Genomic DNA, 288,358 nt, shown 5'->3' on the forward strand with positions numbered 1-288,358 from the left:
TTGTCTTGCACGTGGCCGGCACTGCCACCAGCCCTGACACTCTGCCATGACCTCACAGCTCTGTTCCCCACAACGAACTAGAGCGTCCCTTTTTAAATCTGAGTGCGGGTTCAATGGAGAAAATGTGGCCAATTTTCCATCCCCAAAGGGCCAGTCCCCAAAGGCAGAACCCTTGTAGAAGGCTGTGTCAAAGGGGTTGGGGTGCCGCGGCCTGATTACTTTGTGTCATGTGTCCACTCCTGGTCCGAACAACTCAGGTAAGGAGAGGAGGGTGGCGACCACGTTGTATGTACTGTCACCCTTTCCGAAAGCTAAGTGACGGGAAGAAGGCTATGAAGCACGTGAGCCATCAAGGTGTGAAGAAAAATTACAGTTCTGTGCACGAGTGGTCAAGGAATGGCATAGACAGGGCATCACAGGGACATGACAGAAAGAAACACTGACTCAGCCTGCAAGAACTGAAGAAGGCTTCACAGAGAATGGAATAGTTAGGCAGGATCTTGAAGGGAGAATAAGTAGTGATTTAACTTGTTGAGGGGGCTTGGTGGTGAAGAACATTCGAGAAGAAACAGCATGCTCGAAGGCACAGGGGTGAATCAGGGGCTGGTGGGGTCATGGGTTAACAAGAGTCGTCACGGCTAGAGGATAGCGTCCCAAAGGACACAAAACAACACGAAGAAAGCAGTCCGGGAGAAGGACTTGGCTGGAAGACTCAATTTTTTGCCAGCCACAAAGTTGATCATGAAAAATGCCCTTCAGCCGATGAAACGGTAGACGCAGAATCAAGAAATCAATTCCTCCCCATCTTTCCCCTTTTGTGGGTCATTTCTGGGTTATCCAGATGTTAGGCTTTGTCAAGAGAGAAGCTGGGATGAACCACAGAGAATGAGGAAGAGGAATCTGAGGACCTGGTACTAGTCGAGATGCCACCACTGACTAGTTCTGTGGACTTGAGCCAGGCCACCTCCTCTCAGCTTCCTGAACTACAAATAAGGTTTTAATAGATGGCCTCTGAAGCCCATTACTTCTACCTTTAACACTGAGATTCTAGAATATATATACAAGAGCAGGGTGTGTGTGTGTGTGTGTAATCAAACTGCCCGTCAACCTCATCAGACGGAACACAGCAGATGTCCATTTGCAATCCATTGGCTCCACGGCCTGTCTATTAGTGTGAAAAAGACACGGCCAGCCGTGGTGCACATGTCATTTTCAGCATTTTTTTCCTGGCATAGCTGCAGCGTTCCCATCCCCTCGACTCACTTATTACTTAGAGCAATGTTAGCTGCTATAATAAAGAAACCCCAGTATGTCAGGGCTGAGCAAAACGAAAAGTGCATTTCTCACTCACGTAATAATCCAGTGAGAATGGTCCCAGTCAGCAGGTGGCTTTCTTCCACACGAGGCAGCAGGCTTGTCCGTGTTTTAAAACAAATATTTTGTGTAAAATTCTGGATTTGGGCTTCTCTGGCCACACTGCGTGGGCTTTCCCTCGTGGCAACACTCCAATGGAGCTGATCAGTGGTCACCCCATGTAAACAGGCTTTATGTTCTCGATTCACCAGAGTCCCTACCCAGCCTGCCACTTTCATTCACAGGACCTCCTGGTCCCTGGAGCCATTTATGCATGTGACACCTGCTATGGGGTCAAGGTCTGGGTTTTGCATTTTGGCCTTCCACGTGTTGGTGCTAACCTCCAGTATTCTGTGAGGTTTGAATCCCAGTTATCCCACTTTTACCTTTCGTGGGATTTTTAAACAAGTACTTTAACCTCCCTTAGCCTCAGTTTCTCCAATCCAGACATACAGCTGTTGCAAAGGTTAAATGAACGATTTTTCAAGGCAGTTACCATAGTGCCCTATACCTAGCATGTACCCTGGAAATATTCCTTTCATCTCACATTAATGCTTTGTGGTAAAATCCCTTACAGCTGGTGCTATCAGGGTCTGACATGTTCCAGGGGACTGTCAGTGTTCGGGGTGGGGTGGTGGTGATGGATGGCCTCAGGCCACTTCATCCAACATACCGTCCCTCTATATGTTGGTCCAGGCAGGCTCCACGGAAGTGGAGAGAAGCTCTCCATGGTCTTGCTTCTGTAGCAGGAGCAGGTCTCTAGCTCCTCAGACTGCATGGGGCACAGAGGTTAAGATTTAGAGGGATGGCCAAGGGGCACCAAGACCCCCAGGTCAAGCAAGCCCCTTGGAGATTGGAGAAGTGGGGCAGATACGTCTGGCATCAAAGAAAGAGTGACAGAGAAAGGGACAACAGCCCATATAGAGTCTTTCATGCTAATAGTAAAGTGGGTCACGGTGGACAGAAATACCTGAGGGCTTGCAGAAGGAGGTGAAGCCTTGGGAGAAGCCACGTAGTCTGGCCAAGGTTATCCTGCAAGTGAGTGGCAGAGCAGGACTTAACTACATAGGTCCACCAGGTTTCAAAGTCACTGCTTATTAACTGAATATGCACCTGTTGGGTGTGTAAGACAAGCATTGTTTACTTTCATAGTGTTGAAGAAGAAAGTTAGGAGCATAAATAGGATGACTTGTCTTGGTTTCTCCAGGACTTTCCTGGGTTTAGCACTGAAATTCACATATTTTAGGAAACCCCTCAGTCCTGGGAAATAGGGATGGTTGGTCACCAAAAAAATATTACAACTGTCTTACAGAGTAAGACTTAGTACAGAATTGCTACTACTAGTAAATGGTAGTCGCTGCACACACACCTTCTACTATGTCATGCTGTCATCTTTTCCCAAACATTCCATGTCCCATTACTCTCAGCTAGCACTTCAGCTGGATGAAGTGGTGTGAATACCTGGTGTGAATACTCAAAACTTCATCCCACAGAATTTGAATTCTTCGTGCATTGCTCCAGTTTTTCATTGATCAGTACCCTCAGGAAATGGAGTATGAAAAGGCACCCCCAGTGAATCCCGAGGTTCCAAACATAGTCCTTCTTACTCTCATTGTGTAGCAGCCCAGTTCCCCCCTAAGTAACTGGGATAATCACCCCACCCAGCTCAGTGATCTCTCCTGCCTGTTAGCTTCTTGGCATAAATAATCCGAAATGGCTAGAGAGTATGTTCAGCTTCTAAATCATCAGAACCATAACTGTGTTCCCTGGTGGAGGCATTTCTCCGTGAGGCATTACGACCTCCAGACCTACTGAGCCCAAGGCTGTAGGGGCAAAAAGTAAAATTCTTCAAGAGGATTATTGGGCATAATGATGAGAGGGGTCACCCCACCTCTGCTCCTTGATCCTCAGATCTATGCGTCCTGTCTAGAAGAAGTCAGCACTGTAGACTGGCCCCCAATTTAAAGCATACACTGCATTCGGTGGGATAGCATCCCAACCTCACAAGGTATTATCTCCTAGCTGGTGCTATAATTGAGCCTGCAAGAGATCATTCCAATATTATGTCAAGACAGCCACCTTTGAGTGATAAGAAATGTGCTAAGACCAGTGCCTCTGATGAAAGGCTGTCTTAAAAAGATATCATGGCAATAGATAAGGCACTCTGAGTCCGTGAAAGATGTTAGCAGAAACACTATGGCCAAATCCCTTGTTTTCTATGTCTGTGAGTCTATTTCTGTTTTGTAAATAAGTTCATTTGTATCATTTTTTAAGATTCCACATATAAGTGATAGCATATGATATTTGTCTTTGTCTGACTTACTGCACTTAGTAGGATAATCTCTAGGTCCATCCACGTTGCTGCAAATGGCATTATTTCATTCTTTTTTATGGCTGAGTAATATTCCATTGTGTATACATACCGCATCATCTCTACCCATTCATCTGTCGATGGACATTTAGGTTGTTTCCATGTCTTGGCTATTGTAAATAGTGCTGCTATGAACATAGGGGTTCGTGTGTCTTTTCAAATTATAGTTTTGTCCAGACATATGCCCAGGAGTGGGATCGCTGGATCATACGATAACTCTATCTTCAGTTTTTTAAGGAACCCCCATACTGTTCTCCATAGTGGCTGCACCAATTTAATTCCCACTAACAGGGTAGGAGGGTTCCCTTTTCTCCACACCCTCTCCAGCATTTATTATTCATAGACTTTTTTTTTTTTTTTTTTTTTTTTTGGTACGTGGGTCTCTTCACTGTTGTGGCCTCTCCCATTGCGGAGCACAGGCTCTGGACGCGCAGGCTCAGCGGCCATGGCTCACAGGCCCAGCCGCTCCGCGGCATGTGGGATCTTCCTGGACCGGGGCACGAACCCGTGTCCCCTGCATTAGCAGGCGGGCTCTCAACCACTGCGCCACCAGGGAAGCCCTATTCATAGACTTTTTGACGATGGCCATTCTGATCAATGTGAGGTAATACCTCATTGTAATTTTAAAATATCAAACAAGCAAAATCTTTTCACCAACTCAAGGATTATCATTGACCACTCCCCAGTGACAAATTAAGAAAAGATGCTAAAATAGTGACTGCACTTTTCATTGTATTCCTCCTGAAAGCTCAGGGGCATAGCTAGGGTACGATCAGGGTGGTTTAGGAGAATTCAGGAGGAAGTACCAAGAGTCAGACTGGGTGAGCCAAGTTTAGAAGGACAAGACATAATTAGCTATACAAGGAAGACAGGTGAGGACACACATCCCAGGCAGTTTGGCAACGCTGTATGGAGAAGTGATGGAGAGAAGACGGTGGCTTATTTGTGGAGACCTGGGTTCAAGTTCTGCTGTCATATCACCAGCAGAGTGACCCTGGCTATGTCATCTAAGGTGCTGAAGTCTCATGTTTTTCAGTCCATTACATAATTAAGTACTTTTACCTCCTCTAGAGTTTGGGGGATTAAAATATATAACTGATATAATTTATGCATCTCACTGCCTAGTAGATTTCTCATTATTTATGTTAGTATTGATATCGTTGCCCCAGGAGAAGGCCTGAGAAGTGAAGGCACTGAACAGCATGGGGCACGGAGTGGTTTAATGTACACGATTGAAGAGTGGACTGAATGTGAAAGCATCAGGGCTTAACTGGACGTACACCAGTGTGTCGTACCAGCATCACAACAATGAGATGTGCACAATTTTCAGGAGAGTGTGTATGCGAGGAGTGGTTGAAGATCACAACCAGATCAAGAAATTTAGCTTTGTGGGCTAAACTAAGGCAACTATATTCATCTCCAAATCTATTGTATTAGTCTGCTCAGGCTGCCATAACAAAATAACACAGACTGGGTGGCTTAAACAACAGAAATTTATTTTCTCACAGTTCTGGGAGTTAGAAGTCCATGATCAAGGTGCTGACAGGGTTGGTTTCTGGGGAGGTGTCTCTTCCTGACTTGCAGACGGTCACCTTCTCACTGTGTCTTCAAATGACCTTTTCTCTGGGCACAGAGAGAGATCTCCGGTATCTCTTCCTCTTCTTATGAGGACACCAGTCCTATTGGATCAGGGCCTCACCCTTATGACCTCTTCTAACCTTGATTACCTCCTTAAAGGGCCCATCTCCAAATATAGTCACATTGGAAGTTAGGGCTTCAACGTATGAATTTGTGGACGAGACACAATTCAGTATCCCCCCACTGAGGGACTTTGAGCAGGAGGGTAACATGATCTGATTTGCCTTTTCATTAGCTCAGTCTGAGCTGTCTGTGTCGTGGAGGATGTTTGAGGTGGGGAGTGGATGGAAGGGAGACCAGAGACCATTTACAACTATCGACCACTGAAGGAAGCAGATGGAATGGTGGCAGTGGTGGGGGGGGGGTTGGAGAGGAGGTCCCAGGGGAGAGAGAATTAAGAGGGGGAGTTCACAGGACACGGCAACGGACTGGATGGACAAGGAAGGGAGGACATTGTAGGGAGGAAGCAAGCAGGGCTCTGGGGTCCCAGGCTTGGGGGAGTGGCTGGCTGGTGTGCCTGGCACTGAGGAGAGGTGGGTGGAGATGGCGTGCCCAGTTTTAGTTATATTGAGTTTTCGGGACTTGTGGGACACCCAAGTGGAAATGTCCAGGAGCCTGGATTCAGCAGAGACCTGAGCTGAGTCTGGAACAATCCCTCTAGCAGATTTCCAGAGCAGTTGCCATTCTCCTGAGAGTCTATTCTGAAATTACTTAAAATAGCCACACGCTGCCCTGCAGCCCTCCTTAGTCACCAGTGTGAAAACCTCAAACACCAGCAACCCAGCAGAGACACCTCAGCCAACTTCTAGTTTGTTTTTCCAGTTTGAGGTGTCTCATTCTTCCCAACCCGTCTTCCTCCACCCCTCCCCCAGGGCTTTCATTCCTCTCACACGTCCCGTCCCCGACCATAGTTTTTTCCCCCCCAAACTCAGCCTATCTTGGCTCTTTTTTTTTTTTTTACATCTTTATTGGAGTATAATTGCTTTACAATGGTGTGTTAGTTTCTGCTTTATAACAAAGTGAATCAGTTATACACATACATATGTTCCCATATCTCTTCCCTCTTGCGTCTCCCTCCCTCCCACCCTCCCTATCCCACCCCTCTAGGTGGTCACAAAGCACCGAGCTGATCTCCCTGTGCTATGCGGCTGCTTCCCACTAGATATCTAGCTTACATTTGGTAGTGTATATATGTCCATGCCTCCCTCTCGCTTTGTCACAGCTTACCCTTCCCCCTCCCCATATCCTCAAGTCCATTCTCTAGTAGGTCTGTGTCTTTATTCCTGTCTTACCCTTAGGTTCTTCATGACATTTTTTTTCTTAAATTCCATATATATGTGTTAGCATATGGTATTTGTCTTTCTCTTTCTGACTTACTTCACTCTGTATGACAGACTCTAGGTCTATCCACCTCATTACAAATAGCTCAATTTCATTTCTTTTTATGGCTGAGTAATATTCCATTGTATATATGTGCCACATCTTCTTTATCCATTCATCCGATGATGGACACTTAGGTTGTTTCCATCTCTGGGCTATTGTAAATAGAGCTGCAATGAACATTTTGGTACATGACTCTTTTTGAATTATGGTTTTCTCAGGGTATATGCCCAGTAGTGGGATTGCTGGGTCCTATGGTCGTTCTATTTGTAGTTTTTTAAGGAACCTCCATACTGTTCTCCATAGTGGCTGTACCAATTCACATTCCCACCAGCAGTGCAAGAGTGTTCCCTTTTCTCCACACCTTCTCCAGCATTTATTGTTTCTAGATTTTTTGATGATGGCCATTCTGACTGGTGTGAGATGATATCTCATTGTAGTTTCGATTTGCATTTCTCTAATGATTAATGATGTTGAGCATTCTTTCATGTGTTTGTTGGCAGTCTGTATATCTTCTTTGGAGAAATGTCTATTTAGGTCTTCTGCCCATTTTTGCATTGGGTTTTTGTTTTTTTGTTATTGAGCTGCATGAGCTGCTTATAAATTTTGGAGATTAATCCTTTGTCAGTTGCTTCATTTGCAAATATTTTCTCCCATTCTGAGGGTTGTCTTTTGGTCTTGTTTATGGTTTCCTTTGCTGTGCAAAAGCTTTGAAGTTTCATTAGGTCCCATTTGTTTATTTTTGTTTTTATTTCCATTTCTCTAGGAGGTGGGTCAAAAAGGATCTTGCTGTGATTTATGTCACGGAGTGTTCTGCCTATGTTTTCCTCTAAGAGTTTGATAGTGTCTGGCCTTACATTTAGGTCTCTAATCCATTTTGAGCTTATTTTTGTGAGTGGTGTTAGGGAGTGCTCTAATCTCATGCTCTTACATGTATTGTCCAGTGTCCCCAGCACCACTTACTGAAGAGGCTGTCCTTTCTCCGCATCTTGGCTGTTTATGAGCCTTGACCCTTCCCCACGGCTCTCTCAGCCGCTCCTGATTTCCTTCTTGCCTCTCTTCCCCCTCCCCCTGCACATCACTTTACCTCTTGGTCTGTCTGCATTTTCTTTCCTCTCTAAAGCATACACATCTTCTCATATTTTTTCTTCCTTTGCTGCCAATCACAGCCCCATAATGTGGATCCCCTCCAAGGAGGCTTTCTAACTCCTGTCCCACTCCCTAAAGGTGCATTTGTTTCATCTCCCCATTCTACACCGGCCCCGCTTCACGCTCTGGACCCTCAGCGTGTCTTCCCATTTGGTGTGTTTCCTCATCCCCTGAAACGCACAAACCTCCTGCAGTGCAGGACCTGTTTAGCTGTGCACAGAAGAGCAAAGAGCCCAGACAGAAAGGATCTGTCTGTGAAAAGTGAAGGGAGTTACCTGAAGCCAAAGGTAGCCCAATGGCTGAACCAGGATGAAAAGCTGACCTTCTGACTCTAAGTCCAGGACCCTGGGAAATTTACAACACCAGGTGCACTAGGGTCTACACAGACCCTGACATCTCACCTCATCTGGGCTCCTGCTGCCTCCCAGGGGTCCTCCCCACCATCCCCCGCTGACTCCCCACTACCCTCCCCAAGGAGAATGCTGCAAAGCTTTCCCAAACCTCCTGCCTCAAGTCAGTAGACCTCCACTGGTCACTGAGCTCTGCTGGGTCCTGGTCTCCACCAGGCCATTCCACACCCGGTCAAGGATTTTAAAGGGACCTAGGTTCAATGGGGTCAAATTAAATACTCTGGAGTCAGCTCTGCCCCACATGGCTCGACCTGGGTCTCAAGGGTGACCCCTCAGAAATCAGAGTTCGCGTCTTTAATGGGGAGGAGGGATGCTTAGAGAAGAGAGTTGCTAAACACTGGGCGGTGGAAAGGATGGGGGACTGAAAAACCTGGGGTTTCTGTTTGCAGCTACATAGCACATGTCTAAAAGCACTCCCCTTAAAAAGCTCCAACTCCTTCCTCTGGGCCAGTATCACAGGGGGTTAAAGAATAACAGAAATGGGCCGCTCATGGGAATTTAGGAGATGTATTTATACAGCACAGAGGTCTGTGGGAGGAGTGGAGGTGAGTGGGTCACCTGGAGTCTTACCTGGTCCTGGGGTCGACGCCCCGAGGGCAAAGTTGTCTAAGACGGCAGGCCCATTAGGGCTCTGAGATGGTGGGAGCCGGAAGGTCCCTGGGCCTGGAGTTGGAGCTACTGGGAGATTCTCTCTGGGATCATCTTCCCTTGAATCGATCACTAAACCCACCATAATAGGACTTTGAGGGGGGAACATTTTCTACTTTCCCGGAATTGGTGATAAGGACCCAAAATGAAGAAAAAAGAGATGCAAAGTACCCCATATCATAAAGATCAACAGCTAGGGCCTGACACCCTCCCCAAAGAGGCCATGATACTTGAAATAGTTTTGTAACTAACCACCCTTCCCCATCCCATTCTATAAAAGAAGGTTGGGGGGAGAGAGCAGAAGGAGATAGACAAGAAACTCTGGGTGGCTTCCTCCCCTCCTTGAAGCTGGAAAATCAGGGAGGCTCTGAGAGAATTGTCCGTGGGGATTTAAGCTGGCTGCTGGCCTGACATCTCCTTTCCCAACTGGGCATCTGTGACGCAGCAGATTTGCTGATCAGTCCCCTCTACCTAGTGAAGCAGGGAGGGGAGAAGAGGGAGAGATGCAGAGCCGAGAGAGGAGCCATTGAGGGTCGACCTGCACCCCATCAACTGGTACAGGAAGGATGTGTAAGTATCCCACGGGTGAATGGACACCCCAGCAGGGAGCCAGGTGCAAGCCATAATTCAGGTACAAAACCCAAGGCAGGGTCCTCGGAGCAAAGTGGACACGGGGTATATTGCTGTAGGGAAGTGTGGAAAAGGTCAAGCCAGAGCTGGACTTCCCACATAAAGGCCCTGTGCAGTGGGGGGCCCTACCCAGACCCGGCGTGGGCTCCATACGAGGACCAGTATTTGAGCATCGCTACAGAGAGGGCAAGTAGCGCTAACCTGAGAAGCTGCTACAATGAATGGAGAGGACCACAACTGTTGTCTGTTAGGAGGCCTCCACGGTGTTCCTTTCCCTCTTCCCTACCCCATCATCTCAGGAGAGCTGCATCAGGATAAAGTGGAGGACGCATTGTCTCAGAGCCTGACCGAAGCCCCACTGCTCTCTCCTCCAAGCCAGTTAAGGACTGTGCCAGGGCAAGGAGGGGAGGAGTATCTAAATCAAGCTGGAGATTGAAGCTTTGTCATTGGCTGGAACTGAGCTTGTAAATACCTGAAGTAACCAGGAAGTTATGGGAACTGCCCAAGTTGTCCTAAGGGATCCCCTACACGGAGGAAGGAGGCTATGCAGAGGAGCACAGTGAAAGCTGTGACTGCAGAGGGAAAGTTTCCCATCTGTACCCCAGGGTACTGCTATTCCCCAACTGCTTTCACCCAGCGTCACTTGACGCCCCACCAAGTTCTCAAGCACTAGGGGCATGGCTAGTTACTCCAGGGCCTCAGTTACCTGAGACTTAGCTCCCAGGTGGGGTGGGGGGAGCTCACAGGAGGGAAGGTGCATTCACCCTCTGCTTTACCAACGACGGGGAGAACGGTAATTACCGTAAATGGGATAAATCTGTCAGAAATAATAGACGTAAAATGCACCATGTAGACTGTGAAAAGCAAGTCTTTTTATTCTTGGACAACGTAAAAATTGCAGATTTTTTCAATATGGAAAACACAAAGATAATCTACATTGTGATAGTCACCAGAACTGTTCACCAAATATTTCTAATTCTCCTTCTGGCCACTCACCAACTGCCTTTGAGCTAGATGGGACCATGCGACTTGCTGTAGTCATTGAGATGTGAACAAAGTGACGTCACTTCCAGATGGAAGCTTTAAGAACAAGGGTACAATTTAGCATGTTCCCCCGCCCCCTCCCGCTTTTTTTTTTTTTTTTTTTTTTTTTTGCCTCCGAGAGCATGGAGAATGGAGCCGCCCTCAACCTGGGTCCCTGATGAAGAGCAGCGCCCCCTGCTGACGTATGATGGATATGTTCCAGGAGGGAGAAGAATAGCTTTGTGATTTAAGGGTGCGGGGGATGTATGTTACTGCATCTCATCCTGGTCTCTCCTGATTCTTATGGGTAATTCACCAATGTGCCCATCATCCAGTGAAAACACCACATCCAAGTATTCAGTGCCCCTCCGCCACCAAGCGTGTGGATGAGCAAGGTTGCCCTGGTTGGGTGTGTCACACACAGGATGGTGCACCATTAGCTGTAGTACAAAGCTTTGCTACGAAGACCCCAGGCAAGAGGACCTTCACAGAGCAGCTGAGGGAAGAAGGGAAGCAATGCAGACAGTGGGAGGGATGAGGCTACACCGATGAGGTGTTGGCTGGGGTGACATAGAAGAGTATAAGGGATGAGCCAGACCTGTGTCACACACCTAGCACAGGCATTCATTGGCAGGCATATAACCAAGGTCATGACCCTTCCCTGTATTAATTCAGGAAAGTCACAGAAAGGAGAGTCGTGATCCAGGCCATAGGAATGAGGGCTTGAGTTGGTGGTACTGCATGAAAAAGGTCAAGTTTTACCTGTCACCCCTTGTACAAGTAAAAAAAAAAAAAGTCAAATGCCACAGACCAGAAGATCAGGTTGCCGGGAAGCTCCTCAGCCTCCTTCGTGGGCACACTTGTGGCCCTGTGGGTCATTCAGGAACTTGGGAGTAAATGGCCGGATGAGCAGGCTGGCTCTCTCTCTGGGTTTTTTCTACAAGGGCTCTGGTGCTGCCAGCTTCCCATCCCACCCAGATCCCCTGGGGAACCAGGGGTGAGTACCAGCCTGGAAGCCCCTCCTCTCATGGCATCTGAGGGGCCCTGGCAAGATGCCTGGCCCCAGCAGCAGTCACCTCTCTCTTTTTTTTTTTTTTTTTCTTTCTTTCTGGTCGTGCTGTGCGGCATTTGGGATCTTAGTTCCCTGACCAGGGGTCAAACCTGCGCCTCCTGCATTGGAACTGCAGAGTCTTAACCACTGGACCGCCAGGGAAGTCCCAAGTCATCTCTTGACAACGTCCCCAGTCTTCCCCTCCCCACAGAGGCCAAGCATGGCTCAGGAGACTTTTGGTGAAGGAAGAAACAGGATGGACCTACCGTTCACTTCTCCTTGACCGCTACTGGGAATCCCCCTCCTGTCTCTGGAGAAAGCAGAGGAAGGCTGAGCGGGGCTGCAGGCTGGCTCTGCCCCCTTCCCACATCAGCCTGGATCTCTCTGCTGGAGGCTAGGTTAACCCCAAGTCTCCCAATGAGGTCCTGCATGGGCAAATACCTCCCTTATTTCTCTTCCCCAAATCCCTGAAGCCCATGAGAGACCTCTACGAATTAGTGGTTTTTAATAAGACTCTAAACTATGCAGAGAAAAAAGTGTACTCACAGCTGAATGCAGCCACCCGGGGTTAAGGAGGGAGAAGGCTGTTGTTCTAGCCCCTCCAGGAAGGCATCTGGGCAGTGGGCAGAGCTCCAGGCCTGGAGACGAAGATCTTAGGGTGACACCCAGCTCTGCCTTTCCCAGCTGGGTGTAACCCAGCAACTCACCGAGCTCCCAAGTCTGCGTCCACACCCGTGAAATGGGATTGATGACGCCAGTAGCACTGGGCTGGGGTGAGTATTAAGTATTTCAGGGCCCGTGGACAGAGCAGCTCAGTGTCAGCACTAGAGAAGGGGGACCTATATGACCCCATTCAAAGGCTGACATCCTTTCCCGGGAAAAAGCTGAAGGAGGCTAGGGGAGAATTTCTCAGGGGTGTTATCTTCTGTTCACCTGCAAAGGACAAGGGAACAGAGGTGACAAGAAGAGACTGGTGAGGAAGCCACATCCGGGGACAGCTGCGTGTGGGCAGGGGTGGGATACAAAGGGAAAAGACGCCCCATAACACCAGACACAATCTAGAGCCTCGTCTCTGCTGCGATGTCCACGCTGAAGGCCTCCAGCAATGCCAGGCAGGCCAGCAGCCTCGACCTGAATATGTGACCTGAACATGTGCCCCACAGAAGTGGGGCACGGACGGTGTGACCCTCATTGGGGGCCTGCTCCCTGTCTACGGCTGCTTTCCAGCCCGGGGTCTTGTGATAAGGATGATGGCCACAACGCCCACTCCCACCAGCCTGAAGCCACAGAATGGGCTACCCCCAGCCCTGCCCCAAAAGCACCACCACCAACAACCCCTACCTTCCTTGTGAGGGCAAGAGGGAGAATTACAAAGAGGGCACCAACACTGCAGGTGAGGGCCCAGGGCATCGACGTCCTGACCGCAAAATGTGGCGCCACCTATCGGCCACTTCTGGGTTCCTTTCCCATCTAGCACCTCAGACTTCCCAAGGTCAGAGTGGAGGGCACCCGGGCCACAGAAAACAACTAGCCTTTTAAGGAAATGAAACCTTTCCATCAGAGGAAGCCACCCAAAGAAAGAGGCAACAGCCACCAAGATTGACTCATTTTTATTTTTTATAAAACAAGCTACAAATAGTCTCCCTCCCTCCTCACAAAGGAAAACCACAGAACACAGCCTCCACATATGTGTGAGAGAGAAGATGCCCAGGGGAGAGTCTGATTTTCTACAAGGAGGTGCTTCCTCCTGGCCAGAGTAGGGGACTGGGGTCTCCTGGAAAGTCCATCCGGTTCCAGCACGCTGAGCTTTCTGGTCCAAACTAATGGGCTAGGGCTCCCCTTCCACCTTACCGTGCTGGGATGGGGCCTCCAATCGCCCTAACACAACCTCTGGGACTTTCACCCAGACAGCAAGAACCTTCTCCAGTCAGAGGATGGGATACCGGGATGGGGTACGAGATGCAGGAGATGTGGCCAGATTTCCAAAAGCAATCCATAGGGGCACAAGTCCTGGGCTACTACCCAGCCTCCCTCACTGCTGCCACGCCTGCTCATGGAAGGGGTGCTAAGTGCCACGTGTTGCTCTTTGATGACTGTCAGATAGGCATGGTCACCCGGGCAGAAGAAGCTGGCATCTGACCCGAAGGCTGCCCAGCACATTGGATTCCACACAGTAAAATGTCTGTGGAAAGCTAGGCCTGGATTTCCCCATAGCTGGGTTATTATCTCTGCACTTCTAGGCGAGGGCAGAAGTGGGAGGCCCGAGATGAGCTCTGCTCTGGAATTGGCCTCAAGCCTGGAAGCCTTTAAGAGCATTTAAGGGAACAGGAAGAACCTCAGTACTGAGTTTTGGGAAAAAAAGGCTGAGTTTCCAACAAGGTGACCAACACAACTCTTCCCTCAGGCTTATGATGACCAGAGGATGGCAAGGGGAGATAGAGGAGAGTGAAAGTAAAAGCCTAGTCTGACCTTGGCCCTGGGAGCCGTCTCGGGAAGCCTCATTCGTGGGTTTGCAGGAGGTGAGAAGCCTCCTGTGGGGACTGCACTCACCAGGGCAGGCCTTCTGTCCTCTTCCCTCCGCTGCTCAGGTACTAAACAGCTACTAAATAAAAGGCCCCTCTGTGTATCTTTTCCTTCTTTGGCTCCCTTCTCATGCTTTACGTGGAGGAGATGCTAAACATGGGTGGAAATGTTTCAACTGACCCTAACGCAAATCCCTGGAGGACAATTTGCTCAGTGGGCCACCAGGACACTGTGTACCCACGGGGTCAGGGCCACCTGGGGATCCGGATGGCAGGAACACATGGGCACGGGAGCCCTCCCTTCAGGGGCCCCTCACATTGTCCCACACCCAGCCTCCCTTGAGAGGGTCAACCGCCAAGTGACTTGCCAGCTCTGGCAGACACAGCAGGAGGCGGTGCCCTCCTCCCACTAGGAAAGAACTAATGGAGTCTGCGCTCTAACCACAGGGGTCGTTCTCCAAACAGAATCCAAGCGGGCTGGGGATGGAGTTCTGGGTTCCAGAAAGCTGGCCCGTGGGTCCAGAGGCCTCACAGCCCAGAGCAGGAACAGGGAGGGGAATAAACAGACAGCAGTGCCAATGGCTGTACAAAAGAACTATACAATTTACATATATATTTATATACAGTATATAAATCTCTTTCTTCTCAGTCCCAACAAGACCCTCACCCCCTCAGAACCCTAAACGTTGTCAGTAGCAGATCCCAAACCTTAACAATAAAAGAGAACGAACAGTCTTTCTTCCCTTTCCTTTTCCCACCGTGGTATTAGATATTGGTGTTTAAAAATGAAACCAAAAAGAAAACACACAAGGAAGAGTTATTAAAAGTGCAAACACGGTGGGCACCACTCATGTTACATGGGATGTGGCTGGGCTGTGGGCAGCGTCCAAGGTCAGGTGTCTGGTGATCCATCCTGCCTCCCTGGTCTCTCCACCTGCCCTTTGGTTTTCTGCTCCTTAGACGAGGCGTCCTACTGAGAAGGGAGGTATAAGTGAGACGTTAGGGTTGGGTTTACGAGCAATCCAGCTACACATGTCCATTTCCTCACCGGAGCAGGCTTTTCTACCTGCTGTTAAATACGGGGCTGCGTGGGACACAGGTAACCTGGACTTGCAGACAAGCCCATGTTTCACCAGCCCATCTTTGCCACCACGAGGCATCACAGTGGCAACAAAATGAGGCTGCCATTCCAGAGAACTAGGTTTTGCCCAGTAAACACAGTTGGGGGGCGTGCACTCTGTACAAACCATCCTACTCCCAGATGCCAGCCTTTCAACCTGGGGCTGGGGCGGAAGTGGTAGGTGCTCGTTTATAGGTGGGAATGGTAGGATCCTTGTAGCACTCACTAATCTTTCTCTTGTGTCCTCAGCAAACAAATCGAACATGGGAGTCCAAGTAACTTGGCCAATCCCAACACTCCACTGCACTACCGAAGCTGCATCAGGGGGCCCATAGAAAGGACCCCAGAAAGAAGGCAACTTACTGAATGGGTTTTTGCCTGATCATTTTCCCTGGGGGAAGATGCCAAAACAGGAACTTAGGATGCTTGAGTGGCCTAGACCCAGAGAACTGGTAGGGCTTCTTCTATACCTGGGCCCCTGGCCCCTCTAGCGCCCAGAATGAAGAGGGCACTTGGGGAAGAGCCAGAGATTGTGTGGCCAGGCTTCCTGTTCTACCCGGGTATACCCCTTGTTAGCCAACACCTTTAAACACAGTCCTTCTTCCCTAAGGCCAGGGCCCCCTCATTAGCTGAGAGGGGCTTTAGTGCTGATGGACATTTGCATAACCTTCTTGGGTCCTGGCTCTCCCAGTCGCAGAAGGTCAGGTGGAAGGAATCTTAGCCATCATCTGGTCCAGCCCCTTCACTTAACAAATCCAGAAACTGATGCTCAGAGCAGCTGAGGAGCTTAACGGAGGTCCAAGGCTTGTTCTGCGAACACCCACTGCCCCATAGGGTGCTGATCGGTTTGGGAGGCTCTGCAGGGCCCAGGTCTCCTAAGGGAGGAGCGGGGAGCTGCAAGGCAGGCACACCAAGAGCTGGGCCAGCTCCACGTGGGCCCTGGAGGCTGTGTGATTTTGTGCACGGCCCTTAACCCCTCTGGGGCAGACTGTGGAGCAGGAATTAGGACCACAGCTGCGCTGCTTCTGCTGTGCCTCTCACAGGGAGAATCAACTGAAGCCACGGAGAAAGGGCTTGGAGGAGTGTAACGTGCTGCGGGGATACACGCCCACCCTCAGCGCTTGGAGGAGTGTAACGTGCTGCGGGGATACACGCCCACCCTCAGCGCTTGGAGGAGTGTAATGTGCTGTGGGGATACACGCCCACCCTCAGCGCTTGGAGGAGTGTAACGTGCTGTGGGGATACACGCCCACCCTCAGCTCAACCGCCCCCAACTGACACTAACATTCCTTAAGCCCTGAGAAAAAAGACAGAACACAGGGTGGGGTGGGGTGAGGGGTAGATACTGGTATATCCAATGTCACGGATGAGAAAACAAACTTGGAAAGATAGAGGGACAAGCCGAAGGCAGGCGGGTGGGAGGTGAGCCAGGTTGCCAGGCCCTGAATCCCACCTTTCATCTGCTCCAGCCAGCAGCTGCTTCTCTCAGGGGTGACAGGATCTACACGTACAGAGGACCTCAGATAGTCCCGCCCACCAGGCTGAGACTCAGGAGAGAAAACACACAGCCAGCGGTAACCAGCTCTCACCCTGAAGGCTTACCGCACTAATCCCTTCACCAAAATATCGCTTCCTCCTCAGAGCAACTGTATATGGTTCTAATAAAACAATCAAATTATCCCCATTTTATGAGGATGAAACTGAGGCTTGGAGATGGCATAGCTTTTACGTGGTGAAGCAAACTCAGACCTGTCTGCTTCCAGAATCATGCTCTTAACTACCAAGGAAGGCAGGGGAGAGAAAAGGTCCGAGCCCGGAGCAGGTCCATCCTTGGGCAATTCATCGGGAGAGCTGGCAACTTTTTTCAATGGAAGAACTCGGCTCCAGCCTGCCTGCTTCACAGGGTGGTGACAGTAATCCTGATGATGGTGCTTTATATGCTGGGAAGGGCCAGTTAAGAAAGACCAGCCCTGAGAACACTGTGCAGAGAATTTAGCTCCCCAGTGAGCAATCCGGTTGGTAAAAATGCCTGTGTTCATGGGGCATTTCCCGAAAATTCAGTCCCTCACACCCAAAGCTACATTCACCCCCAAACTCTGTGTCTTCCCCACACCCGACTTCTGCCCCCAACTTGGTGTGCAAGCCCCTTTCAGCCCACCAGAGGGCGCTGCACAACACCAGATGACCAACATCTGCTCCATTCCCTACATACCATCTACCCAAGTGGCTTTTCTGCTGCTCCGCACAGGAGAGGGACCCTGCGAAGCTGCCGGCAGCCTGGGGATGCGTTACTCTACTACTCCTAATTTCTTTTGTGCATTCACCACTAACCACGTACTGAGCTAAGTTCTTCACAGGCACCAGCTTGTTAAACCACACCGAATCTGTGAGGCAGACGCTATCATCTCCATTTTGCAGATGAGGAAATTGAGGCTCAGAGAGTTTGGGTAGCTTGCTAAAGATTACAGAGCTAGTAAGTGTCAGGCCTGGATGCTTCCTTTGGGTTCTGTGCACCTGGTGCCCACAAAGCTTCAGAGGACAGCCGGGAGGCCTCCTTGAGCTCGGTGGACCCGAGGTCACCACACTCAGCCTCCCCTTGGCCGCTGTGTGCTGCACGGACCTGAACTACCAGCACAGGAAGGGGGCTGAGGGCAGAGGGGCTACAGAGCTCTGTGATTCCAACCCCACTGAGCCCAGAAGTGCTCCTGGGTGGGCCTGGGGTCTATACTAACACTGGGTAGTCTCTTTCCAATACTGACCCTCAGGCTGTGCTCTGAGAAATGGGCACAGATTCCAAATGCCAAAGCGTAATGTCACCATACAGGACAATCCCTCTCCTATCCCTTCATCATTTGACAAGGATCTACTGCACTGTTACTGGGCGCCGTGTACTCTGCCTGAGGTTAGAAATTGAGAAGGCACACCCACAGCTACAGGGGAGCTGCAGGGGAGAATCAGGAACGTGAACTGCAAATGCAGTGTGATAAGGCTTCTGACAGCGGCAATAATCTTACGGAGGAGAATAGTAATATTGAACTTCCACAGAGTTCCTTCAATGTCTCAGGCACTATGACAACTGCTTTGACTCACTGTCCCAGTGAATCAGCACAACAGCCCTATGAGGTGGATATTATGATTATTTCCATCTTCCCGATGAAAACACTGAAACCTGGGATGGCTGAGTAGTTTGTACTTGGGTGAAAGAACGAGTCTGTGGCCAAGGCAGGGTCCTGGGGACTCAGAGTCGTGGGAACACAGAGAGGCATCCTCATCAGACAGGGGTCACTCACCCAGGGCCACACGCCCCAGAACAAAGGCCAGAACCCAGTGATGGAGCGGGCAGGTCCCGAGACTGGGTACCTCAGGGTAACTCAGCCACTTTCCCAGCTACCTTTTGGGTTTACACTGTCAAACAAGGGTTAGAACGAGGAAAAGCCCTCATGTTTCCTCCAAGGCAATCTCAGCATTTCCCAAGCTTCCATTTCAAATAAGTCAGCACCACCCGAATTGGTATCTTCAGCCCAGACCTTTCACTGGCACTACAGACCCTCTAATTCTTTGGGTGCATCCAACTTGACACGTCCAAGCCATCCTCGTCACCTTCCCTGGCCCCCTGCACCCGCTCGGCTCTTCCTCCCACGTTGCCCAGCTCAGTGAATGGACCCACTGTCCAGTTGCCCAAACCAACCTTCATCCCTCTATGCGCTGCAGGTCTACCTAGTCACCTCTACCCATTACTCTGCATCCCCTGCGGGGTTTTTCATAACTCAGGCCTCCATCACCTCCTGTCTGGACAGCCACAGCCTCCTACTGGGGGCTCTGCCTTGCTTATCCCCAATCCATTTCCCACACTGCACCAGAATAATTTTTAAGCAAAACTGACGCTCTTGTTTCTCTGACTGAATCCCTTCAACAGCTTCCCCACTGCCCTTGTAGAGCTGAAACTCTCTCACCTTGCCTCCTACCCCTTCCCCTCCCCTTCCATCTTCAAACATGCAGCTCAGTCACACTGACCTCCTTCAGCTCCTCTAGAACTCTCCTCCCTCACCTCTGCAGCTTCACTCTTCATTTGCCTCGGCTCAGAACACCCTTCCCTCCCCTGATCTTTCTGCTTGGCCACCTCTTACTCATTGCTCAGGGATTGCTGTAGAGCAGGGGCAGAAAACTTATCTGTAAAGGACTAGCTGGTAAGTATTTTAGCGTTGGTGGTCATGTACAATATACAATAGTCTCGGTTGTATATGCTTCATTTTTGAAAATTACATCCCTTTAAAAATAGAAAAACCACTCAGCTCACAGGCTGTACAGAAACAGGCCGTGGACTAGATTGGGCCCATGGGCCACAGTTGGCTGACCCCTGGTCTAGGCATCACCTCCTTCCCAAAGTTTTCCAAGCCCTTCTGCCCCTGAGCTGATGGGGGTGCCCTACATAGGTTCCTACAATACTCTGCACTTGCTTCACTGTGACAGAGGTCATTAGGTGTCCACCAGAATTCACGCTCTCCTCCTCTTCTTGGGTTCCCAGCCTTCCTTACTGTGGGGTGTGGTCTAGTGACTGAGTTCAAGCCAGTGAAATAGGAGAGGTGATGTGTGTCACTTCCAGGACTGGCCCGTCAACCCCCCACCACAGGCACTGCTCCAGGCTTTATGCCATCTGGCTGGCTGGGAAGGGAGAAACCCCCAGGGTGACCCTGGATGCCACATAATAAAGATGGCAGAGTCATTCTCAGCCTGAATCTCAGTGACTGCACACGAAGCAATCCCCACTCCTATTCCTTCCCCTGCATACACCATACACACACACACACCCCTAGGACCTGGAATCGTGGTGAACTACTATATGGGCAAGATGAACTAATACTCACTGTGCTGAGCTGAGCCATTACATGTGTGGTTCTACTTGTCACCGCAGCCTGGCCTATCCTAATACACCCTCATAGCACTTACCACAAGGTATGTAAGTACTTCAGTATCTGTCTCCTCCATAGACTGTGGAAGGATAGGGACCTTATCCATCCATTCCTCCACTATATCAGGCGTCTAGCGTGAAGCATAACACACTCCCAGTAAGTAGCTGAATAAACATGCACCTGGGACCTCATCTACTGGGGGAGCCCTCGGCCCCCGGGCCTGGGCGGGGCAAGTCCTAGTGGGCCAGGAGCATAGGCGAGCACTCACCTTCTTTGCTGACACCCAGGCAGCCCTTCAGCTCGGCAAGTGAGATGACCTTGTCCTTGTTCAGGTCACAGTAGTCAGTGAAACGCCGGGCGCATTTCTTGGGCTTGGCTTTCTTCTTCACGTAGCGCTTGAAGGGCTTCATTTCCCTCTTGTTAATGTCGTCGCTGCTGTTGCTGTCCAGCTGGCTGAAGTACCAGTGCACCACTCGCTCCTCCAGGGTGTGGCTGGGGTCTGGCTCTGAGAACCTGGGCCACGGGCAGACACCCCCATCCCCAAGCACACCGCTCAGGGTCCTGCGGGAGCCACCAGCCCAGCCTCAGTTCCCTCCCACGTGCTCAGACGCCAGGGCTGCCGGCAGCCGGGCAGAAACGGCTTATCCGAGCCCAAGCCCTCCCAGCCCCCATGAGCCTGCAGCCGACTCAAGCCATCCTTTCCAACTTTGAGCCGCAAGACTGGACACTTCGTTCTTCGGGGCCCCCAGGTAGGTGAGCCCGCCACCCCCTCCGCCACAGCCAGCAACGTTCTCATACAAGACGGATGCTCCAGACATATCGGCTGGATATAATTCACCTGAGAAACCACAGGGATCCAAACTGTCCTTCTCCCAGCCTGGTGTTGCTGCCACACAAGCTGCCCGTTACACATGAACTTGGCATCCAAAGGAACGTGACTATGGGAAAGGGTGCTCAGAGCCTGCACCACCCACCCAGTGCCAGTCCAGGTCCTGGGAGGGCTTCCAAAGCAGGAGGCAGAGCCCCTGGCTTCAAACTGCTGTCTTCGCGAAACAGAGCCAAAAAGGTGAAACCGAGCAGCAACGGGTCAGTGTGAAGTTCCCGTGGGCCGTCCCTATCAGGTATCAAGTGCGGTAAGAATGGAGGAAAGAAGGCAATTGAGATGGACGCAAACAGAGGTTCTACAGCTGGCAAGTCCAGACCTACTAAGCGTGAGTCTGACCACATAGAGGTTTTAAGACAGGAGGCCCAGGGTGGACCCAGGAAGCCACATGTTAACTACAACCCCCAGGGGATTCTGCTAAGAAGCACTGGGCTACAGTAACCAAGAAAGCTTCCCGGTGTCGAGATGCACAGCGGTGACCGCATCTAACACAGCCCACGTATGCGTGGCGACCGTAACGTGACAAGAGCAATGCCTACACATGTAACGTACACAAGGCCCACCCATCAATTTCATTTACTCATGCCTCATCTCTTCCCAAAAAGGGGTGCTAGCTGAAACTTTTGAAGCCAATGATGCGTCTCTTCTAGAGGGGGTGACTGGGGTCTCTGGCCAGGAGAACAGAGTCACACGAGTCCCATGGTTCCTGCTGCCGGGGCTTGGCATGGAGTGAATGTGGTCAAGGCCCTTTTGTTTAAAGCCCTGGGTAACTTTCCCTTGGTTGGGGGACTAAGGCTGAGGTTGGGAGGTCCACACGTTCAAATACTTAGTCTGCAGGGCACTGGGACAGTCTACGTGACGACCATGGGTGAGAAGCATGGGCAGAGGGGCTCGCTGTCACACAGGGATCCTACACCAGGGATTCAGTGCCTGCCAGCACACTCTGAAGCTGTACCCGGCAAGAAAAATATTCAAGGCACTTCCCAGTGCCTTGGGGTTCTTCTCTAGGGTTTGCTGAGTTTTCCGGGAGGGAGGGGACCATCCCTGACACCATCGCTGTGAATGAGCCAGCAAACTCCCTCCGCTACCCCAACCCCCAAGTGGCCTCACCATTTAGGGAAGAAGATGTTTCATTACCAAAAAAACGCCAAGCATCCCTGTTGAATGCCCACTTCTAATTAAGTGGATTGCAGTCTTGGGCAGGTCCCCCTGGGCACCCTGGACCAATTCCAAGACAGCACAATTAGTGGATCTGCCAGCAGGACCTCATCTTGACAGGTCTGGCGCAGGGAGCACCTGGGGAAGGTGTGAGGGACCGTCTGCTTCTGGCCCTTGGGGAATCTGCTAGGTCTGTCATAGAAACCAGGCTTGGAAGGGCTTTCAAACAGGCATGGCTCAGACTGTTGTCTCTGCCAGTACATGGTTCTTTGGTGGTTTTAAGCTTCCTCTACTTTCACTGCAACATTCACTCTCGAGCCTGCAGGGTATACCAGGCGGGCCCCAGAAAATTCTCTATCAGGATGCTCGTGGAGCAGCAGGGAGGGTGGCCAGCTCCCTCGCAGGGCACCCTGCCTGCCCTCGCCTTCTCCTACACGCGAGGGAGGACCCAGCTGCGGGAGGAGAGCCGGGAGGGACCCAGGGGAGACACTCCAGCTATTCCCACCCAGGCTTTCTAAGGTGGCCAGGGGAGGGCCTTCCCCCTCGGCCCCTCCCGTGAGGGGGCCACGAGAACGCCCCCGCGAAGGCAGCTCTTCCTTTAACCTTTAGGCTCAGCATAGCGTAATGTCTACCTAGAGGCTGGAATAATAAAGCCTCACTTGCTGAGACGGGAAGGGATGAGGTCATCCCGCCTAGACGCCCAGCCAGGAGAGGCCTGCTGCCTCCAACTCGTGTTCCTGGGCTCCCGCCCGCCTGCCCAGTTCTCAGCGACTCTGTTGCTGGAGCTCCCCGCACCTTCCTTTGGGCTAGGCTGCAGCAAGAAGCAGCTCTTCTCCCGCGCTACAGCCTCTAAGTGTTTCCTCTTATGCCAGAGAGTGACTGTCATTTGGGGGCTGCTCCGTTTTTCCTCCCTTCCCTGCCTCCTTGTCTGGAGAACCGTGTTCCTGCCGTCCTCACTCCCAGCAGGAGCTCCCCAGCCCAGAGTGCCCATGCTTTCTGCCTGCTACCCCCCGTATGTCCCCCATACCCCGCAGCCGAGGACACGTCCCAGGAGACGTCCCCCAAGGGCACTGCAAGCAGTGCCTCTGCCTCCCTGTAGCACTTCCCCAACCGGCAGCCTGCCCTGTGGGCCTGCCTCTCCCCGCCCCCGTCCCCAGCTGGCGTAAGGCACTCTGCTTCTGAAATCCTTTGACTTCCAGAATCCCATGCTACCCCCTCCCCAAACATCAGAGCCAGGCTCCACATGTGTAGCTAGGCAGCGCTAGGGTCCTATTTGGAAGCCAAGGCTTTGTCTAGGCCAAGCGCCAAGTACATTTAAGGCAAGAATTTCTTAGCGAGGGTGCGGGGCAGTGGGGTGGGATCATGGACCCTCAGAAAACGTAAACAAAGCCATAGCCCCTCTCTCTAAAATGCACATGCGCCCAGAACTCTGCAGATTTTAGGGGTTTAATGGACTCCCTAAACCTCATCCAAGGTCACGGACTCAAGTTAAGAACCCTCATCTAGAGGGAAGGAGACTCCAGCCATGATCCCAGAAGAATAAGTCTGAACCTTCTGGAAGAAGATCGGGTGAGACAAAACACAGTAACTGGGAGGGGCTTGGGGGTGGTTTTCATGCTTCCAGCAAAGCATACGAGAAAAAAGAAAACTACTGAAGGCATCTGGCCCAAAACGCTGAAAATGAGGTTTTGGCTTCACAGCGGCCTCAAGTCCCCAAACTACCATGCTTCACGCAAGAACTAGTTACGCCTGACATCTATCAGGAGTCCTGATTTAGCCAAACCAGTGGTGGGCACGTGTGAAAGAAGACACGAGAAGCCTCTGTTAACTAAGGAGAAGCTAAGGTTTTCCCAGGGGCGTGCTGGATGGGGTGGGGCAAGAGAGCCTCCCTGAGTCTCCAGGAACCTCTCAAGCAGTCTGTGCTGGTGGAGTCCTTTCCATCACAGCTGGACTCCTCACAATTCACCCCTGACCTCAAAGCCACAGCCCACCGAGCCCTCCAGCTCTGACAGCTTTCTAGCAGGATCCTTTAAAAACACTGGCAACTTGCACTCCCAGTTCTAGGGTTACACGGGCATCAGACTCCCGGCCTCTCTCTCACATAGGCTCACAGAACTGGGATCAGAACCGCTGGAATTCAGAGCTGCTCATCAGGCCAGGGCTGGGGACCCTACGTTAGAGAGTGTGACGGTTCTTTAAGATCACTTAACGGCGATGCCCAGGTCCTTGCTACGGGCCTGCCTACAGACACAATTCCACTCCCATTAAAAGGGCTTATTGGGTGAGTAGAGGATCCAGGTTTCCTCGGATATGGTGTGGAGAGACACAGTGCAAGGCTGGCGTCAGCCCCGCCTCTGGGCTGTTTTGGTGGCCGTCCTGTTGCCTCCCGTCTCCAGGGATGAGGAAAACCACTAGAGCCAGGTCCCTCCCTGGACTGGCCGGGCCCCGCCGAGTCTTCTCCCAAATTAAGAGGCGGCAGGTGCCACCCTTCCCCCGCAGCCCTCTCGGGGTCGCTTCTGCAGCCTCAGCCCACCGGGCCGCGGCTGCAACGCACAGCTGGAGAGTCAGCCCCTTTTACCACAAGGACACTGGCGCTGGCCAAGATCTTGGGCCCAATTCCGCTGTCCCAAGCAGTTTTAAACAAGGTGAGGTGGGCTGGCCTGGAGGCACGGGCCAAGCCAAGCAGGCCAACGGAGCGCCATCTGGAGCGGGGTCCGGGCCCTGCCAGCTGTGCGGGTGGGTGGAGCTGGGAAACGCCAAGTCAGCCGCATTCCAGCCTCCTCCTTGTGAGAACATCAACAAGTCACCGCACTGGGCAGGAAGGAGGAAGCCTCAAGACCCACGGTCTCTCCTTGCAGGACCACGGGAGGGGCAGTGAGGCTCACGCGGCCCAGCCCAGCTCCTCTCAACGTTGACTTTTTCTAGGGTGGAGTGGAGAAAGGAGAGGGTTCCCCTGCGCTAGAAGGCTCTGCCAGCTAGGATCTCAGAACTCCCCCTTTGGGACTGATAAATGCTGATGGGGAGGCTGACGTAGCCAGTGGGGTGAGGGGCCGGGGGCGGAACTCTGCCTTCTGGAGCGGGAAGGACCAAGAGCATAATTCAGGGCTTCCCTGGTGGCGCAGTGGTTGAGAGTCCGCCTGCCGATGCAGGGGACGCGGGTTCGTGCCCCGGTCCGGGAGGATCCCACATGCCGCGGAGCGGCTGGGCCCCTGAGCCATGGCCGCTGGGCCTGCGCATCCGGAGCCTGTGCTCCGCAACGGGAGAGGCCAAAGCAGTGAGAGGCCCACGTACCGCAAAAAAAAAAAAAAAAAAAAAAAAAAAAGAGCATAATTCAATGATCTAGCAACCTTCACTGAGAACAGCTCTCATCTAATGATACCTGCAGGCCACCCCCTCCCAGGCACTAGCCACAGATGTTTCCATGGATACCCCATTCTACTTTGCCTATTTTTAGATTTGGGCAGCACTGCTTTCCCCCTAAATCAGGCTAGAAGACCAGAAAAGGAAGTAGATATCTCCCTCTTCCACTCCCTACATCCAGCAAGTCTTCAAATCCTATTGATTTCATTACTAAAGCTTCAGTAAATCATCCCATCTGCACAGCTTTAGTCCACATTCTCACCACCGCTCCCTCTGGTGTGGGCTGTAACCTTCCTGCCCATTTAGCTCCCCTCCCCCCGTCTGGCTTCCGTAGGAAGGCCCATCTAGTCACATGCCTCCCTGTGGCCCTCTCTGGCGCAAATCACAAGACCCAGCATGATCTGGGCTCTGCCCAGCTCTACAGCCTCGTCTCCCACCTGTCCACAGCCTGCCTCCCAAGCTTAAACCTTACTCCTCACAATTCCTTCCACAGACCCTACCTCGTTCGTACCTCGCTACCCCTAGGGTCCCTCTGCTGGGATACCCTTATTCCTGGTCCATCTAGGTCGTGGCATTTTCTCACTCGTAAGTGAAGATGTGGCTTAAATGTCACCTCCTGTGGAAAGCCTTCTCTCACATGCCCTCCCTCCCCTGAGTCCCGGCAGGACTTCATCTGCCTCTGTTGTCACATTGGCTTTACAGCGCACTCATGTGATTACATAGCTCTTCTCCCAGGAGCTCCTCCAGCCCGGAACCATGCCCTCATCGCTGTATGTCCCCAGAACCCAGCACAGAGCTTATGCCAGGGGTAAGATGTAAGAGTTTGTGCAAAGCTAAAATCTCCAAGCCTGACAGGTGGTGGTTTGGGGGGAAGACACCCTCTTTTCTGCTCAGCCCAAACATCCTCCCGGTCCCTTCTTCCCACTGTCCCCAAATGGGACTGTTTCCCGCTGGCCCCAGCTGGTGTCCAGCTTTCACTGCCACACCCTGAGAGGACGCAGGAGGGATCAGCTGTGGCTTCTTTGACCTTGCGCTTGCAACCTCAATTCTACCTGAATTCACAGCCAAGGCCCAAACCCAGGGACCCTGGATTCCATAATTCTCTTCGCCAGCCCTGCTCCAGATGTGCTGCCCTGTGCCTTGGCTCTCCCACTGTAGAAGGCTGCCTGACCAGGGGCTGTCCACAGGGTGCCCAAGTCCCTTGGTCCCAGCCAGTGCGCCGTAAGGCCCTGGTGACAAAGAAGCATTACAGTGAACTTCAGGGCTAGATCTGGCCTCATAATTAGTCTTGAAGTCGTTGCTGGAGCCTCTGACGTGTGCCAAGAAAAAGAGGCCTTATTGAGACATCCCTCTCTGTATCTAACAGGGATCCATCCATCTATCCACCCATCCTTCTGGCTATTTATTCATTTAACAAATATTTACTGAGCACCTACTGTGTGCCAGGCACTATCCTGAGTTCTAGGAATACAGCAGGGAAGAAGGCAGAAAACGCTCCTTCCCTCGTTGAGTTCAATTTTCATTGGGTAGCGGAGACAGATACAAATAAACAAACCAGCAAAACATCAGATAGGGATAAGCACTAGGCTGAGAATTAAAAAGCGCTGTTGTGGGCTTCCCTGGTGGCGCAGTGGTTGAGAGTCCGCCTGCCGACGCAAGGGACACGGGTTTGTGCCCTGGTCCTGGAAGATCCCACATGCCGTGGAGCGGCTGGGCCCGTGAGCCATGGCCGCTGAGCCTGCGCATCCAGAGCCTGTGCTCCGCAACGGGAGAGGCCGCAGCAGTGAGAGGCCTGCGTACCGCAAAAAAAAAAAAAAAAAAAAAAAAAGTGGTGTTGTGAAGAGGGTGACAGGGCTGCTCCTTTAGTTTGGATGGTCATTGAGAAGATGATATTTACATGGAGCAGTGGGGCCAGTCACGGGAGGATGGGAGACTCACATTCCAGGCCCAAGGAGCACCTGGCATGGAGGCCCTGGGGCAGGCAAGAGCTTGGCCTGTTTGAGGACCTGAGAAGGACCAGTGGCTGGGACATAATGACAGGAGGGAGCAGCATATGAGAGGAGGGTGAGCGCCAGCAAGACCATCCTGCACGGCCAGTTCGTGGTCAGAGTTCGGGCTCTTTGCTTTTTCAAAATATATTAGGGAGACCTGAGAGGGATTTAAACTCAGTAAAACCGGTAACCCTGGCCAGCCACCTCCCTGCATAACTGATTCTTTCTCCTTCTCTCTGCAGGCCCACTCCCACTTCCTTGATTTCTAAACTATTTCTTGATACATCTTGTCTGTCTTTTGATTACAAGTCTACCCGCCAGGTAACACAATTACCAAATGCAGTTCAAACCTTTCATTCTCATCAAAACCAAACATGGTCAGGCTCACATGAGCTTGAAATGAAAAACATGTTTAGGAAAGAACTTTTTTAAAAATTTCTCCCAACATTATATTATACCTAAAAGAGGTTTTTGGAAACCACAGCAACAAAAACTCCCTTCCCTAATGACACACTGGGATTAAAAGCATTTACGAACTTCTTAGTTTTTATTTTCTGTAAAAATGCCTTCAGCCTGCTATCTGAGGGTCAAGTGTCCATCCGAACTTGCCCTGGCAGCGGGCCCACCTGTGATTTTGGCCTCCCGGCCCAGGACCTAGCTGGGTTTGGTCCTTTCCCTGGCACTGAAGGCTGCCTGGATCCGAGGCCAGGCCGGGCTCAAGGGCTGCGCTCCCGCAGAAGCAAATGGGATGGAGGGTGAAGTCCTGTCTCCTTAGAACCCAAGTAGAAGCACCAGGCAGGCTCCCTGAGCAGTGCGTCAGATCCAGCAGCCCTGGGGATTTGTGGGTGGAAAGCACCCAGACCTGGAATTGTTAAGGCCATGCCCCTTTCTCGTTTCTTTTTTCCCTCTCTTCTAAAAACCATAAATAGCTCATACCCATTTCTGCATGAAACAACAGGTATGTTTTCACATTCCAAGCATAAATAACAAAAAGGCATATAATACTGAATATGCCTTTTCATAATTTCCTCTCCCTCTTCCTGGAGGTTCGGACACAGCCCTCTCGATTTTAGACTTCCAGTTGCTGAGCACCATGGGCTGCCTCTGGGCAGTTCTCATCTGCCGACCTGTCAGACCCTGTCTCCATCTTTTCAGACTTATCGCTGTGCTCCTCCCAGGGGAGGCCTGGACCCTTCCACAGGGTGAGCAAAACAGAGCAGGGCCAGAAACCAGCCTCAGAGCTCACAGGACCATGGGGGTTGCTGAGAGCAAGCTCCCTGGACAAGCAGTTTCCTAGAGTGGCAACCCACAAGGCGGCCACTGCACTCACTGTGATGTGACATAAAAGTGGGTTTTCAAGATTGCTGCCCTTGTCTGCCTTGGGACACAGAACCACTGACAGCTGTGTTGGGAGTCCTGGTGCCCACCCCAGATACACGCCCTGCTGTTGTGCTGATGCAGTCATGCTGGGGCCCTTCCACCAGCCTGGGGGCCTGGGCCTGTCTCATGGTGGCACTCCTTGCCCTCTGGGGAGATGCGGAGGGACTAGCGCTCCCTCCTTGGTGAGCCACGTAAGCTGAGAGTCAGGCTGCCCATCCCTGCCAAGCACATGGTACTTCCCGTTGCTAAGGAGCCAGAACTCTCCCTACGCCAGCCGTGCCTCCCGCTCTGGCTTCATAATGGGAAGCACATCTCACAGGCCCTTTGGGACCTGCATCCTCTGTGTCATCTACCACCACTGTCATCTCCTCCACCCCCTCCTCCATCCACCCCAGCTCAGCCATACTGAACTTCGGACGTGCACTTTCCTGGGGTCACAATGTTCTTTCCTTTTTCCTGGAATGGTTTCCCTTCTTTTACTAGCTGAGTCCTACCTATCCTTCAAAACTCAGTATCACCTCCTCCAGGAAGCCTTCTCCGACTCCTCCAGACTAAATTAGCAAACGCTTCTCTGTTCTTTCACCTCGGTTCTAGCACTTACCACACAGTTTGTATCTTTCTACAGCCTAGTATCCCCATTAGGCTGCATTCTTTGAAGGCAGAGACATGCCTCGCATCCTTGGATTCCCAATCCTTAGCCCAGTGCTTGGCGTGCCATGCACGTTCAATAGTTCTGAGCAGAGGACAGATGAATGCATGCGTGCTCCGATCAACTGACCCAATGGGTCCAAATTAGTGAGCGCCGGCGATGCTGGTCGCTGGGGAGCATGTACCTTTCGGCCTCGGGTCAGGACTGCCTCGGTCAGCATATCAGCTCCTGAACTAAGCTGGACTTGGCTCTGGCAGTGTCCAATCCCACTGCCCAGAGTCCCTTGGGATTCTCAGGAAGCCTAACTGGCATGCGGCTCCTGCCTTCTCAGAAAAGAAGAAAACCACCAAATGCTCTGGACTCCCTCCCTGCCATCCCTGTTCCCATCGTATGCCCATCCCCCTTCCTGCCATTCTGGACTCACTCCAATGCATCCATTTCTGAGACTGAAGCGCTGGAAGTCTCCAGACACTCCCGGACTTGCCTATAATCAGGTGACTACAAGCTAGAGAAAAGCAACTCCCAAAGACTAGAAAGGGGAGAGGGGCGGCGAGATTTTGGGTGGAAGGTGAGACAAAGTCACAGCTACGCGGTTTCAGGAAGAGGATCAACTTCCAGCTCTTGTTCTACCCACCCCTCCCCACTCTCCCAGGGACCCGCAGCATCTGAAAAGTCAGCGGCCCGGTGGTCCCACTGGGCCTGAGTCCCGCTCGCATTCTCACCTCCCACCTCCAGTGGGTGCTGCTGAGTTAATGGCCTGCACCATATCAGTGGTGAGAGCATCCAGCAGGCTGGTGATAAATTCCATTTTCTTCCCTTCTGGACAGCCTGAAAGACAAAGTGAGACTTGAAGGCAGATGCCAGGTAAATGATCAAGTAAACAGCTTCCCCAACTACCACTGTTTCCTCAACCTCTCCAAGTCCTTCCTGTCCAGCTAAATCCACTTTGGGAATTGTCCACAGCTCAGATGATTCTCGTAAACCTCCATAGTTCCTCTACCCACAGCCCGCAAGGGACCAATCGACCAAACAGATAATAATGCTCTCCATGTTCTTCCATTCCTCAAATCTTTTGCTGAGTATCAACTCAGGCACTATGCTAAATGTTAGGGATATTATACACACGGTTCTTCCCCTCGTAAAGTTCATAGTCTACTGGGGAACTCAAGCTAGTTCTGGTACAGGAGGATGGAGCGACTCTAGCAGCAAGGACCAGGTGCTGAAGGGGCACAAGGAATGCAGAGAACTCCAAGGTCAAAGTTGCCTCAAGTAGATCTACCTGTTTACCTATCCAAGAACCTCCTCCTTTTCTCACATCTCTCCTCAACCAGCTTAGATTATAATTATCAACCCTCCCTTATAAGTACTCTCAAACCCTTTGTCTCTCTATTCCGCACTGTGTGATTCCAGCAAAACCCCAAGCGTGGATGAACCTTCTCACCGATATGCCTTCTCCAAGTCTACACCCCCATAGCTGAATAGTGCTAGCGTAAACACCACCACGCAACTGGAGAGACGGTTTTCCTGCAAATTCATGACTACCGGCCCCAAATGGGCCCTCAACACTGCCTACGATCCTCCTCTCCGCAGCAAGTATTTCATTCTCTGCTCTCTGCAAATCCCCTAGGTCTCCGGTTAAATGCTACCTTCTCAGAGAAACCATAGATTCTTCCTGTCCTTCTCCCAGCACCTCACTCTTTCCCTTCAGAGTACCTGTCACCACCTTTTATCTCTGTTTGGATTCATTTATTTGTATACTGTCTCCCTCACTAGACAAGCTTCACTTCGGTTTTGATCATTAGACGAACCCAGCGCCTGGCACATAGGGGAATCTCAAGGGACATTTGTTGAAGAGATGGCTAGAAGGAGGGACCCTGGTCTCTACGACTCCATTCTCATGACAGAGTGACCTACAAACCTCACTTGGGAACCCCTAGACTTTCAGGAGCCTCTGTTTTCAGTCCTCCTTCGGAGTCCTGATTGGGAATAGTAGGCCCAGCTCCCACCAGCACTGACCTGCATCTGTGCTGATTAAGACTACAGTGTTCTGAGCCATCAATATTTAGTACTCTTATTGTAACTCACTGGTAGAGAACACTATAAGAGAAACCCAACCCAGCAGCCATTTAGAGGTGAGCCCTGCCTGTGAGCCTTGTGTCATACCCCAGTGACAGTTCTGGGCCACCAGGAATCATTGCCCCTCAGGACAGCCTTTCCCTGTGAGCTATCTTCTCTTTGCAGCCCTGGGGAAAAGGGTCCACAGCCCCCAGATCATTTTCCCAGTCACCCTTAGAGAAAGAACTGTAGAGCTTTTAAGGGTAGGATTTTAACCCAGTGACTACATTTTAAAGGTAAAAGCAAGGAGGAGAAACAGTGTGCTCAAGAGCACAGGACTAATTAGGAACACATCCCAGACTGGGTGCAGATCCCATGGCTCCTGTGACGCCCCTGCCCAGTGTCCCCGCTCCACCTTACAGATGGGGAAGCAGACCCAGAGGAGGGCACTGCTTCTGCATGATGAGGGGCTGGAGGAACAGGAAGAGGTGAAGGCACCAGCAAGGGGTAGTGTCGTCTCCCACCTGGCAGCTCCCTGTCCTTGAAGGGGTCGTCCACCTCCGCACTCTTGGCCCTGGCGTCGCTCTCACAACTGGGCATCACGTAGCTGAGAAGAGAGAGATGCAGGGGGTGAGGAGGGGCTGGAAACTGAGCTGATTTCAGCTCCTACTCCCAGCAATGATCTGTGTGGTCTCGAAGCCTAGATCTCCCAGAGCTGGCAGCAGAATATCTCCTGGACTGTCCAGCAGCTACAAGGCAATCCCAGCGTCAGTGTTCCCACAGAGACATGTTCAGGCATGTCATCTTAGTCAGTCTAGTAGAGCGCTGTTACCTTATGTCTGCACACAGGATCTTTTTGATCCATAGAACCTAGTGACTCAGGCAGGGCAATCACCTTCTCACTGGTGAACTGAGGTTCAGAGAGGTTACCTACTTTCCCAAGGTTGCCCAGCTAGGAAAGGCCAGACCTGTGACCAGAATCCAGGATACTGGGATCTCATCTGCCCACAAGCAGAGATGCTGCTCCCCTAGTGCCTCGACGCCCACCAGGCCAGGACAATAAAGCCAGGAGATGTGAGGTGACAGCGTAACAGGAAGCTGGCTCTCCTACCCAAGGCTTCACCTGAGGGGTGAGGGGCAGGACGGGCTCTGGGGGACTTACCGTGTGGAGGTCCCAGGCAGCGGACGCCCCGTGTCCACCAGCACACACCAGCAGTAGCCAGTGGATTGGTGGCACTGCACTGGCTTATAGAGCCCCCCGGGGGCACACTCGGGGATGACAATGCCCTCGCGGGGATTCTGCCGGGCCTCTTCCAGGGCGCTCTGTCTCTCCTGGTCACAAGAGTGAACTTTCTCTGCAAGAGAAGACACAGCCTGTGGTGATTCCCACTCCTGTGCCTTCCCTGCCAGGACCTGGCCTGGCCCTAGGGAACTGATGGCTGGCTGGTGAATCACCAAGGGGAGCTGTGTCTCCCACACCAGCCCTTAGTGAGGGGCTGGAGGCCCAGAACCTCCCTGCGGCCCCCTAGAGGCGGGGGCAGGAGCCTGGCTGCCCGTGCGAGCTGACAGCTGATGCAGGAACGCCCGTGTGTGTGGACACTCTCCCAAGCCCAGACGCAGCAGGACAGGGCCAGGCCACTGTCCTCAGGGCAGGGAGATGCTCTGGTGCTCGGCACCCAAGGGGAGCAGAAACAAGGCCCAAACCCACTCCCTTCCAGGCCTCCAGCAGGGCTGAACGGAGCTGAGCTGATTACACAACACTGCTTCCATCCAGTGCGAGAGAGAAACAGGCCCGCAGGAAGGTGTCTGTACTCAGCGGCCTCACGAACTATGTCAACGTCTCTGAACAGCCAAACCTGGTTTCTCCAGAGTCAGGCCCAGGCTGAGGCAGTGCACGGTGTCCTGTGCCAGGCCTGGGGGCCTCAGACCCACACGACCCCTGACCAGTCAACCTGCCTGACTTCCCTTTCTTGTTTTTTTGTTGATTCTGTGGGGATTTTTTTTTCTTTTTTCTTTTTAGCTATTAAAAATAAATAGCATTAAAATAAATAAATAAATAAATAAATAGCATTAGGTTCCTTTTCTTGTTATAAAGAAAAATTTGAAAAAACCCTAATTCCACCAAAGTTAAACACTACTTGCCCTGGACCTCTTCTTTTCCATGTACACATACATAAATACATATGCACACATCTACTGTTTTTTGTTTTTTTGGGGTTTTTTTTGGCGGTACGCGGGCCTCTCATTGTTGCGGCCTCTCCCGTTGCGGAGCACAGGCTCTGGACGTGCGGGCTCTGCGGCCGTGGCTCACGGGCCCAGCCGCTCCGCGGCATGTGGGATCTTCCCGGACTGGGACACGAACCCGCATCCCCTGCATCGGCAGGCGGACTCTCAACCACTGTGCCACCAGGGAAGCCCACTGGGGTTTTTTTAACAATAAAAGGGACCACATCATATACCTGTACTATCACTTTTTTGATCTACTTATTTATCTCTTTATTTATTTACTTTATTATCACTTTATTTCTTTCATGAACAATATTCCGCAACTTTCCCCTTGAAGAAGATGACAGGAATCGTCTTGGGTATCCCATGATATTTTCACAGTGTTTTACAAAAATACCATTCCGAGAGCCAGGAATTTGGTATCAGCAATGTAGAGATTCATCCTCCTCACTGAACAACAGCACAAATGATGAAAATACAGAAGCTCAACTCTGAAGGAGCCAAACCCTTTGAAATAATGACTCTGGTAATGATACACATATGAACCGGACAGATGTTGAAGCAGACTGTAGGTGCACACAGAGACGCAAGGCAGCTCCATGCTGTCTTAGCGGGAAGTCAGATGATGGGAGATGATTTTTGTCTCACTCTGAGGAAAAATGCTGAAAAAATTCTCATTGCAGGGTGAGGGACTATTCCCTTAAGCGCATAAAAATATCTGAGAGTCAGGGGACAGGTATGAATAGTACATTTGCTATTAAAACATAATACTGATCTGGAAAATGAAAAAAGAAAAGAACTATTGTTTTCATAACGCAAACACAGTGAAACTAAACAGAATCTCCTTAGCTAGAGGAACAGCAGTTTAAAACAGTTGACAGGCACTAGACTCGAGATTCTGAGGCCAGTTATAACTACCACCAGAACTGCCCCTAAGAGGCAGCTTAGGAAAGAGACATAAACTGATTGGAAGAGGGGGGTCCATGGGGAGACCTGGCCTGAAGACCCAGAATTTTGAGTTCGGCCCCTGGCTGGAATGGAGCCTGGCACCTTCCAGGGGATTACGCAAGAGTTTTTCAATAGCTCTCCCAACCCCAAGTTGGTAACTTTCTTTTCCTACCTCATAGTTCATGCCACAGAAAAAGTGACAGAGGAGAAAAACCAAAGGAAAACAGCTTTTTACCGGCACCGCGTTTGTGTAACAAAGTCTGACAGAGGCTTTAAATTAAGATCTTCCAGGCCAACATTCTAAAGCCATAAATCAGATAGAAAGCGAGATGCGAACAGAGGTGGAGAAAGCTTCCCCAGGGACAGAGCAAATGATGGACCTGACTTCACAGCAATGGGGATCCTGAAACTGCGGGCATGTGGAGACCAGCCAGCCGAGGAGAGGTGGGAACCTGTGGTTTGGGGACTGTCGACAGATTTCTGGAAGTCCTTGAAGGCTGTTCTGAAAGGTCTGTAGCCCACTTCCATAGAGGTTGCACGGAGTTCCACGGAGGATACTACAAACCATACAAACGGTGACGCTCGATAATTTGGAAAAACTGGGGGTTAGCGTGGAATTCGAGAGAAGGTGAAATGCAGGGTTTCTTCTCTTTATCTGCTTGCTTATTACTTTATGATGATCCCTGCAAGTTCAAGCGCTCCTCTAAGAAAGAGACAGGAAAGGTTTATAATCATAGCACCAACTGTTTGTGAAGAAAACACAGAGAGTTTGTCTTCCGACAGAGACAAAAATCTCCCCTAAGAGCCTCTTTATACTACTAATAGTCAAAGCAAATATTCATGGAGGAGCAGGAGCCAGGCAGGCGACAGACTAGGGGCTTTACTTGCCGAATCTCTTTGTCCGTGTGAAGTAGGCACCGTTATTATGCCCATTTTGTAGACAAGGAAGCTGAGTTGTGGAGGGATTCATGAATTTTCCCAAGTTCACTCACCCCGGAGAGAGGAGGGCTGGGGCCCCAGTCAAGGGCTTCTGACGGTCAAACCTGTCTTGCTGAACTCTAGACAGAGGTTACTGTCTCTAATTATTTGCTTTCGGGGAAAAATACATTTATTTTTATGGCGTGAAGATCTGCCAGGCCAGTCGCTTTGTAGACTGCCCCAGATCTGCTGCATTTGAAAGCAAATGTGTAAAAACATGTACTTATCCATTTGAAACAGCACTGCTTCTTCTGAACCAATGATTTTCTCAGCCTAAGCACACTCCAAACCTTGTACCCTCGTATTTTTCCCTCTTTGCCTTGGAACTGGAACACCTAAGGCCAGGTTTGTAACTCACCCACCATTTACAGACAGTAACATGAATAATAATGGCTAACAGCTACCTGAGCATTTATGGTGTGCCCAGCTCTGTACTGGGCACTTCCACTAACTCACTTCAAACCCATCACAAGCCTCTAAGAAAAGTGTTATTATTATCCTCACCGAGCAGACTGGCTGTGTGATTTCCTCAAGGTCAACAACTAGGAAGTGGCAGAGCCTGGATTCCAGCCCAGGCAGTCTGCTCCCAGGCCATGGTCTTTACCTCTCTTTAATATCAGCTCTCACTGCCATGTGCTAACCTGATTTTTAATCTAACCTATGTTTTTCTTTTACTTGGTGTGGTAGATCGTTACAAAATGGTACCAGTGAATTGCACCTCCCTGTATTCAGGGTAAACCCCTCCCTGCTGACTCTGATTTGCTTTGACCAATGGAAAGGACGGGGGTGATAGTGTGTGGTTTCCAGACCTCGGCCTGAAGAGGCCTTATAGCTTCCACTTTCCCTTTCTTGGAATCCACCCTGAGACCACCACATAAGAAAGTCAGTCCAGCCTCCAGGAGGATGAAAGGCCACATGGAAGAAAACCAGAGCGGCTCAGCCCACTGCCAGCACCAACTTCCGGGCGTGTGCGTGAAGTCATCTTGGACACCCCAGCCCAGCTGACCCTCCAGCTGGACAAGTCCAGGAGTCAGTGCAGGTAGAATCAGTCAAGGAACCACCCAGCCAATCCACAGACACATTAGAAAGAATAAATTATTCTTGTTGTGAGCCACTATATTTCTGGGTGGTCTGTTACGCAGCAATAGATAACCGAGACACTTAGACTTGCTCAACTCTTTATCAATTTACCCCGTAAGTATTTCTGCAGCCCTCTCAGACCCTTCAGCCAACCAATCAATCAATCGACCAATTATTCCTTCAGTGTTTCTCCAGACCTCATGCGAATACTAATCGGTACATACCAGGGGGCATAAGCTTATTCTGTATCTGAGGACCCAGAAGCCAGCCCCATCCTTAGGGCCACTGTCACCCTCTGCCCTTCTCAGTCACCTCCCAAATGAATCTTAAAATTCACAACTATCAGATTTTCCAGATAACCAAGAAGGCACCTTCCAGAATGCAAGCCAGGGGATCTATTTCAAGGGCCTCTTCATGACCACTGGTTCAGAGAGGAAGCTCCTCAGAAGTGGATACTCACTGTTCTAAAACATTCAGCCTCTGCTCAGGGAAGTTCAGGGGAAGATGACAAGATTAGAAGGTCTGGCCTGATAACTATGAGAATGGCCCGGGACCATCTGTAAATACTTGGAAGACATACACAGCGGGGGGACAGGGAAATATCAGGGCTGCCCAGGGCGACACGGGAATACCTAGCCACACATTCTTACACACCCATGCACACCCAGCCCCTCTAATCCTGTTCCCAGAACCAGTGAGAGCCGGTTCACTCCCCACCTGGCAGTGGATGGTTTAAATCTCACTCACCAATCTCTGACTGCCCGAGAGAAGAAACACAACAGAAAAGTAGCCTGTGGAAGGAATGAGAACGTGGTCCAGCCCTTGCCACCGGAAAGCACACAGCCCTCTATCCCAACAATCACACGGCAGCCGAGCAAAGCAGGGCTAAGTCCGGGTGGGAGTGGGCAGGGAGGGAGACCGGGGAGAGGGAGACCGGGCTGAGCCAGACAACACAAACCCTGTGTGCAGGCCCAGGGCCCGGGTTCTCAGGTGTCCAGCCAAGATAGGAGGAGCGTGGAGGACAGCCCCGTCTGCTACAGCCAGCCCCTGCCTCTGTGCCCTCAGTGACCTGTGGTAATTAGGAGCAAAGGAGAGCGTGGACAACCTCAACCCTCAGCTAATCCCCAATTTTGGTTTTAGCCCACAGTTTATCCTTTGTTTCTGGAACTTTTTCTACTTTATCATCTGTTTCTTTTTTCTTCTTCACTTAAGAAAAAAAAATGTCCAACAAACATAAACATTAAAAGATTTGAGTTTCAGGTCCTTGGACTGGTCTTTCTTTCTGGCTGCGGCCTTCCAGAGGAGGAGCTGCTGCAGGAAGGAGCAGACAAAAAAGCTGGGATGCTGGGTAACCCAACACCTGAGTGAGCAGGTCCTGGTGAGCCAGTCATATCTTGAACTCTTGGGAGAAAGAGCAACGGAACCTTATGGTGATGGAGGCCAGGGGAGACGGGAGGAGAGAAAAGGCAGTAGTCAGAGAGGATCACTAGCAGTGAGAGTTCTCCAGAGAAACTGAACCAACAGAAAAAAATAGATAGATGATAGATAGATAGACAGATGATAGATAGATAGATAGATGGTAGATAGATTTAAAAAATATATATATGGGTATGGATGTATATGGAGAGAGAGAGAGGGCTTCCCTGGTGGCGCAGTGGTTGAGAGTCCGCCTGCCGATGCAGGGGACACGGGTTCGTGCCCCTGTCCGGGAAGATCCAGCCGCGGAGTGGCTGGGCCCGTGAGCCGTGGCTGCTGAGCCTGCGCGTCCGGAGCCTGTGCTCCGCAACGGGAGAGGCCACAACAGTGAGAGGCCCGCGTAGAGCAAAAAAAAAAAAAAAAAGAGAGAGAGCGAGAGATTTATTTTAAGGAATTGGCTCCAGGCTGGCAAGCTGGAAATTCAGGTAAGAGTGATGGGGCAGTCTCAAGTCCAAAATCAACAGGTCAAGCCAGCAGGCTAGAAACTCAGGCAGGATTTCTATGTTACAGTCTGGAGGCAGAATTCCTTCTTCAAGAAATCTCAGGTTTTGCTCTTAAGGCCTTCAGCTGATTGGATGTGGCCCACCCACATCACAGAGGGTCATCTGCTTTACTTCAAGGCAATTGATTATAAATGTTAATCACATCTAAAATAATACCTTTGCAGCAACGTCTACACTAGTGTTTGACCAAACTGGCTACTGTGGCCCAGCCAAGTTGGCCCCTAAAATTAACCATCACTAGGTCCCTATGAAAAATGAGACCAAGAAAAAAGCCCAATCTTACAGAAAACCATACACAGAGAAGCTGAGAAGAGTCATAGGTCATAGAGACATGAATTGGGAAGATGCCTTGATGAATGATGCCATCTTCCCAGAGAAAGAACCAGAGGCTCTTCTCTGAGTGGCGGCTCAGTTGCTAATTAAGGGCAGCTTCTCGGGCTGCCCTGACTAAGCATTGCCTATACTACAGACAAGGGAAGTGGGATGCTGACAGGGCTGAGGGCAATGTCCTGAGAGAGGATGGTACTCCTGGCGTCTCAGATCTAACGTGGGATCCTGAATAACAGAGGAGATAAGGCCAACAGAGAGGATGCAGAGGGGGTCAGGGGCCTTCCTGGCCCCAGGCTCTCACACAGGCTGGTACTGGGTGTACACTGGTACCATGGCAGGCTCTGGAGAGGTCAGAAAAGTTTTGTCAGACGTAGCAAGAAGAAAGAACTAACCACAAGATCTTAACTTACCCTCATTCCGGGCCTCCTCCATCCCCAAAGCTTTCCCTGGGGGGTCCCACCTAGAGCAAAGCCTCTCTCTGCTGAGTCTGTTCCCCTCCTGGACCCCTCACCCTTAGCACCAGGACTTAACAAGACTGCAAGCTATCGCGTACTTCCTGATCCTTCCCCACACCCATCCCTGACCTGCGGCGCCTCACTCATAGGAGAACCACAGGGTCTTGGGTATAAAGGATCCACAGAGTATTTAGCCCAAGAACCCCTCTATTGCTGAATCTCTGCTGTTCCATCTCCAGCCACAGGATTCTGTTCTAGCCTCTGACACTTCAGGGTGGGACCACCCACCTTTGAGTCAAGGCCAAGTCATGGGGGATGAGACCACAGAGGCCAGAAAAAGAAAATGTGTCCCTTTGACTCATCCTGGGAAATGCCACATTCAATCCTCAGACCATCCGGCACTAGATTTTCTTAAGGGAAAAATCAATACACAGTTACCCGCCTGAAAAACAAGAGGAGCTTATCTGTGTTTCGTTGCAAAAGGAATCATCCCACTGGGCCAAGAATATTAAGGGAAACACTAGCGTTGTGTCGGCTACAGTTACCCTGAAGCCCCTTCAAATACCTCACACCCACTTAGCCTCTTATCAAAAATGAATGAAATGCTGAAGGATAACCCAAAATAACAAGGCTTCTGTTAAAAACAACTTTTCCTGAATCACAACATGAAATTCCAGAGGCGTAAGAAATCACATGGCTCCTGCCTCGGGAGCCTCTGGGTCGGCGTGAGCGGCGTGCGCTGTCCGGACAGTTGCAGAGAATCTGGCCGAAGAGGAGACTGCAGGAGCAAAAGGAGGGACCAGGGGGACCCAGCCTGAAGGCACTGACTCCCCTCTTTTTGAGGGCTTGGCCCAGGGACTGGACACGTGGTCTCCAAGGAGGAGATGCTGCAGAGTGCATGATCTTGGGGAGTGATTCACAGGACATCACTGAACAGCCCTTTCTGTTCATTTGGCCACACGGGGTTCAGCACCCATCCCCTGGAACACTGCTTTTCTGCCCTCCCGTCATGTCTGGCACCAAGCGGCCACTTGGCCATCACCAATCCCCAAGTCTCAGAGTCCTCCAGGGACTCTGAGAAAACCCTGAAGAGGAGGGGACCTCAAAGAACCATTCCTCAGGGCTCCCTTTGGAACAGACAATGGTCAAGAAAACAGAGGTCCTGTCAGGGCAGGGAAGAGGCAGACTCCCTGATAAACAGAACAAAGTCAGTCCTTGAAATTGTGCTCAGGTGTGCATCAAGTAGGGGCGGAGGGAGTGAGAACAGAAACAGAATATGCACAAATTTACAATGTCACCTCTTCCACTGGAATGGGTTTCTCCATTTAATTTAATCTGAAGGCCCTTTTCCCCATAGAGTAGGCAGGCAAATGATGTGAAAAAGATAACATCATCACCCAATCTTAACCTACAAAGGGACCTTGGACCACATGTCTGGAGAAGGGCACCCCTTCTGATGAACTCACTGGCCAAGTGAAGAGATGCTGTTCAGCTCTGGTCATGGGAGAAATGAGGATGGTGTGAAAGCTCAGTCAGATGGCTGTTCCCAAACACCAGGGGGAACTCCAGCGGTCAGAGGGAAGAGCTTCTAGGAACAGGAGTCAGGGTGATATGGGGATACCTGGGCTTCCTCGCCAAGGCTGAGAACAAGAGTAAGCGCCTAGCACTCCTGCCCCTGCACACTCCAGCCCAGGCCTGGCACGTGGGAGTTTCTGTCACTGCTCACGGAAGTCAACAACGATCAGAACAGAGGCAGAAGAGCTCGGTGATCAAGAGCGCGGGCTTGGGGCCAGATGGATCAGCCTCCACCACTTGTTAGCTCTGTTTACTTTAGCTCTCAAGTCCCTGTAAAGGTAGGGTAACCACAGCACAGGCCTCACAGGGCCATTGTGAGGATGAAACACAATAGTATATGTAAAGCATTGAACCCAGGGCCACAGTTAGTTGATAAGTGGTAGGTTATTAGCTGGTCTAGGGTAGCAGTGTCCTCAGTCAATGTACAGCAAACCCGGCCTTCCTGACCCATCCCCGTGAATGACCAGTCTCTCAGGTGGACTGCAGGGATGACCTGCTCTAGGTACAGGCAATGAGGGGCACACTGTCTTTAGTTTACCTAAAAAAATAATAACATAACTAAGAACCAGTCTACTTTCAAAGATCACTATGTCAGCAACTCAAAACAATGTCTGTGAGAGAATATCCCTCCCCTCTGGGGTGGACCGCGCCTCCGCCCCTGTCTTTGACACACCACTGCCTGATGGTCAGCTCCTTCCTTAGATGCTCCTTCTGTTTCTTTCCTTGGCCCCCTTAGCACCAAGTAGAGGCCTTGGCACACGAGAGCTATTGATGGGCCTGTGGCCCTGGGCAAGGTCCTTGCTAGTCCAGCCTCCTTTTCCTCATTTAAAATGAAGTGGTGGCACATATGGTCACCTCACCTTTGACAAAGGACGCAAGAATATACGATGGAGAAAAGACAGCCTCTTCAATAAGTAGTGCTGGGAAAACTGGACAGCTACATGTAAAAGAATGAAATTAGAACAATTCCTAACACCATACACAAAAATAAACTCAAAATGGATTAAAGACCTAAATGTAAGGTCAGATACCATAAAACTCTTAGAGGAAAACATAGGAAGAACACTCTATGACATAAATCACAGCAAGATCCTTTTTGACCCACCTTGTAGAGAAATGGAAATAAAAACAAAAATAAACAAATGGGACCTAATGAAACTTAAAAGCTTCTGCACAGCAAAGGAAAGCATAAACTAGACGAAAAGACAACCCTCAGAATGGGAGAAAATATTTGCAAATGAATCAACAGACAAAGGATTAATCTCCAAAATATACAAGCAGCTCATGCAGCTCAATATTAAAAAAACAGACAACACAATCCAAAAATGGGCAGAAGATCTAAATAGACATTTCTCCAAAGAAGATATACAGATTGCCAACAAACACACGAAAGGATGCTCAACATCACTAATCATTAGAGAAATGCAAATCAAAACTACAATGAGCTATCACCTCACACCGGTCAGAATGGCCAGCATCAAAAAATCTACAAACAATAAATGCTGGAGAGGGTGTGGAGAAAAGGGAACCCTCTTGCACTGTTGGTGGCAATGTAAATTGATACAGCCACTATGGAGAACAGTATGGAGGTTCCTTAAAAAAACTAAAAATAGAACTACCATATGACCCAGCAATCCCACTACTGGGCATATACCCTGAGAAAACCATAATTCAAAAAGAGTCATGTACCACAATGTTCATTGCAGCACTATTTACAATAGCCAGGACATGGAAGCAACCTAAGTGTCCATCGACAGATGAATGGATAAAGAAGATGGGGCACATATATACAATGGAATATTACTCAGCCATAAAAGGAAACGAAATTGAGTTATTTGTAGTGAGGTGGATGGACCTAGAGTCAGTCATAGAGAGTGAAGTAAGTCAGAAAGAGAAAAACAAATACCGTATGCTAACACATATATATGGAATCTAAAAAAAAAGAAAAAATGGTTCTGACGAACCTAGGGGCAGGACAGGAATAAAGACGCAGACGTAGAGAATGGACTTGAGGACACGGGGAGGGGGAAGGGTAAGCTGGGACGAAGCGAGAGAGTGGCGTGGACATATAAAATAGATAGCTAGTGGGAAGCAGCCGCATAGCACAGGGAGATCAGCTCGGTGCTTTGTGGCCAATTAGAGGGGTGGGATAGGGAGGGTAGGAGGGAGACGCAAGAGGGAGGGGATATGGGGATATATGTATACGTATAGCTGATTCACTTTGTTATGCAGCAGAAACTAACACACCATTGTAAAGCAATTACACTCCAATAAAGATGTAAAAAATAAAATGTAAAAATAAGATGTAAAAAATAAAAAATAAAATGAAGCGGTGGTACTAGAGGCTACGGTTCCCATAGCCCAGAGCTTCCCCACGGCTCAGAGGGGGATCCAGCTCAGCCTCCCCCACCCCAGGGGAGCCCAAGCACCAGCAAGTGGCTGAGTGAGGCGCAAGGCTGCTGGGGGCCTTCAGATTCGCCCCCATGCCTGGCACCCCTCTCCACGGTCATACTGTGTCCAGCCGTCTGTGGCTCAGAGGCTCCCCCCAGAACAAAACTAACAACGCCTGCCCCACGTCCCCGAAGCACCCACTCACAGGAACGTTTGCAGGGGGCTCTGTAAATAGGGCACAGTGTTGGGATGAAGTGTAGTGGGTGAGGGGGTGTAAGGGACAATTACAAACCAACCAGCCTGTCTAAATAATTTCTCCCTGGGGCACCTAAAATGGCCATGCACTGTTCACTGTTGTCTGAAGCAGTGACCTCGTCCTTCCCACACAGACAGAAACGGAGAAGTGGAGGAAAACAAGATATTTCTTCTAGGATGGATTGTCCCAATATAGTATATAGGCATTTTTTTTCAAACTTTTCCCCCAAAGCATCACTGACTCACATCCACTCAAATTTTAGAAAAGGCTCCACCTCTACTGACTCATGCCATTAAGTGAGCTCATATGACCCTTCCACCAAAAAGAATACGAAACGCTTCAGAGTGGTTTCGCAGGGACAAGTACTGAGAAGTGGCAAGCTGGCGTCTTTCTAGTTTTTCTCAGTAACTTTGTTGACCTTGACCTGATAAGCTCTGTCCTTTAAGGACAAGAGCTAGCAAATAAAAATTCAGGCGAGAAGGAAGGAGGGGTCACGGGCCAAGGCGGGGAGATGGAAGAGATATATTTTAATGTGTCAAATAAAGTATCATAACTTCACACTTCATCCCCCAAACAATAATGTTGCACATGTGAGTGTGTTAGTAAGATATATACCCTGTTTACTTCCAAAGCCATTTTACAAATAAACACAGAATGAGGACCCTCGGACCAAAGCAGCGACAGTAGTTGCCTTCTAGCAAAGTGGCAGAAGCCGATTACAATACCTCGGCAGGGCCTTCAGTTAGGTCTTTTTAGCAGCAGAGGCCAAAGGAGAACATTGGGATGTGGTGGGTTTGCCCTTAATGCCACAAAGCATACATACTCAATAAAATCTTTGCTGGTGGAGCAAGTTCCAGACCCCCCCAGCCACCACTGCACCTCTGTGTTCCAAGCAGACAACATGGGGTGCAGGAGCAAGGCCACAGGGAAAACTAATTTTAAAACCAGGTTAAGATGGACTGTGGAGCCAGGCTCTCTGAGGCCTCCAGACGTGTTTCAGCTCCTCCTGGCAAAGGGAGAACTTGAGAAAGGCCTTTGTTGCCAGGGAGAAAGCCATAGGGATGGCCACCCATGCCTGTCCCCGACTCTATTCTACTGGCCCTGGTGGACCAAGACACCTGCATAAGATAGATGGGCAGACGTCCAGAAGGCCAGTGATAGACATAAACACCAAGGATCTGTTTTTATACAGGTATTTTAAATGCACACAAGCCCAGCCCCATCCGCGGCGGCTAACGTTCGTGGATGACTCGTTCTTCCTTCCAGCCACATTGTGTGTGAGGTTCCAGGTGGCTGTGAGGTATTTGCTTACAACGGCTACCGCTGGTTTCCCTGAGAACTGTTTATTTTTCCAGGCCTAAGGTTATTACATCACCCCGCGGTTTCTGGGCAGGCCAAGAGCACTGGTTTGGGGGGTGGGGGATCCAGCCAGGAGGTGCTGTTGCCTCTGTGACCCCAAATCCCAGTCCTAGCAGCAGCCAATCCAGCAGGAGCTTCCAGGTGAGGGAGGAGCATACAAAATGTGACCAATGGGCCCAGAAAGCAGGCCTAGAAGAGCACCGATCCGAGCCTGGCAGGTCAGGACAGGAGCCTGTAAACAGCTTCCTTGTGATGTAGATGGTGAGAGAGGCAAACACTCTCACTTACCAGGGGGACAGGGGTCACTGTCATGGCAGAACTTATAAGAAATGCATTTCCACCTTGTGTCCCCGCTGATGGCTTGTTTGCAGGGAGCAGAGTTACCACCAGCCGCTGCATTCACAGATCTACAGAAGGAGGGTCTGCTGGGCAAGGAGGTAAGGAAGGAAAGCCGTGGTCCTTTTGGATTTAACCCACAGGGCCAGGTTCTAGGGCTTCTTGGAGTCCCAGATCAGATCGTGAAGGAAGTGAACTAGAAAAGATAGAGAGAAAGGAAAGAAAGAAATGGGGGGGAAGAAGGGAAGTCCAGTGACCTCAGGGTGGCCACAGGAGGGAACCAGGCGGAGACAGAGGCAAGGGGCCTTCGTACATGCCTTGAGGGCATGGTTTGCGATAAGAAAAGAGTGAAGGCTCACGCGACCACATTTCCTGGGAGATGGCCTTTTCCCAGAGGAGAAAGCACAGAGTTTTGTCATACAGAAAGAGAGAAAAAACAAGACTTCTATCAATCACAGCTGTGGGAAGGTGCCGGCATGTAGTAAAATCCAAAGCAGTAAGATACGGATGAAGGATGAGATGAAGCCTAATTATTGTCATTTCCTTAATCTCTTTACTCTCTTCTCTAAGATGTATTATAGATGATTACAATGTTTTGAAATTCTAGTTATATTGAGAAATGCCTTCGTCACTAGCCCCTGATACCAAAAACTCAGCAAGAGTTCCTGTTTTCTTATAAAAGCAGAACAGAGTCTCTGGCCAGCTTGCATAGGAGAAGATGCTGTCTCTCAAATTCTAGGATGTTCGCCGCCAGGTGTGCTGTCTGCCAGGTTGCAAGAAGAAGTCCGGGTACAATGGAGGCGAGAATCAAACAGAAGTCCAACAGGCAAACCTGCTGCCGCTGACCCTGCCACATACTCAGAAGGAGACACTGACCATGATGAACACATGACAAAGCCTTAAAAACGAGGGCCAAAACCTCCAGGAGGAGGGAAGGAGACAGGATAAGTCTGCAGGCATGTGTGTCATGTTATTGCAACACTTCAGCTGCCCAGTGGAACCTTTCCAACATCAACAGTCCCCAGGCCAGAAGACAAACCTGGCGTCACAGGGTCTGAGTGTGAAAGAAGGATGTTTGGGGTGTAAAAGAAACTGGGATGCCTTTTTGCCTCTGAGAGAGAGAAAGCTGAGAAGAAGAGCTCTCACTCAGTTGGCTCTCAGAGTCCCACTCCAACCTCCCCAGAGGCAAGGGCAGAAGCTCTCCTGGACCCAGAATCTTTCATTAAACTCTAATGGGAAAGTGTCCCAGGGGCCTGACTCAGAGGCTCTAGTCCATAACAGAACCAGCCGCCCGGACCCAAGTTAACATACAAGTCTACTGACTTCTCATCAGACCAAGTGAGATCATGTGAAAAGTGGCTAGCACAATACATCAGGATATTCCATTGAGTTTGTTTTCAATAATTCATGTACACCTACTATGTGCCAGGCATTTTAGATACATTAAATTCTCAGAAAAATTCTGCAAGGCATTAATGATTTTAACTAATAAGTAAGGAAATCAAAGCTCGGGGTAGTTAATTAACTTTCTCAAGGTAACCCAGCCTCTCAGTGGGGAGCAAGCATCAGAAGCCAGGTCTATAGGTTTGCCTGATACCAAAGCCCAGGCTTCTACCATTACGTGGTTGATCTCATCTACGTACAAAAGATTCCCTACCCCCCACCTATGAAGGCCAAGCCTCAGGATGCTTCCTGGGCAACCCACTTGTGAGAGCACACACAGGACAGGATGTTAAAGCTCACGTGAGAGCAGAAAGTGCAACGTGAGCTGCCTAAAGAGTTTTGCGCTGATGCAGGCTTCCCCAGGCATGTCAGGAAACATCTCAGGAGGCACAGTCCCTACTTCTAGGAAAGGGGCCCCAAAACCTGAGAAAGACACACCCCCCTACACACGCTCCCATCCAAATGCTTCTACTTCAACCTTATATAACGGGGTCAGCAAACTTCTTTTCTGTAAAGGATCAGATCATATCTTAGGCTTTACAGGCCAGACGGTCTCTGTCACAACTCTTCAACTCAATGGTCGCAGCACGGAAACAGCCATAGACAGTATGTAAAGAAATGGACATGGCTGTGTTCCAAGACAACTTTGTTTGCAAAATCAGGCAAGCGGCCATTTGCCAACCTCTGTTACATGCCTATGTGACACAGTGTCCCTCACACCTAATTACATCAAAAAGGTTGACAGGCACTCAGTCAGTTTTGCCACCTGATCATGATGGAGAGTGTCCCTAGTTTATTAGAAAATGCCTATGGTATCAACCTCTGATAATGATTGCTGGTCTCAGTTACTCCCAGGGAACCTTTAGCTCTCCTCCAACTATCCTGTCCTATACGCTAAACTTACAGACATAACTGGGGCAAACCAGGAAAAAATAAAGGTGGCTGGGTGCCTCTCACAAAAGGAAGGGGATTGTACCTGCCTGGAAACCATTTTTCAATATGATCCCATACTCATGCAATTGGAAACTACACAGGGGAAGAATGAGTGGGAAAGGGAAGGACTTGAGCGGAAGAAACATCACCAAACTTGACACTGCCTCTTTACTATACACAGAGAATGCAGCCCAAGAAGATAGGCGCTCTATTCCCAAAGATAAATCATTTTCTCCAGCCCCACCACTTACTAGCTGTGACCCAGGACAGGTTACTTCCTCTCTCTCATCCTTTGACTCCTCATCTGTAACATGGGGATAATAACAATACTTATAGGGTTATGGTGACACTCAAATGAGATAACACATAACTGATACGGACTAGCTATGATGACACTGATGATTCTGACTTTACTGATGATGATCTTTTCTCCTCATCCTTCTCCAAAGCAAACACGTTGAGCTAGATTCGCTAATAGATATAACAGACAGGCAGTAAAGCCCTTGCCTTCACAGAGTATAACTTGGGTAGAGAAATTAACCACTGGTAGGCGGAAAAAAATCATGGAAGCAGTTGCTAAATGTCAAACGAATGCTTCAGGCAAAAGGTGCTGTGTAATTTCAGAGAGAGCTCTCCTTCTTCTCTACCCCTTGGTCACCGTATGAGAATTGAGCCTCCTACTGGGGCTCTGCAGACCTGCTGGGGGCTCAGGGAATGCGGGGACCTTTTGCAGATACCACTTCCAGATACCACAGGCACCAAAACCACTTCTCTTTGACTTATCATATTTGCCTAACAGTGAAGGGGGAGTGGAGGAAGGATCTAAGAAGCTTCCTAATAGATGTTTTTGCTTAAGGTGACAATCACAAATGCTTTTTCGATTGAAGAATTCTCACTAGAAGAAGTATCGTTAATAGTCCCATTTTCCCTACCAATGATGATGATAATAATAAATACAATTGTACCTACAATTTATCATGCACATACTACTTATCACTTAGCCAGACATTGGTTAAGTACCATACAGACTAACTCAGTTAATCTTTACTCACCGTCCTTTAAGGGAGAGATTATGATCCTGGCTGAGAACTGAGGCTCTGTGGGCGTGGCCGGGGCAGGGGTGGGGCAGGCATGTAACTTGACTGGGTCACTTACTAAGTGTTGGAGCCAGAACGAGAACCCCTGTTTGCTGATTCCAAAGCCTGTGTTTTAACCATGGCACTGTTCTGTCAAAGACTCTGGCCCACGGGACGTCACATGGGCTCCTTCCCACCCCAGCATCCCACACCTCCTCCAGCTTCTATCAAACAGGGAACCAGACACATGCCGAGGTACTCAGCAGAAAAAAATCACCCAGGGCTATGTGACTTCACCTCATGGTCTAAACCATTCCGTGCACTCCAGTCCCCATGACCTTTAGGACAAGGCTGGCATACTATATAGATAAACCAAAAGGGGGGCAAGGACAGCACACTCGTTCATTAATGGTCATGCAAAACCCTGCCTGCCAGGTGAAAGGGATGTATCTTTAGTTTACAGTCCTTGCTGTCTATCAGGAAACGATGATATGGCTAAATTCAACAACCAGGCGTAAATATGCCAAGTAGCGTTTCTCACAACGAAGTCTGAGGCTGAAAGAAGGATGATCCCCACCCCGGACAGAGATACAGATTGGATCTGTTAATACATTTTCCTGTCGATGGACATCTGGTCTTTTTTGATGGTAAATGAACTTTATCAACTTTGGTCTTCCTTGATGGTAAATGAACTCTAATCTGACCACTCTTCAGAAATTACCACCTTTCTACAAGGGTTCACCCAGTACCAAAACCTGAACACTCACAAGACCCTCAAAAGATCAAACCAGGAAAGGTAAGATTGGAGGCAGCTATTTAGAGCCTTAAAAACACATAGATCCAAGGCTCTTAAGGTTTGAAGTCCAACTTCTCTATGCCCAGCCATTCTTCTTTCAAATTCTTCTGCATGGCATATAGAAAGTCAATTAAAATATTAAAACATACCATCAAACTTTTTTTTAGCTAAAAGGATCAGCTACTCATGAAAGACGATCCCTAAACTATTAATTGAAGACAAAGTTGGAAGGGAATAATCCCATCTCATCTCCGCATTTTACAGCTGTGGAAAAAACTGAAGGCCAAACTTGTTAAATGACTTGCCCAAGCCCACACAGTGATAGTCATGAAGCAACCATACAGCACCCGTGGACAGATCAAGTACATATCAATACATAATCCAAGGCAGATTATTTACCTGAATTTCTTACATTGGTATTGTTCAGTTTGGAGTCCTTGATTACCAAGTGCTTAATCCAGAGAGTGGGAGCTGTGATTTCTGAAAAAAGAAGGAGAGAGAAAATAATGTCTGGGCAAAGAGAGTATGTAACTTGGAGTGTAACCCCCAGACTTTTTAACAGCTTTTCTAAAAGCCTGAGGCATCAAGGCTGGAGCCATCTCCCTCATCCCATATCCACTTTGTCCCAACACCCTCTTGCTTCCTTTCTATGGAAGATCATCTCCCCATCAGCTCATAGGAGCCAACCAGGGCCTCCTGTGCTGGGAAGCCGAGTGGTCAGAGTCCAGAGGCACTGAGCCACTCCATCCAGGAATAAAAATATTATCCCAGGAGGTGAGGAACACGCGCCAAGCCAAGCCTTTCTCAGCTGCTTCCCTGGAAGAAGATTTAAAGGGGGTAAATCAACAAACGAATGCCAAAGAAACCACAGAGACCATTTTAGAGGAAACAGCTGAGCCGCAGCAGGTTTTAACTTGCTGAGATTCTGCTTCACATGGGGAAGAAAGTAATGGGTCTAATGTGTGCTTCAATCCCCTTTATAATAGTTTCTCATCGAGCAGAGGCTGAATTCCTCCATCCAGAGAGTTCCAGCGTGCCTCCAGGCTCTCCAGGGGTGGGGTCACCCAGTGGACAGGTGCCATGGAAGTCTGAGGATGACCCTGAACACACTGTAGAGTGACGAGATCTTCCATGAGTGTGTTGGGAAGGTCTTCCAAGCTGACATGGTCTCCATTCCACTCCCCCCTCCCCAGTCAATCCTCCAGGGTCCCAGACTTACCAATGATCTAGGACATTTGTGGATCACAGAAACATTTTAACTTCTAGGCATGAACACACACATATGTTCCACTCCATGACCAGTTGCAAAGGATATTTCACATTTCTATCTAAAGCTGAGCCTGGGCTAGAGACATCCTTAGCCGCAGAACCAACCAGTGGCATCATTTCTTTTTATTCCTCTGTCTCACTGTCCAGTCTTAGGATCCAAGCCTGGATATACTCGGCTGAAAGCTGCTGAAAGGTTGCCATATATTGCACTGAGCTCCACATCTCATTGTCAGACTTTCTAGAAACCGCACTCTGCCGAGTTTCCTGCCCCTCCTCATGGGAGCCTGGAGTACTTAGCAAAGTACACGGAAGAATGTAGGTCCTGAGCAGCTCAAACTCAAATCAAAGCCAGTCTTCTGCACCCAAGCTCCTCCTGTCCATTCCTCATACCTCCAGAGATATCCAACCTCTATTTTGCCACCAACCACCACTATTTCTCTTGACCTAGAATTTCTCCTCTCCCAAATGTCTCGACTCAACTCTCAAGGTCCCTACGACTCAGCCAGACCAGCTCCATACATCAGTCTCTTTCCTGCTACTTTCCTCACTATATCCCATCTCCACCATATTCTCTCCTTTGCCCACGCCAGTGCCCCTGCCTGGAACACCCTGATTCCTCTCCCACATTTCCAAAATCCAGCTCACGTTCCCTCTCTACACAGAATCTTTTCCCATACCACTGTGATCTCTTTCTTCCATACGTGTCTATTACAGAAAACAAACAAACAACTGAGACCATAGAGTTCCATACAGAAAGTTCTCCTCTAGTTGCCGATCTCTTGAGAGCAAGGGCTTCCATCTCATCTACTTCTCCTTTGTCCCCCAGAGGCCCCCCACAATGCTGGGCACAGAGCACTACAGGAACTTGTTAAGTGCTGATTCATTTAGAAAAGGGATGCTGCCGGCCTGTCTTTCTCAGCCCTGGCTCCTTGGTCTTGGCAGCCCGCGGGGTCCATCCAGGCTGTGTTATTATTGGACGTTAGAGCCAGGCAGGAAGCCTGGCAAGAAGAGAGGGCCTTTCCAGAAGTGGAGGGTGTACTAGTTCCTGGGAGGGTTTGCATTTTTTTAAAGGTTAAAACAACCTGGCTTAAACTGGGAAAAATTCAAATTAAAAAAGAAAAAAACAATAATAGTAAAGCTTAAACAAACAACCGAAGGAAAGACCTCCCCAAATCTGAAAACGGGTGGGAGAATTCGAATCTGAAGTAATACAAGAGCTTACCGTCTCCATCGAACACCGGCTGGGTCTCCATCGTGGGTGTCGGCTTAGACCCGTCATCTGAATTGAGGGTTAAAAAGAATCGAAAAGAGACTACCATTATTGAGGTAAATACTATCTACTCTCCAGCACTATTGAATGGTTGGGGTTTGCACATGGCCCGGCCAAGTCCCAGTGAACAGACCAAAGACAAGGAAAAGAAAGAAGAAAAGAACAAGAAGGAAAAGAGAATCACAGACAGACACCAACAGTAAGACAATCCAGGTGTGTGCTTGCCATTCCAGGGAAGGGACCCAAATTGTCATGGCTCTGGAGGGCCCCTTCTCATAACTCTGTACCAGCGTGACTCCGTCAGCCCTTGCTCTTTCCTCAGGAGAGCTGGGAGGGCTATCTTCACCAGCAGCCCTGAGTTTTGGCCAGAAGTGTTAGGAGATGTTGGCACACTTGTGGCATCAAATTCTGATGTCCCCAGCTCCTTCCTGCCCTCTTGCGAAAGGTACTAGCCGGTACCTTTTTAGTGGCCTTCACTGAAGAGCTTAAGGAAAACAAGACAACATGGTGCCATTTCCTCCCGAAGTCCCAGCTATTTCTCCATCCTCATCTAAAAGCAAAGTGAAGGTAAGAAGGACATTTCTCTCTCCAGCATGCTGAACTACAAAGAATGGGGAATGCTTAGAACACTATGAACTCTTGAAACAGCATGCACCTCAATTCCCAAAGAGAGGTGGGGGCAAACAAAATGGGAGAAAACATGAGTAATTGCACCCTGGGTTTGCTTTGAAATTTCTAACACAGATGATAGGAGCAGGGAGTTCTCAGTAACAAAGTTCTAATACTTATGGTCCTAGTAGTGTTGGCAGCTCTCTCTGTAGACCAAAAACCTCTACGGATCAGAGTAAGTTCAGACTTTATTTACCTTTCAGGACTCTGAATTATGTTCATCAAGATTCCAAAAGCTTAATTTTGAACAGTGTTTCTCAACTTTTTTTTTTATTGCCCATCTAAAGAGTATTTTTAGACTTTTTCTCCTAATTAATTTCCTAGTGAAATGTTAATAACAAAGATACATTGCATACCTGTTTGTGTACTGTATGTATATCTGTGCTTTATATGGAAAAAGAGCAAGTGCTCTTTTGTGCCCTAAGAACCAATTTCCACCTCCTTGGTGAAAGCTGGGAGCAGGCATCTTTACCTGTGTTGAGAACACATACTTCCGAGATTTTTCTGTTTTCTCCCTTGGGAGGGGGAGGGAAGAAGAGCACCGTGGTCTCGGACACCGTGGTTACACAATCCCTTCTTCCCAAGACCCCCAGAGATCTTTTAGGACTGAACGCTCTATTCTCCAAGCATTAACTATGGAGAATGCAAGTTCTCATATAGCCTGCAACGCCAGTCAGATCATCGATAATGACAGCCTTCACCATTTGGAGCTCCCAGAACTCTCGGCAGAGTTCCCTGCATCTTATCATGGGAGAGAGAAAGAACAGAGTCCTGATCCCTTTCTTACGCCAACACCCCACCTCTGGGATCTTAAGATTCAATAGCTATGGAGACCCTAACCCTCGCTTGAGGCTGAGGCCAGCAACCTGGCAGTTGTGTGACACCTGACCCTGCTATAATTCTCATGTGCCAACGTAAGACCCAACTCCCGCAGCGGCCAGGGTGATCCTGACCTATCTGACAATCACCCGCAGACGTGAGACGTGGCAGGAGGAGAGGAGTAATGAGGCTGAATATCTTATTTGCCTCAAACTGGGATCCAGAAGAGCCACCTTTTGATGCCAAACTGTGTACGTTTGATCTGGAAGTCATTGAGGGAGAAGAAACACAGAGCAGAGCCACACAGTGTCATTTTTAAAAATGGCATCACTTCCCTGACTCTATTAACACCTCTTTCCATTGAATTCAGTGAACCACTGAATGAAGTTTTTTGGCAGCTGCAATGCACATTTGGTTGCTGCTGCCGGATGCAGAGTTCACAGTCTAAATAGACCTGCACAGTGTGCTCAGCCCCTCCACACAGGGCGGCTTCATGTCAGGAGTCTTAAAGGGAACAAAGGGAAAGTGAGAAATCAAACATTCTCAGAGGGACGGCGATGACAAGCCAAGTGAAAAATGGCTTATGAGATATTTTATTATTCAATTGAGATCCTCCCGTACTCCAAGAGCTGTATCTCCCTCTGGAGCAGGACGACAGAAAATACTCTGTTTACTTCTCCCATCGTCCACATGAGAGTCTGGGACTGCCCATCTGGTCCAGCAATCAGTAAAGAAATCTGCTGCTCAAGGAGAGGAAGGAGGGTTTCCAGTCTCCCCGGGGAAGTCGAGGACCTCCACAATTGCCCAGATGCAGGCCCAGAAGCCCACATAGCATGAAGCCACGTGCAGGGAGTGAATCTTCCTGCAGGGTAGGGTCACCGAGGGTGAAGACATACAGCTGCGCTGCCACCGTGGAGGCCCTAGCTGGAAATCTTTATGAAGTGAGAAGAGACAAAGTGCCCTGCTGCCAGGAGAGCCACCTGTGAAATCCAGCATGCCCCAAGGATGAGCAGCCAAGCCAAAGCCAATAGGACCCTCTGACCATCATCTCCGGGCACCTGGGCACCTGGCATCCAACCCAGCAAACAAGCGCACCCTTCTACCAAACACAGGTCCAAGGCCTGGGTCCAAGGTCCACATCAGGCCTGCTTCCTGGCAAGCCCTGGGGCGACACCAGTACCTACACTGGGCCCGGGGGAGAGAGAAAAGCTTCCGCATGTGCCCCTGGCCTCCCGGTCTCCAGTGGGGTCACAGTGCAGATACCGGCTTTGCAACCAACTAAGTTGGGTAACCTGAACCTCTCACTTTTCTTCTCTGGGCAGTGATATCCTCTTCTAAAAGTGAAGGATGGCTGCACTCCTAGCCTCAGGACACTGGGTAGCTGTAAAAGACTCTAAAGGCCTCTTAAAGAAGGTATTAAATCATCGAGTGTTAAATCATCTTATCCAACTGCTTGCTTTTAAAACTGGATTTGTAGAATTAAAATTCTATAAAGTTTTAAAAATAAAAAGTAAAGTAAACCTTACAGCTCAATAAGAAGACAAACAGCCTGATTTTAAAATGGGTAAAATATTTTAATAGACATTTCAAAGACGCACGGACAGCTAATAAATACATGAAAAGATGCTCAATGTCATTAGTTGTTAGGAAACCACAAATTAAAACCACAGTGAGATACCACCACATACCTACTAGAATGGCTAAAATTTTTTAAATAGACACTATCAAGAGACAAGGATGTGGAGAAACTCAAACCCTCATTCCTTGCTGATGGGAATGTAAAACTGGTAGCCATGATGGAAAAGAGTCTGGCAAATTCTTTAAAAAGTTAAACACAAACTTACCATTCAATCCAGAAATTCCACTCCTGGGAATCTATCTAAGAAAAATAAAGACCTACCCACCCAAAGACATGTATACAAACACTGATAGCAGCATGATTCGTAATACCCTTGAACTGGAAACAATCCAAATGTTCGTCTACTGGTGAAGAGATAACCAAATTGTGATCTACCCATACAATGGAATATTACTTAGCAATTAAAAGGAATGAATTACTGATACGCGTAAGAATATAGCTGAACTTCAAAAACATTTTACTAAATGAAAGAAGCCATGTGCAAATACTACATATTGTTTGATTCCATTCATATGAAATGCCTAGTAAAGATAAATCTATAGAGACAGAAAGCAGATAACATGGTTGCCTGGAGGAGGGAGTGGGGTATAACTATAATGGGTACAAGGTTTCTTTGGGGGTGATGGAAATGTTCTCTGGTAATGACCACACGTCTCTATAATGGTACCAAATTCATTAACTTGTACATTTACAATGGGTAAATTTTATGGTATGTGATTATACCTTAATAAAGTTTTTAAAACAAAGCGGGGATGGAGTACCAAAGTCATCACAGGTAAATCGTCAGGTGGCAGTAGCTAGATTATCTGAGCAATCTTTAATTTGGGGGGAGACTCTCCTGTATATCTTAAAGAAAACTATATCTGAATCTCAATTTACATGAGTGCATATGATGATTTCATGTGTGTGTATGTTTAATCTTGGTGATTCTTTTAGACCTCAAATAGTAAGACTTTCTTTCTCTTTGATGCCATAATACTCTTTCAGACCGAGAAGAACATAGAATACTGAAAAAACCCGATTCAAAGATGACCATTTCTTTTACAGGGAGAAAAAAGTAAATTAGGAAACATTAAAAAAAAAAAGGCAAATCTGAGAGAATTTCTCAAGGATGATGTCAAGATCAACAATAATAAGTGTTACCACATTTTGCAACACTCAGAGTTTCTGGCAGGTGGCTTTCTTCATCTATTCTCACCACTGGCCAGGGCAGAGGAAGTCACCAGGCAGATAAAAAGAGATTGAGTTTCAGCGCAAGAAAGTGATTTGCTCAAGGCTCCAGAGGCAGTGAGCAAGCGGCGCTGGAAACCACCCAGGCCCAGAGCGGGGCGTCTGGCCGCACGAGATCCCCCAGCCCCCAACCACGCCTCTCCTTGCAGGTGCAGCCCCAGAAAGCCGCAGCCCCCGCATGGGCTCTTCGAGCCTATCCAGACAGTGGGTTTGTGTGACAGCACAATTCTTTGCCCTGCGAGAAGGCCTGGCCCACGCACAGACAGCTGGAAGTCACTTCGACCCCTGATGACACCGTTCAAAGCCTCCTCTGTTTGGCTTTTTGATTCCTGATTGACATTCGCTGGCGAGTGGAGATAAATGCGGGGCTGAGGACAATGTTGACCGGCTCTGACTATTCTCAGGGAAAGACTTTTCAGAATAACAAACAAAACAAAACAAAACCCCCAAAACATTGGTGTGCTTATGGGACTGAATAGAGCCCAAGAGGTCCAAGGAAGCAGGGCCGGGCCTTTCAAGGGGCTGGCAAGTCCATTGAGGAGTTAATTGTTTGGGTGTACAATGCGTTTATTCTGACCACATACAAAGAGCTTTCTCTTCCAGGTCCTTCAAAAGCAAATGTGTCAAAGGGGCCAGAGGAGGAATCTGTATTAATGGCATCTCTTGGGGTCTCTGAGACTGAGGAACATTGGAGAATGACAGAAAAAGAAACCACCACCCCCGTCCTGAGACTCGGAAGGTCTCTCAATGATCCCAAGTCCCCTTTAATTCTTGGGCTCTGCCCAAACCATGTCCATCACCGGCCACCCTCCCTCTGGTATTCATTTAGGCTGCCATTGGCCGTCTTTTACCAAGACATGGAGATACACTTCAGCCTGGTAGAAGTGCTGGAAGGTTCTTGCTTTTGAAGGGACTACATTTATGCCAGAGCCACATCCCCCTCAGCATGCGACTCAGGGACCCAGTGTGAAAGTCAAGATGACTTATGCTGGGCCTCACAGGGAGACAGTGGTGCCTGTTTGCAAAAATGTCCCTTAAGAACCTGGCCTGAATCATACCAGGAGGAGGATGGAATGTTAGTTAACCTCAACCTTTCCTGAGATGCATGTCCCATGACCAGCGAGGCTCAGAAGTATACTGTGAGCTGTCTTGATTCTGACCTTGGAGAACACAAGTTATCTGGGTACTTCGGCTCCTTTCCAGAGCAAGAGATGAATCTTTTACATTCCATCTACCCACTTGCACACTCCTTCCCCAAAAAAGCTTAAAGCTGTCTTTTTGCAAGCAGTTGCCCGCACCGTCAAGCTCCACATTTTCTTGTGTAAGAACGGAAACAAGAGGCTGGTGAAAAAGGTAGACCAGAGATGGAAGAAGGGGGCGTGGTGACAAAGCGGAGGAGAAGTAGGGGAGAGGTGGCACTGGCAGCAGCAGAGTTGGTTCAGGGCTGGGTTCACCCAGAGACGGGGCTAATTTTTTAAAAACTCTTTATTTTGAAATGATTATACAAATGATTTTGCAACAGGTAGTTGCAAACAAAGAGGCCCCATGTACCCTTCACCCAGTGTCCCCCAGTGATAGCATCCTTACAGTTAACATAATTATACGGATAACATCATAATAGTATAATATCAGAATCAGGAAACTGATATTGGTATAATCCAGGGACCTTATGCACATTCCACCAGTTTTTGCATGTCCTTATTTGTCCGTGGGTGGGTGGGTGGGTGGTGTGTCGTTCTATGCAATTCTATCCATGTGCAGATTCATGCAACCACCACCACCATCAAAATACAGAACTAGCCCATCACTACAAAGATCTCCCAAGTGCTACCCTTTTATAATCACACTTCCTCTCCTCCACCCCGTCTTTCACCCCTGGCAACCACTAATCCTTTCTCCATCTCTATAATTTTGTCATTTCTGCAATGTTATATAAATGGAATCATGCAGTATACAACCTTTGGAGGTTGGACATTTTCCACTTTGCATAATGCCCTTGAAATCCACCCAGTTGTTCTGCATGTGTCAATGGTGTGTTCCTTTTCATTACCGAGTAGTATTCCATGGTATGGACGCACCTCAGTTTGTTTCACCCATTGAAGGACATTTGGGTTGTTTCCACCCTTGGCCATTACAGATAAAGCTGCTGTGACTATCTGTGTACAGGTTTTTGTGTGGACATAAGTTTTCATTTCTCTGGAATAAATGCTCAGGAGTGCAATTGCTAGAGTATATGGTAAGCATATGTTTTGTTGTTTAGTTTTTTAAGAAACTTCCAAAGTATTTTTCAGAGTGACTGTATCATATTACATTATTACCAACAATGTATGAAAGATCCAGTTCGTCTGCAGCCTCATTAACATTTGGTATTGTCATTATTTTTATTTTAGCTCTTCTAATAGGTGTGTCGTGATATCTTATCATGGTCTTAATTTGCACTTAAAAATTTTTTTTGTTGAAGTATAGTGATTTACAATATCATGTAAGTTTCAGGTGTACAGCACAATTCAGTTTTTTATATATGTATATATGTGTGTGTATATATATATATATATATATATTCTTTCTCAGATTCTTTTCCCTTATAGATTATTACATCATATTGGGTATAGTTCCCTGTGCTATATAGTAGGCCCTTGTTGGTTAATTTGCACTTTCTTATAGCTAATGATGTTGAACACCTTTTTGTGTATTTATTTGCCCTCTGCATATGTGCTTTGGTGAGATGCCTATTCATTTATTTTGCCCATGTTTAAATTAAATTGTTTTTCAACTGTTAAGTTTTTTAGCCTTCTCTGTATCTTCTACACATGTCCTATGTCAGATAGGTGGTTTGTAAGTATTTTCTCCCAGTCTGTAGTTTTTCAATTCTCTTAACAAGATCTTTTCAAGAGCAAGTTTTTAATTTTGATTAAGTCCAATTTATCAATTTTTAAAATTTTTGGATCACGTGTTTGATGTTCTCAGACACCCAAGCTCAAGGTTCACCTAGCTGTAAGTTCTGAAGATTTTCTCCTACGTTTTCTTCTAAAAGTTTTAATAGCTTTAGATTTTACATTTAAGTCCAAGATCCACTTTGAGTTGGTTTGTGTATAAGGTGTGGGATTTAGGGAAGGTCTCGTGGAGTTGTTTTTGTTTTTGTCTGTGGAAGCCCAATTGCTACAGCACCATTTGTTGAAAGGACTATCCTTCCTCCGCTGAATTTCTTTTGCACCTTTGTCAAAAATCTGTTTGCCATGCTTGTGTAGGCCTACTTCTGGGTTCTCTTTTCTGTTCCGTTGATCTCTAGGTCAATAGGACAGTGAAAATACTCTGTATGATACTATAATGGTGGATATCACTACACATGTGTCCGTTCCCACAGAGTGTACAACACCCAGAGTGAATCCTAATATAAACTGTGAACTTGGGTTATAATGATGTGTCAATTTAGGCTGATCAGTTGTAACAAATGTACTCACTCTGGGGGGGGATGTTGATGGTGAGGGAGGCTACACGTGTGTGGCAGCAGGGGGTATATGGAAAATTTCTGTACCTTCTTCTTAAATTTAAAACTAAGTCATTAAAAAACAAAAAGAAATAAAATAAACATTGAAAAAGATGTGGAGTCACCACATTTGTTCAGATGATCAAACGGAAGCATGGACTGAAAATTCATAAAGTGTCATGAAGGGAATAAAACACTAAAGATCTCTTGGTTTAAAAAAAATCACATAGAGTGATTCCTCCCACTTTCTTTTTCTTTTTGAAAATTGTTTTAGCTCCTCTAGTTCCATTGCCTTTCCACATCAATTTTAGAATAAACAGCCCTTGAAACTCATGGCTTTCTTTCGACGGGTGCAACAGGACTGAAGAGTGACAATTCCTCGGCCTTGACCACTGGAGCTACGTGGCGCTTAGAGCTGGAGAAGTAGTTCCGATGTGGCCGTGAGACCTGTCCACCCACAGGCTGCAATCGCTGGCTCCCTCCAGCTGGCTGGGCCACAGCTGGAAGTGAACTCATTCATCCAAGGAACAGTGAGCAAATGGACATACTCTCAGTGGCCTGCCAAGCTCTGGGCTGTCTCACCTGGACTTTGGGGGCACCACAAAGGTACCAGGCATAGGAATCAAGGACTCGCCGGTGGGCCATGCTCATCCCAGGCAGCCTCGTCCAAGGGTCTTTCCTTAGAGGCTCTGGCCGTGGGAGCTGCCGACCAGGGCGTTCGCAGGCGCCACCTGCCTTCCCTCCCCTGCTTCCAAGCATCCCAGCCTCTAGAGGTCTGTGCCCCTCTGGGAGGCTTCACCTCCACCCGAAGATACCCTCTACAAGAAGAGGCTAAGAACCATTAGAACGTGAGCTCCACGGGGCGAGGGCTCTTATCGTTTCACTTGTCACTGGATCCTCAGTAACTACCAAAGCTGGCACTTAGTAAGGTCTCAATGAAAATGTGTTGAATGAAAGAATAAAAGAGCCAAGTACGAAAACACTGATGGTTACTAACAACGCCAGGGACTCATTAGAATCCATGGCTAGAAGGCTTTTCCAGATCACTAAACCCCATCTCCTCTCTAGTCCTTGGAAATCAGGATACGGCAAGGATCCACACTCTTCGTTTAGCATCCTCCATGCATAAACTTTCTTTTGGAGACCACAGAATAGGGGCTGAGATGGAGGGCGGGGGATGCGTAGACGGAGCCCTGCTGGGGCAGTAATTAAGCGTGGGTAGAGGGAGATACGGTACATGCATGAACACTCAAGCACCCTCGCACACACTCCTTCTACAACCCATCTCTTCAAAGCTGATATAGTGATAAGCCAGGCTTGGTCCAGGGCAGCTCAGACGCCAGAAAGCAGCAGTAACGTGCATGCAGAGAGGAAAAGAGCCACCTCTCATGGGCCTGGAGCTGCTTAGGCACAGTTTGTAGTAGGCACGTATCAGAGTGAATGCTTCTCCACAGGGAATTCCCATGTGAGCCGAGGCCAACCCACAGAGGTCATTAGCTGCCCAGCTCCATTCAAATCCAGCCCAGAAGCAGCCGCATAGCACAGGGAGATCAGCTCGGTGCTTTGTGACCACCCAGAGGGGTGGGATAGGGAGGGTGGGAGGGAGGAAAACGCAAGAGGGAAGAGATACGGGGATCTATGTATATGTATAGCTGATTCACTTTGTTATACAGCAGAAACCAACACAGCATTGTAAAGCAATTATATCCAATAAAGATGTCAAATATATATATATATAATATATATATTTATATATATATAATTATATATTATATATATATTATATAAATATATATATTATATATATATAATATATATATTATATATATAATATATATATATATATAAAGAAAGAAAATAAATCCAGCCCAGGCTGGTAGGTAATCGGACTTGAGCTATCTGATGGCAAGGCTGACAGATCAGTTATGGATCCAGCCTCCCCCTCCGTGCTGGGGGAAGAGAAAAAAGAGGTAGCTGGGAAGAGGTTAAATTCACGTGAACAGGGGTGCCGCTCCACGTGTAGAATGCTCTGAGATAGCCACCCTTGCACACCTCAGCCAGGCTTGAGGCAATGAAGTAAACCTCCTGCAGGTGTGCTTAACCACCATGAGGGTGGAGGCTAGAGGCTGCTTGGTCCCCTTCATCTGGGAGACCCACCATCCACCATCCCTGCCCTAAGCACCTCCCTCAGCCCTGAGTGAGAGTGCCACTAGCTCCGTCCCTTGAGTGACAAAGGTCTCCAAGTTGGCACCAACCTGTAGACCAGACGTCAGGAGAGATTCTAAAAACTGAGACCCAGAGAGGGACCTTGGAGAAATAACTGTGACTCACTCTTGACTTGGAACACAGACTACGGAGTAGCCAGTGGGGGACTAAAAGAAGTTTCAGCAAATTAAAGGTAGGCTGGATTTTGGAAGTTTCGCTTCTCTCCAAGATTGGTTTGACAAACACAGAAGCCCATGCAGAAAGTGTAAGCAGTTTGCTATTGTTTTTATTCTTCTCTCATTTTCCTTACACTGCTCACTCCCAGACCTCTAAGAAGCAGGAAAAGAGAAAATTGCAGAAAACTCCCAATAACCCTACATTTTCATCTGCCACCTGTGGAAGCATCACCCTGGGATCTATAAGGTCCTGGGCGCTCGGGAGAAAAAGTTCCCAGAGAGCTGCCCGAAATCATTGCCCAAGCGCTCTCCCGCTATTCTCCCATTTAATCATTCTTCACCCGCCCCACCGACACCCCACTGGAGGCTGAGAACTTCCCTTCCACACCTCATAAGTAATGAAGCTCGGGACCAGCCCCTGACTTTGTGTTTGGTTATCCTGGAAACCCCCCAACTCACCCACGTTTGTTAGCATCAAGACCCCTAAAAGAGGCACCTCAGGGAAATCCACAAGCCTTGGGGGGCCAGGAAAAGCTTCTCAGGGTAAAACCACCATCTCTAAACATATTTTGCTTCCCATCCACTTTCCTGCTTCAATGGAAACCCCAAATTCCTTTCTGTCTCTCAACTTCTGCAGCTTTCGACTGTTTTAGCAGCAGATCGTCAGAGCTCAAGGGGCTGCTGGGGGTCCTTTCCTCTCTTCTGATATTCCTCTGTAGCATCAATAAAACACATGTGGGTGCACGTGTGCCCTCCACCCCCCAAAACACACACATACTCCTTCCATCTCTCTCCAAGGGCGAGGATCGACGGAGAAGGGAGGAGCAGCAGGATGGGAGTGCCCCAGATCAATGGATATTTGAAACTCAAACACATGGCCCGGGACCTACCCTGCATGTGTTAATTACCACACATGTGCCCATAAAGGAGTCTGTGAAACACAAGGGGCCCAAAGAACAGAGCGAGGCAAGGACATTCCAAGGGATTAAGTAAATAGTCTGAAGTTCTGACCCTCCTCCCCTCCCGGAGCACATGCATCTGGGTAAGATAACCGGACCTCCCTCCCTCCGTCCCCCACTTCTCCCCTCAGGCCCACACCTGTGGACCCAGGATCAGGAGCGACCCAGACCTCCTTGCGAGCCAGACGGCTGTGACCTGCTACCGCCTGGCCTCTCTCCCTCTCCCCTGCCTCCCGCTATCTCCCTGGGCCTCTTCCCCCAGCCTCCTCCCGCTCTGCCTTTCTCCTTTTTCTCCTCCTCTCCTTTGGAGGACTGATTCCTGGCTGGCAACCAGACCCTCCATCGCACAATACGCCTTTTCATTCCTCCCCGGTGGAGAGAACTGATCCCTCCAAGCCCCATCCGTGGAGCATGTTCAAAAAGGCAAGAGGGTGGGGAAAGAGGGAGCTGGGTCCGTTCCTCCCCCGCCCACCAACCCCCCAACACACACACCCAGACCCCCGGCCTCGCCCCCTTTCTGGCCATCCTCCGGGCCTAGCATCCTTCTGGGCAGGTCTTGGGCTGCAAGCTCCGGCTCCAGGGAGATGCCTTCTAGGAGACCCCACATGTGGGCATGAGCTCAGACAACGGCCCTTTGTGTCCTCCCACCTGCTGCCCTCCGGAGCACATTCCATTCTTAAGCGGCAGCTGAAAAAGGGACCTCGGCGGGGCCGACACAAGATATTATAAATGCCCTCTCGCACCCTGTTCCCATTCAAACCCCAGCTTCCTGGACAGGTGTGGCTTCAGGTGGCCCTTCCTACAGGTGGCCCGAACCTGCTTTTCACTGCACTGCCCATGGCAGACAAACAGAAGAGATTCAACACCTCTGTGGACCCTCTGAAGTAGAAGGAAAGAGAGGCCACTGGGCGGAAGTCAAGTGTCCAGGGGCGAGTCAGCCCTAGCATCTCCCCCACCCCTCTGCCAGCCCTTTGCACCAAAAAGGAAGCCTCCACACAACCATCTAGGAGGGAGGAACCCACCGGGGTAAGGGAGCAAAGAGCTAGAAACTGCTGGAAACTTATCCCCCTGACACGAGGCTTCAGACTCTACCCCCCTGTTCCCTACATCATCCTTGGAGGTATTGGATTCCCCCGCCTTCTTCCAACTGGATCAGCAAGAGCCCGCCGTGACCACAGGTCTGGTTCTTACTGTTATCCGCAGGGTACAAAGCCACAACCAACTGGAAAGGACAAGCGGGGAAGTACTTCTCTGTGCAGTTGAAGAACCAAAACCCTCTGGTTGGCCCTTCTTGCTGCAGGTGCCTCATTCAGCATCGTGCACTCAGTTCCCTTTGGTGGGGAAAGTCTGGGTGGTCCGTTTTGCACGATTGCTCTTTTTTTTCCCTACCACCAGGACCTCATGCCCAGGAATAAAGGCTATGCTCCTGAAGACTTCAGTTGCAACAAGCAAAACTGAAGGCAGCTCCCTTTTCCAACCCCAATACATTACAGGCAGACACGCCACTCACAGTGTTGATGATTTCAGATCTTTGCAGAAAGAAACGTTCATCCCCTCTCCTCCTTTCCCTCCTAGGAGGGAACTACCAACACTTGAGGCTGTCTCCCCCTGTGCTTGGAAGGACCTGGAAAGGTGCTTGCTCCCTTCTTTCACCCACTTACTCGTTCCTGCTCACTGGAAGGGGAGCAGCCCGTAGGGTCGCTTGGTCCGTGGTTTCTAGTGGGTGGTGGTATCACCAAGCTCCACTTCCATGTCTTCTTGGAGGGACAGCATGCAGCGACAGCATGTTCTCCAGACTCTCGGCTCCTGCGTTCAGGCAGTGGGACTCTGCCTCCTGTTCTGGTCCCCAAGGAATATGCACTTGGGGCAAGGTCCAAGGCTTGGCCTTGGTCTCCCTGTGACCGCGGTGGAGGATAAGCCTGTACATCCCACACTGATCCTTGCGTGCCCAACTCTCCACATGGGTTCTTACGAGCCTGAAGTGCCCAAGGCCCAGGTTCAGGTGGGAGGGCTCAAACTCAGTCGACACCTCCGGTCTGAGTTTCACCCGAGGACACAAAATGGGGCTTCTGAAGTGCTTGCATGGACACTAAAACTGATACCTGTTTTCCATGCAACTACCAGTGTGTATGCTGTCCTGGAAGTAAGAAGCGGTGAAGCCTAGTGTCAGCACACTGGAAAGTATGGTCAGCACATCCCAAGGACCTATTCCTCATGTCGGCTGGTCCACTGAACAGCGCTCAGACAAATGCCCTAGTCAGGCCAGCTGCACAATTTGCAGGGCCCAGCGCCAAGTGAGAATGCAAAGCCTTTTGCTCAAAAAGCAGGGGAAAAGGTGCCACAAAAGACACTAAAATATCAAGCCTTAGCCTCTCTTCCACAGTCTCTCTCCTGACTTGTCATGATGTTTCTTAATTTGCTATTTAGCGTTGTTCTAGGTAATGAAAAATGAAAATTCTAAGCGTACTATGGAAGCCCTGTAGCCTGCATCACAAGAGCCCTCTGCCAATGAGGCTGCAGCAGGTAGGCATAGTACACGTGTCTCTTCTGCTCACACACACACTTCTTTGTCCCACTGGACTATACTTACAAAACCCAAGTTCAAAGGGAAATAATTAAGAATTTCAAGATAACAGCTGCATAAGTCACCTGCCCATGAAGCATCTAGTCTTAGTGAAAAGAATCTGGATGTGCTGGGACAATTATCAAGGAAAATCAAGGAGGAGAAAATGTTCAGATGGGTTTCCAAAATAAAAGAGTCAGGGCAGACTTGGGCATCCCTGCCTTCGTTGTGCTTTTCTGTTTAATGCTGGCTACACTGGTAGCTTATTGACTGAACTTCCCAGGAACCAAGAGTCTCAGGGTCCCTGCCAGCTCTGTGCACTGCACTTGCTCACCTCTCTCAGAAATTCTGGGAGCTTGGTCCCCACCGCCGTACGAGCCTTACTTACCTCTGGGCTTCTGGGAGGAAACACAGAATAAGAATGGGAATTTTCTGCAGGGCACTTTTAGCTTTCACCCCAGGCTCCTTCCATCTTGTCTAAGAATGCCTGCTTGGACTGGCTTTAGAAGCAAACATTCAGATAAAGCGTGAAACTCCACTCACCTTTCCTTCCTGAGTTACCCTGGCTCACGGGCTTATCGGTGACTGAACCTTGGGTGAGAGGGGAAACAAAAACACAGACATTCAGAATGCGTCGCGATTGGTTTCTTTCAAAGAGTTGGTAAAGCCTGATGTTATGAGCATGTGGTTATGTATATATATATATATTGTGTACACATCTAGGAACATTATATACAAAGTGAGTACATACACACATGCGACTGGCGTTTGTTTAACATCAATGTCACCGATATCACAGCACTGTTGAGATGAACAATTATTTCCAGGCTCCCTGGCAATAGTCTTGACCAGATTTTTACAAAATTCCACAACCACATAACTCCTTTGTTGAACATTCCACGGACTGCCCCTCACCTCCACTTCCCACCAACTCCATGTTCTGAGCCCTATCCAGCCAGGGGGGCCAACTGCAAAGAAAACCCCTCTCGCTGCAAATGCAATGACTGACATCCCTTGCTGGTTAGGGCAGGAAATCGGCGATTTTCCATCTGCATTAAGTAGAAAATTGTTGGCCCAATTGTAATGAATGGGCCAAAATAGTCTGAGGCATGGAAGCAATTTTCTAGATGCAGCGTGTTCCTCAAGGAGGGGGCAGTCTGGGGGGTTGGCCAAACGCTTTGCCCTGCACGTGCTCGGATGCCCTGTGCCGCCATCCGACGGTCCTGACCCTGTTGCACCTGCCCTTCCCATGACACCCAACCCCGCACATGCAGGGCACAGCCAGCCGAGGCACACCAGGGCATCTGTGGAAGTCCCCGCGACAAAAGAGGAGAAGCACATCGCAATCCGCATCCAACCCCTTCTCCGTATACTAGCTTTGTGCGAATTCAATTATATTTCCCTGCATGACTTGTTTCTAGCACATTTGTTTGCTTTAAATGAAACTCTCCAGGTCATTTGCAAGGAGGCCTCTGTTCCTCCCCCTCCCCACACCAAGCTCAATTAAGGTTTCCAGTTTCCATGTAAACCACAAATAAAGTAAACTTTCCTTTTTGGCCTGCACATTTTGGTTTCCTAATGTAGATACTTACTGCCCTTTCCACTCACTTTTCCCCTTATATAGCAGGGCTGGTTGAAAAATGAATAAATTTGGGGAAAAAAGGAAAACGTTAGGACAGCAGGACTGCCTTTGGAATTTCCCAGAGGTTTTAGAATAATGTTTTATACTTTGCTTGCACTTAAAAATTAAAAATAAGTAAATAAATAAAATCTCATATACACAGATTACAGAGAAATAGGAAGCAGCTGGTGGATGGGATAGGCTTTTTTTTGTTAACGTGGGCTGAGCTGCATAGTGAATTAAGGGAGTGTCTTGAAGTCCCTTCCCATCTGAATGGAAGTGGGAAGTGGGAAGCTTGCCTAAATCCGTAATGCACAATCCCACAAAACTAAGAACAAAATTTCTCTATGCCTATAAAGTTGGAAATAAAAAGGACTTAATTTTTCCTATGGACTCACCCAGAGGGTTGTTATAAAGCCGTGGTTCCCTAACTTGTCTCAGCATGAGAACCACCTGAGAAGCTTCCTAAACACGTGGACTCCAAGTCTCCATGACCACTGGATCCGAACACGGAAGGAGAAGCCTCCACACCTGGGTTCTTTTTGAATTCCCTAGGCACTGCTGATGACAGCCAGATTTGAGGGCCGCGGTTATGAATGTTTTCCATCACCATACGTTACATTGTTCAGGGGTTGCAAACATATGGCAACGTGGACCACCACTCTCCTCTCCTGCACCCGTGAAAGACATCCCTAATTGGTTGTCACAGCCTTTGATGTTGAACTCCAACACAGTCTTGAAATTTATCTCAATAAAGTGTGCACCCAGGGCCACTACCAACCAAGAGCATACAAGGTACAAACTTATATGCCATGCTCTCTAGAGGTTATGGCCAATGCTTGAGAAAAGAGCATTGAACCAGAAACTTAAACTCAAAATAAATACATACACACAGACATACACTGACCCTATCACCCAGCTGACAACAGAGCAAGCATGTTTGGGTAGACTCCTCCCTGACCTGGAAGAGGGCTCATAACCACCACCAATCTTTCAAAAGTGCACCCACAAGATTCAGGAGACCATCCAAGGGGTCCCTCTCCCACCCTTTTCTTTCTTCCCACCCTTCCCTACGGTACCTGAACATACAGGAGTTTTATTCTGCACAGAAGAGCCACTGATGGGCTTCCCATCTGGGGTGACACACCAGCAGTACCCCGTGTAAGTATGGCACTGCACCTGTTTGGGGAAGTGGGAAGGGGAAAAGAACCGTAAGTCTTGGGTCACAGTATCCACAATCACCTCCCACCTCCTTCAAAGCATCCCCAGCATAACGGAGAACTCCTTCTACCTCTCACCCAGCATCCCTCCCCCGAGTGTCCCTAGAAGGCTGGCCAGACAACGTTGATTACATTTTCTGTGTGACCCCCAGGAGCAACCATAGCAATTTACTGTTTCCTTACGACATTTAATGCTTAATCTCTTATACCGTACTCGGATACGTCCGCTGTGTATTCCATCCATTTGTAAAAAATTGATTGGTGAACTAATTTGGCAAGTACAAGTTGGAATGTCACCACTGTAGGTTGATATGACCCTTCTTTAAGAAGCAGAGGCAAGGGAAAAGCTTTCTTCTTTTTCCAGCTTTTCCCAGCATCCGTTCCTATAGTCAGCCTGCCTATTGATCACATGGCTTTCTTGAGAAAAGGGCACATGTGATGGGGTTAAGGTGAAAACAAGGCCACTTGTGCCTGCAGATTCTAGTTCTAGATGCCCTGCTGCACCACTGTGTGATCTTCCTCAAGTCTCCGTGATCAGGTCCACGCTGTCTGGGAACAGTAAATAAGAATGAAGCTTGTGGCTTCATTCGGAGTAACTCTCCTTTCTCTCTCAATAGCTGTCATTCTGTCCATGGACTCCACCCCGCCCCACCATCCTTTTCCCACCCACTTTCTACACAAATCAGGGCATCATCCCCTGCGTAAAACCCCTCGATGACTGGTCATTGTACTCAGGATGGAGATGATGCCGATTTGCACTAGCTTGAGGGCCCCCATGATCTGCCCCCTGCCTATCCCCACAGCCTCATTCTACTCCCAGGTCTCCACACCCACCATTCCAGCCACAAGCTGGAATGAGCCTCTGAGGCTCACAAACACATCCTAGTGTCTCATGATTCTGAACTTTTGTTTGCTCCAACTGGTCAATCTGCCCAGAATACCATTCCCCAACCCATCCCAGCACACTCCCAAACCCTCTGTCTTCCCACCCCATTCATGATGCACCTTCTCCTTAAGGTGCCCCCAGCCTCCCCACCTCCTCTCCCTCCTTCCTCCGGCCCTCCACACACCCTGGTTCCCCAAATTCAGAGCCCTTATTACAATGAGCTTAACTGCTGATCTGTCTAGTCTATCTCCCCCATTAGACTGTGACCTCCCTAAGGCAAGGGACTGAATACCGGCTATTTCTATATTCCAAGCATCTAGCGCAATGCCTGACGTTTATTGTAGGCATTTGATGAGTTGAATAAATGCATGAATTACCATATTTCCTAAATTCTTGGTCTCCATCCATTCTAAAAATATAAGAACAATTTAAACAGCCCTGCCACATTGAATGTAGACCTCAATTACAAGATGTGTGCCAATTGTGCAGGCATTAAATTGTGCGGAAAAGGTGCCTCTTGGGATCAAGGACACATTAGAATTGAGGATAGACAATAACAGCATACAAACCAAGTGGTGAGGGATACAAGGGGTACAGGGGTAAAGGAGAGATTTGACAGCCTGGGTAAAATGCAGACGTTATCAGCAAGACAGAAACGCTACAGAAAAGGCTTCTGCTCTCGTGTGGGTACCAAACATCGCAGCTTTCCCCAAAACTAGTTGCTTCATTGAGACCTACCCATAGAAATCAGGATAAGAACAAGATGTAGGGCATCTTGTTCCTACCAGTAAAAACTGAGTGTTTTTATTTACCTCTCCTGTCCATGCAGGGAAACTGTAGTCAATGCCTTTACCCCAGGACCATGTTTCACTCCTGCTTCCTCTCGTGGAGACAATCCCTAACCCCGTGGCCATGGTTCCTACCCCAGATTCTCACCCAAGGTCAATGTCCTAAGGCAGGTTAGTGCTACCTTCTGAGGAAGCCTAAGGGTGGAGTGGAAAGAAACCCAGACAGACCTGGGTTTGAATCCTGATCCAGCCAGTTACGAGCTGGCATGTTACTTGGCTCTCTGAGCCCCATCTATAAAATGGGGATAACAGCGCCAAGCCTGAAGGGCTCTGACAATGAAAACAGTGTGAGTCCAGTGCCTGGCACGGGCCGGTGGCCGGATGCAGGATGGCTGCGGCAATGATTGCTCTCGGCTGTGTCAGAAACACCCGGCAAGCCGGCCTCCTAGCGGGCCAGAGCTCCCCTGGGAACCCCCAGAGGTTCAGGTGGGAAGTACTGCTGGAAACTTGGAGTTCGCCCCTTCAGATTCTGTCCAGCCCACAGGGGATGGCTCTGAGGGAGGACTCCTTGCCAGTGGCAGCATTTTAATGGGGCCTGGCTTGCTGCTTCTTCCTCCTTGGCCAATAATCACCTCTGGGGAAGCCTGTCTCTGGGGCCAGGTGGCCACGCCGACTCACCCCCGGGCCCCTTGGCTCCCACGGCCAAGGCCAGCCTCCCTTTCCGTGAGGATGGTACCCCACCCAAGTCCAGCTCCGAGGCTGCACGGAGCGCCCCTCCTCCTGGGCCTGCAGAGTCCCAGCCGAGGCTGCTGGGGACAGAAGCACATGCCTGCAGAAGAGACTGAGACCAAAGCTTTGTTTTGGCGGATTTAATCTGACCTCGCAGCTCAGAAGGTCCCAAGGGCCACATGCTCACTGAGAGCGCCCACTGCATCCGTATGGGCTCGGGGCCACTGCCTCCCAGCCCCCAGCCAGGCCCACAGGCCCAAACACGGGCCCTTTCTCCCCAGGGCCCTCGGCATTTTCCTCAGGCCAGGCTGCAAGGAACAGACTCCAGATGACAAAATCCTCAGGCTGAAAGCTGCTTCCAAGTCCTTCAGCATTTTATAACCGGAATTGAATGAGGAATTGTTGCCATGTTCCTCTGAGGCTTGGAATCCACCGTTATGGGCACACCTGCCCCAGGTGTGCTGCAGGAGAAGGAACAACAGTGAACAAAAGAAGACCCAGAGGAGGTAGGCAGGGTCTCTGCCTGCAGGAAGTGCTGGGAGTGCCCAGCAAGGTCACTTCCCTTTGCTGAAGGAGCGCTGAGTGAATGGACCCATGGTCCTCAATTGAGAGGTTGTTTGTAAGTTGTCTTGGGGAGTTTCCAAGATGTCTTCTTGAAGAAAAGGAAGTTACAAGGAGACGGAAAGCAATGGTCACGGAGTCAGACTGCAGCCCACCTTCCTTAACTGACCAGCTCTGCCACTTCATTTTAACTGAACCACTGAACTTTCCAGCCCTCTGCAGCTTTGGAAAGGTTCGCAGTCAAACCGAGCTTCAGCCTGTCCATGACTATTTAAAAAGGGGGAGATAATAATACCTCCCTCACTCAGTTGCTGGGAGGATTAAACTACATAATGTAAATAAAGCACTCAGTTCACATGGTAAGTGCCCAGTTAAACTTAGCTATTTATTTTTATTATAATTATGTTATTTTTTAGCCAACTCCCTGTACACTCAAAAAAAGCACAGATTCTCTGGTAGAAACTAAAGAACATTCTATTCTGACCAGCCCCAAGGGAAGGGGTGATCTGAAATCAGCAAAAAGTGTGAACAAGTTTGAGTAAAGGAAGGGGAAGCTTGTTTTCATATAGAAATAGTTCTGTTACTGTCAGATGAGAGAAGTCAGGTTTCTTGCAGAAAAGCAATCAGGATGTAAATTCTATGGAATCGATGGTTTATATATACGTGATCAAGAGGTAAATCCTACCTAGTTTCACCTTCTCCCTTGCAAATGTATTTATTCTTTTAAATTAGTAAGTAATCCCCTTTGCTCTATCTCTGTCCTGCAGCCCACACACCAGCCTCAAATTAATCAACTCTCAGACTTAATCTATGGGCCAAGAGGAGCTGACAAGGCAACTGACTATTTCTAGTGTCTAGCATCTAGTGCAGTGTTCAAATCTCAGGGGTGTTCTAGCCACAAAGGTACAGATACAAACCATGGCATTTGTGCCTACCCCACTCTGGAATATTCTGGGAAGGCTAAAAGGTAAATTGATGGGTCTTCCTTAAGAGACAAAAAGTGTTTTTACATCAACCTAAGTGAGGTTACTCTCTGGTTGTACTGTAACTACGCTGTGCATATATATCTGGTACTCCTAAAGGTGCTTTAAAAACAGTGTGTTCTTAGGTAGGTAAATTTCATCTCTGACTCATATACTTAAATATTTTGGGCAAGAAGCCCTTTGCAAAAACAGCCCAGCGGTGTACTTCAGGTCAACCTTTCTGTCCAAATTAAGGCAAATCTGAAATTATTTTAAGCCTGTTACATTAGGTCAACTTGTAGACACCTGGAAGAACGTGGGAGGCTAGCACTCCCAGTGAGTGCAGTTGAGTGACTGATGAGCAGAGGAGAACAGAGCAAACATCAGCTCACAGGGCAAAGCCAATGGGGCTTTGGAGGAAAAAGGGAGACAATGGACCATGTACAGAGACAAGGATCACTCAGGTGCCACGCCCCAAATGGAAAACAACACCTTCTACATTTACAATGACTTTCCAATCACCACCATGACAGACACATTATCTCTTTTGGGTCTCAAGGTCACCCAGTGTGCAAATCTTTCCTAGGAGAGGTACAGGGAGCAGAGGTTACTTGTTCAAATGTTACAGCTAGTTCATAACAGCACAGGAATTCAGATACCGATCTCCAAGCTCTCATAACATTTCCGAATTGACAGAGCTGGAAAAAGCCTTAGGGATCACCAGTCTCATCCAAACGCTTTACAAATGAGGAAACTGAGACCCAGAGACAAGAGAGGTAGCATCATGGCCAGAACCTAGTCCTGGCAGACAGAAGTACCCCCCAGACCTGGAAGGGAGATGAAGAAAGGCCTGGGTCCCAGTGCTGGTGTCTGAGGGAACTGTCTTTGTGCCCTGTAATTCTCTGGCAGATGGAACTCTCTTGGGGGAGAGGAAGAGGAGGTAAGATAAATATTCAAATCAAGAGTCTTTTGCTCCAGTTTGAGTGAGAGGCCATATCTGGAGTAGTTCGGACAATAGCATGGGGGCCTCTGCTGTGCCCCCCGGCCAGCCTGCTTTCTTCTGGCTGTTCTTGGGGGGCATCTCAGACAGGGGTCGGATCTTGCATCCTAAAGTAGCTTCTTTGTTGTTGGACTTTTGCTGGTTTTCCTACCAGCTTCCCTAGGAGAATGGTCTTCCTTGCGTGTGCCCACTTCCTTCCCTTCTCCTGGAATGTGAAGCTGCTCTTCCTCCACCTTTACGTCTGTCACTTTGATACAGCGATGAATACAGTTGGTGTCCTATTGGGTGTGACTAGGAATTATTGGAGATGAAAGGGTTCTCTACCGAAATAATTTTGGAATATTGGGTCAAATAAAATTAAAAGATTTCTTGACTGCAGAACTTCTCAGAGCCTTAAATCAGTTCATGATTCAGCTCTGAGAGGAAGATATCATTTGCAGCAATCCATAACTCAATTAACTGTGGGACCCTCCCTTAACTTTGTGTGGGTGAAACCGAATCCCCCTAACACTGAGTTTATTATTTTTAACCTCTCTATCTAAAGCGTTATTCCCTTTCTTGTCCCACCCTTGTTCCCCTCAGGATTGAGGAGTATCAAAGAAAAGGGGGAAACCAAGCAGGACCCTGCGGGGCCCTTCCAGGTACCAAAGCCCCATTTCTTATTTGTAGAAAACTACACTAAACTAAAGGCTTTAGTCTCCTAGGCCTTCCCTGAGTTCCAAAGAGCAGACTCAAGCAGTTACTAATTAGGGAAGTGAGAGAGTACAGAAATAAGGGAAAAGCAGTCAGGCAAGAAAAGTAATGATAGCTTAAACAATACTTCAGTGATAGTAAAACAGAGTCCTAGTTCCTCCTCAAGGGATATACATAACAATCTGACACAAGTCTTTGAGTTGTTCTGCAGAGGATGGTGACTACAAGCTGAGTAGAAGCATGTGGACCCCAGACTGGTTGGAACCAGAAAGTTGCTGATTAAGATCCTGAAACATCACCCTGTTACCTCACCACCAACCAATGAGAAGAAAGTCCATGAGCTGCAAGCCTCACCCCAAATGTTGCCTTTAAAAACCCTTCCTTGAAAGCTGTCAGGGAGTTCAGGTCTTTTGAGCGTGAGCTGCCCATTCTCTTTGCTTGGCACCCTGCAATAAATGCTCTACTTTCCTTCACCATAACCTGGTATCAGTGGATTGGCTTTGCTGCACATGGGTGAGGGCAAATGGACCCAAGTTTGGTTTGGTAACACAGGGAGCATTCCATGGTAGTACTAGTGTTTTCTGAAACATGATTTTTTTCAAAAAAAAAAGAAAGAAAAAGAAAACAAAAAGCAGTATAATGAAGTGCAGGGCCTTGCTATATTTCTCTGCTTTTCCCAGTCATACTTTCTCACTATCCAGGTATCAGGCTTTCATTTAGTTTACTCTTTTTTGAAACAATTTTCCTCTGGCAAATCCCCACCTCCTTTTCTGTAATGCTTTCTCATGCCCTATCTATTAAGAAATCCATCCTGAATTGCCTTAGACCTTCATTGACAACTGGGATCCCCTCCAAGGCACCTCTACCCTGCGGCTACATCACCCCATTCCCACCCCTTTTCTTTGCACTTCTTTTGTAAAATAGAAAAATGTGAACCATATGCAAAGGGACAGGCTTGATTCAGCATTCTTCTAGCAACTACCAAACTTGTAATGAAATGACTACTATCATGTACCGGAACATCTCCTAGTGGGAAAAAGTTAAACTAAAAGCAGAAGGCATGTGGCTATTTCTCTAACTCTCCTTGGCAGTGGGAGTATGAGACCTTTTTTTTTTTTTCTTTATAATCTTCCAGTTGCTCCAAATCAGTTAGTAGGTTTTTTGGATTAAGCTAATGCACAGTGATAGTTAAGCATCTTGCGGTAGATGCACCCAATAACTTTGTTTCAGGGCAGTATTTTTAGCAGGCACATTTTCCTTTTGTCTGCATACTCTATAGGACCTCTAAGAAATTGTTTTTCCATGGGTGCCATGTACCCTGGCTGGATGACTGAGTCCCTGGGCCATCTGAGGTTGCCACTCATCCCCCTAGAACCTCTCTCTCCATCAGAAGCTGCAGGAGAACATTGTTTATTGCATTCACAGTAAGATTTACCTGGAGGGCTTATGAAAACAGATTCCTGGGCCCCACCCACAGAATTTCTGGATTCATTAGTTCTGGGGTCATCTGGGTGACATGCATTTCTAAGAAGTCCCCAAGGGATGCTGCTGCTGGTTCGGGGACCACACTCCAAGAACCAGTGTTTTAAAAGACACTTCGTCACTCTATCCTTTCTGGCATTTATCATGAACTACTCAAGAAACAAATACTTTTCTAGGTGGGAATTTGGGAGCAAGGGGCCTTGGGACAATACTTCTCTCCAAAGTTTTTCTGTTCCCGTTGTTCTGATGACATGTGGTCTTTTAATTCATGGGTCTAGTGATTCGTGGCATTAAATCTTCTGGGTGATTTCACACATGGAAGAAAGTTTGATTGCAGTGAGACGAGTAGGGGAGACAGGAGGGATGGTGTAATCCTTTTGGTCTGGCTAGCATGAGCTGTTTCTCCCTCTGTTTAGAAGAGGTTATCCCACAAACTTCCCCCTCATCTTTAGTCAGGTCTGGCTGAGAAGCAACAGGATGCAGAAGAAAAAAAACATGGCTTTGGAGTCAAAATTAGCTGGGTTTAAATACCATCTCTGTGTAACTTTGGCAAAGTCACTTAACCTCTCTGAGCCTATTTATGAAATAAGGCTAATGGTGCCTACCTTGAAGGTTACTGAGAAGACAAAATGAGACAAGATATACAAAGCATCTAAAATAGTGTCATGTGTAGAGTATGTACTCAGCACAAGCAGATTTCATCCCTTTCCCCTTCCGTTTTACAGAGAGGATGTAGGTTGTAACTTAAAAGCACTGCTATTCTTGCTGGCTGTAGACACTGTCTCCTGCTCTATGCCAAGTCTAGGGAGGACTGTCTGCTGGGGAATGAGGGATTTTCCTTTTAGAGTATTTGCCTCGTCCTCCAGATTTTAATGGAGAAGATGCAAGGAAGGAAGATAATCCCTCAATTTCAAATCTTCCTAAATGTGGGAGTCCTTGTTGACTATGTTTTTTATGAGTCGATGGTGTAATGTGGTTGCCAACGTGATATTAGTCAAGCAGTAGTGTGTTTAGAACAAGAGATAATCCCATTCTTCCCCAAGCTATTTATGACCACATCTGAAATACTGTGTCCAGTTTGGGGAAGGACACTCTATAAGGGGCACCTTAGCAAACTGAACTAAGAGGAAAGAGGCCAGGAGGAAAGAGAGACATAAAACCCTGTGATATGGGAATGAGCGATAGAACTAAAGATCTTTGCCAGGGTGAAAAGAAATATTTGTTGGCTATAAGACAGGATTTCACAAGGACATAATGGTGCCTGTCTTCAGATCTTTCTGTGGAAGTGTGATTTCTATGGAATCTGTAAGTTCCTTAGCTAGAATGGGGGTCAGCTGTTGGAAATTACAACTTTCAAGTCAATGTACGGAAGGAATTTCCAACTAAATTGTCCCAAAATGCATTATGTTGTCATTGGTGGTAATAAGTTTCCTGTCTTTGGTGGCAATCAAGCAGAAGATAGATGACTGCTTGGTGAGAGATTGTCCCTGGATGTGGTGGGTCAGGGAGAGGAAGGAGATGAACCAGATACATCTGAGGTCCCCTGTGACCCAAAAGTTCTGTGATTTTACGACTGTGCCCTAAGTTGAACTTTCGCTGGTTAAGAGTAAGGTGGAAATTTATGAACTGGTACCTAATTGTCAGTGTTAGGACCATTTTTCCAAATACATGCTGAAAAACATTTTTTGTATTTTCCAAAAAGTGCGAACAGAGACACAAAAAACTTTACTTTCTTGACTTCTGCCCTCCGATTTGGTGCCTAAAATGGCCCAGGTTTTGTAAACAGCAAATATGACACCTCTTGTTCATTCACTTCTATTTCCATTTCAGGGGGAAGATATCAAATACGTTTTTACTTTTTAAAAATATCCAATGGGGGTACCCTCAAGATGGCGGAGGAGTAAGATGTGAAGATCACCTTCCTCCTCACAAATACATCAGAAATACATCTACACGTGGAACAACTCCTACAGAACACCTACTGAACGCTGGCAGAAGACCTCAGACTTCCCAAAAGGCAAGAAACTCCCCCACGTACCTGTGTAGGGCAAAAGAAAAAAGAATAAACAGAGACAGAAGAATAGGGACGGGACCTGCACCTCTGGGAGGGAGCTGTGAAGGAGGAAAGGTTTCCACACACTAGGAAGCCCCTTCGCCGGTGGAGACTGCAGGTGGCAAAGGCGGGGAGCCTCGGAGCCGCGGAGGAGAGCACAGCAACAGGGGTGCGGAGGGCAAAGCGGAGAGATTCACGCACAGAGGATCGGTGCCGACCAGCACTCACCAGCCCGAGAAGCTTGTCTGCTCACCCGCCGGGACAGGTCGGGGCTGGGAGCTGAGGCTCGGGCTTCGGTCGGATCCCAGGGAGAGGACTGAGGTTGGCAACGTGAACACAGCCTGCAGGGGGCTAGTGCACCACAGCTAGCTGGGAGGGAGTCCAGGAAAAAGTCTGGAACTGCCTAAGAGGCAAGAGACCCTTGTTTTGCGGTGCGCGAGGAGAGGGGATTCAGAGCACCACCTAAAAAGCTCCAGAGACGAGAGCAAGCTGTGGCCATCAGCAAAGACCCCAGAGACAGGCATGAAATGCTGAGGCTGCTGCTGCAGCCACCAAGAAACGGCAGCTTCCTTTTTCTTCAGTACAGTTTTTGGCGCTTGTTATTATTGGTGGACTGGTTTTTTGGTTTAATTGTTTTCTTCTTTCTTTTTTTTTGTATTACTTTTTAATTTTTAATAATAATTTTTTATTTGAATAACTTTATTTTATTTATGTATTTATTTTTTCTTTCTTTTTCTTTTTCTCCCTTTTCTTCTGAGCCGTGTGGCTGACAGGGCCTTGGTGCTCCGGCTGGGTGTCAGGCCTGAGCCTCTGAGATGGGAGAGCCGAGATCAGGACATTGGTCCACCAGAGACCTCCCAGCTCCATGTAATATCAAATGGCAAAAGCTTTCCCAGAGATCTCCATCTCAACACTAAGACCCAGCTTGACTCAACAACCAGCAGGCTATAGTGCTGGACACCTTATGCCAAACAACTAGCAAGACAGGAACACAACCCCAACCATTAGCAGAGAGGCTGCCTAAAATCATAGTAAGTTCACAGACACCCCAAAACACACCACTGGACTCGGTCCTGCCCACCAGAAAGACAAGATCCAGCCTCATCCACCAGAACACAGGCAGCAGTCCCCTCCACCAGGAAGCCTACACAACCCACTGAAACAACCTTAGCCACTGGGGACAGACACCAAAAACAACGGGAACCACGAACGTGCAGCCTGTGAAAAGGAGACCCCAAACACAGTAAGTTAAACAAAACACAAAGACAGAAACACACAGCAGATGAAGGAGCAAGGTAAAACCCATCAGACCAAACAAATGAGGGGGAAATAGGCAGTCTACCTGAAAAAGAATTCAGAGTAATGATAGTCAAGATGATCCAAAATCTTGGAAATAGAATGGAGAAAAAACAAGAAACGTTTAATAAGGACCTAGAAGAACTAAAGAGGAAACAAAAAATGATGAACAACACAATAAATGAAATTAAAAATTCTCTAGAAGGAATTAATGGAAGAATAACTGAGGCAGAAGAACAGATAAGTGACCTGGAAGATAAAATAGTGGAAGTAACTACCACAGAGCAGAATAAAGAAAAAAGAATGAAAAGAGGAATGTGTGCAGAGCCCACGGTGGCACGGTATCTGCGAGCCGAGCTGGACTCGCTTCTCCTGCAGCTGCTCAGGGACCTGGAGGAACTGGAGGCAAAGCGGGCGGCACTGAATGCCCGGGTGGAGGGCTGGCTCTCACTCTCCAAAGCTCGCTGCACCATGGGTGCCAAGTCGGTAAGGCCTCTGCAGTATGCCTCCCACATGGAGCCCCAGGTCCACGTCTGCACCAGCGAGGCCCAGGACGGACTCCAGAGGTTCTGAATGTGAGAGCCGGCACCCAGACTCCAGAGGACGTGGGACCCCACAAGGCAGTTCTGCACAGGGGCAAGGGCCTCACGAGGACCCCAGAGCCAGACTGCTCCCCAGCTCCCCAGGACCCTCTGAACTGGTTTAGAATCCTGGCTCCTCACAGTCTACAGCAAGCTCAAGCCAGCTTCTGGGAGGGTCTGCAGCTGGCTGCAGACATGGCCAGCCTTCAGATCCACATCGACTGGGGTCGATGCCAGCTCCAGGGGCTGCAGGAGAAACTCAAGCAGTGGATCCCGGGGCTCCCTGACCTGCCACCACAGAAGCAAGGCAGTGAGCACAGCTGTTCTTTGATGTGGCTGCATTATCTCAGGCCTTCTTCCTTCACAGATTGCCCCCCACCCCAGCTGTTCCTCCCTCCTTAATACTTCTCTGGTCTGCATGTTTCCAACTTTGTTAGGTGGGGAAGTTTGAAGAGGCAAAGTGAGTAATGTTGAAAGTCACTACTATGAAACCACTTCTAGAGTTGTGTTGTCTCAGGACGTATTCATGTCAGGAAGGCACAAACCTGTTAGGTTAGTTCATATCACTGAACAACTGTAACAACCTGATGCATAAATCAGCTGCGGTTTTTCATTAAAGGATGAAATATTGCACAGCTAGTGGCAGGGAAAGACAAGAGGTAGGTGCTTCAGTTTCACTATATCCTTACAAGTGATTTTGATGGAGGAAAAAACCATACACAGCTAACAGATCAGGACAGAATGATAACTCATCGATAAAACACACACACACACACCTGAGTAGATGGGCAGCACTTGGCAGGTTTTAAGCCAGAAAGTAAAAAGGATCGGACCTAGATTTTCAAGGGAAATCTTTCAAGAGACCATTCAGGTTTATAAAACCTGCCATTATCTTTCCAAGAGTGAGTCTTCTAATTTGTTGAAGGGCCAGGAACTCTGTGGCAATTCATTTTCCTACTGGCTTCTTGATAATTTTAGCAGTTTCTAGGAGCTAATTGTTACATTTGGTGGATGTTAGTTTTCTGTTCATAATACGAGATGTAAATTGTTTTTCCCAGTTTGTCTTTTAACTTTGCTTATGGTGGTTTAAAAATAGAAACCAAACTTTTTATTATAAAATAAAATAAACACATTATATTAAATGGCAAAAAACAACAACAAAAAAGAATGAAAAGAATTGAGGACAGTCTCAGAGACCTCTAGGACAGCATTAAACACACCAACATTCGAATTATAGGGGTACCAGAAGAAGAAGAGAAAGAGAAAGGGACTGAGAAAATATTTGAAGAGATTATAGTTGAAAACTTGCCTAATATGGGAAAGGAAATGGTCAATCAAGTCTAGGAAGCGCAGAGAGTCCCATACAGGATAAATCCAAGGAGAAACAAACCAAGACACATATTAATCAAACTATCAAAAATTAAATACAAAGAAAAAATATTAAAAGCAGCAAGGGAAAAACAACAAATAACACACAAGGGAATCCCCATAAGGTTAACAGCTGATCTTTCAGCAGAAACTCTACAAGCCAAAAGGCAGTGACAGGACATATTTAAAGTGATGAAAGGGAAAAACCTACAACCAAGATTACACTACCCAGTAAGAACCTCATTCAGATTCGACAGAGAAATTAAAACCTTTACAGACAAGAGAAAGCTAAGAAAATTCAGCATCACCAAACCAGCTTTACAACAAATGCTAAAGGAACTTCTCTAGGCAGGAAACACAAGAGAAGGAAAAGACCTACAATAACAATCCCAAAACAATTAGCAAAATGGTAATAGGAACATACATATCGATAACTACCTTGAATGTAAGTGGATTAAATGCTCCAACCAAAAGACATAGACTGGCTGAATGGATACAAAAACAAGACCCGTATGTATGCTGTCTACAAGAGACCCACCTCACACCTCAGGACACATACAAACTGAAAGTGAGGGGATGGAAAAAGATATTCCATGCAAATGGAAATCAAAATAATGCTGGAGTAGCCATTCTTGTATCAGACAAAATGGACTTTAAAACAAAGACTATTACAAGAGATAAAGAAGAACACTACATAATGATCAAGGGATCAATCCAAGAAGAAGATATAACAATTGTAAATATTAATGCACCCAACATAGGAGCACCTCAATACATAAGGCAAATACTAACAGCCATAAAAGGGGAAATCGACAGTAACACAATCATAGTAGGGGACTTTAACACCACACTTTCACCAATGGACAGATCATCCAAAATGAAAATAAATAAGGAAACACAAGCTTTAAATGATACATTAAACAAGATAGACTTAATTGATATTTATAGGACATTCCATCCAAAAACAACAGAATACACTTTCTTCTCAAGTGCTCATTCTTGGAACATTCTCCAGGAACATTCTCAAGTGCTCATTCATGGAACATTCTCCAGGATAGATCATATCCTGGGTCACAAATCAAGCCTTGGTAAATTTAAGAAAATTGAAATCGTATCAAGTATCTCTTCTGACCACAATGCTATGAGACTAGATATTGCTATGAGACTAGATATCAATTACAGGAAAAAATCTGTAAAAAAATACAAACACATGGAGACTAAACAATACACTACTAAATAACCAAGAGATCACTGAAGAAATCAAAGAGGAAATCAAAAAATACCTACAAACAAATGAGAATGAAAACACGATGATCCAAAACTTATGGGATGCAAAAAGAGCAGTTCTAAGGGGAAGTTTATAGCAATACAATCATACCTTAAGAAACAAGAAACATCTCAAATAAACAACCTACCCTTACACCTAAAGCAATTAGAGAAAGAAGAACAAAGAAACCCCTAAGTTAGCAGAAGGAAAGAAATCATAAAGATCAGATCAGAAATAAATGAAAAACAAGTGAAGGAAATGATAGCAAAGATCACTAAAACTAAAAGCTGGCTCTTTGAAAAGATACAAAAAATTGATAAACCATTAGCCAGACTCATCAAGAGAAAAAGGGAGAAGACTCAAATCAATAGAATTAGAAATGAAAAAGGAGAAGTAACAACTGACACTGCAGAAATACAAAGGATCATGAGAGATTACTACAAGCAACAATATGCCAATAAAATGGACAACCAGGAAGGAATGGACAAATCCTTAGAAATGCACAACCTTCCAAGATTGAACCAGGAAGAAATAGAAAATATGAACACACCAATCACAAGCACTGAAATTGAAACTGTGATTAAAAATCCTCCAACAAACAGAAGTCCAGGACCAGATGGCTTCACAGGTGAATTCTATCAAACATCTAGAGAAGAGCTAACACCTATCCTTCTCAAACTCTTCCAAAATAGAGCAGAGGGAGGAACACCCCCAAACTCATTCGATGAGGCCACCATCACCCTGATGCCAAAAGCAGACAAAGATGTCACAAAGAAAGAAAACTACAGGCCAATATCACTGGTGAACATAGATGCAAAAATCCTCAACAAAATACTAGCAAACAGAATCCAACAGTACATTAAAAGGATCATACACCATGATCAAGTGGGGTTTATCCCAGGAATGCAGGGATTCTGCAATATATGCAAATCAATCAATGTGATACGCCATATTAACAAATTGAAGGATAAAAACCATATGATCATCTCAATAGATGCAGAGAAAGCTTTCAACAAAATTCAACACCCATTTATGATAAAAACCTTCCAGAAAGTAGGCATAGAGGGAACTTACCTCAACATTGTAAAGGCCATATATGACAAACCCACAGGCAACATCATACTCAATGCTGAAAAACTGAAGCCATTTCCACTAAGATCAGGAACAAGACAAGGTTGCCCACTCTCACTACTATTATTCAACATAGTGTTGGAGGTTTTAGCCACAGCAATCAGAGAAGAAAAAGAAATAAAACGAATCCAAATCAGAAAAGAAAAAGTAAAGCTGTCACTGTTTGCAGATGACATGATACTATACACAGAGAATCCTAAAGATGTTACCAGACAACTACTACAGCTAATGAATGAATTTGGTAAAGTAGCAGGATACAAAATTAATGCACAGAAATTTCTTGCATTCCTATACACTAATTATGAAAAATCTGAAAGTGAAATTAAGGAAACACTCCCATTTACCACTGCAACAAAAAGAATAAAATACCTAGGAATAAACCTACCTAAGAAGACAAAAGACCTGTATGCAGAAAATTATAAGACACTGATGAAAGAAATTAAAGATGATACAAACAGATGGAGAGATATACCATGTTCTTGGGTTGAAAGAATGAACATTGTGAAAATGACTATACTACCCAAAGCAATCTACAGATTCAATGCAATCCCTATCAAACTACCAATGGCATATTTCACAGAACTAGAATAAAAAATTTCACAATTTGTATGGAAACACAAAAGACCCCAAATAGCCAAAGCAATACTGAGAAAGAAAAACAGAGCTAGAGGAATCATGCTCCCTGACTTCAGATTATACTACAAAGCTAAAGTAATCAAGACAGTATGGTACTTGGCACAAAAACAGAAATATATATCAATGGAAGAGGACAGAACGCCCAGATATAAACCCAAACACATATAGTCACCTTATCTTTGATAAAGGAGGCAAGAATATACAATGGAGAAAAGACAGCCTCTTCAATAAGTGGTGCTGGGAAAGTTGGACAGCTACATGTAAAAGAATGAAATTAGAACACTCCCTAACACCATACACAAAAATAAACTCAAAATGGATTAAAGACCTAAATGTAAGGCCAGACACCATAAAACTCTTAGAGGAAAACATAGGCAGAATACTCTATGATATAAATCACAGCAAGATCCTTTTTGACCAACCTTGTAGAGAAATGGAAATAAAAACAAAAATAAACAAATGGGACCTAATGAAACTTCAAAGCTTTTGCACAGCAAAGGAAACCATAAACAAGACGAAAAGACAGCCTTCAGAATGGGAGAAAATATTTGCAAATGAAGCAACTGACAACGGATAAATCTCCAAAATTTACAAGCAGCTCATGCAGCTCAATATCACAAAAACAAACAACCCAATCCAAAAATGGGCAGAAGACCTAAATAGACATTTCTCCAAAGAAGATATACAGATTGCCAACAAACACATGAAAGAATGCTCAACATCATTAATCATTAGAGAAACGCAAACAAACCTACAGTGAGATATCATTTCACACAAGTCAGAATGGTCAACATCAAAAAATCTACAAATAATAAATGCTGGAGAGGGTGTGGAGAAAAGGGAACCCTCTTCCACTGTTGGTGAGATTGTAAATTGATACAGCCACTATGGAGAACAGTATGGAGCTTCCTTAAAAAACTACAAATAGAACTACCATACGACACAGGAATCCCACTACTGGGCATACACCCTGAGAAAACCATAATTCAAAAAGAGTCATGTACCACAATGCTCATTGCAGCTCTATTTACAATAGCCAGGACATGGAAGCAACCTAAGTGTCCATCGACAGATGAATGGATAAAGAACACGTGGCACATATATACAATGGAATATTACCCAGCCATAAAAAGAAACAAAATAGAGTTATTTGTAGTGAGGTGGAAGGATCTAGAGTCTGTCATACAGAGTGAAGTAAGTCAGAAAGAGAAAAACAAATACCGTACGCTAACACGTATATATGGAATCTTAAAAAAAAAAAAAAAAGGTCATGAAGAACCTAGGAGCAAGATGGGAATAATGACACAGAGCTACTAGAGAATGGACTTGAGGACGCGGGGAATGGGAAGAGTAAGGTGGGAAAAAGTCAGAGAGTGGTATAGATATATATATACTACCAAATATAAAATAGATAGCTAGTGGGAAGCAACCGCATAGCACAGGGAGATCAGCTCTGTGCTTTGTGACCACCTAGAGGTGTGGGATGGGTAGGATTGGAGTGAGGGAGATGCAAGAGGGAAGAGATATGGGGATACATGTATATGTAAAACTGATTCACTTTGCTATAAAGCAGAAACTAACACACCATTATAAAGCAATTATACTCCAATAAAGATGTTAAAAAAAAAAAAGAGGGCTTCCCTGGTGGCGCAGTGGTTGAGAGTCCGCCTACCGATGCAGGGGACACGGGTTCGTGCCCTGGACCGGGAAGATCCCACATGCCACGGAGCGGCTGGGCCCGTGAGCCATGGCCGCTGAGCCTGCGCATCTGGAGCCTGTGCTCCGCAACGGGAGAGGCCACAGCAGTGAGAGGCCCGCGTACCGCAAAAAAAAAAAAAAAAAAAAGGAAAAGAAAAGAAAGTATTAATGGGAACATACATATCAATAACTACCTTAAATGTAAATGGATTAGATGCTCCAGCCAAAAGACATAGACTGGCTGAAGGGATACAAAAACAAGGCCCATATATATGCTCTCTACAAGAGATCCACTTCAGACCTAGGGACACATACAAACTGAAAGTGAGGGGATGGAAAAAGATATTCCATGCAAATGGAAATCAAAATAATGCTGGAGTAGCAATTCTCATATCAGACAAAATGGACTTTAAAACAAAGATTATTACAAGAGACAGAGAAGGACACTACATAATTATCAAGGGATCAATCCAAGAAGAAGATATAACAATTGTAAATAATTATGCCCCCAACAAAGGAGCACTGCAATACATAAGGCAAATGCTAACAGCCATAAAAGGGGAAATCGACAGTAATACAATCATAGTAGGGGACTTTAACACCCCACTTTCACCAATGGGCAGATCCTCCAAAATGAAAATAAATAAGGAAACACAAGCTTTAGGTGATACATTGAACAAGATGGACTTAACTGATATTTATAGGACATTCCATCCCAAAACAACAGGATACACTTTCTTTTTAAGTGCTCATGGAACATTCTTCAGGATATACCATATCCTGGGTCACAAATCAAGCCTTGATAAATTTAAGAAAATTGAAATCGTATCAAGTATCTTTTCCAACTACAACTCTATGAGACTAGATATCAATTACAGGAATAAAACTTTAAAAAATACAAACACGTGGAGGCTAAATAATACATTACTAAATAACCAAGAGCTCACTGAAGAAATCAAAGAGGAAATCAAAAAATACCTAGAAACAAATGACAATGAAAAGACGATGACCCAAAACCTATGGGATGCAACACAAGTAGTTCTACGAGGTAAGTTTATAGCAATACAATCCTTCCTTATGAAACAAGAAACATCTCAAATAAACAACCTAACCTTACACCTAAAGCAATTAGAGAAAGAAGAACAAAAAAACCCCAAAGGTAGCAGAAGGAAAGAAACCATAAAGATCAGATCAGAAATAAATGGAGGGCTTCCCTGGTAGCGCAGTGGTTGAGAGTCCACCTGCCGATGTGGGGGAAGTGGTTTCGTGCCCCGGTCTGGGGGGATTCCACGTGCCGCGGAGCGGCTGGGCCAGTGGGCTATGGCTGCTGAGCCTGCGCTTCCGGAGCCTGTGCTCGACAATGGGAGGGGCCATGGCAGTGAGAGGCCCGCGTACCACACACACACACACACAAAAAAAAAAACCAGAAATAAATGGAAAAGAAATGCAGGAAATGATAGCAAAGATCAATAAAACTAAAAGTTGGTTCTTTGAGAAGATAAACAAAATTGATAGACCATTAGCCAGACTCATCAAGAAAAAAAGGGAGAAGACTCAAATCAATAGAATTAGAAATGAAAAAGGAGAAGTAACAACTGACACTGCAGAAATACAAAGGATCATAAGAGATTATACTATAAGCAACTATATGCCAATAAAATGGACAACCTGGAGGAGATGGACAAATTCTTAAAAAAGCACAACCTTCTGAGACTGAACCAGGAAGAAATAGAAAATATAAACAGACCAATCACAAGCACTGAAATTGAAACTATGATTAAAAATCTTCCAACAAACAAAAGCCCAGGACCAGATGGCTTCACAAGCGACTTCTATCAAACATTTAGAGAAGAGCTAACACCTATCCTTGTCAAACTCTTCCAAAATACAGCAGAGGGGTTAACACTCCCAAATTCATTCTATGAGGCCACCATCACCCTGATACCAAAAGCAGACAAAGATGTCAGAAAAAAAGAGAACTACAGGCCATTATCACTGATGAACATCAATGCAAAATCCTCAAGAAAATACTAGCAAACAGAATCCAACAGCACATTAAAAGGATCATACACCATGATCAAGTGGGGTTTATCCCAGGAATGCAGGGATTCTGCAATATATGCAAATCAATCAGTGTGATACACCATATTAACAAATTGAACGATAAAAACCATATGATCATCTCAATAGATGCAAAAATGTTTTTGACAAAATTCAACACCCATTTATGATAAAATCCCTCCAGAAGTGGGCATAAAGGGAACTTACTTCAACATAATAAAGGCCATATATGACAAACCCACAGCCAACATCATTCTCAATGGTGAAAAACTGAAACCATTTCCACTAAGATCAGGAACAAGACAAGGTTACCCACTCTCACCACTATTATTCAACACAGTTTTGGAAGTTTTATCCACAGCATTTACAGATGAAAAAGAAATAAAATGAATCCAAACCAGAAGAAGAGGTAAACTGTCACTGTTTGCAGATGACATGATACTATACATAAACATGCCACCAGAAAACTACTAGAGCTAATGAATGAATTTGGTAAAGTAGTAGCAGGATACAAAATTAATGCACAGAAATCTCTTGCATTCCTATACACTAATGAAAAATCTGAAAGAGAAATTAAGGAAACACTCCCATTTACCATTGCAACAAAAAGAATAAATTACCTAGGAATAAACCTACCTAAGGAGACAAAAACCTGTATGCAGAAAATTATAAGACACTGATGAAAGAAATTAAAGATGATACAAACAGATGGAGAGATATACCATGTTCTTGGGTTGAAAGAATGAACATTGTGAAAACGACTATACTACCCAAAGCAAACTACAGATTCAATGCAATCCCTGTCAAACTACCAATGGCATTTTTCACAGAACTGGAACAAAAAATTTCACAATTTGTATGGAAACACAAAAGACCCTGAATAGCCAAAGCAATCTTGAGAAAGAAAAACGGAGCTGGAGGAATCATGCTCCCTGACTTCAGATTATATTACAAAGCTACAGTAATCAAGACAGTATGGTACTGGCACAAAAACAGAAATATATATAAATGGAAGAGGATAGAAAGCCCAGATATAAACCCACACACATATGGTCACCTTACCTTTGATAAAGGGGGCAAGAATATACAATGGAGAAAAGACAGCCTCTTCGATAAGTGGTGCTGGGAAAGCTGGACAGCTACATGTAAAAGAATGAAGTTAGAACACTCCCTAACACCATACACAAAAATAAACTCAAAATGGATTAATGACCTAAATGTAAGGCCAGACACCATAAAACTCTTAGAGGAAAACATAGAAAGAACACTCTATGATATAAATCACAGCAAGATCCTTTTTGACCCACCTCCTAGAGAAATGGAAATAAAAATAAACAAATGGGACCTAATGACACTTAAAAGCTTTTGCACAGCAAAGGAAACCATAAGCAAGACGAAAGGACAACCCTCAGAATGGGAGAAAATATTTGCAAACGAAGCAACTGACAAAGGATAAGGCTCCAAAATTTATAAGCAGCTCATGCAGCTGAATATCAAAAAAAAAAACAACCCAATCCAAAAATGGGTAGAAGACCTAAATAGACATTTCTCCAAAGAAGATATACAGATTGCCAACAAACACATGAAAGAATGCTCAACATCATTAATCATTAGAGAAATGCAAACAAACCTACAATGAGATATCATTTCACACCAGTCAGAATGGCCATCATCAAAAAAATCTACAAATAATAAATGCTGGAGAGGGTGTGGAGAAAACGGAACACTCTTGCACTGCTGGTGGGCATGTAAATTGATACAGCCACTATGGAGAACAGTATGGAGCTTCCTTAGAAAACTAAAAATAGAACTACCATACGACCCAGCATTCCCACTACTGGGCATATACACTGAGAAAACCGTAATTCAAAAAGAGTCATGTACCAAAATGTTCATTGCAGCTCTATTTACAATAGCCCGGAGATGGAAACAACCTAAGTGTCCATCGACAGATGAATGGATAAAGAAGATGTGGCACATATATACAATGGAATGTTACTCGACCATAAAAAGAAATGAAATTGAGTTATTTGTAGTGAGGTGGATAGACCTAGAGTCTGTCATACAGAGTGAAGTAAGTCAGAAGGAGAAACACAAATACCATATGCTAATACATATATATGGAATCTAAGAAAAAAAATGTCATGAAGAACCTAGGGGTAAGACAGGAATAAAGACACAGACCTACTAGACGATGGACTTGAGGATACGGGGAGGGGGAAGGGTAAGCTGTGACAAAGTGAGAGAGTGGCATGGACATATATACACTACCAAACGTAAAATAGATAGCTAGTGGGAAGCAGCCGCATAGCACAGGGAGATCAGCTCGGTGCTTTGTGTCCACCTAGAGGGGTGGGATAGGGAGGGTGGGAGGGAGACGCAAGAGGGAGGAGACATGGGGATACGTGTATATGTGTAGCTGATTCACTTTGTTATACAGCAGAAACTAACACGCCATTGTAAAGCAATTATACTCCAACAAAGATGTTTAAAAATATATCCAATTAAAAAGTCCCTCTTGTGTAGGAGCTTTGTTCACATCAGAACTGTGACAATCTGGCCAGTGGTGGGACAAAAGTGGCCTACAGGAGTGGGGGCTCTTTCTTGTTTCCCATATCTGACTTCACTTTTAGTTAAAATTTTCTGCCTTCATACCTCCCTTCCATGTTCCTTTTACTTTTCCCTACTTTGACAGGGAAAAAAAAAAATTCTGATCCTGTTCATTTTTGAGAAGAGTTTAGTTGACTGACCTGCAGGGTCACCTCCTAGCGTGTCATATGCATCCATAGCGGAGTGGCACTAGCCCTGAATGTGTGTGTATTCATGGCTCTGCCTGAAAAGGTTCCTGAATAAGTGCTTGCTGTGGGCCTACTATGTGCCTATCCACCGGATTGAACATTAGTCTCATAACATAAACTCTAAAAAGTGTGGAGGTTATTCCCAGAGGTCATCAGTTTAACCCCCTTGCCCCACAGCAGCCCTGCTGGATGCCCATTCAGTCCTGCCTGCCCTCTTCCTGGGATGGAAAGTTAAGTTCTGTTTGAGTAAAATAGTCCATCTATGGTTTCCTCCTCTTGAAAATAGTTTCGTAGTTTGAGTCAGAATCTGAGTCATCAAATATTTTACTCAGTGAGCCTGGGTTGGCTCTGTGGGACTGTTCAAGAAAAAGCTATTGTCATCCACAAAGTTTGAAACAACTCTCATGCAGCCCTGTGGTCACCTCTTTCCCATTCACCCTTTGGTTCTTCTTATCTTGAAACCAACCTCTGTCTCCTTTGAATATTCCTCATGTGACATAATTTCCTAACCTTCTCACCTTAGTTATCCTCCTGGATATGCTCCAGTTTGGCAATATCATTATGAAAGTTGGCAATCTCCTTTATGGCAGTCTCCTTTAAGAGGCAGTACAGAGTAGTGGTTAGGACCAAGAACCCTGGTGCCAGGCTGCTTGGGTTTGAATCCTGACTCTGCCACTTGCAAGCTGCATGACCCCGGGCAAGCTACTCAACTTCTCTGTGGCTCAGATTCCTTAGCTATAAAATAAGAATATAATAGTGTCTACTCATAGGTCATAGTGAGGATGGAATAAGTTAATGTGTGTCAGCCACTTATAAAACACCTTTGCACATAGTAAGTGCTATACAGGTGGTGGTGTTATTATCTGAAAAAGAAAAGAACAGCAGAGAGGGTGACTGAAACATCCTTCACTGAGTCTCCCCTTTTCCATAAGCAGCAGGAAGGCCAGAGAAGCAGGCCTCCATCCTTCCCTCCCTCCCTCCCAAGTACAACCCTCTGCAGAAGAGCAGCTGCAGATACCACCCAGAGCTTGCTCCTTTCATTTCCACAATAGACTGTAGGGACAGACTCACCAGAGGCTACGCAGAGGTCCGATGCTCAGCTGGGAGCACCCAGACCCTGCAACTTGCTCCAAAGCAAATGATGCCAGCCAATCTGAGAGAAGATGCTCAGTGGCCATAGGCCATTGGAGCAGTGGTTGGGGTAGGCAAGTCACCACAGAACACAATGGATACAGTGTTGGAGCTCCATCCACCCTCATCTTGCCCTCCTCTGCACCTGTGGGTGACCCAGGGGGTGCCAGTTCTCTCACTGAAAAGTTGACAGTGGTGGCTCTCACCACGTGTGAGAGATCAGATGGGTCACTTACTAGACAAGTCCTTCCTGCACGTGGAGGCATCAGGCCCTGTCCCTGCCCTCATTTACAAAATTAAACATTTACTTTCATATGACCCCCAGTGGGTACAAGGATTTGTTCTTGGGTGATGAAAATATTCTGTCATTAGACAGTGGTGATGGTTACACAACTCTGTAAATACACTAAAAACCACTGAATCATACATTTAAAGGGATAAATTTTATGGCACGTGAATTCTATCTTAATAGAGTTGCTATTTTAAATAACAAAACCAGGTGGCCAGCCCACAGGCCACCGTTTGCCGACCTCTGGAAGAGCCCAACTAGCGCTCCCATTTTACGGTTGAGCAAAATGAGACCAAAGAGGAAGAAAACTAACACTTGCTGAACAGCAAGTATGTGCTGTGTTATGGGCATTTTCATGTAAATTATCATACGCAACATCTGGTTGTTTGGAACAAAAGCAATTCAATGAAAAACACATGTAAAACAAGTAGTAAGATGCCCTGGGCACAGTAGATGTTCAAATTGTCCCTTAACAGAAAAGGACAAAGAAAAGCAACAGCTGACCCAACAGTGGGTCTCTTGGCCATTATGCCATCTGTATAAAGGATGGACTTAAATATTTAACAGTGTGACTCCTTTGAAAAAAAGAAAAAAAAAAGTTGGCACAGTCCACTAAGACATACAGAACTGGCTGTGTTTGGAGACATCCAAAGGAACTGGTTATGGCTGGAGAAGCTCAGAACATTCCAGCTACGGATGCAGCCAGGCTCTTAGTACTTTACCTAGAGAGCCCTCTGCACTGTCTGAAGAGACATCCACACTATTGCTCTAGGTAAGATAGTTCCACATGACAAAAAGACGTAGCCCTTGGACTCATCAAAGATGGGACAAATCCTTTCCCCTAAGACGATGCTCAGCGCTCCAGCCTACCAACGTTTCATCAGCTGAGGTTAGCAAAGGTTCACTATTGATGAAAAACATCCCTACCTTCAGTACTTGCTGAGAACCTGGAAAAGGGAGACCCAGATGGTAAACCCAGGTGTTTCCAAGGCAAGCTAGTCACACAACTCAGCCCGCAGGGGTGATTTCAGGACGTGCAATTCTGTACTATGGGGGTGGGGAGAGGAGGTGCTAAAAAGGAACCTCAAGACCTGCTTCACAGCTCAGGCACCAGTACTTAGGAAACAAGCTGCAGTTCCCCAGGTTTTAGAAAATGCAACAATAAAGAGCTATAAAAATGCTGACGAGGGAGACCCACTGTCTTTGCCAGAAAACCACAGAACTTTCTCTTTGCACTTCCAACTTCTGAACAAAGCATCATCAAGAAGAAAATACAGCTCCCCAGATCCCTATGGCAAAAAAAAAAAAAAAAAAAAAAGACCTCGGGAAATGAAAAAGCATATATACATGTGTGTTGGTGTGGGGAAGAGTGATTAGAATGAGGAAAACTGTGTTTCCATACAAATTGTGAAATTTTTTGTTCTAGTTCTGTGAAAAATGCCAGTGGTAGTTTGACAGGGATTGCATTGAATCTGTAGATTGCTTTGGGTAGTAGAGTCATTTTCACAATGTTCATTCTTCCAACCCAAGAACATGGCATATCTCTCCATCTATTTGTATCATCTTTAATTTCTTTCATCAGTGTCTTATAATTTTCTGCATACAGGTCTTTTGTCTCCTTAGGTAGGTTTATTCCTAGATATTTTATTCTTTTTGTTGCAGTGGTAAATGGGAGTGTTTTCTTGATTTCACTTTCAGATTTTTCATCATTAGTGTATAGAAATGCCAGAGATTTCTGTGCATTAATTTTGTATCCTGCTACTTTACCAAATTCATTGATTAGCTCTAGTAGTTTTCTAGTAGCATCTTTAGGATTCTCTATGTATAGTATCATGTCATCTGCAAACAGTGACAGCTTTACTTCTTCTTTTCCGATTTGGATTCCTTTTATTTCCTTTTCTTCTCTGATTGCTGTGGCTAAAAATTCCAAAACTATGTTGAATAAGATTGGTGAGAGTGGGCAACCTTGTCTTGTTCCTGATCTTAGTGGAAATGGTTTCAGTTTTTCACCATTGAGAACGATGTTGGCTGTGGATCTGTCATATATGGCCTTTATTATGTTGAGGAAAGTTCCCTCTATGCCTACTTTCTGCAGGGTTTTTATCATAAATGGGTGTTGAATTTTGTCAAGAGCTTTCTCTGCATCTATTGAGATGATCAGACCCCGAATAGCCAAAGCAATCTTGAGAATGAAAAACAGAGCTGGAGGAATCATGCTCCCTGACTTTAGACTATACTACAAAGCTACAGTAATCAAGACAGTATGGTACTGGCACAAAAACAGAAATATAGATCAATGGAACAGGATAGAAAGCCCAGAGATAAACCCACGCACATATGGTCACCTTATCTTTGACAAAGGAGGCAGGAATGTACAGTGGAGAAAGGACAGCCTCTTCAATAAGTGGTGCTGGGAACACTGGACAGTTACATGTAAAAGTATGAGATTAGATCACTCCCTAACACCATATACAAAAATAAGCTCAAAATGGATTAATGACCTAAATGTAAGGCCAGAAACTATCAAACTCTTAGAGGAAAACATAGGCAGAACACTCTATGACATAAATCACAGCAAGATCCTTTTTGACCCACCTCCTAGAGAAATGGAAATAAAAACAAAAATAAACAAATGGGACCTAATGAAACTTCAAAGCTTTTGCACAGCAAAGGAAACCATAAACAAGACCAAAAGACAACCCTCAGAATGGGAGAAAATATTTGCAAATGAAGCAACTGACAAAGGATTAATCTCCAAAATTTATAAGCAGCTCATGCAGCTCAATATCAAAAAAAACAAACAACCCAATCCAAAAATGGGCAGAAGACCTAAATAGACATTTCTCCAAAGAAGATATACAGACTGCCAACAAACACATGAAAGAATGCTCAATATCATTAATCATTAGAGAAATGCAAATCAAAACTACTATGAGATATCATTTCACACCAGTCAGAATGGCCATCATCAAGAAATCTAGAAACAATAAATGCTGGAGAGGGTGTGGAGAAAAGGGAACACTCTTGCACTGCTGGTGGGAATGTGAATTGGTACAGCCACTATGGAGAACAGTATGGAGGTTCCTTAAAATGCTACAAATAGAACTACCACATGACCCAGCAATCCCACTACTGGGCATATACCCTGAGAAAACCATAATTCAAAAAGAGTCATGTACCAAAATGTTCATTGCAGCTCTATTTACAATAGCCCGGAGATGGAAACAACCTAAGTGTCCATCATCGGATGAATGGATAAAGAAGATGTGGCACATATATACAATGGAATATTACTCAGCCATAAAAAGAAATGAAATTGAGCTATTTGTAATGAGGTGGATAGACCCAGAGTCTGTCATACAGAGTGAAGTAAGTCAGAAAGAGAAAGACAAATACCGTATGTTAACACATATATATGGAAAGAAAAAAAAATGTCATGAAGAACCTAGGGGTAAGACAGGAAAAAAGACACAGACCTACTAGAGAATGGACTTGAGGATATGGGGAGAAGGAAGGGTAAGCTGTGACAAAGCGAGAGAGAGGCATGGACATATATACACTACCAAACGTAAGGTAGATAGCTAGTGGGAAGCAGCCGCATAGCACAGGGAGATCAGCTCGGTGCTTTGTGACCGCCTGGAGGAGTGGGATAGGGAGGGTGGGAGGGAGGGAGACGCAAGAGGGAAGAGATATGGAAACATGTATATGTATAAATGATTCACTTTGTTATAAAGCAGAAACTAACACACCACTGTAAAGCAATTATACTCCAATAAAGATGTTTAAAAAAAAAAAAAGAATGAGGAAAAATGGGGAAAGCGTGGGTGCCAAACAGAGCTATATCAAGAAAGGCTGTTCCTGGAACATGGGGCTCAAAGTGGGAAACATAGTACATTTTTTCATGTAGCAGTAACATTATGAATGGTGTTTTATATTGTACAATATTATTAGAACTACAATCCATCTACACAAAAAAATTAAAATGGATTGGGAATGTATTTGGTAACAACCGCTAATGACCACATTATTGCTCAACACTAGAAGGCAATTTGGGAGTATGTATCAAATGCCTTAAAAAGTGCATGTCCTTTTGACCCCGTATTCAACTTCCATAAATTTAATCCCCAAATTTCCAGAATTCATGGTACATTCATACAATGGAATATAATGCAGCCATTTAAAAAAAATGAGGTAGAGTTATGTGTAATTAACCTGGAAATAAGTTCACAATATAATTAGTATAAGAAAGCATTAGATAACGATATATGACATTTTATCATTTTTGTCCTAAATAATGATAAGTACACAAAGAAAAAAAAAAACTAGTGGGTTATAGACTTAATTGTTACTACTTCAAGAGATGAAATCACTGACTTTACCTTTCTACCTACGTACATCTGTATTGTTGGAATTTTTTTTACAAAGTGTACATAGCTTTTCTATTTAGAAAAAAATGAAAATATTTCTCTTTTGATTATTTGATTAAGTCTCTAATATACATATATACACACACTATGTAAAATAAGCACCTACAACACGTCACTCTACTAGCTGCAAAGTATGGCTATGCCGTAATTTGTTTAAGTGCTTCTCTACTGTGGATACTTAAATTGCTTCCAAATTTTTGCAACTATAAGCAGATCTTAGATGGAAATCCTTGTGGCTAAATATCTGCACGTATCTTTAATTATTTCTTTAGAATATATTCCTAGAAGTGAAATTTCAGGCTCAAGATGTGGGCACAATTAAGGACTTTTGACCCATATTGCAAAATTATCTCATAAGATGTCAGTGCCAATTTACCTTTTCAAGTACAGTGTGGAGGTAGCCTTTTCCCTTCACCCAGGCCTGAATATTACTATCTCTTTTCCAAGTGTGAACAATTTGGTAAGCATAATGACACATCGTTATTTTTATTTGTATTTCTTTAATTACTAAGGAAAATATCATTCATAGCCACTTATTGTCCATTTGTTATTATTGTGTGACCTGCTTATTGATATCTCTTGCCCACTTTTCTACTAGGATCTTTTTCTTCCTGGTTTGTAAGAGTTTTTTGTCTAATATTAGCCTTTTGTCATTAAGGCTAAAATACGTCATTTGCCTTTTTGCTTTGTTTAAGGCAATTTTTATGTTCAGAAATTTTTAAGTTGTATATATTTTCTCAACAATAAAATCACTCAGAATTCCAAATTACTGAACTGTAAGTGGGCATTTGAAATATACCCCGTTGTACATACAGGGTCTTGTACACTAACTAGCTACTTCAGTATGTTCTCATATCTTTCCTGCATGTAAGCTCCTTGAAGGCACAGACCGTGACATTTCTTGACTCCACCATAGCCAACCAGCTCACAACCCAGAACGTAGCAGAGCTCCAAAATGTCTGAGATGAAAAAATATTGTGTCTGGGACCTGCTTTGAAGCAATCCAGTGTGGGGTGGGAGATGAAAATAGGGTAAAGATGAAACAGAATCAGCCACATGTTAATCATTGTTGAATCTGGGTGACAGGTAGGTACATGGAGTTCATTATACTATTATTTCTACTTTTTTGTATGTTTGAAATTTTCCATAAGCAAAAGGAGTTTTTTTTTTTTTATGTCTGCTTGATTGATTGGTCAACAGCATCAGAGAGGGGACTTCTGGAATAACAATGGTAATGAAAATGAATTACATATGCATCAAGGACACTTCTGTAGCATAAAAAAGTCAAGAGCACAGGCCTTGAAATTAGGCACAAATCCTTAGTGACCTTGAACATGTTATTCAACCCCTCTGAAACTCAGTTTTCCAGTATAAATAAGGGTATCAATGACTACCTCAAAAGGTCCTAGTAAAGATTAATGGGTGTAAAACTCAGTGCCTGGTATCAAAGAGCACTCAAAAAAGAGTTGCCATCATTATTATTCAGTGCTGCATAAGCTTGACAAGCTCTAGCCAACATCCTGGTGGTGGTGATCCCATACCCTTCACTGCTGAAATCGCTACTACGGCTCTGACTTCAGTTCAGCATATTGGGCAGCAGAAAACAGCTTGGCAGAGGACTCGGTAGACCAGATGTCAGGAGTTACATTCCTGATACCCAGGGGGGAAAACAGATAGGACCACATCAAAGGACAAAACCAGTAGCTTCCAACCTTACTCAACAGGTCAGCAAAAAGCCTTAACTCCACATTCCAGTGACACAACCAAGAACAGGAGTGATGAAGCCCTTACAACAGCAGGTCATTCCCAACTTGGACCGAACCCTGGCATCACCTGGGAGCTTGAAATAATAACCATGTCTGGGTGCCTCTCCCAGAATTTGATTTAATGGTCTGAGATGTGGACTAGATATCAAGGTTTTTAAAAACCTAATGTTGTAATGTTTACCACTCTGCTGTGTGAGTTGGGCTGGGGGGTATCGAGGGAAGAGGTCAAGGGGAAACAAATTAGAGAACAGAGACCACTGCATCCCACATGAACCCCATTAAAGGCAACCCAGTCATGTGGTCCCAAGCTGTTGTCCCATGCCAGACAAACCCAGTCCCATTAGGGTCCTCTCACTCCCTCCGTAAACTTCAAGAGCAGGTTACTGAGTAATAATTCACAGGGCTAAAATATGTTATTAACACCAGGATGTATGCATGTCAATATTCTAAACAATATTAAAACAATGTATCTGCTCTCTGGGTTTTGGTCTTAAAAAAGAAACAAAAACAAAGAAGTCCAGCTAAGAGCCAGTGGAGGCTGGAGGAGGGAGAAAAGCATTTTTTTTCTCCTAGCCTTTTGGCAGCCTGTCAGTACAACTGAAGCACACTCAAAGAGGCAGACTCATTTTGTGAAGTTATTGCAGTGTCTTTGATCAAGGGAAAAGGCACATCCATTTCAATCCCTGTAACGGGGACTGACCAGCTGTCTGGCTTCCTGGCTGCCCACCGGGGTGATCCAGCCTCGAGCCTGCAGACACATGGCAGTGCTTAGTGTGTCAAACAAATGAGGGGGCTCTTGACTGTCTATCCACCCTTTGCTGCACTTCAGGGGCCCCCTCACTTAGCAATTCTGCCTGGACTAATCTGGAAGTTCCCCTCCCCGGCAAACACCACCTGGTCCAGCCTGGCCTCACCGAAACAAAAGCTGGCCAGCGGCTGTCTGTCACGAGGCAGCAAACGCTTCAGAACCAAGGGGGCAGGGGTCAACCGTTCTCATAAGTAACACACTCAGAATTACAGAGGTCTAGAGAAAGGGGGAAGAAAGGATTCCGCCTCCTCCTTATTACCCCCGTCTCAGCCCCAAACTCAGCTGTGAGGGGTTTGATTTTCTCCCGCATACATGAATTCTCAGCACAAAGATCACCTGCACTCTTTTCACTAGAAAAAATGATAAAGAATTGATAGGGGGGAAGGTTCGACAAAAGACTTTCTTTTCCTTAGGTGACATCATCTATAACATCTTGGGAAGATTTGAGCAGTAGAACCAGAGTAGAGATGGGGATAATGATGATGATAATGACAGATATTCATATAGCATTTATGTGTTCCAAAGATTTTACATGTGTTAACTCATTTAATCCTCATCACAACCCTATGAGGTAAGCTACAGTAATACTCAATAATAGTAATAATAATAGTAACATGTAACACATATAATATAATAATAATTATTACCACATAGGACGATAATGGAGATCACAGTCTCCATTTTTCACATAAGGGTACTGTGACCCAGGGAAGTTCAGCGACGCGCCTGAGGTGGTGCGTGCATTCATGCCCAGGCCACCTAGCTCCAGGAGCAGCGTGCTAACTACCGCACTAGACTGCCTTCCTCCAGTCTCCACCTCAGAGCCTCCTTTGTTTTTTTTTTTAATAGGCATTTTTATTTCTATAGAAAAGAAACAAACCAGTATAATATTCAAGTTAAAGGAGAGAACTTGATTAAACCTCTCAGAATGGAATTTTAGTACATATTTGTTTTTTATATAGATATGAATTTTAATATTTTTATACATTTCATCTAAAATTTTGCACCATACGTTTATTTTATTTATTATGATAGCTACACATTAAAGAGTCACATTTCTGGGAGAATTTTGAGACGGGGTGGAGTCACGATAAAACATGGGACGCTTCACGAATTTGCGTGTCACCCCGGCCATGCTCGTCTTCTCTGTATCGTTCCGATTTTAGTACACGTGCTGCCGAAGCGAGCACTCAGAGCCTCCTTTAAAGCTGCCAGTTCAGAGAACAGCAAGAGTATTGAGGGCTTTGGAGCTGGAGGGATCTGAGTTGGACTCCCAGCTCCCTGGCCACTCTGCGACCCGCTGTGATTGCATCTTCTGTAAATGAGGACGCTAACACCTACCTGGCAGGCTTGTGGTGAGACTTAAGTGAGAAAATGAATAAAAGCACCTCTCACAGGGCGGGCAGCCAAGGTCAGCTTAACCCTGTGGTTCTCGATCCTGGCTGAACACTTTTTTTTTTTTCTTTTTTAAAACTCTACTTTATTGGTTGTCTTTTAATTTTATTTATGGATTATTATTTTTAAACATCTTTATTGGAGCATAATTGCTTTACAATGGTGTGTTAGTTTCTGCTTTATAACAAAGTGAATCAGTTATACATATACATATGTTTTCATATCTCTTCCCTCTTGCGTCTCCCTCCCTCCCACCCTCCCTATCCCACCCCTCCAGGTGGTCGCAAAGCACCAGGCTGATCTCCCTGTGCTATGCGGCTGCTTCCCACTAGCTATCTACCTTACGTTTGGTAGTGTATATATGTCCATGCCACTCTCTCGCTTTGTCACAGCTTACACCTTCCCCCTCCCCATATCCTCAAGTCCATTCTCCAGTAGGTCTGTGTCTTTATTCCCATCCTGCCCCTAGGTTCTTCATGACTGTTTTTTTAGATTCCATACATATGTGTTAGCATGCGGTATTTGTTTTTCTCTTTCTGACTTACTTCACTCTGTATGACAGACTCTAGGTCCATCCACCTCACTACAAATAACTCAGTTTCGTTTCTTTTTATGGCTAACTGGCTGAACACTTGAATCAGCGGGGAAACTTTAAAAAATACGGAGTCCCGACCTCACCACCCCTCCCATTTCCACTTCCACCTGCCCTCCGTCTGAAATCAGCAATCCCCTGGGCCCAGCCCTGAAATGAAACCTGAAACCCAGTGGACCAGAGGCCAGCCTACGGCCTTTGCCCCAAGACTCAGGATTACTGGGAAGCTGTGTAAGTCCTGAGGCCTCTGCTTCCAGCCCTCAGGTAGTAGTCCCCGGACGCTACTCCACTCCACAGAGGGAGTCTGGGCACCAGGCCCGTCCCAAGCAAGTGCTGACCCACCCTTGTCCAGTGGTCCTCCCCACTTTCTTAGAGCCACCTCCACCCCTAGACTGTGTCCCCACCTGCAGCCTGAAAGCTTTACCACCCCGTTGTCCCATGCTGCCCGTGTTTCAGTCTGTGCCAACTTCAACATAGCCAGCATTACTTTTACACAAGCTCTAGCCAGCAGATCATACAGGATCAGAGGTAGGACTGCCTGAAAGGAAATTTTAGAATCTGAGTGTATGCACACACGAGTGTACATGCACGCACATGCAGACACCACACACACACACACACAGACACCACATACCACACATCACACGCATATACCACACACACATACACAGGCACTCACATACACAGACAACCCCGCCCACACACGGAAACCACACAACACAGACACACATGCACAGATACCACACACATACACCGCACACAGACACACACACACAGACAACCCTCACACACACGCAGAAACCACACAACACATGCACACAATATCACACACCACACAACATACACCATACGCACACACAGATACACACACACACACACACACACACAGATACCACACACCCACACATGCACTCACACTCCACAACCCCCAGACACTTTACACTCAAAGGGAGCAGAGCTTTGTTAGAGGTTTGGGGGCGGGAAGGAGGGGCATATAAAACGGGTAGTAATAAACAGTGAAGGGAATACGGGGGTTGCCCATGGAAACTGGCGAGGATAAGAAAAAATAATCAGCCTACATTTGACAGAAGAGAAAAATGAAGACAGCCAGCAGGGAGGATGGGGACCAAGCAATGCCAGTTTCCTGGCTCGTACCTGCATGAGCCTTTCAGGATCCACTGCCAGCTGGCAAGGGGTGGCATGGGGCCCAGGAGGGGGAGGCCGGCCCCAGAAAGCAACATGGAGGGTGTCAGAGAGTCCTCAGCTGTTTCCAGAAAGCGAGGCTCTCAGGGCCCTCCTGCTCCCAGGCCCTTCCCCCCAGCCTCAGCCCAGGACCCAGGCCTGAGAGACGTGGCCAAGGCCTACCTGGGTAAAGGAGCCATCCTCGCTGCACTCCGGGACAAACACCGCCTCCTGGGGCTTCTTGGCTTGCTCGAGGGCCTGAGCCCGCTCCAGGCGACACTTGCTCTGGCCAGCGTCTAAAAGAGGGAGGAGTGCATTTGAGATTCACTTGGATCCCACACAGGAGCCATGGACAAAGCAGCTGCTGGTTCTAGAAATGCTGGGGGGAAAGCACTCTGCCGTGCAGGGGGCCCACACACAGCCAGCTGGCTGTTCCAAGGGCACAAGGGCAGGGGCTGGTGAGTGCCACGTGGCCTCACCTTCCTCTTAGTGGTACTCAGAAAAGTTGGGTGGGGGGTGGTCATACTTATACGAAGGTCTGTTTATTCTTTTTCTCCCAAGTATCCCCAGGCCCTCCTAGGGAAAAAAATGTTCTGCTTCTATTATTTTTCACTGGGTTTATTCAAAAACACGCAAGCCCAAGGAGTCTCAAAGATGTTTTGTAGTTCAAGAACTGCAAGCACTTTCTTTGGGAAATCAGAATTCGAGAGCAGCTGGCTTAGCCTCCCACAATTCCTATAATAGCTCTGATCAGTCCAGGGGTCACTAACTCAAATACCTACAGGGCATAGGAAAGTGATATAAATTAGAGAAGGGGCTGGGCGTGTGAAGAACGGCATTCAGCTTGGCAACATCATAGGGAGTGCTGAGGACTGTGGCAAACTGGAAAACGGGAGGACGTAGCTTCTACTCAGCTCCAGCCACATGTTTGCCTTGAAGGAGGGAATTCAGACGTAACATCACCAGAGCTTCCAATTTTTTATGGGAAGTACAAATATCCAGACTTTTAGGTTGAATTTCCCAACTTTTAAATGCTGTCTCAAATGTTTTAAATATTTTTAAACATGCGAGCAGACCAAACAAAATACATCTGTTGGCCAACAATGTGGAATCCCTATTTAGGAGCCAGCCACAATGTCTTGCCATTTTAAGCACCTCTACAAAAAAAATAATAATAATAAAAAATAAAAGCGCTAGCCAAATAGCACATCTCTCTAAGCCCTGGTGGCGGTGTTTAAAAGCCAGAAAAGTACTCATCTTTCACTGGGCCAGTCCTCCTTCCCACATTGCCCGGTGGAAAGGACATGGGGAGAGGTTGGCAAGTGAAATGAATATAGACTCATTCTGAGCTCTCCCTATGGGGACGTGCACACTCACCTTTGCATCTACCTCGATGTACCACACCCAGGGTTGGGTCTCGGCACTTGGCTCGCTGGTACTCACACATGGACTCGTAGGACCTGCCGTCAGAGGCACAGATAGGTTTGGGTTGAGTCCTGGAGCAGTGGAGGTTGCACTGAGGGTCACGGTCGCTTATGAGAAACTAGGTTGGAAAAAAAGCGAAAGGGTACAGAGGTTACTTTTGCAAGAAAAGTAAGGATGAGTCCATGACTTACAATACTAGTTTGCCCTTGGGAAGCAAGTCCAGAATAAACCGAAAGTTATTAAGCCCTAGAAGTGGTAGGAAACTAAGCAGCCACAAACTCTAACCAAGGAAGGCATCCTGTGCTCAGTAATTCACATATAGGATCTCATTAATCCTCACAGCCCTATGGAATAGGAACTACCTATTTTGTAGATAAGGAAACTGAAGGCTAGAGAGAGGTAACTTGCCGGGTTTTACACAGCTCTGAGTGGTGAATTTGAACCTAGATTGGTCAGAGGTCAAATCCAAGCTTTCACCATCGGGACAGTTGGTCTCCTGGTCCATGCTGACGGTCTCTGCACTTGGCTCTATTTGGGTACCTCCCCAAACCAGGAACTCGCTAGCAATCTCTACTTTCCATCTTTGGAAAGTTTTATTGATTAGAAAGTAGTACTGAGCCCCCAAATCTATCACCTTTCCATTCTGCCCACTGCTCTCTGGCAGAATACAAGTTAAGCAATTTTCTCTGAGAAAGGAATTTCCTGATTTAATATATCATCATCATCAGATTGTGAAATGCGGAGTTAAACAGTTTTCTTTACTGCAGGACTTCCCAGACACCTTTGGTACATTCATACGCATTATGAATCTCCAAGAGGTAGAGCAGATTAAAGATACACAGCTGCAAAGTATTTGCTACTCTTCCTGTTGAGCTGTGGCGTCTAATTCCCCTCCTTTGAATCTGGGCCAGCCTCAGTAACTTGCTTGACCAATAAAATGCTGTGGCAGTGATGTTCTGGGACTTTTGAGCAAGGTTACATGAAGCCTTGCAGTTTCTTCCCGGGCCTCTTGCAACACTCACTCTGGGGGAAACCAGCCACCATGTAAGAAGCCCAACAACACTGAGACTGCCATGCTAGGAGGAAGCCCAAGCTAACATGAGGCGAAACCAAGTGGAGAGAGAAATGCCCAACCAACACGGGCACAGAGACATGTGAGTGAGGAAGCCTTCAGATGAGCCTAACCTCAGCAATCATCTGACTGCAACTAACAGAGATGAAAAGGAGTAACTGCTTGAGAGACCCTGAGCAAGACCCGCCCAGCTGAGCCCAGTCAACTCGCCAGAACCGTGAGAGTTAATAAGTTGTTGTTTTAAGCCATTAAGTTAAAAAAATTTTTTTCTATTGAAGTACAGTTGATTTATAATGGTTCAGGCGTACAGCAAGGCATTAAGTTTCGAGTGGTTTGTTACACAGCAATAGATAACCAGATCAAGAGCATATGTGATTATGTATCTCCCAAACTTATTTGACCATGAACCCCTTTCCCAGTGAAGCCCTGTTAACAACTGCAGAATACAGCTGGAAAACAATAACTGGACAATACAATCCACAACTCACCCCTGCACAGGATCAACTTCCCTCAGGCTGCCCCTGCTTAAAACCCTTGAGTGGTGCCCCTCTGTCCCTGGGGACCTTCACATGGTCTCCTGGCCTGGCAGATCTGACACTGGGGCCCCTTCTCTGGCCTCAGCTCTTCCTGTTCTGTCCCCACCTTGCTCCCTGCTGGTCGGGCACACTGGCCTACTTTCCAGTTCCCAAATGGGCTACATTTGCTCCTACCCCTGGGCCTTTAGACACACTGTTCCTTCTCCCTTTCCTCCCACCGCTGCTCAGATTTGGGTTCATCTGGGAGGTTCTCCCTGACTCTCACAGGTGAGGACAGGTCCCCCTCTAATAACCTCTCACCCACCCCACACTTTTCCTTCAGGGCTCATAACATAGTTTGATGATGAATTGATTTTGTGATTTGATTAGCAATGGAATCCCCCACTCTGAGCTCCAAGAAGACAAGGATTCTGTCTCTTCTGTCCATGAATACATCTCCAGCATCCAGCACAATGCTGCAGTACTTGATTATTTGTGGGATGAACGCATCCCTGAAGCAGCCTTTCCCACACAGCATTTACCTCCAAACCAGCTGGTGTGACGTGACAGGCCTGGTCTCCCAGGCTCCTGCCATCCCCGGGGATCACTGGGCCACTCCCCTACCCCACCCCCCATCTCCCTTTCTAAGCTCTTCCCCTCCCTCTCACATTACATGGTGGGCAGAGGTGGGCCACAGCTTCTTGCCCTAGCTCCACTTCAGAACATAAGTTATCTTCGAGGCTGAGAGGTGAGTCTCTTCTCTCTCCATCCCCAACCCAGGCCCCTCTGCCACTACAGCCCTCTAAGCCTCCGACCCACTGGGCACCAGGGAAAACTTGGGACCCAAAGGTCCAGCTGAATGATGCAGGCTTGGAAGCCCTGGCTGTGGGCACCTGGATGCGCACAGGACCCAGGTGGCTGCAACCAGCAAAGCTGGACTAGAAGTCTCTCTTCTTCCCTCAGACTCATTCCTCATCTGTCTGCAGCCTAGAAATGCAGCCAGACCTGGCTCTGTAGTTCTGCCTGGTGAGCAACAGGCGCCGGCCAGAGGCTGGGATCAGTGTTCTCACACTCTGGCTTGCAGTCCAACCAGTAGCCTCAAAGTTGTCCAAGAACTGATCAAGACACTGCTGTCACGCTACTCTCTCCTGGTCCGTGGAAGTCAGGGCTACTTACATGAAGTCAGACCCTGCTTTTAAGACCTATTTGTTAGTTATTTTGCCATGTCAATCCCCAGGAGCCAGGGAACAGCATGCCCTTTGTTCTCACGATCACACAAGGAGAGAAATATCCGTATCTTCTAACACCTGGGAAAATCAAGGAACTCATCCTTGGTCACAGAGGGATCTGGTTGCCAGACCTTAAGTCTGAAGAGTGATAATAATAAGTGCTGATAATCATACGTCACTTACGATACGTTAACTAATTTAACCTTCCCAATAGCCCTAGGAGGCAGGGTACGCTAAGTGTGCGTCAGTGCTGAACTTGACACCCAGGGCCTGGCTCCAGAGCCATGCTCCTAACCACTACACTGAACTGCCTTGAATTATTACAGAGTAACACTGCAAACGGAAACTCTGACCCAATTGCAAAATTGGATTCAGTTTGGGATAGCAGATACGAACTACTATATAAAAAGTAAAAAAACAAGGTCCTACTGTATAGCACAGGGAACTATATTCAATATCTTGTAATAAACTCTAATGGAAAAACAACAAACAAACGAACAACTGGATTCCCAAGTCAAAAACTGTTTACCAAGAGCCTACTCCATGTGAGACACCAACTGCTGAAGATCCAGATAAGACAGCCCTGCCCTCCAGGCACTTTAAACCTACTGTGAGAAGCTCCTCATACAGCTTTGTTCACCTTCAAAAAAGAGGAATTGTGGAAGACACGGTTTCTTTTCAAACTCAAAGAGGTTGCCCTGTTGTCTCTTCACAGATCATGGGAGAGGGGAGCTGCAGGCATCCCTGTGGTGTTGAAGAACAGGCCATAAATTTGGTTTGGAAATGGTTTGCCCTGGGCCAACAGAGATGCCATGGCAGCTCTGCCGAGACCAGCTTCATAACTAGGGGAACACTGCGTGGAGACAGACAGGTTAAAGGCAGCTTCAGAGGAAGCCCCACCTGTCTCCACACATGGAGATCCTTCTAGCTTCAGAAGAGCTCCCAAAAGGGTCCATCTAGAAATGACTGGCCCCCAAGGCCAAGGGAAAAAGTTCTGAAACAGTCCAGGACCGTTGCTAAAGACCATCTCCAATCATCTGTGGTGACTGATTTTTATCTATTTTAGGAACCAAAAAAGACAATGAGTTCTATAAAATGGAGGGTTTTTTTTTTTTTGAGGTATAGTTGATTTACCATTTTGAATAAGCTTCTGGTGTACCATCAGTGTTACACAATTTTTAAAGATTATACTCCATTTATAGTTATCACAAAATATTGTCTATATTCCCTGTGCTGTACAATATAGCCTTATTTATAAGGCTATATTGTGCAGCTTATTTATTTTATACATAGCTGTCTTTACCTCTTAATCCTTTACCCCTATCTTACTCCTCTCCCCTTCCCTCTCCCCACTGGTAACCACTAGTTTGTTCTCTATATCTGTGAGTCTGTTTCTTTTTTGTTATATTCACTAGTCTGTTGTATTTTTTAGATTCCACATATAAGTGATGTCATACAGTATTTGTCTTTCTCTGCCTGACTTATTTCACTAAGTGTAATGCCCTCCAAGTCCATCCATGCTGTTGCAAGTGGCAACACCTCATTCTTTTTTATGGCTGAGTAGTATTCCATTATATATATATATATATATATATATACACATATATATATATATATATATATACACCACATCTTCTTTGTCCATTAATGACTATGCCCTAATAGGTTCACCCAAACCTCCAGGGACCCTAGGGCATTACTTGGGTCCACAAACACTGCTTGTTCAGCCATCCACTGATCCACTTTTATACTTAACAAGCAAGCACTACGATGCCCCCTGCATGCAAGGCATGGGAAGCAGAACACAGCCAGCATAGTCCTGCCCTCAGTGAGCTTGCACTCTAGGGTGGAGAGAACAAGCAACCTGACACTGATCGTGCAGCAAGGGAACAGGATACCACAGGACCAAGAGAAGATTTCATTCTTGGGACTCAGCAATGCTACAAAGCCACAGAGTCCAAAAGAACTTTCTGCAGTGCTGGACATGTTCTATATCTGTGCCATCCAGTGTGGAAGCCACAAGCCACGTGTGGCTATGAAGCACTAAATCGTAGCTAATGCAACTGAAGGACTAAATCTTTGGTTGCATTTAGTTAACTTAACTTTGCATAGCCATATGTGGCTAGTGGCTGCCAGACTGAAGAGCGCAGCTATTGTGGGGAGGGGCACGGGGGTGGGGAGAGAATGGCTCACCCTCACTGGAGTTTCTCCTAGTTGAGCCAAGCTACGACAGACTGGACCAAGAAGCAGATCCTGCGATAATATCTGCATTTGGAAACTGGACATGAAATCATGAATTCGTTATTATGGGTTTCAACAGCAGAACATCCCAGGAGTTCAACACAGTCCACCTGCAGTCACAAAGACAGAGTTTTCTTCTCTTCTGGAGACAAGAGGGACAGGCTGCAAGTACCCAGGACCTCCCATGACTGGGTCATTTCTCTCGGCCTACAGACAAAGCTTGAAGGGTCTGAGTCACCCTGCTGGAACCGAACTCCCGGGCCACAGAAGTCTGTTGTGGGCTCAAGAGCAATCAGAGTTGGTGGAAATTTTTGGTGCTGGGCAGAGGCAAGCTGTCTCCCCCGACGAGGCAGACGCTAAACCATTTCCCTCTGGGGAGGAAATAGTATTTTCATAAAAATCCTCACATCCATTCCCTTCCTTCTTCCTCACCAAAAGACAACAAAAACAAAATAATTATGTTAAGTATGATTGTGTAATACAGAAACCAAACAAAAGGGGCCGGGACAATTGTGCATTTGCAAACGGTTCCTATTCCCTCCCTCTCTCCTTGGGGAGTGAGCGATTCCAAAGCAAACACACAGCATTTTGTGTTCTGCTCGCATTTGTAAAGTAGGACAAGCACTTGAAATACATAAAAACAATCCATCCTTCCTACTGGAAAAGTAAGCTGCCGATGGGGGCTGTGTTCACCAGAGAAGAGATGGGGGTAAATGAAATCAATGTTAGACCTACAGTCCCTTCTGTCTGAAATGCGCACACGTTGATCCTTGCCCTCAGGTTCCAGAAGAGTAGAATGTAAACCCTGCCACAGCTTTTGCTCAGGGAGACCACTCCAGTACCACAAGCTGTGTTAGGTTTGACAGACTGCCAAGTTTCCATGACAACAGAGGGAACAACAGAGGCAGCCTAAGGTTCCATCTGGGAGGAGATGTTCAATCCTTTATAATAGGGAGTTTTCACAGCCTTAACTTCCACCTGTACCATGCTGATTTCACCAGCATCTAAAATTCTAAAAAGGCATCTTGCTGGAAACATGCCTATATCTATATTTTTCCCAGGTATAGAAGAGGGGGCAGGAACTGTACTCTACAACCAGGGCAATGGTTTGGAAGTGTGAGGTCCACAAGTTGGAGGAGCAAGTGGCATTCCCTTTATGATATCAGACTAAAAATCACAGGCCAAACTCAAATAATTTGAGGGTTTTTTTTTAATAAATTCATTCGTAACACAGCTTCGGCTACTCGCTTTTAACTTTTTTGTTTCACTCATCAGTTGCTGGAAAACAAACCACCCCCATACTTAGTGGCTTCAAACTATTCATCGTTTCTCCCAATTCTATGGGTTGGCTGGGCTCAGCTGGGAGGTTCTTCTGATCCACATGGTTTCAGCTGAGATAACAACCAGGCTGCATTCATCTGGGAGCATGGCTGGGGCCTGGAGCATACACTGTGACTTCAGGCACTGGTGCCTAGTTGGAGTGCCTGAAGTGGCAGGGAGCCCGGCTGGGCCTCTCTCTCCAGCAGGTTTTCTTCTTTTATCCACGATGACTTCTTTCAATCCTAAATCTCATGTACAGATGTTTGACTTTTTGCCACCAAACTTTCTCCCAAGTTCCAATTCCACACCGCCACTGAAGTCATCATCCTAAGAAGCAAATGCTTTCATGTTTTAAACACTACTATTAACTTCCTTGGAGCTCCTGCTGCCTTGTGTTCATATGTCTATCAAAACCCTTGATATACTTCATTACCATTTATGTAGGTACATGTCTAGAAAAGACTGTGTCTTATTCTTCTTTATGTACACAGGGCCTAACCCAGTGCCTGATCCAATGCAGTTGTTCAATACATGTTTGAAGAATGAATGGGTGAATATCAAACCTTACCTAAAAGATATCCTTTTTCTATCACTTACTATAAAAAGAGATATTCTTTGTCCAACCACCACCAAAAGCTTAACACTCTCAAATGCATAGAATAATGGAAGCTGTTGGGTCCCTTTTTTTTTTCTTTTAAGAAAAATCTATCAGATAAAGAAAGCCATACATTAACCATTGGATTTTCCCCTTGAATTTAAGGAAAGGAAAAAAACATCCCTGAGTCACTGAAGAGAATGTAGCTGAGCGGCTGAGACAGTAACCATATACCCACAGTATCATCATAAGATATCATCAGTAATTGTCCCTAGAATTCATTCCCAGTGAAACTGGCCTTAGCCTGAGAATTTTCCTCACAAAGCCTTGGAAGGCTTTCCACCACCCTGCAGATAAGTCATGTCACCCATAAGTCTGGCAGTCATCTGAGATGCCCAAGGTTGCTAAGCCTGGAGTGAGTTATGTTAAGGCAGGAAACTCGGACAATTTAACAGCCAATGTGATTAGCACTCTGGTTTTTCTGAGCTACCATATGCACGTACTTGAGTAAGAACAACAGCCAGATTCATTTATTAATCATATTTTTGACACCCTGAATTTATTTTTTTCCATAGAATCAATGTTATAAATAATGGTGAGTGTCCCAACCCAATCTGCTAATGTCTACTTGGAAGGAAGAGAAGGAGGAGCCCTACCCCGTGTGCCTGCTGAGTAGGTAACGGGCACGGTCAAGGCCCCCAGGGCCAGCCCCCCGAACTGGGTGGAAATCCTTGGCCCCCTCGTGCTGTTCCTTCCTGCCTCGGGATTTGGCACGTGTGGGCCCTTTTCCCTGGACTGTGCTTCCACCTCATAAACTCCTATTCACCCTTCAATCTCAGTGCAGATGCTGCTTCCTCAGGGCATTTGACTTCTCTGCTAAGTCAGGACCCTGTGATAAGCCTCCACACACCCTGCGATAAGCCTCCACACACCCTGCACTTTCCACTGTGGCCTGGGTCACGATTGTAATTAAATAACCAACTATTTAATTATATGTTCCTTGCCCCTCCTCCCCACTAAGCTGAAAGCTCCCTGCAGGCAGGAACCACAATCTGCTGGGTGTCACCCTGCTGGATCCCCAGTGCCCAGCAGGGGCCTCGCCCAATAGATGCAATAAATATCTATTGAGTGAATGAATGAAGAGTAAACTGAGGCTTGGCCAGGTTGAGCTAGTAAGTGGTAGACCACGCCTCTCAGTCTGACTCAGTGGCCCAGATTCTTTCTGCTACACCTCACTGCCTCCTTCAAGGCAGGACGGCGAGCGCTGAGCCCCAGAGGGTGGAGCTGGGGGCTGTCTGTTGTTAGCTCTGGCATCAGTGGCTGGGGTCTTGGCGGCGGCCCCTCTGGTGGACAGCAGAGGAGGAGGACTCGGCAAGCAAAGGGAGCTTTCCACAAGGAGGGATTTTTTTTTCCCCGTTATGTTTGTAAGTCCAAGTCCAGCTCAAGTTTTTAGACCTCAGGCACTAAATAGCATTTCTGGGAGGTACGTCTGCTCTTGAAAGGGGGAATAGCAGTGCCTGGAACAAAAAGTCGAGAACCAGGGGCTTCCCTGGTGGTGCAGTGGTTGAGAGTCCGCCTGCTGATGCAGGGGACACGGCTTCGTGCCCCGGTCCGGGAAGATCCCACATGCCACGGAGCAGCTGTGCCCGTGAGCCATGGCCACTGAGCCTGCGCGTCCGGAGCCTGTGCTCCGGACGGGAGAGGCCAAAGCAGTGAGAGGCCCGCGTACCGCAAAAAAAAAAAAAAAAAAAAAGTCGAGAACCACGTTCCAGACGTCTAGCTGCATGCAGCTCGGCCGCTCACTCTCCAATCAGGCACTGTCCGCCTCCCGTCACCGGATTCACCATCCTCACAACCAGACTTTGGCCTTTTTCTCCAAGGACCGCGTCTTTGGGAACAAGGAGCCGTTTCACATGAGAACATCACTCACCCACCCTCTATCTAATCCATCATCTGCCCTGAAAATCCACATCCCCATTTCTGCCAGCTCGCTCTCACCCTTCCGTGACCCCAGAGCCATGGCATTTACACAGGTGCAAAGGAGGGCCTCGATCAGGGCCGGCCTCAGAGTGGGGCTCCCGGAGATGGAGGAGGGGAGATAAGGGAGGTCAAAGGGAAGGGGAGGTCTGCAGTATCAGCGGCGTCTGCTCTTCTTCTCCACACCTCCACGAGCGAGGCCTGACAACAGCACGCCCGATTAAAGGGCTTTTCACGCTGCTGAGGGAAAGCAGACGCCCCCCTCCAGCTGTTTGGCAGCTGCAACCACGTCTGTTGCTTTAGCCAGGAGAGGCCTGACCCCTGTCACCCCAGCCCCACCCCCTCCCCAAGGGAGGAATTTCGTGGTCACCCCAGCCTGTCCACCCAGTTTCCCTCCTCCACTGCGCCCCCCACAGTACAGGAATGATGGAGCAGGACCCAGGGGACAAGGCTGTCTTACATCAGGTGCCCTTGTGGGGGAGGGTCAGTGGGTTTGACATAGCAGCTGGGACCCTGGATGGAAAGAGGCACTAACAAGGCTGCAAAGGTAAAGCTTCTAACTCACACAGACCCTGTCCACACCCCCATACCATGCCCCATGCCAGCCTATTAGAAAGGCGGGCACAGATCAAGTGTGGGTTAGGGCCCAGGTCATCAGATTTCCGAAATATGAAGCATTCTTCCAAGTGAAAGGAGCCAGACTCAAAAAGCTACATACTGTCTGGGTCCATTTACGTGACAATCTGGAAAAGGCAAAACTATACGGATAGAAATCAGGTCTGTGATTGCCGGGGACTGGAGGTAGGGGGAGAAGTATGAGAGAATGGGAGAGGTGGAAGTAGCCTCTATCTTGATTATGATGGTGGTGATGGAACTGCAAAAATTTGTTAAAAACCATCAAAGTGTACACCTTTAAAAGGTGAAGTGGGGCTTCCCTGGTGGCACAGTGGTTGAGAGTCTGCCTGCCGATGCAGGGGACATGGGTTCGTGCCCCGGTCCGGGAAGATCCCACATGCCGCGGAGTGGCTGGGCCCGTGAGCCATGGCTGCTGAGCCTGCGCCTCCGGAGCCTGTGCTCCGCAACGGGAGAGGCCACAACAGTGAGAGGCCCGCGTACCGCAAAAAAAAAAAAAAAAAAAAAAAAAGGTGAAGTGTACTACGTATAAATCCTATCTCAATAAACAAAAAAGAGAAAAGCACAAAACTAAAGAAAAACATCAGACCTCCCATAGGTACACAAAGAGGTTTCTGGAGATTTCTCCTCCCACCCCCTTCAATGACCAGGCATCAGGCTAGGTGCATTGGGGGTTATGAAAATAAACAAGAACAAAGGCCCTGCCCCCAAAAGTGGATCCGGTTGCCAAGACGGACATGTGTACAGCTAACTCCATCAGGACATCATTTTCAAAACCAGCAACCAGGAATCAAAGCCTAAGTCACAAACAGACAAAAGGATAGACTATTTGAAAATGGGATGCCAGGAAGTCCAAGATGTAAGATGGCTAACTCTTTAAGAGAGAGAGGAGAGGAAGGAAAAAGAGGCATCCATTCAGCAAAGAATAACTGAGCACCTATGCTGAGTGTTGGGGACAGAGCAGCTGGCCCCATGTTCTGAGGGGTCAGAGCGAGAGGTTAATGCAGACTGCAAGGATGCAGGAGGATTTCTCAGAAAAGGGGCCGTGACTGGGTGGTAAAGGATTTCGACAAGCAGGAAGGGTTGTTAAGGGCATTCTAAGCAACAGCAACAGGTACACAAAAGTAAAGAAGCAAATTCGAAAGATAGTTTTGAAATGACCATTTATGGAAGACATAAGGCTTTAGGGCCAGGTTTGGGGTGAGATCATGGAGGGTCTTAAAACTCCCATTTGCCTTTTGTTTCCTTAAAGAATTGGAAGCCAGTGAAAAAAGTAAAAGACAAGATCAGACGTGAGCTTTAGAAACCTCTGGCAGGGATGTGAAAGACAACAGAGAGACTGATTAGGGGGTTACTATAGCTGAACATAAAGGCAGGAGGAATTTCGAGAAGAGGGGGCCTACATGAGCCAAGGAAGTGGCTGCGTGAGACAACTGGGTGAGATAAAAGCACCAAGAACCAAATAGCTGTCTGTGGGGAGTGGGATTGCGGCCCGGTGGAGATGCTCTGTGTTCTCCATCACAGCCCGGAGGGACTTCCGCGAGGCTAGGAAGGGAAAGGCCGGGGGGTCGGGGCAGGGGGATGCCACAAGCACGCGTGTCGGCAAGGAAGAAGGAGACACCGCGAACAGGTAGAGATGAAAACATTTCTTTGAACGAGCGGAATCCCTTAGCTTAAAAACCGTTTAGGTTTTAGCCCTCCTCGATCACCGACAGGGCGACAAGCCTTCTGATCAGAGGCACAAAGCATTTATTTTTGTTTCCCGCTTGCAAGACCCCAGTCACTAAATTCTAGCCAATGGAACTCAGGAAGCGAGGGCATAGAGAAAGTCACTGGCCCATCCCCCCACCCCGCATCCCTCAAACTCTGCCACCAGTGTAAATAAAAACACCTTGCTCTCCAAATCAAATAAACAGAGTGCTCTCCAGGACCCAGATTTTTTTTTTCAGTTCTCTCAGCCCATTAGTCCCGGAAAAAAATAAAGGTTACGTTGATGATATTAACAAGGAAGAACAAAGTGGTCTTGTACTCAGGGTGCATCCAAGAGATGGTGGATTACAAGAGAACTCAGACTTGGGATGCAAAGCAAAGAGGACAGAGAAGGTGTTCCTAAGTACCTGTTTTGCTCTAAGTGCCAATTCATCTCAATGACACACACGTCTGGCAGTCAGCGTTTGCTAAATTAGCACTATCTCTCTCCCTGGCAAGAGCAATTTATTCCACCAAGGCTAGTGGTTCCTTACAAGGTTATCCTTGGACACTCCCACAGGCTCTGCCCAGGGACATGCTTCAAGTTTCCAGCGGGTATTACTAAGAACGGAACTATCTCACACGTCACTGAGCATCCTGGCTAGCGGTGATGGGGCCCAGACACGACTCCTGCACATCCTGGCCCTGCCCCACCATCCTCAGTCCCACCCTCACTAGTAGCATTTTATGCCTTGTGATGTGTGACATTTGGTTTATAACCAGGGGAATGAGTAAGGAGACTGGTCAGGATTGGGGGTAATGACTATGGTGAGAGATGACTGGGCCTGGTCCTGATCCAGCTGGGTGCTGGGCAGTGACTGAGACCCTCTGGCTGGAAGGACAAGGTCCACAAACAGAACTGTTTTCACAGGAGGCTTGGTGAGATTCTGGGAAAAGTAGGAGACACGGAATCTGAAAAGGGTGTGTTCAAGAGGTTCCAGGTCTCGTTGAGAGATTCTAGGCATACACAGAGCTATTTCAGGGCCTAGGTGACAAAGAGACACGGAAATGAGGCAGGACCTTTCCCCATCTCTGCCTGAAACCCAGCCCTGCTCTGGCAACTGAACCAACAGCTTTGGCAGCTGCCGGAGATACACACACTCGGGCGTTCTCATTATGGGCACTGCCAGCAATGAGGTTCCTCTGGGCAAAGGGTAAAATTATGACTAGTTTGTGGAAATATGTAAAGCACCCCAAAGAAGGGACTGAGAGGAATTGCCGTTTGAGTAGATGAGGGTCTTGTAGTCATTGCAATTTGGGAGGAAAGGTCAATGTGTCACCATTTTGTCCTCAACAGACAGAAGAGACCTGGAAATACCAGTTCTAAGAAAGACGCTAGAAGGAGTGCAGGCCCACTTAGCAGGCTGCCGAAGTCAAAACAAGCAGCCTGAACTTAAGGAGAATTTGCAAAGGCCAGCTGAGCATCCAGAAATCCAGTTTCCAAAATGGCAACACTGGATATGGTTGTCAGGCTCCCAGGCTGGTCAACAAAATGCCTCAGTACCTCATTATGTGGCTAAAATAAAGCGACTAACACACAGCCCAGAACAGAGGGGTGGGAGTCGGGTAGTCCCCCAAATGAAAGGGCTGGGCAGCTGAACCTGTTCGTGAGCTAAGACCTGAGTGTGTCCACTGTACAGACACACGCACATGTGTGTGCACACACTCGCACACTTACTAAGAGCCCTTAGCAAGTAATCTTTTGCGGGGCGCAATTACCACCTCTGGTTCGAGAGTGCAGAGTGAAGAACATTAGGGGAGAAAGCTGCTAGCTAAGTTACGTGCAAAAACAATGACTCTGGAAGTCTTTGTTTTCCTCTCCTTGTGGATTTGCTCTGTGCTGTCAGCTGTAAGTCCTTCAACACCACCAAATGTTCCCCATAGGAGGGGAATGGACACTGTTTACTGAACCCCACAGCACCCAGAGAGGTCACGATCAGACACTCCTGCACCCAGAGAGGTCACGATCAGACACTCCTGGTCCCCTCCCCCTGACAATGGGTGAGTTGTGCAGGTGAGATCCCCAACCAGCATGTTTCCTGTCCACACCCCTCACACCGAGAGCCCGCAGCATCCTGTGTGGTGGAGAGGCCCCAAAGCCCCCTTTGGAACTGAACCCCTTAACCTGAAAAACAGACCCTCATCTTGGCCGCGTTCCCTTCCTCATCTTGCTAGAGGGCCACCTTTAGCCCTCACCATCCGCCACTTGGGATTCTTGATGCTGCTGCTGTCAGTTTTCTGCCCTTAGAAGATATTTGTCCACTTGCCTATTCTGCAGTGAGTCCTCCAGCCTTTTCCACTTACTGCTCCCCTTATCACCACAGAAGGGCCCCAAAGAGCCTCACCACAGCCCACCCAAGATAAAAGGCTTCCACACAAAGTATAAACATAACGGGAAGGAGAGGCAGGAGTATTACACCCTCCCAGCCCCTGGGAATTATTCCATGGCTCCACGATAACTAAATGGAGAAACTGGTATACTTTCAATGTCACGGGATTATCGCGGAGGAAAATGTCATTTTAATGCCCATTTCGCTTGGGCCAGATACGATGGCATATACACACAGGCGCATCTTCGTCTCTACTTACACAGTGGAGCAATTTATATTGACAAGGGAGATAACAGAGGAAGAAACGTTTTATCCACAGCACTTGAGGAAATCCACTCCCTTACAGCACTAAGCCCTGGGGATGAGAGCTGAGCAAGTACAGACTAAAACAAACAGAAGAGGAAATCCCAGTCTTGCTATGTCATCGAATTATGTCGGGGCTGTGTGTGCTTAAACTGTGTGTTTCCTTTTATTGCTCTTTCCACTGTCATCTTGAGATCCTGCTGCAGTATGCTGGCCTCCAGATCACCAAACACCAAACGCACAAGCATAGACACACACAACCAATGCCTTTAAAGTCACTTACAGACAAAAGAGAAGAAAGAGGTGGGCCCATGTGGGACTGCCATGTGCCACGTTAAACCTGATGCTGTCACATTGTCTCGGGCTGAAAATCCCCACTGCGTAGCTCAGACAAGGATTAATTACTGCTGTCCAGAGCCCGGCCTCACATCTTACTTCACACAAGTCTGAGGCTGTTCTGGGCAGGAGAGAAATCCTGCCCAAACTGGGCCAAGGAAAAGTCAATAAAACCATGTCAAATTCTACAGGCAGGGATGGTCTTGAGTGGAAACCCAGAACAAGCCCATTCCTGAGAGAGAGAGACCGAAAGAATGGTTCTTCCGTTTTCCAACCCTTTTAGGTCTTGGGCACAGAGAAAGTCTTTCTTTTAAGGATAAAAACTTGTATTTGACTTGTGAGGACCTTTTTCTTTTAGTCCAGACATTTATAACCCTTAAGTTCAGATCTCCCTCAAATGTTGGATGAGGTGACCTGATTGAGAGGACATCTACCTTTGCACTTAGCAGATCCCATCAGGTAAGCAATCCTGTGGAAACGAGGCAGCAAGGGGCAGGCTAGATTTACTCAGCAGAGCCTGCAGGGCCCACAGAGCAAGCCCGCCCACTCCCAGGGAATGGGACTCCTCCTTTGTGCTGTGAGGTACAGTGCCCACAAAGACTGTGCACTAAAGACTGTTAATCCAGGCCCCAAGGGCGGTCTCAAGGCCAAGGAAATGCTCACAATATAAAGTGAAATAAAACCAAAGTAGAATATCAAACATATATATATGTGTGCAGATAGATAATACTAGAGAGATAGATAAACGTGCATGTATATATATACACACATACATATATGCATATACATAATACATACATGTACACAAGTGTACTTAGGTATATCTTCCTTCCACTCCAGAGAGAGAGAGAGAGAAAGAGAGAGGACAAAAGATAGAAGGAAATACACCAAAATGTTAACAGTGGCTATCTCCGAATGCTGGGAATATAGATGTGTTTGATTGGTATTTTCCTTTTCACTTTTCTTTATTTTCCAAGGTTTCTACAATATGCTTGCTTCAAGGGAGTTTGAAAGGGAAGCACACACAAAACTCCACTGACCCAGGCCTGCCTCTTAAGCAAAGTTGCCTTCAAAACTCTAGCCCAAGCTCTGCTGTCACCTCAGGATCATCAAAGTCTGAGAGCCAGAGGTCCACCCAGGCCAGGCACTGGGAGAAACTTGCCCTAGCTGGGAGTGGGAGGGCAGGGTGCCTTCCTCTGGGCTTCTTTATCTCCTGGCGTCTGATCAGATTTCCTGTTCTGCGCCACACACACAGCTCTCGTAAAGAAGACACAGAACAACTCAGCATCCTTTCCACGGGGTGTCATGCTGGGCCGGATGATCCCAGAGCAGCATCCCTCCAGGCAACAGCCTTGTCACCACGTCATCTCCTGCTTCAGCTCAGGTGGCCCAGCCAGTCTCCAGCCTTCCCGACTGAAGGAACTCTGAATCTCACCCATCGGCATGAACTCTAATCTTCCAGTCCAAAGCGATGCAGTGACAGGGTTTGCCAGCAGCCTTCAGCAGCCTTCCAAAGGCACACACGTAGCTGGCATCAACCATCACACTGCAGGGTGATGAGGGGTGGTGAGTATGCTATCATCTGTGGGGATGGGGGAGGAGTGAAAATCCATGGCTAAAAATGAGGCCTTGGGGGTACAAGCAGCTGTGGCTTCAGGTATGGGAGGGAAAGGGAGGGCCATCTGCTCTCCCATCATTCCTGCAAGATGCCTTTTAGAACAAAAATGTCCTTGCATTTCCTTCCTTGCAAAATGAATCAAAACTTGCAAAGTAGTTCTGTATCCTGGCTCCACAAATTGCCGCATTCATTCATGGGATAAATATTTACTAACCTTTCTATGGACCCGGCTTGGTGCTGGGCACTGGGCGCAGTGAGGGCCACAGTGACATGGTCCCTGCCCTCGAGGGCTGTGCTGAGTCTCTACAACCCTCCTGCTCACAGTTCACATGCAGATAATGTTCTTCTAGATCCTAGGTACCCCCAAGCCCTACAGAGTCGAGACCCAGGCACAGGTTTCAGAGTCGGAATAAGCCAAAGTAGGACATGCCACCCATACGTAACAGACTCCTCGGGAAAGGTTCTTCTTGGTCTGAACCCTAACACGGCTGATCCCACACACAGAAGACAGTGCCATTCCTGAGCTTATCCAGAGAAACAGATCGGGCCTAAAGAGAGCCCAGAAAACTGGCTATTAGAGGGACTCATGAGGCCCCCAGACCAAGTCCTGACGTTGCTCAGGGTCAGACAGTGTCAAGATCCAGGGGAGACTGCCTCCCAGCCTGGCCTCCAAAAAGACAGGGCTAAGGTAACGTACGGGAGCACTTGAGGAAACTGTTCTTCGTAGGGAAAGCAGAAAAAGACAATTTCCCAACTGCCCCTTTTTACCTGAATAGAGTGTGTCCTCCCAAGTCTTAACGCATTTAAAAAACATTTCTGAAGAAGATGCTTAAGGTAGAAGCATCTTTACTTTAAATAGATTCTCCATGCCAGATGTAAATCTGTTGGGGTCTCAGTTTCCACCAGAAAACTGCCTAAAAACCCTATATTTTAGTGTGGAAGTTCCAAGAAAGAAGACTATATTTATCTAACCTAGGCTATAAAACACCTAATTGCACAGCTAAAATTTCAAAGCACTCTAAGGGAAAGTTGGAGGGGATGGGGCCATAACAGAAATAAATTGCAGGGAAAAAGAGAGAGGGGGTTCTCGTTTGTTGTATTGACTTCTATGTGCGAGGCACAGTGCAAGGCATCTTGCGTAAATTATTTTCAGTGACCCTGACAACCCAAGAGATAATACTTCGCATCCTACTTGGCAGGTGAGGAAACTGAGGCTCGGAGAAGTTAAGCAACTGCTCAAGGTTACACAGTCAGAATCCAAGCCCACAGCTATGACTCCATAATATCACAGCCAGCAAGGACCAGAGAACCGTTTGAGGACCCACAAGAGTTACCTGATCTAACCTTGGTCTACATAAATGCTCAGCAGTCCGAAAAATGCAATCTGACGTGGCTATGTCCTCACACATAACTGAGTAAAGAAGACGTAGACTTCTAATACCCTGTCACCACAGTCTCACTGCGTCCCACCCACCCCCTTATAAAAGGATGGGACAGGAGGGCAGTGAGGAAGAGTAGGACTAAACAAAGACTCTGGATCCTTCACAGGCCGCAACAGCTGGCCCCCAGAGGCACTTTTCCCAGTACCCCACACTTCCCACCCCTGTGGTCTAGCTCAGTCCCATCTTCCCAGCTCCTCCAGCTGGATTGGGGGCTGCTCTGTCTCTCTCGGGGAGCTGCTCTCTGACACAGTCAGGTGAAAATAACGGGGGTAAAGTTCAGAGTCAATGCCATTCTATTTCTGATGTGGGGAAAGGGGGTTGTCCTTCTTTATGAGTCGGGGGGAAGATGGATGACAAACTAACTCAATACCCCAACTGTCAGGCAGCTGTGACATTTGTAATAGCAACCAGATCTGAGCCTTTCACAGGACACAGCAAAGAAGGTTCTATTTGGAAAGTGCTCTGTACCCGGCAGAAAATGCAGGTGTTAAAGGCAGAGACTTTGAGTCCCGGGATCCAGTCCCTGGACTGTGGACTTCGGTCAAGATACTGTATGAGTCTCAGTTTCCTCATCTGTTAAGACTGGAAATGTAGCAGTTCTATCAAAAGTAGAACTGAGAATAAAAGAGTAGGTTGGTAGGCTTCCCTGGTGGTGCAGTGGTTGAGAGTCCGCCTGCCGATGCAGGGGACACGGGTTCGTGACCCGGTCCGGGAAGATCCCACATGCCGCGGAGCGGCTGGGCCCGTGAGCCACGGCCACTGAGCCTGCGCATTCGGAGCCTGTGCTCTGCAACGGGAGAGGCCACAACAGTGCGAGGCCTGTGTACCGCAAAAAAAAAAAAAGTAGGTTGGTATCTTAAAAGTTCTTGATAAATCTTAGCTACTACTATATTATTACTTCTATTATCAACTAAATCAGGGTTGTTCAAACTGCATTCTGAGTTTCACACGTTCTCACTAAAGACCCTTGGGGACTGTTCAGCAAACAAAGGTAAACTTTGGATATTTTGTGAAATTGCCCATTTTCTTTGTATTTTCCATTTGTGTGAGTGCATTTCTTTCTAATTTTATAGTACAGTGATTTTCAACTCACAGCAGTATCATCCAGAACCACGGCAAAAAGAAGTGGAAAATATTTAAGTTCCAAAAAGTTTCAAGTTAAAGAACAGTGCCACAATTACTAACTATAATCAAAATGTCTTTATGGAGAGGGCAACAATGAATAGTTTTCAATGGGAGAATAATATTACTACAAACCCACAATTGCCACCTGACTCCCACAATAAGTAAATACTACTCCTCCAAACACTATTTAGACCTCACTCTTTCCAGTAAGGGTCACTGGCTTGAAGAGTACGATAAAAACGTAAACATTCATGTTGCAACAAAACTGTATCCTTTTTTGCTTGCGCAGAGGGTACAGCTTTGTGGCAACATGAATGTCAGAGAAGCATATCACTTCTAAAGTCTCGCTTTGTACATCATAATGTGTGTCCCCCTATACACACTAAAATATGGTTTGACTTAATGTAAGAGTGCCATGTATCCAAGAAGTCTCAGAACTGCTGCCCTAGGCTGGTCTGGTCTTATGTGGCTCATCTCACAATTGCTCAGAACTCCTTGTGGGGTGAACAGAAGGTGACAGTAGGAGAACCAATATCCCCGTCTCCCCAAATCTTTCAGCCCCGCCTGACAGAGCACCTTTGCCCCCTCCCTCCATCCTCCCCATCCCAGCTCCTGCGGTCACCAGGAGACAACCGACACGGCCCTGCCAGCCAGCATCTCTCATCTTCAGGCCCAGGGGTTCCCAAAGCAGAAGGATCAGTTCCCAGACCCACAGAACGGCCTTTGAATGAACAGAGCAGCAGAGGCCCACTGGACGCACCTAATCTGGCCGTTGCGAGCAGGGAAAAAGGGCTGCACCCACGTGAACAATGCTACGTCTACAACCCAAATGGGTACCGAAAGGCTCCTCTGGCTCCACTACCCCTTTCCTCCTGACTCCTTTGTTTCTCCCGTCTCCCACTCCCTTCCCTCAGTGCCCCCCAGCCCACCCGTGGGGCGACAGGGGAGCACGGGGTTGGGGACAGGGGGAGCAGGCAGTAGTCTGAAAGTGTGCTCCGAAAGCAGCCCGAACAGCAGAGGAAGGTCACCCCTGGGGCACAGCCTATTCTAGATTGGCAAGCATGCATTCTACTGCAAAATACTTCACACCTACTCCTCAAATAGGCCCTTTGAGAGGCTTTGACTGTCGAGGAGCTAAACCCGTGGTTCCACACATCTCTGGCAAACCAAAGCCCTCCCACTTCCCTGGTGGCCAACTTGAGTTTGGGGAAATGCGGGGATAGTAGTGAAGAGTGGTGTTTCCATTCCTTTGAGCATGCCAGCCCCTTCCAACGGCTGCACATCTGGCTGCTGGCTGATGAACAGCTCACGTTTCAGGGGACAGGATGGCAAAGCCACTGTTTGGTTGGGGACGCCCAGAACATGCAAATGGCTCTGAGGCTTTGGCCCTGGCCAGGTTTTGCCCCCCACCGGCCTCCTCTCCCCTTCTCTCCCCACCCCTTGAATCCAATTCACTTACGGCCACACCAAGGCTGGGTAACAAGAGGGAAAAGCCAAGAAAGCCCTGAGCCGATGACAAGAAGCGGGCCGTGAAGAGGCAGAGAGCCTCTGTAAACAGGAGGCTTACGACCGGACATGGCCGTGTTCTTCTTCATCCCCTTTTGCTGCTGCCACTACTGCCCCCACATACCCTGACGGCCTTTCGCAGGAGAATTTTCTCTTATTTTTCGTAAACGTTATAAGACCTAGTACTGTTACAGCCTTCCCCAGTCATCGTTTCGAAACATCTGAAACATCTAACTGCCGTCTAGAAAGCCTTCCTTAAGTCTAATCTAAATCCCTCACAGGACTTCCCTTGGTGGTGCAGTGGTTAAGACGCTGTGCTCCTGACGTGGGGGGCCTGGGTTCGATCCCCGGTCAGGGAAGTAGATTCCGCATGCTTGCTGCAACTAAGAAGCCCGCGGTCGCACCTAAGACCTGGCGCAACCAAATAGATAAATAAATTTTAAAAAACAAATATTAAAAATAAATAAATAAATCCCTCACACTGCAGTTTAAGCTTTTTAAACTGCAATATTTCTTATTGATTAATCCAACAATTGTTTCTCGAGCACGCCCTTAGAGGCCGGACCCAGGGCCACCCCAGGCTACAAGAGAACCTGATCTGGCTCCTTCCTTCCAGAAGCCAATGCTCTGGTTGAGGAGAAAAGATGGACAAACAGGAAGGCACCAGACCCTGCCTGCCTCATCCCCTAACTGCCAAGACCCGTGATGGCAAGCGGGCTACAGGGTGAGGAGAGGTACAAGCTGGGCAGCTGAGGGGACTGCACACAGAGCAGAGGACGTGGGCACCTCCTTGGAGGGCAGATGTGATCTGTGCTCACGGCTGAGAGAAGGAAGGCAGAGCACCTTGAGCAAAATGACCAGGCATGTGCAGGGGACAGAGGAGACACCAAGCGGCTGCAGCAGAATGTCTGTGTGAGGACGGGGCGGGCTCCCTCGGTCCTACGGGCCGGAAGGAACCCTGGGAGGCTTGGGCAGGAAAGTCACTTCGTAAAAATGGTATTTTCAGGTAGCCATTCTGGCCATTGTGGGTAGAAGAGACTTAAGGGGAAAGAGAATAAATGCAAAATGGACCGTTAAGAGGCACTGGCAGAAAACCAGACCCGAGGTGCTGACAGGGATCTGGGCTACCCAGTGGCAAGGGGGATGGAAAGAAAGAATCAGTTAGGGAGACGGTGTAGAGCAAGATTCTGGAAATGGCTATCACCATCTGCTGCTTCCAGCCCACTTCAGTAAATGCAATGCAACTGGGTCACCTCCTGCCTTCTCCGCTCCAGGCCAAGAGCTGCTTCAGGCGCTGGAGGATGTGTAAGCTTGTCAGGAGCAAGCTTCACAAGTGCCCTCTCTCCAGCCAGGCTCCTCTTGGAACGGTCCCTCCACGGCCGCCCGGGCAAAAAGGAAAAAAGCATACATTGGAAAAGAAGATTCTCTCGAAATAAAAAAATCAAACCATTATTATAAAGGAATTTACCAAGAACTGCTATATTTCCCCCATCCCATTTGCTGGAAGTCAACAAGAGCATCTAGCACTTTGTGTTCATATCAAAAAAGTCAGAGCAGGGCTTCCCTGGTGGCGCAGTGGTTGAGAGTCCGCCTGCCGATGGGGACACGGGTTCATGCCCCGGTCCGGGAAGATCCCGCATGCTGCAGAGTGGCTGGGCCCGTCAGCCATGGTCGCTTAGCCTGCGCGTCCGGAGCCTGTGCTCCGCAACGGGAGAGGCCACAACAGTGAGAGGCCCGCATATCGCAAAAAAAACCAAAAAACAAAAACAAAAAAAAAGTCAGATCAGAGCATCCTAACGCAAAGCAAAGAAAAAAAAGAAAAGAAACCAAAAAAAAAACCCTAACCCCCTCCCCCAAACCGCAGAACGGTAACTCCAGAGTTACCTTTCCAAAGCCCAACCCCGGAGGCCAGCAACTCCGGCCCTTGACTCATTCTCTAGTGTCCTGGGGAACCCTCGTCAGACCTCAGCCCCTCCAAACGCTAGCCTGGGGACCCAGCTGCTGGCTCCCACCCTGAAGTCTTTGGAAGTGGCTGGGTGGTGTTCTCTGCACCCTGTCGGCCACCAAAGGGAAAAAGACACCTTCCCCAAAGCCACAGTTTGGTTCAGGCAATTTAATGTCCCACAAAAGACGACTGGGTATCCCCTGACCCTCGCCCCAAGGACACATCCGTCTGCTCTCAGAAATGTCCTCGGTACAAGGCCAATGCGACACGCGCTTCTTGAGTGAGGCGGCCCAGCAGCTGCCTCTCGGGACCCACTGGAGACTTGCAGAGGTGGGAAGCCTTCTGCCAGGGGTGTCGGTCGCCAGGGGCCAAGGGGAGGTGGGAGGGAGAAGATAGAACAGAGCCAGGAACGATCCAGAAGCAAGGGCAGCAGAAGCATGTGTGGATGTCGCAGCCCAGTCTCTAAGGTGGACTTGGGGGTCGGGCTCCTCTCTCAGGGCCTGCGACATCCCCTGGCCACCCACCCCACGCCCACCGACCTCCTTAGAGGAGGATCACTGTGGGTGCGGAGCTGAGTGGGCCCTTGTCAAGTTCTGCACCAGACCCTGGTCGAACCTCCAAAAGACAGACTGTGTCCAGCTCGGTCCAGATACCTCAAAGAGGTTTCCTTGTAAAAAGACTTTTCTCCTCCTTCACCCGCCCAACACCCCTGGGCCTGTCACCTTCCGTGTCCACACTGAGAAACAAGCCCCACAGAGTCTAGCCAAATTCCCAATTAGTACTACTAAGAAGCCCCACCTGTGTTTAATCCAGACCCAAGAAGCTCTTGATTGGCTTGTAGTTTCCCCTGGAGATCACTTCTCTCAGCCCTCCCTCTCTGGGAGCTCAGGTTCCTAAAGCCTCCAAGATTCAGTGCCCTGTGTCCCAGACTTAACTCTCACATGGCTTCCAGAACATCTCTCTAAAACACTCACCCCAATATCCCAGATGGCACTCCGTTTCTCAGGCATTTCTGTGGCCAGTGCAGCACAATATTTAAGAGCATGGCCTTTAGAATCAGGCAGAGCAGAATTTCAAAACCCAGCTCCACCACTCACTTGCTGTGTGACCTTGGCACAGTCACTTAACCTCTCTGAGCCTCAGCTGCTTCATCTGTAAAATAAGAATAACACCCTTCCATGGATTTGTCACAAGGACCTGTGAAATGATGCGTATAAAGCACTCAGCACATGCCTGGCACACTGTAGACACTTGATAAACAGTAGCTATGTCTGTTAGGACCACCCCACTGCCCTCAGACCAAAACAGGACCGGGGAGGCATAGGGAGTAGGGAATGGAAAAGAAAGACTGCAGCACATGGGTGGCTCAAGCTGGCTCCTTCCTCTTCCTCTGCTAAGGGTCAGCATAGAGCCTCCAGGAACCTCAGAGGTGGCGGATGCTGGCCCCAAAAAGGCCTCTTCCTGTGATCATTGAGAACCTGTCTCTCCTGAAGAGGCTCCTGTCCCTGAAAGAGGTCTTCCTGAGAGATCCAGACCCTCCAGAGAGTTGTTGCTCCAGTGTAGAGGGACTTCCAGAGGATGGTTCCCTGTCCAGAAACGCTTCTGTCCTCGTCAAGTATCCCAGCACTCACACCATCTACCACTTGTGGGTTCAAGAGCTATGTTTCCTGACTCGCTCTTGGAGAGTTTATGATAAAGGTGGAAAACAAGAAGAAATGCAAGCATAGGATGCATCTATATGCGTGGTTTAACTATTTGGGCTCTGAACATATGTAATGTAAATCACTCTACCCAGATGCACACATGAATTGGGCAAGATGAATTAATCTAGATTTTCCTCCCAAGGTGTTACGTGAGGCAGGTTCTTATTTCACTTGCACTCTGAAATAAAGGTCCCAGGAAGCAGAAAAAGGGCCCACCAAGGGGCACCACAAAGTAGGGCACATAGAAAACCCAAGACCCAGCCAGACTACGTGCACCAAAGATCAGAAGGATCCAGAGCTGGAGCCGCCCTGGAGTTTGTCAATCCAGCTACAAAGCTGTCTGGCCTGGGCTGGACCCTCACCCCTGGCTGGCTCTGGCTCTGGCCTCAAACACACTGAGCCTGCAGAAACAAACAGGGGATTACCCTGACCCAGGCTATGAGGAGACTGCAGTCTTGCTTTCTGAAAAAGTTGCAGCTTGCCAAGAAAAATCATCTCTGATACAGACAAGGAACATCTCGAAAAGAATCAGCGCTGCACACGGGCACGATAAAGCCTGCTTCCCGGAGAGGAGGCCTATTCGAGGTCAACCTGACCTCCTGCTTCCCAGCCTGGGTGCCAGCCACAGACATTCCTCCAGGCCTGGCCCTGGGTAAGTCTCTTCTCCCATCTGGGTCTCGGGTCTGAAGCCTCCTGCATTTACTCAAGGCATCTCTCCTCTTTGGCAGGAATCCCACTGCACCAAGCCCGGCAGCCCTCCTTGACTTCACTGTCCAGTTCCCGGTCACCTTCTCTTCCCCACACTCACCCCTGCCTCTGTTTAATCCCCTTCTCGTTTCATCAAGGGCTCTCTCTTAACCTCATGTTACAGGACAGAAAGGAACTCTGCTCCACTCCCCCTGGCCGAGGTGGCTTGCAGGTCCTGCTGGCTGAGCAATCCTGCCAACTGCTTGGTTCAGCTGCGAGCAGGGAAGAAGGACCAGGCCCTTCCAGCCTCCGTCCAGAAAACCAGAGCAATGGCTGTAGAAGCAGCCTGGCCCCGAGCAATCCTGTACCTCCCCTGAGGTTCCCTGGCACGGGGAAGAGGTTTCCTCTTACCACCTTACTGAGTCCAGCTCCTTATCCTGCCGGCCCCCTCTCACTCTCAAGTGATAGCAGAGCCCTTCCTGCCTGGCGTTTATCAGGCCCAGCACACACACGGCACATGCTCAGCTGTCAATGACCTCCAAGACCAAACCCAAGGCCTGGACCCTGCGAGGCCTCCTTGGATATGTAATACCAAAGCAACCGGAAGTTGGCCAGCACTTGCCAAAGCACGTCCTGCACGTACTACCTCAACTGGCTGTGTGAAATACAGGCGTGGGTTCAATCCCTAGCTCTGGTCTGTGGCCTTGGACGTGGTGTTTAAGGTATCTGTGCCGTAGTCCACATCTGTAAAATGCACGTGATAATAGAACCACCACATCAGGATACTTCTTAAGCAAAATAAAATGTGCGTGAAGACATGTAAAATCCCGCCTGGCGTCAGACAGCTCTCAGTAAATGTTCACCATTGTTCTTGTCACCACCATAACCACCTTCAGGCTCTCACAGCAACCTGGCAGAGATTAATGGAGGTTCAGAGAGGTCAAGCAACTTCCTCAAGGTCACCACGGAAAGAAGGGCTAGAACAGAGCTTTCAGTGAGGTCTTCTTCCTCCAACATATTTCCCACCATTCAACATCCAGGAATGCTTGACGCCTATGCGCCATTCTGCTCAAGGAGCTACAATCGTTAGCAAGGCAAACGTGGTCCCCGACTACGCCCCCTGGAGGAGCAGAACGTGTGAAGAGAGCACGCTGGTTTGGGGGCAGTTGGACAGGCTTGGTCAGAGGTGCGGCTGGGGGACAGAGCGGGGCTCAGCTGCCTCAAAAGAAAAAGCCATCTGTCCTCGGCAGAGCCTCTAGGATTGGAGGTCACGAGAGAGAGATACAGCAAGAGAAGGACTCCACATCTCTCCTGCATCCGCTGCCCGGCCACTGGAGCCCTATTTTTTCCACTTCCCCTTCCCCATGCTCTCAGAGGAAAAAGGACCTTTCCTGCCCCAGGGCCTGACCCGCAGCTTGAAGCAGGGAGGCTTGGCTCAGTCCTCCCTGACCCCCTGGCACAAAATCCAATACTGAAATCCAACCTAGTCTGCAGGGGCTTGACTGGTCCTAGGACCGAGGCCTCTCCTTCTGGAACTTCTCCTCAGAACACAATTCAGAGGCCTGGCCGGCTTAGCTTCATTGCTACCCTAAGGCTCTCCCAGCAGAAAAGTCCCGTTTCTTGCTCTTCAAACAAAGCTGGCATTTGGAGAACGTAGTTCACGTGTGTTTGTTCTCTGGACGTGCGACTTCCAGACTTTGTCAGGGTTTTGGTAATACCAAGTCGGGAGATGGAAAAACAATTCAAAAAGGCTGTGATGTTAACCACCTCCTAGGCCTCAGTGCCAGAGGGTCCCTAAGACAAGCCCCTTTGAGCCATCCCTGGGGAGGTGTGTCTTCACTTGGGAGGAGCCAGGACACCCTTTCTGTGTGTGCTCAGATTCTTTCCAGATCCATCCGTCTTTCCTGGTGGTCTGAGGTATAAGCAGGAAACTGGGTTGCGTTCCCTTCTCTGCTTATTTTGATAAGAAGAAAGCTGGAAAAAGAACAACTTCTAACCTACAATGAACTTTCTGGATAGAGCTGCCTGACCTTAAATGGGCCCCTGGAGATAGATTCCCAGAGAGCTCGCAGCCCTCATGTCTCTTGGTTCACTCCTCCCAGTGTTCAGTCATTCAGTCAACACATACTTGAACCTAGTGTGTGCCCAGCACTGTTGTTAGTGCTGAGGATACGGTGGTGGGCAAAACACACACCAGGCCCCTGCTCTCGTGGGCTTCACATCTTAGGGGGCTGAGACAGACAGACACGTACACTAAGCAATGGACATACTGTTTCAGCCAGGAATTTGTTCTCTGCAGAAAATAAAACAGTTGATGGTACAGCAAGTGACTGGGTCACGTGGTCAAGGCAAGACTGGAGGGTGGATGACATTTGAGCACAGACTTACATGTCAAGAATGTGCTGCCCACACAAAATCCGGGGAAGACCAGGGCTCCTCCCCTCAAGAGCCTCCCAGTCTAGTAGAGGAGAAAAGATGCACAAACACAAGAGACACATCCCATCCTACCTACCTTACCATATCCTAGCTGATGCAGGAGGTGGGAGATGGTGGGGGAGGGGAGAGGGGGGCAACAATCAGATTATGTAGGACTCAACACAGCCCAGGTTGAGGAGTTTGAATTTCATCCCAAGTGCCGTAGAAAGGCATTGAAAGGTTTTACACAAGGAGATGATGTGATTTGATAAACTTTTTTAAAAAAGATTCACCCCTAATAAGAAAACAAAGCAATCCAGTTAAAAAGTAGACCAGGGCTTCCCTGGTGGCACAGTGGTTGGGAGTCCGCCTGCCGATGCAGGGGACACGGGTTCGTGCCCCGGTCCGGGAAGATCCCACATGCCGCAGAGCGGCTAGGCCCGTGAGCCATGGCCGCTGAGCCTGCGCGTCCGGAGCCTGTGCTCCACAACGGGAGAGGCCACAGCAGTGAGAGGCCCACGTACCGCAAAAAAAAAAAAAAAAAAAAAAAAAAGTAGACCAAAGACCTTAACAGACATCTCACCAAAGAAGATATACAGATGGCAAATAAGTATATGAAAAGATGCTCCACATCATCAGGAAAATGCAAATTAAAACGACAATGAGATACCACTACGTGCCATTAGAATGGCCAAAACTTGGAACACTGACATCAAATGCTGGTGAGGATGTGGAGCAACAGGAACTCTTGCCGGCTGCTGGTGAGAATGCAAAATGGTACAGTCACTTTGGAAGACACTCTGGTGATTTCTAACAAAACTAAGTATATTCTTACTATACAATACAGCAATCATGCTCCTTGGTATTTACCCACAGGAGATGAAAACTTATGTCCACACAAAAACCTGCACATGGATGTTTGTAGCAGCTGTATTCATCCTTGCCCAAACTTGGAAACAGTAGGTGAATGGATAAATAAACTGTGGTACATCCAGAGAATGGAATATTATTCACCATTAAAGAGAAATGAGGTATCATGAAAAGACATGGAAGAAACATAAATGCATGTTACTAAGTAAAAGAAGCCGATCTGAAAAGGCCACACACTGTATGATTCCAACTATAGGACATTCTGGAAAAGGCAAAACGATGGAGACAGAAAAAGGATCAGTGGTTGCCAGGAGTTGCAGGACAGGAATGAATGGGCAGAGGACAGAGGATTTTGGGGGCAGTGAAAATACTTCGTATCAAAATATGATAATGGACAAATGCCATTAAACATTTGTCCAAACCCAAAGTACAACACCAAGAGTGAACCTTGATATAAACAACAGACCTTGGGTAGTAATGATGCGTCAATGTCCATTCATCAATTGTAATAAATGTCTCACTCTGGTGGGGGAAACTGATAATAGGGGAGGCTGTGCGTAGGTCAGGGCAGGGAGTATATGGGAAATCTCTGTATCTTCCTTCTAATTTTGCTGAAAACCTAAAACTGCTCTAAAAAATAGTCTTTAAAAAAATTTTAAAAAGATTCACCCCAGCTGCTATGTGAAGAAGGATAAGAAGCAAGGGGATCAATAGCGAGGTTATTGGGCTTCCCTGGTGGCGCAGTGGTTGAGAGTCCACCTGCCGATGCAGGGGACGCAGGTTCGTGCCCTGGTCCGGGAAGATCCCACATGCCGCGGAGCGGCTGGGCCCGTGAGCCATGGCCGCTGAGCCTGTGCGTCCGGAGCCTGTGCTCTGCAACGGGAGAGGCCACAACAGTGAGAGGCCCGCGTACCGCAAAAAAAAAAAAAAAATAGTGAGGTTATTGAGGGTATCCAGGCCCAAGAGATGGGGATATCAGTTCAGAGCAGGATGGTGTAAGTGGAGAGAGCAAGAAGTCATTGCAGATGGGATGCAGTGCAACAGGATTTGCTGATGAACCAGATGTGGGTGGTTAAGAAAAAACCCATCCAGTAGTTCAGGCCAAAGCCAGATATCTCCTGGCACCATATCAGTTTTTCCCAGCTTTATTGAAGTATTATTGACAAAAATTGTATATATTTAAGGTATACTACATGATGTTTTGGAAAAGATATATATTGTGGAATGATTACTACAATCAAGGTAATTAACACATCCATCACCTCACGTAGTTACCTTTTTTGTGTGGTGAGAACACTTAAGATCTACTCTCCCAACAGCTTTCAAGTATGCAGTACATTATTATTAACTATAGTCACCATACTGTACAGTAGATCCCTAGAATTTATTCCTCCTGTAACTGGAAGTTTGTACCCTTTGATCAACAACTCCCCACCTTCCCCACCCTCCCCCAACCCCACCACCATTCTTCTCTCTGTTCCTATGAGTTTGACTTTCTCAGATTCCACGTGTAAGGGAGTGGCACCACGTCCTTGCTTAGCCTCTTCCCCGCCCTATCCTGCTTCCCTCACTCCCTTTCCTCAGAGAGCATGTTCTCAATAAATCCTGCACCAGAATCCCTGTCTCAGGCTCTGTCTGAAACCAGGGAACACAACTAAGACAAGGCCTAAACAAAGACGTCCCATAGGAGTCTGGGGGTGAGGGCTAGAGATGGAAACTTGGGAGTCATCAGGGCACAGATGTAAAGCCATGGGCTTTGATGAGATCAACGGGGGAAAGAATATAGCTGGAGACAGAGGGTCCAGGACCAAGGCCTGGGGCAACCCCACACCGAGAAGGGGCAGGGTGGGAGGAGGCAGCCACGGAGACTGACAAGGAAAACCCAGCGAGATCACAGGAGGGCCAGCAAGTCTCTCACTCCTTCTAGTACACACTAAATCCCCATACGCTTCCACCACACCCACCATCTGCACCCAGGTTTCAGAACCAAGGAGAGGAAACTACATTTCCGTGGAAATAGAATTGCTGTGTTCACTCAAACATTTATTGAATCCCACAGTGAGCCAGGCAGTGAGCCAGTGTGGCGGGTGTAAAGACTACAGACCCTGGGCTTCCCTGGTGGCGCAGTGGTGGAGAGTCTGCCTGCTGATGCATGGGACGCGGTGAGAGGTCTGCATACCGCAAAAAAAAAAAAAAAAAAAAAGACTACAGACCCTGCCCCGGGAGCTCACCTAGGGGAGGAGAGAGTCAGCAGGTAAGCGAGGTTCAGTGTGACAACTGAGGGGATGCAGAAAGTCATGGGTCAAGTTCTGTTGGCTTTCAGTTATCTCATATGCTCATTCCACTCCCCTCCTCTTCTCAGAGGTACCCTCTCCTCCACACACCAAAAACAGAGTGAGCCCTCTATGCCCATGAGCTGAAACAATGTCGAGCAGTGCTTCTCGACCTTTAAGGTATGTGCATCACCTGGGAGCTAATAAACATGCAGATTCTCACTGAGTGGGTCTGGAGGGGACCCAGAATGCTGCATTTCTAATAAGCCTCTAGGGGATGACAGTGATGCTGGCTGGGGACCACACTTTGAGCATCAAGGGTGCAGAGAACACATTACACCCAACAGCAAGGGTCCAAGGCAACAGCAGGAGGTCAACCTGAGCCATGATTTCCCCCAGAAAAGCCTGTTCCTGCAGCAGGCAGGGCTCAGCTAACCGCGGGCCCTACTCCAGCATTTCCAGCAACAGCACGTACAGTGCCTGAGCACACAGTGATGTGCAGAACCTTGACAGCCTGAAGCATGATAGGAAGAGTAAAAGAAGCAGGTAGCCACATCCACCTCTGCCTATCAAGTTCGCTGACTTTATGCTAGGCCCGTGCGAAGGACATGAAGTGCCTTTTTCAGTCTATTTGTACAACTTGTCGTATTTGCACTTATATCTTACGAACGAGAAAGCTGCAGAGGTTAAATTACTCATCCAGGACAGCACAGCCAGTACAAAGGGAGTCCCACCCGGAAGCCTGCACTCTGCGTCCTGACATCTGATGAGCTAATGGAGTCGCTCTGCGCTGGGCACTGCCTGATTCTGCAACAGAGCACTGGGTCCTGGGAGGGAGGGGGTCGGGCAGATAGGAGCAGTATGCCTGGTGGGGCATCCCATGACCATGACCAGCCCAATTCACCAGGCGCACTTCAGGGATCCTGGGGTAGAGAGGAGGCCTTCTTCCCTCGGCCCCCGTTTTTCCCCATTCTGATGCCTAGCCTGATGTTTCTGGTTTTCACCACAAAGTACTGGAGGCTTCAAGACTAACGGAGCGTTTTATAAAAGGAAAGAAACACATGAGAAGCATTGGTTCACTTTCCAGCTAGACGACGCAGTGAGACCACCCAAGTTAGGGCCCCAGCCCAGCCCCTGGGAATGCTCTTTCGCTGGAAACAGAAAACTAATAAGATTCTCCTGGGATTTATGTCAGCCGTCTCCCTTCCCAGAATACAAAGCCCTGCAAAGACATGGGATTTCATTCACCCACCTCGCAGACAAGTCCAGAGAGGGGGAGGGTTTTGGCACTGTCACCAGGATGGGAGCCCCAGAGGACAGCGGGTGGAGCGTGTTCACCTCTGAGGCCCCGGGACCCAGAGCCCAGAGACCCGGGACATGACGCATCAGGGGTGTGCAATAAATGTTTGTTGAATGAATTGATGTCTCCTTCTGCTCTACTGGGAAACTTGGCCCAGAACAGAGAAGAACGCATCGCTCTAAATTTTGCGGTGAGTAAGTGGAAATGGAAAACAGGGCTGGCTGTGAGCTGTGACCTGGGAAAGTCCAGGCACACTGCGTGAGATGCGAGGGGCTGTTCAGGCCACTCCTTCTGCCCCCAAGCCTGCAAGATCTCACCCACGATGGAGTGACCAAGGCAGAAGTCTGTGGCGCTGCGGGCCGCAGAGTCAAGCTCACTCCCCTCCCTGCCCCTGGCCTCTCCAAGCTGTGACTCAGGCTGGAAGCAGAGCTCAGGAGGCATCTGGCCAGCCCTGCGGCAGGAAGCTGGTGTGAAAGGGGTAGCTCAGGGCCCATTCCCGGCAACGAAGTGTGGGCTCTCAGCCCCTAGGAATTGTCTCAAAGGACCCAGGGTGTGTCGAACACCCTAAGGAACCCAGTGTTAAAAAGCACAGAGCAGGGCTCCCCATCTGCACGGTGACTGTGAACTGGTTTAAAGGGTGGGTGGAATTGCAACAGGCCACCTCCAGCCTCCAAACCTTTCCCCATGCCTGCCCTTGGCCTAGAGCGCTCCCCTCCCCTCCCCTCACTGAGCAAGTCCACCTCCCCCTCCAGACCTCACCTGGAGCAGCGCATCCTCAGGGAAGCCCTCCTGCCCCTCTGACGCTCCAGATAGGGTCAAAGCTCTGGGGCCAAGCAGCTCTCCTCTGTAGCTCTCACCACGCGCAAGTTGTATTTTGTTTCTGTGATTATTCTATTGCATCCCTGACTTAGACACCAACTCCACGACCGAGGGCCACGTCTGTTTCACCATCATCGTTGCATCCCCACCTGGGGCTGAGCCTGGCACAGAGCAGAAGCGAATGTGCTGGACGAACGTTAGAATAAGGTTGGAAGGACAGAGTAATGGCGTTTGGGGTGGAGCAAATAGTTTGATACGGCAGGAAGAGGCCGTGATGCATGAGCATCTGAGTTATGACTCTAAGTCCCAGTTGTGGCAACAGTTGTCAATCAATAATAACACGGGGGCTGCAGGCTCCCAGGGAAGGACCCCCCTTCTCATCGGCACCTGCCTAATTTGCATATTGGTAAAACCTACAGCCAGGTGGGTGGCAAGGACAGAGCCGGCCTGGGCACTAATCTCATCAGCACATTAGGGTTCATTCATTCACAAAGAGTCAATCACAGCAAAGCCCTGGAGACACCAGTCATGAAAGGAGTTTCCCACAACAGAATATCAGGGCTCTGGGCCTCGCTCTGATGAGATCCTTCAGAATGAATCCATTCTACAGCCACAGCGTCGGCAGCCACCACGGAGAGAGGAAGCCCACCCACACCGCCCAGGAGACGGTGGGTGTGGCAGGCGCCCACGCTGGTCTTAAGGTATGATGTTTGCTTCTTACCTCCACTCCAGGAGTGTGTGTGTGTGTGTCTGTGTGTCTGTGTGTGTCTGTGTGTTGTCTTAATAGGACAGTTGAGTCCAGATGGTTGTGTTAATTCTATATTGGCTAATCCTCCAAATTTATGTTGAATAATTATATAATAAAAACATACTTTTTGACAAATCTACTTCTGGCAGGTTTCCACTGATTTCCTCAAAGCCAGGAGACGGCATGAAGTAGAACTCCCTGTGGGTCTTAGGTCCATCCGAGCCCAACTTCAGTCTGACAGTGGTGGGTTAAGAGCATGAAATCTGAAGTTGCCATAAGAGCTTGAAGGCCAGTTTCACATTCACAAGCCAAGTGCTCTTGGGTTTAGGTCAAGTTTAGGACCCCAGTTTCCTCTGTATGTCCATCATAGGTCTGCGAGGATACTGCATGTGCCCAGCACCTCCTAGGTCTCCGTAAGTATTAGCAGTAATAACTGCTGTGGTTGAAATAATAATCATTATCATTTTTGAAAGTACATAACACAAAGCTTTCAGGGTATGTGTGGGGAACAGTGACTCCCCCCGTGGGCTGGAACACAAGCTGGACAAGGGACGTGAAATGCTGGGAGGCAGAGTCCAACATGGGAGGAAGGGGCTGGGAGGGCCACACCAGGGGGCTGGGTGTCACTCTTCAGCCCGTAGGAACACATGGGTTTCTGAGCGTCCACTCTGCCCCAGGATGGGAGAGAGTTGCTTAGTCCAGTTCTTCCCATGGGCCTGACCTGGCTGTACCAGGCAGCAACAGGGTTTCCCAATGGGAAGCCGGCTCCATGAGAAAAAAGATTCTACCCCCTTCTATAAAAATAGCCCTAAGTCGGCACTGCTCCACCCCAAGGGTGTGGCCCCCAGAGGCAGCAGCAAAGAAAACATACAGCTTAAACCCTAGAGAAGCAGGAATCAAAGGCACCACAATCACCACCCCCTTGATATCCACGTTAATGGAAAGAGGACGCGTCCTCATCCCTGTATCATTTGCCTGGGTGTGTTTGGTGCCCTGAGAATTACGCAAAACACCACAAAATGCTACATGTCGGAAGGGACAGAGAAACTTTGTTCTCAATATCCCACGGTCTTTGCCAGCTGGGCAGCTATGAAAAGTGTTAACTCTCAGAATAATAATAGTAATAATAAGAAAAACAAACATTTTGTATTGCGAGGCATCGTTCTAGGTATTTAATGTGTTAATTCATTTAACTCTCAAAACAGTTCTGTGGGACACGTATTTTTTTACAGAACTTAAAGTTGAAGAAACTGAGGCACAGAGAAGTTCTGTTCGCTGGCCAAGGTCATCAGCTGGTAAGTGATGGAGCCAGGAATGGAATCCAACCAGTCTGACGCTAGGGTTCATGGTCAAAACCACATCCTACAGGCATGAAGGAAGGTGAGGTAAGGTTTTGTCCTTTAAAGAGGACACTTCATGTTGTCTCTCCTTCTGACTTCCGTTGTGTTCATTCAACATCTAACGTTCATTAACTGAGCGTCTACTGTGTGCTTAGACTTTGGAATCGTCCCTAAAAGCCCTTTGGAAAAGACATCCAAGTTCACTGGCCTACTGCACTTTGCTCAGAGGATTTTGTTCATGTAGAAACCAGAAAAACAGTGTTTGCCGTTTTAAAAAAGAGGGTTAAGAAAGAGAGTAAGTCAGAAGAGTACAGCTGTGTTAAGCATTCTTTAAACGGGCTGATGTGTTGCAGTCCAAATGTTAACACACAGAAGACTGCAAGCGTGCTGTCTCATGCTGTACACGAGGCTTTTGCACAACGTTCAGTCACAGAACTTCTCCCAGGTTATTGCTGTGCAATATTTAGATGCTTCCTAAATGTGTCATTCATTGATTAAGAAACTATGGGTCTGTGTTTTGTTTTCATTCAGGCTGCACATGTCTGTTCACATGAAATTCTAGAAACAAGTAAAGGTCACTCCATCAGCACATGTGCACTAGGTCAAATGCACAGGCACATATACTCAGCAAGTATTCTCCTCAAAGCATTTGGGTCAATTGCTTGAGAACCCATGAATGTGTAACTTAACACGTCATAATAACAGCCCGCTGTTGACAGTTTGAGACTCTATTATAAACCTGGATACTTCTTCCCTGGCTGACGTATGGGGGGACGGGGGGAGAATGAACAGCTGTTAAATGCTACTAGTAATTTGAAATAAAAAGTATCTTACTATCCTTCCTTCATACTTCTGGGTCAGTTTAACTCAAAAGCATTCTGCTACTGCAATGTAAATCCAAATTTTCTCAACACTTTACAAAAAGACAACAAAAACAAGATAAAAATCAGATAACTTCGAACCAATCAAATATCACTGATATCTGTCCTGCAGATTGAAGTTCCTTCCAAAATTTTTGGAAGAAGAATTATCTTGCTTTTTAAAAGTTTGAAGGTCACTGCCCTATGATAATGCAGTTTAAGTCTGAGAAGTGAAACCATTCGTTCCACATGCTGCCAGCATGTTCTAGATCTCAGGCACTGTTCTAGGCACTGGGTCCCTGCCCTCATTGGGCTTTCATTCTAGTGGAAGGACATAGCTAATAAACAAGTAAATCTCTAATCTAACAGGTATGGAGGTTGCTAGGGAGAAAAACAAAGCCAGACACAGGATGTCAGTTCTTAGCCACAGGTTGGTCAGGGAAGAATCTCTGAGAAGGTGATACATGAGCAGAGGCCCGAAGAAACTGAATGAGCGAGCCCTGTGGTTTTCTGGAAGGAGACCATTTCACACCAAGGGCATGGCAAGTGCAAAGGCCCTGAGGAGAGAGTGTACCTGGAGTATTCAGGGAGCAGCGAGGAGGCCGTAGCAGCTGGAGCAAAGGGGCAGCACCAGGAGGTCAGATCAGAGAGGCAGCAGAGAGCAAATCCCACGGGGCTTTGGAAGCCACTGTAAGATGGGAAGATGGGAAGCAGAGCAGTGACTGAGCCGATTCTGGTCACAGAAGGCTCACTCTGCTGCTGTGTTGACAGTGAAGAGGGGCAAAGGCTGAAGAAAGGAGACCACATGGCAGCTATCACAGTCATCCTGTTAAGAGTAATAGGCGTGCACCAGGGTAAAGTGGCAGAGGAGGTAAGAAGTGGGTGGACTCTGGACACACTTTAGAGTCAATAAAATCTGCTGACGGATATTATTTGGGGGGTGAGAGAAAGAGAAAGATCAAGGATGACTCCAATGGTTTTGTCACAAGTGTGAAGATGGCTTTGTCACTGATTGAGTTTGGAAGAGGACAGGGTAAATGGGTTTGTTTGGTGGGGTGGTGGGAAAAATCTGGAATTTGGTTTTGGTCACTATTAGTTTCAGATACCTGTTAGACATCCACGTGGAGATTCGTTGAGTAGGACGTGGGTGTATGGCTATATCCAGACTAGAGACATAGGTTTGAGATCGCTCTGCATACGGATGCTGTTTAAACTCTCCAATTAGATGAGATCGGCAAAGGAACGAGTATAGACACAGAGGCGTTCCAAGGACCGAGCCCTGAGGAGCTCCAGTACTCGGAGGCGGAACCAGGAGATGAGGAAGAGCTGGAAATGAGACGGATGGGGAACATCCGGGAAGGTAAGATGAGAACTGAGTGTATCATGAAGGAGGCAGAGAACAGGTGTGTCAAGCGCTGCTGAAAGCCCAGTAAGATGGGGACTGAACTGACCGTGGAATTAGCCGGCCTGGAGGTCAATGTGACACTGACAAGTCTCAAAGAAGAGGTGAAGAGGGAAGCTTGATAGGTGTGAGTTCAAAATGAAGACAGAGGCAAGGACTTGGGGAAAGTGTGAATAGACAACCCTTCCAGAGAGTTTTGCTGTCAAGGGCAGCAGAGAAACAGGGTAGTAGCAAGAAGGACACATGGGAGAAATTATAGCAGGGTGGACATGGAGGAAATGGTCCGGTAGAGAGGGGGAGAAATAGTGATAGAGAACACAGGGAGGCAAACACTAAAATGATGTCCTCATAAGTGCAGGGAGCTGAGATCTAGTGCAAGAGCGGAGGGCCTGCCTGGGAGAGACACAAGGGCAGTTCATCCGCCGTGATGGGAGGACAGATGGAGCCTCTGGGGATGGGCATGGCCTCTAGGTCTGGAGATGTAGGAATGGCAGACTGCAGAGGTTCTTTTCTCTTGCCTATATTTTCTCAGTGAAAGAAGAAGCAAGGCCATGACCTGAGGATGAGGAGGGAGCTGGATGTGCTGGAGGTTGAGGGGAGAATGTGTGTCCTTGAGGAGAAGGTGTGGACTAGTCTTCTAGTACAAAGGGAGATTGAATGGGCTAGAGACACAGAACAGGACTGCCAGGTAGCCCTTGGGATAAATAGGAACAAATTTCAGTGAGAACAGTCAGAAGGGTCTCATCAGTGAGCATTCCAGTTGGAAACAGGGTAAGACTTACAGATGGACCAAGACATTCTAGTCACTGGGCCCCTCAAGAGGGAGCCTTGTCTTATGACAGCAGCTACTTCACCAGACCCAGGCAGCCCTGTTTTGTTTTTTCTTCCTTCTTCCTTCTGGTGCCTCCCACTTCTGACTGGCTGTTTAGGAGCATTTCACATCTGTCAACGCATAGAAGAGGCAAGGAACAGCAAGGCTGACTACCCTGAAGGCGTCGTAGTTTTTGCAGAGGTCAGCAAACTCCTCCGGGGGACACATCTGGTCCAGCTCCCTGCTTATGTGAATGCAAAGCTGTATTGACTTTATAACACAGCCACACCCACTCTTTGACTTACTGTCTGTAGCTGCTCTCACACTACAATTAGCAGAGTTGAGTAGCAGAGACCCTGTGGCCCGCAAGCCTGAAATAGTTACTATCTGGTCCTTTACCCAAAAGTTTGCCTACCTCTGATTTAGAGCAATGGTTTGCAAACTTTACCATGCATCGGAACCTCTTCTGGGACCTGTTAAAAACAGATTACTGGGGGATTTCCCTGGTGGCGCAGTGGTTAAGAATTCACCTGCCAGGGCAGGGGACACAGGTTCGAGCCCTGGTCCGGAAGATCCCACATGCCGCAGAGCAACTAAGCCCGTGAGCCACAACTACTGAAGCTGTGTGCCTAGAGCCCGTGCTCCGCAACAAGAGAAGCCACTGCAATGAGAAGCCCACGCACCGCAATGAAGAGTAGCCCCTGCTCGCCACGACTAGAGAAAGCCTGTGTGCAGCAACGAAGACCCAGCGCAGCCAAAAATAAATAAAAAATTAAATCTTTAAAAAACAAAAACAGATTACTGGGCCCAGCACTGAGAGTATCTGATTCAAGAGGTCTGGGGTGGGGCCCAAGTTTACATTTCTCACAAGGTCCCAGGTGATACTGATGCTGCTGGTTCAGGGACCACACTTTGGGAACCACTGGTTTAGAAAAAACCCTGAATATGTCCACATTGGTCTACTGTGCTCATCTCATGAAGATCTTATTCATGACTCTGTAGTAAACTTGAGCTTTTCTGTTCTAACTTTAGGTTCAAATGTAAAAACAGTTATTCGAGAAAAAGATACACAACTCTTTTTTTTTTAATTCTCTTAACAGGGAAGGGATAAGCCAAGGAGAAAAAGCTGAAAGAGCCTTTTCCCATTCCTACTCTTCTGCCTAGAAGGTAAGGCTATAGCCAGAACTCTAGATACCATCTTGCGACCTTGCGAAAGGAAGCCACAGTGTAAGGATGATGGTACAGAAAGACAGAAGAACCTGGGTCCCTAATGATGCAGAACCATGTAGAACCACCAGACATCTGGAGTTCCTTTATGTGAGTGAATAAATCCAGATATAAAGAAGCCTTGACAATAGTTGAGTCTCTGTTAATTGCAGCCAGACACCACTCCTAAACACTAGAGGCTCAGGGTATATCAAAATATAAAGATATACTGAAACAAGGTTACCAAAACTGGATTACATTTTAAATATATACACTTGACAAATGAATGGGCTTTTTCCACACATAAAATGCAATTTACTATAATTGTGCTATTTACCTCTTTCAATCCTGAAAATTGTAACCTCATTTGGAAGCAATATCCAAAACATTTAAATAGAAATGCAAGTTAAAACCACAATGAGATGCCACATACCTACTAGAATGCTGAAAACAAATATAAATAAATAAAAAATCATGACAATACCAAGTGCTGACGGGGACACAGAGCAACTAGAACCCTCATACACTGATGATGGGAATACGAAATGGTGCAGCCACTCTGGAAAAATGTTTGACACCTTCTCGTAAAGTAAGATATACACTTACCCTATGACCCAGCAATCCCACTCTTAGAAGTGAAAACTCATATGCATACAAAAACCTGTACGTGGATGTTTCTAGCAGCTTTGTTCAAAATGGCCCAAAACTGGAAACAACCCAAATATCCTTCAAGTAGTGAGTGGATAAACAAACCGTGATATATACTCAGCAATAAAAAGGAACAAACTATTGATACATGCAATAACATGGATGAATCTCAAATGCGCTATAATAATACACGAAAGAAGCCAGGCTCAAAAGACCACATCATTCCAATTATAGGATATTCTGGAAAAGGCAAAACTACAGGGACAGAAAACAGATCAGCGGTTGTCAAAGGTTAAAGGAGGATGGGTCGATTAAAAGGAGCAACATGAGAGAATTCTGGGGGCTGGTAGCACTACTCTGTATCTGTATTGTGGTGGTTACACAACTCTGTGCATTTGCCAAAAAGTCATAGAACTGTACACCAAAAAGCGTTCCATTTACTCTATGTAAATTTTAAAATAAATTTTTAAAAAATTTAAATGAATGCCCTTCAGGAAAATAGGTCTGGGCATGGCTTTCCTGGGATGTTCTCCTTAGCTCCAGCCTCAACGTCCGCCCCAATCTATTCTATCCCCAGTCCCCACCCCAGACACCGTCTGGACATCCCGTCCCCCGCATCTAATACAGTGGTAGGCAGAGAGGATTCTCTGCCAAATCCTGGACACATTTTAACACCAGCCACTAACTGGCACCCCTGAAACCCAGAACAATAGCCATATTGTATGCGGCCCCATACAAGCCACTGCATAAACATTAGCAACAAGTTCCATGGTGACTCCCTGCTACTGGCCTTTGCAGCTGCCCAACTGCCAGGACTTGAGGATCTGCCCAGGGTAACGTGGAGTCTGGATACAGTTCAATATGTCAGTTAAATCTATAGCTCATAACGGTCTCAATCCTTGGAAACCCCCTGGTAATAATATAGACAACAAACCCACTCCCACTGGAGTCCCCCAGCTTCAGGCTTCCTAACAGTTTTCCTTGATGACCTCCCAGAGGACACTGTACCCTAAAACTTTGAATGTCCAGGGTTAATCCGTGAGAGTCAAGCCATGGAAAATCCATCAGCTAAGGAGGAATTCCGACCAGGGGCACACTTGACTAGACACCTCCTCTGTATAAACACAGTGTGTCTCTCTTAACCTTATGCAGCTACTAAGCCTGGTTTACTAAAAATTGAGTATCCGAGACTTATTGCAATAGGGGTACTTTTGTCAACCAAAAAAAAAACCCTTTGAACATAAATCATTTATGGCGCCCTCCACATTAGCTGGCATGAAATAAACAGAGCCTGTCTTGTGGGCAAAAGGTGCTGGAGTAGCTCGCCAGCTTCAGGCCCCCTGCCTGGCCATCGTAAACTCCACCCTACATGCTTGAAATACAGTCAAAACCTTCACAGAAAGATTTCTTCCCAACTGTTTCTTTCCACCCACCTATGCTTGGTAACCTGAAGCCCGCTCTGATGTGCTATGAAGGCAGAGTCGTGTGTTGGAAAACACAAGGACTTGGTAATAGACAGACTTGGATTCAAGTCCAGTCTCTTCCTAGGGCCGGAGCACTTTTCTCAAACCTTAGCTTGTGCACTTATCAGTGGGGATAACTCGTCCCCTCTGCAAGACTATTGACAGAAATAAATGAGAGTCTATGTAAAACATCTAACATAGACTTGACTCATAAAACGTGCTCATCACACTTAAGAATCCTTTCCCCCAGGTAATTGCCTCTATCTGGAATTAACCCACGTCAACCTGAAAACACCGCTAACACAGAAAGCAGAGGCAAATGATCAGAGGCCAGGAGGAAACCAACTGCTCCAGGTCAGGGAACCCAGTTCAAAGGAGTAACTGATATGTGAGGGAAGAAAAAGAAACTTGGTCTCCAGTTGTGTCCCCTTTTTTTTAAATTGAAGTATAGTTGACTTACAATGTTGTGTTAATTACTACTGTACAGCAAAGTGACTCAGTTATACCTATATATACATTCTTTTCCATATTCTTTTCCATTATGGTTTATCACAGGATATTGAATATAGTTCCCTGTGCTATACAGTAGGACCTTGTTGTTTATCCATTCTATATATACCAGTTTGCATCTGCTAAGCCCAGACTCCCAATCCATCCCTCTCCCACCCCCATCCCCTTTGGTAACCACAAGTCTATTCTCTACATCCGTGATTATGTGTCTGTTTCATAGATAGGTTCATTTTAGATTCCACATATAAGTGATATAATATGGTATTTGCCTTTCTCTTTCTGACTTACTTAACTTAGTATGATAATCTCTATTTGCATCCATGTTGCTGCAAATGGCATTATTTCGTTCTTTTTTATGGTTGAGTAGTATTCCATTGTATATATGTACCACATCTTCTTTATCCATTCATCTGTCGATGGACGCTTAGGTTGTCTCCATGTCCTGGCTATTGTAACTCATGCTGCTATGAACATAGGGGTGCATGTATCTCTCTGAGTTATAGTTTTGTCTGGATATACGCCCAGGAATGGGATTTCTAGATCGTATGGTAATTCTATTTTTAGTTTTCTGAGACGCCTCCATACTGTTTTCCACAGTGGTTGCACCAACTTACATTCCCACCAACAGTGTTGGAGGGTTCCCTTTTCTCCACACCCTCTCCAGCATTTGTTTTTAATGATGTCCATCCTTACCAGCGTGAGGTGGTACCTCATTGTAGTTTTGATTTGCATTTCTCTAATAATTAGTGATGTGTAACCTTGACTAATAATCACGTGGGTCCCTTCCTAGGGAGTGTTAGACCAATAAACCTCTGGTCTCTCGATCCCCCCATCCTCATTCACACCCAGGTGGAATTCTTTTTGGCCCAAGAATCAATGAAAAACAAATTAAATGGCCAAGGTCCATGAGAACACAGATTTTTAAATGTATTTTAACTGCTCCTACCTCCTAGGGTACTCTTGGAAAACGCCCTGACATGTTCTGGAAACCTTTTACACAGCATAACTTAAAACCCAAAATTGTTTTCCAATGGAAAATAGCTCTTCACAAAAATAAGAGAATGAACATTCATGAAAGATACAGTCACAATTTTGAAAAACTTACACAAACCCTCACCGGAAATCATGTTACCCCAATGCTACACTCTGAAATGAAAGCTGTCTGTCTCCCCAGGCACACTTTCCACCACCTAGACACAGCAAGGGGAATTTCCTAAGTTGGAATTCAATGTATCAGTCTATAAAATCAATGTGAAGTCCAACAGAGACATGCATTTGCTTAGAGAAGTTTCCAACAAATAGAGAAGGGCATGACCCAATCCCTGCTATCAGATGGAGTTTATTACCTGTTCAGATCATAAGGTAATGTTTCACACACTAGTTAAATTACGCAGCATACAGAGTAAACACGCACTGTGATTCAGACTTACAAGAAACTCACACACTTAGGATGAAATGCTGGTTGGTACCGTCACCAATAGGTGGTTATTCAGCACCCGATACAATGTTGAGCCTGGAAATATAGAAACTGAAGACAGGTCTCTTGTCTTCTGAGTTCTTTTGATGTAGTTGGGAATGGGGTTCCTGCCCTCAAGAAGCCCACAGTCTAGTGAGGCAAAAAGACAAATTACAGCAAACAGACCAATCCGTCACCATCGAGGGCTTCAGCAGAGGTGAGTGTATAAAGTGCTGGGGGACAGAGAGGTAGAAGAGAGGGGCACTTCAAAGAAACAGTCTGCAGAGTTGAATTCTCCCAAATAAAATTCTCCCACAAAATCCACACACACACACACACACACACACACACACACACACACACACACCCCAATACCTCAGATGAACAGGAGAAAAGGGGGAAGGAAAGAGAAAGAAGACCGAAAAACCACTCCCCTGCACCATTTCAAGCCCAGCCCGCCCCAAGTCCTAACTGTACCTGAGGAGGTTACTGCAATAGACCAAAATGGTCCCCTCTTCCAGCCCCCAACTCTAACAGGAAGAATGTCGGAGGGCACTGGAAGGCCAGCGTGCCACCCGCAGAACCCAAGGCACCGTCAGAGTTAGAGAAGCAGCCAAGATACACATATTTTTCAAAGAACCGGGAGAAAGGCCAGATGAGACAGAGGGCAGAAAGGATGCTGAGGCCCAGGCCCTCCCAGTCTGGCTAGCAAACTCTCAGGGGTCTAGCTGTGTTCTTTCCTTCTCTGCATTTAAACACAGCCTGTCCTGTGGCCAGTCTGTCCTGGTTCCCACCATCCTCTGAGCAGCAGCCAGCAAGAAGGTGTAACACGGCTTCATGCGAGGGGACAAAACGTCAGGAAAGGCGACAGCCAGCCCTTACCTTCCTGCCTGTAGATAACTGTGCAATCCTATCGGTCAACATTCACGTTGGCAACGAACAGACATGCAGCTTCAGTGGCGGCTCCATTTCTATTAACTGTTTTTATACACAAGAACTGCAACTTCCTTTTAAACAAGGAAAACGAAAATCTCCATGACCCCCCCACTCAGAGGAAACTATCAACATTTTAATGTGTATTCTTTTTCTGTGCATATCTATCATTTACAAAATGGGACTCTACAATACTATATACAATGGATGGACCTCCATTTTTTCCCACACTAAATCCATTGTGAACTTATCCATGTCAAAAACAAAGCACAATTTTTATAGATTGTGCCACAGGTCTATGCCACAACTTACCTACTTTCTATTTAGGTTCGTTCTTAACTCTTCTCTTCTGTTTCTGTCTTATCCACCCTCATTTTTACTGACTGTCACTGAATTAGTGGCACATTGTCCTTACCGGCAGATTCTGTGTCTGGTGAGGACCCAACTCCTGCCTCCTAGATGGCATCTTCTCACTATGTTCCCACATAGCAGAAGGGGCAAGAGAGTTCACTGGGGTCTCTTTTATCAGGGCACTAATCCCATTCATGAGGGCTCCACCCTCATGACCTAATCACTTCCCAAAGGCCACCCCGCCTCCTAAATACCATCACATTGAGGGGTTAGGATTTCAACATATGAATGTGGGGTGGGGGACACAAACATTCAATCCATAACACTCTAAAACTCAGTAACTTAAAGCAACAATTTTGCCATGCTCACAGATTCTGTGGGTCAGGAATCCAGAAACGGCACAGTGGGGATAGTTTTTCTCTGTTCCACGAAGGACTCAAAGAGTTTTTGAGTGGTCTCCCCTCAGGTGCATGTGCTGGAGAAATCTGTCCTTTTGGAGACTGTGGCACTTATCATTCAGATAAGTTTCCTAACACGAGCAAGAAATGCATTCCACCAACAAGTGAGTTCACGCACACACCCAACAAGTGAAGATCTAGACGGAGACAGCTGATTTCACTGCCTCGACGGCAGAGGTGGGAAGAAGTTCCACAAAAGTTCATTTCTTGTAAAGCTTAGTTTATGACATAACTACATCAGTCAGAACTGTTGCAAATCAGTCTCTGTTGAAAATGACAGCAACTAACATCAAACTGACTTAAGCCAAAAAAGTATATGAGCTATTTATTGATGTATAACAAACCACTCCAAGATTTAGTGGCTTGAAATAATTTATGATTCTGTGGGCTGACTGGGATCTTCCTCTGCTAGTTTCACTCATGCAGTTGTATTCAGCTGGCATGCCCATTAGGCTGGAAGGTCCAAGCTGGCCTTCCTGACATGGTGGGCAATTGGTACCAGCAGTTGGCTGGAACACTCCTGTTCTCCTGCACATGGCCGCTCATGTAAGAAAGACTGACTTTCTTACATGGTGGCCTCAGGGCAAAAGTCCAAGAGGGTGAAGGCAGAAGCTGCAAGGCCCCTTGAGGCCCAGTCTCCAGAGCTCACACAGGGTTGCTCTCAACACATTCTATGAGTCAAGGCAAGACACAGGCCAGCCCAGATTCAAGAGGTGAGGTCATAGGATCCACCTCTTAATGGAAGGAGCCACAGAAAAACTGTGGCCATGCTTTAGCCACCACAGAAAGTTACTGGCACATGTAAATAGGAGAAACAGGGGAGCTTTAAGCCTAGCTGTATCCAGATGCTCACAACATATTATCAGAAATCTGTCTCTTTCATCTCTCAGGTTTGTTTTGCTCTGTGCTGGCTTTATTCTCCGGCAAGCTGTTCATTCGTCAGGACCAAGTGACCACCAACCACTCTAGGCCTACATCCTCACAGTGTCCCAGCCCAACCAAGAGTTTCTCTTCCCCAACAGTTGCAACAAAAAGTCCCAGAATTGAATTCATGGGCCCAGCTTGGGTCTCGTGACCATCCCTGACCCGAGAGAGAGCACACACTCATTGACCAAGCCCAGGTCACACCCGCACCCAGCAACTGGGAGGGGGGATCAGTGCACTTCGATGATGGGGACGGAGAGTAAGGGAGAGGTTTCTCCCAGAAGAAGGTAGAGATTCTATTACCAGGAAAGAGCGAGTAGATATTAAGCAGACCAAAACCTCAGATGTTTACTACAATAGGCTTCTCAGTAGGTCACAGGGCAGAGTCCCCACAGAATGCAGTGAATGGCTCTCTCCCAATGCATCATGCAACTAGGCCAGCTGAAAAGTGCCCGTTTCCCAGTGGGGTAGTATGTGAACCACTGAATGACTTGTTGCACATCTGAAAAACAAAGACGTCAGACAAAGCCTTTGGCGCCATGCACTTGCACAATTCTTCCGTCTGGCAAAAGATGTCCTTTCTTGGGCATTTGTCACATTGCTCCCAAAGATGCCCCTCCCTAGTAGGAAGCAGAATGCTTTGTCTTTTAACTCAGTGGTTTTTCTGGATCAGATGCAAACACGATCTCCCCTTTGCCTCCCACGGTCCCATCAAGGGCCAACTCATGAATGAATAAATGAATGAGAGAATGAATCAAACTACCCCTCCCTAACTACAGCTGTGCTCAGATCGAAAGCCCTCGGGTACAGGGAGCAAAGATGGTCATGGAGAAATCCAACCAGTCTGTCTCTTTGGAAGCTCTTGGACTCTGCTGTACTAATCTACCCTGGAGCTTTCATCTTTTCATCTTCATGGACTTCTCCTGAGTACGGGACAAGGAACTGGAAAAAGCAATCTTCGTTTTAAATTTTATCACGTGGTAAGGCAGTTGCACGTGGCCCTTAAGACTTGTCTTCCACGGAATGGGACACTAACCTTTTAGAACTGCTGCCCAGATAAGATTCTCAATTTCATGCCAGTACAGGAATGGCTCCAACCCCCAAACAAGATGCTCCTCTACCCTCAAACATGAACATAACACTTGGAAGTGTAGGGGCCAGAGACTTCAAGAAGCTCCCTTCCTTCCAGGGAGCTTGTCTTGATATATGTAAGTAACTACTGGCAAAAGCAAATGGAATTTACATTTGTTTATGTTCTTCTAAGTCACAGGTTGCCTAGGCCATGGATTCCAGTCCATTTATTCCTTTCTAAAATTTTAGCCTAAAGAAGCCTCAAACTAGAGTATGCATGAGAATCACCTGTGGTACTTTTTAGAAATGCAGATTCCTGGACCCTGCAGCATCTCAGGTGAGCTACAGACTATACTTTAGGAAATATACTCTTTAAGAACTGCACATCTACAGGATGTAACAAGATTCTTATCTGCTGGGTCTCAGCTCCTCAGAGCTGCCAAAATTAAACGCTCCATGAGTTGGACCAAGCTATTGGGGTTATATGGTCATGAGCCCAACCAGCCTTGGTTAGGACAGGTATGGGCAAGCAATCTACACTGTGATGCGCAACCGACTTGCTTTAGCTCTGGGGAATACCTGGTTATCAGGTTTTTCACACGTAATACAAGGGGAGAGCCTTTGGGTGTTGGGGACAGGCAAGAATATGTCCCAGGGTCTCACCACAAACATCAGAGAAAAATCCCTTCATGCTTCCGGCAGGAGGAGAAGCAGCCTTTTTGAAAGAGCCAGAGCATTCTGTTCATGCTGTGAACGAGGCCGGCCCTCCAGAGAAACTATTTTACCAGGGCCTAACTCATTGGGGTTTTATCAGAGCCTAACCAACCTGGGGGAAGAGAAATACCCAATTCCAGCCCCTTCTAGCCATCCTACCCACCTAAGGAGAGGAACACACTGAGAAGCACTTGTGAAGTTCACAGTCCAGAGGCCCAGGCTCACTAAAAGACTGAGCCCTAATCACAGGACTGTAGAACACTTCCCTGGCCCCTGCACCTCACCACCATACCACTAAAGGTCTATTTATTTACAGTCATTTCTACCCAGTACATCAGGTCTGACTTTCAATTAAAAATTACAAGGCTTACTGAAACGGAAAAAGCATAATTTAAAGAGACAGAGCAACCACTGGAACCAGACTCAGATATGGCAGAGATGTTCGAATTATCAGATCAGGAACTTTTTAAAAACTATGATTAGTATGCTAAGAGCTCTAATGGAAGACGCAGACAATATGCAAGAACAGATGGTAATGTAAGGAGAGAAATGGAACTTCTAAGAAAGAATCCCGAAGAAATGCTAGAGATAAACACTGTAACAGAAATTAAGAACACCTTTGATGGGATTATTAATGGACTGGACACAACTGAGGAAAGAATCTCTGAGCTTGAGGATATAGCAATAGAAACTTCAAACAGAAAACTGAAAAGCAAAGAAAAAAAAGAAAAAAGAACATAATATCCAAGAATTATTGGACAACTACAAAAGGCATAACATGTATGTAATGGGAATATCAGAAGGAGAAAAAAGACAGAACAGAAGAAATATTTGAAGAAACAAAAATTGAGAATTTTCCCCAAATAAACATCAGACACCCAACCACAGGTCTAGGAAGCTCAGAGAACACCAAGCAAGATAAATTCCAAAAACCTACACCTAAGCATTTCATATTCAAAGTGCAGAAAATCAAAGATAAAGAAAAAAATCTTTTAAAAAGCCAGAAGAAATAAACACCTCACCTATAAAAAAGCAAAGATAACAATTACATTGGGGTTCTCCTCAGAAACCATCCAAGTGAGAAGACAGTGAAATGAAATATTTAAAGTGTTGAGAGGAAACAAAAAATCAACCTAGAATTCTGTATCCTACAAAATTATCCTTCAAAAATGAAGAAGTAGACTTTCTCAGACAAAAACTGAGGGAATTTGTTGCCTTATAAGAAATGATAAAAGAAGGTCTTCAGAGAGAAAGAAGAGAGAGAGAGAAAGAAGATTACTTAAGTCAGAAACTTGGATCTACATAAAGAAAGGAGTAGCATTAAAGAAGTAATAAAAAATTTTATTTTTCTTATTCTTATTTGATCTAACAGATAACAATTTGTTCAAAATAATAATAGCAACAATGTATTCAATGATGATAGTTTATGTATAAGTGAAATGAATGACAGCAATGATACAAGGGACAGGAGGGAGGAATTAGGAATACTTTGTTATTATATAAGGTACTTGCACCACCCATGAAGCAGTATGGTGTTATTTGAAAGTGGACTTGAATTAGTTGTAAACGTATATTGCAAATTCTAGTGCACCTACAAAAAAAGTTAAAAAAAAAAAAAAAATATATATATATATATACAGACAGAGAGAGAGAGTTGATATTCTAAGAAAGGAGAGAAAATGAAATCATGTAAAATGCTCAATTAAAAACACAAGAGCAGAAAAAAAAGTGGAAGACAAAAATAGGAACAAAGAACATGAACAACAAATAGAAAACAGTAGCAAATATGGGAGATATTAATTCAAAGACATCAATAATCACTTTAAATGTCAATGGTCTAAATACAGCAATTAAAAGTATTTACATGGAAAAAAGTGCATGTGGTTGGCACAAGCCGCCTTATCTGGAAAGAGCCCTCCAGGAAGTCATGCTAACAGCAAGGATTTTGTTTCTGAAATGCTGTAAAAGCAGCCTGGAGATCAGATGCAGGCCCACCCACAGGCTCTGATGGGACTGGCTTTCCAACTCCAGGTAAGGGAAAGCTAGGCATCCAGTGAGCGGAGGAGGAGGCCTAGAAAAACCAGGCGCTGCTCCTCTAGCTCCATGGAATTTGCCTGGGGACCAGATCTGGGCACGTACTGGGCAGTCACTGGGCAGCCTGACCCTTATGACCCTGAGCTCAGAAATAATGAGGAGGGCCTTCTGGTCGCCTCTTACCAGCAACCTACCATGCCAGGGAAGAAAGAAAATGAAAGAAGACTTCAGGAAGGAGACAGTGTACAGTTGTCTGGAGAAGACATTGGAGAAAGACCTCGCCAAAGAGCATCTTTCCTCCACACGCTTCCATGAGGCGGTCCTCCTGACCTCATGGAAAAGGCATAAGAGGAGGGAGATATTTGATTTATTGCACAAAAAAAAACTAGCTTTGTTTTAAACAAAAGGAAACAGAACCACAAATTAGACATCTTCCACATATTGATGAGCTTTTAGCTTTAATTCCAAGGGGGAAAACTATAGGGAAAAAACGTTTGGTTCTCATAGGAGTCATCTTTCTTGTTACCTCTGTTCTTTTTATGAATAGTTAACATTTACTGAGCCTCCTGCCATTACTTCATTTAAGCTCCACAATGACCCAATGAGGTACATAATATCTTCAAATTACAGATAAGGAAGCTGAAGCTTAGAGGTTAGTTAATTTGCCCAAGGACACAACAGCTAGAAAGCAGCAGAGCCAGCAGAAAGTAGCTTAATCTTAGGTCTCTCTGGTCCCCAAACCACTACTCTGCACCGACTCTGGATGGGCAAGAAAGCCTCAAATGGTAGCAGCTCAGACTTCTCCCGTCACCCAACAGTGAGACGGAAGGTGCATTTCATTCTCCAGGTAAATGCAGCTTTAATGAAAGAAAAGATACAAACTGCGAATCAGCAACAGATGTGGGCCCAGTCTTTTTCTAAGCCTCTCTCTTGATGGGAGAAGAAAGTACAATAACACACCACCAGGAGAGGGCACGTGATTCTCAAAGCAAAGGAAAAGATGAGAAGGATGGAAATGGTGCATCTTGTCCTCTGTGCAGCTCCTGACCTCAGGCTGCCTGGGCCAGTGCAGATGTGAATCTGCCCCAAGAGGCAGGGAAAAACCATCCACAGAAGGAGAGCCCTGGACATTTTCAGACGCTCTTCAACAAACATAAAGGGTTTCCACTTCAACCCTCAAATTGAGTATTGATTTGAAAAGGTCTCCCAGGAAAATATTGTGCCAACCAAAAAACACATTCCCTGTGCTCTAGACCACTTGCCATTTAATTTGGGCACGTCTGCACTGATTGCATTGCTATTGACAAGCATGGAGAGTCTTACGCCAAGATCTACCTTCACTTCAAACTGTATCTATCGCGGGATACTTGTTCTATTTGCTCAGCTGCACATTTCTTAACTGAAACCTTCAGAATTTGCAGAAACCGGAATCCATGTCTTTTAGGGACTGAGAAACCAGAACCCTATGAAATGGAAGGTATAATAACATGGATGGTGAAGATTCTGCATGTCCTGAGTTTTCTGGCCACATGTTCCAACCACTGTACATTGGTGAATTGGCCAAAGGCAACTCAGAAATATAATCTTCTCCTAAAATTCAGGCTATTTCCTCCCCTTGGCCAGATTTTTGCCACTTTCCCAAGTTCTCCAGGACATCTTTGAATGGAAAAGTCAGGGACAGAGCAATGGAGAGTGGAGATCTGGGTTCTGGCTCCGGCTCTGCCACCAGTTAGCTGTGTGGACTCAGGACAGTCCTTACCTAATGTAAAATGAAGGACCCCTGAGATTCCTTCCAATTATGGGACTATGTGGTCATGTTCTCTTCATGTTGGGGGCCCTCTGGAATCATCTTCATTCGGCCGATTCTACTCTGAAAGTATCCAAACTTTTCCTACCTTCGCTTTTTCTTATCAGCTCCTAACCTTGGGACGTCTGCACTGGTGGTCACTTGGAGGTCACTTATTCTTCCTGTAATGATGAGGGAACTGGTCACACAGTAACAGGAGATCTCCCTCTCTGGGCTCTGACCATGAATGTCTGCACACTTCTCACCACACGTCCCACCCACCACTCTGCTGGGCTACGAATGTGACAGATCCCCAGATGGATACTGTGCTTGTTGCCCAGCATCCTTTCCACCCTTCCACCTTATACAGCTATGTGGTCAGGAGGAGGTAGGAAATATAACCTGACTGCCAGCTCCAGAAATGGGTATCTTCTTTCCTACCCTGCACAGAGACCAGTCTAAGGAATCTAGGCCTACGTCACTCACAGCATAGCACTCTCCTGGCCAAAGGAGTTGGTTAAAAATGGGCATTTGATTCAACTTAGATCAATAAGCTAAGAGCCAAAGTTTTCTGAGAGTATCTAGGAAAGGGTGACTGGAAGCCAATTCTCTCTTCCCTCCCCTAGAAAGTGTGATGTTTAGCTATGAAGCGTGGAACCACTGCAGCAATTCCGCCACCAGGAAAAGCTAGGCTTCAGATTAAACAGACACCACAAAAAGGCGGAGGGAAGAGACATAAATGCTCTGAGCGTTTGATAACACCGTTAAGTCACCAAATCAAACCAATCTTGAAACCTACTTTGTATCTGTACCTTCTATTACTTGAGCCAATGAATCCCGTTCATTGGATAAGCCAGTTCAAAACATGATATCTGTTTCTTACAAGATAAATTCCCAACAAATGTGTACGTACCAAAGATCACACACAAAGCTGATCTACAGTTACACTTCAAAGGCCTCCCGATTAGCACCAGAGAGTAAAACCAGCTCCCTCATGCTCTTAACTATTTCCACCAGAAACCAAGGAGACTCCCTTCCTAGGCCACCAACCAAGAATTCAGGCAGAGTTTCTCTCACAGTGCTGGGGTCACGTGCAGCCTCCCCAGTGGGAGGCCAATGCTGAGAAGGGAACATTGGCCCCCAGGCCCCCTTCCTCTGTACCCCTCCATGCCAACACAGAGACCGAAAGACGGCAATGCCACACAAAAGGTATAAGTGCTTTTCAGTATCACCTATTACTTGTTTAAAAATCAGTGACAGGGCTTCCCTGGTGGCGCAGTGCTTGAGAGTCCGCCTGCCGATGCAGGGGACACAGGTTCGTGCCCCGGTCTGGGAAGATCCCACATGCCGCGGAGCGGCTGCGCCCGTGAGCCATGGCCGCTGAGCCTGCGCGTCCGGAGCCTGTGCTCCGCAACGGGAGAGGCCACAACAGTAAGAGGCCCGCGTACCGCAAAAAAAAAAAAAAAAAAAATCAGTGACAACAGCTAACAAATTAATGGGTCCCAAAATGACCATAGCTGGGTGCTAATATCACAAATGTTTTGTGCCTCCTGATGGAAGTACACACCAACTGCCATGAAACAACTGCCCGAAAAAATATAAAACCTACATCTGATCAAGCCTCTGGATCTCACTATCATTTTCCAGGAAATATAAAGGATACAGGAACATGTTACACAACTCTATGGAAATGTAATCAGCAAAAGCTAGTGTGGAAAACCCTAGAACACCTGTTTATTCAACAAATAAATTACAAAGTTAAAAGGAGGTGGAGAGGAAACTCGTGGATTAAAAGAGGATTAAGATACAGAGAAGCCAATACGTGGACCTTAATTGGATCTTGATCTGAGACATAATCAGGGAGATTTGACTGTTGATTGAATTCTACATTGTAATCCCTATATTAAGGGATGGTTGTTAATATTCTTTGGTTGTGATGTGGTTTTGTGGTTAGGTGTTTTTTAACGTCTTTTTCTTTTAGAGATATATATGAAAATATTTATGGATGATAAGATATAATGTCTGAACTTGCTTCAAAATAATATGATCAGGGGACTAGAGGACGGGTGGAAGAATCGAGCTGTTGTTGGAGCTGTGTGAGGGTTCCATAAGAATTCACTAATGCTAGTCTCTGCTTTTTTGTATATATTTGGAAGTTTTCATAACAAAGAAATGTTTTTTTTAATGAAGGGAAAGGACCCAAAGATGAAGGAGAGTCTAAGCTCTTTGCCAAAGTCCTAGTGTCATTTCCAAGAAAGCCTGTTTACTCAAAAGTAACACTTTCTATATAAATTTCCCCAAGTAATTACCTTGACAGAATACTTCTGGTTGACACATCTTCTTTCCAAATGTTATTGAGAATTTCTGAAACACAGGACAAGCACTCCTCCCACAGGGTTACATTAAGAAGTTTAATTCACAGAAAATACTATATAAATTCATATCAAACATTAAATCAATGTTTGACCTGTGTAGTGTATTTGTTGCTGCTTGTGCAATCTGAGCCTTCATAAACTTATTCACCTTAATTTCCATAACCTTAGCAGGGAGAGACCTTTCTCATCCTGACACCAAAGACAGAAACCATAATGACAGATTAGTTACGCAAAGATGTAAAATTCAGAAGATTGAAACCAGTGTCTTTTCATAATGAAAGGCATTTGCCAGACATGACAGCAAAACAGATTAATATCTAGTATTTAAAAAAACAAAAAACCTCTTCCCAAGTCAGTCTGTGAGGTGAAAAAAAAAAAAACTACCACTCCCGTTTGAAAAATCAGCAAAAATTCAGGACAGATGATTCCCGGAAGAAAAGGAACTAATGTAGGACTGCCAGATACAATATAGGATACCCAGTTAAATTTGAATTTCTGATAAGTAACAAATAATTTGGGCCATACTTATTCTAAAACACTACTTGTTGTTTATCTAAATTCCAATTTACGCAATTTACAATTTAGGCAATCCTACTTTTCATCTGCCAACTCTGGCAACCCTAACTAATGGCCAATAAATTTGAGAAAATGATCAACCTCAGCTCTAATTATCAAGGGAGAGCAAATACAGCAAAAAGAGCAGAGGTCCCACCAGGCAGGGGTGGAAGAAGGACACTGCACCTGCACCCACCTGGCCCACCTGGAGCTCAGGGGAGGAGGCATGACCTTAGGGCCTCACGAGGGCAGGAGGGAGGTAGCCAGCACTTGAGGCAATGGGGTCACAAGTTTGGTTGAATGGCCCTGAGCATTGTCTTCAGGGGAAAGGAAAAATATGAACAGCGGCTTGGAGCAGAGGACCCCGTGCAGAAGCAACACTTTTATTATTTGCTCTTAAAACTTTGCTGTGATCTATCCAAATGCATTTTTATCTTTTATGGAAAATTTTATGATGTATTATGTAATACATACAAAAAGAAATTTAAATATCTGTGCACTCACCTTCCATTTTAAAAACATAAAACATTACCAACCGATGTTCCTCTCCCTCCTGCCCTCGCACCCTAGGTAACCACTATAACCTGAGCTTCAGAGTTACCGTCGCCCTCAATTTTCATACTTTTTTTTTTTTTTTTTGCGGTACGCGGGCCTCTCACTGCTTGTGGCCTCTCCCGTTGCGGAGCACAGGCTCCGGACGCGCAGGCTCAACGGCCATGGCTCACGGGACCAGCCGCTCCGCGGCATGTGGGATCCTCCCGGACCGGGGCACGAACCCGTGTCCCCTGCATCGACAGGCAGACTCTCAACCACTGCGCCACCAGGGAAGCCCCTTCATACATTTTTTACATATGTTTGCACCCCTAAATAAAATACGTATAGTTGTCACATGCTTTCATCCTTCATATAAATAGCAGCATAACATATGTATTCTACAATTTGCCTTTTTTCACCCCGCATTTTGATTATGACATTGATCCATAATAATGAGTGGTGCTTTATATTAGTCAGTTTCAGCACCGTGTAATATTCCATTATTTGAATATACCAAAATTTCTATTTCTCATCTCCTGTTGACGGACAGTTAGCTGGTTTACAATGTTTGCTACTACCAAAAATTGCTGCCGTGAACATCCTTAAACATGTCTCTTAGTATACATGTCAGTGCGTTACTCTAGGGTATATGCTGGAGTGGAATTACAAGCTCAAAGAGTGTGTGCAACTTCAACTGTAATTCTACAAAGTGATTGGACTCATTTATATTCCCACCAGCATCAATAAATGCATTTTTTACAGTTACATCCTGCTGAGGTTAATTGAAAACTCTCCTTTAAAGCAGACTGAGTTCAAAGCATGCAGAAATTGAGTCAGAGGCCTGGTACTAATAGTTACTAACCCTAAAAATCAACCCAACACGAACACGAGCTGGCTGTGTCTGATGTAGATGGGGATCGGGCTGGATTGAGACATCTTTGGGGATTTCTTTAAATCATGCATGTTTTAATCTTCATTATTTTCCTCTAAGATTAAAATATGCTCATTGTAAACAAAATTATTTTAATTACTAAGACGCATCGCATAGAAATGGAATATTCCCCGATGAACACCATTAACAGCATGACATATAATCCACACAGTTTTTCTATACATAAGCCAACTTTTTTAAATTTAATTTTATTTCTTTTTTTATACAGCAGGTTATTAGTCATCAATTTTTTTTATTCAAACAGAAAGTCACAAAAATTATAATCATCCTCATCAGTTCACTCAGTCCAATGTAATTAATTTTTTTTATCTTGATCTTTTGTTAGCACTTTTATAAATTCATCAGTTTTCCATTAGAGTTCTGAAAATGCTTATTCACTCAGTTCAGCAGTATAGTCAGTTACCAGAAACTTGTACTTGTCAGAGTCTTTTCCATGAATTCCTTGAAGATGAAACCCTTTTATAGGAACATTTTTGCAAAAGCATCAGAGTACACCCAGAACTGTCTGTAAATGACAAAAGACTTAAAAATGACCACGGTTAAAGATTTGATGAAAGTTCATAATAATGCAATTGACAAGAAATTTAGTTATTTCTGAGATATACATTTTAAAATAATAACTAGAATTATGACTTATAACATTATACCAGAACATATAAGATTTTTAGGAATTTCATGTAATGTCTGAAACATTTATATTAACATATTTCCATACAAATAACCCAAAGAAAGTTTAGTATTAGTTTTTTTAAATTTTATTTTATTTATTTTTTTATACAGCAGGTTCTTATTAGTCATCAATATATATCGGCGTATACATGTCAATCCCAATCGCCCAACTCATCACACCACCACCTTCAACCCCGCACCACTTCCCCGCCTTTGTGTCCATACGTTTGTTCTCTACATCTGTGTCTCAATTTCTGCACTGCAAACCAGTTCATCTGTATCATTTTTCTAGGTTCCACATATATGCGTTAATATACAATATTTGTTTTCCTCTTTCTGACTTACTTCACTCTGTATGACAGTCTCTAGATCCAACCACGTCTCAACAAATGACCCAATTTCGTTCCTTTTTATGGCTAATATCCCATTGTATATATGTACCACATCTTCTTTATCCATTCGTCTGGTGATGGGCATTTAGGTTGCTTCCATGACCTGGCTATTGTAAATAGTGCTGCAATGAACATTGGGGTGCATGTGTCTGTTTGAATTATGGTTTTCTCTGAGTATATGCCCAGTAGTGGGATTGCTGGATCATATGGTAATTCTATTTTTATTTTTTTAAGGAACCTCCATACGGTTCTCCATAGTGGCTGTATCAATTTACATTCCCACCAACAGTGCAAGCAGGTTCCCTTTTCTCCACACCCTCTCCAGCATGTGTTGTTTGTAGATTTTCTGATGATGCCCATTCTAACTGGTGTGAGGTGACACCTCATTGTAGTTTTGGTTTGCATTTCTCTAATAATTAGTGATGTTGAGCAGCTTTTCATGTGTTTCTTGGCCATCTGTATGTCTTCTTTGGAGAAATGTCTATTTAGGTCTTCTGCCCAGTTTTCGATTGGGTTGGTTTTTTTTTAATATTGAGCTGCATGAGCTGTTTATATATTTTGGAGATTAATCCTTTGTCCATTGATTCATTTGCAAATATTTTCTCCCATTCTGAGGGTTGTCTTTTTGTCTTGTTTATGGTTTCCTTTGCTGTGCAAAAACTTTTAAGTTTCATTAGGTCCCATTTGTTTATTTTTGTGTTTATTACCATTACTCTAGGAAGTGGATCAAAAAAGATCTTGCTGTGATTTATGTCAAAGAGTGTTCTTCCTATGTTTTCCTCTAAGAGTTTTATAGTGTCTGGTCTTACATTTAGGTCTCTAATCCATTTTGAGTTTATTTTTGTGTATGGCGTTAGGGAGTGTTCTAATTTCATTCTTTTACACGTAGCTGTCCAGTTTTCCCAGCACCACTTATTGAAGAGACTGTCTTTTCTCCATTGTATATCCTTGCCGCCTTTGTCATAGATTTGTTGACCATAGGTGCACGGGTTTATGTCTGGGCTGTCTATCTTGTTCCATTGATTTATGTTTCTGTTTTTGTGCCAGTACCATATTGTCTTGATTACTGTAGCTTTGTAGTATAGTCTGAAGTCAAGGAGTCTGATTCCTCCAGCTCTGTTTTTTTCCCTCAAGACTGCTTTGGCTATTCAGGGTCTTTTGTGTCTTCATACAAATTTTAAGATTTTTTTATTCTAGTTCCGTAAAAAATCATAAGCCAACTTTTTTTTTTTTTTGCACAAAGGGGATTATGTATTTTGGGTTGCATTTTACTTCTTTTTACTGTGTAATATTTCTTTACAAGGAAAGAAATAATCTACATTTACCAAAAATTCTGTTATTCAATAAATATTTGCTAAGCACCTGTTCTTGAACAGGATGGAGTCTATAAAGAAAATTAAGCAACACCACCATTGCAAGACTCCCAGGCTAAAACGAAAGAAACTCATAGATGAAGGTCATAATAATGGCCCCCACTTATCAAGCACCCTCTATGAGCCAGGCACTGTATCAGACCCTTAATGAATGTGGTAGGCAAAATAATGGCCCCCCGAATGATGCCCATGTCCTAATCCTAGTAGTGCTACAGTATATGGCAAGGAGGAATTAAGGTTGCTAATCAGCTGACCTTAAAATAAGGAGAACAGTCTGGGCTCTCCTGGTAGCCCAGGGGTCAGAAATCACAAGGTCCTTAAGTGGAGAAGAGAGAAGCAGAAGAGTCAGAACCAGAGAGATGGAAGCATGAAAAAGACTTGACCAGCTATTGCTGGCTTTGAAGGTGAACAGGGGCTACAAGCCAAGGCATGCAGGCAGTTTCTAGAAGCTGGAAAAGGCACGAAAATGGATTCTCCCCTGAAGCCTCCAGAAGGGAACTCAGCTCTGCTGATTATTTAACCCAGTGACATCTGTCTTAGACTTCAGACCTCCAAAAATCTGTGTTGCTTAAGCCACTAGGTTCGTGCTATGTGTTACAACAGGAATAGGAAGCTAAGACTTCCCACTTCATCCTCCTCCACCCTGGAACATAGATGCTATGCCTTCCATTGGACAAACTAGGGAACCGAGGACCCAACAGGGGTCCTCACAGTGGCAGAGACAGACTCAAACTTGGATCTGTCTACCTCCAAAGCCTGTGCTGAGGCTGCCCCACTACCCTCCCTCTACGGTCAGCTAGAACACAGGGCAGATGGGGACACGCACTACCCTAGGGGTAAGTAAGCAAAGCACAGTGGGTGAGAGAACCCTTCCTGGGGCGAGGCTGGGAGGACTGTGTGGAGGCTTTTAAATGATGAGCGGGATTCGGACAGACAGAGATGAGGAGGGAAGGAGAGTTCAGGAAATGCAATGCAGTTCAGTGCAACCAAAGTCTGGGGCACATGAGGGTGGGGATATACAGTGAGAGGCTGGGCACCTCAGTGAGAGACCGACACTGTCCAGTATGACAGCCACTAGCTACACGTGGCTATTAACATTTACCCTTAATTGAAATCAAATTAAGTTCAAAAGTCAGTTCCTCAGTTTTACTTACCACATTTAAAATTCAATAGCAAAAAACCCCACAAAAACAAACAAACAAACCCACAAAAAACCCTTCAATAGCCACATGTGTCTAATATTGGACAGTGCAGATGTAGAACATTTCCATCCTAGCGAAAAGGTCTATCGGACAGCACCACTGACGAAGGGGAGTCGTTGGAGTCATTGTTTTTGAGCCAGTCAGGGGCACTGTGCACCTGAAAGCAGGCTCAATGTCCTTTTATAACACTGCCCACCTCACCCTCTTACTTGTTACTGCTTTTGTGTCCTCTCCCCTGGGCCTTTGCAGAATTTTTCAAGAAGAGATGCATGATAAACATGCCCCCAAAATATTTTTAACTCCCAGTGCTGTCTTAGAGGTGTTATCTAGTCCTAAAAATGAACCATTCTGGGAAGTGGGTCCAGTTTTTCTCCACTGCCAATACTTGAAAACAAACAAACAAAAAACATTTGGCCCTTATCTAATGGAATCAGATCAATGCTGCAGTGAGAAATGGTTTTTAGGGGAAGGGACACAGTCGCTCACATTTGCAGAGTATTTGTCAGGTTTCAAAGCACCTGACACATTATCTCCCAGAACCTGGCTCCATCCCAGTCCTCCGTGATGGTGGCAGGGGCTCTTCTGAGGCTCCAGCTCTTCTGAGTGGCCTTTCCTGCTTCGTAGAGGCTGCCCTGCTTTGGCTCCAGAAAAAGGAGGCCGAAATCAATCAAGGCAACGGCTGGGAAGTACATAGAGCTCCACACCTAACGTGCTTAGATGTCTGACAAAGGTAAGATTAATTTGTGATCTAGCGATTGAGTTTAGAATGACGTCAGGTGCAGAAGGAAATCCAATTAATTGCTATACTGACCTATGTCGCTTTGGCGTCTCTGTGAGGCCGTTGGGAGTGGTGGTGGAGATCCAGTTCTCCTATCCCCTCAGTGACTCAGGGTTCCTGCACGGCACATATGTACAATGCTAACCCTGTTTGGCATGCCTCACAAGCAGCTCCGATCGATTTCCCATCCGCAGCTTAACCCTTGTCCTCTCCCAAACTGCTCCGCGGTGACAAGCTCAGGAGGAAGGGGCCCTCCACATGGACATACCCACCCCCCAGCAATGCCAGGAACTTGGCTGCTTAAACAATAGATCTCTATGTGGTCGGGAGAGAAAGGGTGCCCTGTACCTGCTAAGCGGGGCCATGCTCCCCTCCCCAGCCTCTGCCAAGGCAGGCGAGGGAGGAGGTTGGAATGAAGGCAGCGATCAGCCCGAAACACGCCTCCCCCACCCCCGCTGGCAAATAAGGCTTCTGGCCCAAGCGTCAGCTGGTGAACTTTTCTACTCTGCAGGGCTGGGGACTCAGATGTACAGGGTTGATCCCCCTGAGCAAGGGAGAGAGAAGACTGCCTACCGCGGGCTCAGCTTTACAAATGAGCTCATTGGCCAGCTGATGTAGATATTTACGCCGGAGCCTGGGCCGGCTCTGGGTATAACCCAGCGGTCCCCAAGCTTTTTGGGACCAGGGACCGGTTTCGTGGAAGACAATTTTTGCACGGACGGATGGGGGGCGGGGATGGGTCAGGCGGTAAGGCGAGCGACGGGGAGCAATGGGGAGTGGCAGATAAGCGTCACTCGCTCACTCGCCGCTCACCTCCTGCTGTGCGGCCAGGTTCCTAACAGGCCACGGACCCCTACCAGTCCTCCTCCGCCCGGGGTTGGGGCCCCTGGTCTAACCAGCCAAGAATTCAAAGAAAAACCAATCATCACTCCCCAACGTGGTGTTTTCTAAGATGCACATCTGGAAAGGGGGAGGAGGGAGCAGAGGAGGCAAGAAAGGAGTCTCTACAAAGGGAATTTGTGTTTGCCTGACCTCAGGTGCAAAGAATGGAATTAAACATAATCTTTGGCTAGTGACACACTCAACATTGGTCTAAGCAGGAGCCACTCTTATTTTTTATTAAATAAGCTATTGATCTTTACCAATGGACAAATACTTTCAAACTCACGCCCCCCCAAAAAAAGAAGGTAAAGTATTGATACTAACTTACACTAACCAAATGATTTTCCTGGCCAATCCAACCCTCTGCTTCACCCTAACCTCCCCCGATCCTGTGTACCTTGTTTTTCTTTTCATATAGTTTTCTTGCAGCTATATGTATTCCTAAAAGTGTTTTTATTTAATTTTAGCTATTTATAAATTTATAAAAGATGTCACGCTGCATCTTTCACTGCATTTCTTTTACTTAATATCATATTACCCAGATGCGTCCATATTTTTGCATGTCACTGTTGTTCATTTGTTTTGACTGACTATAATTCTCCATTGTGTGAATACATCACAATTTATTATCTACCCTCCTACTGATGGGTATTTGAGCTCTTTCCAGGCTTGTGATAGTGTGAACACGGTTGCATATGTCTCCTTCTGGACATGAGTTTCTCTTGGGCATATACACCTAGGAGTGGAATCCCTGGGCTGTAAGAAATGTGAATGTTCGGGGAATTTCCTGACGGTCCAGTGGTTAAGACTCCGTGCTTTCTCTGCCAAGAGCTCAGGTTCGACCCCTGGTCGGGGAACTAAGATCCCACAAGCCAAGAGGGGCGGCCAAAAAAAAAAAAAAAAAAGTGAATGTTCAACTTTAGGAGATAATGAGATCATATCAAAGTGTTTTCCATTTGATTGAATTTCCTAGAGTTTCTAAGATGATTGTCTCCTCTTCCTGTCTTCCTCAGTTTTATTTCTTTAAATTTCACATGTCAGCTCTATCAAAATATTTAAATGAAATTATTGGTCTAACACCTTGAGTAGCCCCTCAGCTAAAACCCCCATGTGGAAAAAAAAGGTTTCTGTCCTGAACACAGACAATAAGAAAGGCATCTCTGCAGACACAAGGACACACCCTGGTCCAGACACTGAGACAGGTTAGTCAAATAGAAGGGAACTGTCTACAAGCTGCTTCACATTTGGCAAACGCAAGATTTTTTAAAAAGGGTTTAGGTGGAGTCAAAGCCTGTTCGCCCATCCAAGTCCGCTTGCTCAGTCTCTCCTCCTCCACCCCTCCACATGCTTATTTTTAAACAAGGAACAAAAGCCTAAAATGGAAAAGAAATAATAGTTTGTTAAGTAACCAATTTCACATTTAAATGAGAGCAGGGAGTCCAGCATGGACATCACAGTACAGTCGAATTCATTTCAATAAATATTTACAGAACACTTTGCAGTGTGACCAGCACACTGACAAATAACATCTCTATTCTGCCCTCAAGAGGTTGTGAGCTTGTTCACTTAACAAGACAGAATGATGCGTGGAGTGCCGAAGGGGCAAGTTAGAGCTGAGAAGATGAAGATGCTGGTCTGATCTCAAGCTGCTCACTGTAGAAGAATTAGCAAAAGCTGGAAGACAAGTGAAAGAGATACCGAAGTTGTACAAAGGTGAGAGTGATTGATTCTAAGCAAAATGGTTTTTTGCAGGAAAGTTCCCAGAGAGTGATGCTAGAACTAGGTTTTAAAGGATGAATCAAGTATGTGAGAGGAGAGAGGACAGTTAAAGAATATAACTAAAACAATTAAGAAATAAAATTTCTTAGACTTCTTGACCTTTTCTCCTATTTCTCAAACTTTTTTTTTTTTTTTTTAATGGTACGCGGGCCTCTCACTGTTGTGGCCTCTCCCGTTGCGGAACACAGGCTCCGGATGCGCTTTCCTGTCTCCAGTCCTGCACCAGGAAGGTGGAACCTGTCAATCACTGTTAAACATGCATTACCTGCATTTATTTGTTCATTTCACAAGTGCCAGGCCCTGTGCTGAGCTCTGGGGATACACCGATGGACAAGACAGGCACGATTCCTGCCCTCGCCCAGCTGCCAGTCTGCCGGGCAGACAGAGGTTTAGACAAAGACAGGCATTAGTCAGACTCCATCAGCCTGGCAGAGCCCCTCCCCCATTCAATCCTCCCCAGAAAGATTTTCAGTAAAGTGTGCAGGATTAAAGAAATGGCTGCCTCCTCCGTAATTAAAAGGCTCCTGGCCAGCATCCCAGGTAGCCACGCGGCTGCTCAGAGCTGAGAGGCCAAGAAATCAGGTGCTTCCTACATAATAGTCTCCAATCTGATACTTGATAGCTGCTGGTTTCCAGAGTCAAACAAATGTCAGGCATTTTATGAAGGCAGGAAACAAATAAAGGGGCAAGGATTGGGGTCTAGGCCTCGGGGGAGCTCAATTAGTGAGCCAGATAAAGTTAAACCGAAAGGGCATGCTCTCGGTTTCCTAGAAAGCCAGCTGGAAAAGATGCCAATCCTTAAGCCTCTGTCACTCAAAAGATTAGCAGAAGAGACCCAGGGATGCCCAAGGGAATACTGCAACAGCCAGATGTTTCTGCTCCTCCTGTGACACTGCCATTCACAACCAGGGCCACATTTCTGAGGCCACCAAGAAGACAGAGAAGAGAACTGCAGTCTTCTGGAATAGGTTGAAACTCAAAGACATCACCCTTTAGTGATACAGACACCCAAAAGTATCAGTAATGCTTTCTTACAGACTCGCCTGATGCCCATTTGACAGGAATGGCATGACTAGTCGGATGAACACTCCCCACAGCTTCTGGGTGGTATGGAAAGCACACGACCTGCACATCCGTATAAACTGGGATTTGGCTCCCACTGCTGTGGCTGCACCAGGAGTGTTTCAAGCAAGGCTTTTAGACTCCCTAAGTCTCACTTGCAAAATGACACTAAAAAGACCCATCTTCTTGTTCTTATAAACATAAGTGATCATGGAAAGTGCCCGGCTCAAGAACTCATAAGTGGTGGCTTTCAATGGGGCCTATACATGCATCCAGGTAACCACACACTCAAGACGGTAGCTTCCTCTTGGTGCTTTCTAAGTGTGTGTGTGTGTGTGTGTGTGTGTGTGTGTGTGTGTGTGTGTGTGTGTGTGAAAGAGAGAGGAAAGGAGAGAGAGAGAGGAAATGCAAGCTGGGACACACAAGCCTATTTACAGTTCCTGTTTGTGTTCCACCATTTCTGTCAAATTAATGAACTAAAGAAGCTGGAGGGAAAACGAACCAATGTCTCTATTTTCCCCTGAAGTCCCTAGCTTTCCCCTAAGAGCTGCTTCCCCCAGATTCAGGAGGCAAGGAAGGAGAGCCATATGGCTTGAGACGCTAGACCCGCCCGGCAGCAAATGAGCCCCCCGCCATTTGTCTCCGGGCCTCTCATGTGGGCGGGCATCCAGATTTCAGTTGGGGTGCTCTGGTCTGCGTCTCTTGTCTTGACTGTTCCTAATTATTGAAGGGAACGCCGTGGCTCTCCTGACCTCAGAGCTTAAGAGCTGTGAGTCCTAATATCAAACCAAGCAGCTTCATTTAAAAGGCATGCTCATCTGCATTCATAAAAGTCACTCCTGGAGCCCTGACTTGCCCCAGCTTTGGGAACGCCTGCTGTCGAGGATTTATGACACGCCCTGGATCTAATCGGCCGCACTTTAACTGCTGCTGTTGCACATCTGGTCATAAAAGCAAGGGCCGGCCCTTTTCTTTCCTAAGTGGCTGCAAATCTGATCTCACAGTGATAGCCGGGCTCGGATGTAATCAGCCAGCACCTGGGCGGTCATAACGGCTCATCAAGCTTGGCAAGGCTTTTCCCACACACACGACAGCTATAAAGATGACTCTCGTGGTAGCAAGAGCTATGAATAAAGAACCTGCAGTCAGAACAGGTGGCAACAGGCTAGGCCGAACAATACCCAGGAAAGCGTGAGCTGGTTAAGGAGCCCACCTGTTCACAAAGATCCCAGCTACTTCCACATGGACTCTCCCCCTGCCTGGCGGAGGCAAGCAGCTATCTCCATAGACAACTGCCCTGACATACGTTAATCCTCGGCCAGAGATTGTCTGGATAAATTTGATCAAATGAACACCTAAGTGGTTTAAGAGGACACTTTTCAAGCCAGTGGAATCCTTCATTAGACCGATTGGGCGAATGGGAGCAATAACCTAGCCCAGCAATGCACACAATGCTGTCGGTTCCGGGAGGTTTTAGAATGCCTTGAACAGCCTGTCCTGTGCACAGAATTGGCACGTTTCACATCGTTCAGGAACTCCAATCAGACCAAGGTTCAACAAGTAGTTCAACCTCCCGCGTCCGAACGCAGGGGAAGAGACCCTTGAACACTGCCAGCTCCTCTCCACCAGCTCTCCCCAGCCTCCACCTCTACCCCTCCTCCGCCGCTGTGCCTAGCGGGAGGGAGCATTAAAATTATCTGCTGCGGGTTTTACGAGCAGCGATCGCTTTTTAAAACAGCAACAACACAAGGTCCTTGTGTGGCTCTCGGGTAACCTAAAACCCTGGAGGCAGAGCTGCCCCCCACCGCCGCCTGCCAAGAGCACCAGCGCTCCGGGACCGCGAGCAGCATGAGGCACCTCGGAGGCGGAAGGCACCTCTAAGGGTCTTGGAGCAAAAGGCCCTGGGAGAAGAGACTGGGAGAGAGAACGCACCAGTGACAGCGCGGGAGGAGGGCAGGAGGGAGCGGGCAGAATCGGTGCTGCAAGAAAGAATGGGTGGGTGGGGGGCGGGGGGAACAATGGGAGAAATTTTTATTTCAGCAACTTCGCCGAGAAGCCCACGGGGGACTGGGTAGTAGGTGAGGAGGGGGACGAGGTCTGGCGCCTCCCTTCCCCCTCTCCGCCACCTCCCCCCACCACACCACCAGGAGGAGGGTCAGCGACCTGGGTCTCCTTCCGCAGGTGGGCGCGCGGCTGGGGGCTCACTTACCCTGGGGCCCGTGGTGCGGTGGCCGCGAGCCGGGGACAGCTGCACCAGCACGAGCAGCAAGTGGGGCGCGAGCAGGCGGGCGCAGCGCGCGGGCAGCATGGTGCCAGACGGGCCGGGCAGCCGGCTGCGGACAGGGGTGGCCGGCTCCACGGGGCGCACGGCCGCGCCGGCCTTCCTGCCTTCCTTCCCCCGGGGGGCCCTGGCGACGGCGGGCCGCGGCGGTGCGGCGCGGGCTCGCGGAGGCTGCGGTCGGAGCGCGCGCTCATGAACCGCCCCGGAGGGGAGCTGAGCGCGAGCGTGTGCTCTGCGTGTGGTGCTCTCCGCTCGGCCGGGCCGCGGCGGCAGCAGGTTGGACGCCAGAGCTGGGCCATGGGAATTCCCGTTATAAACCCCCGGGAGGGGTGGGGCGGAGCCCGACGGCCCTGACTGACGGGCAGAGAGGCCCGTGGCAGCCGCCCCTCTGGCAGGTGAAAGCCAATGGGAGAGAGGAAAGAGGGGCGGCTCGCGGTCGTCCCCACTGAGGAACGACTCTCGGTGGCTTGGCCGAAGTGGGCTCCAGGAGAGAGCGGGATAAAGAGGAGCTTCCTCTTGGCCCTTGGGTCTGGTGAAGCCTCCGAGAGCTCCAGCAGCCTGAACCTACCAGAATGCCCGCCCGGCTAATGATAACACCTTAAGCATGTACAGTTTTCTGCACGAGTACGTGACTTGTCGGCCGGATGAAATAGGCAGGGAAAACACTCCTCGCCTCGTTTTTTCAGATGAGGGTACTAGGGCGCAGAGGGGTTCAGAAATCTGCCTCCTGGCTGCATCAACACCAAGAACAACTGGGAAGTCCCCAGGTCATCCGCGCAGAGCGCTGGCTGTGACCGGGGTTGGGCGTGGGGATTAGGCGCATTCGCTGCTTGCAAACAAGATTCCAGCGGGTGACACACTTAAGTCCTACAGCGGCTTCCCCGGGAGCAGAGTCGAGAAGAGAGAGAAAGCACGTGCTGGGCATCTCCTTGCTGGGGAGGGCCCCTGTGGGTATGGGATGATGCCGACCCGTGGCCCTGTGGTGGATCTGGGATTAGAACCCAAGCGTCCTGGCTCCCTGCCTGGAACTGGAGGGCCAACAGGCAGCCTCTCTGTGGCCTAGGAGCCCTGGGAGGAGAGGTTAGAGGGGAGCTGGTTTGCTGGTGGGGGGAGAGAGAGGAAAAAGCATTGGTAGGAGGGGTAGTCTGTGGGTGCAAAGACCCCAGAGATGGGTCAGAGGAGGGAGGGAGACCTCTCCTGAGTGCCCGTAGGATGTTGAAAGGCTCTGCCCAGGGCAGTCCCCAGGGGTTCATCTTGGGAATGGTCACAGACACATCACACCAGCTTCTCAACGGAACCAGGTGGTCCACTGCATTCAACCCAAGAGAACCATGGTTTACCTTCTTATGTGGAATACAGCCCTTAGTGTTTATTTTCATTGCTATGGACCACTCACTTCAAGGGGAGGGATACTTTTCTCCAGCCAGCCTGGAAGCAGTGGCAGAATTTAACTCCTCTCCCCGTGGGCTTGAGAGGTCCAGACAAAGGTTAACTCCTTTCCCTTACTGCGTCTCTCCTGGATTGTATAAACAAGCTTCTCCCCCAACTCCTGCACTCAGTTCTGCCCACTCCCCTTGTCTGCCATCCAGCCTCCACCAGGCAGCTAGCCATCCTTCTAGAAAGCACACCTGAATCACCACACTCTGCTTCAAAGGCTTCAACTTTCCCCAGCGCCCTCAGATCAGAAAGCCCTGACTGGATGCTGAAACAATAACAAAGTACTGGTTGTTCTCCAAACAAAAATGAAGAACTGCTCTAAGAGAATCGCCTGTCTTCCTCTGCTGGGAAATAGTGCAACAGTCTGACATGCTCTCTGGAGCCAGTCAGGATGGGTTCAAATCCTGGGTCTGCCACCTAGTGGTGTAACCTTGCATCAGTCGCTTTACTTAATCTGGGATCCAGTTTTCCTGTCTGTAAAATGGGGATAAAAATAGTGTCCACCTTATGAGGTGTTCTCAGGATTGAAGGAGATGGAGTATATAAAGCCCTTAGAATGACTAAGTTATAAATATCACCATCTGGCCTATGAAGAGGGCAGGACAAATGCCTCGTCTCATTTTATCCTCAGAACGATCCTGTGAAGTAGACAGAGAGATCCAACTTGACAGGTAAGTAAACGGATACTCCATGCGATTGGGACTTGCCTGGCCTCATTTGGCTGGTAAATGACAGGGAAGATTCAAGCCCAGATTTTCAGAGTCTAATTCTTCCTCCATCATCTGATAATTGCAATCGCAAATGCTGTAGGGTTCAACAGTTCCTGTGGGCTTACTGGGAATTTTTTCAGTGGCCTGCAAGGGAGCTGAGATTCTTAGCGTCACTGAGCTTCAGGGAAAAGCAAGGGTCAGCCCTTCCAGCAAGGGTCAGCCCTTCCTGGAAACAGCCCTTATGATCTGGCATCCTGGGAATTTGCCCAGCTGGACTTGTCCATTTCGCCTGTGCCTTGTGAAGCACTTACATCAATTTCCCTGTGTCCACCTAAGTGCTCCTCCACCAGGATCTTGGAGGGATGAAAATGTCACTATCAGGCTCAGCAGTCTGACGGGTTTGTCCTGACTCTACCACATGGCCACATGCACCCCCATCAAAGTGGTCAACTCCTTTCTGTTGCTGGAATTATTGAGACATCTATTGGAGTAAGTAAATGCTTGAGATGCCGCTCCCCCAGCATCTGGCAGCACAAAGCACCGAGGGAAAAGACACTGCAATAGTCCTTTCCATCCACAACACCAGAGGCTGCTCTCCAGCCAGAAAGCTTATTTCCAAGTAGTCGCTGGTCCAAAAGTCTACATTATTCTGGATTTCAACCATGTAGCCTAGTTTAAAATATGAGTAACTGCTTTCCAGTTACTTTGCTCAGCAAGTATTTTCTTTCCCTCTGGTTGGCATGCGAGGCCTGCCGTAACCATGGCCATCATTCAAATGATGCATTTTCTTCTCCCAACTCCTCCCAAGCCCAGAGAAGGTTAGAAATTCCAGAGAACTACTAGTCCCAAAGAGTGTCTCTCTGCCAGGCTCAATCGTCTGATCCAAGCAAAAAAGTGATATTGACAAGTTCCTTCTTTCCCTGGAGGCCAAGCTTATGGTCCAAAAATAAATCTAGCTCTCCTGGCATCTGGTCTGTCCAGTTTCAGCCATGCTCCTTGTCCTGTGGGACTTCTGTTTGCAAGGGGATATTTCAGTGAAGAAAAATAATACTTTATATCCCATACTGAGGTCTGAGGGCCTCAAATATTTAGCACTAGCTAGGAACGCCCATTTCAATATATGTTTTTGTATAGTCCAGGAGTCTTTTTTTTTTTTTTTTTTTTTTTTTTTTGCGGTACGCGGGCCTCTCACTGCTGTGGCCTCTCCTGCTGCGGAGCACAGGCTCCGGACGTGCAGGCTCAGCGGCCATGGCTCACGGGCCCAGCCGTTCCGCGGCATGTGGTATCTTCCTGGACCGGGGCACGAACCCGTGTCCCCTGCATCTGCAGGCGGACTCTCAGCCACTGCGCCACCAGGGAAGCCCCACTCCAGGAGTCTTGTCTCATATTCAGAGTCGAATCTTTCTATTCATTTTAACAAGCATTTTGATGAATCTCTTTCTGTGCCCAGCACAATGCTCATTATTATGAGATCTTCGGATGTACACCCTGCCCTCTGAGAGGTTATAATCTAATTTAAGACACAGCAAACAGATACCTGGAGACCGTATTTAAGAACAAAGACTGCAGTGTGTTTTGGGGACTCAGAGAGCAGGGACCCACTATAAACCTAATGGGCAGGGAAGGTTTCAGGAAGGTAGGTCTTTAATAGTGCTTTGGAAAAAAGTGCTTCTATAATATAAACATACCTTGATTCATACTTGCTTCACCTGTGACACCACTACGGACAGAGAAAGGTGAGTGATGTCTAAAGTTCAGGACTCTTTTCAAGTATACTACTGAGCTCAGAAGCCTGGGACATCAAGAATCCTGGGGTCTGTTTCTGAATTTATGACAACTTGCTGTAACGCCAACATTGGGCTGAGGTAGTTATTATTAGCCCCATTATGCAGGTGAGATTGACCCACAGAAGTTACTCTTACCAAGGTCAGTCCTTACACTTTAAATATACATGACAACTGATACACAAACAAAAGTAAATATGTGAGGTGATGGATGTGTTAATTAACTCGTTGGGGGGAATCTTTTCATAATGTATACATATTATATTGTACACTTTAAATATCTTACAATTTTGTCAGTTATACCTCAATAAAGCTGAAAATATATATATATACATGACAAAAATAATTAGAATGACAAACAATTTAGAAGATTATTTATCTCTTTTGCACACAAACTCCCTTCAAAGTCTAGGATAGCGCTCTCTAACCTAGGCTCCTTCTAGTATCAGTCTGTCATTCTTAATAAGCAGCTTCTCCCTCATAGTCCAAGATGGCTGCTCAAGCTCCATCCATCACATCTGTTTTCCAGGCTGCAGGGAGGAAAAAGAGGAAAAGAATAGCATGCCCCTCTCTTTAAGGATAACTCCCAGCAGTCACATTTCACTATATCTCGTTGGTTAGAACTTAGTGACATGACCACATCTAGCTACAAATAAGGCTAAAAAAATTGTATTCTTGGGCTTCCCTGGTGGCGCAGTGGTTGAGGGTCCGCCTGCCAATGCAGGGGACACAGGTTCGTGCCCCTGTCCGGGAAGATCCCACATGCTGCGGAGCGGCTGGGCCCGTGAGCCATGGCCACTGGGCCTGCGCGTCTGGAGCCTGTGCTCCGCAACGGGAGAGGCCACAACAGTGAGAGGCCCGCGTACCGCAAAAAAAAAAAAAAAAAAAAAAATTGTATTCTTAATTCAAGGTGGCCACATGTATCCAGCTGAAAATCCGGGTTTATGTTACCGAGGAAGGAGAAAATCCTGGGGCCATCTGGCAGTAGGGGCCATCCTTGTTAACATAACATCATCAACATCATCACCATCATTAACATATCTTGAGCTGCCAAGCGAAGGAACCATGGACAATGCAATGCAGTCCGGAGTGTTTAGTTGTGGCTTTCCTCTAGCTCTGCACATCTAGCTCCCTCATGCTCAAAACATTAATAACCTTAGGGCCAGACATGCAGACTCTTGATGCCACAAAAATTTACTTCTGGTATTTCCCTCTCTTAGGCACCTTCAAGTGGGAGGATCTGAGAACATACTTGGATGAAGCTCAAGCCACGTAGTGCCAGGGTGGCAAGAAAGAAGCCCCCTGAAGAGACCAGCAGTCAATTAGGACCATCGGGAATAATGCTATCTTTGTGAAAATATTCCTGGCTGTGGTCTGTATTCTTCTGTTTCTGTTTCTTTCCCTCCCTCATCCACCTATAGGGAAATCTCTCTTTTCACCTGGTTACTTTTCTGTGACCTGGTTTCAAAATTACTAATACAGCAGTAACACAAAGACTTTAACACACACTCTTGCATTTACTCTACAAGGTAGGTACCATCATTTCCCCCGTTTTGTTAATGAAGAAACGGAAACTTGGGGAGGTTACATAACTCAGCCAGAAACAAATAGCAGAATCGGAACTTGAGCCCAATCCACCTTATTCCATCAAGAGCTGAATTTTTTGCTAAGCACTTTCCCTACATGATCTCATCCCTCAGGCTCAGCATATGAAGTCAGTATTATTAGTCCCATTGTGCAGATGAAGGAGTGAGGCTTAACCACGTAGATTACTTTACCAAGGGTAGTCTTGAAATTTGGCTTGCACATCAAAAGTTTTGGCATCCTAGGGCTTCCCTGGTGGCACAGTGGTTGAGAGTCCGCCTGCAGATGCAGGGGACACGGGTTCGTGCCCCGGTCCGGGAAGATGCCACATGCCGCGGAGCGGCTGGGCCCGTGAGCCATGGCCGCTGAGCCTGCGCGTCCAGAGCCTGTGCTCCGCAATGGGAAAGGCCACAACAGTGAGAGGCCCGCGTACCGCAAAAAAAAAAAAAAAAAAAGGCACCTAACTCAGTCTGGAGAGTCAACTTTCCTGAGGTTGTGATGTTTAAGTTTAGATTTAAAGGATGTATGGTTTAAGCTGTACAAAGATTGGGGGAGGGGAGCATTCTGGGCATAGCAAACAGCATGCGCAAAGGCACGGAGGCAAGAGAAAACATAGCAGTAAATTTTCAACTGACTTGGTCACTCTTATCCCTTTAACTCTCAGTATCCCAGAAAAGATAGTTACCACCACTCACCATCTGAGTCTGATGGACTCATTTTACATTTTATATTTTTAAGTCATTTTACAAATAATTTACAGAGGTAGGAATAAAGGGATAGTGTATTAGCTATCTATTGCTATGTAACAACTTACCCCCGAAACTTAGTTTAAAACAACAAACATTATCTCATAGTTTCTATGGGTCAGGAGTCTGGGAGGGACTCAGCTGGGTTGTTCTGGCTCAGGGTCTCTGAGGTCACAGCCAGGGCCAGCGTCATAAGCGTGCAAGCTGTGCAGTCATAAAAAGTTCCACATTTAGGGCTTCCCTGGTGGCGCAGTGGTTGAGAGTCCGCCTGCCGATGCAGGGGACACGGGTTCGTGACCCAGTCTGGGAGGATCCTACATGCCGCGGAGCGGCTGGGCCCGTGAGCCATGGCCGCTGAGCCTGCGAGTCCGGAGCCTGTGCTCCACAACGGGAGAGGCCACAGCAGTGAGAGGCCCGCGTACGGCCAAAAAAAAAAAAAAAAGTTTCCACATTTAGCTTAATATTCTGTGGTTGCTGAATTTATAATAAGTTTTTAACAAGGAACTCCCATTTTCATTTTACACTGGACCCCATCAATTATGTAGCTGGTTCTTGTTTCAGTTAACCTAGCAGCCAGTGTTACAGTCATCTGAGGCTGGAAGACCCACCTCCAAGTTCACTCCCACAGTTGTTAGCAGGCCTCAGTTCCTCACTGGCTATTGGCATGATACCTCCATTTTTCTCCACATGGGTCCTCACAAGATAGCTGGCTTCTCCCCAGAGCAAGAGAGAGAGCCCAAGATGGAAGCCACAGTCTTTGATAACCTAATCTCCAGAGTGCCATACCATCACTTCTGCCATATTCTATTGGTCACACAGGCCAACCTGGTACAATGTGGAAGGGACTTTAGGGGCGTAAATACCAGGAGGCGGGGCTCAGTGGGAGCCGTCTTGGAGACTGATGACCACAGATAGTGAAAAACAACTCTGTCAGAACTGTTAACAAGAATTTAAATATAATAAACCCAAAATTGTATTCCATATATTCCTAGTTTTGAAGGTAACATACCTGAAATAGACAACAAATTTTGACTGAAACCATCAAATGTCACGAGCCTGGAACATATTCATCTTGTAAATACTGATTCCAGATTTCAAATGTATCTCTAATTGGTCTAGCTTTTCATTCCTTATGGTTCTTCTGTCTGCATTTGCATCATCAAAACAGTACTTTTGAAAGTTTTGGTGGCTCATAATTTTGTTGAAGAGAGTATGGCCATCTTCTTTGCTCCATAATTGCAAAACATTTTCATTTCCAGGTTCATAAACATAATTTAAAATCTTCAATCCAATTAATATTTTCATTCCTACATCATCTATTTATTCTTTGCATAGACACCTGCCTTCAACATTTGTCCATTTAAAAAAACACTACAAGTAAATCTTGGTGCACAGAAATCTAGAAGATTAATGAATATCATCATACGTCTTTTTTGCAAAATAGGAAGGTTCAGGCTCTTGTCATAAAATATTGTGTAATTAAGTCTATCTTATTGAGTGAATAAATGGATGAAAGTACCATATTTCCTTTTTGTCCTTAAAATACATTCTTAATTCACTGATAATTGAGTTTGAGAAAAATCATCTAGGATATTATCATCTAAAGATTCAGAGGCTAAGATTTCTCTTACATAATCAATTTCACTATCATTTGCTTATATTCTAGAACGCTACTGTCTCTTTGCATTCATCTTTTGATTTATATAATAATTTTGAAGCCTCTTCCTCTATCAATTTTTTTCTTGTTGCCTGTATAAGTAGAAAATGAAAAGTCAGAATTTTCAGTTGTTTCCAATGAAAGGTAAGTGCAGACCACAAAGATGGTATCTCCAGTCTTTTACATCTTCTTGGAAGATGACGTAATACTTTAGGTAGTGAATTAAGAAACCTGAAGGATGATAAAATACTGATGATTTATGACACTATTGCACTATTCTTCTAGGTAATTCCATCATTCTTCAGTTTTCGTATTATTTTTAGTCTTTTTCAGCATAGTTGGGAATAACTGATGAGTAATGGTAAGATAAGTCCTAGGATGATAAAATAGCAAAATGTTTCACAACATAAGAAAAAATAAGATCACTAAGATCTCATAATGTATCTTACATTTATAAAAGAGTTCCCATGTACCCATATCATAATTGCAAGATAGAATGAGTTTTATTCTATCTTTTAAAAATAAGTTAATTTTATCTTTGTGCTTTGGAAGATATCTTTAAAAGAATAAAAGTCAAGAAAAGATACTTACAAGAAATGCTTTATAAAAGATACAAGTGCTTTAAGAAAATCAACAAAATTGGATCCAGTGGAACCTGGATGGTATTAATATAACTAACCCAGTAGATTTGGGAGAAGTGGCACCAGTGACAGGACCTGAAGCAGATACTATTCATGTCCGACCCACATCCCCTTGACTTCTGCCTGAGGGTTTCCTTTGGCTATAGGTACCAGCTCATCCTTTGTAGAGAGCAGCTGGAAGTGTCTGGAAGATAATAGCCACCCACCCACCCCCCAGGTGCAACCCTCAACCAATGCGGAACCAGAATTAGTAGGTAAATTCCCCAACTTCCTCACCGCCCCCAGCAAGGTGTGTCCTTCTGAGGTGTGTCCCACAGTCTGTCAGTGGGCCCCCAACAGGATTAAGCCCTAGTTGCCCACAGCAGCAGCCCTCTCATTAATGAACCATTAATTGTCCTTTTTCCTTTCCCTGTTGTACTTCCCCACTGCCTTACCGTGCTCCCTTGGATCCCCTCCACATAAACTACTTGCACTGAAATTCCTTGTTTTAGAATCTGCTATTGGGGGGAAGCAAAAAAGAATATGCCATTTGGAGACTCTAAACCAAAACACAAGTTGAAACCGCATCACGATAAAGTAACTGCAGCTCCAGACATCAATCGCAGGGCTCTTCTTGCTCTACCTGGAGGCCCCGCGCAGAACAGAGCAGAGTGGGCTGATGCCAGCAAGCCAGAGAGGAGACTAGTTAATGACGGTAGACTGCAGTTTAGGAGAAAGAATGCTTTTAGAGGTCTTTAGAATAAGGAGCTGTCTAAAACCATCAGAAATGCTTTCTCCGTTTAACAGAAAGTTGGAATGGGCTCCCGGGGTGGCAGAGGGACAGTCTGATCTCATTTAAGAAACTGCCTAGGGCAGTGGAATAGTCCTGAGGGTGGAGACGGAGGACTTGGATTCCAATCCAGGCCCCTGGGAGTTCAATTTCCATCTCTACCAAAGAGGGATCGTAAAGTCTGCACAGAGCTGCTGGGAGTAATAAATAAAATCGTGCACTGTGGTAGAATGCTCTGTGGTTTTCATCTTCTTTAGCAAGGTAATTTGCCAGCTAGCTTGGGGTGCAGGCGCCCACCTCAAAATAGATAGCCTTGTTTCCGAAGAGTCACTCCAGTCCCCTTTAGTCATGTAAATGAAGGGTCAGTAGGCATCGTGTCCTGGGAAAAAGAGAATAGCAAGCCCTTTTTCGTGCTATAAGCAGCTTTAGAGGAATTTGGCCACTGGAGAGGTAGAGGGACCCCGGTTCTGTGTCTGGGCAGTGACAGGGCTGGGGCCTTTCTGACTCACAAATCTCCTGGAGCTGTTCCCACCCTGGGGTGGCTGTGTGAGAGAACCAGGACAGGCAGAGAGCTGGGCCCCAGGGCTCAGGTCTTAGGGGAGGCCCAGTGGCTTGTGTTTGGCTAGGGGCGGGGAGAAGGCAGCAGCCCATCTCAGCACCTGCACCAGCAGCAAGATCAGAAGAGAAGTCAGCCTCCATCCTCACCTAGACCATCTTCTCTCCTCTTCCACAAGTCAGCTGGCCTCTTCCTCCCACTGAGGTTGGCCGTGATGATGTAGCTAAAGTGACAAAACTGTCCAACAACAGGGAGAAATAAATATAAATCTAGTGGGTTTTTTCCACTTTACATGTATATGCATTTTAATGACTTTTACGATATACCAAGCAGTTTACAAACATCTCATTTCATCTTCATGACAACATTACTATCCCTGATATAATTCCCATGTTTCAGAAGAGGGAACTGAAACTCAGAGAGGCTGAGACATTTTCCTGTGGTTACACAGCTACAGTGGCAGAGTTGTTTTCACCCTGAACATGTCTGACCCCAAAGCCCATGCTCATCACCACTAGCCTGTGTTGGAAGAACTGGAAAACCAGATGGAGCTTTCCCTATGAGGCAGTCGAGCAGCCCGGCTGGCGCCAGAGACAGGAGCCATGTAGTCTCCATGGGACCTAGGTTCAAAGCTAATGGTGCAATCTGGGAGTGATGGCCTCTGTACACTCAGGAAGGGTCTAGAAAAGTAGGACAACACCAACCATAGCCACCTTCTGTAGTATGAACTGTCTGGAATCACCCCAGGCTTTGCACCCAGCCAAGGAGGCAGCCTGCCCTCGGCCAGGAGCACTCCCTGACTGTCCACAAGGTCACTGCAATCAGCCCCAGCCCTCCCGAATTTCATCCTCCCAGCAGCCCACCACTTCCTGTGGCCCTGTGTCTGTGCTGCTGGATGATGCCTCTCAGGTGGCCGCATCTCTCTGGCCAGTTAGATCACAAACATCTTGAGGTTGGAGTCCGTATCTTTTATTTTCTGGCTTCTCCACCTTACCCCCTCCAAAGTCAAAATCCATGCTCAGTCACACCTGTTAGTTAGGCCATTTAAATGGCCAGATGACATTGAGGTAAAGGGCTATGGGGCGGCCAAATTGAATAAATTATTTGAAAATTGACTAGGATGAAATTCAGATTAAGGAGAAATTATTTGCTATTACCGTTTTCCCAAGTGAGAGGTGTATTTTCAATAAGAACATGTAAAAACTCCTTGGACGTATTTCATTCCTACGTTTGGGCTTTTACCAGATGTCTTGCACAATTAGACATCTGCACAAAGACAGAAAAACTTGCATTTGGAAGCATGTATTAGAGGCAGGAAATATAACAGTTAAGAGTCCCAATCTGGGAGTTAGACAAACCTTGGTTCAAATTCCATCTCTGTGACTTGCTGGTTGACCACAGACAAGTCATTCTACCTCTCTGAGCCTCAGTTTCCTCATTTGTGATATTGTAATTAAAAGTGCCTTCCTTGTTGACACCCATCAGGATGGCCATTATTTAAACAAAAAAGACAGAAAATAAGCATTGGGAACGACGTGGAGAAACTGGTACCCTGTGCATTGCTGCTAGGAATGTACAATGATGCAACTGCTGTGTGAAACAGTATGGCGGTTCCTCAAAAAATTAAACATAGAATTACCATATGACTCAGCAATTCCACTTCTGGGCATATACCCCGAAGAAGCAAAAGCAAGGACTTGAACAGATATTTGTACACCCGTGTTCAGAGAAGCCTGATTTACAATAGCCAAAAGGTGTAATAGCCTAAGGTCCATGGACAAATGAATGGATAAACAAAGTGTGGTATGTGTACATACAGTGGAAGATTATTCTACTTTAAAAAGGTAAGAGATTCTGACACAAGCTACAATATGGGTATATCTTAAAGACATTGTGCTAAGTGAAATAAGTTGGACACAAAAGGACACATATTGGATGATTCCGCTTATATGAGGTACCTAGAATAGTCAAATTCATGGACAGAAAATAGGGGCTGGAGGAAGGGGAAATGGGAAGTACTGTTTAGTGGGTACACAGTTTCAGTTTGAGAAGATGAAAAAGTTTGGGAGATAAATGATGGTAATGGGTACACAACAAGGTGAATATACTTAATGCCACTGAACTATATACCTAAAAATGGTCAAAATGGTAAATTTTATATACAGTGGAATACTATGCAGCCATAAAAAAGAATGAAATCTTGACATATGGGGACAACGTGGATGGACCTTGAGGGCATTATGCTAAGTGAAATAAGTCAGATGCAAAAACTGACTTACCATATGATCTCACTTATATGTGGAATCTAAAACAACAACAAGAACAAAGTCAAGCTTATAGATACAGAGAACAGATGGGTGGTTGCCAGGGATGGGTGGTTGGGCGTGGGTAAATGGGTAAAAGGAGTCAAAAGATAAAAACCTCCATTTATAAAATAAGTCATGAGGATGTAAGGTACAGCAACACAACTATAGTTAATAATACTGTACTGTATATTTGAAAGTTGCTAAGAGAGTAGATCTTAAAAGTTCTCATCCCAAGAAGAAAATATTCCATAGCTATGTATGGTGACAGATGTTAACTAGACTTGCTGTAGTGATCATTTCACAACACACACAAATATCAAATCATTATGTTATACACCTGAAACTAATACAATGCTGTGTGCCCATTATACCTCAATTTCTTTAAAAAGGTAAATTTTATGTTATATATATTTGTTACCACACACACATGCACACACACACGAATGCCTTCCTTGTAGTTTTATTGTGAGGGCTAAAGGGACTAACGTTGGTAAAACAGCTGACAGTGCCGGCACGTAGTACGGGGTTACTAAATTGCCATTACTGGCTTTAGTCCTCAAGACCAGTGACTGAATCTTGACCAGCCCAATGCCTACAAGTAGGACTGAACAAGGAGGAGATGAGTAGAGAAACCCCAGACTAAGACGTGAGGGGATTACAACCACACCAAAAGGTAGAGGGACAACAGGGCCCCAGGGAGGCCGAAGTCCCAGAAGCACCACAGGATATAAAGAAGAGGCCCTAGAAGAGATCAGGAGAGAAAAAGCTCTGCAGGGCTTCATGTGAAAGAGGACCAGACCAGAGCTGCCAGAAAAGTACAAGCTGCCCTGTTAAATGTGAATGTCAGATAAACAACGAATAATTTTTTTAATAAGTATGTCCCAAATACTGTGTAACCGTGTTTTATTGCAAGGGACATACTAATACTAAAAATTTACTCATTGTTTATCAGACATTCAAATTCAACTGAGCTTCCTGTATTTTTATTTGCTAAATGTAGCAACCCTAGGCCAGGGGTACCACTCATCCTTCACTACTTTACACTAAGTCAGTTTACCACGATTACAGATCCTAGAACATCCTGGTATCTAAAAATCTGGACAGGGCCGCGGGTGGGAGAGCAGAGAATGGAACAAGATTCTTTGTTTTACAAATATATTCTTTCACAGCTGAGTTCTGATAAATAGCAAGCTCTTCTAACAGTCTTAACATAGAAATTCGTTTTTAAAACTTAAATGTACAGGGGCTTCCCTGGTGGCGCAGTGGTTGAGAGTCCGCCTGCCGATGCGGGGGACACGGGTTCGTGCCCCGGTCCCGGGAAGATCCCACATGCCGCGGAGCGGCTGGGCCCGTGAGCCGTGGCCGCTGAGCCTGCGCGTCCGGAGCCTGTGCTCCGCAACGGGAGAGGCCACAACAGTGGGAGGCCCGCGTACCACACACACACAAAAAAACTTAAATGTACAGCCTCACTTTTGAAGGCGCCCACCTGTCAAAGTGACAGCCACGGTCCCAAAAACTGTGCTTCTCCTGGCTTCGGAGATCAGGAGGGGCGATCACGCATACCAGAGGGCACTGCAGACAGAGGGGCCCCATTGATAAAGGCCAAATCACCACCCTGGGCCCCAGGGCCTGGCCTCCTCCCCACAGGGCCAGCTTGAACCAGCCCCAGCATCTCCTGCCCAGGCTGCTGTGGCCACTTGCAGGAAAGGCAGTTGAAGATTCCTCTGAAATTTCAGCAGAGACCTAAAAAAGGGCTTTGTCGATGTAAAACCAAATGCAATTCCCCAGCCTCAGCCCTAAACTGATTAAAAGCTGGAGTCATTCATTTTGTTTTGAGAAGCGCCAGGGTTTTAAGCTCGCGATCCCCCTCCCTCCTCACTAGTTCCAGCTGCAGGGGCACATCAGTGTGGAAGACCACACAGCAGCAGGCCCTGCGTTCGGAGGCCTGGCAGAGATTAAACCCCATGCGGCGGGGAGGGTGCCCCACCCTCACGCAGAAGGGGAAGGGAGCCTGGAGCAGGGAGTTCAAGGGGAAGAGCCCACCTGGTGACCAGGGTCTCGTTCACCTCACCACGGCCCTGCTCCATCCCTCCATCAGACCCGGGAGGGCACAGAGGCCAATCCCCTGGAAAGATCAGGGCACCACACTGAACGTGGCCAGATGTGACTTCCCTCTCGACTTTTTTTAATTTACCAGATTTATTTACCACACAACAAACTTAATTTGGAGGGAAATCCGGGGTCCGAGGGGGAACCTAAAGGAGGCATAGTTTGGGTTCTCATCCGGGCTCCACCAGCTCACTGGGTGACCTGGGACCACTGCCCCAGCTTGGCCCTCTGCCTGCTCTCCAACTAGGGAGGCCATGAAGCAAGACCGGAAACCAGTGAGATGTGTGATTGGGTTATTTCCTTCGTCCCGCGCAGGACAATCTGAAGGAACGTGTCTGCTCACTTGGTCACGGTCTGTCTCACCCAACAGGATGCTGCAAGCTCAGGGCTGGAGCCCCGGCAGCTAGCACAGTGTCAGGCGTCGTCTGGCCTGTACATGTTTTTTAGTCACCTGCATAAAGTATGGAAGGGGAGCCGCCGAGGGAAAGGAGAGCTGCCCTTCCCACCTGAGTGAACCTTTTCTCTTTCCTGTGATGTTTTCCCAGGATCAGAAGGGACATTTCTGCGTGCTTGGGGTTCCTGAGCTATTTTTCTCACACCAAGTCCTGAAGCAGATGGGGGTTCAATGTATGGTATCAGGCATTGGTATCTTACTCCTTTCTCCTTTGCCTTTGGGACCCAGTGTCCTTATCAGCAACACCAATACCCTTTCTGCCAAGCGCCCTACCCACAGAATGGGGCGGTCAGAGGTTAAAGGAAATAAAGAGAGGGCAGAGGTACCTGAGGGAGGAGACCAGAGGCCCAGCGTCACACAGACTTGAGTGTCCTCGAGAGGATCGGAGGCCTTCCCATCCCCATGTGACGATTTTTGGTGCTTCCTACTTCCCTCCTCCACACACCCGCTCCCATGACATAATGACATGTTAAAAGCTTCACATGTGATCTGATTTTCAACACTTTAATTGGATTAATAGAAGCCGGGAGTGTAGTGAGCCCACTACAGTGGCCCTCCCTCCCCAGGGTCCCCCTCCCCACCCTTTCCCAGCCCCTCTCCACCTTGCTCCTCCACCATGCTTAGCTCTCTCTTCCTAGACTCACTCTTCTCTCTCCCTCCATGCTGTGCTGCCACCCACACCTCCCTTTCATATCTTCTGTCCAGCTCACTCGCAGCAGCCTCTTCCTCTCAGTGCCCAGCACTTTTCTGAACTCCAGTAAAATTTTCTCTTTCTTCCCCAAAGGAGGAACAGCAGTCCCATCACTCAAAACCCTGATGAATGGAATATTTCCAAATACTTGGTGAATGGAAAGTGTCTAAAGAAATTCGATTTTATTGCATTCTAGAATATACACTACCTGGGCTTCCCTGGTGGCTCAGTGGTTAAGAATCCGCCTGCCAGTGCAGGGGACATGGGTTCGAACGCTGGTCTGGGAAGATCCCACATGCCGCGGAGCAACTAAGCCCGCGCGCCACAACTATGGAAGCCCGCATGCCTAGAGCCCGTGCAGAAGCCACCGCAATGAGAAGCCCGCGCACCACAACGAAGAGCAGCCCCCGCTCGCCGCAACTAGAGAAAGCCCGCGCGCAGCAATGAAGACCCAACGCAGCCAAAAATAAATAAATAAATAGAATATACACTACCTACCAAGAGTTACAGGACAATAGCACTCAAAGTCTTTAATAGATATGAATTAAATATAACTTGTATATTGGTTATGAGCGTACACGTGTTACCATTAAAGGTCCTTATTCTTGAGGGACATTTTCTGGACACAATCTGGTCAGTGGCACCACCTCATTTTTTATAGATGTAGCTGAACTGCAGAGAGAACAAAACACCCTACACTCTTTCCACGATTGCATAGTAAGTAGCTGTGAGGTGCTATATCCTTAAGAACAACAAAATCCCATACAGCTAAAAAGCTCTAGACAGGCACTCACCAGAGACCGAGTGCCTACGTGGCACCCAGGACTAGCTTACAGTGAGAGCCTGAACCCATGGCTTGATTTCTTTCCCCTCAATTACTTCATCTCTACAACCAGAAGGGCAGTCTGGATGGGTGGGCTCCAAACTTTTTTTATTGTATGCCTCTCTCAGTAAAAACATTTTGAGCATTCATTCCCACTATACGTATTTCTAGTTGTACTGTTCTGTTTGTACTGATATATTCCAGACACAACATACAGAGAATTTTAAACGATAAAATAAATGTGAAATCGATGGTATTCTTATGTTTTATTAACCATAATGGCTTCAATTTATCACTCACTAATATTTCAAGGCAAAATATTTTCTTAGGACAAGACTCTTCACTGTTGCTTAAATCCATTTTTCAAGTAGACTTAAGATAATTTCCATTTGTTTTTTGTCACTGATTTCTTGCCAGATCATTGTTTTTACCTTGTAATGTGGCCGAAAAGAGGAATTTATAAGAAAAGCTAGAGAAGTCTCAGCTCCGCCATTGTCATTGTTTGTTTTTGCTTGCAAAACCATATTAGATTATTAATATTATCTTTAAAATAGTTTTCTTTTGCAGGAATCTTTTAAGGCTGACTGTCTACTTTGTGAGGGTAGCTATTAGTTCAAGCTGAATATTATACTTCGTAAATGATTATTAACAGGCTCAAGCATACTATAATATATCACAGCATGCTAGAAGCATGGAAAAGAATGAGGGCACTCCCTCCTGATACATAGCTTTCCACTCACACAGCCGGCATGGCACAAAGCATCTGATGTATGGACTGATGGAGGGAATAAGAGCCACTCTGTGATTGAACATTAATAAGGACTTGGGTTTCTTGTCTTTAGGAAGACTACAAATAGAAGTTCTACTCTTCTCTTCCAACTGTCCAGAAGACTGTCTTGGGGCCACCTTTGAGCAACAACTGCAATCTCCTTATCAATAAAGTTCTTTGATGCTCCAGTGTCTCCGTAATAGGAATCTTTCTCTGCTCCTCAATCCACTTGCTGCTGCTCAGCGCGCCCTGCTTGAGAGCTGAGCCAAGGTCATGTCTTGCACTGGGGTCTGCACACCACGAAGGGCCATGCTGTCTGGGGTGAGCAGCACTTAGTGCCCTTGGGCACAGCTGGGCCGCCGACCCCAGCCTCACAGGGTGAGCCGGAGTGGGGGCGGAGTCTTGCTCTGGGGAATGATTCTCCACTGCTCTTTCATCCCCACTCTCCACACCCAGTAGGTCGCTCCCTTCTCCACAGTACTTGTCCCCTTCCCCTCCCCTCTTCCCCTCCCCAGGAACCCAGTTTTTGCTTAGATTTTGCAGCTCCACCTCTCCTGCCAGGAGAAATAAGGAGAGCTCCTTTTGATGTATAAAGTGTTCACACAGGTGGAACTGCATTGGATTTTCCATCTAGGACCTTTCAACCAGTTCCGCTTCTGGGGAGAGTAAGTGACTTGACCTGGGTCACACATCTACTATGTGGCAAAGCTAGGATTTGAAGTTGAGGTCTAGATAATTCCAAAACCCACACTGTTTCCAGCTCTCCAAAAGAAGGGAGTGACTAGGGTTTGCATGTATAACGTGTGTTTCCTTATGTGCACGTAAACGTCCATATCTATTCATGCAGTATAGTTGAATACAGAGTGAATGGGTACATAAGGAACTGAGTAGGGAAATGCTGACATGTCCCAGAAAAGCCATAGGTCCAAACACGGACTGACAGGTTGACAGCCCCTGGAGCAGACCCTCTCCTCGGCCCACACCTGAGACCAGCTCTTGGTGGCTGGTAAGGAATGAGGGTGTGCCCACTCATAACCTCCCAGGGACACTGAAAAATAACAGATTTGTCTGCTTCTGACTCATCTGTTTGGCCTCTTTGGAGGGATGGGCATTTACTCCAGCCTTGGACAGAAAACTGTTCTTGTTTGAAGAGGAATCAAATTTCTTGTCAAGGTGATAATGGCCCAAGTACCATTTGGGACCCTCTGCACCAGCTGTCCAAGCTGGAGGGAGCAAACTCGGGGAGGAATTTATGGTCCCTCTGCACCTACGTGACTGAGGGACTGGCAACCAAGTGCAAGGTTTAAAAATAAGAGAACAGAGGAATAGAGGCAACAAAACACGGCCTGGTGCGTCCTCCTAAGTGTGACTAGTGGGGGAGAGGATTTTGAAATAGCAGTCTACACTGCCTTTCGTCACTCCCCGCACGGTACTGCCAGGCCTTAGACCAGCCCCACTCGCAGTTATGAAGCATCTCAACATCAAGGTAATGAAGGTGACCATGACGACAATGGTACCCCATATGTTGTACACATACTTTGTGCCAAGAATCGTCATAAACACTTTCAAACATTATCTCAATTCACCCCACAGCCCTATGGGACTATTATTACTATCTTCAGAGGAGGAAACTGAGACTCAGAGGTGCTGGGTGACTATCCCAGGTTCGAATTACTGTTGAGGGTTGGAGCCAAGACTTGAATCCAGAGCTATCTGACTCCAAAGGCCGTGACCTTACCACTGCTCTAGGAACCCCAGATTGGAAACCAAAGAGAGAAGCACCACCTTCTTACAATGCATTTCTCATGAAATAACTTGACCCAGCAAATATTTTGGGCCAAGTATTTTCTTCCTGGTAGGTGATCAGAGACTGTCACCATCCCCTCATCCATTCATTCAATAAAGACTAACTGAGCACCTACTATGTGCCAGGCACTGTTCTAAGTACCATGGATACAGCAATGAACAAAACAAGTTCTTATTCTCATAAAACTAAGAATGTAATGAGAAGATTGAAAACAAACAAAACAACGAATATGTAATATGACAGGGGTGATAAGCACCACAAGGAAAAATAAAGCAGTAAGGGAGCTAGAGAGTGACGGGCAAGAGGGGTGCTATTTTGGGTAGGGTGCTAGAGGGAGACCACTCTGAATGGGTGACATTTGAGCAGAGGCCTGAAGGAGTGAGGGGCAGAGCCCTGCAGAGGTCTGGGGGAAGAGCATTCCGGGGGGAGAGAACGGCAAATACAAAGACCTAATGGTGAGAGTGTGCCTGGAGACCACCAGGTCGGCCTGCCTTTCAGGTTCTCAAGCCTGATTTCCCTTTTGCTAATTTTCAGGACCACATCATCCTTATTTTACAGTGAGGAAATCAGAGACCTCGATTCAGAAAGTTCTTCTGCTCGCTGGTTTCACAGAGAGAGGAAAAGGAAGTAATTTTTGTTGTGTTTACTTACCTGACCTTATTTATCCTTACAATGTCTCTGAAAAGTGGGGATTTTAAAGTTACGGTCTGCTAGCTCGAAAGCCTATGCGCTTTCCGTCATGCCATGTAAAAGTAAACCATATGACTTCAGACTGATGTAATTCCCTCCTTCTTAAGAGCACAGAGCACCAGGAAACCAGACTTCAGATCTTCATCCATCCGTCCAGTGTTAGCTGAGAGCCTCCTGTGTGCTGGGCTCATGCTGGCCACTGTAGGGATACAGTGATGAATAAGACAGACACAGTCTCTCCTTCCAAGGATGGCTCCAATCACTCAGCAGGGCCACTTCCAAGACACACATCCTCAGGGTGTCACACGTACTCTCACCCACCCTCCAGCCGCAGGCCAGGACCCCAGAGGAATTCCTCCCATTCTGGTTCTGGCAGAAGGAGAATGAGTCCCGAGTTTCTGGTCCGCAGCCAACTTTGAACTGCTAGCTGGGGCTCAGTACCTTGCTCTCCTCCGCACTCTGTGAAATCCTCCCTGATAACAGAGAGCTGGTTTTCAAACTAAAACCAAACTCTCCTGCTCTTGCGCACTGACTGAGGTAGAGTGAACGAGGTAACTAAGATTCTGTTGCTTCCCAAGGAATGGAATTCAAGAGACTCCATAGGGTGGGCCAAGCCGTTGGAAGCATCCAAGATGGGTTTGGGGATTCAGACAAAGGTCTAGCCAGTTCTCATTTGATCCAAACAATAAGCCCACCACACCCCCTGCCCCCAAAGGGAATTAAACCCTGTCGAGTGAACCCTGTCGAGTGTTGCCAGGAACCCACCTCTCAGTTCTCCCACAGTGGGATGTAACTTCCAAACCCTGTGGATTGACAAACAGATCCAGGGACAGCCAGCAGATAAGGGTGACTGGGGGCTGTCAAAGCTCGTTCAGAAATGGGCCTGGCAGCCACTGCTTCCCTCCATCCAGAAAAACCCAACGGGGTGGCTGGAGATCAGACCTGGAGGGAGGGCGGAGGCGGAGAGTGTTAAGTGACAGCCAGAACCCGCCTCCCCCAACCTCAAGGGCTGCTCCTTCAGTGTCAACAAATATGCAACCAATTAATGTAATTACAGAGTTATTTACGGTGCCCAGCAAAGTGCAGCTGGGTCCTAACAGACAAGGGTGGAAGCAGAGAAAAAAGCTCTTTCTGGGGTTTGGGTGTGCGACTTTGTTGGCTGGGTTTTTGGTTTTTTGTTTTTTTCCTTTTCTTTCATATGTTTCAGTCAACTTGTGGTATCCATGTGTCTGGTGGTCATGGCCCCTTCTAGTCAGTGTGCAGGTGTTCCTGCCCCGGGGGGAGAAAAAGGAGGGGGAAGCCAGCAGGAAAAGCTAAAGGTCTTTGGATTTCAAACTGTGACCTGACAGAGAAGACTTTTTCAAGGTCCCCAGACCCACTGCACCCCTGTCTTAATCCTCTTCCACTGACCCTTTGCATAACAACCACCACCCAAAATTTGCATCTAGAGCCCTTTTTTTTTCATCGCTCTGTCATGGGATTGTCTGAAATAACAGCTGTGTAGCCATTCAGTGCCCCGCACAAGACAGGTTTTAATTAGAGTTCTTGAGGGGGTTGAATTGGCACAATTAGGGCCCGCATTAATGGGGTCTCCATGTGTTCTTTTGAACAGTTTGGCCCTATTTTTTGTCCCAGGCAGGATGGGGTTGCAACTAATGAAGGTGGAGAGTGCAAATTATCTCAGCAAAAGGGCGGCCAGTGTGAGCCACCCAGGGGAGGGGGAATGAGCAGAGAAAAGCAGTTACATATGGTGGAGGCACACAGACACTCATTTTCGTGTCTTCCTTCTTCAACATGGTCCTTTTAGAAGGAAATTGTGGCCACCGAATCTGTATTATTGGCTAAGAGGGGAAACAGAAAAGATGTGAGTCCTGGGCCAAACTAAACTAAGGCTGTGTGTGTGTGTGTGTGTGTGTGTGTGTGTGTGTGTGTGTGTGAGATGCACACACAGTCTGCCCCCTCTGTATCCACAGATTCCACCAACTGCAGATCAAAAATATATTTTTTTTTAATTCCAGAAAAGTCCAAAAAGCAAAACTTGAATTTGCTGCACTGGCAACTATGTACGTAGCATTTACATTGTATTAGGTATCATAAGTAATCTAGAGATGGTTTAAAGTATAAAGTGTATGGGAAGATGTGAATAGTTTGCATGCAAATAGTACACCACTTTCTATAGGGGACTGGAGCATCTGTGGATTTTGGTGTGGTGGGGGGGTGTCCTGGAACCAATCCTGAGGGACAGCTTACACGTTTTTATGCTTGCCCCAAAGGCATATGGGCATGTTAGAGGAAGAGCAAGATACAAACTTCAATTATTGAACGTACTAACCCTTCATTATCTGAAATGTTGATTGCTCGTTACTATCCCAATCTTCCACTTCCTTTCTATCCAGATGTCTGTTCTTTTTTAACTCTTCTGAGTCCTTATCCTCTATGCTTTCTTGACAGGGCTCCATCAAAAAAGATAAGACCCCATCCCCGAGTCTCTGAGCCACCCGCCCCCCGCCCCCCCATGAACTGCAGCCCGGGAGGGTACTGGGGACAAGGGTAAAGGCTGGTAGGCCCTGATGTCTCTGACTTCCCTGTGGACCTGACACTCCTCCCAGAGGGTCTTTTGTAAATGGCATTTCCAGTAAAAAGTCAACATAGCCATTTGGGTGGTAGGAAGGTCAGAACTGGAAAAACAAATATGATGGAGCTCAGTTATCAATCAACTTTAAGTGAGAAGGAGGCAGTTGGACTGAAACAGGCCTCAGTTCAGTATGGCCCTAGAGCCTGGGGTTGGCTTTGGAGTGACCCAAGCAGCTCTGGGGACTGGGGAGTGGAACCACTGAGTAAGCTAAAGGAGCAGAGGGCCACAGCAGGACGAGGAAGTGGAGGAAGGGTCACACGTAAGTTGCAGCTAGAAATGTTGTGAGCACTTACTTACGAAAGTCAGATTCAATCCCCTTCCCATCATCGTGAGCCAACAGAGCAGCTGGCTGCCCACAACAAGGTCCTCTTATTTCACAGTAAAGCTCAGGCTCTGTGTTGCACGGGTAATGTCACCTTCCTCCATGCTGCCTTCACAGACTGCATTCCCTAAAATTTTAGCCCTTCTAGTGGACAAGGCTACGTTTGCTCTTTGACAGAGTGAATGGAGGCGGGAGGTTGGCTCACCCTCTGTGGAACTGTCTTGGCAGAGAAAAATGGAGAGAACAGTTGAAGGGTCTGAGGGCCACTCCAGACAGACAGACACCCAATTCAAAATACCCCCAGCACTCAACATAGCTTTGGGTTCTGGTGTCCAGACAGTTTGGCCTTTGTCTGATTCAGCCAACTCTTCTTCTGCCATACCATCTGCAAACCACACAGCTGATCTTTATGAAGAGAATCCCACATTGCTGGTCCAATCGGTTTCCCCAAAAGACGAAATACTGAGCCCAATGTAAACCAGCATACCAGGATGTGCAGCACGCAGGGGTTGCTTTAAGACATTGCCCCTCAACAGGGGGTGAATTTGCCCCCTAGGTGATATTTGGCAATGTCTGGAGACATTTTGGTTGCCATGACCAGGAAGGGGTGCTACTGGCATCTAGAAGGTGGAGGCCAGGGGTGCTGCCATACATCCTGCAGTGCACTGGACAGTCCTCCAACAAAGAGCTATCAAGGCCGAAATGTCAATAGTGCCAGGGTTGAGAAACGCTGCCTTAAAGTCAACAGACCTGGGTTCAAACTCCAGCTCCGCCATTTCCTAATTGCAATTTTAGCAAGTCAATAACCTCTTGGTTTCCACATCTGTAAAACAGGGATGGTAAATACCTCACTCCTAGATAAAGCATTGTACTCATTCTTTCCGTTTTTTTTTTTTAACTTATAAAGAATGTTCTGGGCTATCTTTATTAGAATCACTAAAAGAATGTGGCATTTGGTGAACTCTAATGAAGTCTTCCAGCCTCGAAACTGTCTTTTACACTCGCAGCTGTCACCAGCCCCCTTCTCCAGATGTATTTCTCCCACAGAAACTAGAAGGCGGGGCGCCCAAGCCCTTGGGGAGACACCTTCTGGACACCTGATCTTCCGATCAAAGCAACACTGGGGAAAGGATTCTGCAGGGTGCGCGTCTCCCACGCCGCCTGTGGCCAGCTGCACTGTGGCCCCCAGCTGCGCCCCCAGAGACTGACCCAAGGGGGGGGCGGGGAGGGCGGCCTCATTTCCGGTGGAAGTGGACTTGAGTTCGGCCTTTTCTTTTGAACCCACAGCGACCAAACGTCAATTAGCAGAGCCCTGAAAAATGAGAGCTCTCTGGGCTCTCCGCGGGGAGGGCAGGGCACCCCGGGCCCGGCCTGGGGTTGCTGCCTCGTTCCCCCTATTGTGCCGCCAACAAGAGCGTTTTATTGAAAAGAGCTGAGTGCATCTAATGCAGTTATCCGTGTCCGCCCCATCGGGCCGCGGGCCGGGGGTGAGGCTCGCAGCTGCCACCGCCTCACACGCTCTCAACAAAGGAGCGCGCCGTGGAGAATGTGCTCCCCTTTGAACGGCTCATCTGGTTTCCATTTTTTGAAAGGTCCCCCATCTTCGCTTCCAGCGGGCCCCCACCCACCTTCTCCCCTCCCTCCTCCCCTCCCCTGTGCTCCATCCCTCCCCCTTGGAGGGGGCGCCCCACGCAGTCGCCCCCATCCGGCGAGTTGGAGGTGCAGGCTGACCCCCTCCGGGCAGGGCCTCAGGGCAAGGAGCCTGGCTTCCCCGCCAGCCTGAACCACCTTCCCAGGCTCGGGCCTCAGTTTCCCCACCTTTAAAATGCCGTGGTTGGATGCCACCTGGATGCCTTTCAACTCCAGTGGTCTCTGTGTTGTAAAATATGTGGCAAGTACATAAGAATATAATTTAAAGATTTTTAATTGCTGCTAATTTCACAGCGGGGAGAGAACCACTATCGATATTACAGAGTCTTTTCTCCTGGCCTTTTTCTGTGTGTAATAAGTCACATTTAAGAGGCATGGACATATTTACACTACCAAACGTAAAATAGATAGCTAGTGGGAAGCAGCCGCATAGCACAGGGAGATCAGCTCGGTGCTTCGTGACCGCCTGGAGCGGTGGGATAGGGAGGGTGGGAGGGAGACGCAAGAGGGAAGAGATATGGGAACATATGTATATGTATAACTGATTCACTTTGTTATAAAGCAGAAACTAACACACCATTGTAAAGCAATTATACTCTAATAAAGATGTAAAAAAATAAATTAAAAAAATAAAATGTAAAAAAAAAGATTAGAAGTAAATGTATCAGAAAAAAAAATAAGTCACATATAACTTTATCATCGTTTACTCAGGTATGTGGTAGAAAGTTTTTATCTCCTGCTTTTACTTTATCTGGAGCATTTTCCTATGTTAATAGTCTTTGAAAATATTTTTAAATGGCTGCAAAATACACCATCAAGGGCTTGTACCATAATTGAGTGAAGGGGTTCCCCCATTGTTGATCATTTAAATTGTTTTCCTCTTTGCTTGGGGTTTGTCTTTTGGTTTCTTTCCCCCACACACACACTATTATAAATTACAAGGCAATTTTCTTTTAATAGAATCTTCAAGTGGCTTCCTAAGTTGACAGTGGAACGAAACCCCATGCCCCACTCTAAATCAAAGGCATAAGGAACGTTCTTCCACCTCTTCTGAGGGCTGGCGCGAAGGGGAAAGGTCATCACTGGCCTCCTCCTCCCCTCCCTGATACCTCCAAGTTGGAAATTCACGTGTGAAGTCATGGCCCCAAGAAAGTTGTATAAACCACAGAGTCCTCAGTTACACAATAAAGATACAATCCTACTGACCTCAGAGGGCAGTTGTGAGAACTAAATGAAACAAGATATGCAACCGGCTTCCCGGATGGCTAGCACCTAGACATCCCTCCTTGTTAACTGAGGCCCAGCTCCCACCAAGCTAGTGGGGCTGGCAGGGGAATGTAGGGCAAGCTTCACCCTGTGGCTTACAGGGCACAGAGTGTGGCTAGGACACAGCTGCCAGGCTGTCCCATTTACTAAGTGTGTAACCTTGGGCAAGTTTCCTAATTCTTTTGTGCCTCAGTTTCTCCACCAATAAAATAGGAAGTTGTGAGGATTAAATGAAGTCATACATAAAAAGTACATAACACCTCACATCTGTTAGAATAGCTATTATCAAAAAGACAACCGATAACACATTCTAGTGAGGGTGTGGAGAAAAGGAAACCCTTGCACACCGTTGTGGGAATGTAAACTGGTGCAGCCACTATGGAAAACAATATGGCGGTTCCTTGAAAAAATTAAAACTACCCTGTGATCCAAGAATCCCACTTTTGGGTATATACCCAAAGGAAGATAAGAACAGGATAATGTTATATGCCCTCCCATGTTTATTGCAGCATTATTTACAATAGCCAAGACATGAAAACAACCTTTACTATGGAATGTTATTCAGCCGTAAAAAAGAATGAAATCTTGTCATTTTCAACAACATGGATGGACCTTGAGGGTATTATGTTAACTGAAATAAATCAGACAGAGAAAGACAAATACAAATATGATTTCACTTATTTGTGGAATCTAAAAACAAACAAAGAAACTCATAGATAAGAGGAGAAATCAGTGGTTACAAGAGGGAGGGGGTGGGTAAAATGGGTGAAACAAATCAAAAGGTATAAACTCCAGTTATAAGATGAATAAGTTCTGGGGACGTAATGGACAGCATGGTGACTCTAGTTAACAACACTGTGTTGTAGATTTGAAAGTTGCTAAGAGAATAAATATCAAAAGTTCTCATCACAAGAAAAAAAAATAGTAACTGGGAGGTGATGGATGTTAACTGAACTTACTGTGGTGCTCATTTTGAAATAGATACAATTATTAAATCATTATGTAGTACAGCTTGGACGAGTACAATATTATGTCAATTATATCTCAGTAAAACAGGGAAATTGGGATTGGTTCAAGATGGCAGAGTAGAAGGATGTGCTCTCACTCCCTCTTGTGAGAACAGCAAAATCACAACTAACTGCTGAACAGTCATCAACAGGAAGACACTGGAACTCACCAAAAAAGATACCCCACATCCAAAGACAAAGGAGAAGCTGTAGTGAGACAGTAGGAGGGGCGCAATCACAATAAAATCAAATCCCATAACTGCTGGATGGGTGACTCACAAACTGGAGAATAATTATACCCCAGAAGTCCACCCACTGAAGTGAAGGTTCTGGGCCCCACATCAGGCTTCCCAACCTGGGGGTCCAGCAACGGGAGGGGGAAATCCCAGAGAATCAGACTTTGAAGGCTAGAGGGATTTCATTGCAGGACTTCGACAGCACTGGAGGAAACAAAGACTCCACTCTTGGAGGGCACAAACAAAGTAGTATGCACATCAGGACCCAGGGGGAAGGAGCAGTCACCCCATAGTAGACTGAACCAGACCTACCTGCTAGTGTTGGAGGGTCTCCTGCAGAGGCAGGGGGTGGCTGTGGCTCACCACAGGTACAAGGACACTGGCAGCAGAAGTTCTGGGAAGTACTCCTTAGCATGAGCCCTCCCAGAGTACGCCATTAGCCCCACCAAAGAGCCTATAGCCTCCAGTGCTTGGTCACCTCAGGCCAAACAACGAACAGGGAGGGAACTCAACCCCACCCAACAGTAGACAAGCAGATTGAAGTTTTACTGAGCACTACCCACCAGAGCAACACTTAGCTCTACCCACCACCAGTCCCTCCCATCAGGAAGCTTGCCTCTTAGATAAACAAGCCTCTTAGATAGCCTCATCAGCCAGAGGGCAGACAGCAAGAAGATCGACAATCCTGCAGTCTGTGGAACGAAAACCATATTCACAGAAAGACAGACAAAATGAAAAGGCAGAGGACTATGTACTAGATGAAGGAACAAGGTAAAACCCCAGAAAAACAACTAAATGAAGTGGAGATAGGAAACCTTCCAGAAAAACAATTCAGAATAATAATAGTGAAGATGATCCAGGACCTCAGAAAAAGAATGGAGGCAAAGATCGAGAAGATGCAAGAAATGTTTAACAAAGACCTAGAAGAATTGAAGAGCAAACACCTAGAAGAATTAAAGAACAAACAAACAGAGATGAACAATAAAATAACTGAAATGAAAAATACACTAGAAGGAATCAATATCAGAATAAATGAGGCAGATAAGTGACCTGGAAGACAGACTGGTGGAATTCACTGCCATTGAAGAGAATAAAGAAAAAAGAATGAAAAGAAATGAAGACAGCCTAAGAGACCTCTGGGACAACATTAAACACAACACCGTTTACATTATAGAGGTTCCAGAAGGAGAAGAGAGAGAAAAAGGACCTGAGAAAATATTTGAAGAGGTTATAGTCAAAAACTTCCCTAACATGGGAAAGGAAATAGCCACCCAAGTCCAGGAAGCGTAGAAAGTCCCAGGTGGGATAAAACCAAGGAGAAACACGCTGAGACACATAGTAATCAAACTGACAAAAATTAAAGACAAAGAAAAATTATTAAAAGCAACAAAGGAAAAACGACAACATAAAAGGGAACTCCCATAAGGTTAACAGCTGATTTCTCAGCAGAAACTCTACAAGCCAGAAGGGAGTGGCATGACATATTAAAGGGATGAAAGGGAAGAACGTACAGCCAAGATTACTCTACCCGGTAAGGATCTCATTCAGATTCAATGGAGAAATCAAAAGCTTTACAGACAAGCAAAAGCTAAGAGAATTCAGCACCACCAAACCAGCTCTACAACAAATGCTAAAGGAACTTCTCTAAGTGGGAAACACAAGAGAAGAAAAGGACCTACAAAAACAAACCCATAAAAACTAAGAAAATGGTAATAGGAACATACATATCGATAATTACCTTAAATGTGAATGGATTAAATGCTCCAACCAAAAGACACAGGCTTGCTGAATGGATACAAAAACAAGACCCATATATATGCTGTCTACAAGAGACCCACTTCAGACCTAGGGACACATACAGACTGAAAGTGAGGGGAAGGAAAAAGATTTTCCATGTAAATGGAAATCAAAGGAAAACTGGAGTAGCAATACTCATGTCAGATAAAATAGACTTTAAAATAAAGACTGTTACAAGAGACAAGGAAGGACACTACTTAATGATCAAGGGATCAATGCAAGAAGAAGATACAACAATTATAAATATATATGTACCCAACATAGGAGCCCCTCAATACATAAGGCACCTGCTAACAGCTATAAAAAAGGAAATCAACAGTAACAGAGTAATAGTGGGGGACTTTAACTCCTCACTTACACCAATGGACAGATCATCCAGATAGAAAATTAATAAGGAAACACAAACTTTAAATGACACAATAGACCAGATAGATTTAATTGATATTTATAGGAATTCCATCCAAAAACAGCAGATTACAATTTCTTCTCAAGTGCACATGAAACATTCTCCAGGATAGATCACATCTTGAGTCACAAATCAAACTTGGTAAATTTAAGAAAATTGAAATCATATCAAGCATCTTTTCCGACCACAACACTATGAGATTAGAAGTCAATTACAGGGGAAAAAATGTAAAAAACACAAACACATGGAGGCTAAATAATACATTACTAAATAACCAAGAGATCACTGAAGAAGTCAAAGAGGAAATCAAAAACTAATTAGAGACAAATGACAATGAAAACACGACCATCCAAAACCTATGGGATGCAGCAAAAGCAGGTCTAAGAGGGAAGTTTATAGCAACACAATCCTACCTCAAGAAACAAGAAAAATCTCAAATAAACAATCTAACCTTACACCTAAAGTAACTAGAGAAAGAAGAACAAACAAAACCCACAGTTAGTAGAAGGAAAGAAATCATAAAGATCAGAGCACAAATAAATGAAATAGAAACAAAGAAAACAATGGCAAAGATGAAGAAAACTAAAAACTGGTTCTTTGAGAAGATAAATAAAATTGATAAAACTTTAGCCAGACTCATCAAGAAAAAGAGGGAGAGGACTCAATAAAATTAGAAATGAAAAAGGAGAAGTTACAGCAGACACCACAGAAGTATAAAGCATCCTAAGAGTTGACTACAAGCAACTCTATGCCAATAAAATGGATAACCTGGAAGAAATGGACAAATTCTTAGAAAGGTATAACCTTCCAAGACTGAACCAGGAAGAAATTGAAAATATGCAGAGACTAATCACAAGTAATGAAATAGAAACTGTGATTAAAAATCTCCCAATAAACAAAAGTCCAGGACCAGATGGCTTCACAGGTGAATTCTATGACACATTTAGAGAAGAGCTAACACCCATACTTCTCAAACTTTTCCAAAAAATTGCAGAGGAAGGAACACTCCCAAACTCATTCTCTGAGGCCACCATCACCCTGATACCAAAACCAGATAAAGTTACTGCAAAAAAAGAAAATTACAGACCAATATCACTGATGAATATAGATACAAAAATCCTCAACAAAACACTAGCAAAAAGAATCCAACAGCACATCAAAAGGATCATACACCATGATCAAGTGGGATTTATCCCAGGGATGCAAGGATTCTTCAGTATATGCAAATCAATCAATGTGATACACCATATTAACAAATTGAAGAATAAAAACCATATGATCATCTCAATAGATGCAGAAAAAGCTTTTGACAAAATTCAACACCCAATCATTTATGATAAAAACTCTCTAGAAAGTGGGCATAGAGGGAACATACCTCAACATAATAAAGGCCATATATGACAAACCCACAGCAACATCATTCTCAATGGTGAAAAACTGAAAGCATTTCCTCTAAGATCAGGAACAAGACAAGGATGTCCACTCTCACCACTATTATTCAACATGGTTTTGGAAGTTTTAGCCATGGTAATCAGAGAAGAAAAAGAAATAAAAGGAATACAAATTGGTAAAGAAGAAGTAAAACTGTCACTGTTTGCAGATGACGTGATACTATACATAGAGAATCCTAAAGATGCTACCAGAAAAATACTAGAGCTAAACAATGAATTTGGTAAAGTTGCAGGATACAAAATTAATGCACAGAAATCTCTTGCATTCCTATACACCAACAATGAAAGATCAGAAAGAGAAATTAAGGAAACAATCCCATTCACCATTGCAACAAAAAGAATAAAATACCTAGGAATAAACCTACCTAGGGAGACAAAAGACCTGTATGCAGAAAACTATAAGACACTGATGAAAGAAATCAAAGATGACACAAACAGATAGAGAGATATACCATGTTCTTGGATTGGAAGAATCAATATTGTGAAAATGACTCTACTACCCAAAGCAATCTACAGATTCAACGCAATCCCTATCAAATTACCAATGGCATTTTTTTACAGAACTAGAACAAAAAATCTTAAAATTTGTATGGAGACACAAAAGACCACAAATAGCCAAGGGAAATAAACAGAACTGGAGGAATCAGATTTCCTGACTTCAGACTATACTACAAAGCTACAGTAATCAAGACAATATGGTACTGGCACAAAAACAGAAATATAGATCAATGGAACAGCATAGAAAGCCCAGAGATAAACCCATGCACCTATGGTCAACTAATCTATGACAAAGGAGGCAAGGATATACAATAGAGAAAAGACAGTCTCTTCAATAAGTGGTACTGGGAAAACTGGACAGCTACATGTAAAAGAATGAAATTAGAGCACTCCTTAACACCACACACAAAAATAAACTCAAAATGGATTAAAGACCTAAATGTAAGACCAGGCACTATAAAACTCTTAGAGAAAAATATAGGAAGAACACTCTTTGTCATAAATCACAGCAAGATCTTTTTTGACCCAGCTCCTAGAGTAATGGAAATAAAAACAAAAATAAACAAATGGGACCTAATGAAACTTCAAAGATTTTGACAGCCAGGGAAACTATAAACAAAGCAAAAAGACAACCCTCAGAATGGGAGAAAATATTTGCAAACGAATCAATGGACAAAGGATTAATCTCCAAAATATATAAAGAGCTCGTGCAGCTCAATATTTAAAAAAAAAAAAACCCAATTGAAAAATGGGCAGAAGATCTAAATAGACCAAAGAAGACATACAGATGGCCAAGAAACACATGAAAAGCTGCTCAACATCACGAATTATTAGAGAAATGCAAATCAAAACTACAATGAAGTATCATCTCACACTGGTCAGAATGGCCATCATCAGAAAATCTACAAACAACAAATGCTAGAGAGGGTGTGGAGAAAAGGGAACCCTCTTGCACTGTTGGTGGGAATGTAAATTGATACAGCCACTATGGAGAACCGTATGGAGATTCCTTAAAAAAACTAAAAATAGAATTACCATATGACCCAGCAATCCCACTACTGAACATATACCCTGAGAAAACCATAATTCAAACAGACACATGCACCCCAATGTTCACTGCAGCTCTATTTACAATAGCCAGGTCATGGAAGCAACTTAAATGCCCATCAACAGACAAATGGATAAAGAAGATGTGGTACATATATACAATGAAATATTACTCAGCCATAAAAAGGAACGAAACTGGGTCATTTTTAGACATGTGGATGGACCTAGAGACTGTCATACAGAGTGAAGTTAGTCAGAAAGAGAAGAACAAATATCCTGTATTAACACATATATGTGGAATCTAGAAAAATGGTACAGATGAACCAGTTTGCAAGGCAGAAATAGAGACACAGATGTAGAGAACAATCGTATGGACACCAAGGGGGCAAGTGGGGTGAGGGTGATGAATTGGGAGATTCTGATTGACATATATACACTAATATGTATAAAATAGATAGCTGAGGGCTTCCCTGGTGGCGCAGTGGTTGAGAATCTGCCTGCTAATGCAGGGCACACGGGTTCGAGCCCTGGTCTGGGAAGGTCCCACATGCCGTGGAGCAACTAGTCCCGTGAGCCACAACTACTGAGCCTGCGCGTCTGGAGCCTGTGCTCCGAAACAAGAGAGGCCGCGATAGTGAGAGGCCCGCGCACCGTGATTAAGAGTGGCCCCCGCTTGCCACAACTAGAGAAAGCCCTCGCAGAGAAACGAAGACCCAACACAGCAAAAATAAATAAACTAATAAACTCCTACCCCCAACATCTTCTTTAAAAAAAAAAAAAAAGATAGCTAATAAAGAACCTGGTATGTTAAAAAAATAAAATAAAATTCAAAAAAATTGGAAATAATCATAATACAGCATACTGCAAAACACCTTTAAAAATAAATTTCAAAGCTGATAAAAAAAAAAAGAACTGGAAATAAAAGTGCCTAAAACAGTACCTGGCACATATTGAGTGCTCAGTAAATTTAGCTATCCTCATTATTGTGTACCTGCCCTGCTTATGAAAAGAAAGTTCAGCTTTCCCCAGGAAGCAGTTTCCTCTTTTGTCCCCCAGGACTAGTCCCTTGCAAACCCTAACAGCACAGGCTCCTGCCTTCAGCCTCAAGCCCAGCACCACCTGGAGGATCCCAATGTCTTGGAAAGCTGGACCCCGATGGAATGCAGAGCTCCAGCACAGAGCCCAGGCCCCAGAGAAGTTCTCACAGAGCAGCCTCACCGCATCTGCACCCCTAGCGTCTGCCTCTGGGATTCGGCATGCCCTCTGGCTCAGAGAAGGGGGACAGGTTAGGAATGAGGAGGCTGACTTGCCATGACCTTGAATCTCCTCTCTTGCCTTCTCAGGACTTTCTGTTCGCTTGTCCAGATGAGAGTAACATCAATAGCAGCCACCATTGACTGAGTGCCCACTAAATGTCAGACCATTTAATCCACACAGAAACCCTATAAAGGGACTTCCCCGGTGGTGCAGTGGTTAAGAATCCACCTGCCAATGCAGAGGACACAGGTTCAATCCCTGGTCCGGGAAGATCTCACATGCCGTGGAGCCACTAAGCCCGTGCGCCGCAACTACTGAGCCTGTGCTCTAGAGCCCGCAAGCCACAACTACTGAGCCCGCATGCCACAATTACTGAAGCCCGCACGCCTGCAGCCTGTGCTCCACAACAAGAGAAGCCACCGCAATGAGAAGCCCGCACACCACAACGAAGAGTAGCCCCTGCTCGCCGCAACTAGAGAAAGCCCATGTGCAACAACGAAGACCCAACACACCAAAAATAAATAAATTAATTAATTAAATATATATATATATATATATATAAAGAGAAAAAGAAACCCTATAAAGTGTTATAACGGCATCCATGAATTTTCAGCCCATTGCACGATGGAGTACGGAAACTGAGCTCAGAATTGTCAAGCAGCTTGCTCAACGCAGGGGGTAGTGAGATTTGAACTCATAAGAGTCTGACAAAGGCTTACACTTCCCAGGACACCACATAGCTTGAGCCATGTGGTCAGGTTGAAGTTGCAGAGTTACCTTCCTGGAGTACACGCCCTGAGGAGTCTAAACATAGGAGGGCATTTGGGGCAGGGGCCCAGGACACACAATTAACTTTGAATTTCAGATAAACAGTGAATACTTTTTTTAGTATAACTATATTGTGCTTATACACAATATACTTGCGCAATATTTGGGACATACTTGTACTAAAACTTCTTCATTACTTGTCTGAAATTCACAGCTGGCAGGGTGTCCTGTATTTCATCTGGCAGCCTAGTTTGGGGGAGCCTCATTCATACTCCCCAGCAGCCAGTTCAGCAGATGAGGGGTACAGTCTTGGCCTCCAGATGACACCACAACGGTGTGATGTCACTTAATCCCCTCTCATCTCTGTGCCCCTTTTCTAACTCAGAGGTTACGTGACTTGTCTATGAGCACGAGGCTGAAACTTGAACCACACACGGCCCCGGTCTCCCAAGCCTCCTGCTATTATCACAGTGCTCAGCGAAGTGGTCGCCACAGCCCAAGCGTTCTTTCCAGGGTAAAATGGTCATTCAGCTGCATTGACATAAGAGAAAGATTGGCAACATGTGAAATGTTCAACAAGTAATACAATCTAAGCACTCTCTCTTAAGATTTGTGAAGAATCTGGTGGTTATAGATGATCTTATTTGCAAAGCAGAAATAGAGACGCTAGACGTAGAGAACAAACGTATGGATACCAAGGGGAAGGGGGGTGATGAACTGTGAGATTGAGATTGGGCTTGGCATATACACACTACTGTGTATAAAATAGATAACTAATGAGAACCTACTGTATAGCACAGGGAACTCTACTCGGTGCTCTGTGGTGACCTAAATAGGAAGGAAATCCAAAAGAGAGGGCATATATGTATATGTATGGCTGATTCACTTTGCTGTACAGCAGAAACTGATACAGCATGTAAAGCAACTATACCCCAATAAATAAATTAATTAATTAAATAAACATATCAAGGTTCTGAGTGGGGAAAAGAAAAAGAATCTTGTGGTTATAAGCGACAGAAACCTTCTCTTAAACTGACTTAAAAAGTATAAAAAGACTAAAAAGACTTAGACTAAATAGAAATTGATAGCTCGTGTCACTGAAAAGCCCAGGTGACCACAATGATGGAAGCCAACTGAGAGACCCTCCCAGTGCTCAAAGCTGGAGTAGTCTGAGCAACAAAACAAATAAAGTAGCACTGGATTCTATCCCAAAGTCTAATATGAATATGCAAGAGTCCATACTTATATAAATAAATGATGAATACATAAATGGGGGAGAAGAGAAATCTCCCATACAGAAGAATTCCAAATAATTTATGTAGATACTCCATCCTCAAAAAGAAGCAACACAAATCCCCACTCCTTAAGCATGGGCTGCACATACTGACTTCCTTCCAAAAGGAACAGTATGGAAAGGGCGATAAAAGAATAATTTGACAGTGTCCAGCCATTGTAAAGTGAGGCATCCTTAAGGTTTTTTGAAAGAGTGTTTAAAGAATAAATATAACCATTCCTTAAGTAAGGCCCCTGAAACAGAAAAGGGCATTAGGGGAAGACTAAGAAAACGTGAATAAAATATGGACTTCATTCAATAATAATGTACCAATATCAGTTCATTAATTGAGGTAAATGTGCCACACTAATGTAAGATGTTAATAATACGAGAAACTGGGTATGGCATCTATGGGAATTCTCTGTACTGTTTTCACAATGCTTCTGTAAATCTAAAACTATTTTAAAATCAAAAAGGTTATATTCAAACAAAAATCCAGAGGCTTCAGGCGTGGCTGGACTTGGAGCTCCAGTAACATGCTCACCTTTTGACTCTGCCTTCCTGCCTGTTGACCTCAGGCTCCCAAGCTAGCAATATGGCGGCACCACCTCCACGCTGGGTACTCTCAGGTCAGAGCTCAGCAGAAAGGAGCAGCTGCTTCTTCCCCAGAATCCTGGTCAGTCTCTGTGCCTCACTGCATCTGGTTGAGCCGCATTGCTGGGGCCTGAGGTGAGAGAAGCCCTGATGGGCTTACACCTGTCCCAGGCTTCAGCTCTGAGTCAGGGGCTGATTGCTGGGGAGAGATGGACATACCAAAATAGGGGCTGTTACCTAAAGCAGGTAAATGGTTGCTTGGTGGTCAAAACTCATCAATGTCCAAAGTTCCCTTTCAACATTTTCGGTGCTAAAATGTCCCTGCATGAAATGATGATTATTCTTTCTTTAATATTCCCACTTCCCCAAATAGTTAATACTCTATATCCATCTATCAGTTTTTATTTTTAAATCTGATTTAATAAATCTCAACATGGAGGAACCACTGTTCAAGTCTGGCCCACGGAGCTAAACCATCTCACATGAGAGTGGGAATGATGAATTACTAGACCGCCCTGACCTCCTTTTAGGACTTCATCTTGAGGGCCCCAGAAGCTGATGCACCATCTGTACAGGGATCGATGGAGCAGAAAAGCCAGAAGGGTCCCCGAGAAGAGCCCTTCTTGGGCTGAAGCAGGAAAAGCTGAGAAACCCCCCGTTGTCATAATAATATTTAGTGATACTTAGGATGAGCCAGACACACTCCTCAGCAAGTATGTGCATGAACTCCCGCGGTCCTCACGGTAGGACCATGCAGTAGGTATTACTATTCCTATTTTATAGGTGGGGAAACTAAGGCAGAGAGTGCTTAAGTCTTGCCCAAAATCACACAGCTGGCAAGTGATAGAGCTGGGATCTGATCCCAGCTCTGACTCCAGAACCACTATACCAGAAACCATTATTTTAAAACTAAAATAGGAAAATGACCCCAAAATACAGATAGGGCTCAGTGTCCAGCGTCTCACACCCAGTATTTTAGGCCTGGATTACCAGTGACCTTCCTTTGGCTGGAAAGTCACTTTACTTCAGGTGCCTTGCAGGGGAAAAAAATAATTCATCTCTTTCTCTAAAAAAGGAAATAAAAACAAACAGGTGGGGAGGGAGGGCACAGTCTACCTGAAAAAAGCGCAGGTTCAAGGTCCTGAACTCAATTCACATCTGTGTGTGTTATTCCTTCGGTTATACATGAGATATTTTAGAGCCAGCTTGATTTTCTTTTCCTCTTCTGGCCTGTCGTCGGTTTGTATAATCAATTCACCCTGCTCTGGCTCCCCAGTTACTGGCTGCCACCCAGCAGGTGTTCAGAATGAGGTTGGCATTCCCAGGCAGGAAACCTTCCTGCTGGGGACTCAGCCTGGTCCAGGGCTCTCGACTGAAAGGAGATGTGGGGACCCAGCATGCTGACTGTCCTCCAGGAAATGCCCATGGGACTCTTTTTTGGCTTTCAGTTCATGCTCACCCACCTTGAGTCCACAGTAATCATCAGAAAGGAAGTCATTCTACACCCAACTCATTATCTTGCACTGTGAACCCACACTTCAGTCTGTATGCCCTGCCAGTCACTCAAACCAGCGCCCTGGGCTGTCACACCCCATAGCCAACCAGCCCTGGAGTCCTGGGAATTCATCTCCTCCATGTCCGTCAATGCTGCCTGCTCCTCCACAATGCCACTGCCTCACCTGTCCTCACCCCTCATCTGGTTTGTTGCAACTCCTTTGTTTTTACTGAAGTGTAGTTGATTTACAATGTCGCGTAAATGTAAATGTTAGCTTCAGGCGCAGAGCACAGTGATTCACATCTATATATATATATATTCTTTTTCAGATTCTTTCCCCTTATAGGTTATTACAAAATACTGAGTAGAGATTCCTGTGCTATACAGTAGGTCCTTGTTGGTTATCTATTTTATATATAGTAGTGTGTATATCTTAATCCCAAACTCCTAATTTATCCACCCCCTTTCCCCTTCGATAACTGTCAGTTTGTTTCTATGTCTATGGGTCTATTTCTGTTTTGTAAATAAGCTCACGTACGTCATGCGTGGACTGAGGGTGTTCCACATATAAGTGACGTCATATGATATTCGTCTCTGTCTGGCTCACTTCACTTAGTATGATAATCTCCGGGTCTTCCATGTTGTGGCAAATGGCATTACTTCACTCTTTTTTATATACGTTGTATATATGTACCACATCTTTTTTTGTTCTTTTAAATTCAGATTTATTGAGGTACAATAATTTATTCACAGTAAAATTTGCTCTTTATGGGGACGCAGTTTAATGAATTTTGACAAATGCACACAGTCATGTAACCACCATCCTCATCAAAATATAGAATATTTTAATCACTCCAAAAAGTTCCCTTGTGCTGCTCTGTAGTCAAGTCCCTTCTCCAACCCCCATCTCCTGACAGCTACTGATCTGATTTCGGCCCTTACAGTCTTCTTTTTTCTAGAATGTCATATAATGTATTGTAATTATGCCATATGTAGCCTTTTGAGCTTGCCTTATTTCTCTTAGCATCATGCTTTTGAGATTCACACATGTTGTTGCATGTATCAAGAGTTCATTCCTTTATATTTCTAAGGAACATTCCATTGTATGGATGGACGTACTGTAATTTGTTTATCCATTTACCGGTGGATGGACATTTGGGTGTCCAGTTTTTGGCTATTACAAATAAAGCTGCTTTGAACATTCACTTACAGATTTTTGTTTGGACATATATTTTAATTCTCTTGGGTAAATACTTTAAATTCTCTTGGGAGTAGGATTGTTGGGCTGAATGATAACTGTATCTTTAACTTTTTAAGAAATTGCTGGAGTGTTTTTCAAGATGACTTGTGCCATTGTGCTATCCCATCAGCAATGTATGAGAGTTGTTGTTACTCCACTGTCTCACCACTACTTGTATCATCTTTTTTTTAAAAATTTGGCCATTCTAGTAGGTATGTAGTCGTATCTCACTGTGTTGGGGTTTTTTTTTTTCCACATCTTTATTGGAGTATAATTGCTTTACAATGTTGTGTTAGTTTCTGCTGTACAACAAAGTGAACCAGCTACATGTATACATATATCCCCATATCTCCTCCCTCTTGCGTCTCCCTCCCACCCTCCCTATCCCACCCCTCTAGGTGGTCACAAAGCACCGAGCTGATCTCCCTGTGCTATGCAGCTGCTTCCCACTAGCTATCTATTTTACATTTGGTAGTGTATATATGTCCATGCCACTCTGTCACTTCGTCCCAGCTTACACTTCCCTTCCTGTGTCCTCAAGTCCGTTCTCTATGCCTGTGTCTTTATTCCTGCCCTGCCACTAGGTTCATCAGTACTGTTTTTTTAGATTCCATGTATATGCATTAGCATACACATGAAACTCTGTATAACAGACTCTAGATCCATCTATCTCATTCAAATAACTCAACTTCGTTCCTTTTTATGGCTGAGTAATATTCCATTGTATATATACACCACATCTTCTTTATCCATTCAACTGTCAATGGGCATTTAGGTTGCTTCCATGTCTTGGCTGTTGTAAATAGTGCTGCGATGAACATTGGGGTGCGTGTATCTTTTCGAATTATAGTTTTCTCTGGATAGACACCCTTGTGGAGGCTGCAGAAGCTCCTGGTGGAACTGGGCTCACAGTTTCTTCACAAAATAATTGTTGCATCCTGTCTACCTCCAAGTCATTCCTCCATCCTCTCAGTCATCATGGTGGCCAGGGTCATCCGAAACCCAATGACAATTACCCGAAACAGGCCATGGAACTCCAGTGCCTACCGGGTAAAGGCTGAAGCACTCCTGGGATTCCTGAGGGCCCAGCTGAGTTCTAGAAATTGTGGGAGAGATGAGAGAAATGGGGGGCATTGCTTTTGTCCCCAGAAAGTCACAACAGAACTGGGAAGACCAGAGACACATCGGAAGCTGTCCATGAAGCAGACCCAGAGGTTTATAGAAGTAGTGTTTAGCAGAAGGCCTGGTGCATAGCTCACTAAGCAGAATCCGTAATAGTAACAAAGAGCGCTATTATTGTTATAGGATATTATGAGTCAAAATCTTGAGGTGCTTGCTCTACGTGGAGCAGGCAGATTCCAGGAGCCAGTTGTGGCCAGACAGAGAACCCACCCCCATCCTGCACACTCTGGGAATTTACGTTTTTTTACCTTTGTCAAGTGGAGACAGCTTTGGAAAGGAGCTCTGGGATCCTGAGATGAAAGATGTTTGAATATCAAGGCTTTTCTGGACTTGTTTCTCAGCAACTCTCCAATTCCACACAGCACCCCTGCTTTCCCACCCAGATGTTCTGGGCGTCTTCCTGCTGGTTCAGGAGGGCCCAGCTGCTCCGGGGCCCCAGCACTGCCTGGTCTTCCCCAAGACACCTCCGGGCCCTCAGACCCTCAGGCCTCAAGACCTCAGGGGCCTCTCTCCAGCTTCCCAGGCCCGGTGGATGGGCCCTGACACCTTCAGCTGTTATTTAAAGGTCAGCCTTGCTTTTCAGAGAGCCGGTGGCTTGGCTGGGGGGTAGGTCAGGAGTGTGTGCATGTGTGTGTGTGCGCGCGCGCGCCCCAGGCCTCTGCCCTCCCAGACCCTCCCCCGCTTCCCCTCTGCTCTCAGTCACTTGCTCTGTGCCAAACTCCAGCACTCTCAACGGTCCCCAACTGCTGCCACTAATCCTGTTCTGGGGAGCAGGTCAGCAGTGGAGGGGCTGCAGCTCGTGTGAAAACAACCCCGCTGGCCCCAGCCGCTCACACCTGCACGCTCCATTCATCCCCACTGTTTACACATTGTCATCCGCAATTAATGCTTTCCCAGGAACCGCAGCGGGCTGATTGCCCCTCCGTCACACAGGGACCCCATTCTGAGCCCTTGTGTCTGTTAAATTGAGCATGGGCCCTGTGATTAAATTAGAGTTTGTGGCTCTGCCACTCTGGCCCCCCCTCCATCCCACTCTGCCTGCTCCGCACCCCCTCCTTCCCCTCTTCCTCCTCCCCCACCTCCTCCCCCCCTCCCTCCCCTTCCACTTTCCCTTCTCATTCATCACTGGGCCTCTTGGCAGCTTGATGGGGGGAGGTGGGCAAGGGAGAAATGGCCTGGTCCCTGGGTAGGGAGGAAGAGTGGAATAAAGCAAGGATAGGAGGGGAGGCATGTCCCCTGGGTGAGAGGGGCTCTGGGGAGAGGGCACAGTGCAGGAACTAGAAAGAAGACGGTGGTGTGAGGCCTTTGCTAAGTTAATGACTTAATTCCTAGAACCAGCATGGCAGAGTGGTTAAGGGTACAGGCTCCAAGGTAAAGCAGGCTGAGTTTGGGTTGGATTCCTGGATTCTGCCACTTTCTACCTCTGGGATATTATGCAATTTTAATAAATCTTGTATTCTCTAAGCTGGGCCGAGGAATCAGAACGAGCGAGGAAACTGAGGCAGCCTGTACCCTTGCTACGATGGGAAGAGAATGGCATGTTACCTCTGGGGTCTTCCTCCCCAAACCTGTAAACTCAGTCTAATCATGAGAAAAAACATCAGACAAATCCACTTGAGGGACATTCTACAAAATACCTGACCGATACTCCTCGAAAACAAGGAAAGTCTGAGACACCACCACAGCCAAGGGAAGCGTGAAGAGGCGTGACGACTAAAGGTAATGTGGTGTCCTAGATGGGGTCCTGGGACAGGTGATGACATTAGTAAAAAGTGAGGAAATCCAGATAGAATATGGACTTCAATGAATAATAATGCATCAATATTGGTTCATTAATTATAATGAATGGACTGTACTAATGTAAGATGTTAATAAGAGGAAAAACCCAGAGGCAGAATATATGGGAACTCTCTGTACTATCTTTACAATATTTTTGTAAATCTAAAACTGTCTTCAAATATACAGTTTATTATTAAAAATTGGGGGGCTCCCCTGGTGGCACAGTGGTTGAGAGTCCGCCTGCCGATGCAGGGGACACGGGTTCGTGCCCCGGTCCGGGAAGATCCCACATGCCGTGGAGCGGCTGGGCCCATGAGCCATGGCCGCTGAGCCTGCACGTCCGGAGCCTGTGCTCTGCAATGGGAGAGGCCACAACAGGGAGAGGCCCGCATACCGCAAAAAAAAAAAAAAAAAAAAAAAAAATTGGGGTTAAGAATGGATTCGGAGAGAACAGTGGCAGAGGCACAGTTTTTTAATCTCCCATACACAGATGGAGTTTTGAGGAGAGCAAAGTCAGAGGCCCCAGACAACATCTACAACAGTATTAAGTGACAAGGTACCCCCCCAAACCACTAAGTACCCCCAAATCCTAAAAATTCACTGGAAAATGAAGCAAGTCGATCTTAGATGAGTAGCTGAAACCTAGAGGGTCTTCTGCAGGACCCATTCACAGGTCAGGACAAGGGCACCACAATGCAGTGTTGGCTGGTGGTGCTAGAGCAGGCTGGGCCCTGTGAACTCTCAAAACTAACAAGCCAAAACTTCTTTCCAGAGGAAGCCCCACACTGAAGAGGAGGTGCTGGAAATAGTATCCAAATAGAACAGGACTGGACAATAGGAGCAAAGGATAAAGTCAGATAAAAGCAGGAGAGTGAAGTAGAGGAAACGGCAGAAAATGCCAGGCCATATTTTTTATCACTTTGCAAGAACAACAGAAGAAGGAGCTCTAGAACCAAGAAGCTACAAAACTCTTTTGACTCAACACTTTCTCCAAAAATACTCAATTCACTTTAAAAAAAAAAAATAGTAGTAACAGAAAAGGATTGTTTGGGAATTCCTTGGTGGTCCAGTAGTTAGGACTCAGTGCTTTCACTGCCAAGGGCACAAGTTCAATCCCTGGTTGGGGAACTAAGATCCTGCAAGTCACATGACAAGCCCCCCCCACACACAAAAAAAGAGGATTGTTTGAACATCCAGGCGAAAAGACCAAATCACTTACAAGGGAAAGAAAATGAGGTTGTCATCAGACCTTCTGACAGTGATGCTTTTTACCAAAATACAATGGACTAACATATTTAAGACACTCAAGAAAAGAAAGTGTGAGCTGTGGATTTTATATCCAGCCAAACTGACCTTCAAGTATAAAGGCCACAGGTAAAACTTTTGATAACATGCAAGAACTCAGGAATATTTTTCCATGATCCTTTCCTAAGGAATCTACTAGAAAATTAGTTTTAGAAAACAAACAAACAAACAAAAAGACTGAAAAGATACCCACAGGAGCACTGGTGGTAGGCACTAAATGTATATTTACCTGTAAAATTAAGACCAAATGATGGTTATAAGTGAGACAGGATAGCATGTGATGCTTACATGCTCTGACAATGTAAATAAAATGCAACTATCATAAACTGGATAAGAATGGAGAGTGGGTATGAAAAGTTGAATAAGCATGCTGATTGCCTTATGAGTACTATTTGGGGGCTTCCCTGGTGGCGCAGTGGTTGAGAGTCCGCCTGCCGATGCTAGGGGACACGGGTTCGTGCCCCGGTCCGGGAAGATCCCACATGCCATGGAGCAGCTAGCCCCGTGAGCCATGGCTGCTGAGGCTGTGCGTCCGGAGCCTGTCCTCCGCAGCGGGAGAGGCCACGGCAGTGAGAGGCCCGCGTACCACAAAAAAAAAAAAAAAAAGAGAGAAAGAATGTAAAAGTCCGCATAGTGAAAGTTATATGACAAAACATATGAAAGATAAAAGAGATATATGACATATGTCATAATAATATGACAGAAATGAGCCAAACATATTGATCATATCATTTTCCTTTTAACTCACATGTGAAAAGGAAAAGATTTTTAGATTGGCCAACAAAGCAAAATGAAAACCTACGGACGCTATGTGCAAAGGACACACCTAAAACAAAGAAATTCAGATGGGTTAACAATTTTTAAATGGACAAAGGTATGCAGGGAATACATAAATGTAAAAAACAAGAGGAGTGACATTAAAAGGGACAAAGAGGAGCATTGTATGATGCTAAAGCCTATAATTCACCATGAAGATATAAAGTGATTAATATACAACAACCACATTCATAAGGAAGAAACTATAACATTTGCAAGAAAAATATAAAGAAACATACCAATAAAAGTTCATGGCATTTTCAAGAACCAGCCTCAGATGTCACATAGCATCTTTTCCACCATACTCTACTGGCCATGGTAGTGACAAAGGACGGCACAAATTTTTTCTGTTGACTTACATATAGGTAGAACTCTAGACATAACATATGAGGTAACAGGTGTAACTGAGATCTCATGACCTGAGTCCTGGGTTCCAGTGCTCACCTTTGTGGATCATTTTGCCTCCGTGGCAGCTCTCTGTTGCTTGATTCCACTTTAAACCTTGTTTCACTCTATTTCCTATGGCCGAAAATTTTACCATTGATATTTATTTCCTCAGTACAGTAAGATCATTGGCAAATTATTGAATGCTTAATTTACTCAACACATTAAATCTCTCAGAAAATTTAAGTTAAATTATCCATGAAGAAAATACACAACTGAAAAAGAGAGCAAGTGAGGGGATGGGAGAGGTAAGGTAGGAATTGTGAGACCAGCAGGTAGAGGGGCCATCAGCATAGACTCTGAGGTTGCTCCAGGAAGGGGATGGAAAGGAAAACTGAACCAGCCAGTCCAGGCGTAATCTAGAAGGTCTTCTAGGATCAGTCTCCTGCCCCACCCAGAAGGGGTCTTCACCCACTGCTGCCTAGATGCAAGCCCATGGTACTGCTGGAATACCAGCATTAGATACCGTCCTAGTCCATTTGAGCTATGAACACAGAAATACTACAGACTGGGCGGCTTATAAACAGCAGAAATGTATTTCTCACAGTTCTGGAGGCTGGAAGTCTGAGATCACAGCTGAGTTCTGGTGAAAGTCGTCCCCTGGCTTACAGACTGCCAGCTTCTCTTTGTATCTTCACACGGTGGAAAGCAGGGACAGGAAACCATCTCTCTAATGACTCTTAAAGGGCACTAATCCCACTCATGAGGCTCCATCCTCATGACCGCATCTAATTCTAATCACCTCCCAAAGGCCCCTCTTCCTAATATCATCACTTAGGGGGTAGGTAGGGTTTTAGCATATGAATTTGGGGGTGACACAGACATTCTGTCTGTAACAGACACCAAACCCCAAGGCAGGGGCTGAGAGAGCGCAGGGTCTCCACACACTCACTAAGAGTCACAAGTTTCCTGGCACTACTGGGATCCACTGGGAGCTGATTCTTCATTTGTGAGCCTGCTTCACCTCATACCTCATCTCTGCTCGATGTAATTAATCCAGTCCCACAACCTCAGCTGTGGCTGCATGTGAAGAAAGAGAGAGAAGTCACATGGGATGGAGGTGGAAGCCAAGGGAGTTGGGACTCTAGTCCTCCCAAAAGAAGCTCATTAAAAACATTGTCTTAATATCTTCAGCCTAGCACAGGGCATGGCACCCAGATCAATACACACACACACACACACACACACACACACACAGAGCAACCTGGACCCAGTGATGGATGAAAAGTCGAATAGGAAACAGACTTACAATAACAGTAAAAACATTGGAAGGTTTTCATGTATTATTTGTGTCATTAAACATAATTTTTTTAAAGAATGTGGGAGATTTAACTAAGAATAAATTTCAGTTTATACAAATGAGACATCATGCAAATATTCCCTGAGTGTTGACAATCTCAAACCGAACAGGCTTTCCAGGCATTTGCCCTCACTCCCAAACCTCCACCTTCACCAAGCCCCCAGGGCTTCTTGGCCAGCCTGGCAGCACGTAGCTCAGCTCCAGCCGTGCGGAAGCACTGATTATCCTTGGCAGCAAGACCCAGGCTTGTGACTGGCCAAAGGAGGTCTGAGGGTCATTTCAGTGTGACTCTCTTGAGCAATTTATTTTCAAGCAGACTTAGAATGGGCCTAGAGCTGAGTCTAAGACTTGGAGAAATGTTAGGTCCGTTTCATTTCCTGCCCTGGCTCATCCCAAACCACACGTCCAGGGCTTTCCATGGAGTTTGAGGAGTTAGTCCTAACAGGAGAGGCAGTGCAGAGCCCAGGAAGCAGGTCAGCAGGGCCTCAGCTTTATCTTGGCACTGGGGAGGGCTAGCTGTAAGGAGGGAAGGTTGGAATCCGAGTGAGATTCTGTAATGGAAAAAAGTCCACATCTGTGGGGTTTTGCACACTTTAGGAGACAAGGAGATCCACAGCCTCTCTCGTCACAGCACCATCACTACCACCTCCACCAGGTGGCAATGACACGTAGCCTATGACATTCATGGGTTTCACAGCCCAGTTCCTAAAAATCAATTCAAAAAAATAATATGGTTCATGGGGAATAATAGCTTAATGGGCATGGGGGTTGATTTCAGGGTGATTAAATGTTTTGGAACTAGACAGAAGTGGGCGTTGCACAACACTGTAAATGTGCTAAATGTCACTGAATTGTTCACTTTAAAATGGTTAATTTTATATGAATTTCACATCAATTTAAAAAATAAGATGGTTCGATACAGTGGCTGAATGGAAAATTAACACCTAAGAATCAGTTACCCTGACATAGAACAGAAATACCCAGTTAGAAAAGGAAACTGGAGGGAAAGTCCATTTTAAAACAGCAACAGAAACCATGAATTACCTAGGATTAAACTTAACAGGAAAGATGTGAGGTCCAGGCATTTTAAATTATCACACCTAATTTAAGTGTAGGGCAGAAATAACTTGAATATATATGGGAAAGTTCACCATAATCCTAGATAGGAATTCTGACTGTTATATATGGTAATTCTATCCACAGTATTCTATAAATTAAATGCAATCTTAATCAAAATCCCAAATTTCTTTCTGGAACTTGACAAATGTATTATATAATTCATTTAAATACAGAAAGGAAGTGTAATCTGCAATTTGCCCGTGATCCTAAACAGCACAGATTACTTCTTTCCACGGTCTTACTGGATCATCTTACGTGTGTGTACATTTCTGAGAAAGCTGTAAAGCACAGTGGCAGAGATTTCAGGCTCTTTAGTCAGAACTGATCCCAACTCTACAGCTTAAGGTTGTACGGAGGACCTTAGCCCTGCTACTTAACCTTCCAAAGCCTCAGCTATCTCTTTTGTAAAATAGATAGGATAATACAGTCCTCATCCATATGAGGATTAAATGTAATTATCATGTCTGAGTTCTTAGCCTAGTATTTCAGGCATAATGGATCTCAGCATTCAGTAAATGGTTACTATTATGGTTATACAAATACATGATAGCATATATGTGATTTTATTATACACTGTGAGCTGGAGTTTTTTAATTTACTATTCCATTATGGACATCTTTGCAAGTTAAAACATGTATTTCTTTATTATTTAGTGCTTAACCCAGCACCAGCACATACTGTGTGCTCAGAATATATCTGCTACATGGGTAAATGAAGACATGAATCTTAGCTGGTCTTTTAAACCTTGTCACTGGTTGTAATGGTTGCCTTGGTTTCCAGCCTGTGGATATACTATAAATGAATAACCAGTCCTCCACTGACAGACATGTATTATTTATAATGTTCAAAACACTGAAAACAGCTCACAGATACAGAGAACAGACTGGTGGTTGTCAGAGTTGGGGGGTGGGAAGTGGGAAAAATGGGTGAAAGGGGTCAAAATGTACAAACTTCTAGTTATAAAATAAGTCATGGGGATGTAATGTACAGCATGGTGACCATAGTTAATAACACTGTATTGCATATTTGAAACTTGTTAAGAAAATAAATCTTAAAAGTTCTCATCACAAGAAAAAGAAATTCTGTAACTGGGTATGGTGACAGACGTTAACAAGACTTATCATTTCACAATATACACAAATATCGTGTTGTACGCCTAAAACTAATATAATGCATGTCAATTATATCTCAATAAAAAAATTTAACTGAAAACATTATAAATATCCATTAATGGGGATTATAGGTAGGCTTTGTACTTTAAGTAATTCCAAATGAGATAAAACATTCCCACCCCTGTATTAATTGTGACCAAGTATACCTGGAGGTCATCTCAGTGTGAATTCCTCAAGATAGATCCATTTTGGGGGAACTGGGGCAGGGCCATCATTCCAAGCCATCATCTCTCCTCTGCAGAGCTGGCTGTACCCCCTAGGAGCCTGCTGTGGGTGAGACAGCCCAGCTGAACCCCACCTCTCTGTGTGTCTTTGTTGGTTTGACTCCTTTCTGCTTCTACAGGAGAAAAACGCTGTTTCTTGGTGAGAAGTGACCACCAAGTGAGGAAGAAATATAGTGAAAATTTCTCTACAGAAAATGTAATTCAGGAGAAAGCCTGGAGCCTAAGAGCCCTTTTCTGTTGGCAAATATGGTGATTCTGAGGTCTTCAAGCTGATGGGTCAAAAATGTGTGACCTACGACCACACCGCCCGCCAGCTACACCAGCAGCTGGGGTCTGGAGAGGCCACCCGAACATCTGCAGGCTGATTGCACAAGATTCCAGGGGAGGTCCCTGCCCGTAGCCCACCACCCTTCTCCTCCCACCTCCACCACCATCCTTCATCGGAGGAGCCTTGTGTGCATGTTTGTGTCCAAAACACATAGTTGGCACGTCTAGGATGCCTTGCTCCCCACTCAGCCGACATGCTGGGCCACCTCTCAGGGAAGCCTTGCACACTCCATCTGCTGGGAGAACTAGAAGTAAGTCCTCATGGGCCCTGGAGAATAGAACATGGTCCAGAAGGGTGGGGTTGCTCCAGGGGGGCATGTCTCCTTGGCTCCGTGGACTCCTTACCCTGTGGGGAGGGCAGCAGCTGGAAGGCGGCCAGAGCAGGACTCTCGGACAGCCAGCACCTGGCAGAGCCCTGTCTCCCTGCTCTAAGGCAGCACCCGGAAGCCCAGCCAAAGCCTCCAGTTCATCAGTGGTTCTCAACTGGTGACAGCTTTGCCTCCCAGAGGCCATTTGACAATGTTGCAGACATTGTTGGTTGGCACAAGTCGGGAGAGGGGCGTTGCTGGCATCTAGTGGGTAGAGACCAGCAGTGCTGTTAAACATCCTGCCGTAACCAGGATAACGACCACACTGCCCCCACCCCTAGCCCTGCCAACAAAGAATTATCCAGCCCAAAGTGTTAGCAGTGCTGATGTGGAAAAACCTTATGAGACAAGCATGAGTGTGGAGGCCGACAGGTTTGGGGTTCAGCCCCCCAGCCCTTCCACTGACTGGTTATGGGACCAATCTTTAAATCTCCCTGTGCCTCAGTTTTCTCATTTGTGTAATGGGGTTAATGGTAAATATTTCACAGTGCTGTTGTGAGAAATAAAAGGAACTTGATATGTAAAATTCCTCACACAAAGTAGGTCTTCCACAAAGGTTATAGGTGCTTCTTAAAGGGAAGCCAATTTTGAATTCTTCATGGTCTTTTTACAAATCAATTAAAAGTGTTGGAATTTGGAAGAGAATATTTAAACCATGAAAGCAAGAGAAGCTTATGATATTTCAGAACTACTGTGCATAAAAGATGAAGAGGAAATATGGATGTGTAGAAAAATAGTCTTAAATTAGGCTAATCAACAAAAAAGTTGTTTATACATAGTGCTGTAAGACGCTGCGAATTGTGTAAGGCTGAGTTATACTTCTAACAGGTTTTTGCCTTCTCTACAAAGAATTTCCTATATCAAAACACCATCCTGGGGATTCCCTGGCTGTCCAGTGGTTAGGACTCAGCACTCTCACTGCCTGGGGCCCGGGTTCGACCCCTGGTCGGGGAACTAAGATCCCGCAAGCATCACCTGTTTGCTTCTAAGATCCTCAAGACGCGATAAGCCCAGAAGCATAAAGCAGGAGATAACCTCGTACAATCAGAAATTTTCTTTTTTTTGTGGTACACGGGCCTCTCACTGCTGTGGCCTCTCCCGTTGCAGAGCACCGGCTCTGGACCCGCAAGCCCAGCGGCCATGGCTCACGGGCCCAGCCGCTCCGCGGCATGTGGGATCTTCGCGGACCGGGGCACGAACCCGTGTCTCCTGCATCGGCAGGCGGACTCTCAACAACTGCGCCACCAGGGAAGCCCAGAAATTTTCTTGATCTAAAGGAAATCAAGGTCTTTCCTCAAATGCAGCTTTCCCCTGGCAGAGATTAGGGGCCACCTGCAGACATGGCTCAGAGCCAGTGGCACCTGGCTGGGCAAACTCCATCAGGGCTTGGGGAGTTTCCACTGGGTGTCAAGAAACTGGTAGCCAATAACTATAGATATGTCACAGATTAAACTTATGCATTTAAAAATGCCTTTTGAGATCATCATACTAAGTAAAGTAAGTCAGAAAGAGAAAGACAAATACCATATGATATCACTTGTATGTGGAATCTAAAATATGACACAAATGAACATATCTACAAAACAGAAACAGACTCACAGACATAGAGAACAGATTTGTGGTTGCCAAGGGGGAGAGGGGGTGGGGGAGGGATAGATTGGAAGTTTGGGGTTGGTTAGCAGATGCAAACTAGAATGGATAAACAACAAAGTCCTCCTATATAGCACAGGGAGCTATATTCAATATCCTGTGATAAACCATAATAAAAAGAATATTAAAAAGAACATATATATACACACACACATATATATATATGTATAACTGAATCACTTAGCTGTACAGCAGGAACTGACACAACATTGTAAATCAACTCTACGTCAATAAAAAGTCAAAATTAAAAAAATAAAAAATTTTAAAAAGATTCCGCAAGCCACGTGGCATGGCCCAAAACAAAAACAAAATAAAACAAACAAACAAACAAAATGCCATCCGTACCCCTTTCATGGCCTCTACACACACCCCTGTTTACTCCCTGGTCCCCAAGCCCCAGCAGTCCTAGGTGTAGGGCAATCCCATCAGAGGTGACTTGCTGCCATCTGGTGGCAGCATTGGTAAGGGCAGCTAAAATTTTGTATTCGTTTGATTTTTCTGGTAAAAATGACAGAATGAGATCTAGCACGCACAAAGCATCTTTTAAAAAATTGAGATATGATTGACATGGAACATTCTGTAAGTTTAAGGTGTAAAACATTTTGAGCTGATACATTTATACATTGCAATACGATTGCAGTTGCAGCATACATGTATTTAACAGCGCTCTAGGGGTTACGGGGAATGTAAGGGTGACCAACACACCCGCACTCCTTCCCATAATCAGATGGGGACATCTGGGTTCCTGGCAGTTGATGATAACTTGGCGACCCCTCAACCTGTTTTAACATATGTTTAGTTGGAGTAGGGATTCTCTATTTAATAAAAACAGAAATTGTATCATTCCTTACGGTCAAGTGAGAAATCTCCTCCAAGTACTCATGTAAAGCTCTAATGATTCACACATAACCAAGGAAAGAGATCATTTACAAGCACACAGATATAAAACAACGTCCAAAAATGCTTAAGCATCTTCTTTCTGACTTTGTAGACAAAATGTTTCCAACTTTCCTATATGTCTTCCCTCTTCTGTTTTCTTTTACAATATTCCTAATTGGGCAACTTTCTGAGAGGCAAATTGAAGGATTTAAAATGTAGATAATAAATCTATGATAATACTATGCCATGATTGTTTGAGTTCAGCATTTCAGCTGATTTCAAATGGCTGTCAGGGCTGGTAGTGTGACCTAGCATTGCACCGAACAGACTGCATGTATATAATGAACAGTAAAATATCTACTTCAGTATGCATCCCCCAGATCAAGAAAGAGAACCCTGACAATAACCTCTAAGGCCCTGTGTGCTGTATCTCTCCCCCCACCATCCCCTACCCCCAACAAGGGGAATCCAATATAACAATGTTTTGCATCTTGTGTGGTCCAGAGTGCCTGACTGAAAACCACAGGGAAAAAAAAAAAAAAAAACTCTGAGGGTCTTAAACAAAAATGGGGCGGGGTAGAAGAAAAGAGGGGTTTTCACAGGAGGTTGGAGGGTCAGATCACACTAGAAATAGACAAGAACCAGCAGGGTTTGGGGTTGGCCTGCACCCCGATGAGGATACAGGGTCCCTTGGCAGCCTGCATTCAGAATTACTTTTCTAAACCTGGGTTCTGTGCCCACAGCAGGCAGGGGGCTGCCTAGATCACAGTGGATTCCCCCAGGCCCCGCCCAGGAAAGATCACAGGTCCTCTCTGCCCCCAGAGCCCCCAGATTTATTCAGATGACCATCCCCAACCTGGGGTCGTGACCCTGAGTGGGTTGGGGGGACAGGATGCAACCCCTTTCCAAGGGGCTTCATTTCTCTCTGGCTTCCTCTCTGATTCTCTTTCCTCCCACTCCCAGATCCTCTGAGACTGTTGTTCAGACCTTGGTCTTGAAAGCGATCAAGACTCCTCTCTCAGTTTCAAATAAAAAGCTGAGTATTCCCTTGCCTCTTTCTCTCTGCATTTCTGAAATCCTCCTCTAAAGGCCAGGCAGGGGCAGTACCTCAGGATGCAGGACTGTGTGGGTTTAGGGATGGGGAAGGTTAATATTCAGCATTATCATCCTGGCACTTATCAAAAGTTATTTCTGTTCAAAGATATTTACCATGCCTCAATAATAAACATAAAAGACCGATGCTAAAATGATCCATCGTATCATTTTACAACAACAACAGCAACAGCATCAGGATGTGTTACAAATTCACCTTTTGCTGCAAAGCCGTGACTTCCCTGAAAGATGAACATCCACATGCGAAAGGGAAGGGCCTGAGCCTGGAGGCCTTTAATCCGGACCTGCACCGTGAGCTGCCTGTGCTCCTGTGGGATTTCCCATGGGTGCACCTTCCCACCAGGCTCCAGCCTGCCGACAGGGGCACGTCTATGACAAAGTGTGAGTGAATGCCCAGAGCCAGCAGAGAGATGCACATATCCCTATGTTGGTGGTCCCCACGAGGTTATTGCTGTATGTTTGCTTACTGCAACTTTTATGTGGTCATTTTTCTCAGTCTTTGATTAAATTCTAACTAGCATTTATGGAGTCTTAAAAGCACCTCCACAGAATCCTGGGTCCTCCAGGAACCCAGCTGGAAGCCACCAGACTGAAATATTAACCATGCTCGTTGCAGGTGGTGAGATTTTTATTTTCTTCTCCGTGCTTATCGTCACTTTCTGCCTACTCTAAAATCCACCTGTGCGCCTTGTGTAATTTTGTGTAAGCTGAACAGAAATCAGTGTTATAAAGAACTGCTGACCCTCTGGGTCCGTGTTTCTCTGCCCCCAGGGACTTTAGTCTCCCATGCACTTTGCTCTCTCCCGGCCACGGAATATTTGCTTACATTTACATGTAGGTAAGAGTGCTTCAGGAGGTGAAGCTAAACTCCACTCAACCAACCTCACCATTTTCCGGGCTGAGTGGTGTAGGATCCATACGGAGCGTGACGGTAATCACAGCCTGAGCAATTCTGGGAGGATCATGGAAGAACTTCTTCGGTAAAAGTTGTAAGACACTGGGAGCTGTCTTCCTCATCCCCCAGTTCTAGCTCATAATCATCAAGTCAGCCAATCACGGTCCATCAAAGGCCTAATGCCCTCCACCCACCACTGCCTCCTCTCAAGGGCATCCACGTGACCTCTGAGCTCACAGAGGTGGGCCACATCCTTGATTATCAGTGTCACTTGACTACCTGAAAATTTGCTGTGGCCCCAGCTATGAAGCCCCCAGTTCAGACAGTTACAGATGTGTTTTGTTGACTAGAAAGTGTCCAGAAATACTCCAGGAGTGGTATCACTCTCTCCAGTGGTATCTCTACTCCAGGAAACACGAGGACCAGATAGCTGTTCTTTCAGCACCCCACAGGTACCTTTCAGCACATTTCATATTTACTCTGTAATGAGATCAGTCCTCTGAGAGTGTTTGAAAGACAGTGCTTGCGTAGTATATACACATTTCCCAACCACATGTTACAACACTGAGCAGGTACCATTTTGCTTTAACCACAACAGACTTATAACTAACAGGCGATACTTACAATGGTATGAACCCCTTCTGTTCATCCCCCTTCTCTAACATATTCCCCTCCCCCAACCAGTCTAACCCTAGAGTCTCTGTTTGGATTGATACTTGATACTTGAGTCTCATGAAAAATGGTCATCTCTGCCTGAACCTCACCTACCCACCTGCCCCCAGCCCCGTGACAGGCACTTCAAGATACTTCATTCCTTTTTTAGACAGCTACAGGTTAAAAGTTTCCCCTATATGGAATTGAAACTGAGCCCCGCAGAACCGGATTACCTTATTGAGTTTACGATTACTCTCTCTATCCAAAACTTTATTTCCTTGCTTGTCTCCTCTGGCCTCAATCCCTTTCTTGTCCTCTCTGACCTCAATCCGGTGCTAACTAAACACTAATCAACCAGAGTCAGATGACTGAGATTGCTGTGGTTGATAACATCGTTAATGTACTAAAATTGCTATTATAGATATCACCATTAATGTACAAACTCAGGTTGTTTCTCCAGGGCAAGATGAGCTCACAGACACCTCAAGCCATGGACCAGCTGCCCAGAGAATTGTAAACCAAAGACATCCTGACTGCCGAAACCACGATTAAGAAATATCACAGAAATGTCACAAGACGATGATTAGTTCCAGTTTCTTTGTTCTTCCCCTTTAAAACATCCCTAACTCAAAGACCAAGATGGAGTGGGTCTGATACTTGTCTCCCACTCCTTGCTTAGTGCCCTGCAAAAAAAAAAAAAAAAAAAAATTCCTTACTTTGCTGCAAACACCTGCTGTCAGGGTTTGGCTTTCTGAGCCTCAAGCACACAAGCCCTCGCTCGGTTACAGAATCAAATACAGATTCGCTTTCCCAACTCTGCACATCCTAAATCAAAATGTTCTGAAATCTGAAAGTTTTCTTCTCATTCTTTTGACAGCAAACCCTATAATGAACTGGTATGAGGCGATTTATGGTCTTTATTTAACTCATCATATGATTTACTGCAGAAATATCAATGTGTTTGATTATGGTACTGCCCCAAACCCCAATTGGGATGTTATATAATGTATGATATATGTACTATATCACCTTTCCAAACTTTGAAAAATTACAGAGGGCTTTGGATAAGAAATTGTGAACCTGTATGTGTTTCTTCAGATATGGTATTTTGGCCTTCTACATCCCAATTTATTTTTTCTAGGTAAGCTAGATCACTGATTGAGAGAGGTGAATTAAAGTCTCCCACTCTTGATTTGCTTGTCTGTTTCTTCCGTATCTCCTGTAATTTTAGCTTTATGAATATTGTGCTTTGTTATTTGGTACACGGGCATTCATAACTGTTATAACCTCATTGTGAATTGCATCTTTGAATGTTATAAAGTGCCTCTCTTCATCTTCACCTGATGCGATATTGAGGTTAGGACTTGGGTTTTCTTTTCTTTGCATTTGCCTCATGCAGCGTTATACATACTTTTATTTTCAGGCTTTTGGAAAACACTTTGTCCTAGATGGGTCATTTGCTTGATAACAGCATAAGGTCGGTTTTGCCTAGGAATACAGTCTGAATTATTTTTTCTTTCAATAGGTGAGTTAAGCCTATTTAAACATTTATTGATAAGTCACATATGTTAGCCTTAGTTCTATCATGTGAATATTATACTATACTTTGTATTTTGACAGTTTTTAAAAATCTTTTACTATGTAGTCTTTGTCCTTGTTGCTGTGAGTAATTCTCAAATTTTGGAAGTTTTCGGAAGTTACTTTTACAATGAAAACTTTAATACCTCTAGTTTTCTATTATTTAACAAATGTCTATTAGTTCCTTACTATGAACAATTTAATAGCAAAGTAAGCACATTTCCTCTTCTTTCCTTCCTCTCCTCTCCTGGTGGGTTTTAGTCAATAATATCTTTCTCAGAGTTTATCTTTGTATTTAAAAGTGCTATTTTATTACTTGGTTTGTCAGCTTTAAGGAATGTTTTTTGACTCCTAGTTATTAAAGGTGTAGCAATCAGTAAACTTATTCTACTTTTCACCTACTCTCTCACTTCCTCTGCAAGTATTCGCTAATTACAGTGTTTATATATTCTCAGGACACATCATTTTTACATCCTTTTCAATCCCCCTAATGTGTAGAATTATTTTAGCATTAGTCCACAGTAAATGTATTCCAAACTTGCTTTTTCCATAATTTCCTCAATTATCTCTTAGTTGGCTGACATTCATCCTCTGGTTATTTCCTTAAGAAACGTTCATAAAATTGATATTTGCTGAATTCTTTCACGTTCAAGACTATCTGTAGTCTTTACAGTTGAAGGGTAATTTGGCTGGATATGAAGTCCTTGGGTAACACTTTTTCCTTGAAGATCTTTTAAGTATTGCACCACCATCTTCTGGCAGTGAATGTTGCTGTAGAGAACTCTGAGGCAAGCTCGATTTTTCTCCCCTATAAGAGACTTCATCATTTTGCTTGATTGATCATCTTTGAAGTCTAACAACTTTACTAGGACATTATCTCTAAGTTAATTCTTCTGGGTTAATTTGTCCTGATACAGGATATAAATTAAAGTCTTCTATATTTTCAAAAATCATGTTCCTATTTGATATGTTCCATTGTTTTGGTTTTCTTCTAGAGAAACTCCAATTATATAAATAATATTAAATCTTCTTTTCCTGTATTCTATATCTATCATTTCCTCTATACTCTTTTTTTAAATCTTCATTTCCATTCTATTTTGTGTGCCGTTCTCATTTCTCTCCTCTGTGTCCCTTATTATGGTTTTCTTAATTGCCTATTATTTGTATTTCTTCCATTTCATCTTTATCTGTCCGATACTTAGTTTTTCCTGAGCTCTGTCAGCCCATGCTTCATCTCCTCCAGTTATCTCACCATCTCTTTTCCTGTGTTCTTTTTCTCTTCAACTTTTCATTTTGAAAAATTGCAAGCTGACAAACACATTGGAAGAATAATACAATAAGCGTCTATATATCCTTCACATAGACTCACCAGTTGTTATCATTTTTGCCGTATCTGCTTTTGCTCTCTCCATACACACAATACACAAGCACTTTTTAGAAACCATTTTAAAATGAATTGCATACATCATGACACTTCATCCATAAAAACATCATCCTACATCCCCTAAAACAAGAACATTCTCCTATATAACCACAATACTAATTTAATAATTATTCCATAATATAATCTATTATATAGTCCATATTCAAATTTCTCTACTACCCCCAAAGTGTTTTTAGATATTCTTTAAATCCAGTATTCAGTCATATACTGCATTGGTTGCTATGCCTCTTTATCCTCTTTTAATGTATAACAGACCCCCAACTTCTGTTACAACAATTACTCATTTAGTACATGCCTTTCTGAATTGGGCGATTGGGATTGACATGTATACACTGATGTGTATAAAATTGATGACTAATAAGAACCTGCAGTATAAAAAAAAAAACTAATACTAAAAAAAAAAAAAGAGTACATGCCTTTCAATAAAAACAATAGAAGTTTGGAAGCTGAACTTACGTGTGGAAGCAGTGCAGAACTGTCACATAAGAAGCACTGCCTTGGACTTCCCTGACGGTCCAGTGGTTAAGACTCCATGCTTCAGGCTTCCCTGGTGGCGCAGTGGTTGAGAGTCCGCCTGCCGATGCAGGGGACATGGGTTCGTGCCCCGGTCCGGGAGGATCCCACATGCCGCAGAGCGGCTGGGCCCGTGAGCCATGGCCTCTGAGCCTGCGCGTCCGGAGCCTGTGCTCCGCAACCAGAGAGGCCATAACAGTGAGAGGCCCACGTACCACAAAAAAAAAAAAAAAAAAGACTCCATGCTTCCAATGCAGGGGGCACAGGTTCAGTCCCTGGTCAGGGAACTAAGGTCCCACAGGCCTCTCAGCAAGGCCAAAAAAAAAAAAAAAAAAAAACACTGCCTACTTCCCACCCCAGGCTCACCTCTTCCATCGTTTTTTATTTTGGCCTATTTATTTTCGCTGTGTTGGGTCTTCGTTTCTGTGCAAGGGCTTTCTCTAGTTGTGGCAAGCCGGGGCCACTCTTCATCGCGGTGCGCGGGCCTCTCGCTATTGCGGCCTCTCTTGTTGCGAAGCACAGGCTCCAGATGTGCAGGCTCAGTAGCTGTGGCTCACGGGCCTAGTTGCTCCGTGGCATGTGGGATTCTCCCAGACCAGGGCTCGAACCCGTGTCCCCTGCATTAGCAGGCAGATTCTCAACCGCTGCGCCACCACGGAAGCCATCTCTTCCATCCTTTAAAAAAAAAAGAGAGAGAGAGAGCGAATACATGCCAGTTATTTTGTAAAATGCCCCACATTCTAGATTTGTCTGATTAGTTCTTTATAGTTCATTTGTGTTTCTAACACTTGGATTTCCAATAAACTGCTAGCTAGGTCTAAAGACATTAGATTCAGATTAAACAGTTTTGGCTGTAATTATATTGTGCATTTGATATTGCATTCCATCAGGAAGCACATAATGTCTGGGTTTCTCACTATTAGTAATTCCAAGTTTGATCACTTGGTTAAGGTGGCTAGCTGCCAGGTTTCACCAAAGTAAAGTAGGTATCTTCCCTCTATAATTACTAATTAAACTATAAGGTGATACTTTATCACTGCATGAATATTCTGTTCCCCAATTACATTTTACCTAAAGGTTTTAGGATCTATTGATGATCCTTACCTGAATTAACTATTACATTAGAGGTTCCAAAATGATGAGTTTTTAAAAATTAATTGTGTTCTTGTACTTCTGTCTTGTAGTCCTCCTTCATACAAGCAATTACTGCATTCACTTTTTAAAATTCAATGGCATAGGGACTTTCCTGGTGGTCCAGTGGGTAAGACTCCGCGCTCCCAATGCAGGGGGCCCGGATTTGATCCCTGGTCGGGGAACTAGATCCCGCATGCATGCCACAACTAAGAGTTTGCATGCCACAACTAAGAAGTCCGCATGCTGCTGCTAAGAGATTCCGCATGCCGCAAAGAAGATCTCTCGTACCCAAACTAAGACCCGGTGCAGCCAAAATAAATAAATTAATTTAAATAAATCAAAAAAAAATTCAATGGCATAATGTTTGGACAGTATTCATCTGCTCTGTGGCAACATTTCCTGGTGAGTATTCTTTAGTTGTTGGAAACTCTTGCTAGTCTTTTCCTCTTTGACTTTAGTTTGATGCTGTATATTACTCATTGAATGGGCCAGATATTTGCCTGAGGCTCCTGCAGAAGGGGCCAGGGTAGCCTTCCAGGCTAGCTGGTTTTCCCCACCTTCATCAGCCACAGACACAGGCCTGCTTTTTATGACTACTGCCCATCCATGTACTTCTTTGTGCAGCCCCACATGTAGGATTAAAGATGGCCACAATTCTTTGCTGATCCATTCAGGGGTGGAATCTATTCCTCCCATCCTTCGAATCTGGGACGTCTTAGTAATTTGCTTGACAAATAGAATGTGGTGGAAGTGACATTGTGTAGCTTCCAAACTAGCTCATAATATGCCTTTCAGCTTTGGCCCAGGCCACTCGGAGGTATTGCTCTGGGGGAAGTCGGCTACCACAGAAGAAGTCTGACTATCCTGAGACCACTATGCTCTGAGGAAACCCAAGCTGGCTGCATAGTGAGACCGCGTGGAGGGAGAGGCCGGACAAACCAAGGCACCAGACACGTGAGTGAAGGAGACTTCAGATGACTCATCTGTAGGCACCATCTGACAGAAACCGTGTGAGGAGACCCCAGCAAAAGCCACCAGCTGAGCCTGTCACATCCCAGAACTGCGAAAGATAATCATAACTTGTTGTTCTAACTAAGTCACTAAGTTTGGGGGCTTCTCTGGCAGTCCAGTGGTTAAGACTATGTGCTTCCAATGCAGGGGGCACGGGTTCGATCCCTGGTTGGGGAACTAAGATCCCACATGCCGTGCGGCCGAAAAAAAAGAAAAAACAAGTCATATGTATAACTGATTCACTTTGTTATAAAGCAGAAACTAACACATCACTGTAAAGCAATTATACCCCAATAAAGATGTTAAAAAAAAAAAAAGTCACTAAGTTCATTACACAGCAATGGATAACCGAAACACCCACCTCCACTGGTGGTGTGAACCTAGACATCAGGTTTCTGCTTTCAGCTTTGCTCACCCAGTTCCCACAACTGCTTGAGGCTGCATCCTCCAACTTTAGGAGGTGTAGATATTTCTGGAGCTGTCTCACCTCTGTGCCCTCTGAGCCCTCCTGCATGTCACATTTCATCCCTCTTCCTTCACTTCCTTTTTTGGGATTTCTGCCTCATATCAGGCAATTTGGCAGGCCTTTTTACATATTTTACAGTCTGCAAATTATATTTGTCCCTGAGTTTCACCAAAAAATATTGTCTGTGGGTTTTCCCCTCCACTTTTCTTATTGTTTTTGAATGATTTCCAAGAAAAGAGAGGAGAATGCTGATTTCTACAGCCACTTCCATAGCATGTCACCACCATATTTTTAAAATGGCTACATTCTTTTAAATGCACCATAACCAATCACCTATTAATAGACATGAAGGTTGCTCCCAGCATTTCCCTGCTACAAGCAGTGCTGCAGTGAAAATCCTTCTACATCTAACCTTCTCACACTCAAACACACATTTCTGTAGGATAATTTTCTACAAGTAGAATTTTGGGGTCAAGGGCAATGGCTGATTGAAGGATTTTTATGCCACTTCAGAATGTGGCAAAACAGCTCATTTTGCTAGAGCTGAAGCTACAGTGTCCCTTAAGTAAATTCCCTCAGCCCTTATTGTTGGGCTGTTGTGTTGCTTGGTGTATTCAGTCCGTGAAAAAACCAGTCCAGTCCAATTTGGATAGAAATATGTAATTACCAGGACTTTTCCAGTTGAAGCTTCCTGGTCTCAAAAAGCAGGGTAAGTAGAGAGGTAGGATGAGGCAGAACAAGGAACACAACAAAGCAGCACAGCACCACAGTTAGGGGCATAGAACCAGGCTGGGTGTCAATACCCAGACTCTCAGACCTGCGTATGAATACCAATTCCACCAATCAACAGCTGTGCAAATTGGGCAGATCGCTTAACCTCTCTGAGCCTTACTTTCCTAATCTGTAAAATAAGGATAGCAATAGTACCTACCTCATGAGGCTATTGTGAAGACTAAATAAGAAATGTAATTGTCACATAGCATGTGCTCAATAACGGTCAGCTATTGTTAATATAACACAAAAGATCTTCCTGCCTTCCAAATTTTATGGCATTAGAGTAGGGGCAGAGGAGACATGGAGAAAAGGATGAAGTTTAGCAGCTTCCAGGAAGAGATTTTCCTATTATCTGTAAAAGCATATTGCTGACAACAAACAGAATGGATAAGGGAAGAGAGGGGAGGGAAGCGAGGCCAGGGCAAGAAGATTTCCTGAAGGAAACATCCACAGTAGGAGGTAGAGCTTTGGGTTTCTGAGAAGGGGCAAGGGGGGAGAGTTGGTGGAGATTAAATGGCTTAGTATCCAGGTTACAGGTGTGTTAATGGGCACTCTGCTCTTTCTATGGGCATGATACGATCAATAGTCACATCACAAACCCCTGATCTTTTAACAGATACTGATTGATTACTCCTCACCCCCTTGGGCATAAGACAGATGTATAAAAGCTGGTTGCGCAGGATGTCTGAATGGGTGGTGTCCCTAGCGTTGTTCAGTGCACAGCTGGCACAACTGTACGTGGCAGTCCTGCCTGGACTCCACCCTCAAATATTTTTTGCTTTGCATTGTGAACCACCATATGGACCACAAGGTTCCCGAGGGCAGGACCATGGATTACATAATTTTTTATACTCCCACAAGTGCTTGGCACTCAGTTGATGATCAGTAACTCTCCCTGGGACTTCCCTGGTGGCACAGTGGTTAAGCATCTGCTTGCCAATGCAGGGGACATGGGTTCAATCCCTGGTCCAGGAAGATCCCACCTGCCGCCTAGCCACTAAGCCCGTGCGCCACAGCTACTGAGTCTGCACTCTAGAGCCCACAAGCCAAAACTACTGAGCCCGTGGGCCACAACTACTGAAGCCCGTGCGCCTAGAGCCCATGCTCCGCAACAAGAGAAGCCACTGCAATGAGAAGCCTGCGCACCGCAACGAAGAGTAGCCCCCCTCACTGCAACTAGAGAAAGCCTGCGCGCAGCAACGAAGACCCAACGCAGCCAAAAATAAATAAATAAAATTTTAAAAACATAATAATTCTCCCTTAGCAACTCTGTTAGGGGGTCTCTTCTGACCAGCATTTTTGGGCCTGACCCTGACCCTCCAGGCATACTCAGTCCAAGCTCCACATACCCCCATCGGCATCTAGTAAACCCCACTCGGCCCGCCCTCCCCTTGAGACCAGATCAATTCAAGCACCAGGAAATCATTAATATCAGAACTCTCAGAGGGAAAGGAGCTTCAAGTTCTTGTCATTGAGGGCCACAGGATGTAGCCCTGTGACCTGCAGGACCCCAGAGAGCAGCCTTCTTGAGCCACGCTGCCCAATGCGTGGATCCTATCCCAGCCCTTATCTATGCAGGATTCTAAAGGCCCTGGGGCCATTATTGGAGAGCTCTTATTTTTGGGTGCTTCCTCATACCAAGCCACTCCCCACCCCCACAGAGTGGTTCGCACCCTGGTCCCTATCCTGTCCTCTGTAGTCCCACACAAAAAGCCTAATCTCATGTTTCAGCAAATACGAAACTATGAGACCCCACTCAGGCCTCTTGGGTTCCAGCCCCGCCTAGATGCAATTCTTCTGAAGGCTGTTCCCTGTCCTTCCTCTGAAGGTGCTTATCCCTAGGCTGGGGTGGGAGGAGGGAGGCCCAGGACGCCACACACACCAGGCGTGCCTGCCTCTGTCCACTGTCACCCGCTCAGCCAGAGCCTGGCTCCCAGACAGGCGCAGAGCCAAGGTAGAGCAGTCAGGACATCGGAAAGAAAAGGCTGTGCATTCCTGCTTCCTTCTCGGCAAGTTTCCCAAGCAATGGGGCTCCTCGGGCCGCTGGCCAAAGAGCCTGGGCAGAAATAAATCTCCCCAGCCAGGGCTCCTTCAGAGCTGCCCTTTGGGGAACGCGCCCCCAGTCTTCCCGAGAGCCCCTCAGCCAGCGCAGCAGGCTCTTCCCTGGAGTTAGGTGTGTGTGGGAGCATGTTCCTCCCCCGGGATCCGTGTCGTCAGGTTTGGGGATAGGACCAAGTTTTCCCAGCACAAGTGAGAGGACACAGGCACCTCTCCTCTTCCAGGACAAGGGTCATGGACACAACTTCTCCTGGAAGCCAGCAACTCACCTGCCCCTACCCTGTCCCACACCCCCCTTTCCAGGAAGGAAAGGTAAAACTCAACTCTTGTCACTCCCTGGGGTTTGGGGGAAGATGCGCGTGACCGCCTGGGCATGGGGAGACACCTTCCCCTGAATGAGAAACTGAGGCCTCAAGGGCTGAGCAGAGAACGAGAGGGGCTGGACCTGGATTGGTTCCAAGAAACAGAATGCCTGTGGGCGTGCTCAGCGGGGGGGGGGGGGGGGGGGGCGGGGGGCGGGGGGGGGGGATATAAGCCCTCTTGTCCCAGAAGCAGCCAAGAGGTGAGGGAGGGGTGTGAGTGACACCCAGGAAGACAGCAGAGGCTGAGGAGCTCAGGAGAGGCCGGAACAGCCCTGCAGATAAGGCTCTGGGCTTTCTCTCCTTTGGGGCCAAAGCCAGAGAAAGCACAGCCAGTTGCATAATCCTTCTATTTGCTCAGATCTACGTTTTGTCCTGAAGCTCCCTGCCCTGGGAGGTGATTGAGGAAGGCACTCAGCAAGGACTGGGCAGGGCAGGGAGTCAGCAGGCGAGCAAGGGGCGTGCTGGGTCTTCAGCCTTTTTTCCACCCCGCCGTCCAGGAGGATGGAGGCCCTCAATGAGTCTGCCCAGTTCAACTTCTCCCTGCCTCACAACTTCGGCAAGCGGCCCACCGACTGGGCGCTGAGCGTTATCCTGGTGATCATACTGTTAACCATCATGCTGTCGCTGGGCTGCACCATGGAGTTCAGCAAGATCAAGGTGCACTTCTGGAAGCCTAAGGGGCTGGCCATCGCCCTGGTGGCGCAGTACGGCATCATGCCCCTCACTGCCTTTGCACTGGGCAAGGTCTTCCAGCTGAACAACGTCGAGGCACTGGCCATCCTGATCTGCGGCTGCTCGCCGGGGGGGAACCTCTCCAACGTCTTCACTCTGGCCATGAAAGGGGACATGAACCTCAGGTAGGACGGGGGGGTGAAGAAGGAGCAATCTGGGGACAGCAGCTGCATGGGAGATCACAATCAAGGCGAAGAGGGGGGCTAAAGCCAGAAGCGTGAGTGAGTGGGGGCTGGGTGGGTGCTAGGGCAGGGGGTGGCAGGCATTGATTGTCAAGAGCTCATGCTGGGCTGGGGACAGGACCTGGGGTACATCTTGGTTTAAGCACCAAGCCAAAGGGGCCCAGCTGGTCCAGGGGCACCCTGGAGAGCCCCCTTACTCCCAGAGTTGTCTCGAATGGGGCACAAGGATTGTCTTGAAGGAGTACTGTACTGACTTAAAGCAAAGGGACCTCTGGAGAACTTTTACCTGTCTGCCAGGTGGGGCAAGTTGTCTGCTTTGAGGCCAGAGATATGAAAGGGAGTGCAGATTAGTTTCAAAGATCTCCAGGGAGATCAAGGTGGCTCGGAACCAAAGAGCACCTCCAAATCCTGCAGAGCAAGAAGGAACTTCCAAAGATTCCCCCCAGCTGTCTGGGCTGTCTTCTCTGAACTTCCCCCATCCACCCATGAGACGCAGGAACACTTCGATGCAAAGACACAGCCAGGTAGATCCTAGAGTTTCCCAGGACCAGGTCGGGGTCCCAAGTCATGATGGGCCTCGCCTCGGCCAAAGTGGTAGGAGGGAAACAGCAGCAGCCCCACCCAGCTCATCACAGCAGAAATCAGCGAGGGCTCCCTCCTGCAGGGGCTGATTGGACACCCGTCCTTCCAAACAGGTGGGACTCTGGTCTGGAATGCCTCCCAGGGTGAGGCCACATCAGGCCTGTTCCAGCTGCAACAGCAGCCCCTGCTGGCTAAAGAAAACTCACCAGCATAAAAGCTCTTGCTGTTATCTAAGCCTCCGTCTCAAGCCGGTCTCTTCTGGTTCGATCCACTCTTCCATGCCGGGCAAGGCAGTAAATTCAGGCAGTCCATCTGCTTGTGCCTGTCAGTATCCTGTCCCTGGCTGAACTTTACTAAGGAAACTAGCCAGGTACGGAAGCCTCCTCCTGGAGATGCCAAGCGATGCTGGGGTTGATTATTAGATGAAAAAATGATAGTGATCATTGGGGGTTCCCTGGACCTGCCATCTGAGAAGCTCTGGACTCTCTACCCATATGATTGACCCTTACTGAGGTAGTCGAGTAAGGTGAGAGAGAGCTTGGCTTGTATAGTCTCCCATGGGAACATATCCATGTTCGACCACCTCACTGTGAGGAAATTCTTCCCTCTATCTAATCCAAGTCCTTACTGCTGCAAAACAAGCTCCTGGTCTTGATTTAGCCTGTGGACAAGGCCGGTTGCAGCCTCTGTGTCTTGGACAGAGAAACCTGGACTACGCCTTAATTCTGTTGTAGAAGGGCTGCAGGTCAGGAAAGGGGTTCTCAGGGCTTCGTGGCTCTGTAGAAGCGGCAGCGCTGGATAGGACAGCGTAAAATATCATGGGGGAGCCTCTAAGTGTGAGTGACCAGATGTCCCAGGCTTTTGAGCCAGTGGGTGCCAACGAGGTCTCTTCTGAAACACCTGCGTTTCTGAGGCTCTAGGCCTCCACCGGCAGAGCCTCCAGTGACTCATGCTCTCCTGCTAGGCCAGGCCTCCTGGTCTGGGCACCTGGGAACTGTCACTTCCACCTAGACCCTCAAGAGACAATGCTCTGCCGGGACGGCCACCTTCTACCATAACGCCCCTACCCACAGACAAACCTCCCCCTCATGTTAAACCAGGCTTCTGACCCCACTGGAGGAGCGTGAATCTCATCCTCCACCATCACATGCCGCCAGGCCTCAAATTCCAAATTGAGTTCTTCATCTGGGACAACTTGTTACATGTATTATAATAACGATAATGGTGCTGATAATAAAAGACAGCCGGGCACTGGGCCAAGCACTTTACATGGGATCCTCTTACAGCTTCCCATGAGGAGGTGCTGTAAAGAGCCCCATTCTAGAGATGAGGAAACTGAAACTTAGAGAGGTTAATACATTTGTCCAAGGTCTGAAGGCTCCAAAGCCTGTGCTATCTTCAGGGTTGGGTGTGTACATAAATGAACTGAGTGGCTGGAGGGTGACCGCCAGCCTCGGAGACACGGGCCGCCCTACACGGGGCAGATGCCATGCATCTCTGCCATGGGTGTTGTGGGAACGGGGACTCAGTGACTGCACAGCTCCCTGCTTTTCAGGAGAAGATGGAGTCCCCCTTTTTATGTGAAATCTCCAAATTTTTAATTATTGGTAACTCGCTCCAAGTTTTTAAAACACTGTGCAAGCCAAACAGGACATGACAGAGACCCAGATGTTACACAGAAGCTATGGGTTTGAGATCTGTGTACAACCCCACGCGATTTCCCATCTAGAGCAGAAAGGAATGTTAGGACACCTATTCCACTTTACACGTGAGGAAGCGGAAGTCCAGAGACTTTCCAGAGGCTTCCCGAGAATCTGTGGGCCAGTTGTGTCTGGAGCCATTCCTGGGCTCTCTCTTCCCAGTCATTCTGCCTCACAGCTGGAGTGAGGCTGGGGGAGCGGCCGTCCCAGGGCGTTGGGCACGTTCAAGGAGGCTGGGCCGCAGGGTGGACCTCTCAAGGCAGCCAGGCCCAGCAGCTCCTTCCTCAAGGATGCTGCTAGACATCTCCAAAGAAAGCAGGCGACCCACAAGAGAAAGAGAAAGTGCTCTCACCGGGGACAGAGGAGAGAGTGCCAGAGGGAACTGGGCCCCTTTGATGGCCGCCTCTGCCTCCAGCTCACCTGCTCCCCCTCTCCCCTCCAGCCAGCTCGCAGCTGAGACAAGAGCCAACGGCTGAGGGGATAACCCAAGGATTCCCACAGCTCTCCCCACCATGACAGAGGGAGACTAAGCAGGAAGAGACAGAAGCTACCCGGGTTCCCAGAAGTTTCCCACTTCACCACAGAGTCTCTAATGTGTCCCCTCACAACTCTCTCAGCTTCCGCCTCCAGTGCCTCTATTGACAGGAGTTCAAAAACTGTTCCTCAAGCAGGGTGTACTGATGCCCCAAAGCAGGCTGTATGCAGTGCTCTGAGAACTTAAGCAGGAAGGGTAAAGAAAAAACCAAATGTGCTCCTTTCTCCCTGGTCCCTGGACCCCTGAGAAGCATCCGGGTCCACAATGTTACTATGGAACAGATTCCAATCTTAGAGTCAGGAAGTTGCCTCCCATCCCTATCCTTCAGGGTAACAGGATCATGAGAGTCACAGATACCAAAAAGTTAGGACCAGTGCCCAGCACTCACACATGCGGAGGAGGTTCGGGGGTCTGGGAGCATGGCTCCCACACACCTCAGTGCCTGAGGCTCACCAAGTCTCAGAGCAAATTCCAAAGCTCCCGACATGCCAAGCCAAAGTAAGCATGACTCCTCTGTTCAAGGACATCAGAACAAGCACACAGGTTTTGTGTGGCTTTTCTCCTAAGAAGAAATCAATAGCTAGCACTGTAGCCCCCTGTGTGCCCTTCCCAATCTCATTCCCCTCTACCCACCCTGAAGGGAGCACCTCCCAGGATTTGCCTTTCAGCACTTCCACAGACCCTTTTACACTATTACTACATAGGTATATATCCATCAACAAGATACACTGTTGCATTTACATGGTTTTAAATTTCATATCAATGGTATCATACTGCCCATATCATTTGACAGCTTGCTTTTTTGAGATAATAGGTATATAAATAAAAGAGCTACTTCATGCATTTGAACTGCAGTATAGTTTGCTTGCATTTATCCATTCTCCTGTTGTCAGACATTTACATGGATTTCATGTTTTGTTGCATGAGCAAGTCCTATGCATGCTCCCCCTGTGCTCACATGTGAGAGAATACATAATGAACGCAGGAGTGCTGGGTCTTGAGGTTCACACATCTGCAACTAACAAGTCTCCAAAGTAGTTATTCCACTTCACACTTCCCAGGGCAGTGTATGAAGATCCCTGTTGTTCCGTGTCTTCATCTGTATTCGGAATTGTCAGACTTCTAAATTTTGTCATCTGGTGAGAGTGAAATGAGTCACGGTGGTTTTAAATTTAATTTCACGGGAGGTCTAGCAACTTTTCAAATACTGTTGGCCATTTGGGTGTCCTCTTCTGAAAATAATGCCCTTTGCCTATTTTTCTATGGGACTGTGGTGTTTTCTTCTCATTAATTTAGTTATTTGTTGTTTTTACATGTTGTGACAGTCTACTCACAGTTTTGGGGTTATCCTTACATTTTGATAATGATGTCTTATAAAACGGAATGCTTATTTTAACTTAACCAACTATACGAATATCTTTCCTTGGCAGTTTGTTTCGGGGGTTTCTTTAAGAAATCCTTTACTGCCTTGAAGGTCATAAAGATATTCACCTATGTTTGAAAAGTTTTACAGTTTTGCTTTTCACATGGAGATCTTTGATCAACCTAGAATTTATTATTATGTACGCTGTGATCTAATTTTATCTTTTCCATATGAATAGAGAAAATTCCCAGGACCACTGAGTGAATTTTTCTCCATCAACTTTTAATTCCATCTCTCTCGTTGACCAAACTCACAAATAAGCAAAAGTTTGTGTCTGGGATCTCCCTTCTGTTCTATTGTTCTATGTCTCTATCCTTGAGCCAATATCACACTTTCTTAATTACAGCCTTTTAATAAATCTTGATATCTGAAAGTTGCCCTACCTTGTTGTTCTTGAAAATTACATTAGCTATTCTTGGCCCTTTACTCTTTCACTCGAATTTTGGGATTAAGTCTCACATCTACAAAAACTATTTCTGGAATTTCGGTTAAATTTGCTTTAAATTTATGGATAAATTTAGAGGCTATCTTTATAATACTGCATCTTCCCATCCATGAAAATGAAAATGGTACAGATTTTCTTTTATTAATCATTATTTTATACCTATGAAGTTTTATAACTTCTTTCATAAAGATCTTGCATATCTCTTTTAGATTTATTTCTAAATATTTTATCATTTTTATGAATATTATAAATGGTATCTTTTAAAAATTTCATTTGCTAATTATTTTTGTAGTATATCAGAACTTGATTTTTTTATTGCTAATGTAATCAAAATTTCATGGATTCTCTTATTTACTAGTTGTAATGGAAATTCACTTGGATTTCCTCCGTGGACAGTCCTATCATTGGCATATAATGCAAGTTTAGTTTCTTCCTTTCCCATCCATATGTTTTTTCTACTTCTTGTTTTGCTGTGCTAGCAAAGACCTATATAGTATAATTTACAATAGGTGATGTGATGGGAACAGGTATCCTTGCTTTATTCCTCTAGTTTTTCACCATTAGGTTTACTATTTCCTGTAGATTTTTGACAGATAACCCTTTTCAGGCTAAGGAATTTCCATTCTGTTGCTAGTGTGCTAATTTTTATCATGCATGAACATTGAATTTTGTTGAATGGCACTTTTCTGCATCTATGATACCATTTTTTCTTTAATCTGATAATACAGTGATATATATCAATAGATTGTCTAATGTTAAACCATTTTTATATTGCTGGGATAAACCCATTTTGTTCATTGCATTACTTTTTAAAGGCATGGCTAGATTCATTTGGTAACATTTTATTTATGACTTTTGCTTCTGTGTTCATAAATGAGACTGGACCCTAATTTTCTCATAATGTGATTTTCTACCTTTGGTTGTAAAATTTTATTATTCAAATATAATAATTTGGGACATGTTTCCACTTTTTTTGCTCTCTATATAATACTGAGGCTATCTGTACTTTGAATGTTTAGTAGAATTCTACTGTAAAACCATATGTACATCGTGTGGGGGTGGGATGACAGGTTTCAAACTACTGATTAAATGTCTTTAGTGATTCTAAGTTGATTCAGGTTTTCAGCTTCATTTTGAGTTAGTTTTTGTAGATTATATTTCCCAGGAAATTGTCCATTCAATCTGAATAGAAAAATGAAAGTATAAGACTGTCCTTGATTTCTTCTATGACTCTCTAAAATCTTTATTGTATCTGAAATTATGTTTCCTTTTGCATTCATAATAACATCAATTTGTGCCCTCTTTCCTTTTTCTTGGTTAGTCTCACCAGCGGTGTCTATTTTTATTAGACTTTGCAAAGAACTTGCTCTTGGTTTAATTGATTCTCGGTTAATTTATATAATTTTTAAAGTTTACTCTCTCATCTTTAATATTTTCTTTGTCCTGCTTTCATTAGGTTTACTTTGTTTTTCTTTTCAATTCTTGAGTGAAATGCTTAGCTCATTAATTTTTAATCTTTCTTTTCCTATATAAACATTTCAGGCTATAAATTTTCCTCTAAGAATTAATTTAGCTGCTCCCTAGATTTTTAAAATTATTTTTGAGATATAATTTACATACCATAAAATTCACCTTTTTAAAGTATATAAGTCAGTAGTTTATAGAATATTCACAAGGTTGTACAACTACCACCAGTATCTAATTCCAGAACATTTTAATCATCCCCAAATGAAACCCTATACCCATTAGCAGTCAGTCACTCCCATTCCTCTCTCACTCCAGCCCCTGGCAACCACTAATCTACTTTCTGTCTCTATAGATTTCAGGTAAATAGAATCATATAATATCTAGCCTTTTATGTTTCTGATTCTTTCACTTACCATAATGTTTTCAAGGTTCATCTTTGTGATAGTATATAGCAGTACTTCATTGCTTTTTATGGCTGAAGAATATTGAATTACATGAATACACCATATTTTGCTTATCCGTTGATATTTTGTTTTCCATTTTTTAGCTATTATAAATAATGCTGCTATGAACGCTTGTATACAAGTATTTGTGTAAACATATGCTGTCAATTCTCGTGGGTATATACCTAGGAGTAGAGTCACTGGGACATATGATAACTCTGTGTTCTTGATGGCTATACTCTGGACCCTTTGGACTAGGATGTAGTTGATATTCATTTAAGCCATATTTGACCTCTATGGAAACAATGAAGAGGTGTAGATAGTGAATAGGGCTATAGGGAGGCGGGACACACACTTAGTGTGGTTTTCCTGCGGTCTTGTCAAGCCCTCGTCCCCAACCTTCCCACTAGAATGGAAGCCAGAGCATATATTGTAAGGTGAATGTCTACAAACCCAAGAAGTTTCCCTAGCAGCTTCTTCTCTCGGTTGGTCTTTCTGGAGGGCCTCTTCCTACACAGGGTCCTGGGATTAACGTGTATGAGATTCCAAATGGAGATGGTAATAGGACATTTAGGACAGTTAGGATACAGATTAGAGCTGGGAGGGTATACTATTTTTCAGGATCTGAGACTCACCCTCAATTTCTCTTAAATAATGTTAAGGATAAACCAGAAAGTAAAGAACATGAGACTATTGGTGTTGGGGACTAGAATATTATTCAAGATAAAAAACAGGTCTGATGACCAGATTATCTTGTCACTTACTCAACAATGGGTAACTATTGCTGCCTTCTCTACAGCTCCACCATTGTGGTCCTTCCATTATTCTGTTTTTACTGCTTTGCTGCTGTTGTTTACAGTCCTCCTAATCATGGCCTCTGTTTACTGCTTTTTCTTTGCATGTTTTTTGGGTTTTGCCTGAACATGCCTCTCCAAAACCAAGTGCTCTATCACTGTGCACACACTCAAACTCCCCAAGTGAGAAAATGCTCTTGATGTACTTAATCCTTGTTATCTTAGTTAGACAGAATCACTATGTCCAGCCATCCCCTAGGCTCTAAGGCAGGCACTTAGCAACTTAGCAGGTCAGGTGTTATTCTATGTTCCAATGGGCTATAGCCAGAGTGATGGGCTCACACAGCTTTCTTCAAAATGGGCTGTGCTATGTCAAGTATAGAGAGCAAAAAGAGTTCTACTACAGAGGAGATCAGAATGGCTCCTTCCACAGTGAAGCACACAGGGACTGAAGCAGTTGGACAGACCTGGGTTCAAATCCTGCCTCAGCCTTCCTATCTGTGTGATTCTGGGCAAGCCACAACTCTTCAAGTCCCCAGCTTCCTCATTAGCAAAAAGGAGATAGTATGCTTACCTCCTAAGCTACTGGGAAAAGGAAATAAAGCAATGTATGTAAGGTTCTTAGCACAATGCCTGGCACAAAGCAGGCACTCCACAAAGTAGTCTGTACGGGCATACCTTGGAGATACTGCAGGTTCAATTCCAGACCACTGCAATAAAGCAGAATATCACAATAAAGTGAGTCACATGGATTTTTTGGTTTCCCAGGGCATATAAAAGTTATGTTTAAACTATATTGTGGTCTACTGAGTATGCAATAGCAGTGTGTCTAAAAAAATTTACATACCTTAATTTAAAAATACTTTATTGCTAGAAGATGTTAACCGTCATCTGAGCCTTCAGCAAGTTGTAGTTTTTGCTGGTAGAGGGTTTTGCCTCCATGCTGATGGCTGCTGACTGATCAGGGTCGTGGATGCTGAAGGCTGGGGTGGCCATGACCATTTCTGAAAATAAGACAACAAGACTGAACCTTCCTTTCATGAATGATTTTGCCATTTGATAGCACTTTACCCAGAATAGGACTTCTTTCAAAATTGAAGTCAATCCTTTCAAACCCTGCCACCACTTTATTAACTAAGTTTATATAATATTCTAAATGCTTTGTTGTCATTTCCACAATCTTCACAGCATCTTCACCAGGAGTAGTATCCTTCTCAAGAAACCACTTTCTTTGCTCATCCGTAAGAAGCACTCCTCACCCATTCAAGTTTTATCAGGAGATGGCAACAATTCAGTCCCATCTTCAAGTGCCACTTCTAGCTCTCTCGCTATTTTCGCCACATCTGCAGTTACTTCCTCCACTGAACTGCTCAAAGTCATCCCTGAGAATTGAAATCAACTTCTTTTAAACTCCTGTTAATGTTGATATTCTGACCTCTTTCCATGAATCACAAATGTTCTTAATGGCATCTAGAATAGTGAATCCTTTCCAGAAGGTTTTCAACAAACTTTGCACAGATCCATCAGAGGAATCACTATCTATGGCAGCTATAGCCTTACAAAATGTATTTCTTAAATGGAAAGACTTGAAGGCCAAAATTACTCCTTGATCCATGGGCTGCAGAATGGATTTGGTATTAGCAGGCATGAAACAACATGAATCTCTTTGTACATCTTGAGTGACCAGGTGCATTGTCAATAAGCAGTAACATTTTGAAAGGAATCTTTTTTCTGAGTGGTAGGTCTCAACAGTGAACTTGAAGTATTCAGGTAAACCAAGTTGTAAACGATGTGCTGTCATCCAGGATTTGTTGCTCCATTTATAGAGCACAGAGTAGATTTAGCATAATTCTTAAGGGCCGTAGGATTTTTGGAATAAGCACTGGCTTCAACTTAAAGTCACCAGGTGCATTAGCCCCTAACAAGACAATCAGCCTGTCGTTTGAAGCTTTGAAGCCAGGCATCGACTTCTCCTCTCTTGCTATGAAAGTCCTAGATGGCGTCTTCTTCCAGTAGAACACTGTTTCATCTACACTGAACATCTGTTGTTTAGTGGAGCCCCCTTCATTGATGATCTCAGCTAGATCTCTGGATAACTTGCAGCTTCTACATCAGCACTTGCTGCTTCACCTTGCACTTTCATGTTGTGGAGATGATGTCTTTCCTTAAACCTCATGAACCAACCTCTGCTAGCTTCAAACTTTTATTCTGCAGGTTTCTCACCTCTCTCAGCCTTCCTAGAATTGAAGAGAGTTCGAGCCTTGCTCTGGATTAGTCTTTGGCTTAAGTGTATGTTGTGGCTGGTTTGATCTCTCCAGACCACTCAAACTTTCTCCATATCAGCACTAAGGCTTTTCTGCTTTCTTATCATTCGAGTGTTCACTGGGGTAGCACTTTTAATTTCAAGAACTTTTCCTGTGCATTTACAACTTGGCTAAATGTTTGGGGAAAGAGGCCTAGCTTTCAGTCTACCTGGGCTTTCCACAGGCCTTCCTCACTAACCGTAATCATTTCTAGCTTTTGATTTAAAAACATGAGAGACGTGTGACTCTCCCTTTCACTTGAACACTTAGAGACCATTGTAGGGTTAGTAACTGGTCTAATTTCAATGTTGTTGTGTCTCAGGGAATAGGGAGGCCCCAGGAGAGAGAGAGAAGGGGGAACAGCCAGTTGGTGGAGCAGTCAGAACACATACAACATTTATATCCTTTAAGTTTACCGTCCTACATGGGCGTGATTCGCAGTGCCCCAAAACAATTACAATAGTAACATCAAAAATCACCATAATATAACGAAAAAGTTTGAAATATTGCGAGACTTACTAACATGTGACAGAGACATGAAGTGAGCAAATGCTGTTGGAAAAATAGCACCGATAGACTTGCTTGATGCAGGGTTGCCACAAACCCTTACTTTGTGTAAAAAAAAAAAAAAAACACAGCTGCAAAATGCAATTAAAATGAGGTTGTGCCTGTATTAACGGGCTCTCTCTCTCTCTGCACTCTTCCTGTCTCCCACCCAGCATCGTGATGACCACCTGCTCTACCTTCTTTGCCCTGGGCATGATGCCCCTCCTCCTGTACATTTACTCCAGGGGCATCTATGATGGGACCCTGAAGGACAAGGTGCCCTATGGCAACATCATGATATCACTGATCCTGATTCTCATTCCTTGCACCATAGGCATCATCCTCAAATCCAAACGGCCACAATACGTACGTTATGTCACCAAGGTAAGAACCTGGGGGCCTGGGCAGGGAGCGAGAACACCACCATCATCACAGTGAATGGCTTGAGGCAAGTCATTTGGGCTTTTTCTGTGTCAGTTTCCTTCCTTGTTTAAAAAAAACAAAAGAAGTCTGCTGCTATTGGTACAACCTACTTCATGGGATTGTAATGTACATGAGAATATTTTTGAAGTTAGGAGAAAAACAGTAAAACACCACACACAACTATAAGGTATAATCATTATTTTAATAATAAAATTAAACTTTTATCATGTACCTAGTAGCTGCTAAGTTTTATGCTACACTCTCTGAGGAGCCACTGTCCTCGAAGTTTGTTTGCAGAAAGTCAATAATAGATGAGAAACAAGATCAACACAATGTACAATCAGGTATTGGCAGAATGTAAGGAGGTGAGGTTAGTGAGGGCCAGGTGGTCAAGAAAGGCTTCCCTAGAGGATGGAAGGAGGGGGCACGGTTTCAGCCAGACCATGAAGAAAGGGTTGGATTTGGGTAAGCCTAGGGAGATGCCTGAATAGAGGAGTTCCAAGGGAGACCACGGGCAAACATGGCTGACTGGATGAGAAGCCAGAGGGGAGGAAGCCAGGGGGAGAGGTGGTAGGCACACTTGTATCACTTTAGGAGTGGGATAGGAGAAAAGTGGAGTGAGATGGCCCCAGCAGGTGTAGGAGTGTGCTATGAGGGCATCACGCCACTGCCCTGCCTTTGGAAAACTCAGACTTGTAGAGTGAGTGGTTCCTCTACCAACTCTTGTGACCTTGGAGCTCAGTTCCCATCAGTCTCTCCTCTGGCTCCCCGCTCAGCCCAGGATCCCAGGCTCCATCCCCGTCCTCAGGAAAAACTCGCCTCCTGAAGGCCTGTTGTGGTCCCCACCCCTGGATCTATGCCTTTGGGCCGGGCTACAGGGCATACTACTTGGAGGCCCAAGGCTTCCAGCAGCTTTGGGCCTGGAACAAAGAGGTTTGGTCAGGTTTCCAGGGTCTTTTGATTTTCACACTACCATTGTCAAGGGTAGTTTTTACCCTTGTCCCGGCGTAGTCCTAATACCACGGCCACAGTCCCCCTCCCCACCTGTTGAAGATGTGACGTCATTCCTCCTCCTGCCAAATGGCTCATCACCCCACTCTGCTCTAGATGGCATCTTCCGTTCTCTCCACCCTTACTTCTCAGAAATCTCCTTTTATTGATCGTGTCCTCTACCCCCATAGCCTCCTCCCTCTCGCTCTCATTTCTAGAACGTCTCCATATTAGTTCTTCACAGCCAACGTTGATACTGGTTCACATCTCTTCTTTTTTTTTTTTTACTAAGTAGAGTCACGGGACTCTACTTCCCGCTCCAGCCAACACCTCTCTTTCCTCCCCTTCCGAGCCGTGCTCCTGGGAGTCACCCGTTGCCCCCACCCACCTTCCACTCTCACCACACTGGCCCGCAGGACAGTTCTCCAGTGGCCAGGCCTCAACAGTCTCTACTCCTTGGCCTCCGATTCACTCAGCGTCTTGATGACCACCTGCTCCACTTTCTTCAGCAAATCCAATGGACATGTCTCAACTCTTCTTTTAGCAGCTGTTGGTATGGCTGACCACTGCCTCCTTCTCAAAAATCTTCCTCGGCTTCAGTGGCAGGGCACCTGCTTTCCTACCACGTCTTTGGCACTGCTTTTCAGACTCCCTTGTGAGTTCCTCTGGTAAAAGTTACTTCTCTGCATTCAGCCCAAGCTTTCTGCTTTCTTGCTTTTCTTCCCTAAGCCCAGGACCTCCCCACCACGAGATCTGTCTTTAGGAGTGGGATAGCCATCTACAAGCTGATGACTGTCAGAACAGCTCTCAGCTCTCTCCTGACTCCTGAATCCATTTATTAACTGCCAAATCTTTCTACCTGAATATGCCTCAAGCATTTAAAATTCAGTATGTCTTAAATTTAAACCACCTCCTTAAGCCTGCTCTTCCCCTCCTCCCACTGTGTGATCATCTCAATGAATGGCATTCAACGTGCCCCACTGCCTGAGCCGGAAACCAGACAGTCATTCTCCACATCCTCTCCCTCCCCACTCACACGAATCAGGGATCGTCAATTCTGCCTTCTTTTGCTTGAACCCATGTCTCTCCATCCCTGTGTCTACCGTCTTCATTCAGGCACTCTCCTCTCTCACTAGACAACTCAGCCTTCTAACCTGGCTCCCTGACCCAGTTTTAACCTGAGTCTGGAAAGAAACTATCATGTCACTCCACTGCTTGAAGGCCTTCACTGGGTCTTTAAACTCCCCCAGGAGTCATGTGGCCCCTCAGCCCTTTCTTGATTTGGTCTCAGCCAACCTCTCCAGTGTCAGCTCTCTTCTCTGCACATGCCCCACTGGACTCACTCCTACTCACCCTTCAAGTCTCAACACAATTAGCACCTCCTCTAGGAAGTTTTCCTTAACCCACAAGCCTGGGCAAGATGCTTGTCCTACTTGCTCCCGTATCACGCAACACCACTGCAACAACATGTATCATACTGTATTATAAATACCCACTCCATTTTTATTCCCCACCCACCTGCAAGAAGCAACATCCTAAGGCTGTGCCTCAACACTGAATTCTCAACACGCACAGCTAATACCTGAGAATAAACAAAGGAATAAAGGGCAAGTCCTGTCTCTCCCACACATTAGCAAAAACAAACAAACAAAAAACCAGAAACATGTGTCTATCATTTCACTTACTCAAGATAGTTTGGGGGATACAAGAATAAAGAAAAAAAAATCACAGAACATAAAAATGTGAAGTGACTCCTGATATCACTTAAAGCAGCTCTGCCCCCCTCCACTTTATAGGTGAAACCAAAGACTAGAACCCCAAGTGCAACTGATATAAGAACACGTCTCCTTACCTCAGAATAAAGTGTTCTTCTGAGAAAGACAAATACAAATATGTGGTACATATATACAATGGAATACTACTCAGCCATAAAAAAGAATGAAATGACATCTGCACAACATGGATGGACCTAGAGATTACCCTACTGAAGTAAGTCAGAAAGAGAAAGACAAATACCATATGATATCACTTATATGTGATATCTAAAATATGACATAAATGAACTTATCTATGAAACAGACTCACAGATGTAAAGAAAAGACTTGTGGTTGCTGGGGGCAGGGGGTAGGGAAGGGATGGAGTGGAAGTTAGGGGTTAGCAGATGCAAACTATTATATATAGAATGGATGGACAACAAGGTCCTACTGTATAGCACAGGGAACTATATTCAATATCCCGTGATAAACCATAATGGAAAAGAATATGAAATATATACATGTATAACTGAGTCACTTTGCTGTATGGCAGAAATTAACACAACATTGTAAATCAACTACACTTCAATTAAAAAAAGTGTTCTTCTGAGGATGCAAAAAGAATCTCAGATCTTAAAGTGAGAAAGCCCTTCAAGGTGAAGTTCAGTCTCCTGCCTTATTCTCATTCTACTCCTGTTCCTCTTGTGTTACACATCCATGACTCAATTCCACAGCAAAAAATGGAGTCAAAATGACCCCAGAGGGGCTTCCCTGGTGGCGCAGTGCTTGAGTGTCCGCCTGCCGATGCAGGGGACACGGGTTCGTGCCCCGGTCCGGGAGGATCCCACATGCCGCAGAGCGGCTGGTCCCGTGAGCCATGGCCGCTGAGCCTGCGCGTCCGGAGCCTGTGCTCCACAACAGGAGAGGCCACAGCGGTGAGACGCCCGCGTACCGCAAAAAAAAAAAAAGACCCCGGAGAACATTCAAAGGGCTGAGATATACTTGGGCTCAAAAGACAGAGGCCAGTAACAAAGAATCACATAAAATGCAGGTGTATCTTGGGACACTTTGCTGCTGGCCAAACCTCCAAGGTTAGACAAGCAGAAGGGCAACAGCTCCGTTTATCAATTACTCCCAAACAGGAATCACTCCTGTGAGGATGCAGAGAAAAACAAGTGGTCAAGATGCAAACGCTGAAGTCTCCTCGTGTTACATTTCTTTGAGGACTGTGCTCATCCTTAATCTCCCCGTTTCATAATGTAGTGAGTTACAAGCTGGAAAATGAGCAAACAATTGTCCCAGCCTCTTTGCACACCTAACACTCCTAGAGACTTTCAAATCAAAATTATCCAACTTCTGGTAACTGGCTCTGGCAGAAGATTAGGGTTATCTGCTCAAACTCTGCTCAACCAGTTGCATTCCCTAGAAGGAGGTCACACTTAAACACTTAGACACAATAATAATACAATTTCAGGGATGCCCCATTTGGAAAGGCAATTCAAGTAATACTTTAACTTACCCATGCAAGGGTTTATTCAAGCCTACATGGTTAGAAAGTTGGTGAACCTGAGCATGACATATGGTCTAAGAGCCACTCTTACCATAAGCCATCCATCACTCTTCAATAAGGATCCCGCCCTGACACTGACTCAACCACTCTACCTATGCTTTTCCCATACCTGCTGCTGCGGATGAACTGACCTGACTCTCCTAAATCTCACAGCTTCTGCCAACTCGTGGCTTCTGCTGCTCCCAGGCCTTTGTGTCAAAATTTTAACACTTGCCTCTGCTCTTGCTTCCCTCTCTGTAACTCTTCAAACTCCCTAAACAAGAGGAAGGATCTCACCAGTTAGGTCATTCTTCAACCTGCCTAGGTCACCGATGCAAGAAGAGTTGGGCCAGGTTATCCCTGGGATCACTGGCAAGCTGAGTCGGCTACCCATGAATGGACACTCATCACAGCTTCAATCAGCGATGACAGGACAGTGCAGGTGGTAGAAAACATGGTGACCTATGAAGAAGCATCCACCTATGGCCTCTTTTCTCAACAGGTCATGGACATGACATCGCCACAAATAGCAGGACTGAGAGTGACAAAAAACTTTGGGATGTCAAACTCCTCTCTTTTCCCTGAGTAGTAATAGGAGCTACAATTTAGTCAGTGGTTCTAATATGCCAGGTCCTGTGCTGTCAACCTCACTCAAGAGAGGTTGCATGACTCACCAGTTTACACGTCTTGAGGATGGCTTTCACACCTGGGTCACACCATTGTCTGTGCTCACCACTCCAAAGGCCCCAAGACTGGGAGAACGAAAGTGAGGGGATGAGAGTGATACTCACACAGAGAAAGAGGGCTTCTGGATTCATTCACAATCCCTGTAGCCCAGTACACCCTATGTTATCCATTACACTCTTTTGATAGGGGCAAAAACTGGACATTAGGTAGACGACAAACCCAAAAGGCAGAAATTAACTCAAAATGCAAGGGCAAACCAAGCAGTTCATCACTCTTTCAATAAAACCTGAAGCATGTTGTTACTGGTGAGATTCCTTCCTTTCCTGGGACAGGACCACCATCAGTACAGGTGATGTTTCATATGATCATTATCAGTTGCAACATGGCTTAAAAACACAGAAATGCAGAACTGTACAGCTGAAATTAGAGCAATATAAATAAATGTTAAAATGTCGCTAGGACAACACTGTAATGTAATTAATGCCACTGAATTATACACTCAAAAATGGTTAAAATGGCAACTTTTGTGTTATATGTATTTTACCACAATTTTAAAAAATGGTAGTAGGAAATATAAAACCCCACATGTGCGAATGAGCTGGAAACGGAACCAAAACATATAACCATTACAAAACAACACGGTAAGTTCAAGAAAAGTTTGCTATATATCCTTTTACTCAGAAGATGAGAGGGACAGAGGCTTAGGTGTATGTGTATATTTCATCAGTTTAGTGTGTCATCCTGTAAAATGCACAGACAGGTAAGCACACTTTGAAAGCTTGCATCCTTGTTACATGCTGAAAAATCTTAACATTCTAATTTCATAAATCTGCCTATTGAAAATTTTAAATGGTAAGATGTTAACTATAAAATAATGTATTTTAAAACATATAAAAACATACCATTGTTCCTGATGACGGTTGCTTTCACAGCACTTACCTGAGGCAGGGTGGACCTGCACTTTTTTTTTTTTAATTGGAGTATAATTGCTTTGCAATGTTGTGTTAGTTTCTGCTGTACAATGAAATGAGTCAGCTATATATGTATACCTATATCCCCTCCCTCTTGGACCTCCCTCCCACCCCCGCCATCCCACCCATCTAGGTCATCACAGAGCACCGAGCTGAGCTTCCTGTGCTTTATAGCATGTTCCTGCTAGTTATCTTACGCATGGTAGTGTATATATGTCAATCGTAATCTCCCAATTCGTCCCACCCTCCCCTTCCCCCCAAGTCCACATGTCCGTTCTCTAGTCTACGTCTCTACTCCTGCCCTGCAAATAGGTTCATCTGTACCATTTTTCTAGATTCCACATATGTGCGTTACTATATGGTATTTTCCTCTTTCCGGCTTACTTTACTCTGTATGACAGACTCTAGGTCCATCTACGTCGCTACAGATGACCCAATTTCACTCCTTTTTATGGCTGAGTAATATTCCATGGTATATATGTGCCGCATGTTCTTTATCCATTCATCTGTCGTTGGACATTTAGGTTGTTTCCATGTCCTGGCTATTGTAAATAGTGCTGCAATGAACATTGGGGTACATGTGTCCTTTTGAATTATGGTTTTCTCAGGGTATATGCCCAGTAGTGAGATTGCTGGGTTGTATGGTAGTTCTATTTTTCATTTTTTAAGGAACCTCCATACCGTTCTCCACAGCAGCTGTATCAATTCACATTCCCACCAACAGGGACCCGAACTGCTTCTAATGATGCCATTATTGCCTGAGCCATTTTGAAACTCCTTTTGGGAACTTCCTTATCATCCAATCTGCAGGTCACTCAAGAAAGTAGGCTCATCCCTTTACAGTTATACATCATTTAGGATCTAAAACCACATTACCTTACTTCATTACCTGCTTTAACCATCTTTGGTTCAAATGACTTTGGCAATTTCCAGAAGTTAAATTCATCGTAAAATGGATGGATGAAGTCCCTACCCATAATGGAGGTATTCAAGACCAGTATGACAGGTTCTAAGAATAACTTCTACTGAGCTCCAAAATGACCACAGCAATGGCAGTATTGTAGGGATATGTGGACGGGCTTCAGAGACTTTGAAAGAGAACTTTCATTTACAATATTCACTTTGCCAGAGGACTGAATAGTCTCATCCTTCAGAGCCATAGCACTTCGCTGAAAACCTGCCATCCAGAGATCTCGATCAGAAGCTGTGCTTGGCTCAGTCTTCCTAACGTGTTAATCAGATCTATGACCTCCAGGAAGCTTCCTAGCTACGGATGAGAAATCCAAAAGGATGAAAGATAAAGGTCTTTCACATTCCCTCCCACTTCGAATACATTTATTAAAGTGTTTTCCACCTCCAATACCCACCAGTGTTTCCCCAGCCCTCTCTGCTCTTCCACATGCCCAGTATCCTTCTAATTGCATTTCCTCCTTGTCCTTATTCACAGGGAGGGATGATCCTCCTGCTTTTGTGCAGTGTGGCTGTCGTAGTGCTCTCTGTCCTCAACGTGGGCAAGAGCATTTTGTTTGTCATGACACCACACTTGCTGGCCACCTCCTCCCTGATGCCTTTCATCGGCTTCCTGCTAGGCTACGTTCTCTCTGCTCTGTTCCGCCTCAACGGACGGTAGGTATTACTTTAGGTCCCACTGTCCCACAGGTCTCATGCTCATTCTTGTCTCTCAGAAAAAGGTAAGATCCATGATCTCGGGAAGGCATTTTTCAAGCAATATATTCAAATGTCTCAACTGAACAATGAACTCTGGACTGAGAAATACTGGGGAGGGAAGGTACTGAATGAATAACACAGATCCAGAAACAAAACACAAAGACCAAAGGCATCGAATCATCCAAAGGGCAGCAGTTCATGGCAAAGTGCTCCCTCCAGAGCCTAGATTCCACCTCCCGCCCAACTCCCTGGTGGCAAATGGCAGTGGAGTAGCTCCATGTCATGACAAGCGCTGACAATCCCTTTCCCACTTCTCCTCCCTGTCTAGGTTTTAGTCTTGACACAACACCTTGGGTGGCAATTCTACTAAGTGCCACTCAGAGCTGAAGTAGTTGCGGACCTCTGCTAGAGCCTAATCCAATTCACAAACACACCTGCTACTTTAGGGGAACAGTCAGCTTGAGCGCCGGGTGTGGACACATCAGGCACCCTAGGCACCCTAGGCACCCTGTCTATACAGAGTGGTACCCCATTTCAAGATTCCCTATTTTCAGCCACATGGCAGACAGATGTTTACGCAGGGGTCTAAACAGTTGCACTCCAGCCTCGTACCACAACGTCCCGAAGAGCTGTTTTTAAAATACAATTTTAAAATAATTATCCATTTCAAAAACCAGGCTAATTTAATAAAGAACAAATTACTGTAGGATGCAACACATGGTGATATAGCAGTCAAAAGGCTGCCAATGACCACTCATGAATTTTCACGAAGACAGAATGATACAGGTCGTAATAAATGGCCACAGCATCAAGTGCCCACAGTAGTCTCCTTCATAGTAAATGTGCTGAGACAGCGCTGGCAATTTTTTTTAGCAAAGAACTATTTTAATATACTAATTGCACTTCAGTGAATAAAATGTTGTATTAAATGTTAACAAACATTCCATTCTTTAATCCATAAAATGGAAAGCAAAACCGAGGATGTGTTCCAAAGACAGATAATGGAACCAAGCTTTTATTTAATCATTGTGTTTTGGAGTTAAAGATGTCCAAGCCAGAAACTGGACCACAGGGCAAGGTTCCCATTTAGACAATCTTCTACTTTACATTTAAATTCTAACTGTCCTATATGTAAGCCCAACATCTGCCAATGAATGATTCTGGCTCCCATCTTCCTTTTATCCCTCCAGCCAGACATTTCTCCAAAATTCACTTTGATAATCCCGCAAGTGACAAATTGTAGATTTCCAAGCTACTCAAAAATTCCCTCATAAAAACTCCCCAACAGGAACCTAACAGTCACCATCTCCCACAAGGCTGGATTGGTGATTTAAGAGATGGGCCAACTTGACTTTTCTCAAAACCGTGCACTCCACACGTGGCTCATTTTCATCTGTGTTGGACTGTCAGTTTCTCTTAGAGTATTTGGGAGAAAGGAGATGAGCAAGTGAAGTTGCACCCTCACGTGCCTTCTCTGAGGGCATATGGGGTTGTTTTTTTAACCTACACAGGTGCAGACGCACTGTCAGCATGGAGACTGGATGCCAAAATATTCAACTCTGCTCCACCATCCTCAACGTGACCTTCCCCCCTGAAGTCATTGGACCACTTTTCTTCTTTCCTCTCCTCTATATGATTTTCCAGCTTGGAGAAGGGCTTCTCCTCATTGCCATCTTTCGGTGCTATGAGAAAATCAAGCCTTCCAAGCGTAAGTACTGAATTGTTCCCCTTTGAGCTCTGCTCCCATTTTGGACATGATTCTGCCAGCAACCATCTCTAGCAAGGACCTTTTGGATAGGGCTGTAACCCATAAAGTCATTAGGAACCAGGCAGCACCAATAAGCAGGAAGGGATTTCAAAGAGCCATGACTAACTATAATAACGGCACTTCATTTTTGCTGGGAGAATCAGCTGTGGAGTTTGCCTCATAGAACAGAGGCAATTTTGGCTACTTTAACTGGGGAGACCATGCAGGACTCAGGAGACCATGTAGGACTCAGGGTATAGAAATAGGACAGAACTGTCTTGGACATCACATAGTTGTGAGATGTTGCGTGAAAAGTCCTATTCACAAGAAGTCACTAAGTTTCCATGTTAAGAGTAGGTTCTCAAGCCACGGAGCCAGGTCAGAGCCCCAGCACCACTGGCACTCCTATATGAGAAAACATGAAAGCAATGCAGCCCAATAATCCAGAATCGAAAAGTGAGGATTCCAACTCTGGCTACACAGTAAACAAAACTTAGGTATAAGCTTATTAAATTAATAACAACTATCAAAAGTCTAGATTTAATATAATTTAAAGCCCACCGAGTCCCTTAGTGGGCTTTAAACCCCCCCGTTTTTTTTTTCAAATCAGAAAACTCAAATCTCAGTTGGTAACATATTTCAGTATTTTATAACTCTAAACATTAGTATATTCATCTCAACCACTCAAATCCTTCAACTGACTCATTTCCCACAAACTTGAGGATGCCTTCGAGACCTCTACACCCTGGAGACTGATTTACACCTTATGAGAAAGATACAACTTACCCTGGTAGAATTTATCATTTTATAGTAGCAAATGAAGACTTACAATTAACTTAAAAGATGTAGTATTGGTTATCAAGTAGCCAAAAAGAAACCAATAAATAAGTAACCATACTTCAGAACCATTTTTACTAAGCTTTGGTTCAATACTACAGTGGAGTTATGGAAAAGAATCTAATCTGATACTTCTCTTGAGAGCAACTCAAGAATTTGTTACCCATTGAACACTCCACCTTCTTTAACAAAAGCAGCAGATTCCCAGATTTGCAGTTTTAGTCCCAGAAAGGCCTGAAATGTGCTCAAGAGGCCATATTCTGAGTCTATGGCTCTCAAAACCAATGCACCTAGCAAGACCCCTGTGGCAAAACTAAGTGCAAATAACTCACTTCTTTGGAGCTCTTGTACTGTCTGGGCCCAAGCAGCAACGCTCAAGTTAAAGAAAGTTTCTGTGCTTTTGACCCTTGTACCCTTCTAGAGAGATGGGAGAACAGGAAAGGGGGACCATAATCATAGCTCCTCGCCACCGCCATGCAGGCAGAAAAAGGGGTAGACCCGACACCACAATGATAGGGGTATGGAAACACCCCTTGGTAGACTTCCCACTTAATGCATTTTCCTCCCTGCCCCCACTGGCTCCCAGAAGGCAATAGTCAACCTTTGCGTACATAAACTCAACTCCCCATCTGTACTGTGTGTACTAAGAAGTCAGAGATGGAGTGATGAAGAGTCAGTGCTCTTTATTAGACCTTTTGTTACTAGTATTACCATCAGGGATGTTGAGGGGAAAGCAAATCTTTCCTCAGTTTGTCACGGGAGAAGAGGTGGTAAAGAGATGGGGGAAAAAACAAAAACACAGGACACCCTAGGAGTAAGTTGGTATTCTTTTATCTCCCAGATAGAACAAGTTTTTTAACTATTCTTTTGTTCTTCCTAATCTATGACCCTCTTCAACTTTACAGATAAAACAAAAATGATCTACAAAGCTGACACAACTGAAGAAACCATTCCAACAGCTCTGGGAAATGGCACCCACAGAGGGGAGGCGTGCCCCCCTTGCACAGCCTAGCCTTCCCCAGTGACCTGGATTCTGGTCAGAAGGCAATTCAGAAAGCCACGTGGCAAACTATACAGAGAGCAGAAAGATGAACCACCACCAGTGGGGTCTCTTTCTCTAGCATTTCCACCATAAACTATCAGAATCATCAAGCCTTGCGTGGAGGACAAAGTGGGAGTCTACCCCAAAAAGCCTCACCTATTCCCAGCTTACAACTTGATACTTGTTTAAAAAATAAAAGACTTATTCAATGACAGCCCTACAAAGGCAGGAACCAAAACTGCCTTTTGCCCTTGCATCTCTAAAACAGTGCCTGATAGGCATAAAAAAGCAATTTCTGAACTAGTCAATAAATGGGTTCTTACCCTAAAATCAAATACCCAAATTCTGTTCCAAGTTTTGTGACCCAAAAGGGAAATACAAGCTCAGAGTACTGTAGGATTAACAGACTTCAGAAGTCCTTTCTAACCTTAAATATTCAGATCCCATTCCTTCCCTTTTGACATCACTGGAATTAAAGCTCCTGAGAACATGACACGAAGTACGCAAAAGCAGACATAATAAAATGCAAAAACACTTGGATAAGACAAACTCCAAACCTCAGCTATAATCAAATGAAAGAACGTTTTGAAGAACACAATTCCAGAAGAGAAGGAAAACTTTAAAAAAGAAAAGCCAAAAAAGTACAAATACCAACAGAATAGTTTCACTAATCATCTGTCCCATCCCTTCATTAGGTATCAGTAGTTTTCACATTATGCTCCCTCCAAATTCAGAGTACTGTACGCTATTGCCGAAATTAGCGGTTGCTAAGTCAAAGTAAAGTAACTAAAATCCTTAAGTTTCAAATTTTCCCCAATGAAATTCAGACATTTTCCATCTGGCTCATAGGCACAAAAAAACAGGTGAAAGGGCTTCCCTGGTGGCGCAGTGGTTAAGAATCCACCTGCCAATGCAGGGTACACGGGTTCAAGCCCTGGTCCAGGAAGACCGACAAGCCGTGGAGCAACTAAACCCATGCGCCACAACTACTGAGCCTGCGCTCTACAGCCCACAAGCCACAACTGCCGAAGCCCGTGTGCCTAGAGCCCATGCTCTGCAACAAGAGAAGCCACCGCAATGAGAAGCATGTGCACCGCAATGAAGAGTAGCCCCTGCTCGCCGCAACTAAAGAAAGCCCGCACACAGCAACGAAGACCCAATACAGCCATAAATAAATAAATAAAATAAATCTAGGGAAAAAAAAAAGGTGAAAGATTAACAAACTAATAAGAACACTTGCAAACAGCTGACCATGCCTAAAGTTTCTTGTAATTTTCATACCACTTAATGTGATTAGGTTCGATTGAAACCAAGACAAGTAAATTTTAGGTCTGGCAAATGTCCAGAACTACCAGTACTCCCAGCACCAGAACACCAATAATTTGGGTCACTAACGTCTTAAAAATGCAAATTTGTTTTAAAAAAAAAATTGTGAGAAGATCTACCACTTATCAGCCTTACATATTTTACCCACATTTACATATCTGTTCGAACTGTTTTCTCTCATATCTAGCTGACATCTACTAGTAGACTGGGTGAGGCAAAACAAATGTTAAGTTCAGCTTTTTGAGGAAGGAATGGCTGAACTTGAGATATATTACACTCAAACTTTCCTTAGAGGACTAAGTTGACCCCTGAACAGCCAACCTCCATGTTGCTGAAAATTCAAGTATACTTTAGTCAGCCCTCTGTATCTAAGATTCCACGTCAACTGATTCAACCAAACATGGATCATGTAACACAGCAACTCGTATTTGTTGAAAAAAGTCTATATATAAGTGGACCCATGAAGATCAAACCTGTGCTGTTCAAGGGCCAACTGTATATAAAAAACGAGCTACAAGGAGGGGGCACGGGTTCGATCCCTGGTCCAGGAACTAAGATTCCACACTCCACGCAGCACAGCCCAACACAAAACGAGTTACATTACGCCCTGCAAAACCTGGTCCTAAAACTTTGCTTAGGATTATATACCCACACTCATTACATCTCATGTCCTGTATCTGGGAATTCAGGCCAACTTATCAGTTCAAAATAACTTAGTCATCTCTGCCATTTGTTCAAAGAAAGGGCTTTATCTTATTTATTAAAGTGGTAAGCCACTGATGTTACCTATTTAATGACAGAGAGGTGAAAAGTCACTGGTAAAACGTCGAACTACACCACATCACCCTGAGCTACCATATCTAAAAAGCCCAAGGGGGAAAATAATTGTGCCTTTCCATTTCAGATACACTGTAAAGAAAAAAAACCTAGGTTCCCATTTAGTAAGCAGAGTACCCCACATCTAAGTGAATAAACAAGTATACCACACAAACTCTCCCCAGAAGAGTTTGCGTTAAAAACATCAGCTTCACAATTGTATGGCCTGAGTCCTGCAGTCTTGAACACGGGGCAGCTTTCATGCCAAGAACTTTTAACCCTAGCCTCCACATATGGAGATTCCCACTACCCAATTCCCGCCTTTGGGGAAGCCCAATCTTCCCAGGGTTTCTAATTCTGCATTCCTCAAAATCCCTGAAAGGTTAGGTCAGATGAGTGTGGAGTGGTTTGGGGGTTCTGGAACTAGACTTCCTGGGTTCTAATACCAGGAATTATATATATACTACATATAATTATTAAGGATTCAGTGACTATACAGACAAGGGACTTAATAGTGGCTACTGTTATTCACTGTTATGCTTACAAGTATTTATCTAGACTAGCACTCAAATGAGTCTATGAAATTCCTAGAAGAAACAATAAAACTAATTTCCTATAGGTATAGGGCTCTAACACTTAACAGAGATGGATGTAGAACCTTAGGCAGTTTTCACTACCCAACTGTTTTCCCTACAGACTGTTACATCCATGTCTCAGGACAAGAAAAATCATGTGAAAGCCCCTTAAAGCATTCATGTGCAGTGATTTTAAAAGTTTTATGTGATGATCTCCGACCATCAAAATTATACTACAACCTTTAAGTTAGGCATGAAACATTAAATTTTACAATCTTCCTTCCCAAATTGTCCTTCTCTTGGCTATGGAAGGCCTAAATAACGTGACACCAAATAAAATTGGGTGGTTAAAGAACAGGAGGATCACGCACAAGGGAAACCGTCGTAACAACTGTTGGTTATCACTGTTTTGAACAGTTCACACTTCTTTGCCCATCTTCTGACTAGCCAAGAAATGTCAACAGTACTAATTTAAAAAAAAACAAAAAAAGGCTCACCATACCTCACTACTACAGCCTTCTCTACCAGGGATTTTAAATGTGTCAAATGTGCATGGGGAAGGAGGAGGATGTAGCCATACTTCCTTCAAACAAACAGACAAAAGCAGTTTTATAATCTTTTATTATCAATAACAAACAGCTGCTTTAACGTCTTTGCCAGGCAGCTGTTAAAGGGTGGGGGGACGGACACCCTTGACCCTAACAAGGAAAACTCAAATTAAGCCTTTACGTACAAGCAAATTTAGAGCTCTTTTAAGTGTCCAAAGCTATTAATTAGTTTAAGTGAGGCATTAAACTAATTCTGTATTAACATATTTGAATAACCAGGAACTAAAACGTTCAAATTTTTTCTAGTACAAAAAAATTAATTTGCTTTAGTTATAAAAGAGCTCTGTCAATATACACAAACTATATACTTCAGACATTCACAAAAATGTGAGCAGAAGGCTTATCAAAAACATTTAATACAATTAGTTTTCAACAACCCCTGGTGGTCCACATCTACAAAGATACCCAGCCCAACCCAACCCAACCCAACCCCCCTCCAAATCCCACCCCCACAGAAAAGCACATACTTACCAGAATTTTTAGCAAGTATGGTTTGGGAATTTTTTTTTTTTAAAAAAAAGGCCCCCAGGGCAAGTTATTTACAGTTTAATTGCCACTGTCAACTGATCTGGACCTTGACCGGGACCGGGACCTGGACCTGGACCTCTGGCGATCCACAGATGCTGGAGACTTAGATCTACTTGAAGAACCACGTTTCTGGCTCTTCTCAGGCACAGGAGACCTACTAACAGAACGGGACTTGCTCCGGCTCCGGCTCCGGCTCCTGGACCGGCTGTAAGACTTGCGACTCCGGGAACGAGATCGGCTACGGGACCTGGAGGAACTCCTGGTCCGGGAACGAGACCTGCTTCGCGACCTACTAGGAAAGAAAGAAAACAGAAAACAAAAAACACTAAGTAGCAGGCCCTACAATCCATTAAATAAAACTCTGACCTAAAAATTTAACAGGACGCCCCTGGTGGCACAGTGATTAAGAATCCTCCTGTCAATGCAGGGGAAACGGGTTTGATCCCTGGTCCAGGAAGAACCCACACGCCGCGGAGCAACTAAGCCCGTGTGCCACAACTACTGAGCCTGCGCTCCAGGGCCCGCGAGCCACAACTAGTGAGCCCAGGTGCTGCAACTACTGACGCCCAAGCACCTAGAGCCCGTGCACCGCAATAAGAGAAGCCACCGCAACGCGAGGCCCGCGCACCGCAATGAAAAGTAGCCCCTGCTCGCCGCAACTATGAAAGCCCAAGCGCTGCAACGAAGACCCAACACAGCCAAAATAAAATAAATAAATTTATATTAAAAAACAATTTAAAGAGATACCTGTGCCTTTTGCTGCCTTCGATTAATTTGATTTTTCTCCCATTTATTTCTTTTCCAGAAAGTTTTTCAATAGCATTCTTTAAGTCACCATAAGAGGCAAACTCAACTACCCTACAAAGAAAAAAATGCCATTTGTAAAGTTATATACTTCTTGTAGTCTCACAAACTATGTTATCAGTCTAGTTTAAGTACCTTTTTAATGTTCATTTTGCTATCGCTATATTGAGTCATCTCTTTAGGGATAAAACAGCACGAGAGCAAGACTTTGCAACCTCCAAACCCTTGACATTTTAAGCTAGATGATTCTTTGGGGGTGAGCAGCTTTCCTGTGCGTTACAGGATGATTACTAACATCCCAGACCTCTTCTCACAAGATGCCAGCAGCACCCTCAATCATGACAACCAAAAGGTCTCCAGAACTGCCACATGCACCCTGAGGAGCAAACTCAACCCTGACTGAGAACTGCTACATTCCAGCATGCCCAAATTTTGAGAGCTCAAACATTCAGAGTAAAACTTTCAGAATATTTTAAAAGGCTCATACTCCAGTACATACTCACCCTTCATTTAATTTAGGTCGATGTGCATCCGCAAAGGTTACTTCCCCAGCTTGTCTCATGAAATCTTTGAGATCCTTAACACAAGACGATTGTGTTAAGCAGAGAAAAGGAAACATGACACACAAACAACCACATTGTATAAAAACAAGACTACTGAAAGAGAAGATGTTAGATAAAGTACAAACATGGTATTTACCACACTTGTATTCTATCAGAATTTAAAAATAATATATGTCAGGGCACGAAATAAGCAAACAGCATATTGCTTTTAAGCAAAATGCCAGGAAATTCAGATTTTAACATTAAAGTAGTATTAGTCTATACTGAGCTCAATACAAAAGGAAAAAACAAAACAAAACAAAAACAAAACAAAAAGAAACAATACATATTTTTAAAGTAAAGACTAAAGTAGAAATTTTATATTTAAAAACAAAACATTTACAAGACACCAGTTATCTTGTGCCCCATATGTCATTAAAAAAGTTTACTTTACCTTTATTATTATTTCCCTAGGCTAGTCAAGCAGCAAACCATTAATCGGTCGGAGAAACCTTCATGACATATGCCCGACTGGCTCTTCGCCACCCACTTGAAGGATACTACCCAATCGATGGAAGCCTTTAATCGCACAGCCCTCCCTATTAGCAGACTACTGGCGGATGCAGACATGTTCTACTCTTGTGTAGTTACCAAGGACCACTTTACTGCGATCAGGATTCCAACGACCACCTAATTTCGTATCTTTCAACTCTTTTCGACCAGGACCTCTTATTCGGAAGCGTTACAGGAAGACAGCTCTCAACTTAGGGATCAGATCACGTTATCAACGCTCTGGGATCGCTGCAACCTGGCACTTCAAGGAAGTGCACCGATTACGTCTAGACCGGCAAACACAGATCTAGAGGTGGCCAATTGATCACTGTAGGAGCTGACTGGCAAAGTCAACCAGGCCCAACCAAGAGTGACCAAGACAACGATTAGGATAACCCACAGGCACTCCTCGTCATAAGGCCAACGACACAGATAGGCTGGCAAATAAAGGGTTTAATATTTGGTTAAAATTGATTTTAAAAAACAAGAAAATATATCCTCAAAACATTTACATTTGATCACTAATATTAAAATTTGAAATATCCCCCAATTACATTTAATTAAAATTTTAAAATTACGATTAAGTCCATTAATTTAAAATTAAAATTACTTTTAATAAAACATTAATAAAAACATTAGCTACCCACTAGTATTTAAAAAGCCACATTACAATATCTCAAAACTGTATTTCAACAAACCTGCCAGCTGACTCTTGAAGATAAATTCTCAACTATAAGCCGATTTTCTGTTCTTACAGGTGGAGCATTTCTGAGGAAGAAAATGAGTGCTCACAATGGAAGAAATGAAGCAACGTGCACTTATTGTGTTCAGTTGTGGGCAACTTCAAGCAATCAGATATGACAAGTCATTCAAATGACTTCCGCCAACAGTTTCTGCATTATTTTATGACACACACAGGATCAGTGGACGTAACAGAACTGATTATACACAAACAGCAAAATCGCTTATTGCTAATGGTTTTTAAACATTAAAGACTCCTCCTGCAGTAACGCTTGTTCAAAGCAGCCATCCACCATCCATCACATACCGTCTATCATTTCGAGGTCTGCGACTACTAAAACGGTCTGAGTAGCGTCCTCTACCTCTTCCGCCTCGAGATCGAGCCCTAGCATGTTCAATTGTAACCCTACAGAAAGGGAGGAAACATCTTCATTATCCACTTAAGCTATGTCAGAAACTATTTAGAAATAAACACCCAGCTGACCTAGTCTGCTCTATTTCTGCAGTGCTAACTAGTGATAAAACTAAAAACAAGATCCTCACCTTTCACTGCAGAGTTCTTTTCCATCAAGTTCATATACGGCATCATCTGCATCCCTGGGATCCTCAAATTCCTAAAATACAAACATGAAAAAACCCGAATGCTTCATACACCTTTAAAAGTGTATTCTACAACCCACTGAAACCAGTAAATACCTGTGAAAGCCTAGGAAGAGTATCTTAATAACAACAGCATACAGCTCAGCCACATCAAAAAGCGACCAGCAGTGATTTCTCTCAGCCAGTAGTGAGGCTCTTTTATCCCTTAAGAAAATTCACTGCCTCAATGATGCAAAGCATTTCCTAAAGATACTCTACCTGGACTCAATAAAATCAAAAGCACTGCTTACCACAATCTTTACGCACTTAACAACAGATAAATCAACCAGTTCTAAATACTCACCACAAAACCAAAGCCTCTTTTCAAATCAATATCTCGTATTCGTCCATACCCCTTGAAGAATCTTTCCACGTCTTTCTCCCGGGCCGCTGGATTTAGCCTCCCGATGAATACGCGACAGCCACTCATGTCCCGCTAGTACTTCCTGTCAGGAAATAATTCAATTGAGATAACACCGGTGAAATGTCAGAAGAATGTCTGGTCAAGGGATCAAAAACATAAACGGCATAAAATAAAATGTTTACCCGGTGATGTTATAAACAAGACTGCCAAGAGTGCCTCTTAACTAGGCCAGGTCCCTTGCAGACAAAATTAAAACTCGGCTCCCAACACGATCCTTCCCTGGGCCCAGACCGCAGCAACCGCAACGCCCACTGCCGCCTCTGGAACTGCGCAGCCGCACTCTCTCCCCGGCTCTTCTGGCCCCCTCCCGTCTGCCGCAGTCAGGAAAGGCCGAGAAGTGCGGGCGGAGCCGACCCCCCCTCCGCAAGGCCAGCCCAATGGCGACGGGCTGCGCGCGCGTCGCCGCCTCCCAGGAGAGTCACAGCGGGTGGAAGCCGGAATCTCGCGACGCCACCGCCTCGCCTGCGCAGACGGCGGCGGGCGGCCGCGGAGCAGTCGCAAAATGGCGGCCTCGGAGCCGACGGTGGGGACAGCCGCCCGTGCCAAACTCCCTGTCCCCTCCCCCCCGCCCGACCCCACCGCTCCCGGTCACTGTACCCGCCCTGGGACAGCCCCGACCACACCCCGAGCAAAGGTCTCGGCCCACTACTCTCCGGGTTTGGAGAGTGAAGTAAGGAGGCAGGGAGGGGCACACGACCCCGCTGTAAAAACGACCGTGACCAGGACCGCCCTTCCCCCGTCAGGTCCCCTCAAACAATACCCAAAGGGAGACGTGCCCCAGCGCCCACCTCGAATAAACTGCGCTCATTGGACGCCGTCCTCCGCACAGAGAGCAGCCCTGACCACTCGCGATCTGAGCGGCCATGAAGAAGCCTCGATCCGAGAAGCCTTTCCCTCAAAGTGAGCCACTCACCTACCGGACAGGATCTTTGGCAGCTGAGACCCAGAGAGGTCCGTAGTCTGCAACGGAGCCGGCAGCCTCCCCGCAGACCAGGACTCAACTCGTCTACGTATCTCCACAACTGACGCACTTAGCTGTTCTGGCGTCCTACAAAATGGAGGGCGCGTCCTTGCGTCACTTCCGGGACCGCCCCTGGCACCGCCCCATTGGTCGGGGACAGAGGTGTCGGGGGGCCGGACCTCGTTATGGTGACAGCCTAAGTAACCCGCCCTCGAAGTGGGCGGGGCCGAGGGGAGGGACCTGGCATGGGCGTGGCCGTCAGGTTCTCGGCGCCGGAGGGGCCCCGCTGGAAAACTGGCTGATTCCCATTAGGCCGTGAAGTTCAGTTCATAATTATCTCCCCCATAAAAATACCCTAAGGCAAATGACACCTTTTGTTTGTTTGTTTGTTTTCGCCGTGCTGCGGCATGCAGGATCTTAGTTCCCCGACCAGGGATCATACCTGTGTCCCCTGCAGTGGAAACCCTGATTCTTAACCACTGGACGGACCACCGGGGAAGTCCCCACACCTCTTCTTTCTCTTAAGTTTTTTTTAATACCCTGAAGCATACTGGGTGAAAGAAACTCAGGCTTTGCAAAAATACCTGGCCATCTCTGACCCCTTGCTGCTTGCAATTTACGGTTGCACTTTGGAGGGCGCTCCCTGATGCTCAAGTGAATATTTTAACCATATCACGGACTTACGGGTTAGTTATAGTAAGAAGTCTAAGGAGCTGCAGTATTGTTTAAATGGAAGGTTTGGGGGTCATGAAATACTGAAATTGGGACTGTGGCTAGAAGGCCATCTGAAATTGAGGCCAGAATGCAGACCTCTGCTTTTCCACACACTAGGACTGTGCTGGCTAAGAAGGTGTTTCAAGCTACTTTTAAATCCAAACGGTATTTGGTTAACTCCTGTTCCGGTTTCTGTAATGTAACACATAAAAGTCTACCATTCTTCAGAAACAGAAAGTGTGTTTTCAGAGTAAGTGTGAAACGGTAGCCCTTCACATTCTTAACTTTGCATTTTCCCAGTAAGGTTGGCAGGCTTAGAAACTTAAGCAATAAAGAGAATGATGGTGAAAAAGTTACTTTTCTTTAATTTAACCCCATTTTTGAGAGATGCCCAGAATCTAGGGTTGCTGCTTGCAACTAGAGTTACACAGAAATAAAGTAGTTCAAGAAAGAGCAGAGCTACCAGCCCTTACTCTGACCTCCAGGGCCCTTGGGAACTCTGGATTAGAACTTGGATAGCTTGTATGGCATGAACTCATCCATTCATACATTTGTATGTTTATTTTATTTTATTTTATTTTATTTTATTTTATTTTATTTTATTTTTTGCGGTATGCGGGCCTCTCACTGTTGTGGGCTCTCCCGTTGCAGAGCACAGGCTCCGAACGCACAGGCTCAGCGGCCATGGCTCACGGGCCTAGCTCTCCGCGGCATGTGGGATCTTCCCAGACCGGGGCACGAACCCCTGTCCCCTGCATCGGCAGGTGGACTTTCAACCGCTGCGCCACCAGGGAAGCCCTGTATGTTTATTTTTAAAAAGCGCCTCTGCAAGTACAGAGCAAAATTGTGAAGTTAGTTATGGTGTGGCCAATTAAGGATGGATTTAAAAGAAAATATGTATTTGTTAAATTAAAACACTTAATTTTAGCTGCTAGCCTGATAAACCTAGGCATTTTATCATGCACAAATTGTTCCAAACCTGTACTTATTTAATTGCATTTGTTTGCTTTCTGCATAATTAAAAGAAAATCAGCCTCCCAATTATTTTCTACATTCTGTGTTGAATATGGAAGCAACATCTTGTGATTTCACTCACTAAACATTAGTTTCGCTGCAATAAAAGAAAGTAATCTGGAAAATATTTTCTGCGGTGAAAAAGAAGAACGATGGTGCTGTACACCAAAAAAAAAGTAGCTGCTTTCAGCCCGAGGTGTTCTGATTTTCTTCAGGATTAATTTTTTAATAAAATCTCTTGATTTATTTACTGTTAAAAAGTTTGTGACTTCCACAAATTGTTCATTAGTAGTTCCTAGTGACTTAATCTACTGTATTTTAAACAACTTGTCTTCTGCAGTGTTCGTTTTTTCAGTGAAAACTCCCTGTCTCCCTACCAGATTTTCTTACCAACTTCTCCAATAAACACAAGGTCATCTTCCATGAGCAGAATTACTCTCCCTTCTATGTGATCCTATGATATTCTGTGTACACTCCTATAATTCCTTCATCACTGACTTATAATAAAGATATGTGTTATTCATGTTTTTGTCTCCAGGAATGCCTAGCACAGAAAAGACAGTATTTGTAGACCTGGGTTTGCATTAGCATTTCTTTCAAGTGTTCCTGTTCCTATATTAATGTTTCAACAAAATGACTTGGCATCTTTTTCCTAAGACATCCAAATGAGTAGCAAATCTTTAGTAAAGGAAAAAAGATGCAAAGAAATTACAGATTAAAATAAACAGTTTATCAAAGCCATCTCTTTGGGAGACTTTCAGCGTAACTGTGGGAAGTTTCCTTCATCACATCCCTGATTTTTATCTAACTCAGGAGTCAGCAAAGTATGGCCTTTGGGCCTAATCCAGCCTCTCAACTGTTTTTGTATGGCCTGAGGATGATTTTACATTTTTAATAATGGGGGGCGGGGAATCCAAAGAAGAAGAATATTTCATGACACATGAAAATTATATAAAATTCAAAGGTCAGTATCCATCAATAAAGTGTTTTTGGAACACAGCCACTCCTGTTCATTTGCTTAGTGTCTATATCTGTTGTCCTGCCACAAAAGCAGGGCTGAATACTTTCGACAGAGACCATATAGACCAAAAAACCTAGAATAATTACTACCTGGCCCTTTTCGGAAAATGTTTGCATACCCCTGAGCTAAGTGATTCCTAAACTTCAAACAGCTCTGTGAATGCTTCCGCCAACTCCCTTTGTCAGAAAGTAAACTCATAAACAAGGAGACAGGATTTGATCTTTATTTTTCAATAGAGTTTCTTTTGTTCCAATTATAAAAAAAATAGATACTCATTGTCACAAAAACGTTCAACAGGAAGAATAATCGAAAGAAGGAAATGCTCACAATCTCATCTCATCAAATCAACCTCTGCTTATATTTTGCTGTATTTCTTTCGTGTGTGTGTGATTTTTTTTTCTGACTGTTTAATTTTTTTCCAATTCAAGAGTAATACCTCATCATTTTTTAAAATATAGATATGAGAACTTAAAAGGTCATTCTTATTTCCAACCCTAAGGGATAACTATTTAGGTTTTTTTTATAATTTCCCTTTAGTGTTTTTCTATAAGCACAACTGTATTTTCAAAATATGAATCATCCTCATATATAGAAATGGTATCATGAGAGGTTTTTTTTTTTTTTAAATTTATTTATTTATTTATTTATGGCTGTGTTGGGTCTTCGTTTCTGTGCGAGGGCTTTCTCTAGTTGCGGCAAGCAGGGGCCACTCTTCATCGCGGTGCACGGGCCTCTCACTGTCGTGGCCTCTCTTGTTATGGAGCACAGGCTTCAGACGCACAGGCTCAGTAATTGTGGCTCACGGGCCTAGTTGCTCCGCGGCATGTGGGATCTTCCCAGACCGCGGCTCGAACCTGTGTCCCCTGCATTGGCAGGCAGATTCTCAACCACTGGGCCACCAGGGAAGCCCCATGAGAGGTTTTATTCATAAAACTTAATCATGGGCATTTTCCCATGTTTCTTTAATATATTTATGATCAAAAGTGTATATTCAAAATTTTATCTGTTTTCCACTTAATATGACACAACTATATGCCTAAGGAAAAATATTCATTCTGACCAACAATTCTGTTTTTCCGAAAATGTCCTAAATATCACCAGATGCTTAAAAATTCCTATCCAAAACTCCCAACACTAAAAGTGTTGACTTCCTTGCTTCTAGATAATAATACTAACATTTTTTTTAAAGAATAAGTATCCTTAAATAATTTCTCTTGGAAATGTATGGTTTTTTCAAATGTTCGATTTTTGACTCAGATTCACCCCTACATACTCATCTGACTTCTTTCTATTGCTATATCCTGCTTTGGTGGTTGTTGTTTAATATAGTGCACAGTAATTAAAATACCTGTGAACCCATTACTTTAATTTGAGTCCCTAGATGAGTCTTTCTTAGCACCAGCTGTATATTAAAATCACCTGGGACATGTTTGAAGCTTTCTGCTGCCTGAGTCCTCCTGGCAGAAAATTCTGCTTTAATTGGCCTGGGGAGGAGTCCCAGTTTGTTAGTAAGGACTGCAGTTGATTCTAATACTCAGCCAGGAGTATTCTCTAATACTGACCCAGGTTCAGGAACTCACTTTTTTGTTCTCTATAAAAACCATCTTCCCTGCTCCAAATACTCATATGTCACTCAGGTTGTGGCTGGAGCCCTGACTGGGACACAAACCATTTTAACACCAAGATTAAATTCAGGGCACCTAAGCATATTCTCCTTACCATCCCCTTTAATATTGACAGCTGCCATTTCCTGAGCCACTATTATGTTCCAGGCATGGTGATAAGGACATTACTCCCATTATCTCAGTCAATCCTCAGGCCAGCCCTTCCATGTAGGTGTTATAACATTGTTTAAAGGAGGAAACTGGGGCTTAGAGAATCTAATGCTCTGTTCTGCCCAGAACATCCCACTTACAGATTTTCCTGCCACAGCCCTGATCACAAAAGCTGCAGCATGACCTTCATGGGATACTTTTCTGTGCAGTAGGGTGGCCCCAGAAATCCCAGAAACAGGAAACACTTCTGAATTTGCAGAGTTCTCACCACCAAGGCCAGAGAAGTTTAGAGTGAGGTAGAAATTAGAATAGGCAGAGCATCTCTGCATAGGGATTGAACTGAAGGAGAAATAGGACAGTATCTTTAGAGAGCAAAGGTTAGCATAAGAGCTCCTGAGAAGGACTTCCCTGGTGGCGCAGTGGTTAAGAATCCGACTGCCAATCCAGGGGACATGGGTTCGATCCCTGGTCCAGGAAGATCCCACATGCTGCTGAGGAACTAAGCCCACACGCCACAACTACTGAAGCCCACGCACTCTAGGGCCTGCGTGCTGCAACTACTGAGCCCGGGTGCTGCAACTGCTGAAGCCCTCGCGCCTAGAGCCCGTGCTCCACAACAAGAGAAGCCACCGCAATGAGAAGCCCGTGCACCGCAACGAAGAGTAGCCCCTGCTCACTGCAACTAGAGAAAGCCCACGGACAGCAACGAAGACCCAACACAGCCAAAAAAATAAAAATTAAAAAAGAGTTTTTGAAAACCTCCTGAGAATATTTTTTAAGGCAGAGATAGTAATTCCCACTAATTCAGAATTTATTGACAAAAATTAGAAATTCTTTATAGGTCCATAGCAGTGTGGTTATTCGATATCAGTTTGTGCTATGAATTAACACCCAATTTAAATTCTAGCTTTAGTTGCTGTTTCTGTCCCACTTTTACCTCTACTCTCAATTATCCTCTAACTCAGTGGTTCTTGAAAAGAATCATTTAGGCACTACTGTATTTCAAATGCAGATTCCCCGTGCCATTTTCCCAGAGAGCCTGATTCAGGAATCGGAGGCTTAGGAATCTGAATATTTAACTGGCACCTTAATCGGGTGGTTTCCAACTATAGTTGCAACCACTAACCAGACCCACATTTTCTGGTTTACTCCTGCCTTTCCTGTTATCTCAGCAGCCATCCCATGTTTTCTCTCCTTTTCTCAAGTGACCATTTTTCCTTCGTTGTTAGCAGGGGTATCTACTATTGTGTAGCAAACTACCCCAAATTTAGCAGCTTAAGACAGCAAATATTTACTATCTCACAGTCATTGTGAATCAGGAATTCAGGGCTGGTTTGACTGTGTGGCTCTGGCTTAGAGTCTCAAATGAACCCACAGTAAGCTGTTGATGTTGATTGGGGCTGCAGTCTTACCTGAACTAGAGGGATCTCCTTCCAAGCTCAGTCGCCTGACTATGGATGGACCTCAGTTCCTTGCTGGCTGTTGGCTGGAAACCTCAGTTCTTCTCCATGTGGGCCTGTCCATAAGCTGCCTGAATGTCCTCACAACCTGCAGCTAGCTATCTTAAGAAGGAATGACCTGAGAGAGAGAGAGTACATCCAAGATGGAAACGACAATCTTTTCATAACCTGATCTTCGAAATGACATACCATAGTGTTTTAGTTTGCTAGGTGCCATAACAACGTACCAAAACCTGGGTGGGTTAAAACAATAGAAACGTATTGTGTCACTGTTCTGGAGGCTGGAAGTCCTACATCAAGGTGTCGGCAAGGCCATGCTCCCTCTGACGGCTCTAGAGGAGGATCCTTCCTTGCTACTTCCCAGTTTCTGGTGTTTACCAGCAATTCTTGGTGTTCCTGGCTTGGAGATGCATCACTTCAGCCACATGGCCATCTTCTCCTGTGTGTCTTCACATCATCTACCTTCTGTACCTGTCTGTCTTTCTTTGAATTTGTGTCCAAATTTCTGCCTTGTTTTGTTCTTATTGTTTTTTGTATGTTTGTTTGTTTTGGCCGTGCCGTACAGCATGCGGGATCTTAGTTTCCCCCTACCAGGGATCGAACCCCTGTCCCCTGCAGGAAACTCAGAGTTCTAATCACTGGACTGCCAGGGAATTCCCCAAATTTCCCCTTTTTATAAGGACACGGATCACATTGGAGTAGGGCCCACCCTAATGACTTCATTTTAACTTAATGACCTTTGTAAAGACCTACTTCCTGATAAAGTCACATCTGAGGTACTGGGGGTTAGAACTTTAACATACCTTTTTGGGGGGGCACACAATTCAACCTATAACACATAGCTTCTGCCATATGCTATTGGTCACACAGCCAAACTTGGTACAATGCGGAAGAGAAGTACACAGGCTGTGAGGACCAGGACGGGGGATGGTTGGGGGTCATCTCAGAGGCTAACTACCACAATACTTCCTGCTTCACCTGGAAAGTAGAGAGAGCCTCTCTCTCCCCTCTATCTTCAAATTACATATATCTTCACCCATCTTCCCCTTCTCTGTCTCAAAGAAAGAAGGAGCTAAATTTCAAACTTTGGTCCTTTATGCACCAGATTCCAGACCTTGCTCCATCAATTATTTTTTTTCCATCTTAAGTCCTGACCTCTCCACTATCTCTTTAATCTTGAATTGTCAAACCTTCTTAGTTTCCCTCTTTAAAACTTAAAAAAACAAAAACAAAAAACCCCACCTATGTCGCTTGTCAAAGCTGCCCCATCTCATCTTTCCTAAGCCAACACATTTAGCTACAGAGCAGGTAGTTTTTACACTCCGAGGTGCCACTCTCTCGAGCTCTCATTTACCTACAGCTGGACCTCCACCCCGCCTCTCCACTGAACTGCCCTCAACGTTCACCTTGACCTAATTGCAGAATCCAGTGGCCTCTTTACAGTCTTCATCCTCCTTAATGAAAGCTGCCACCCATCTTTCCCTGACTGTATGCCAGGCATAGTGCTTGGGGCTTTGGACTTATTAGCCAATCCAACCTTTATACAACTCTCCAATGTCAGTTCATATCCTCTTTTCTTTTTTTAATATGTTAAAACCAAAGCACAAAGTCACACAGCTGGAAATGGTGGGACCTTGATTCAACCCCGTGTGCCTTTTCTAACTCTGTGGATCTAAAGGATTTTCTTTCCAAAGTTAAATGACTTACTCAAAGGGGAAGTCAAAACCTCATAGCATTTCTTAAGTCAGGAGAGCAAATTTTGCATCATGGGCAAGTAACTTTAGCTATGTTTTTGTCTCTGTGTTACAAAGATGCGGGCTAGAAGGTGTAAAAGGATTCAGCATCAACCCTTACTAGCAAGGACCGAAGCATCTAGGCTGCGTTGCAGGTGACATCCACAGGGGAAGTAGCTGAGCCCATCAGCTAAACGTGCAGAGCTGGAATAAGACGTGTGTTGGAATTTCAGGCTCAACACTTAGTATGGGAAGCTCCAGAGACTAAAATAGGGCCTGGCATATCACAGGCACTCCAATCATATTTGTGAAGGAGAGAATCCATGACTTTCAGTATGGTGCTGGACCTTTCTCAGCCTCAGTTTCCGCACGTGAGAAATAGGTCAATAATCATAGTTAATTCATAGGGTTATCATGAGAATTAGGTGAGATAATGCATGTAAAGTATTTGATCCCGTGCCTGGCACACTCCACACATTTCCACTCTAATGAGTGATCCAGGCAGCCCTATCTCTCGGGTCAGAAGGGACAAAAATCACAGGGGAGGTTAAACTGCTATAACAAAGGGAACCAACAAGACTGGGACTTAAAGTACACGGAAGTTTCTTTTTCATGACCTCAAATCCTTTGCAGGTAAATATAAAAGACAAACATTCCAAAGCGAAACCATTCAGAGGTACCCCTCAGTGCTGGTTGTCCTGTACATCTACTCCACCCCACAAGCTGTCAGCAACTGGGGACTGACCAACTACCAGGCTCTTTCCATCTCTGATATCCAGAGGGAAGCCCCATCATAAGGGCAGAGCTGTGATCCAATAGGCCTGGTACATTTATAAGAGAGGAATGGACACCAGAGCTCTCTCTCCACCATGTGAGGACACAGCAAGAGATCCCCATTAGCAAGCCAGGAGGAGTGCTCTCACCAGAACCTGACCATGCTGGCACCAGCCTCTAGAACTGTGAAAAAAATAAATATTTGTTGTTTAATCCCTCAGAAAAAGAAAAGAAGTAGAAGAAGAAGAGAAAGGAAGCCTCAGAATACCAATTCTCCATATACCGATTCCTAACAGAGCCATTGTGGTGTACACATGTTACCAACCAAGGTTCTTGGTCTCCTTAATCAATAGAAATTGATATGAGGCCAGATAAGCAATTCAGGCAAGGCTTTATTGGGGCCCCAGCTGCAGCAGGAGGGAGTGAGAACAAGTAAAAGGTTCCCTTGCTCACTCGTTCCCTGATGGGGGTCGAGCTGGTTCCTTATACGGGGTGGGGTGAGGGTAGGGGCGGGTCCAGGGGTTGGGCCGGAGGCGTGGCTTAGGTGGTCTGCCCACCCCTCTGGTGGTGGTGTGTGCAGGGGGCATGCGCAGTACCCTGCTTTTGCTCCCGGCTCTTCGGAAGTGGCAGTTGGGCTTTTTGGTCTTTTTGTATCTTGTTGTCCGTAATTTGCCCCAGCTGCCCATGCATACAGTTCTTTTTAGTCCCTTATAGTTTTTCTGTATTTTGTTGCTTGAGGAGACGTCTGTCCAGGTGCAAGGACTGCAGCCAAGTGTCCCAGGTCCCAGGTCCCAGGGCCCAGCCTGTCTCACACATACCTCCAGAAAGAGACCCCCTCCCCCGATCAGACCCAGTCCTGGCAATGATTCCTTCCCTAGTACAATAATTAGAGTCAAGGCACACAGGACCAATCTGGTGAAGAATACCTGACATTTATCTGTTTGATAAATCAGAGTACCCAGACGTGGGCCAAGTTTAGTCCAGAAGAAATGGCTTACTCTCAGATAAAGGGTTGTGGAAGGGAATGGGAAGCTTCTTCCTGATCACTGTATCTCAAATAAGCAGTCTTCTGATTTAAGAGCTTGGATATTGAGTATTAATTCAAATGGCCTTGGCCTAAGGAGAATTGGGGTCAGATATCCTGCTGGTGAAGCAATTAGTCCATCCTGTTGATCTCTGTGGAGATCTTGTTGCATCCACAGTGAGATATTATTAGGAACCAGAGCAGCAGAAACTTGGATCCTGGTGGAAAGCCAGTGACCAGGAAAGGCCCAGCACCTCCAGCATTAGCACATACGAACTAGTGCAGCTTCTGGGTTGAGGTTTGGGGCTTCCAGGTGATCTTGATGAGGCTGACTCTAATCTTCTCTGATGGTTTCCACCACCTTAAATCCTGATTAAGGCTCATGTGCTCCCAGACCCTGTTCAGAACAGCAGGGCACATGGTATAAATAGTTGAGTATTGTATAAAATGCAAGGAAAGGGGCTGGAGGTGGAGAGAGAGAGGATGGTGGTGGATCTCATCTACCACGTTAATGAGCTGGGACTTTATCCAGAGGACACTGAGTAGGTGTTGCAAGTTTTTATGCAAGAAGAAAATAAGATTAGATTTATGTTTTAGAGGGGGAGGGCTGGAAGGGGGACAGTTGCCAAAATCAAGATTTTTTATATGACAAGGAACGGAATCCCTGGTACAACCACCTAAAAAAATGAGTTTATTTATTGGCGAGTATAACGGAGCAATTTACAGATAGACCCAGCTGTAGGCTTGGTTTTATCCAGAGCTCAAGCAGAGCTCTGGCATCCATCTCTTTGCTCGACTTCCTCTGAATATGAATTTCATTCCCAGGCAGGTTTGTTTTGTGTTAGCAAGATGCCAGCAGCCCTAGCCTCACAACCTCACACCTCCAAAGTCAGAGGAAGAGAGAGCATCTCTTCCAGGATCTCCCAGTGAAGCAACTCAGATGCTCCCAGAAGCTCTGGCAAACATTTCCTAATGTCTCACTGCCTTTCAGTTGGGTCATCTGCTCATCCCTGACCCTATCACTAAGGCCAGAGTGACTGGGTCTTAGTCTGTTTGGGCTGCTATAAGAGAAGACCACAGATTGGGTGGCTTAAACAACAAATATTCATTTCTCACAGTTCTGGAGGCTGGAAGTCAAAGAACAGGGTGCCAGCATGGTCAGGTTCTCAGTGAGAGCCCTCTTCCTGCTATGTCCTCATAGGGCCTTCCTTGGTGTGAGCACAGAGAAAGAGAGACCCTGTGTCTCCTCTTGTTTTTATTAGGACACTAATCCCATCATGAGGGCCCCACCCTCATGACCTAATCTAACCCTAATTACAACTCCAAGTCTTCACCTCCAAATACCATCACGTTGGAGGATAGGGTTTCAACATATGAATCTTAGAGGGATACAAACATTCAATCCATAGCAAAATATGCTGATATGGACTTTAGCTAAGCAGGATCCATACTGCAAATGGGGACCCTCACCAGAAATGGTGGTGGGGCAGCTCCACTCAAACTATAGCTTACCAGTGGGGGAGGGGTGGTTCCCCAAAGGAAAAGCAAGAGATTGTTTTACCCAACAAAAAGGGTAAAAGGATGTTGTGGTAGCCAACTCCCAAGATAACCCCCAAGGATCCTCACATCTTGGTATCCACACATAGCCTCCCACATGTATCAGGTTTGGTGTATGTGACCAATAGAATATAGCAGAAGTGAAAATGTTGGAAATTCAGTTTTAAAAGACGATGGCATTAAAATAAATAAATAAATAAAGACTATGGCTTTTTATAGATTTATTTAATTTTGTATCTATATGAGATGGTGGATATTCACTAAACTTACTGTGATAATCATTTCATGATGTATGTAAGTCAAATCATTATGCTGCACACCTTAAACTTATTCGGTGCTATATGTCAACTATACCTCAAAAAGCTGGAAAAAAAAAGAAAAAAATCATTAATTAGAAATTAAAAACACCCCAAGGATTTACTGTATAACACAGGGAACAATATTCAATATCTTGTAATAAACTATACGTAACAGAAAATAATCTGAAAAAAATATATACATTACTGAATCACTTTGCTGTATACCTGAAACTAACACAATATTGTAAATCAACTATACTTCAATTAAAAAAAAAGAAATAAAAACTTAATTATGTTTTTAAAAAGACTATGACTTCCATCTAGAACTCCTCCCTCCCTCCCTCCCTCTCTCTCTCTCTCTCTCTCTCTCTCTCTCTCTCTCTCTCACACACACACACACACACACACACACACACACACACCCTTGTGGGGAAGGCAGCTGCCACATTGTGACCCTCAGGCAACCTATGGAGAGTCTGACTGAAGCCCCCAGCCAATAGCCACGTAAGTGAGCCTGGAAGCAGCTCCTCCAGCCCGACAGCCTTGAGATGACCGCAGCCCTAGCTGACAGCTTGACTGCAGCCTCAGAAATGACCCTCAGAACCGCTCAGCTAAGCCTCTCCCAGATTCCTAATCCTCAGAAACTATGGGAGATAATATATATTTGTGGTTTCCAACTATTAAGTTTTGGGGTAGCTGGTCACATAGCAGTAGATAACACAGATGGTGAGGCAAGACCAAGAGTTGTACATTCAGTCAATCATGGGATTGATGGGGCACTGGTAAAGGAAGGGGACAAATGGGAGTGATATTGAGGAGGCAAATTATAACAACTTGGTGATTGATTTGCATGGAGAGTAAGGGCGATAAGAATCAAATTTCACTTCCAGGCTGTAGAGTGGGTGCTGTAGAAGATACAGGAAGAAGGGGTAATGCCCGCGCGCTCACTCACGTCAGTTGAGTTGCAACATCCAGGGAGGAGATTCCATCAGGCAGCAGGACCCATAGGTCTGAAGCATGGGAGACAGATATGGATCAGAGCAGTTTCTAAGATCAAGTTGAAAGGAATCCCCATATATATGACTAGGAAAATTAAAAAAAAACACTCAGGTTTTTGTTGAGGCAAAGACATGGAGGGAGTATTTCGTGAGCAGATCAAGAATGTGTTTGTCTTGGAAGGAGCTTTCCAGTGGCCAGTGGAGAAAAGGCCATCAGCCTATAAGATCCCAAGCATGAACACTATGGGGACGAGGGTTTGGGGAGACTAGCGGACTAGAAACTTACAATCTGGGCTGGGGCCAAAAGTATAGGGATAGGACTAATTTGCCTTCAAATTCAGACAAGACCCTGGCCCAGCTGGTGTGTGTCTACTTTTCACCTTATACATTTGCATATGTCAACCTGGCTCACATACTCTGGATTAGTCCATCAAAAACACATTCTTGTTTTATTGCATTTAACATTTATTTGTAAATACATGTTCCTGGCTGTTACCATAAGGCACATTAAGTGTATTTTTAGTGTTTCATTCAGTAAGTCATTTGCCAACCTTGACATGGCCTGGAGTCTGGGCTGTAGTCCCCACAGCTCAAAGGCATCTCGCCTGTCTCGAAACTCCTGTAGCACTTCATCTTTGTACATCTCTAGCAGCTATCACAGGCTGCCTTGGAGTATTATTATTTGTGGGCAGCTTATAAATTCTTTGATGTCAGAGACACTGTTTTATAAACCTTCGCAGCCCACTCAGTGAGAAGAACGATTCCCCATGAGCCGTAAATTGTAGGAACCAGCTTTCACAGGATGTCACTTGCACTGGCTTGTCAGTGCCCACTCCTTGTTCTTGGGGAGCAGCACGTCCTGTCCTCATAGTAAATTCTCTCAGCAGTTATATTGCTGCTGCCTGGAGCTACTCCACAGGCATCCCTAACATGCACATCACAGATCAATGAGGTTCTCTCCACCCCTGGAATTTGGAGTTTTGAGCTGAAACAGCCCACACTGAGGCATCTTAATGGCAGCGTGCCGGAAAGAAGTCGGCTTCCCAGTCTGTGGCTGACATGCCCAGGGCTGCCCTGATGCTGGTACCTTCTGAACCTGATCGAAACCTCCTGAATTTCATGAGATATCCCAGCACCTTGCCCTAATTTCCTCTTTTTGTTTCAGCTAGCTCAAGTTGACTTCTGTAACTTGAGCATGAAATAGCTTAACATGCAACATTATCCAGTGCAAGCAGCAAAAGATAGGTTCATCACTGAGGACTCAGAAAGTGTCTCATGAAATCCGAGGGCAAGAATGTGCCCAGGTCAGAGAAGTAGTCTGGAAACCGGAAGTGGGAACTGTCAGGAACTCAGGAATATGGTCTCTTTTGTCCGGTCTGTTTTCTGGTTTTGTTTTTACTTCAGTTCCTCTCTCCCTGCAGTCTGGCTTTCCCTATCTCTCAATGCACATGGCAGAAGATGGCCACATCATATCACCCAGGTTTTACATCTCCTCCATCCACAAGCAGATCCCAGCATGAGAGTGGAAGCTCTTTGTCCCAATTCCAAGTTCCCTGGAGAGGAAAATCTGATTAGCCCAGTCTGGGCGAGATGTGTATCCCGGTCCAATCAGAGGAAATGATGTCCCATGGTACAAGCATGGCCATCAGAGAGCCCACATCATAGATGAGGATGAAGTTTAAGAGGGGTGCTGTAAACCAGGCTGACACCTCCAATGCTGAACAAACAAGCAGCTCAACTTCAAAATGGCCCAGTGTGCCCTGGATCTAACTCACAACCACCCACCACCCTTCCACCAGAGCAAGCCAAAGTGGCTTATCTGTCTTCCTACACCAGGCTCTGCTCGGGTGAGGGTGTGTGACACCACCTTGTCTGCCTGAGTCATGCCTGCTTTCCTCACTATGTCTAACTAGGAAGATACCGTAATAATTACCTACTGTACCTGGTAGCATTCAGGAATAATTGGGGGCCTACTATGTGCCCAGCACTGTGCCAGGGTTTTCATTGACTTATCTCCTTTGACCTTCACGTTAACCCTGAGATGCGTATTGCTGAGCCTGTTTTATGGGAGAGGAGCTATGTCCCAAGAGGTCTATTTCCCAAGTTCAATAACTATTAGTGACAGCCAGAGATTCAAACCCAAGTCGGTCTAAACTCTTTCTACGGCCAAGGTCACCTTCATTATGGATTAGAGGGGTGGATAGAGTGCAGCGATGTGCCTCTGCAAGCAGAGGATGAAGGTGAAACTGAGTTCAGGCTGAGGGTCTCAGACACTGCGGATGCCCCCTTCCTTTCTGACGCTCTGACACTGACTTCCCAGAGCCCTAACTCAACACACTGCCTCTCTGCCTCTCTGACCCAACCTTCCCCAGGAAAACGGGGCCAGGGAGGAGCAGAGTTAACGTGGTGGAACAACAGAGCCTGAGACCTGCTCAGTGGTTTCTCTTCTGAGTCTCAAAGCATTTTGTGCTCAGAACCTCGTGTACGTTAAATCACTTAAACCTCAAAACAAAACAAGTTTTCGTAAGAGAAGAATGAGGCTTATTGAACGTAACTTCCAAAGGTTGCACAACAAGTAAATTTTTTTTTTTTTTTTTTTGCGGTACGCGGGCCTCTCACTGTTGTGGCCTCTCCCGTTGTGGAGCGCAGGCTCCGGACGCGCAGGCTCAGCGGCCATGGCTCACGGGCCCAGCCGCTCTGCGACATGTGGGATCTTCCCGGACCGGGGCACGAACCCACGTCCCCTGCATCGGCAGGTGGACTCTCAACCACTGCGCCACCAGGGAAGCCCAACAAGTAAATATTTTAACTCAAGCTGTTTATCTCAGAGGTCTCAAACTTTTACTACCATGACAAAGCAATAAATATTGGATATGTGCTGAAGAAAGATTTAAGGACTTACCCAGAGAAGTTTAAGGAAGGAATATGACACATAAAGGAGAGGATGAGGCTAAGAAGCCATTTTCCCGTGGAGGGGAAACCAGCTGAACTGAAAGGCAGCTCTGGGTGTGATGGGCCACAAAACATTCCAGGGAGCAGTTGCCACCTCCTTGCCGGTGAGTCGAGGTTACGTTTACGTTGAGTTCTCAGCTGCAGCAGCTATTGCACCTAACTTGCCTGTGTGCGAATGCCTGGGCTATGTGAACCCCTGGGGGACACACCGAGACTTCCCAAGGGATATCTGGGCACTAAATTCCATTTTAAGAGGTCCACCTGCCATTCAAGATCCTTGTCATAGTCAGTGTGGGCTGCTATAACAGAGTACTCTAGTCTGAGTGGCTTGTAAACAACAAATATTTATTTTTCACGGTTCTGGAGGCTGGGAAGTCCAAGATCAAGGTGCCAGAAGATTAGGTGTCTGATGGGGGCCCACATCCTGGTTTGTAGACGGCCGTCTTCCCATTGTGTCTTCACGTGGATGAAGGCATGAGGAAGCTCACTGGGGTCTCCTTTACAATGTCACTGATCCCGTTACCTAATTATCTCCCCAAAGCCCCACCTCCAAATACCACCTCTTGGAGGGTTAGGATCGCAACATATGAATTTTGGGGGACACAAACATAAAGTCTGTGACAGTCCTCCAATTTGATGTGAACTCTTTCCCAAGTTGATCTGATTGTGAACTTTCCCGTTGTTTCAGGCATCTCCTTTCCACTAGCCCCTTTCCCACTAGGCAAAGATTCTGGATGAGTGGGAGGTTAACTTTCTTTTGTCCAGTGAGAGAGGAGCACCTCCGAGGCATCAGACGAAGGGATCATTAGAAATACTATTGGGTAGGTATCGAAAAAACGATGTGTCTAATAACAGGATTACAAATCCCTCGTGAGTCAAATGGTTTCCAATCCTTTGCTTTCAGAATAATTGGAGGGGGACATAACCAGGTTGCCAGCTAACACCTCATTAAGCATCATTTTTGATCATTCATAAAAAGGTTTTTCATGTATGACTCAGAAGGAATTTCACAAACTGAGTGGGATTACGGCAACAAAACTCCACCCATTCCCATCGACTTGTCTGTATAGAGAATGTTCTTCAGCACTTAAATGTATAGATGTCTCTTTCTTGCAATTAATATTATTCATCCAAGGTTATATGGAAAAAATAGCCCTATCCACCCCATTAAGAGATGTATTTCCAGTAAAATTACTTTTGAAATGGAATAACTATCAAAACTTATAATATGTTTGTAATATTTTATGTTGTTTTGATCACAGGTAATTAAATTTTTTTAAATTTCTATTTATACACTTAATTTTGATGCATAGAAATATGAAGCGGTGCTTAAAAATACTTTCCGATATAAAAACACATTACATTGGGGTAAAATTCTATGGGGGCAGTGGAATGGGAGTGAGCTCAAGAAGAGAAGGAATGATATACATTTTTGTCTCATTAGAAGAGCTGGTTCCTGTGTATTAAAATGGACCATGATGGGTATCAAATTGCAATGATATGCAGCTCCCAATGGATTTATTAAAAAGTGATCTAATGGTTTCTTTGTGAAATGTCAAGACTGAAATTACACCTGAAATTACATCCTTTGCAACTATTTAACTAGATGATGAAAGATTTTAGATGTCTACTTAAAAATGTGGGGGAGGGCTTCCCTGGTGGCGCAGTGGTTGAGAGTCCGCCTGCCGATGCAGGGGACATGGGTTCGTGCCCCAGTCCGGGAAGATCCCACATGCCGCGGAGCGGCTGGGCCCGTGAGCTATGGCCGCTGAGCCTGCGCGTCCGCAGCCTGTGCTCCGCAACGGGAGAGGCCACAGCAGTGAGAGGCCCGCGTACCGAAAAAAAAGAAAAAAAAAAAAATGTGGGGAAAATTACGTAGCTTTTCAAAGTTTGTTTAAAGGCTAGATGAACAGTAAGATCGGAAGAGCACGGGCCTGCGCCACCGAACTCAACCCATGAGCACAGGGGGCTAGATTTAAAAGGGTGAGTGTTGGGATTACCCCACCCCCAGAGAGACTGAGACCTGGCCTCACCCTGAAGCCTCTCTCCCATTTCCCTTCAGGTGACACTCTACGAAGCACAGGGCTTTTCTCAAAGGCCCATTTCAGGGCCCTCTCAGGGCACCTTTAGCCCTTCCAGTGGGGTCACCAAGTCTATACAACCACCTTCTAAGTCAACAGCTCTCAAACTCAGAGAAACACCAGTCACCCCATTGGTGGGTCTGCTTAACAATGCAATTTCTGGGCCCTCCTTAGACCCATGGAATCATATTCTCTGGGGATTGAGGAAGAAACTGTCCGAAAGCTAAGCAGGAATGGAACTCTCTGGTCTGGTATAAATAGCTATTCTTTCTCAGAAGAATTTTGCATTCTTGATAAAACACTTGAGCAATTTTCTGATAGACATTAACAGGCTGTAGTACATTTTCTGGAACCTCACCCCCCTACCATGGTCTTGGGAGGAGCCTACAGACTTTTACAGTCCTAGGAGGTTTCTGATAATCCTTCTCCCCTCCCCCTCCTTCTCCCTTCCTTTCTCCCTCTCCCTCTCCCCCACCCCTTCCTCCCTTTCCCCTTCCCTTCCTCTCTTCTTTTCTCTTCTTTTTTGCCTCCAGTATGACAATGATTATCTAAACCAACACTGTTCAATAGAAATATAGTGAAAGCCACAAAAGCAAACCACACATATTATTTTAAATTTTCCAGTGGCCACATTTTTTAAAAGGTCAAATGAAACAGGTGAAATTAATTTTAAAAATATATTTCATTTAACTCAATATCTTCAAAATATTATCATTTCAATATGCAATTAATGTAAAAATTATTAATGTGATATTTAAAATTTTTGCCATATTAAGTCTTGGCAATCTGGTGTGTATTCCACACTTCAGCACATCTTTTTTTAATTAATTTTTATTGGAGTATAGTTGATGTACAGTGTTGTGTTTATTCAAGGGTTCAACAGCTGCATGGAGCTTGAGGCTACCATATTGGACAGCAGAGATTTAAACATTTTTATTATTTCCTTTTAAAATGTCTCTGCCAAGAAAGAAGTCTTTGAATTAGCTTTTTTTTTTTTTTTCTATTTTTTTAGAAAGCTTCCTTCAGTGGAGGAACAAGGGTGTCATTGGTAAGAAAGTAATAATGATTCAAAAGGAACAGGGGTTGTGGGGCCTTGGCCACCACCCCTTAGCAACATTGTTTTAGGTCATATTAGAAACTTTGACTACCACCAGGGCTAGGAAGTGAACACAGGACCTGGTTTCCTTACTACAAAATGAAGCTACATGTGGAATGTTGCATCCCCAAACCCTTTATCCCAAGCTCTGTACCTAGGTTGGAAATCACAGTTGCTATGTGTTATAGTGACCTGCATAGCTCAGAACCTTCAGGCAAGAATGGGACATTCCATTCTCCTGGAAAAGATTTCACATAGTAAAATTTCTCATGGTACATGGATTTTTAGAGAACAGTGTTCCTCAGCCCTATGTTGTTGATGTTAAATAACACAATCGGTTTTATGGTTCCTAGTGGTAACAAGTGTTAAGTGAGATAATATATGCAAAGTACCTGGTGCATAATAACAGCTCAATAAATAAATGGCAGGTGCTCTTACTCTTGGTAGGAACATTGTTAGCATTAGTGTTATTCATCTAGGTTTCCTGTAAAATCATCCTTTCCTTCTGCTGCATGGGCTGCAGCCAGTTAAAGTTGGACAGTTTTTCTTTAAATCTTAGCCCACACAGGATTGCTCCGTATAGAAGCACCACAGAGGCTCCTGGTCTAGGAGTGTCTAACACTTCCCAGAGCCACGAGTTCTCTTTTTACCAGTGACCACTGCTTGCCTTACCTAAGACGTCTGTCTTTGCTCTGTCGGGGCTTTACTTCTGGACTTGTTTTATTTTTCATGCACAAATAACCTAAAGGCTCCTTGAAGAAGAGAACCTTATTTTATCAGGAGCCAAGCCCTCATTTCAAACCTGCTGCACTGGGTCAGGGCTACTTGTCCAAAGTGCCCCCATCCTGACACACACAGGATGTCCAAAGTCTCCCCGGGTCCTGTTTGTTTTTTCTATACAACGCCCACACCTGGATCTCCCACCGCCACTCTCATTCACACCTGAGGAGACCAGGTAGTTTTCAGTGCCCTCCCTCAACCTGTCTTTGTCAGACAGGTTCTCCCACCCCCGGAACTTTCTTTGAGTGTAGAACCCAGTTGGTGGTGGTACTTTTCTTTTTTTTTTAACGCGGGATCGAACCCATGCCCCCTGCAGTGGAAGCATGGAGTCTTAACCACTGGACCACCAGGGAAGTCCAATTTTTGTTTTTTTTTGGTGGTACCTTCTTGTTTTCAAATGCAATGATACTGGAATTACTAAAGTAAAAATGTATTTATTTTGAGTGGTTTAATTGCTTGTAAATAAATTGCTTATTTTTCTATATGCATCTCATAGGGAAAAAAGTGGACTCCTCAGATAAGCAAGAAGAATCCAAAACACCCGCATAAGCATCCTTCACATATCACTGATGTGTAGGCAGCCTTCCAGGCCACCTTCCCAGGCATTTTTATTTGTTTGTTTGTTTGTTTATTTATTTATTTTTGGCTGCATTGCGTCTTCGTTGCTGCGCGTGGGCTTTCTCTGGTTGTGGTGAGCGGGCGCTGCTCTTCGTTGTGGTGTGAGGGCTTCTCATTGCAGTGGCTTCTCTTGTTGTGGAGCACGGTCTCTAGGCATGCAGGCTTTCTCTACTTGTGGCATGCAGGCTCAGTAGTTGTGGCTTGAAGGCTCTAGAGCGCAGGCTCAGTAGTTGTGGCGCATGGGCTTAGTTGCTCCACGGCATGTGGGATCTTCCCGGACCAGGGCTCGAATCTGTGTCCCCTGTGTTGGCAGGCAGATTCTTAACTGCTGCGCCACCAGGGAAGTCCCCAGGCATTTTTTTTTTTAAGGCATTTGTTCTTTTGTCAAATCAAAATGAGGATCACCCCGTTGGCAGTATTATACCTTTTTTTTTTCTTTTTCACTTAGCAAGAATATACCACAAACATCTTACTCAGATTTTGACACCACGACTTTAAGTAACTGCTTGTCATTTATGAATTTCATTTGCAGTGTTACTGAAGGCCTCATGGCTTTTTCTCTTTGTGATGTTTTTTCAGCACCGGCAACACAACCCTGAGAGGGTGACTAGCGGTTTGCAAAAGTGTGACATACAGCTGTGCATCTCTCTCTGGCCAGGACAGGAGGTTGCTTCACCCTGTCCCTCTAAGCAGGACAAGCTTTCCTGAAAGAAGCCACCAGAACAGGCCACAGATACTAAGGGCTCAGCAGCAGTCAGCTGGACAAATTTATCTTGTGGCTAATCTGTAGTTCCAAACGTCAAAAAAAAAATGCATTTTAACACGTTTGGGATCATGCTACACTTGACTATTAATTCTTTTTAAACTGCCTTTTTCCATAAATCAGGAACATCTTTTCCCGTCAATAAGTATAATTTGAACCCCTCATTTTAAAAAATTGTACAAAATTGATAGACTATTGGCAACTATTGAAGCACAGGAATAGGCACACGGAGCTCTGTTGAACTATTCTCTGATTGTGTGCCTGTTGAAATTTTCCATAATAATTAAAAAAAATAGGTTATAGTGTGCTCTTACAGTCCATCTTTAGTTTTCTGAGACCAAACCCTAGGGTTAGGGAGATTGAGGTGAGTGGCCAGCTGGGAGCAGAAGACCAATTGGGAGATTTTCTAGAGTAGGTGGGCCTCACTCTAGAAAAGCCGCTGTAAGGTGGGCAGGACCGGAGGTGGAGGAGGAAGCAGAGGGGAATGTGAGGGTCCGGGGGGCGGGTGGGGTGGAGGCGGGAGGGGAGCCGTTGCTGTGCGCAGATGCAGGGCCCCTTCCAGGGAAGCCACGGTTGCTGGCTTCTTCCTGCCTCTTGCTTAGACTTTGGGTGCTCCAACCTGTCTTTAGCACCTGGGCTGTGTGGGAGGAGTTCCCTCTGTACCCATTGGAGGCAGACCTTGGGTGCCCACAGATGCTCAGGATAGGTATGGGGACGGATAAGGTGGAGAGGTCTCCCCAGGGAGCATTTTCCACTTGCTCCCGCCTAAGGCACGCTTCTCCGCTCCCACACATACTCCCCCGTGAGTACACGGTTGCAGAGTAAGTCAAGGATGCGGGGGAGAGGTGGTCGCAGAGGAGACTGGCGGCTGAGGGAGGGCTGGCAGTGAATTAAGCAAACATGCAACTTGTTCTAGCACCCAGGCCTTTCTGTGTGATTCCACTGAATCGATTTGACTCAGGACAGGCCAGCAAATGAGGGGGGACAAAAACAAAAAAAAAGGATGATTGATCCCTTACACAGAGAACTAAAACTTCTGGCCCTTCAGGCTTTTTGTTTTCTTTTCCTCCTTTCTTTTTTGCTTGCACAGTGTTTACAAACCAAAATAATAAACTTCTAACATTTGGTCTAAAACCAAAGTTATTACTGCTGACAATGAAAAATTAGGGGATTTCACTTAAAACATTGTGTTTTGGGACTTGTTTAAGAGCATCTGAAGATTGCAGACCCTTTGGCTGTGGGTGCCGGCGGCTGGGTCACCCCCTCCCCCTCCCCCGGCCCCAGCAGCCTGGCCCCGGGGGATTTGCGCACAGGGCCCTTGGTTATAGACTCACAAAATGTCAGGAGGCCACTTAGTCCAGAGTTTTCCAAACTGTGGGTCTCCCTTCATTAGTGGCTCTTGAAGTCACTTTATTTTGAGAGGAGAGGAGAATGCAGGCTGACAGAGGCAGCGAAAGTGCTGGTGAGATGTGTGTGCTGCAGGGAAGTGAAATCCAAAAACCCCCAAAGGTTTGAGAATTACTGGACTAGGCTAATCCTCTCATTTTACAGATAAAGAAATTAAGGACCAGAGAAGGAGAATAACTGACCCAAAGTCACACAGCTAGCTAGGGTGAGTGCTGGAGGAGGATGTACGGCCCCTGAGCCCAGTCTACCCACCTTGCTGGGGGTTGGGAACACTGAACTCAATGTGGTCAAATCAGGCTCAAGCCAATACTCTTCACTTATTAGAAAGGAAATGCCCAGGTCCTTAGGACAATGTTTCCTCAAGGTAAGGGACCACCTGTACCAGGATCACCCCAGATGCTTTTGACAGATGCAGATCCCAGCCTCAGCCACCTGCTCACCTTAGACAAGTAACCTAACTTCTCTGAACCATTTCCCAGCTGTGAGGTGGGGCTCGTGAGAGCGCCAGCCTCACAGCATTGCCTGGAAGTGCTCCCATATGATTTCTGACATAACGGTGGTTACTATCACCTATTAATTCTCAGCTAGGAGCCAGCCATTGCACTGGACCCTGGGGGACAGAGATGACCCAGCCAGTCCCCCTCTTTAGGGAGCTCACAGTCTAACCACTGATCACACCGGGTCCTCCCTCTTCAGAGCAAGACTCCAGCTCCTAATGATTCAACGAGGCCTGTGACGGTTGTATTTTCCCCAGAACAAGTAGGGATTTGCACCAAAGAAAGGAGCCTCTGGCTGGTTGAGGGGATTCTCCTATCCTGAAGATGATAAAGCCCCTCTCAGTTTCCTTATCTGTAAAATGGGCTTTCTCCATCCTCGGGATGGAGAGGACAGCATGCAGATATTTGGGCTGAGTGCAGAGACCTGGAGAGCAAGCCAAGAAGGTGAGACTGGCAGGGACAAGACGTCCTGGGAGCAGGACCCCGTGCTGGCCCCTCGGGAAAAGCCCTGGACCTATGGGAAGGGCACCATGGGCAATGAAGCCAACAAGGTGGGAAACCCCCGAGGCCCTGCCCCGCCCACCTGGCCGCCAGACCTGTCTGCCCAGAAGGGAGAGGCTAATCAGAGACGTCCCTCCTCTGAAGCCTTCACCTTTCTCCTTCTTTCCAACCTTGACTCCCAAGCTGAATGGACACGGTTCTCCTGTTGATTCCAGCCCACCAGCACTGTGTGGTTTTCCTGTTGTGACGGCTGCAGGGAGGGCCACAGAGGGAGGCCAGGAGGTGCCTCCCTCCGCACCCACCAGCCTGGCACCAGCAACAAAGCTGCCCTGTTCCCACTCCTGCAGGTGGCTTCAACTACGGGGTGCCGTCCAGAGAAAAGTCTGGGGAGACACGCCTCTCTCCTTTGGCAAGGCTTTAACTTCTTGCAATTAAGTTTGAATAAACGTAAAGTGATTATTTCACCTAATTGATACAGATCACTTAACCCTCGCACAGTCCTCCTGTTCTTATTCCGAGGCAGCAGAGGAGACCCAGGCTGCCAATAGCGGCAGACCCAGTACATTGGACCACTAAAGCAGATCATTTCTGAAGACCAGCATTTTCTATACAACAAAATTATTTTCATCAAGAATCATGGAATAAAAAAAAAAAATCATGGAATAAAACAAATAATAATGGCCAGAAAAGAAACACAGTGAAGTTTGTCTCATATTTAACTTTGTATATGAAAGCATATATATTTTTGGCATCATTTTTTATTCCTTATCAAACTATTATAGCAACAGTGTATGATTTGTAAGAGAGAAAAAAACCACACAAAACTCCTGTCCCCTAAGAAAGCCACATGTTTATTTCTCCGTGGTCCCCTTCCAACCTTCATCCATGTGAGCGCATGTCTTTACATGGCTATAATGAAAGCAAATCTATTTTATGCCTTCTTTTTGTTGCCTGCCATATTATAAGCATTTTCAACATAGCAACAGAACCTTTATAATTATGGCTCAAAGGACCCTAAGTGAACAACAATGGGGGATGATAATGTATATGCAACAACTCAGTGTTTTTTGTTTGAACAACAAAAGCAACGAATGCGTCATATTTCTCAGCAGTGGGAATATAAAATCATCCTTGTTAAATTTAAAATAAAACATAAATATTACATTAGAGAAAAAAGCAATGGATTAAATACCTTAACTACATTTATGTTTGGGTGGTGGGTTTTTTTTTTAACAAAAGGGGAAAGAACACATGAAGAAATGTTTCTGAATGAATAAATGAACCAAACCATTTGTTTCATCCTTGGAATTGATTATCTGATTTTCTCCAGACAAAAAAAAAAAAAGAAGATGCAAATGATTCAATTCAGGTCTTATTATACATTCTGTTA

At 45.8% G+C, this 288,358-nt stretch overlaps 3 protein-coding genes and 2 pseudogenes across 10 annotated transcripts; 2 read left to right on the forward strand and 3 right to left on the reverse strand.

Annotated features, from left to right (window-relative positions):
• Positions 1 to 13,247: 13,247 nt before the first annotated feature.
• SMOC1 (SPARC related modular calcium binding 1) lies at positions 13,248 to 169,794 on the reverse strand. Of its 3 annotated transcripts, none has more exons than XM_060140291.1 (12): positions 169,455 to 169,794; positions 103,927 to 104,092; positions 102,733 to 102,845; positions 68,829 to 68,928; positions 66,672 to 66,719; positions 52,334 to 52,390; positions 50,242 to 50,322; positions 32,844 to 33,036; positions 32,206 to 32,288; positions 30,349 to 30,454; positions 20,474 to 20,718; positions 13,248 to 15,148 (listed from the first exon to the last, which is right to left on the reverse strand). In XM_060140291.1, the coding sequence occupies exons 1-12, from the start codon at positions 169,551 to 169,553 to the stop codon at positions 15,132 to 15,134; spliced, it is 1,308 nt and encodes a 435-aa protein (XP_059996274.1). In that variant the 5' UTR covers positions 169,554 to 169,794; the 3' UTR covers positions 13,248 to 15,131. The 3 variants fall into 3 exon arrangements, with proteins under 3 accessions (XP_059996274.1, XP_059996264.1, XP_059996255.1); XM_060140281.1 differs by having other exon boundaries at positions 13,248 to 15,145; positions 52,334 to 52,423; XM_060140272.1 differs by having other exon boundaries at positions 52,334 to 52,423.
• Positions 79,735 to 80,539, forward strand: LOC132521865 (coiled-coil domain-containing protein 115-like; annotated as a pseudogene).
• Positions 100,472 to 100,570, reverse strand: LOC132504675 (U6 spliceosomal RNA; annotated as a pseudogene).
• Positions 169,795 to 233,069: 63,275 nt separating the features above from the next.
• SLC10A1 (solute carrier family 10 member 1) lies at positions 233,070 to 255,358 on the forward strand. Its single transcript, XM_060166615.1, has 5 exons — positions 233,070 to 233,425; positions 243,894 to 244,104; positions 251,542 to 251,720; positions 253,274 to 253,470; positions 255,252 to 255,358. Exons 1-5 carry the CDS (start codon positions 233,070 to 233,072, stop codon positions 255,356 to 255,358), a joined length of 1,050 nt encoding a protein of 349 aa, XP_060022598.1.
• Positions 255,359 to 258,709: 3,351 nt separating this feature from the next.
• On the reverse strand, positions 258,710 to 263,998 carry SRSF5 (serine and arginine rich splicing factor 5). 6 transcript variants are annotated; one of them, XM_060140336.1, is made up of 8 exons: positions 263,857 to 263,998; positions 262,824 to 262,965; positions 262,424 to 262,494; positions 262,188 to 262,286; positions 261,838 to 261,907; positions 260,549 to 260,622; positions 259,989 to 260,099; positions 258,710 to 259,530 (listed from the first exon to the last, which is right to left on the reverse strand). In XM_060140336.1, the coding sequence occupies exons 2-8, from the start codon at positions 262,947 to 262,949 to the stop codon at positions 259,260 to 259,262; spliced, it is 822 nt and encodes a 273-aa protein (XP_059996319.1). In that variant the 5' UTR covers positions 262,950 to 262,965; positions 263,857 to 263,998; the 3' UTR covers positions 258,710 to 259,259. The 6 variants fall into 6 exon arrangements, 5 of the variants coding, with proteins under 5 accessions (XP_059996319.1, XP_059996288.1, XP_059996296.1 ...); XM_060140305.1 differs by having other exon boundaries at positions 258,710 to 259,533; XM_060140313.1 differs by having other exon boundaries at positions 258,710 to 259,533; positions 263,861 to 263,996.
• Between the last annotated feature and the right edge of the window lie 24,360 nt (positions 263,999 to 288,358).

The sequence above is a fragment of the Lagenorhynchus albirostris genome, chromosome 1 (genome assembly GCF_949774975.1).
Source record: "Lagenorhynchus albirostris chromosome 1, mLagAlb1.1, whole genome shotgun sequence".
NCBI lineage: Eukaryota > Metazoa > Chordata > Mammalia > Artiodactyla > Delphinidae > Lagenorhynchus > Lagenorhynchus albirostris.

Bases quoted from the DNA above. Each gene is read 5' to 3' on its own strand.
- SRSF5 (XM_060140305.1), bottom strand. From the start codon at position 262,949: ATGAGTGGCTGTCGCGTATTCATCGGGAGGCTAAATCCAGCGGCCCGG. The intron at 262,287-262,423 runs GTGAGGATCTTG...CCCTTTCTGTAG, and splicing joins AAAGAACTCTGCAGTGAAAG to GGTTACAATTGAACATGCTA. The intron at 260,623-261,837 runs GTTTGTTGAAAT...TCTTGTGTTAAG, and splicing joins CTTCAAGAGTCAGCTGGCAG to GATCTCAAAGATTTCATGAG.
- SMOC1 (XM_060140272.1), bottom strand. From the start codon at position 169,553: ATGCTGCCCGCGCGCTGCGCCCGCCTGCTCGCGCCCCACTTGCTGCTC. The intron at 102,846-103,926 runs GTGAGTGTGCAC...TCCCTCTTTTAG, and splicing joins ACATCGAGGTAGATGCAAAG to ACGCTGGCCAGAGCAAGTGT. The intron at 32,289-32,843 runs GTAAGTCCCCCA...CTCTCTTCTCAG, and splicing joins CTGCCTGGGACCTCCACACG to CTACGTGATGCCCAGTTGTG.
- SLC10A1 (XM_060166615.1), top strand. From the start codon at position 233,070: ATGGAGGCCCTCAATGAGTCTGCCCAGTTCAACTTCTCCCTGCCTCAC. The intron at 233,426-243,893 runs GTAGGACGGGGG...TCTCCCACCCAG, and splicing joins AAAGGGGACATGAACCTCAG to CATCGTGATGACCACCTGCT. The intron at 244,105-251,541 runs GTAAGAACCTGG...CCTTATTCACAG, and splicing joins ACGTACGTTATGTCACCAAG to GGAGGGATGATCCTCCTGCT.